Source organism: Phalacrocorax aristotelis, chromosome W (genome assembly GCF_949628215.1).
Source record: "Phalacrocorax aristotelis chromosome W, bGulAri2.1, whole genome shotgun sequence".
In the NCBI taxonomy this organism is placed as follows: domain Eukaryota; kingdom Metazoa; phylum Chordata; class Aves; order Suliformes; family Phalacrocoracidae; genus Phalacrocorax; species Phalacrocorax aristotelis.
In genome coordinates, this window is record NC_134310.1 from 4,194,573 (window position 1) to 4,430,100 (window position 235,528).

Consider the following 235,528-nt stretch of genomic DNA (forward strand, 5'->3'; position numbering starts at 1 on the left):
TGCAACATGGCAGCCCAGATGGCTTTGCCTCTATGCTGCCAGTTGCTCTGCTTCCACTGCTGCAGCCAGCCCCACAGGGCATTTGCCACCATTAAGGAGTCAGTATAGAGATAGAGCACTGGCCACTTTTCCCATTCAGCAATGTCTAAGGCCAGCTGGAATGCCTTTACCTCTGAAAACTGGCTCAATTCACCTTCAGCAGTTTCTGTTACTTGTCGTGTAGGACTCCATACAGTAGCCTTCTATCTCCGGTGCTTTCCCACAAGACGACAGGGCCCATCAGTGAACAGGGCATATTGCTTCTCATTTTCTGGCAGTTTGTTATACAGTGGGGCTTCTTCAGCACGTGTCACCTCCTCTGATGATGATATTCTGAAATCTGTGCCTTCTGGACAGTCCATGATCACTTCCAAGATTCCTGGGCGACTGGGGTTTCCTACTCAAGCCCACTGGGTGATCAGGGCAACCCATTTACTCCATGTAGCATCAGTTGCATGATGTGTAGAGGGGCCTTTCCTTTGAACATCCAGCACTGGCAGTCGGGGTGCCAGGAGGAGCTGTGCTTCAGTACCAACCACTTCCGAAGCAGATCAATTCCCTTCATATGCTGCCAATATCTCTTTTTCCACTAGAGTAAAGCAGGCTTTGGACCCTCTGTATCCCCGACTCCAGAACCCATGGAGTCGACCTCGGGTCTCCCCATGTGCTTTCTGCCAGAGGCTCCAGGTAGGGCCATTCTCCCCAGCTGCGGTGTAGAGCACATTTTTTACATCGTGTCCTGCCCGGACTGGCCCAAGGCCTACTGCATGAACTATCTCCTGTTTAATCTGTTCAAAGGCTTGTCGTTGCTCAGGGCCCCATTTGAAATCATTCTTTTTCTGGGTCACTTGATAGAGAGGGCTTACGATCAGACTGTAATTTGGAAAGTGCATACTCCAAAAACCCACACCACATAAACAAGCTTGTGTTTCCTTTTTGCTAGTTGGTGGAGACATGGCTGCTCTTTTGTTGATCACATCCATTGGGATCTGATGACGTCCATCTTGCCATTTGATTCCTAAGAACTGGATCTCTTGTGCGGGTCCCTTGACCTTACTTTGTTTTATGGCAAAACCAGCCTTCAGAAGGATTTGGACTATTTTCTCTCCTTTCTCAAAAACTTCTTCTGCTGTGTTGCCCCACACGATGATGTCATCAAAGTATTGAAGGTGTCCCGGAGCTCCACCTTGTTCCAGTGCAGTCTGAATCAGTCCACGACAAATGGTAGGGCTGTGTTTCCACCCCTGGGGCAGTCGATTCCAGGTGTACTGGACACCCCTCCAAGTAAAAGCAAACTGTGGCCTGCACTCTGCTGCCAGAGGGATTGAGAAGAATGCATTAGCGATATCAGTTGTGGCATACCACTTGGCTGCCTTTGACTCCACTTTGTACTGAAGTTCTAGCATGTCTGCCACAGCAGCACTCAACGGCAGAGTGACTTCATTCAGGCCACGATAGTCTACTGTTAGCCTCCACTCTCCATTAGACTTCCGCACTGGCCATATGGGACTGTTAAAGGGTGAGTGGGTCTTACTGATGACTCCTTGGGTTTCCAGTCGACGAATGAGCTCATGGATGTGAATCAGGACGTCTCGGTTGGTGCAATATTGCCACCGGTGCACTGTTGTGGTGGCAATCGGCACCTGTTGTTCTTTGACCTTCAGTAACCCCACAACAGAAGGGTCCTTTGAGAGGCCAGGCAAGGTAGACAGCTGTTTAATTCTCTCCGTCTCCAAGGCAGCTACACCAAAAGCCCACCTGTACCCTTTTGGGTCCTTGAAATACCCTCTCCTGAGGTAGTCTATGCCAAGGCTGCACGGAGCCTCTGGGCCAGTCACAATGGGGTGCTTTTGCCACTCAGTCCCAGTTAGGCTCACTTCGGGCTCCAATACAGTTAGCTCTTGGGATCCCCCTGTCACTCCAGCAATGCTGATGGGTTCTGCCCCTATATAGTTTGATGGCATTAAGGTTAACTGTGCACGGGGGATGTCCACTAAAGCTTTATACTCCTGTGGGTCAGATGTGCCAGGCCATTGGATCCACACAGTCCAGTAAACTCAGTTGTCCCTTTCCTCCACCTGGCTGGAGGCAGGGCCCCCGAGTCTTGGTCATGGCATTCACAACTCACTTCCTGTAAATGTGAATCAAGAGTCTCTCTATTAAGCTCAGAAATAAAATCAGCACTTCTACTCCTCTGTCTGGGGACTTGCTCACTGGAAACTGGAGCAACAGCTTTCCTGGAAGAACCCTCCCTGAGTTCTTGTTCTTCCTTGCAGCTCACGTACCCGTGCCTCTAGGGTCAAGGTAGGTTTCCCATCCTACTTCTTCATGTCCTCTCCATGGTCACGCAGGTAAAACGATAGGGTGCCCTGTGGTGTGTATCTTCTCTCTTGAGCAAAGGGGAGCTTACTCCTAATGGCTGAGATACTGGTCCGTACTCGTGGGGAGTAGAACATATCCTCTTCGAGCTGCTGAACCTTCTGGGACAGTTTCTCCACAGCCGAGATGAGGGAGGAAGAAATATTTCCTTCGTACTCCCAGAGTTTATCAATCACCTCTGCTACCATTGGTGCCTCGTCATCTTTCCAGGACATAATTGCCAATGAGTTTCCATGCATCGATGGTGCGCGCCGTGCAAACTTCCGCCACACGGGTTGTGTGCACTGGGCTTCATCTGAATCTTTGGGTTACCATAAACCACCTCAAGCACGGCTAGTTCCCTCAGGTACTGGATACCTTGCTCCATTGTCATCCATTTTCCTAGGCAAAATACACTATCTTCCTTGAAGGGGTACCTTTCTCTCACACCTGACAGGAGTCGCCTCCAGAGGCTGAGGGCTTGTGCCCCTTTTCCAAATTTTTTGTCAATGCCTCCTTTCCTAGAAAGGGATCCCAGTTGTTTGGCTTCCTTCCTCTCTAATTCCGGACTGCTGGCCCCGTTATCCCAGCATGGAAGCAGCCAGGTGACAATGTGCTCACCTGAATGACAGCCGAAAGCTTTTCACATATCTCAACACTCACTCAAGGATAGGGATCAGGTAGTTTCCATTTCTTGTACGAATTGTTTCTCTTCCTCTTCCTCTCCTTGTGATGGCCCTGATATTTCATCATCTCTTTCTAAACGAGTTGACTTTCTCTTCCAGGATTTCTTCTTGTGTATAGGGGCAACTGATACTGGCATGGGTTGATCCTCTGATTCAGCTGCAACGCTTGTCACAGGGGTTGGAGTAGCTGCATGTCGTGGTTCAGCCTCAGCAACTAAAAACCACGCAGCCGCTCTCTCACTCCCCCCACCCCTGTGGGATGGGGTAGAGAATGAGAAGAGCAAAAGCAGCAAAAAAACCTTGTGGGTTGAGATAAGAACAGTTTAATAGTGAAAATAAAATAATAATTATCATAATGATGATTTTAATAGTAATAACTATAATGATAATATAATAAAAAGGGAAAGGGAAAAATGGAAAAAAACCAGAAAGCAAACAATACAACCGCTCACCACCCACCGACCGACGCTGCCGGTTCCCGAGCCGCGATTGCTGCTTCCCTCCCCTGGCCAATTACTCCCAGTTACCATACTGGGCATGACGTTACATGATATGGAATATCCCTTTGGCCAGTTTGAATCCGCTCTCTTAGCGGTGCCCCCTCTCCTCCCGGCTTCTTGTGCACCCGGCAGAGCATGGGAAGCTAGAAAAGTCCTTGACTAGTACAAGCACTACCCAGCAACAACCAAAACATCTGTGTGTTATCAACATTGTTTTAATGCTAAGTTCAAAGCACAGCACTATGCCAGCTTGCAGTGAAGAAAATTAACTCTATCCCAGCTAAAACTATGACAGTGTGTTATGGATGCATCCTTTCCACAGGGTGCAGTCCTTCAGGAACAGGGTGCTCCAGCATGGGTCCCCCACGGGGTCACAAGTCCTGCCAGCAAGCCTGCTCCAGCGTGGGCTCCTCTCTCCATGGGCCCAGAGGTCCTGCCAGGAGCCTGCTCCAGCGTGGGCTTCCCATGGGGTCACAGCTTCCTTTGGGCGCATCCACCTGCTCCGGCATGGGGTGCTCCATGAGCTGCAGGTGGATATCTACTCTATCGTGGACCTCCATGGACTGCAAGGGGACAGCCTGCCTCACCACAGGCTGCAGGGGAATCTCTGCTCCGGTGCCTGGAGCACTTCCTCCCCCTCCTTCTTCACTGACCTTGGTGTCTGCAGAGTTGTTCCTCTCACATATTCTCACTCCTCTCTCTGGCTACAGTTGGCCAGGACTGGAACATGGCCAGCTTTCTGTGGGAACAGTCTCCGTGCCATTTGCACGTGCTGATTTGGTTTTGGGGCAACAACAAATGCCCAGACTGTGGGATGATCCGGAGAAGGTGATACAAACTATATGCAGCATCTTCTGCGTTTATAGCCCTACCTGAGCTGATGTGCAGCAACTATTTGACACTGTCTTTAATCCTGATGAAAGAATTAAAATCTGGGAAACAAATCACAGATCAGCCGGGTAAGCACAGGGCAGAAGCCCATGGCCAGCCAATGACCCAGGTCGGTCCCCCAAATTTACCAGCCAATAGAGGTATGCTGCAAAGCGCGAGACGGGGATTGTTAGAATCCTTAGAACTGGCAGGAAGGAAGACTCTAAATTGGGCTAAGGTCCAAGAATGCCAGCAAGAAGATGCTGAACATCCTTCTGAATATTATGCTTGATTGGTTAAACAAGTGAGAATGTTCGAAGGGATCAACCCGAAGGGATCAACCCGAAGGGATCAATGGCTGTGTGAGGCTTAGTTGCCAGCTGGGGCTAAACCACAACAAATGTGCTAGAATAAGCTAGTTTAGTATCAGTAAGAATTGTGTAACCAAGCAAAAAGTGAACTGAGGAGGCCCAAAGACTGAGTTCAACCAGTGGACACGGTGAGGAAGACTATCGATGACCACCAGAGGACCCTGGAAGACCACCAATGAACATGAATGTGCATGCATTAAGGACACTTGCACATAATAATGAGTTCCAAGACTAGTATGAATATGGTAATTATTTCCTAGAAATCTAATATGTATATTTTGATTGCATAGAACCCCTGTAGTAGAGCAACTCGGCGCACACACTAGGTGGAGTGATCCCCTGTGCACCTGGCGCTGCAATAAAGAATGCCTGCTTTCTAAAACTACAAATTGGGTTTTAGAGGGTTCTTATATTTGCCAGCTTAGGGTATCAGCCCCACTTACCCTGAAGGAACCAATAATTTCCTTGCTAGGAGCTGCCGTGGGAAAACCAGTGTTGGAAGGGTGTTATTCTATGGCTAGGACAGCTTGGCAGTTATCAGACTGAAGAAGAGGAGCTGGAGCTTGAAGCATTTCAAATGCAACAGCCGAAGGAAAAGGTTACTTGGCAAGAGATGCTTCCGGCACTAATACAGGCAGGAGTGTCTAGGGAGCAGAGAGAGAGGGCAAGCCAACTCCTTATTTGTGGATCCTGTATAAGAAAGTAAAAGCAAGGGGGAAGGTGCGAAAGGAAGTGCAAAGCACCAGGGTTAGGAATGAGGGCCCGGTCGTGGTGAAAGTGCCTTTTTCAATCGCAGACTTAAATAACTGGAAAATAGCTGCCGGTAGCTATAGGGATGATCCTGAGCATGCGGCTAATACTTTTGAGATGATGATTAAAACTCAGGATCCAGATTGAAAGGATATTGGAACCGTCCTGCAAGTATTATTTGATAGTACAGAAAGGGAAAGGATTCGTAAAGCTGCAAGAACACAGGTTGAGGGTCAGGTGGCATCAGAGGTATTGCAAGGACAAGTAGAACAACACTTTCCCTTAGTAGATCCTGACTGGGACCCTAATGATCATGGAGATAAATTGTTATTGGAGCAATATCAGAGGTTGTTTTTGGTCGGTATAAGAAATGCTATACCGAAAGCAACAAATTGGTCAAAATTATATGAAATCAAGCAAGATGGAAAAGAGTCTCTGACTGATTTTCTAAATAAATTGAAAGAAGCTGCCCGGAAGTACATGACCCTTGAGCCCAAGTCAGAAGAAGGGAGAGGTCAGTTAGTGACTTTGTTTACTGGGCAGTCTGCTGATGATATTCGGAGAAAGTTGCAAATGATACAGGGAGCAGATGCTAGAGACTTGGGTGGTTTATAGACATAGGGATCAGCAGAAAGAAAAGGGGAATGCCAGACTAATAGCTGCGCTAGGAGGGACCTATGGTCCTCGGTGAGGACTTGGGGTGGATTTAGAGGTGGTTACCGAGGAAGAGGACGTGGCAGAGGATTCCCAAAACCCCAAGTAGGAGAGACTCAGTGTGCTTATTGCAAAAAAGGAGGGGCGCTGGAAGCAAGAATGTCCAGCTTTGCAGAAATCTGAGGAATCAGACACTGCCGTGATGGCTATAGAAGCTAGGGACTGAAGGAGACCGGAGGGATCTTCCCCAGCAGAGCCTCTGGTTAAGATTAAGCTGGGGGAAGATGAAACAGAGAGAGAATGCTTAGTTGATACAGGGGCAACCTATTCAGTTTTAAATACAAAAAGGCATGAATTAGGATATGATACTGTAAGAATTATTGGTGCAACAGGAAAGGCAGAGACACGGCCCTTCTTTAAACTTATGAAATTTAAAATTGTAAAGCAGTGGGTAACACATCAATTTCTGTATTTATCAGGTGTGCCAAACCTCTGATAGGCCGAGATTTATTAGAAAAATTAGAAGCCGAGATAAAATTTAAAAATGGGGAAGTGGAAGTAATACTGCCTGAGTCTAAATTTATCCAAGCTTCAATATTGTTATTGCAGGAAATTGAACAGGTGGAAAAGAAAATCCCAGCTGAAGTTGAAAATGAAGTGATAGCCATTGCCTGGGCAGGAGAGGTACCAGGGAAATCAAAGAGAGCTGAACCTGTAAGGATAGACCTTAAACCAGGATCAGCACCGATAAGAACTAAACAATATCCTTTAAAACTAGAAGCGAGAATTGGCCTAGTACCAATAATTCAGAAAATTTTGAAATACAAATTACTGGTAGAATGTGAGTCAATAAATCAGATAGTACAAGACACACATCCGGTGGTTGCAAACTCATATATATGACTAATTACCCTCACTAGTGAACAAGGCTGGTTTACAGTTTTAGATTTATAAGATGCCTTTTTCTGCATACCTCTTGATTCTGAAAGTCAGGAACTTTTTGCTTTTGAGTGGGAAAATCCTGAAGACCCACTATACCTGGACAGTGTTACCACAAGGATTCAAAAACAGTCCGACAATTTTTGGAAATCAATTAGCAAAAGAATTAGAACTGTGGAGACAAGACAATAAGAATGGGATAATGCTATAGTATGTTGACGATATACTGTTAGCTGGAAACTCCCGAGCGGTATGTCTGGAACTGACAATCAGTTTATTAAATTTCCTTGGACTTAGTGGTTATTGAGTGTCAAAGGAAAAAGCTCAGATTGCACAAGAAACTAACATATTTGGGTTTTGGAATCCTGAAAGGACAGAGACAGTTAAGTAATGAGAGGAAGGAAGCTATTTGTCATCTTCCAGAACCTCGAAATGTCCACGAACTGAGAACCTTTTTAGGAATGGTGTCGCTTGTGACTTGCTAATTATGGACTGATGGTGAAGCCCTTGTATGAACTATTGAAATCATCGAAGGGCCCCCTGCAATGGACAGATGAAAATCAGAATGCATACATTCAACTAAAAAGAGCCTTGATGAAAGCTCCAGCTTTAGAGCTGCCTAATTTAGAATAGCCTTTTGAACTGTTCACCTATGAAAGGCAAGCCGTAGCCCTTGGTGTTTTAACCCAATGCTTAGGAGAATATAAACGAGCAGTGACATATTTTTCTAAGCAATTGGATCCGGTGAGTCAGGGATGGCCTGGATGTTTATGAGCAGTAGCTACAACAGTATTATTAATACAAGATGCTCGGAAGCTTACCATGGGAAAGAAGATAACTGTTTATGTTCCACACATGGTAACTACAGTATTGGACCAGAAGGGCGGACATTGGCTGTCCTCTAGTAGAATGCTAAAATATCAAGTGGTACTGATAGACCCAGATGATGTGACCCTAAAGACTACTGCCATGGCTAACCCTGCTATGTTCCTCTCAGCTTGACAGGAAGAAGGAAAGCCTGAAAATGACTGCCTGCAGACCATTGAGGAAGTTTATTCAAGTAGGCCTGATTTAAAGAATGTTCCCTTGCAGGATGCGGATTGGGAACTGTACACGGACGGCAGTAGCTTTATGAAAGAAGGTGTAGCTGTACGCATCTATGGGAGAACTTATCTTGGGCCGCATATCTCCGGGACACAGGGCTCTACCCACCCTGGGGACAGTGATGCACAGACATCAATATGATGGATACAAAATGTCCGTTTATTTAGCTGCGTCACACGCTTATATAGCTCTTGAGCTTCCTGTTCCTGCCACTCCTATGGGGAGGAGTCTATCTTTCCGTCACATCCCGTGATCTTCCGGTCGCCGATCCCTGTCTATTCCCCTACAGAAGGAAAACGAATATCAGGATATGCAGTTACCACGGTCAATGTGGTGGTAGAAGCACAAGCACTGCCCACCAAAACATCGTCCCAAAAGGCTGAACTGATTGCTCTTACTCGAGCTTTGCAGTTAAGTGAAGGCAAACGTGTAAATATTTGGACTGATTCAAAATATGCCTTTGGGGTAGTGCATGCGCATAGAGCCATTTGGAAAGAAAGAGGACTATTATCAGCACAAGGAACTGAAATCAGGCATGCAGCACAAATACAAGGATTACTAGAGAACATCTAAAAACCGATGGCAGTTGCAATAATGCATTGCAAAGCCCACCGAACAGGAAAGACCCCACCAGAAATAGGTAATCAATTGGCAGATAAAGCTGCCAAAGAGGCTGCAGAAACAGGCATCATGGCATTATTACCAGAAAAAGAAACAACGCTACCTAAGACACCACCTAAATATGATAATAAAGATGCCAAATTAATAAAGACCTTACGGGCACAGGAACAAACGGCTGATAAAGGGAGCTAGCTGAGGGGACTGCTGTCCACGCATTCTGCTTGTAATACCCTGGAGTCGGCATAATAAACAACAGGTGATGGCCCTGATAGACACCAGAGCATAAGTAACCCTAATTCATGGAAATCTGTCCCATTGCCCCAAGAATAAACTGATAAATATTAATGCATTCAGGAGAAGGAAAGAACCAGATTGAGAAGTTCCTCTTATCTTGCAACTAGAAAGATACCCACTGTTTTCGGCTTAAGTATGGAGTGTGAGAGTGCCTGAATACGTCATAGGGCATAATCTGTTAGCAGGCAAGACTTTTTATCCCACTGGGGGAAAATAATTCCGTTGGTATCCAATCAGCTCGGATATGGGAGGTTATAGCAGGGAGGACTGTGGCTCCCCCTCACCAAGCCTACAGCCTTAAAACAATACCGTCTGCCGGGGGCAGAGGGGGTGCATACTGACGTCTCAAACTATTAAACGGTTGTTAGAAGCAGGGGTTATCCAACAGACGTATTCACCTTTTAATAGCTCTATTTGGCCTGTGAAGAAGCCAGATGGGTCCTGGCCTATGACTGTGGATTACCAGCTTTTGAATAAAGGTGCCCCTCCCATGGCTGCGGTCCTGCCAGACACTGTCACCCAGTTAGAGTAACTGGAAACCGAGGCAAGAGCCTGGCATGCCATAACTGACTTCACAAATGCCTTCTTCAGTATTCCTCTTGCTGAAGAGTCACAGGACTAGTTTGCCTTTTCCTGGGAAGGCCAGTGGTACACATTTACGGTACTACCTCAGGGATACCTGAGGCATCTGATCTCTCCTCTCTGGTGACCAATGACAGAACCCGAGGGAACGGCAGGAAGATGTGCCAGGGGAGGGTTTGGTTGGATATTATGAAAAGGTTCTTCCCCCAGAGGGTGGTGGAGCACTGGAACAGGCTCCCCAGGGAGGCAGTCATGGCACCAAGCCTGACAATATTCAAGAAACACTTGGACAAGGCCCTCAGAGATAGGGTGTGAATTTGGGGTTGTCCTGTGCAGGGACAGGAGCTGGACTCAATAATCCTTGTGGGTCCCTTCCAACTCAGGACATTCTGTGATTCTATGATTCTGCGTGTGCTGGTTTTGGCTGAGAAGGGGTTAATTCTCCTCACTGTGGGCATCGGCTACCTTTCCAGCTTCCGGCGCTCTGCCTCATGGCGGGGGGCCGGGAGGGGCAGGGCCATGGTGGGGGCGGCTGACCCCGACTGGCCAATGGCATGTTCATTCCATACCACGTGACATCATGACTAGTATATTAAGGGGGGATAGTTTGCGGCTTGGGAGCGGCGCGGTGTTGGGTCAGCGGGTGGTGAGCGGCTGTGTCTCATGCATTTTGTTTCAGCGGTTTATTCCCCTCTCCCTTCCCCCCCCCCGCCCGGGGTTTTTGTGCCTCTTGTTGTTCTGCTTTACATTGCATTTTTGTTGTTCTTGGGGCTTTTTAAGTTTTAATTATTAAACAGTTCTTATCCCAACCCACGAGTGTTACCCTTCTGATTCTCTCCCCCATCTACCGGTGGGGGAGTGAGCGAGCGACTGTGTGGGGCTGAGCTGCCGGCTTAACCACAACAGTCTTTTTAACGTCCAACATGGGACTCAAAGGTTGGAGATAATAACAGCTGCTTGTCACAGCACCATGTTCTCATTTTTGCAGTTTGTGTTACAGATTGGTGTTGGTTTGTTTAGTCTGCTGTGCTGAGTAATATTTTGCCTACAAGATTTGTTATGCAAACACTGGTTTCAGCTTTATCTGGTATGTGGGGTTTTTGCTGAAACTGTTACTGTACTTTGGATACCACCTTGTTGAGGCAATTAGCAATTATACCTCCTCCTCGGAGAGATTTTATATGGAGGAAATACAGAATGGTACCTTTGCAACTTTGTTCTATGATGACTGTGCCTTTGTTACAACAACATTTTTGTATCTTGAACATCCTTGGGTGGTTAAGGGGCACTTACTGTTAGTTTTTGGGCATGTTGTTTTGGTTTTGACTAAGCAACTTAAGAATATCACCCAGAAATCTGCCCCAAGGCTTGATAGTTACGAGTGGCAGGGCATTTGGGATAGCATGGGCAAATAGCTAGGGCAGTGGGCACCCCCAGTGTTTTGGAGTTTCACCCCCGAACAAGTGCAGAATCCTGAAAAACTAGTAGAATGTTTGGAGAAATTATGTTGTTATGCTGGGAACTCCAGAGAGACACAGATAACTTCAACGTGCTAGGGCTTGGCCCATGCATACCGAGCCCTGCTCAAGAAAATTCAGTGCTCCCAATGGGAAGAGAAGGTCTCTGGACTGAAAGGCAAAGTGACAGGCACTGCAGCTACTCAAACCCCCAGGACAAGTACTGGAGCTGGCTCAGAGAATCAACCCAAAACAGTATCAGTTGCCCCCATACACAAGATGAAATATTGGAAGCGGACGTCAACTCGTTTAGAATGGGATGATGAAGAAGCAGGGCCGTCACGAGGAGAGGAGGAAGAAGTCATAAATGAAATAGAGACCACCCGATCCCTGTCCTTGAGTGAGTTGAGAGATATGCGAAAAGATTTCAGCCATCGTTAGGTGAGCATGTTGTCACCTGGCTGCTCCGATGCTGGGATAATGGGGCCAGTATCCTGGAACTAGAGGGAAAAGAAGCCAAACAACTGGATTCCCTTTCTGGGGAAGGGGGCGTTGACAAAGCAATTGGAAATAAAACACAAGCCCTCAGCCTCTGGAGGCGACTCCTGTCCGGAGTGAAGGAAAGGTATCCCTTTAAAGAAGATGTTACATATTGCCCAGGAAAATGGACAACTATGGAGAAAGGCATCCAGTATCTAAGGGAATTAGCTGTGCTTGAGGTGATTTATGGTGGCCTGGACAATCAACGGTCCTCCAAAGTTCCAGATGAAGCCGAGTGCACACGACCCATGTGGCGGAAGTTTGTACGGAGCGCACCATTGAAGCATGCAAACTCATTGGCAGTAATGTCCTGGAAAGATGACGAGACACCAACGGTGGCAGAGGTGATTGATAGACTCTGGGAGATTGATGTCTCTGCTGTGGAGAAACTTTCCCAAGAGGTCCAGCAACTCAAAGAAGATATGTCCTACTCCCCACCTCGACAGAGTAGTGTCTCAGCTGTTAGGAATAAGCATCCTCGGGCTAAAAGGAGTGGATACACACCACGGGCCACCCTATGGTTCTACCTGCGTGACCACAGAGAGGACATGATGAGGTGGGATGGCAAGCCTACCTCGACCCTAGAGGCACGAGTACGTGAACTGCAAGGAAGAACAAGCACTCAGGAAGGTTCTTCCAGGAAAGCTGCTGCTCTAATTTCCAGTGAGCAAGTCCCCAGACAGAGGAGTAGAAGTGCTGATTTTATTTCTGAGCTTAATAGAGAGACTCTTGATTCACATTTACAGGAAGTGAGTTGTGAATGCCATGACCAAGACTCGGGGGCCCTGCCTCCAGCCAGGTGGAGGAAAGGGACAACTGAGTTTACTGGACTGTGTGGATCCAATGGCCTGGCACATCTGACCCACAGGAGTATAAAGCTTTAGCTGACCCTGGCACACAGTGCACCTTAATGCCATCAAACTGTATAGGGGCAGATCCCATCAGCATTGCTGGAGTGACAGGGGGATCCCAAGAGCTAACTGTATTGGAGCCCGAAGTGAGCCTAACTGGGAATGAGTGGCAAAAGCACCCCATTGTGACTGGCCCAGAGGCTCTGTGCATCCTTGGCATAGACTACCTCAGGAGAGGGTATTTCAAGGACCCAAAAGGGTACAGGTGGGCTTTTGGTGTAGCTGCCTTGGAGACGGAGAGAATTAAACAGCTGTCTACCTTGCCTGGCCTCTCAAAGGACCCTTCTGTTGTGGGGTTGCTGAAGGTCAAAGAACAACAGGTGCTGATTGCCACCACAACAGTTCACCGGCGACAATATCGCACCAACCGAGACTCTCTGATTCATATCCATGAGCTCATTCGTCGACTGGAAACCCAAGGAGTCATCAGTAAGACCCCCTCACCCTTTAACAGACCCATATGGCCAGTGCGGAAGTCTAATGGAGAGTGGAGGCTAACAGTAGACTATCGTGGCCTGAATGAAGTCACTCTGCCGTTGAGTGCTGCTGTGGCAGACATGCTAGAACTTCAGTACAAAGTGGAGTCAAAGGCAGCCAAGTGGTATGCCACAACTGATATTGCTAATGCATTCTTCTCAATCCCTCTGGCAGCAGAGTGCAGGCCACAGTTTGCTTTTACTTGGGGGGGTGTCCAGTACACCTGGAATCGACTGCCCCAGGGGTGGAAACACAGCCCTACCATTTGTCATGGACTGATTCAGACCGCACTGGAACAAGGTGGAGCTCCGGAACACCTTCAATACTTTGATGACATCATTGTGTGGGGCAACACAGCAGAAGAAGTTTTTGAGAAAGGAGAGAAAATAGTCCAAATCCTTCTGAAGGCTGGTTTTGCCATAAAACAAAGTAAGGTCAAGGGACCCGCACAAGAGATCCAGTTCTTAGGAATCAAATGGCAAGATGGTCGTCTTCAGATCCCAATGGATGTGATCAACAAAAGAGCAGCCATGTCTCCACCAACTAGCAAAAAGGAAACACAAGCTTGTTTATGTGGTGTGGGTTTTTGGAGTATGCATTTTCCAAATTACAGTCTGATCGTAAGCCCTCTCTATCAAGTGACCCAGAAAAAGAATGATTTCAAATGGGGCCCTGAGCAACGACAAGCCTTTGAACAGATTAAACAGGAGATAGTTCATGCAGTAGGCCTTGGGCCAGTCCGGGCAGGACAAGATGTAAAAAATGTGCTCTACACCGCAGCTGGGGAGAATGGCCCTACCTGGAGCCTCTGGCAGAAATGTGCCAGGGGAGACCCGAGGTCGACCCCTAGGGTTTTGGAGTCGGGGATACAGAGGGTCCGAAGCCCGCTATGCTCCAACTGAAAAAGAGATATTGGCCGCATATGAAGGGAACTGATCTGCTTCGGAAGTGGTTGGTACTGAAGCACAGCTCCTCCTGGCACCCTGACTGCCAGTGCTGGGCTGGATGTTCAAAGGAAACGTCCCCTCTACACACCATGCAAGTGATGCTACATGGAGTAAATGGGTTGCACTGATCGCCCAGCAGGCTTGAGTAGGAAACCCCAGTTGCCCAGGAATCTTGGAAGTGATCATGGACTGGCCAGAAGGCACAGATTTCAGAATATCACCAGAGGAGGAGGTGACACGTGCTGAAGAAGCCCCACTGTATAACAAACTGCCAGAAAATGAGAAGCAATATGCCCTGTTCACTGATGGGTCCTGTCGTCTTGTGGGAAAGCACCGGATATAGAAGGCTGCTGTATGGCGTCCTACACAAGTAACAGAAACTGCTGAAGGTGAATGGAGCCAGTTTGCAGATGTAAAGGCCATCCAGCTGGCCTTAGACATTGCTGAACGGGAAAAGTGGCCAGTGCTCTATCTCTATACTGACTCCTGGATGGTGGCAAATGCCTTGTGGGGCTGGCTGCAGCAGTGGAAGCAAAGCAACTGGCAGCGCAGAGGCAAACCCATCTGGGCTGTCACATTGTGGCAAGATATTGCTGCCCGGGTAGAGAAACTGGTTGTAAAGGTACGTCATGTGGATGCTCACGTCCCCAAGAGTCGGGCCACTGAAGAACATCGAAACAACCAGCAGGTGGATCAGGATGCCACGATTGAAGTGGCTGAGGTGGATCCGGACTGGCAACATAAAGGTGAACTTTTTCTAGCTCGGTGGGCCCATGACACCTCAGGCCATCAAGGGAGAGATATAACATACAGGCAGGCTCGTGATCGAGGTGTGGATTTGACCATGGATGTTATTGCACAGGTTATCCATGAATGTGACACATGCGCTGCAATCAAGCAAGCGAAGCAGGTAAAGCCTCTGTGGTATGGGGGACGATGGCTGAAATATAAATATGGGGAGGCCTAGCAAACTGACTATATCACACTCCCACAAATCCATCAAGGCAAGCACCATGTGCTTACTATGGCAGAAACAACGACTGGCTGGCTGGAAACATATCCTGTCCCCCACTCCACTGCCCGGAACACTATCCTGGGTCTCGAAAAACAAGTCCTGTGGTGACATGGCACCCCAGAGAGAATTGAGTCAGACAATGGGACTCATTTCCGAAATAACCTCATAGACACCTGGGCCAAAGAGCATGGCATTGAGTGGGTGTATCACATCCCCTATCACGCACCAGCCTCTGGGAAAATTGAACAGTACAATGCACTGTTAAAAGCTACATTGAGAGCAATGGGGGGGGTGGAACATTCAAGCACTGGGATACACATTTAGCAAAAGCCACCTGGTTAGTCAACACTAGGGGATCTGCCAATCGAGCTGGCCCTGCCCAGTCAGAACCCTTACGTACTGTGGAAGGGGATAAAGTCCCTGTAGTGCATGGAAAAAATATGTTGGGGAAAACAGTCTGGGTTCTTCCTGCCTCCGGCAAAGGCAAACCCATTCGTGGGATTTCTTTTGCTCGAGGACCTGGGTGCACTTGGTGGGTGATGCAGGAGGATGGAGAAATCCGATGTGTGCTCAAGGGGATTTGATTTTGGGCGAAAACATTCAATGAACTGAATGGTATGCTGTTAATTGCTATATAATGCGAACTGCTATATAATATTGTGTGTCACCTCTGTTGTTGTATCAATGATATCAGAGTATGAGCCTCCCTACCCATGGAAGATAGACTGTGAAACAAGCAGTGCAGCAGTGATGGAACGATGACTGACGCGGTATGCAGCAACCCAATGCCACATACACACCATCTCTCCCACCCTGAAAGACTGATACAACAGATGGAGCCCAGAGTCATGGACTGGATGAACTCAATGGACATTTTAATGGACATTTTACAGGGAAGGTCCATGAACTAAGGGAATGATGTCTGTATATTATGTTAAAGGATGGGAAGGGGAGGGGTGGTGGTTGGTAAGGTTGTATCGCATCGTATGGGACCTGGACATGGTGTAAATGGTATGGAATAAAGGGTGGAGAATGTGCTGGTTTTGGCTGAGAAGGGGTTAATTCTCCTTCCTGTGGGGGTTGGCTACCTTTCCAGCTTCCCGAGCTCTGCCGCGTGATGGGGGTATGGAAGGGAGAGGGCCAAGGTTGGGGCGGCTGACCCGGACTGGCCAATAGCATGTTCATGCCATACCATGTGACACCATGACCAGTGTATTAAGGGGGGGCAGTTTGCGGCTTGGGAGCGGCGCGGCGTTGGGTTGGCGGGCGGTCAGCGGCTGTGCCTCGTGCAGTTTGTTTCGGTGGTTCGTTCCCCTCCCCCCTCCCTTCCCCCCCCTCCCCGGGTTTTGTGCCTCTCGCTGTTCTCATTTACATGGCATTTCTGTTGTTGTTTCTTTTAATTTTAATTATTAAAATGTTCTCATCCCAACCCACGAGCGTTGCCCTTCTGATTCCCTTCCCCATCTACCAGTAGGGGAGTGAGCGAGCGACTGTGTGGGGCTGAGCGGCTGACTAAACCATGACATATAATACCTGCATGGCCCAACAATTTGTCATGGGATTGTGGCTCATCACTTGGAGGAGTACAGCCTGTCCCCAAGGTGTAAACTGTTGCATTACACTGATGAAATCACAGAATCCCAGGTTGGAAGTTACCTCAGGGATCATCTAGTCCAACCTTTCCAGGAAGAGCACAGTCTAGACAAGATGGCCCAGCACCCTGTCCAGACGACTCTTGAAGGTGTCCAACGTGGCCGATTCAACCACTTCCCTGGGGAGATTATTCCAATGGCTGACTGCCCTCACTGTCAAAAATTTCCCTCTGGTGTCCAATCGGAATCTCCCCAAGAGCAATTTGTGTCCATTCCCCCTAGTCCTCTCCATGTGACTCCGTGTAAAAAGGGAGTCTCCATCTTCTTTCTAGCTACCCCTTAAGTACTGGTACATGGTGATGAGATCCCCTCTGAGCCTCCTTTTCTCAAGGCTGAACGAACCCAGTTCTCCCAGCCTATCCTCGTATGGCAGCCTTCCCAGTCCTTTGATCATCTTGGTGGCCCTTCTCTGGACCCCTTCCAGCCTGTCCACATCCTTTTTGTATAGCGGGGACCAGAACTGTACACAGTACGCCAGGTGTGGCCTGACAAGCGCTGAGTAGAGTAGGGTGATGTCATCTTTCTCTCTGCTGGCGATGCCCTTTTTGATGCAACCCAGCATCCTGTTGGCCTTCTTGGCCGCAGCAGCACACTGTTTGCTCATGTTGAGCTTCCTGTCCACCAGGACCCCCAGGTCCCTCTCCACAGAGCTGCTCTACAGCCAGGTGGATCCCAGTCTGTGCTGCACTCCCGGATTATGTTTTCCCAGGTGCATGACCTTACACTTTTCCTTGTTGAACTTCATAAGGTTCTTGCTGGCCCACTCCTCCAGCCTATCCAGATCTTCCTGCAGAGCAGCTCTCCCTTCTGGAGTGTCTACTTCCCCACTCAACTTGGTGTCATCAGCAAACTTCATCAGGCTACACTTGATGCCGTTGTCCAGATCACTTATAAAGATGTTGAATAACATTGGGCCCAATATCGATCCCTGGGGGACTCCATTAGTGACAGCTTGCCAGTTTGAGAAAGAGCTATTTACCACCACCCTTTGGGTGCGGCCTGTCAGCCAGTTCCCCACCCACTGCACAGACCATTTGTCTAGGCCATAACACATCAATTTCTCCAGGAGGAGACTATGGGGGACCATATCAAAGGCCTTGGAGAAGTCCAGGTAAACAATGTCCACCGCTTGCCCCATGTCAACCAGGCAAGTCACTTTGTCATAGAAGGCCACCAGGTTTGTCAAGCACGATCTGCCTTTAGTGAAGCCATGTTGGCTTTTCCCAATCACGTGCTTCAATTGACTTGTGATGGCCCCCAGGAGGATTCATTGCATAACTTCCCCAGGGATTGAAGTAAGTCTGATGGGCCTATAGTTACCCGGATTCTCCCTCGAGCCCTCGAGCCCTATACTTGTTGTATAGGACTCCATACAGTAGCCTTCTATCTCTGGTGCTTTCCCACAAGGTGGCAGGACCCATCAGTGAACAGGGCATATTGCTTCTCATTTTCTGGCAGTTTGTTATACAGTGGGGCTTCTTCAGCACGTGTCACCTCCTCCTCTGGTGATATTCCAAAGTCTTTGCCTTCTGGCCAGTCCATGATCACTTCCAAGATTCCTGGGCGACTGGGGTTTCCTACTCGAGCCCGCTGGGTGATCAGGGCAACCCATTCACTCCATGTAGCATCAGTTGCATGATGTGTAGAGGGGCCTTTCCTTTGAACATCCAGCACTGGCAGTCGGGGTGCCAGGAGGAGCTGTGCTTCAGTACCAACCACTTCCGAAGCAGATCAATTCCCTTCATATGCTGCCAATATCTCTTTTTCAGTTGGAGTATAGCGGGCTTCGGACCCTCTGTATCCCCGACTCCAAAACCCTAGGGGTCGACCTCGGGTCTCCCCATGTGCTTTCTGCCAGAGGCTCCAGGTAGGACCATTCTCCCCAGCTGCAGTGTAGAGCACATTTTTTACATCTTGTCCTGCCCGGACTGGCCCAAGGCCTACTGCATGAACTATCTCCTGTTTAATCTGTTCAAAGGCTTGTCGTTGCTCAGGGCCCCATTTGAAATCATTCTTTTTCTGGGTCACTTGATAGAGAGGGCTTACGATCAGACTGTAATTTGGAAAGTGCATACTCCAAAAACCCACACCACATAAACAAGCTTGTGTTTCCTTTTTGCTAGTTGGTGGAGACATGGCTGCTCTTTTGTTGATCACATCCATTGGGATCTGATGACGTCCATCTTGCCATTTGATTCCTAAGAACTGGATCTCTTGTGCGGGTCCCTTGACCTTACTTTGTTTTATGGCAAAACCAGCCTTCAGAAGGATTTGGACTATTTTCTCTCCTTTCTCAAAAACTTCTTCTGCTGTGTTGCCCCACACAATGATGTCATCAAAGTATTGAAGGTGTTCCGGAGCTCCACATTGTTCCAGTGCGGTCTGAATCAGTCCATGACAAATGGTAGGGCTGTGTTTCCACCCCTGGGGCAGTCGATTCCAGGTGTACTGGACACCCCTCCAAGTAAAAGCAAACTGTGGCCTGCACTCTGCTGCCAGAGAGATTGAGAAGAATGCATTAGCGATATCAGTTGTGGCATACCACTTGGATGCCTTTGACTCCACTTTGTACTGAAGTTCTAGCATGTCTGGCACAGCAGCGCTCAACGGCGGAGTGACTTCATTCAGGCCACGATAGTCTACTGTTAGCCTCCACTCTCCATTAGACTTCCGCACTGGCCATATGGGTCTGTTAAAGGGTGAGGGGGTCTTACTGATGACTCCTTGGGTTTCCAGTCGACGAATGAGCTCATGGATATGAATCAGAGAGTCTCGGTTGGTGCGATATTGTTGCCGGTGCACTGTTGTGGTGGCAATCGGCACCTGTTGTTCTTTGACCTTCAGCAACCCCACAACAGAAGGGTCCTTTGAGAGGCCAGGCAAGATTCCCCTTTTCCTTCAGCAGTTTCTGCAACACATCCTGTAGGACTCTACACAGCAGCTTTCAACCTCCAATGTTTTCCCACAAGACGACAGGACCCGTCAGTGAACAGGGCATAACGATTCTCATTTTCTTGTAATTTATTATACAGTGAGGCTTCTTCAGCATGAGTCACCTCCTCTGGCAACACTCTGAATTTCTGCCTTCTGTCCAGGCCATGATCACTTCCAGGACTCCTGGGGGGTCGGGGCTTCCCATTCAAGGCCATTGTGATATCAGTGCAACCCACTTGCTCCATGTAGCATCGGTTGCATGCTGCATAGAGGGGACACTCCCTTTGAACATCCAGCCCAGCTGAGGTGGGTTGACCTTGGCTGGCTGCCAGGTGTCCACCAAGCTGCTCTGTCATTCCCCCTCCTCATCTGGACGGGGAGAGAAAATCTGAATAAAGGCTCGGGGGTCAAAATAAGAACAGGTAGATCACCCACCAATTACCATCATGGGCAAAACATACTCAACTCAGGGAAATTAGTTTAATTTATTACCAATCAAATCAGAGTAGGGTAATGAGCAGTAAGAAGAAATATTAAATCACCTTTCCCCCACCCCTCCCTTCTTTTCAGGGTAAACTTCACTCCTGGCTTCTCTTCCTCTCCCCCCGAGCGGCACAGTGGGACAGGGGATGGGGGGGTGTGGTCAGTTCATCACACATTGTCTCTGCCGCTCCTTCCTCCTCAGGGGGAGGACTCCTCACATTCTTCCCCTGCTCCAGCATGGGCTCCCTCCCACAGGAGACAGTCCTGCACATACAGCTCCAACATAGGTAACTCCCATGGACTGCAGTTCTTCACAAAGTGCTCCAGCGTGAGTCCTTCCCACGGGGTGCAGTCCTTCAGGAACAGACTGCACCAGCGTGGGTCCCCCACGCGGTCACAAGTCCTGCCAGAAAACCTGCTCCAGCATGGGCTCCTCTCTCCATGGGCAACAGGTCCTGCCAACTGTCATGGTTTTAGCTGGGATAGAGTTAATTTTCTTCACTGCAAGCTGGCATAGTGCTGTGCTTTGGACTTAGTATGAAAACAGTGTTGATAACACACCGATGTTTTAGTTGTTACTGGGTAGTGCCTGTACTAGTCAAGGACTTTTCTAGCTTCCCATGCTCTGCCAGGTGCACAAGAAGCCAGGAGGGGAGGAGGCACAGCTAAGAGAGCAGATTCAAACTGGCCAAAGGGATATTCCATATCATGTAATGTCATGCCCAGTATGCTAACTGGGAGGAGCTGGCTGGGGGAGGGAAGCAGCAATCACGGCTCGAGGACCGGCAGCGTTGGTCGGTGGGTGGTGAGCAGTTGTATCGTTTGTGTTTTCTGGTTTTTTCCCTTTTTCCCTTTTCCTTTTTATTCTAGTATCGTTATTGTTAGCATTAACATAATCATTATTATTATAATTATGATTTTATTCTAATTAATAAACTGTTCTTATCTCAACCCAGAAGTTGTTTTTTCTTTAGCTTTTGCTCTTCAGATTCTCCCCCCCATCCCACAGGGGTCAGGGAGTGAGCAAGCGGATGCATGGTGTTTAGTTGGAGGACTGGGGCTGAACCACGACAGTCCTTTTTGGCACCCAACGTGGGGCTCAAAGAGTTGAGATAATAACAGTTGCTGGTCACAGCATTGATTCATCTGTTCTCAATATTAGTTTATCCGATTGTCATGGTTTAGCCGGCAGCTCAGCCCCACACAGTCGCTCGCTCACTCCCCCACCGGTAGATGGGGGAGAGAATCAGAAGGGTAATGCTCGTGGGTTGGGATAAGACCAGTTTAATAATTAAAATTAAAATAAACAACAATAGAAATGCAATGTAAAGGAGAACAACGAGAGGCGCAAAACCCCAGGGGAGGGGGGAAGGGAGGGGGGAGGGGAACGAACTGCCGAAACAAACCGCACGCGCCGCAGCCACTCACCACCCACCGACCCGACGCCGCGCCGCTCCCCGAGCTGCAAACTGTCCCCCCTTAATATACTGGTCATGGTGTCACATGGTATTGAATGAACATGCCATTGGCCAGTCGGGGTCAGCCGCTCCCACCATAGTCCTGCCCCTCCCATCCCCCCGCCATGCGGCAGAGCTGGAAGCTGGAAAGGTATCCGACCCCCCCACGGTGAGGGGAATTAACCCCTTCTCAGCCAAAACCAGCACACCGATCTGCACCATGCTCTTGTACTTGCTGTGTCTGTTAAAGATTGGTGTTGGTTTTTGTGGTCTGCTGTGCTCTGCAGTGATTGGTGACGTTTTGCCTGGGAGAGCTGGTTTTAAAACATCGACCTTGAGTTTTATTTGGTATTTGAAGTTTATATTGAAGCCGTTAGTGTACGTCAGGTAAAACCTCATGGAGACACTTAGCAATTATACCTCCCGCTCTGAGAGGATTTTTATGGAGGAAATACAGAATGGCACCTTAGCTACCATCTTCCATAAAGCCTCCTCTTTCATTACAACAACTTTTCAGTATCTTGAACATCCTTGGGTAGTTAAGGTATGGCTGTTGATATTGCTTTGGCAGAACATTTCAGTTCTGTCTAAGGTTAATAAGCAATTTAAGAATATCATCCAGAGATCTGCCCCAAGGCTCGATAGCTATGCGTGGCAGGGTATGTGGGATAGTATGGGCAAATGCCTAAGATGGTGGGCACCCCCAGTGTCTTGGGACTTCACCCCTGAACAAGTGCAGAATCCTGATAAATTATTAAAATATTTGGAGGAAGTATGTTGTCACCCAGGCAATTCCAGAGAGATACAAATCACTGCAATGTGCTGGGGCCTGGCCCATGCCTATTGAGCCCTGTTTAACACTATTCAGTACCCTCAAGGGGAAGAGAAGGCCTCTGGATCTAAAAAGAGAAAGACAAGGAAAGGGAGAAGCACTGCGGCCACTCAAACCCCCACGACATACAACATTAACTGTAATATGGTATTATTATACTCCAAAATTAGGAATAAACTTCTTAACACTAATGTTAAAAAGAATGAATTAAAATTAATTAAATTAAATTATTATATATTTTTATATTATAATAATATATTATATTATATATTAGTATAATATATAATTAATATAATATAATAAATTATATGTTATAATAGTATTCCAAGTATTTCAAAACTTAGCTATGTTGCTCCAATTAGAGGGGGACGTATGTTATTTCGAAGCTAGCATCAGGTATCATAGGCACCAGCAGCTTCCATTTCACACATCACCTCAACGAAAGCACCAGCATTCATGCAGTCATTTCCCCTTACACCTCTGAAGAGGCCAGGGCACTCCCAGGACAGCATCATGAGCTGCTCTAGATCTGAATCCATCAGCAGTCCTTAGCAAGGGGATTTGCCATAGGATGGCTACATGCTAATCACAGGTCCTTCCAAGATGTCCGAAACATGAGGCCTTGGGTTGGCTCAGTGCCCTCATGATCATCTGAGCCCAAGTCTCTTCATGGAGGCAGCAGGAGATTTCCCGGCAAGCACCCTGTCCCTTGCTCCTGCCCTCTCTCAGCTGCTTCCCAAGGCAGCTGATGCTTGAATCTTGCTGTCATTGCCCATAGGCCAGGATACCTCTTCCTGCAGCCCCTGCGCCTTTCTGGGGTGCTGCCAAGCCTTTCATGTGTGCCTTGCGATCCCATCACATAGGGGAACCTTTGCTTAGAGCTCTGGTGAGCCTTGATTTAAAACAATCTGCTGGCAAAGAGGACAGCTATCACACATGCATGAGTCCTTCTGGGATTTAACCTTCAGGGTCCTCAGACACTCAGAAAGCTCACCCTCTTAGGACAAAGGACAGCACTCCCTTTGGTGATAGCCCAGAGAAGAAGCAACTGTCAGCAGCAAACTTGTTTTGCAACTTGGGCTAGAAAGAAACATGGTTTTGGCTGCAGCAGTCCCCAGCACAGCCGCTGGCATACTTACTGAGATGGCAGACATCACAATGCTGATTATAGACCTACTTGCATGATGGGATTCAGCCCTGCTGAAATGTAGATATTAAAGCTTATACTAAAGGTTATCTCAATCAATGATTTGCAGAAAGGAGGGCAGCCTTGATCTCCCTCAGGAACACAGCAGGAATCATTCAGTTGGAAATAGCAGCATAGATGCAGTAAACAAGCACATTAGGTGCTCTTCCTCTTATCACCAGCGCTATCTTCCCAGTAGAAGGGGTGTTTCAGGCACCTGATATCTACACAAGTTCTAGACACTCAGTTTCCCCTCTTGCAGCATCATACCACCACCTGTGCTCACAGGGCCAGCACAGACTCTGTGTAAACCCAGTTTCACTGATTCTGACCAGGAGGAAGAAGAGCAAGGAAGTGAACAAATGGACAAGGTTGTTATTATAAATATGAATGCTGTGCACTGCTATTATGTCCTTGCAGCGTGCTTTCTCTGTTTCTGTGCAAAATGTATCCTATGCTATTGTAGTCACAGCAGTTTATTTAAAGCTTTATGCCACCACATGCTGTATACTGGCAGCTAGCAACTTTGGAAAGTTGAAATTGTCTGCAGTAATCAGCCACTCTTTCAGGGAAGAGAACAGGTTGTCCTGGCTTTGACCAGAAGTTTTACTGGACTCTTAATGATCAGCACCCTCTCTCAGATGCTTTCATTACTTACTGAAATTGATACCTGATACTGGCTTCAAAAGGACATATGGCCCCCTCTAATTGGAGCAACATAGCTAAGTTTTAAATACTTGGAATACTTTACGAATAAGATAGTCTTAGAACTTGCTATATGTGATTAGATAGAAGGGAGTCTGGAGACACTGTATCCTTGAGTAGAATAAATAAGGGAGATGTGCTAGAATAAGCTAGTTTAGTATCAGTAAGAATTGTGTAACCAAGCCAAAAACGAATTGAGCATGCCCAGAGGCTGAGTTCAACCAGCGGACATGATGAGGAAGACTATTGACAACCACCAGAGGACCCTGGAAGACCACCAATGAACATGAATGTGCATGCGTTAAGGACATTTGCATATATTAATGAGTTCCAAGAATAGTATGAATATGATAATAATTTCCTAGAAATCTAATATGTATATTTTGATTGCATATAACCCTTGTAGTAGAGCAACTCAGTGCACACACCAGGTGGCGCAATCCCCTATGCGCCCGATGCTGCAATAAAGAATGCCTGCTTTCTATAACTACAGATTGAGATTTAGAGGGTTCTTATATTTGCCAATTTACAGTATCAAAAAAACCACAATTATAACCTGCCCTTGTTGCTTTAATTTAGCAGTGAAGTGACTTAAGAGAATCTGGGTTTTTTGCTGGGTTTTGTAATGTAGATTTAACTACTTCAAATTACATTAAAGAGCACTAAAGGCACTAGATTCTCATCAGCTCGAGCAGAGGTTCACTGCTGGCTGGGCTTTTATGCAGGCTGCATCAGATCAGACTTCTCCAGCCCATCCTGTCAATGTGCTTTGCTCACAACAGACCAGCACAGTTCAGCTGCTGGCCATGGACAAGTCAGTGTTAACCTAAAACAAACCCAGTCCTATCTGCTAGGGCAGCTTGTGTGATATGAATGGGGGACCTTTGCAGCATCCAAATCAGAGGATTACGTAAATCAGCGGAAAGAAATTTCTGCACTAGGCACTAAGGTAACAAACAAATCCAGCCATGCAACTCAAAACCATACATTTTGCACAGCCCAGAAGATATGAGTGCCAGGACATTCTCCTTCCTAAAGGGAACTTTAATGTTAATATCGGTGTGAATACAGAATTTAGGTATCCCTGTGATATCCCGAAGAAAAAGAAAATTTCCACTAAGTAATCACAATGGACCATGTGAGCCTGACAATACAGAATTTGGCAGTCAGAGGAGGAAACTGAGAGACAGGGAAGCATTTGGTTTACGACTATATCCTTGAAGAAGAACTGAGAGACTGATAAAAGGGAACATCCCCCCTCAGAAGATGCCAAAAGCTGGGTGATAAAGTATGAAGTCAAGGAGGACAACCATTTGGGATGTTTTATGTATGTTGATTAGAATTAAGACTAAGTGTCCTTTAAGTGAACTATCCTCATTATAATACTAAAAAACACGCCCATAGGCCAGAAAAGCCCCCCACTCAGATAAGCCCCTTACTCTGAGCATGCATGGCAAATTTAAAGGGAGCTATACCTTTAAGGTGAAGTGAGAAAGAAATTAACCAATTATTAGCTGAGTCATGTGAATATTAGCTGTGACTGACACATTTAACTATATAAATGCCTTGTAGTTTCTTGGTGCGGGGTGCTGGCTTTGTGGAGTTACCACCTAGCACCAATCTTTGTGCAAAAATGAAATGAATAAAATAACTCCGCTCTATGTGGAGTTTGGTGTTTTGCACATGGGCGAATGAACTTTTAAAAGGCTTTCCTGAACACAGGATGCCATAGCATCATCATTGGTGCATACCCAGGAGGAAGAAGTCAAGCAAAGGAGCCAGGAGACCCTCATGGATGAGCAAAGAGATTCTAGAGAAACTCAAATAGAAGAGGGAGGTTCACAGCATGTGGAAAAAGGGACTGGCTACTTGGGAGGAATATAGGAATGTTGTCAGGGTATGCAGAGATGCGACGAGGAAGGCCAAGGCCCACTTGGAATTAAATCTGGCAATGCATGTCAAAGATAAGAAGAAGGGCTTCTTTAAATACATCAGCAGTAAAAGGAAGACTGGGGATAGAGTGGGCCCACTGCTGAACAAGGTAGGGGCCCTGGTGACACAGGATGCAGAGAAGGCGGAGTTACCGAATGCCTTCTTTCTTCAGTCTTTACTGATAAGGCTGGCCCTCAGGCATCTCAGCCCCCAGAGAAGAGAGAGAAAATATGGAGAAAGGAGGACTGACTTCCCCTTGGTTGAGAAGGATTGGGTCAGAGATCACCTAAGCAAACTGGATCCTCGCAAATCCATGGGCCCCGATGGGATGCACCCACAAGTGCTGAGGGAACTGGCGGCTGTTCTTGCCGAGCCACTCTCCATCATCTTTGAAAGGTCGTGGAGGACAGGAGAGGTGCCCGAGGACTGGAGGATGTCAAATGTCACAGTCTTCAAAAAGGGCAAGAAGGAGGACCTGGGAAACTATAGGCCAGTCAGCCTCACCTCCGTCCCCAGAAAGGTGATGGAACAGTTCATCCTGGAGGTCATCTCCAGGCATGTAGAGGACAAGAAGGTTATCAGAAACAGTCAACATGGATTCACCAAGGGAAGATCATGCTTGACCAACCTGATAGCCTTCTATGATGGTGTGACTGGCTGGGTCAGCGAAGGGAGAGCAGTGGATGTTGTTTACCTTGACTTCAGCAAGGCATTCGACACTGTCTCCCATAACATCCTCACAGACAAGCTAAGGAAGTGTGGGTTAGATGAGATGACAGTGAGGTGGATAGAGAACTGGCTCAATAACAAAGCTCAGAGGGTTGTGATCAATGGGGCAGAGTCTTGTTGGAGGCCTGTCACTAGTGGTGTTCCCCAGGGGTCTGTGCTGGGTCCAGTCCCGTTCAATATATCCATCAATGACCTGGATGATGGGACAGAGTGTAACCTCAGCAAGTTTGCTGACGATACCAAGCTGGGAGGAGTGGCTGATAGGCCAGAAGGCTGTGGTGTCCAGGTCAGCGAGACCTGGACAGGCTGGAGAGCTGGGCTGAGGGGGACCTCATGAAACTCAGCAAGACCAAGTGCAAGGTCCTGCCCCTGGGGAGGAACAACCCCATGCACCAGTACAGGCTGGGGGCTGACCTGCTGGAAGGCGACTCTGTTGAGAAGGACCTGGGAGTGCTGGTGGATAGCAAGCTGACCCTGAGCCATCAGTGTGCCCTTGTGGCCAAGAAGGCCAACTGCGTCCTGGGGTGCATTAAAAGGAGTGTGGCCAGCAGGTGGAGGGAGGTTATCCTCCCCCTCTACTCTGCCCTAGTGAGACTACATTTAGAGTACTGTGTCCAGTTCTGGACCCCCCAGTTTAAGAAGGACAGGGATCTGCTTTAGCAAGTCCAGCGGAGAGCTACAAAGATGATCAGGGGACTGGAGCATCTCCCTTATGAGGAAAGGCTGAGAGACTTGGGTTACAGAGAACACTGTGAGAGGATCTCATCAATGCATATAAATAACAAGGGCAGGTGTCAAGAGGATGGGACTGGACTCTTTTCAGTGGTGCCCAATGACAGGACAAGGGGCAATGGGCACAAGCTGGAACACAGGAAGTTCCACTTCAATATGGGAAAAAACTTCTTTCCTGTGAGGCTGACAGACCAGTGGAACAGGCTGCCCAGAGAGGTTGTGGAGTCTCCTTCCCTGGAGACATTCAAAACCTGCCTGGGCACTTTCCTGTGCCCCCTGCTCTAGGTGTACCTGCTCAAGCAGGGGGGTTGGACAAGATGATCTCCAGAGGTCCCTTCCAACCCCTACCATTCTGTGATTCTGTGATGTCCTTAGTTCCTTTTATCTTGGTTTCGACTGGCACCTGCTGCTAGCTTGTTTGCATCCCTCCAGGGTGTCCCCCATCAGGCTTGAAAAGATTATGTCCTTGAGTGAATTCTTGCCTGAGGCCCCTTACAACAGGTCCCCTCTTTTGAGATTTCGCTGTTTCATTAGAGAGATCTCAATACCTTATGTATTTTGATTCACACAGATTTCTAATCATAGGAATACATTGCATTAATATACAAGTAACCAAGATTATTATAATAGTAAGCTAAGTAATAACTTAGTTATTTCCCTAGCTTTGTTGGTGTGACAGGGAAAAGCTTCCGGCCATCCTGAGAAAGTATCAATCAATACCAGGAGATATCTATAACCATTTTGTTTTGGTAACTCAGAAAAATCAATTTGCCAGTAACCTCTGGGGGAATTTCCTTGCCTAGTGGTCCCTGGGCATGGTCTTTTCCCGTTCATGGGATTAATGTTTGAACAAATGGGGCATTTTGCTATTACAGACTTTACTATTCCAGTCATCCCTGCACATATAATCAAATTTTGAAGGCTTGAAATCATAGCCTCACTACCCCAGGGTGTTTCCTCGTGTCCCTTATTTACAATTTCAGTCATGACCTGCGGCGTAACAAGGACTTTTCCTGTGGGAGTTATGAACCAGCCCTCTCTGTTTGTGGTTGCTTTCAACAATGATGCCAATTGTTGGTCTGTCTCAGCGTAGTCAGGTTTCAAACTTGGGAGCTTCACCTGTTTTACTGGTACTGATGCAAGGATGCCTTGTTCTGCTGGTTTTGGCTGAGAAGGGGTTAATTCTCCTCACTGTGGGGGTCGGCTACCTTTCCAGCTTCCCACGCTCTGCCGCGTGGCGGGGTGGGGGCTGGGAGGGGCAGGGCCATGGTGGGGGCGGCTGACCCCAACTGGCCAATGGCATGTTCATTCCATACCATGTGACACCATGACCAGTATATTGGGGGGGGGGGGGGGGCAGGCTGAAGCTCGGGAGCGGCGCGGCATCGGGTCGGCGGGCGGCTGCGGCGCGTGCGGTTTGTTTCGGTGGTTCATTCCCCCTCTCCCCTCCCCCGGGGCTTTGCGCCTCTCGTTGTTCTCCTTTACATTGCATTTCTGTTGTTGTTTCTTTTAATTTTAATTATTAAACTGTTCTTATCCCAACCCACGAGCGTTACCCTTCTGATTCTCTCCCCCATCTACCGGTGGGGGAGTGAGCGAGCGACTGTGTGGGGCTGAGCTGCCGGCTAAACCACGACAGTCTTTTTGGCGCCCAACGTGGGGCTCAAGGGTTGGAGATAATAACAGCTGCTGGTCACAGCACCATGTTGTCCTTTTTGCAGCTGGTGTTAAAGATTGGTGTTGGTTTGTTGAGTCTGCTGTGTTCTGCTGTGATTAGTAATGTTTTGCCTACAAGATTTGTTATACAAACACTCGTTTTCAGCTTTATCTGGTATTTGGGGTTTTTGCTGAAACTGTTACTGTACTTCGGATACCACCTTGTTGAGGCAATTAGCTATTATACCTTCTCCTCGGAGAGATTTTATATGGAGGAAATACAGAATAGTACCTTTGCAACTTTGTTCTATGATGTCTGTGCCTTTGTTACAACCACCTTTTTGTATCGTGAACATCCGTGGGTGGTTAAGGGGCACTTATTGTTAGTTTTTGGGCATGTTGTTTTGGTTTTGACTAAGCAACTTAAGAATATCACCCAGAAATCTGCCCCAAGGCTTGATAGTTACGAGTGGCAGGGCATTTGGGATAGCATGGGCAAATAGCTAGGGCAGTGGGCACCCCCAGTGTTTTGGGGTTTCACCCCTGAACAAGTGCAGAATCCTAAAAAACTAGTAGAATATTTGGAGAAAGTATGTTGTTATGCTGGGAACTCCAGAAAGACACAGATAACTGCAACATGCTGGGGTCTGGCCCATGCATACAGAGCCCTGCTCAACAGTATTCAGTGCCCCTAGGGGGAAGAGAATGTCTCTGGATTGAAATGCAAAGTGACTGGCACTGTAGACAATCCAGCCCTGACGACAGGCACTGCAGCCACTCAAACCCCCACAACAAGTACTGGAGCTGGCTCAGAAAATAAACCCGTACCAGTATCAGTTGCCCCCATACACAAGACGAAATACTGGAAGCGGACATCAACTCGTTTAGAACGGGATGATGAAGAACCAGGGCCATCACGGGGAGAGGAGGAAGAAGTCATAAATGAAATATAGACCACCCGATCCCTGTCCTTGAGTGAGTTGCAAGATATGCGAAAAGATTTCAGACGTCATTCAGGTGAGCACATTGTCACCTGGCTGCTCCGATGCTGGGATAATGGGGCCAGTATCCTGGAACTAGAGGGAAAAGAAGCCAAACAACTGGGATCCCTTTCTGGGGAAGGGGGCGTTGACAAATCAATTGGGAAAAAAGCACAAGCCCTCAGCCTCTGGAGGCGACTACTGTCCGGAGTGAAGGAAAGGTATCCCTTCAAAGAAGATGTTACATATCGCCCAGGAAAATGGACAACTATGGACAAAGGCATCCAGTATCTCAGGGAATTAGCTGTGCTTGAGGTGATTTATGGTGACCTGGACGATCAACGGTCCTCCAAAGATCCAGATGAAGCCGAGTGCACATGACCCATGTGGTGGAAATTTGTACGGAGCGCACCATCGAAGCATGCAAACTCATTGGTAGTAATGTCCTGGAAAGATGACGAGACACCAACGGTGGCAGAGGTGCATCTGGACTCGCAACATAAGGGTGAACTATTTCTAGCTCGATGGGCCTATGACACCTCAGGCCATCAAGGGAGAGATGCAACATACAGGTGGGCTCGTGATCGAGGGGTGGACTTGACCATGGATATTATTGCACAGGTTATCCATGAATGTGACACATGCGCTGCAATCAAGCAAGCGAAGCGGGTAAAGCCTCTGTGGTATGGGGGACGATGGCTGAAATATAAATATGGGGAGGCCTGGCAGATTGACTATATCACACTCCCACAAACCCGCCAATGCAAGCGCCGTGTACTTACAATGGTAGAGACAACAACCGGCTGGCTGGAAACATATCCTGTCCCCCACGCCACTGCCCAGAACACTATCCTGGGTCTTGAAAAACAAGTCCTGTGTCGACATGGCACCCCAGAGAGAATTGAGTCAGACAACGGGACTCATTTCCAAAATAACCTCATAGACACCTGGGCCAAAGAGCATGGCATTGAGTGGGTGTATCACATCCCCTATCACGTACCAGCCTCTGGGAAAATTGACCGGTACAATGTACTGTTAAAAACTACACTGAGAGCAATGGGGGGGTGGGACATTCAAACACTGGGATACACATTTAGCAAAAGCCACCTGGTTAGTCAACATGAGGGGATCTGCCAACCGAGCTGGCCCTGCCCAGTCAGAACCCTTACGTACTGTGGAAGGGGATAGAGTCCCTGTAGTGCACACAAAAAGTATGCTGGGCAAAACAGTCTGGGTTCTTCCTGCCTCCGGCAAAGGCAAACCCATTCGTGGGATTGCTTTTGCTCGAGGACCTGGGTGCACTTGGTGGGTGATGCGGGAGGATGGAGAAATCCGATGTGTGCCTCAAGGGGATTTGATTTTGGGCGAAAACATTCAATGAACTGAATGGCACAATGTGAACTGCTATATAATACTGTGTGTCACCTCTGTGTTGTATCAATGGTATCAGAGTACGAGCCTCCCAACCCATGGAAGATAAACTATGAAACAAGCCATGCAGCAGTGATGGAATGATGACTGACTCGGTATGCAGCAACCCAACGCCACACACCATCTCTCCCACCCTGAAAGCCTGATACAACAGATGGAGCCCAGAGTCATGGACTGGGTGAACTCAATGGACATTTTAATGGACATTTTACAGGGAAGGTCCATAGACTAAGGGAATGATGTCTGTGTATTATGTTAAAGGATGGGAAGGGGAGGGGTGGTGGTTGGTACGGTTGTATTGCATCATATGGGACCTGGGCATGGTGTAAATGGTATGGAATAAGGGGTGGAGAATGTGCTGGTTTTGGCTGAGAAGGGGTTAATTCTCCTCCCTGTGGGGGTCGGCTACCTTTCCAGCTTCCCGCGCTCTGCCGCGTGGCAGGTGGGGCTGGGAGGGGCAGGGCCATGGTGGGGGTGGCTGACCCCAACTGGCCAATGGCATGTTCATTCCATACCATGTGACACCATGACCAGTATATTGAGGGGGGGCAGGTTGCAGCTTGGGAGCGGCGCGGCATCGGGTTGGCGGGCGGCTGCGGCGCGTGCGGTTTGTTTCGGCGGTTCGTTCCCCTTCCCCCTCTCTTCCCCCCTCCCCCGGGGCTTTGCGCCTCTCGTTGTTCTCCTTTACATTGCATTTCTGTTGTTGCTTCTTTTAATTTTAATTATTAAACTGTTCTTATCCCAACCCACAAGCATTACCCTTCTGATTCTCTCCCCCATCTACCGGTGGGGGAGTGAGCGAGCAAAATGTGTGGGGCTGAGCTTCCGGCTAAACCACGACACTTGTTCAGCCACCTCTTTAGCAGAACTGATGTGCTTTACAATGCATTATCGCCACTTCCTTAGGTTTTTTAATATCCTGTAGAAGTTGGAGAATTTCTTCCTTGTATTTAATAGGTGATCCTTGAGCTGACAACAATCCTCTTTCTTTCCAGATAGCCCCATGTGCATGGGCAATCCCAAATGTGTATTTTGAATCAGTCCATATACTTACCTTTTTCCCTGCAGCTACCTTCAAGGCTCATCTTAAAGCCACTAGTTCCACCTTCTGGGCCGACGTATTGATAGGTAGGGCCCCAGCCTCTATTATCTGTTTAGTTGTAGCCACCACATATCCGGCCATCCGTTTCCCATCTCCTACGAAGCTGCTACCATCTGTAAACAGCTCTAAATCAGGCTTAGTTAATGGTTCATCTCTTAAATCCTGTCTGCTGGAATATACGTGTTCGATGGTTTGCAGACAGTCATGGTGCAAGTGTTCAGGGTCCCTTATTTCTGAATTCAGAAACATTGCTGGCTTGATTGCTGTGGTGATTTTAAGTTCCACATCATCCTGTTCCAACAAGATAACTTGATATTTGAGCATACAGCTTGGAGACAACCAATGTCCCCCCTTTTGCTCTAAGACAAAAACCACCATATGTAGAATGTACACAGTGATTCTTTGTCCTATTGTTAATTTTCTAGCTTCTTGGATTAGAAGAACAGTTGCAGCTACAGCACACAAACATCCTGGCCATCCTTTACTCATACTATCCAATTTGTTTAGAGAAATACCCCACAGCTCTTCTCTAGGTTCCCAGTATTTGAGTCAGCACACCCAAGGCAAGATGCTGTCTTTCATGTACAAATAACTCAAAAGGTTTAGACAAATTGGGCAGTCCCAATGCAGGTGCTGACATCAAAGCCTTTTTTAAGTCCTTAAAAGCTACATGGCATTCAGGGGTCCATAGTAGGTGGCTCTCTGTTGACCCCCTTAAGGTTTCATAAAGGGGTTTTACCAACAGTCCATAACTGAGGATCCACAGCCTGCACCACCCGGCCATACCCAGAAACACCCTCAGCTCTCGTACAGTTCTTAGTTCTGGAGTTTGGCAGATCGCTTCTTTTCTGTTGGCTCCCAGTCTCTGTTGTCCTTGTAAAACCTCAAAACCTAAAGAAATCATAGTCTCTTTTCCCACCTGAGCTTTGCTCTTTGATGCACGATATCCTCCTTGTCCTAAGAAATTCAACAGGCTTATAGTAATTTGTAGACATTCTCTCCCAGTCTCTGCAGCCAACAAAATGTCATCTACATATTGCAGTATTGTTCCCTCTGGGTTTTCCTTCTTCCATAATTCCAGCTCCTTTGCCAGCTGGTTGCCAATTATTGTAGGTCTATTCTTAAACCCTTGAGGCAGCACCATCCAAGTAAGTGGTGCTTTGTGCTAGGTGGTGGGGCTTTCCCATTCAAAGGCAAATATCGCCTGGCTATCTTTGTCTAGAGGTGTGCAGAAGAAGGCTCATCCTTGAGATCAAGCACAGTAAACCACTTATGCTTTTCCTTCAAGGTTGTCAGCAAGGTATATGGATTAGCCACTACTGGGTGAATATCCTGAGCGTGAACCCTCCCTGCTTCTTCCCTAGCCTTAACCACAACAGACCTCCACTCCTCATATGTCAACAATATATTCAATACCACCTGCATATCCTTCCACTCTGGATCATGATTCTCCACAATAGTTTCCAATAACTTTGCCACCTTTTCCAGGTCTTCCCTATATGTTCCAGCCATCTCTTTCCATCCAAGCCCTTAAGTCTGCTACTGAGGAGGATACTTTAACCCACACTGGTTCCCCTGTCAGACCCACAGCCTGCCTTAAGGGCGCTTGTAGCACTGACCCCCTCTCCTAGTTCTTCCTGCTACTGCACTGAAATTCTCCCCTTCACTTTCAGCATCACTGTCCACATCCCTATTATCCACTTCTCCAACTTCCCTGTTTCCACCCTGATCATTACCTCCCCGTAGATTTCCCTGACCCAGAGCCACTAATAATCCTACATCATCTTCCTCTTCCACTGGCTCCTTGTATTTTACACCTTTTACCAGTACTACATGCAGAACAACATCATTTAGGCATTTGTCCCAAATTTGTTCTAAAGCCAAAACATTTGCATCCTTTGTAATCAATCCTCGTTCTTTTCTACTTTTCCAAGCATTCCGCAACGTGAAACACAAATCCACATATGGTATCTCATCACATTTTCCTTCTCTTTTACAAAACAACATTAACTGTAATATAGTATTATTACATTATAATAACATTGTATTATTATAGTATTATATTTCAAAGTATACATTGGCTACCAATGATTACAATATTCAGTTAACTGCTTCCTTGTGAGGGGATCACACACCCCCGCCCTTCCTCCAATGCTTCAGTAAACACCCTAAAGGTGATTTCCTTAAGATGACTCCTTTAGATGATTCCCCACCCATATTAAATGTGAGTTCCAAAACAACTCTCTGATCCAAGCATGCAAAAACAAATCCATAGTTCTGATAACCAAGCCAAAATTCAGAGACCAATCAAGACAATTAACCAAACTGGGGACTCAAACCCCTTTCAGTGGGACTCTAACCCACTCCTTAAGCTTTGGGGACTCGAACCCCATTCCAAACCAAATAGGGGACTCGAATCCCCAACCAGAAAACATACTTTGCAAAATTATTTTTCTCTTAATAATTGACCAAAACCAATATACAAGTGCTGGTACTTAAAACCAAATTATAGTTAGAATTTCCAATTAAATAAACTTTCCCTTCCTGTGTGGGCAGACCTTAGGCTGGTATGTGAGGCACTCATGCCAGCAAGCGCTTAATTCCTTTACCTCACTGGGACTCATACCTGGCCCCTTGGCTGGCACTCCAGCCGTCCCCATAGTAACATGCAAACAAGCCGTCCCTTAGGTACCTTTATAGTCCAACCCTGCATAGCTTGTGCTGTGCCTTACAGGCATGCAACCTTTACCTTTAATATTCCTTTAAATCCTTTAAGAAAAGAATTCCTTCACCTTCCATGGGGCCTTGCTCAGAGCTCTTTTGTCCAGGGATCGGAGGTTGTCCCTGAGAATCCCTCAGTGCCAGCTGGAGGCCCTGCGATCCCACAGATCTGTCGAGGTTCAAGAGCAGAGTCCCACCTGGGTCACCAAAAACTGTCACCGAAATCAGAAATAAAACTCCTTAACACCAATGTAGTATTAAGAAGCAGGCATTCTTTATTACAGCATCAGATGCATGGGGGGGATAAATAATTACTCCTAGCATGCATGCCCCAAGTTGCAATAGAAAAAGCTTATATTGCTCAGTTATGCACATATGCATTAGATTTCCTGGAACTAATTATAATACTTGCATCTTAATTACACATGTGTTTTAAGTCCCTTAGGAGCCCCTAAAGAGGCAACAGGTGGTCTCTGATGGTCCCCAGTGGTTTGTTGAAGGGGTGATTTTTGTGTCCTTTCCATGAACTGTGATTCCTTCCACTCATGGTCATGAGTTGTCCCATTGAGTAATCTTAGAATCATAGAATCATAGAATTGTTAACGTTGGAAAAGACCCTTAAGATCATCAAGTCCAACTGCTAACCTATCACTGCCAAGTCCACCACTAAACCATAGCCTCAAGCACCACATCTACCCTCCTTTTAAATACCTCCAGGGATGGAGACTCAACCACTTCCCTGGGAAGCCTGTTCCAATGGCTGACAACCCTTTTGGTGAAGAAGCTTTTCCTAATATCCAACCTAAACTTCCCCTGGCGCAGCTTGAAGCCATTTCCTCTCGTCCTATCACTTGTTACTAGGGAGAAGAGACCGACCCCCGCCTCGCTACAACCTCCTTTCAGGTAGTTGTAGGGAGTGGTAAGGTCTCCCCTCAGCCTCCTCTTCTCCAGACTAAACAACCCCAATTCCCTCAGCTGCTCCTCTTAAGACTTGTTCTCTAGACCCTTCACCAACTTCGTTGCCCTTCCCTGGACATGCTCCTTGTAGTGAGGGGCCCAAAACTGCACACAGTACTCGAGGTGAGGCCTCACCAGTGCCGAGTACAGGGGCACTATCACCTCCCTGCTCCTGCTGGCCACACTATTCCTGATACAAGCCAGGAGGCCATTGGCCTTCTTGACCGCCTGAGCACACTGCTGGCTCATGTTCAGCCGGCTGTGAACCAATACCCCCAGGTCCTTTTCCTCCAGGCAGCTCTCCAGCCACTCCTCCCCAAGCCTGTAGCGTTGCATGGAGTTGTTGTGACCAAAGTGCAGGACCTGGCCCTTGGCCTTGTTGAATCTCATACCGTTGGCCCCAGCCCATCAATCCAGCCTGTCCACGTCCCTCTGTAGGGCCTTCCTGCCCTCCAGCAGATCGACACTTCCACCCAGCTTGGTGTCATCTGCAAACTTACTCAGGGTGCACTCAATCCCCTCATCCAGATCATCAGTGAAGATATTGAACAGGACCGGCCCCAACACTGAGCCCTGGGGAACACCACTCGTGACTGGCCGCCAACTGGATTTGACTCCATTCACCACCACTCTCTGGGCTCGGCCGTCCAGCCAGTTTTGAACCCAGCGCAGAGTGCACTTGTCCAAGCCGTGAGCAGCCAGTTTCTCCAGGAGAATGCTGTGGGAGACAGTGTCAAAGGCCTTACTAAAGTCGAAATAGACAACGTCCACAGCCTTCCCCTCATCCACTAAGCGGGTCACCTTATCATAGAAGGAGACCAGGTTAGTGAGGCAGGACCTCCCTTTCATAAACCCGTGCTGGCTGAGCCCGATCCCCTGCATGTCCCGCATGTGCTGCGTAATGGTATTCAAGATGATCTGCTCCATGACCTTTCCCGGCACCGAGGTCAGGCTGACAGGCCTGTAGTTCCCTGGATCCTCCTTCCGACCCTTCTTGTAGAGGGGCGTCACATTCGCCAGCTTCCAGTCATCTGAGACCTCCCCGGTTGACCAGGACTGCTGGTAAATGATTGTCACAGTGTGTTGCAAGGCATGTTGGTTTCAGCTGGTGTTCTGACTCTTATCTAGATGGAGATGTCGTTAGTTCCTTTTGTCTTGGTTAGGACTGGCACCTGCCTGCTGCTAGGTTGTTTGCATCCCTCCAGGGTGTCCCCATGAAGCTTGCAAAGATTATTTCCTTGAGTGCATTCTTGCTTGCGGCCCATTACAACACTCACCTAGAGAAGCATTTGAAGTAGGAAGTTTTACTGCTGTTTCAATTGCTTTCCTGCAGAAGTGACTGTAAACAATGCAGGCAAATCTCTCCTTCAGTGGAGCTGGAAGGCTGGAAGTGATCAGCACCCAGATCCCTTTTCCCTTCCCCAAATATACCACTAAGGGCTCAGAAACTTCTTACAAATTTGTCAGGATCGACTGTTGGGTTGAATAATTTGGCAGAGGTTAAACCCCCTTGCTTTCCAACCGACCTCAGATAATTCTGGGTGGTTGGGGGTGGCTGGGCTTAACTTCTGATTAACCCCAATGTTTTATCGTGACTAGGTTCCTTTTACATTCTCGGAAACAGAATTAAGACTCAAAATGGAGTCAAGTGCCAAGTCACTTTATTTGGCCAACAATAAACATGTGAGAGGAAAGGAGAGAAAGAGAAAAAAGGTGAGAAAGGGAGAGGGAGAGAGCACGCATTGTGATAGCTACCACCACGGATCTGCAGCAGTTGGTCCATCCGTGCAGTCCGTCCATCCAATGTATCTTCAAATCCAGTGGAGGGAGAATGTTCCAGAACACTCCTTGTGGTCTCTGCTGGTTTCTCCTTTTTATAGCGTTGTCCTCTTGCATAGTCAATAACTGTTTTGCATATCCACACCTCCCACTCAGCAGTGGGGCACATGCCCAGTACCATCATTAGAGGGTGCTAGAAAGTTCCATTGCAGGCACAACTGGAAATACCAGATAAAGCAGAAAACGAGTGTTTGCATAACAAATCTTGTAGGCAAAATGTTACTAATCACTGCAGAACACAGCAGACTAAAGAAATCAACACCAATCTTTAACACCAACTGCAAAAATGAGAACATGGTGCTGTGACCAGCAGCTGTTATTATCTCCAACCCTTGAGCCCCACGTTGGGCGCCAAAAAGATTGTCGTGGATTAGCCGGCAGCTCAGCCCCACACAGTCGCTCGCTCACTCCCCCACCGGTAGATGGGGGAGAGAATCAGAAGGGTAACGCTCGTGGGTTGGGATAAGAACAGTTTACTAATTAAGATTAAAAGAAACAACAACAGAAATACAATGTAAAGGAGAACAATGAGAGGCGCAAAACCCCGGGGCAGGGGGGAAGGGAGGGGGGAAGGGGGGGGAACGAACTGCTGAAACAAACCACACGCGACGCAGCCGCTCACCGCCCGCCGACCCGACGCCGCGCTTCTCCCGAGCCGCAAACTGCACCCCCCCATAATATACTGGTCATGGTGTCACATGGAATGGAATGAACATGCCATTGGCCAGTCGGGGTCAGCCGCCCCCACCATGGACCTGCCCCTCCCAGCCCCCCGCCACACGGCAGAGCCGGGAAGCTGGAAAGGTAGCCGACCTCCCACAGTGAGGAGAATTAACCCCTTCTTAGCCAAAACCAGCACAATCTATAACGTGTTACCCTGTAGTCCTCTAATATTTTATTTCCATTGGTAAATTTGTGTTGAGTTTGCAGTGCCTCAGGACTGAAGTTTGTCAGGCCTGCTCTGTCTGAAGTTCTCTTGATCTGTCCATGACTTTGTTTTAAAATGATTTAGCTATAACAGCAATTTTTATAATTGATCAGGTGTCTATGGATAATATTATTTTCTTTTGTCTATCTTTGTATGGTGCCACCATGGTTTTATGATTCTGACATAGTAATGTAGTGTAGAGAAATACAGGCCTGTTATGATAGCAGGGGCCTTGAGAATTGGAGACAGACGATGCAGTGTAGAGGAATAAAGGAGTAGGATAAAAAGAGATGGGGCACAGGATTTTGGCACCGGAGACCCCATGGCTATAAACGCACCAAGGGTCAGTTAAAGAAATGCTGGAAAAAACTGATTTTAGGGGTAACAGAGAATATTGAAATAGCGCCTAGCATCTGTAAAAAGCCACCATATAGAGTAAATTCGGATGTAACCTGGAGTTGCAGACCAATGAAGAAAAAGCAAAGATTGAATATATATATTAAAAAAAAGGTGTGCTTCCTCTTAAACAATAAACAAGATTCTGAGCATAATAGGCCCTTGTCCCCTTAGAGAACACCTGTTAACTCACTTATGTAAGAAGACATGTTCATCACAGAATGGCAGGGGTTGGAAGGGACCTCTGGAGATCATCTTGTCCAACCCCCCTGCTTGAGCAGGCACACCTAGAGCAGGGTCCACAGGACCATGGCCAGGTGGGTTTTGAATGTCTCCAGGGAAGGAGACTCCACAGCCTCTCTGGGCAGCCTGTTCCACTGCTCTGGCACCCTCACAGGAAAGAAGTTTCTTCTCATGTTTAGGTGGAACTTCCTGTGTTCCAACTTGTGCCCATTGCCCCTTGTCCTGTCAGTGGGCACCACTGAAAAGAGTCCAGTCCCATCCTCTTGACACCCGCCCTTTAGATATTTATAAGCATTGATGAGATCCCCCCTTAGTCTTCTCTTCTACAGGCTGAACAAACCCAAGTCTCTCAGCCTTTCCTCATATGGGAGATGCTCCAGTCCCCAGATCATCTTTGTAGCTCTCCGCTGGACTTGCTAAAGCAGATCCCTGTCCTTCTTAAACTGGGGGGTCCAGAACTGGACACAGTACTCTAAATGTAGTCTCACTAGGGCAGAGTAGAGGGGGAGGATAACCTCCCTCCACCTGCTGGCCACACTCCTTTTAATGCACCCCAGGACGCAGTTGGCCTTCTTGGCCACAAGGGCACACTGATGGCTCAGGGTCAGCTTGCTATCCACCAGCACTCCCAGGTCCTTCTCAACAGAGTCGCCTTCCAGCAGGTCAGCCCCCAGCCTGTACTGGTGCATGGGGTTGTTCCTCCCCAGGGGCAGGACCTTGCACTTGGTCTTGCTGAGTTTCATGAGGTCCCCCTCAGCCCAGCTCTCCAGCCTGTCCAGGTCTCGCTGACCTGGACACCACAGCCTTCTGGCCTATCAGCCACTCCTCCCAGCTTGGTATCGTCAGCAAACTTGCTGAGGTTACACTCTGTCCCATCATCCAGGTCATTGATGGATATATTGAACGGGACTGGACCCAGCACAGACCCCTGGGGAACACCACTAGTGACAGGCCTCCAACAAGACTCTGCCCCATTGATCACAACCCTCTGAGCTTTGTTATTGAGCCAGTTCTCTATCCACCTCACTGTCATCTCATCTAACCCACACTTCCTTAGCTTGTCTGTGAGGATGTTATGGGAGACAGTGTCGAATGCCTTGCTGAAGTCAAGGTAAACAACATCCACTGCTCTCCCTTCGCTGACCCAGCCAGTCACACCATCATAGAAGGCTATCAGGTTGGTCAAGCATGATCTTCCCTTGGTGAATCCATGTTGACTGTTTCTGATAACCTTCTTGTCCTCTACATGCCTGGAGATGACCTCCAGGATGAACTGCTCCATCACCTTTCTGGGGACGGAGGTGAGGCTGACTGGCCTATAGTTTCCCAGGTCCTCCTTCTTGCCCTTTTTGAAGACTGTGACATTTGACATCCTCCAGTCCTCGGGCACCTCTCCTGTCCTCCACGACCTTTCAAAGATGATGGAGAGTGGCTCGGCAAGAACAGCCGCCAGTTCCCTCAGCACTTGTGGGTGCATCCCATCGGGGCCCATGGATTTGCGAGGATCCAGTTTGCTTAGGTGATCTCTGACCCAATCCTTCTCAACCAAGGGGAAGTCAGTCCTCCTTTCTCCATATTTTCTCTCTCTTCTCTGGGGGCTGAGATGCCTGAGGGCCAGCCTTATCAGTAAAGACTGAAGAAAGAAGGCATTCGGTAACTCCGCCTTCTCTGCATCCTGTGTCACCAGGGCCCCTACCTTGTTCAGCAGTGGGCCCACTCTATCCCCAGTCTTCCTTTTACTGCTGATGTATTTAAAGAAGCCCTTCTTCTTATCTTTGACATGCATTGCCAGATTTAATTCCAAGTGGGCCTTGGCCTTCCTCGTCGCATCTCTGCATACCCTGACAACATTCCTATATTCCTCCCAAGTAGCCAGTCCCTTTTTCCACATGCTGTGAACCTCCCTCTTCTATTTGAGTTTCTCTAGAATCTCTTTGCTCATCCATGAGGGTCTCCTGGCTCCTTTGCTTGACTTCTTCCTCCTAGGGATGCACCGATCTTGAACTCAGAGGAAGTGGTCCTTCCATCTTCAAAGTAAAAAGGCTATATGCCAGTTGGGTCAATCTTGTATTTCTTCAATAAGCAGGTCCATACGTTCAAATCTTCAGAGTCCTTGGGTTTATATTTAAACCGACTGCAAAGCAATGATGCTTGTTTTCAAGCATTGCTGTTGTCACAGTAATAGTACATAGGATGTTTCCATGAATGAAATATCTTTGGATATAAAGGAGAGTTACAGTAAGAGACAATTTCAGGTGTTTATGAAGTATATTATCTTCCCCATTCTAGGAATAATGTGATGGTATAGAAATATCGTTATGAAGGTGTCACAGAAAAACCTGGTCTCCAAATGCATGGGTGTATTTGCATAGGAGGAGATGTAGTTGGGGGCAGAAGGGTTCAGTCAGATATAGCTTCTATTTTTTTTTCCAGGAAAAGTTAACTTATTTCTGTGTTTGGGATTAAAGATTGCATGCTTTGGGGTTTATGATTCCGTGTGCGTGTGAGACCATTAAGCGATTTGTATTTAAATTCTTTAAATCTGAGAAAGTTGGAATAATAATGGGTGGGATTCTTTTCTTGCACCTTATGCTGACTTTACTTTGGAGGAGCCACTCTCAATTTGTACTGCTGTAAATGAGCAAAGGCTTTTGGAGAGTAGGGGAGGAAACTCTTCAGAGTAACGTTTAAATGGGGAAAAAATCCTTTTATATACTCTCCTGGTGCAGATTTCTCTTTGGAAGTTATTCTCTAACTATTTTCCATCTCTGTTTATTACATGCTAAACAGATGGCCCAGAAATTAGCCAAAGGCAGGAAGAAGGTGCAGTACATCCACCATCAGCTTGATGTTATATCTGTTCTTCTGTTTGCTTTGTTGGTTTTTTTTCTTCCTTTTTATTTTGTGCTTTTCTTTTTTGCATCCAGCAGGATTTTTTTAGGGTTATTTCTGAGTTACCATGTCAGTTAACATTTCTCAGAAATCAATTGCCTGGTTGGCTGTCATTAGCCATTGCTTATCATTAGCCATTTTGTGTTAGAAATAGGGTAAAGATTGGACTTATCAAAGGGATACAGGTAGTACCAAAAATGCATACCAAGGAAATAGGACTGATGTGTCAAAGGTTTTATTCTGTAAACTGGCAAATTTTTTTTAAAAAGTGCTTTTTTTATTCCTCTATAGAGAGTGTTTTGCTTGATTCACAGCTGTGTCAAATAAAGGAAAAAAGAATAGACACACAATTATATGCTGACTGACTCATATTTTAGTAATATGTTATGATTATGGAGTTCTTAAATAGTTATCAGATTTTTTAAAAAGCACTTAAAATTGCAAGCATTTGCTTTTTGTTTACAAAGGTACGGCTTCTAGAGGGAGTTAGCGTGTTAATAGTATGTTGTTTGACTGTGAAGACCCTCTTACCAGAACTGCACTATAAGTTATTTAAAACTGCACCTATGGTACAGATTTTTCAATTATTCTGAGCATTCGCTGTTGTTAAGCCCCTGTATGTGAAGGGAGGTCAGAGTGGATTTTACGGGATTAAAAATTTTACAAATTGCATCTAACCCACTTTCATACCTTATATAGGGTTTCCATATATCTTTGTTTAGTTTTGGCTTCTGCGATCTAATACTTTGTTTTGAATTGCTGTTCTGGTGACTGTGTCTTGTTTGTGATCTTGTTAAGGGTGTTACCTAATGTTATTGACTCTATTCCATTTATTTTCAGGCTCTAGAAGGTGAATTTCAACCTGTGACTGAAGTGGACCTCTTTATTTCTACACAGAGAACAAAAGTATTGAATGCAGACACTCAGGTATGGAGAAAGAAGCACCTTTGCCAGGTCAGGCCTTGTCAGTGTTATAATAATAGTCTTTTGAAACAGACCTTCATCTACCTGCCAAAATTTGACTTTCAGGGAGTGCTGGCTCTTACAGTTCCCTCCAAGACTTCCTGGTCAGAAAGCTATGCTCAAGAACCACATAAAACATGGAATTAATCAGTGTTGTCTGACTGATTTGGCAGGTATGCTAATTGCAGTCAGCCCAAAAGATAAGAAGCTTTGTTCATATTATACAGTATTCTAGGCAGTCTATACTATAATATGACAAGTACCAATTGTCCACAGACAAGCCGAAGGTATTTGGTTGTGAAAACTAATTTGAGGTCCTTAGTCCTCAGCGTGTTGTGCGTGTACAGGACAAGATACCCAAGTCTTTCTGTTCTTTTCCACAGTAACTTTCACTTTCAAAATGTGCTTTTTTTATGGTTTGCTTTTTTTGAAAGTCAGGCTGATGGTTCCTCTTGGCACCTCCTTTCATACAGGAGACTTATTTCCTTTTTGTAGACATTTACTTAATAAAGGTGTCATGCTGCCATTAATCTCTTTATAAAACATCAAAAGTGCAATAAGAATTTGCTTAAAACAGCGTCTGATACCATTTTTTCTATCCTTCAGGAAACTATGATGGATTATCCTCTGAGGACCATTTCTTACACTGCGGATATAGGGAATATAGTTGTTCTGATGGCTCATAGACAAATGCTGCAATCAAATTCCCGGGACAGTGTGGAAGCATCTCACCCTTCCCAAGATGGAAAAAGGCAATACAAAATGATTTGCCACATCTTCGAGTCTGAGGATGTAAGGATTGCTTTTTCTTGTGATTTTTCTAGGAGATAAACTGTGATCACATCTTGACAGGCTTGAAAGTCTATAGCCAGTGGTCCTGTTTGGCTTGTTTCTTAATTGCATAAAAATATTTAATTGAAGTAGAAGAACTTGTTTTCTCTTTGCATGATGGAACCCTGAGTTTTACTTGCAAAGTCAGTATTTATGTAACTTCATTTTTTTCAAGTAAATTTAATGCTTTCCCAGAAAAAGTGAGGGACACATTCTAAACTGAAAAAAGATTTTTTTTTGACACTGTCTCCCAAAGCATCATCCTACAGAAGCTGGTGGCTCATGCCTTAGACAGGTATACTCTTTGCTGGGTAAAAAAACTGGCTGGATGGCCGAGCCCAGAGTTGTGGTGAATGGAGCTAAATCCAGTTGGTGGACGGTCACAAGTGATGTTCCCCAGGGCTCAGTGTTGGGGCCAGTCTTGTTTAATATCTTTATCAGTGATCTGGATGAGGGGATCAAGGGCACCCTCAGTAAATTTGCAGATGATACCAAATTGGGCAGGAATGTTGATCTGCTTGAGGGTAGGAAGGCTCTACAGAAGGATCTGGACAGGCTGGATCAATGGGCTGAGGCCAATTGTATGAGGTTTAACAAGGCCAAGTGCCAGGTCACAACAACCCCATGCAATGCTACAGGCTTGGGGAAGAGTGGCTGGAAAGCTGCCTGGAAGAAAAGGACCTGGGGTACTGATTGACATCTGCCTGAACATGAGCCAGCAGTGTGCCCAGGTGGCCAAGGCGGCCAACAGCATCCTGGCTTGTATCAGGAATAGTGTGGCCGGCAGGACTAGGGAAGTGATCGTCCCTTTGTACTCGGCACTGGTGAGGCCGCACCTTGAATACTGTGTTCAGATTTGGGCCCCTCATTACAAGAAGGACAATTGAGGTTCCTGCACCCAGCAGGAACCAGTGTTATGCACAGCACTATTCCACACTCAGTTTCCTGCACTCATCAGCTCTGCACTTATGCCATATTGCTTTCCACTTGTAAACAATATGTATATCATTCCCAGTTTACCTTGATCACCTCATAACAAAGGATTCCACTAGTCTGCTTTTTTCAGCTGCTTCCTTGCATGGCACAGAGATCAGAGCTTTCCCTTTACATGCCTTTGTTTTTCTACCCATCCCTGCCTCTACCACCAGTAGCAGGTGTTAGGAGCTAGAATCATAGATTCATAGAATGGTTTGGGTTGGAAGAGACCTTTAAAGATCATCAAGTTCACCCCCCTGCCATGGGCAAGGACATCTTTCACTAGATTAACTTGCTCAAAGCCCCTTCCAACCTGACTTTGAACACTTCCAATGATGGGATATTGACACCCTGCCTCCTGACACCCTGCCCCTTGACCAATATTGGCAGCGTAGACAGACTGCCAACACCCTGCCCCTTGACTGACATCAGCAGTGTAGGCAGGATGCCACCCACATTATTCATGTAAAGTATGATGCTCTCAAATCATACTGCCATTGGTGGAGCCATAGGAAAGCATGACTCTTACCCATATTCAAAAGGCATTTGCACAATTGGCTGTTGCTGCCAGATGACCTGGACGCCAAGTGTCCCTGGCAGTCTGCCAGAGCCATGGCATCGCTTATGAGCCTGTGTTAGCTATTGGTGATTGGGTGAGTTGCAGTATGGGCATGCTGTTGCTCATCTTTCCTACTACCTCAGTAAAGCTGCGTTTTATAACACTGTCAGTTTCTATTACCATTTGTATCACAGGCATCCACAACTTCTCTGGGCAACCTGTTCCAGTGTCTCACCACCCTCATCATAACAAAAAAAATTCTTCCTTATATCTTATCTAAATCTACCCTCTCTCAGTTAAAAACTGTTGCCCCCTGTCCTGTCACTACAGGCCTTGGTAAAAACTCTCCATCTTTCTTATAAGCCCTCTTTCTATATTGAAAGGCCACAATAAGGTGTCCCCAGAGCCTTCTCTTCTCCAGGCTGAACAACACAACTCTCTCAGCCCTTCTTCATAGAAGTGTTCCAGCCATTTTTGTGGCCCTCCTCTGGACCCTCTCTAACAGGTCCATGTTTGTCTTGTGCTGGGGACCCCAGAGCTGGATGAAGTACTGCAGGTGGGGTCTCATGAGAGCGGAGCAGAGTGACAGAATCACCTCCCTCGACCTGCTGGCCACACTTCTTTTAATGCAGCCCAGGATATGATTGGCTTTCTGGGCTGCAAGCACGCATTGCCAGCTCATGTCTAATTTTTCATCCACCAGTACCCCCAAGTCCTTCTCCACAGGGCTGCTCTCAATCAGTTCAGCAGCCAGTCTGTACTGATACTGGGGATTGCCCCGACCCAGGTGCAGGACCTTGCACTTGGCCTTGTTGAACTTCATGACGTTCGTATGGGCCCACTCCTTAAGCCTGTCAAGGTCCCTCTGGATGTCATCTCTTCCCTCTAGTTTATCAACTGCACCACTCAGCTTGGTGTCGTCTGCAAATTTGCTGAGGGTGCACTCAGTCCCACTATGTCATTGATGAAGATACTAAATAGTATTGGTCCCAGTACAGACCCCTGAGGGACACCACTCATTACTGCTTTCCACTTGGACATTAAGCTATTGACTATAACTCTTTGGACGCGGCCATCCAGCCAATTCCTTATTCATGTAACAGTCCATCCGTCAAACCCATATTTTTATTTATTTTATCTTTCCAATTTAGCAGCAAGACTGTTGTGGGTGACAGTATCAAAGGCCTTACAGAAGTCCAGGTAGATGACGTCTGTAGCTCTTCCCTTGTCCACTGATGCAGTCACTCCATCACAGAGGGCCACTAGATTAGCAATTAGGAATATAGGAAGTAATCTGTTTGTACTGGATCTGTATGGGATGGGGTCAACTTTTTTCACAGCAACCTGTATGGTGCTATGCTTTGCATTTGTGGCTAAAACAGCGTTGATAACACACCAATGCTTTGGCTACTGCTGAGCAGTGCTTGCACAGCATCAAGGTTTTCTCTCTTTTTCTCCCCCTGCCCCCAGCAAGTAGACTGGGGGCAGGTAAGAGGTTGGGAGGGAACACCACCAGGACAGGTGACCCAGACTGACCAAAGGGCTATTCTACACCATATGATGTCATGCTCAGCAGTAAAAGCTGAAAGAAATGAGGAGGAGGGGAGGCATTCATTATTCAGGCGTTTGTCTTCTGAAGCAACTACTACGCATACTGAGGCCCTACTTCCCAGGAAGTGGCTGGACATCTCCCTGCTGAAGGGAAGTAGTGAATTAATTCTTCTATTTCCTTTGCTTGTGCATGCAGCTTTTACTTTCCCTATTAAATTTTTATTATCTCAGTCCATGAGTTTTCTTGACTTCCTTCTGTTTTCTCCCCATCCCACAGGAAAGGGGAATGAGTGAGAGCCTGGGTGGGTGTTTTGCTGCTGGCTGGGGTCAACCCACCACACTGTTGCCTAAGTGAAAAACATATTTAAAGTTAGACAGTAGAATAACATTTCTGCCATATGCCCTGCATATTTAAATAGTGAACATATTTATGGAAAGGTCCACATGTGGCAAGAATTGAAAATGAAAGCTGGGACACAACCTTAGCTAAGTAATTGATATAATTTAGGATAAGTTGTGTCATTTATTACCCTAAAACAATGCTGTTTTAAATACATAGTTAATGTTATATGTTTGATTCTGCAGATGCACATATACATTACTGCAAACTAAGTGGCAGAAGAGAAATTTGAACACCTTCTTAGCATACATACATTCATTCAGTTTTGGCAAGCCACTTCCTAAATTATTATCAGCAAACTCTCGGCCTTGTCTGAGGTATTTATTTTCTGTATTTTATTGTTGCAATTCTTATAGACATTAGTACTCTGCTAAATAAAGGAATGTAGCACAGTAAATACATCAGAACAAAATAGATGGCAACTCCCCCTCAACCCAAAATCCCCCCCAATGAAACCATTGCAGCTCCATTACAGAGAAAGGGTCAAAGACCTGTGACAAAAAACATCAGAGGAATTACATTCAGATGTGCAGGCTCACATTCTAGGCTCATTTATATATAGAGAGAGATCACCAAGTCCAGTGTTTACAAAGAACAATATTTTACAAATAAAATACTACACTTTTCCCAACACTTTATAATAATTCCTATTTGACCTTTTTACAGAACAATAATACAAGAGAGTCTAGGCATTGCACAAAATATGTACAAGAGATCTCACGCACATTGCCGTCTTCAGAAACTTATTTAATTTAGAAAATTAAGGGAAAAACACACAAAAGAAAACAAATCTGGAAATTCCAAACAAATCTCAAATCAAAACAAGATTCAAAACAAGTGGGGAAACTTGTTAATAAAAATAAAAAGGATGTTTCATCTGTAATGTAAACACCGAAGCATTAATAAGAATATATGAAATAGTGAAGAGGGAAAAAAACTTTTTAGACCTTTTACAGAAGAAGGAATGTAAAATGGCAGTTTATTCTTTTAAATCCATGGAGAATTCACGCATCTAATCTAATAAACTACTGCACTACTGTAGAAAATTGCCAGTTCTTCCTTTTGAGCTAATTTTTCTTGCAACTGTCTTTACTTTTGCAAACTAAAATGGGATTATTTACAAGACTTATCAGGAGTGTACACTGGAAACTTCCCAGTGTAGAAATCTTATACATATATTACAATTAATCGGAACAATGAAGATTCTGAGTGAAGGTCCTGCCGCTAGGGAGGAACAACCCCATGCACCAGTACAGGCTGGGGGCTGAACTACTGGAAAGCAGCTCTGCTGAGAAGGACCTGGGAGTGCTGGTGGACAACAAGCTGACCATGAGCCAACAATGTGCCCTTGTGGCCAAGAAGGCCAACGGTATCCTGGGATGCATTAAAAGGAGTGTGGCCAGCAGATCGAGAGAGGTTATCCTCCCCATCTACTCTGCCCTAGTGAGACTACATTTAGAGTACTGTGTCCAGTTTTGAGCCCCCCAGTTTAAGAAGGATGTGGAACTCCTTGAGCAAGTCCAGCAGAGAGCTACAAAGATGATCAGGGGACTGGAGCATCTCCCATATGAGGAAAGGCTGAAAGGCTTGGGTTTGTTTAGCCTGGAGAAGAGAAGACTGATGGGGATTTCATCAATACCTATAAATAGCTAAAGGGTGGGTGTCAGGATGACGGGACTAGGCTCTTTTCATTAGTGCCCACTGACAGGACAAGGGGCAATGGGCACAAGTTGGAACACAGGAAGTTCCACCTCAATATGAGAAAAAACTTCTTTACTATGAGGCTGGCAGAGCAGTGGAACAGACTGCCCAGGGAGGTTGTGGAGTCTCCTTCCCTGGAGACATTCAAAACCTGCCTGGACACAGTCCTGTGCCCCTGCTCTGGGTGTGCCTGCTCAAGCAGGGGGGTAGGACAAGATGATCTCCAGAGGTCCCTTCCAACCCCTACCATTCTGTGATTCTTCACTAGGATCCAATCCAACAAGCATTCATATGCTTAGCTTTAAGCATCTGTTCACCTTGAAGTCAATGGGTTAGGTACTCAGGTGCTTACAACTAGGTATAAGCTTGATTGCAGGAAAACAGCCTTGATTTTAATGATTCAAATTTTTGTGTGCTTAGGTTTTCTTCATCTCCCACTGAAGTCAATGGGAAGATCCCTCAACATGAATTGGACAGAACCACAGAAACAAGTGAAGTTGAGGGTGTAAAACACAGCAGGAATCAGAAGTGTGATAACTGTCTTCAAGACTGTTGAGTTTCCTCAGGCAACTTATGGAAAGCCTGCACTGTATATAACCTACTAAATAGTATATGGTAATATATCATATTGATATAGATTACTATTTTTATAAGAAGTTATGAAAATTTTCAAATTATCTCCATAAGCCAGATGTCTACAATTAAAAACTCTAATCACAAGTCATTCACAATCTATTTACATCAGTCTGATAGCAGAGGTAAATACTAATCTGGAATACTAAAACCATTTGCTTGCAAAATCTGCTATTCCAGAGATCAAGATTAAATTATGCAAAAACAAGAACTGCAGTAAATGAAGTTATTCTACACTACTTTCAAACTAAAATGTATTCACTTGCTGCAACAGCTTATGCTCTGTTCTGTTATCTCCCTTACTGCCCATTGAAATATAAAGCTGATTTTTTTCTTTCTCTCTCTCTGTTCATCCCATGTATGTCCATGGTTTCTGAAAGGCAACAATAAACCTCTGACCACAGATGGAAACCAAGTGCTCAGCGAAAACCAAAGTTTTCATGGCTCTCATCAACAGAAGTGTGCATATGTACATACACATCCATGAAATCTCTGGAATAAAGTCCAGGTATCATTACTAGTCTCCAAACACAATGCAGTACACAGTCCATTCCACAGTAATTGAGAAACTAATGGCTATAAGCATCACACCATTCTCAAGTGAAAAGGATGGTATTTTTTTTTCCCCATATGTGTTCTGGTCTTGTTTTTAATCACACTGAGCCTTTACATGGCAGAAACTGTTGCTTTCAGAAAATTCAAGGCATCAGCCTGGTCTAAATATATGGTTCAAATTCAGTGTAAACAGCAGTATGCAGTATGGACAGAATGTAGATATACAAAATGGAATGTTTTCATCTTGAGGAAAAAGAGCCATCAGCTGCTTTATTCTTTTACTGTTTTTCCCCTTTGTCCCTGATATAAGTTATAGACCAGTCAAATCCGGCATTTCATACATCTCTACATTTCTTCACACAAATCCATATAGTACTCACACATCCTCTAAGTGTCATATGGAAAAACAAATCACAAATTAACTTATATAACAAATAAATAAATTTATTCCCACCTTACCTTTACTTCTCCTATTTACATCTAAAGAAAAATGTCAATAAAAACTAGATGTCTTTCAACAAAAAATACTTTTAAAATGGCTCAGTGTAACAAAATTACTTAGAACAGTGTGGAGACCTATTATTTTCAAGCACAATTATAAATGTCAGTATACACAAGCACACAATTGTGTGCACCAAATCTGTAATTAAGAGCTTAGAATGTATAGCTTTTCAGCAGAGCCCCTCAGTATTACTCTTGCTGGATATTTAGAGATCACTCCTCTCCCCCCTCATTTAACCTCTGAAATGGGCATATAAAAGACTCACTGCATTTGAAAAACAAGTATTTTAAGAATTAGAAACCTGGGGGACCCAACTGCAAAAAAGCGCATCTTCTGAATTATTTGCTGAAACATGTCAAAATTGCATTGTCTGTACCAACTCATGGAGCAACTTTTGGGGTTCTACTATCCTGAAGAACAGAAATTAAAGGGTGTACATTTGAACAATGGGTTTTATGCGAGCATCAGTTATTCATTCTTCATAGGCATGTAAAACTTTTTGTGAGTCTTACCATGAACGCTGCTGCTGCTATTTACTCTCTGTGTGGAGTTGCATAAAGCTTTACTTGTACAGAGATGTAACCAAAAAGTCTCATGGCTATATTTTTCCCTCCCCCTTTATACACAGCAAATGTTGGGGAGAGAGAGAAATATATCTGTGGACACAAATGCAGCACTAGAAACAGACACAGTAATGAGGAAAACTATCCTTCATGCATGTTGTGAAGGTGAGGTGTCAGCCTTAGATATAAACTGGTTGCTCTTGCGCAGTCAACAGTCTGTACATAGCAGCTGGCATGGTCTTCATATGAATCTAGAAGGTAATAAGACATGTTAATCAATACTCCTATTAGGCATGCTACCAAAAACATGAGTGTCCATAGCCTAGGGAGCACTAGGGAAGAAACTAGCTGAGGTAACATAGGGCAGAAGGGAAAAGGAAAGCCTGAGAATTTTTATATCCATACTAAGGTCTGGGGAAAAATTATTCTCTAAGGTGTTGAGTATCTACCAACCATCTCAATTTTTATCTGAAGTTGTGGGCACTTCAGTAATAAGAAAAACCTTGGTGGTTCTCACTCTCACTTCTAGTATTTATGTTTGAACAGTAACAACCCAAAAGAGGCAATGATGATGAAATATGCAATATTGTCTAGGCACACTGCTTGCTCCTACCTCACCGACAGCATTTGAGAGAATGTGAACAATTTTCTCATGAGGTGTTGCTACAACACTCTGCCCATTGATTTCAATGATACGATGGCCAACTCGCACTCCTCCTCGTTCTGCTATACCTCCTCTCATAAGGCTACAGATCTGGAAGGGAAAGGACAAAATTATCAGAGTTTTGATATGGAACAGAGGCTTTTGACCACAAACAATAATTCAGTATTTAAATACACGTGTTTGCAACAAAGTCTAAAATGTAGTGGATCACTGATTCAAAGTAACACTTATTAGTAATCGAGTAGTACAAATTCTCTTCAAAAAGCAAAAGAAACCATCCACCAAAAGCCATCCATATTATACTTGTTACTTCATGGTTTGAAAATTTAAGAGTGTATGAATAACTATAGTTTATAAAAAGTTTAAAGTGCATAAGCCTTGCATTAAGAGAGAATCAAAGACACTCTTTTGAGACCATATGCAATGATTTGGTCAGAGACACAAATGATACAGACTGAAAGCAGCGTTCTCCATACACTTTTGTTTCTTTAACCTAAACCAGCCTTTTTACTCCTCTGATTGATGCTAAAGCTATGAAATAAAGTTTCTTTTCCTACTTTTGACTGGGAAAAAAGTCAGATGAATAACTTGGACCAGTTCAGCTTTTATATGTTAGACTAAAAATGTGTACTGAGCCCCTGTTGCAGTGAGGGAAAAAGTACAATTCATTACATATGTAAACTTTAACATATGTAAAAGCATCACCAGAAGGTCTGGAAGCTACTTACAATCCCATTCTGTACACTGAAGCCTAACTGGTATCTGAGGTCAGGTCTCCTGATCAAGACTGTGGTTACCGGAGGACATCTAACTACATTCAATTTAACTTGGGCTTGGTTTTTCAAACCCTGCAAAAAAATACCATCACCATGAAAAATGCTGACAAAGATGGCGTGAAACAATTTAACATGATCACTAGGAAAAACAATACTTAGAATGTTAACATGGGAATAGCTCTGAATAAGCAGTTCTTTGAATGTATCATTATAAAGCAGGATTCCTGAATACCAGACACAAGCAACAGGATGCTCAGTGAATTGAATGATGCAGTATAAACCTCTTCTTGTCAAGACGCTCATGTTGTTGTTTTAAGAAAGGAAGCAAAGGAAATAAAAAGCAGGTCTATGCAGTTGACCAGAAAACTGCCAACATTCTGGCTGGGAAATGAAATTTAAAATATGCAGGTAAGATCAATAGTTACAAATAAGTGGCTTTTCTGGTGTAGTCATATTCAGTTCTGCAATGCAAATGTCAAGTCCTTGTATAAGCAATACTCATATTTATATTGCCCCTCCCTTCTAAATGGGATTTATCACATTCAGCATTAAATCTTTGCTACCAGAAGAACTAAAAGAAGGAAAACCCAAACATAAAAGGGGAGATAATTGTAGAGTCTGACCATTACATATATTCAAGCGTTCAGAGCTGTTACTTGTAGGTAAATCCAACTCCGATGTTAGATTACTTTTTTCTATACAACATATAGAACTGAACACACATTACTCTTAAATGTTGCATTTACACACATGTAGCCTTCAATAAACAGAACCCATACAGAAAAGAGATATTATGTAGAAAGTACAGTAGCTTCAAGCTTCAATCACGTTAACATTTATCAATTACAATGCCTGCTTTCTTTCATATGCACAAAGTGAAATATGGATCGCATTGAAAATAATGGGTTGCCTGCCACTCACTTCAACAAGATTAGGATTTCATTTAGAAAAATAACTCCTATTACAGCTAAGGTAATATACTGATGTCTCTACATGCAGTTTACCACTGCTGATTTTGTTGAGCCTAAATCTAGACTTGGTACTGACTTGAAACTGACATTCTGCTGGGATGAAAAGTCAATGCCTCTAACTGCCTGGACATGACAGTTGCACAGGCCCTGAATCTGTTTCTGATAGTAGCTAGCACCAGATGCTTCTGAAAAAGACATAAGTAGCATAATACAATTAGGGAATAACCATCACATATGGAAAGATTCTTCCTAGATCTGTCAGTTTGTAAATGGTTTATAGTCAATTAGTAGCAAGGCTTACATCTCTAATTTAAAAATAATCTTATGTGAAGTACTTGCAAGATATTCTCCTCATCTATATAAAATGCTTATCTTTTCATAGGAGACCTTATAGCATACTAAAAAAGTCTGCAGTCAGGATATTTCTGTAACATTGAAATATATACTTGGGTGACTGATGGTTCATTTAGGGGTTCATTTGTGTTATCCAATAATGTTACATAAACAGTTCTAGATGCACGGCTATAAAGACCTGCAAATGCATCAACTACCTTCTTAACAGAAAGATAAATGGCTAGCAGTTCCTCTGGCAACAGCCTCATGTATCCATGAAAAAGGAGTAGAAAGGCCTCTAAAGGCAGGAGACAGCAAAGCTAGCTTTTTGATTGTTTTCATTTTGAGAAAGTACAGAAGATTCTTAATGCATCACAGCAAAAGTCCATCTGTATGAGAAAAGCATACATCAGTTTTAGAAATAAAATTGATATGGGATAGAAAACAAGTATGACAAAGCTCAGAACATGACGGGTAGTAAGCTTTGTTCCACTGAAGTTAGCCCAGAGATACTTAAGGATTTTTTCTGCTTCAGGAAAAAAATAAAAGACTGCAGTTACCAATGTTTTAATATACTGCATTCACAAGATATCGTTTGAATTAACTGAATCCAGAATGGTTGGTCTCAGAGACTTAAATATCTATTACTTGTCAGTGCACGGTCTTTACATTTTCAGAAACCAGAATATCAGAACACCACTACCCAGCAGGGACACAGAAGGGTTTCTATAATCCTATATAGCATTACATTGCATGTCTACATGGTACAATATGCAGCAGTTCTGTGGTGATTGACTATTTCAATAGGTAACCCAGAAGACAATTTAGCTGATTTTCCAACATTCTCAAAGGTTACATTTTTCCCCCTCCTGAAACTTTGATGTTTAAATACCCATTCTCTTGTATGTTGCATCTACCCCAGAGGCTCTTCATTTACAGTTGACTCGCCTGCTTTTTGCATTTACATGATCTCATGTCAATTAAAAGAAAATTCTTCTGGTTAAAAAGTCCCACCATTTAGCCAAGTTCAAAGAAACATTATACTTTCCAATACACTCAAGTTGTTTCTACAGAAAATAAATAGGCTTAATTTTTCCTTTAAAAAAGAATAAAAGTTTAGAAAAATGTTAAAATATGTTTTAAAAAGTCAAGCTTTTTAAAAAATTACTCAGTTCTCTAGGAATTAGATCTCAGGAATCATTTAAATGGCTAAAATTGCACCAATGCAGATTTTAGGCACCTATGTCTCAAACTGTCCTATGAAGTTTAGGTGCCTCCAGGTAGTAACAGACATCTTCCTTTTGGATCCAAATATTCCCTTGGGGCCTGAATTCCTGCAGCATGCCCTGGTCTAAGCAGCTAAATGCATAGCTCCCTTCTTAGGGCTCAGAAAATAGGTAAAACAGAATTTGCCCTCTATTTTAAAGTCATCAAAAGGAAACTGCTATAAAATGCACAAGATCAAAGTTAACAAACAACAAATAATTCTATACTTTTTGATCTCCCACTACTCCAATAAAGATTTTAAAATATGTAATATCCAGGAATATTCTCTGTACCTTTATAATGCTCTGGCATGTTGAGAGTGGTAAGCCAACCAAACTGGTCCCATTAATTGACATGATCTGGTCCCCTATATTTAGTTTCCCAGACTTCTCTGCTGGTCCTCCATGCATCATGTTGGCTATGATAACTGTAGGCAAAATGGATCCCCAGCCAGATTCCACAATCACTACACCTAGAATTTCTCCCTTTTGCTTTTCAATGTAAACCTGAATCATAAGAAAGAGAGTTTCAAACAAAAGCTTTTTTCTCATCTATGGAACTGATGATCCCACCCCCTCATATGTTTCCATATAAACAAACACAGGCTTCTCATTTGCAAAATGCCTTTCTTATTCAAAGGCAAAACACAAGAGGGTATATAGTTTAACATAGTTTAAATGCCTTCAACCATCAAATAACATTAAAACTAGAGATTTTGTTTAATTCAAAATCGCCCCCAAATAGAACTCATCTGTTCATATGGCTGGAGGGAGCTGGTATAGAACAACCCTGGCATGATGGCCTTTGGTGGGCACAACTAAGTCAGGGAGGGTTTTAAAGTACTTGTGACTGTGTTTTCTGAAACAGTTACCTGTGTGTTGCAGTGTTACACTACTTCATCTTTATTGATAAAACCAGCAGCAAATATATAGCCTTTTAAAACCTGGGGTCAACCACTCTTACCAACCTCAGTGCCTCCAAAAATTTTATACTGTCTACTGTATATTCACTTCACTGTCGTGTGTCTCAAATGTGAAATTTTTTTGGTAAAAAGAATACAAAAAGAAAGTAAATCATTCAATTATTGATAAATTTAGGGTTCCCTGCTTGCTCTTAAAACAGAATTGCCCACAGGATAAACCTACTGGGAAGGATAGAAATTACCTCAGTGCCGTTATTCATTGGAAGCACTAATAGCTTTCTAATTGTTGCCAGTACAGGCTTGAACTCAGTATACATGAGCTTAATGGTGTTATGGAAAAAAAGCAGACATACATCTTTGCAGTTTTCAGATTTGGAAAAATGAATCAGGTCATCGTTGTACATGTCCTGGGTATTGAGCAAGTCACTATATTCCTTCTGGCTTAGGTCTTCTGGATTGATTCCATTTGCCCTCAGAAATTCCTGGTAGGCCACGCTAAATGCTTGACCTATAGACTGTGCAATCAGCTGTGCCTGTAGTAATTCCCAAAGAAGAAAAGAACATCAAACATTCCGATGGTTTCATTAACTGATACTTTCTCTGTTATAAACATGCTGCAAAATGGTTTATGCCTACATGTTAAGGAACCTAAAGTATTAAGTAAAAAAGCAAAACAGACTGTCAACATAGTCATCCATGCAGTGAACCCAGATGAACATAAGAAACACAAGTAAAGCCTTCCTTTCACAGCTAACTACTGCTAACTTAAAGGTATACCTATTGCATTACTTGAAATTGAGACTCCAGAGGGAGAACTTGAGCTCTCACCTGTGGTAATTTTCACTTCTGGCACAAAATCAATCCATCAATAAAAAATAAAAACACCTTCTAGAAAACATACAACAGCATTTTAAAAGATAATGAGAAGGCCTTTAAAAGCAGGCAAAAGTTTCTTGGGCTGCAGTAGGAAGGGTGTTGACAGTAGTTCGAGGGAAGTGATCCTTCCTCTCCACTCAGCACTGGTGAGGCCACACCTGGAGTCCTGTGTCCAGTTCTGGGCTCCCCAGTATGAGAGAGACATGGACATACTGGAGAGAGTCCAGAGAAGGGCCACAAAGATGATTCAAGGACTGGAACATCTGACATATGTGGAGAGGCTGAGAGAGCTGGGACTGTTCAACCTAGAGAAGGATCAGGGGGATCTTACAGATACACAGAAATACCTGATGGGAGAGTGTAAAGAAGATGGAGCCAGCCTATTTTCAGCGGTGCCCAGTGACAGGGCAAGAGGCAATGGGCACAAACCAAAACACAGAAAATTCCACTTAAACCTAAGAACACACTTTTGTACTGTGAAGGTGTGTAAATACTGGAACAGGTTGTCCAGAGAGGTTTTAGAATCTCTAAATGTCATGGTTTTAGCAGGGATAGAGTTAATTTTCTTCATTGTAGCTGGTATAGTGCTGTGCTTTGGACTTAGTATGAAAATAATGTTGATAACAAACTGATGTTTTAGTTGTTGCTAAGTAGTGCTTGTACTAGTCAAGGACATTTCTAGCTTCCCATGCTCTGCCGGGTGCACAAGAAGCCGGGAGGGGCCACAGCTAAGAGAGTGGATTCAAACTGGCCAAAGGGATATTCCATATCATGTAACATCATACATCATGCCCAGTATGTTAACTGGGAGGAGGTGGCCGGGGGAGGCAGGCAGCAATCATAGCTCGGGGACTGGCAGCGTCAGTCAGCGGGTGGTGAGCGGTTGTATTGCTTGTGTTTGGTTTTTTTTCCCTTTTCCCTCTTTTCCTTTTCATTATATTATCACTATTATCATAATAATTATTAACGTTACTATTTTATTTTATTTATTAAACTGTTCTTATCTCAACCCACAAATTTTCTTGCTTTTGCTCTTCCGATTCTCTCCCCCATCCCACAGGGGTGAGGGGAGTGAGTGAGCGAGCGGCTGCGTGGTGTTTAGTTGCCAACTGGGGCTGAACCACGACAGTCCTTTTTGGTGCCCAACACGGGGCTCGAAGGGTTGAGATAATAACAGTTGCTGGTCACAGCATAGACTCTGTTCTCAATATTAGTTTATCCAATCTGCACCATGCTCTTGTATTTGCTGTGCCTATTAAAGATTGGTGTTGGTTTTTGTGGTCTGCTGTGCTCTGCAGTGATTAGTGATATTTTGCCTGGGAGAGTTGTTTTTAAACACTGGCCTTCAGTTTTATTTGGTATTTGAAGTTTATATTGAAGCCATTACTGTACTTTGGGTACCACTTCATGGATACCATTAGCAATTATACCTCCTACTCTGAGAGGTTTTTTCATGGAGGAAATACAGAATGGCACCTTAGCTGCCGTCTTCTATAGTGCCTCCTCTCTCACTACAACAACTTTTCAGTATCTTGAACATCCTTGGGTAGTTAATATACATCTCTTGGTATTTCTTTGGCAGATAGTTTCAATATTGTCTAAGGTTAATAAACAATTTAAGAATATCATCCAGAGATCTGCCCCAAGGCTTGATAGTTATGAGTACCAGGGCATATGGGATAGTATGGGCAAATACCTGTAGGGGAATAGACAGGGATCGGCGACCGGAAGATCACGGGATGTGACGGAAAGATAGACTCCTCCCCATAGGAGTGGCAGGAACAGGAAGCGCAAGAGCTATATAAGCGCGTGACGCAGCTAAATAAATGGACATTTTGTATCCATCATATTGATGTCTGTGCATCACTGTCCCCAGGGTGGGTAGAGCCCTGTGTCCCGGAGATATGCGGCCCAAGATAAGTTCTCCCGTAGAAGCGTACAGCTACAAGTGGTGACCCCGACGTGATCGGCGGGGCGGCATGGCAAGTTCGCCGGGGGAAAAAATAGCTTGAGGCACGCAGGGGCGGGACGGGGAGCCGCAGGTCGGCGGGCGCGCCATGGAATCAGTCGTAAAGGTACTGAAGGGATTGGGGAAGGAATATGGTACTTCGATATCGAAGGCGCCTACCTCAAAGGCCATCCAATGGATGATTACGCAGGGGCTCATACGGAGTCCCGCAGACATATTTAATAAAGATAATTGGGCGAGAATTAAAGAGGAGTTAGCCGAAAGGGCTATGATGGGAAAATCCCAGTACATACAGCTCTGGGGAAAGATACACCGGTTACTATTGAAAGCTCGGGATGATCAGGAGACGTGGCGGCAGGCGCGGCTGTGCCTGCACGGTGCTACAGGCGACAGTAGCCCGGAAATAGACCCAGGAGGGGCAGTGGGGACGCAGACAGGGGCAAGCATCGCGGGGGATGGGAAAGAAGGGGAGAGTTCGGACGGAGTAGCCTGGCCAGCGACTCAGTCTGAGGCTCCCAGGGAGGTGGATCGGGAAGCGGCGGTGTTCCCTGTTGAGCCAGCAGGACCCTTGGAATGGCCCCCCCCCCCCGCAAACCCCTGGGACGATTTGGCACAGGCGCGGGTACCTGCGCGCGGGGAGGGTGACGTGGCAGCGGACGCAGCGGGAGTGACGGAGCGGAAGGAGAAAGATGATCAGCGCCGGCAGCGGCACCGCCCTCTGCCCGACCCTCGAGACTGGCTCCCGGGGCAACCCTTGAGATGGGAGTCGGACGAGGAGGAGGATTGGGGTGCCTGGAGGGGAGGACAGGGGGGGTATAGAACAACCTCGAGTAGCAGCGAATCAGAAATTGGGGGAGAAACCGATGCCCACATGTGGGAAGATGGGGCAGCTTGCCTGCAGCGCGCAAAAAAGAGGCATAAGGCAGCAGGGACTCGGAGGACCAATCAGAAGGAGGGAGGAGAGGGACCGCCAAAAGGGGAGGTCCGGAGCGCTGCAGCTCCGGAGGGGTCCGCGGAGGACGTGCTGCGGCAGCTGCAGCAGGCTATGCGCGCACTAGGGGAGGTAACTCGGGGGCAGACAGGACTCTTAACGAAGGGTGCGCCCCAGCGACAGTCAGTCGAGTTACCTAACTGGCGGCTGATAGCTAGAGATTGTAGCCTCGATGGAGTAAGGATAGAGATGCCCGGGATCTTCCGACTAGCTCCAGGAGGAGGGGTGGAGTGAACGCCGATAGATGCCAAGCTAGTGTGAAGTTTATGGCGAGAAATTAGAGAGAAGGGGCTGAAAGACGAAGGAGTAGGATTGCTGCTGGACGCTGCGCATGCAGCGCCGTTGACCCCCTCTGATGCTAAGCAGTTGGCGAAAGCAATATTGGCTCCCACAATGTACATACTTTGGAAGGAGGCAATGCACAGTGCCTGCCATGCCCTCGTACAGCAAGCGGCGGCAGTTCCGGGCCACCCTCTGAGAGGGACCACCCTTGACTGGCTCACTGGCAGAAGTCAAGGACTGGAAACCCCGCAGTTGCAAGCAGCAGAATTAAGGGGCAGGGAGCTGCAAGCGGTAATGGAGAGTTCCCGCAAAGCGTATAGCGAAGTGGGCAGGTATGAGAAAAAAGCAGAACCTTGGCAAAAGATACAGCAAGGACTAGCAGAGCCATTTACAACGTTTTGTGACAGGTTGCAGAAGGCTATTATAGAATCAGAATTGCCACCAGCAGCCAAGGAGGCAGTCCTTATGGATTGCCTCCGAAATCAAGCAAATCCGCAAACACAAGATATCCTCCGCACCCTGGCGGTGGGGGCTTCATTGGGTCAAACCATTAGGCATGTCTTGCGCCAGGAGGCGTTGAATCAGCATGGCGGTGCGGGAGCGCACGTCTGCCAGAACCCTGACTGTGGAAGCGAAGAAAGGGTGATGGTGCAAGCGGCCGGGGTGGGGCCGAGATGTCACTTGTGTGGACGGCAAGGGCACTTTAAAGCCGGGTGCCCGCTAGGGGAAAGGGGAGGACGTAATGGAGGAGGAGCGCGCCCAGTAGGGAGGTGCTGGGTGTGTGGGAAGCCAGGACACCTGGCAAGAGATTGTCCAACCACAAAGCCGGGAAACGGCCAAAGGAGGGCGAAGCGAGGGGGATTCGTGCCTCCTGTGAGTCAAATGGCCCCCATCATGGTGCCAGTGCCAGGAGCTTGGCCCACCATAGCGGGCCAAGGGGGAGTGAAACTTCAGGCAGGGGAGCAGAACCAGCAAGATTTGCAGGTTACAGCCCCCGTGTGGCCTTGGTCATAGGCTGTGACGAGAGGCCCATGGCAGCAGTGATGATTACCCCGCAAGAGCCGAGTTGCCTGGCACGGATATGCCTGGGAATGTTAGTGGATACCGGGGCAGATGTCACAGTGATGCCACTCGAACGGTGGCCACCAACTTGGCCCCTTGCCATGGGAAAGCATATAATAGGGGTGGGAGGAGAACAACAAACGAGGACTAGTACTTGCCCTGTGAAACTCGAAGTCATGGACGAGGAGGCAGGGAAGCTCCTCACGGCCGTAGTGACCATACTAGTAGCAGATGGGGTAGCAAGCCCCTTGTTGGGGCGGGACGCCCTTGCCCAGATGGGGATCGGGTTGAAAAATTTAGCACAAGGGCCACTGCCTCAGAGAGGTTTCGTCACCACAAGTTAGTGTGGAAAACCGAACAGCCCATCTGGGTGGAGCAGTGGCCCCTGACAACAGAGAAAACAGAGGCTGTAAGAGCTATAGTAAAACAAGAGCACGAAGCAGGGCACCTAGAGCCCTCGATGAGCCCGTGGAACACCCCTATATTTGCTATAAAAAAGAAAGATAAAAACCAATGGAGGATGCTGCATGACCTTAGAGCAGTAAATCAGCAAATGGAGGACATGGGGCCTCTCCAACCTGGCCTACCAGATCTGAGTGCTGTCCCGAAAGGATGGCGAATCATTGTTTTAGATATCAAAGACTGCTTCTTCAGTATTCCGCTACATCCAGATGATAGAAAGAGATTTGCCTTTACTCTGCCTGCGGTGAACCGCGCAGAACCAGGTAGTAGATGGCAGTGGACAGTACTTCCGCAGGGGATGAAAAATTCTCCAGAGATCTGCCAGAGGTATGTGGCTTCTGCATTGCAGCAAGTAAGGCAACAGTATCAGGAGAGAATCTACATGATCCACTACATGGATGACATCCTCATAGCTGCGCCCACCGAGGCATTGTGTGAACAAGTCTTTTCAGACACCCAAAGGGGCCTTGCGGGACAGGGCCTCAAGGTAGCTGAGGCAAAGGTACAGCGAGGACCAGTGTGTGGATTTCTGGGTGCTAGAATACAAGGGGATTCCATACAAGCTCAGCCTATTAAACTTACACCTTGGGTTAAAAATTTACACGATGTACAGAAGCTGGTAGGAGCACTGCAGTGGTTGCGGACGTTTGTGCGCGTCACCGGTGTGGAGATGCAACCTTTCTATGCGTTGCTGAAAGGGACCGACCCATGGGAGCCCAGGACTTTAGACGCTGAGGCAGTCCAGCAGTTGCAGATGATAGAACGTCGAATGCAAAAGGAAGGAGTATGGCGGTGGGACCCTCAGGAGGAATTAATCGCAGGTTGGATTCTGACCGCCAGTGGAGGATTAGGATTGCTATATCAAATACGGGCAGGGGAAGAAAAACCACTGCGATGGGTATATCAGAAGGTTCCCAAGGATGCGTTCTCCACAAAAGTCAAGGTAGCCGGGGGAATGATTTGGCGTCTGCGACGGGAAAGCAAGGGAATCTTTGGGAAGGAGCCAGATAAGCTGACAGTGCCGTGGAATGGGGAGAAATGGCGGAAGGTGGTAGAGAGTGAAGAGGATATACAATTGGCAGTATACTCGTACCCAGGGAAAATCGTCACAGGCACGGTACAGAGGTGGGCCGAGACAGCCAAAGTGGTGGATTTGAGTGTGGATAGTAGAGTTTTGGATACCCCTCACCCAGGACCAACATATTTCACAGACGCTTCCTCGAAGACGAACAGAGCGGCGGTAGTGTGGAAAGAAGAGAATAGTGGGATGCGCCAGACGTATGAGGAGCAGGGTAAAAGTGTGCAGTGGCTAGAAGCGAAAGCGCTAGAGATGGCCCTGCGAAAGGATATAGATTGGCATATAAATGTGTGCACAGACTCCTTATACGTGTATAAATTAGTCATGTCCATGAAACGAGAGGGTGTACCACACACGGAAATTGCCTTGATGCTAGAGGTTGCTTTATCACAGCGAGGAGCAACTGTGACAGTAATTCACATTCGCAGTCATCAGACAGGGCCTGGACCACTGATTGAGGGGAATCGCATGGCTGATGAGGCAGCCGCGGGAGTCTGGACATTGACGGAGGCAAAGAAACTGCATGAACAACTGCACCTGGGTGCTAAAGCCTTGGCAAAGGAGTGTGGCATCTTAATAAGAGCAGCAAGAGAAGTAGTAGCCACCTGTCCTTACTGTCAGCACTCGCCATTGTGGGAGGCAGGAGTCAACCCTCGAGGACTAGAAGCAAATGCTATCTGGCAGACTGACTTTACTGAATGTCCACAGCTGGCCCCCGGACGGCACCTGGCAATTACAATTGATACATATAGTGGAGTCATCATGGCTACTCAACATCGGAAGCAGACCGCAACGCATTTGACTGCGCATTGGACCACGGTAATGGTGTGGCTTGGAAAGCCTACTGAGATAAAAACAGACGATGGACCATGCTTTCGGGCTCGAAGTACCGAAGAATGGTGTAAAGCTTGGAATATTGTATTAAAACACGGCATTGCTTACAATAGCACGGGGCAGGCAATAGTTGAACGCGCTCATTGCACCTTGAAAGCAAAAATAATACAGCTTGGGGAGGGGGAGGGGTATAAGGGAGCTATACCCATAGCAGCTCAGCAAACTATTTTAATGCGTGCATTATATTCGCTTAATCATTTTATACGCGGGCAGGAGCAAGTTACAGCAGTGGAGAAGCACTTTGGCAAAGCTCAAGCAGGCGAGCGCTATCCGCAGGTACGAGTAAGGTTCCCAGGCAGTGAGCAATGGGAGAGAGGATGGAAACTGAGATGCCTGGGGGGGGGCTACGCCGCGGTTGAGAATGAAGGGCGCATAGAATGGGTGCCTGCAAAGTGTGTGAAAGCAGAACTGTGCAAGGATGTACAATGAATAATCCCTCTCTGAGTTGTCTCTTTGCAGGGTCTGCTGACATGGATCCTCACGCTAGCCGTACCATTGGGAAAAGAAATGAGCTCCTTGACAAGATCGCAAGCAATATTGCAACGAGAGCGACACTGGGAAAGGGCGGCAAAAGAGAGATATGAACTGGGATTGGATAGTAATAATTGGGGGGATCTTGTTGTGTGTAGTAACCATGGTTACTTGTGGGCTGCCATTGTTATGCTGTGTTATAAGACAAAGAGCGCCTGCGAGAGTTACATGAATATAGACCTGACCGCAATATGTATCTGCTTATGCAAGTAGCTTTGTAGAATTTTTAGTAGCATGGGGAGGGGGAGATGTAGGGGAATAGACAGGGATCGGCGACCGGAAGATCACGGGATGTGACGGAAAGATAGACTCCTCCCCATAGGAGTAGCAGGAACAGGAAGCGCAAGAGCTATATAAGCGCGTGACGCAGCTAAATAAACGGACATTTTGTATCCATCATATTGATGTCTGTGCATCACTGTCCCCAGGGTGGGTAGAGCCCTGTGTCCCGGAGATATGCGGCCCAAGATAAGTTCTCCCGTAGAAGCGTACAGCTACAATACCTAGGGCAGCGGGCACCCCCAGTGTCTTGGGACTTCACCCCTGAACAAATGCAGAATCCTGAAAGGCTAGTAGAGTATTTGGAGAAAGTATGTCGTCAACCCGGCAACTCCAGAGGCAACTTGCTGGGGCCTCGCCCATGCCTATCGAGCCCTGTTCAACAGTATTCATTGCTCCCAAGGGGAAGAGAAGGCCTCTGAACCTAGAGAGGACAAAGAAAAGGAAAACAAGAGGCATTGAGGCCACTCCAACTATGGTGACTCAAACCGGGGCCACTCCAAATCTGGCAACATATACTGCGGCCACTCCAAGTCTGGCGACAGCACTGTGGCCATTCCAGCCCCAACAACAGGCCCTGCAGCCAATTAAACCCCTGTGCCAAGCACTGTGGACACTCCAACCCCCACAGCATGCACTGCAGCTGAATCAGAGGATGAGCCCCTGCCAGTATCGGTGGCCCCTAAAGACAAGAAGAAATCCTGGAAGAGAAACTCAACTTGGTTAAAAAGAGATGATGGAAGACCAGGACCATTACGAGGAGAGGAGGAGGAAGAGGAAGAACTCATACAAGAAACAGAAACTATCTGATCCCTATCCTTGAGTGAGCTGCGAGATATGCGAAAATATTTCGGCTGTCATTCAGGTGAGCACATTGTCACGTGGCTACTCCGATGCTGGGATAATGGGGACAGCAGTCTGGAATTAGAGGGAAAAGAAGCCAAACAACTGGGATCCCTTTCTGGGGAAGGGGGCATTGACAAAGCGTTTGGAAAAGGGACACAAGCCCTCAGCCTCTGGAGGCAACTGCTGTCATGTTTTCGAAAAAGGTACCGCTTCAAGGAAGATATTGTATTTTGCCTAGGAAAATAGATGACCATGGAGAAAGGTATCGAGTACCTGAGGGAACTAGCTGTGACTTAAGTCATTTATAGTGACCTAGATGATCAACAGTCATCCAAAGATCCAGATGAAGCCGAGTGCACACCATCCATGTGGTAGAAGTTTGTATGGAGCACACCATTGATGCATGGAAACTCCTTGCAAGTAATGGCCTGGAAAGAGGACGAGGCACCAATGGTAGCAGAGGTGATTGATCAAATCGGGGATTACGAAGCAAATATTTCTTCCTCCCTCATCTCGGCTGTGGAGGAACTGTCCCGGGAGGTCCAGCAACTCAAAGAAGATATGTCCTACTCCCCACCTCTAAGGACCTCTCAGCCATTGGGAGTAACTGTCCCTTTGCTCAAGGGAGCGGATACATGCCACGCAGCACTCTATGGTTTTACCTGCGTAACCATGGAGAGGACATGAGCAAGTGGGATGGAAAGCCTACCTCGACCCTCAAGGCACAGGTATGCAAGCTGCAAGGAAGAACAATCACTCAGGAAGGTTCTTCCAGGAAAGCTGCTGCTCCAGTTTCCAGTAAACAATTCCCCAGAGAGAGGAGTAGAAGTGCTGATTGTATTTCTGATCTTAATAGAGACACTTGTGATTCGCATTTACAAGAAGTGAGTAACAAATACTATGATCAGGACTAGAGGGCCTCTGCCTCCAGCCAGGTGGAGGAAAGGGACAACCGGGTTTACTGGACTGTGTGGATCTGATGGACTGGCACATCCAACCCACAGGAGTATAAAGCTTTAGTGGATACCAGTGCACAGTGCACCTTAATGCCATCAAACTATATAGGGGCAGATCCCATCAGCATTGCTGGAGTGACGGGGATCCCAAGAGCTAACTGTATTGGAGGTTGAAGTGAGCCTAACTGGGAATGAGTGGCAAAAGCACCCCATTGTGACTGGCCCAGAGGCTCCGTGCATCCTTGGCATAGACTACCTCAGGAGAGGGTATTTCAAGGACCCAAAAGGGTACAGGTGGGCTTTTGGTGTAGCTGCCTTGGAGACGGAGGAAATTAAACAGCTGTCTACCTTGCCTGGCCTCTCGAAGGACCCTTCTGTTGTGGGGTTGCTGAAGGTCAAAGAACAACAGGTGCTGATTGCCACCACAACAGTCCACCGGTGGCAATATCGCACCAACCGAGACTCCCTGATTCCCATCCATGAGCTCATTCATCGAGTGGAGAGCCAAGGAGTGATCAGTAAGACCCGCTCACCCTTTAACAGTCCCATATGGCCAGTGCGGAAGTCTAATGGAGAGTGGAGGCTAACAGTAGACTATCGTGGCCTGAATGAAGTCACTCCACCATTGAGTGCTGCTGTGCCAGACATGCTAGAACTGCAATACCAACTGGAGTCAAAGGCATCCAAGTGGTATGCCACAACTGATATCGCTAATGCATTCTTCTCAATCCCTCTGGCAGCAGACTGCAGGCCACAGTTTGCTTTCACATGGAGGGGTGTCCAGTACACCTGGAATCGACTGCCCCAGGGGTGGAAACACAGTCCTACCGTTTGTCATGGACTGATTCAGACTGCACTGAACCAGCAAGAAAGTCCAGAACAGGGAGAAGCTCCGGAACACCTTCAATGCATTGATGACATCATCGTGTGGGGCAACACAGCAGAAGAAGTTTTTGAGAAAGGAGAGAAAATAGTCCAAATCTGTCTGAAGGCTCATTTTACCATAAAACAAAGTCAAGGGACCTGCACAAGAGATCCAGTTCTTAGGAATCAAATGGCAAGATGGACATTGTCAGATCCCAATGGATGTGATCAACAAAAGAGCAGCCATGTCTCCACCAACTAGCAAAAAGCAAGCACAAGCCTTTTTGGGCGTTGTGGGTTTTTGGAGAATGCATATTCCAAATTACAGTCTGATCATAAGCCCTCTCGATCAAGTGACCCGGAAAAAGAATGATTTCAAATGGGGCCCTGAGCAACCACAAGCCTTTGAACAGAATAAACAGGTGATAGTTCCTGTAGTAGGCCTTGGGTGAGTCTGGGCAGGACAAGATGTATAAAATGTGCTCTACACTGCAGCCGGGGAGAATGGCCCTACCTGGAGCCTCTGGCAGAAACGTGCCGGGGAGACCCAAGCCTGACCCCTAGTGTTTTGGAGTCGGGGATACAGAGGGCCTGAAGCCTGCTATACTCCAACTGAAAAAGAGATATTGGCAGCATATGAAGGGGTTTGAGCTGCTTCAGAAGTGGTTGGTACTGAAGCACAGCTCCTCCTGCCGCCTCGACCGCAGGTGCTGGATGTTCAAAGGGAAGGTCCCCTCTACACACCATGCAACTGATGCTACATGGAGTAAATAGGTTGCACTGATCACCCAGCAGGCTCAAGTAGGAAACCCCAGTCGCCCAGGAATCTTGGAAGTGATCATGGACTGGCCAGAAGGCAAAGATTTTGGATTATCACCAGAGGAGGAGGTGACACGTGCTGAAGAAGCCCCACTGTATAACAAACTGCCAGAAAATGAGAAGCAATATGCCCTGTTCACTGATGGGTCCTGTCCTCTTGTGGGAAAGCATAGGAGATGGAAGGCTGTTGTATGGAGTCTTATATGGCAAGTTGCATAAACTGCTGAAGGAGATGATGAATTGATCCAGTTTGCAGAGGTAAAGGCATTCCAGCTGGCCTTAGACATCACTGAACGGGAAAAGTGGCCAGTGCTCTATCTCTATACTGATTCCTGGATGGTGGCAAATGCCCTGTGGGGGTGGCTGCAGCAGTGGAAGCAAAGCAACTGGCAGCGCAGAGGCAAACCCATCTGGGCTGCCACATTTTGGCAAGATATTGATGCCCGGGTAGAGAACCTGGTTGTGAAAGTACATCATGTGGATGCTCACGTCCGCAGGAGTTGTGCCACTGAAGAACATCGGAACAATCAGCAGGTGGCCCAAGTGGATCTGGACTGGCATCATAACGGTGAATTATTTCTAGCTTGGTGGGCCCATGACACCTCAGGCCATCAAGGGGGAGATGCAACATACAGGTGGGCTAGTGATTGAGGGGTGGACTTGACCATGGCTGTTATTGCACAGATCATCCATGAATGTAAAACGTACGCTGCAATCAAGCAAGCGAAGCAGGTAAAGCCTCTGTGGTATGGGGGACGATGGCTGAAGTATAAATATGGGGAGGCCTGGCAAATTGACTATATCACACTCCCACAAACCCGCCAAGGCAAGCGCCATGTGCTTACAGTGGTGGAAGCAATGACCGGCTGGCTGGAAACATATCCTGTGCCCCATGCCACCACCTGGAACACTATCCCGGGTCTTAAAAAACACGTCCTATGGCGACATGGCACCCCAGAGAGAATTGAGTCAGACAATGGGACTCATTTCCAAAATAACCTCATAGACACCTGGGCCAAAGAGCATGGCATTGAGTGGGTGTATCACATCCCCCATCATGCAACAGTCTCTGGGAAAACTGAACGGTACAATGGACTGTTAAAAACTACACTGAGAGCAATCGGGGGTGGAACATTCAAGCACTGGGATACACGTTTAGCAAAAGCCACGTGGTTAGTCAACACTAGGGGATCTGCCAATCGAGCTGGCCCTGCCCAGTCAGAACCCTTACGTACTGTGGAAGGGGATAGAGTCCCTGTAGTGCACACAAAAAGTATGCTGGGCAAAACAGTCTGGGTTCTTCCTGCCTCAGCCAAAGGCAAACCCATTAGTGGGATGCACTTGGTGTACTTGGTGGGTGATGTGGGAGGATGGAAGAGTCTGATGTGTGCCTCAAGGGGATTTGCTTTTGGGTGAAAACAGCCAGTGAACTGAATTTCCATGCTGTTGATAGCTATATAATATTGTATGTCATCACACTTATGGTTGCTATATAACATGTCAATGCTATCATATTAGAACTATCCCAAATTAATGAAGAATGAACTTTGAACCATTAAAAGTGCAGCAGTGATGGAAAAAGGACTGACTTCAGCATGCAACAATCCAACACCATACACACCATCTCTCCAGCCCTGAAAGACTCGTACGATAGATGGAGCCCAAAGTCATGGACTAAATGAACTCTGTGGACCTTTTGTGGCCATTTGTGCACCCTCTACAGACATTTTACTGGGGTGGACCATAGACTAGGGTGATGGTAATTAATATCTGTGTATTTTATCAAAGGATGATAGGGCGGTGTTGGTTATTGAGGTTGTATTGGATAGTATGGGACCTGAGCATGACATAAATAATATGGAATAAGCTGTGGATACTGTCATGGTTTTAGCTGGGATAGAGTTAATTTTCTTGACTGTAGTGGGTATAGTGCTTTGTTTTGGACTTAGTATGAGAATAATATTGATAACACATTGATGTTTTAGTTGTTGCTAAGTAGTGCTTGTACTAGTCAATGACTTTTCTAGCTTCTCATGCTCTGCCTGGTGCACAAGAAGCCAGGAGGGGGCACAGCCAGGACAGCTGAACCAAACTGGCCAAAGGGATATTCCATATAATATGACATCATGCCCAGTATATTTACTGGGGGGTGTTGGCCAGGGGAAGCAGTGATTGTGGGTTGGGGACTGGCAGCATCATTTGGCAGTTGGTGAGTGGTTGCATCACTTGTTTGTTTTTTTTTTTTCCCTCCTCCCGAAGTTTCACCTCTCTCTTTCTCCCTCATTATTTTCCTTTTCATTATACTTTTATTGTTGTTACAGTTTTATTTTATTTATTAACTGTTCTTATCTCAACCCACAAGTTTTCTTACTTTGGCCCTTCCTATTCTCTCCCCCATCCCACAGGGCTGGGAGGAGTGAGCGAGGAGCTGTGTGGGTCTTAGTCGCTGACTGCGGCTAAACCATGACACCTGTTCTAGTTGGCCCTGATTAAGCATGCAGGGATTCAACCAGACAGTCTCTAGAGGTGCCATCACACCTCATCTATGCTATGGTTCTATGGTAGTTCCAACTCTTCCTTCTCATCCATGCTTTCCTATAAAACTCTCACAACCATGTCTGAAGTTACTGTCAGATAAAGTATGGAAAGTGTGGAAACAACTGGCCCATTGAGCAGATTCAGCCCTTAATGTGACTGGACGTGGTACACAATCGCAGAATCATTCAGGTTAGAAGGGACTTCATAGGGTCTCTAGTCCAACCTCCTGTTCAAAGCAATCTTCTATGAGGTCAGACCAGCTTCCTCAGGCTTTTTAGTCAGGTATTGAAAATCTTCAGGGACAGACTCTATAACCTCTCTGGGCAACCTGTTCCAATTCTTGACAATCCTCATAATGAAAAAGTTTTCCCTTGCATCCAGTCTGAACCTTTCTTGTTTCAATGTATACCCATTAGCTCTCATAATCCCACCATATACCACTGTGAGGAACCTGGCTCTGTCTTCTTGATGATCTCCTCATGGATAGTGGTAGGCTGCTGTTAAGGCCCCTGAAGCCTTCTCTTCTCCAGGCTGAACAAGCCCCATTCCCTCAGCCTCTCTTCATAGGGCAAGTGCTCCATCCCCCTGACCATCTTGATGGCCTTCTGCTGAACTTGCTCCATTTTATCAATGCCTTTCTTGGGGGGGGGCACAAAACTGGATGTGGTAGTCTAGAGGTGGTCTAGTGAGTGTTGAGTGGACAGGAAGAATCATTTCCTGCAATTTACTGCTTATGCTCCTTTTAATCCAGCCCAGGATGCTGTTGTCTGCCTTTGTTTGCCAGGGCATACTGCTGGCTCATGTTCATCATTGCCAAGACCCCCCAGGGCCTTTTCAGCAGAGCTGCTGTCCAGCTAGTCAGTCCCCTGCCTGTTTTGTTGCCAGGGTTTCTTCCTCCCTAGGTGTAGGAATTGTCATTGGTCCTTGTTGAATCTCATGAATGAAAAGCTCAGGGGGCTTCCAGCCCACTCCACCTAGTCTATATGGCTCTCTCGTAAGCCCATAGCTTGCTCTTGGCTGCCCTGCTCCATAGCTTTCACTCACTGCTTAATTGCTCCCTATGAGCTATTCCAGTGACTGGAAAAAAGGGAATATTGCACCCAATTTTAAAAAAGGTAAAAAGGAGGACCCTGTGAACTACCAACCAGTCAGCCTCACCTCTGTACCCAGCAAGATCCTGGAACAAATCCTCCTGGAAGTTCTGTCAAAATATATGGAAGACAGGGAGGTGATTAGGGACAGCCAACACGGCTTCACCAAGGGAAAATTGTGCCTGACCAACCTAGTGACCCTCTGTGATGGAGTGACAGCATCAGTGGACAAGGGAAGAGCTACAGACGTCATCTACCTGGACTTCTGTAAGGCCTTTGATACTGTCACCCACAACAGTCTTGCTGCTAAATTGGAAAGATAAAATAAATAAAAATATGGGTTTGACGGATGGACTGTTACATGAATAAGGAATTGGCTGGATGGCCGCGTCCAAAGAGTTATAGTCAATAGCTTAATGTCCAAGTGGAAAGCAGTAATGAGTGGTGTCCCTCAGGGGTCTGTACTGGGACCAATACTATTTAGTATCTTCATCAATGACATAGTGGGACTGAGTGCACCCTCAGCAAATTTGCAGACGACACCAAGCTGAGTGGTGCAGTTGATAAACTAGAGGGAAGAGATGACATCCAGAGGGACCTTGACAGGCTTAAGGAGTGGGCCCATACGAACGTCATGAAGTTCAACAAGGCCAAGTGCAAGGTCCTGCACCTGGGTCGGGGCAATCCCCAGTATCAGTACAGACTGGCTGCTGAACTGATTGAGAGCAGCCCTGTGGAGAAGGACTTGGGGGTACTGGTGGATGAAAAATTAGACATGAGCTGGCAATGCGTGCTTGCAGCCCAGAAAGCCAATCATATCCTGGGCTGCATTAAAAGAAGTGTGGCCAGCAGGTCGAGGGAGGTGATTCTGTCACTCTGCTCCGCTCTCATGAGACCCCACCTGCAGTACTTCATCCAGCTCTGGGGTCCCCAGCACAAGACAAACATGGACCTGTTAGAGAGGGTCCAGAGGAGGGCCACAAAAATGGCTGGAACACTTCTATGAAGAAGGGCTGAGAGAGTTGTGTTGTTCAGCCTGGAGAAGAGAAGGCTCTGGGGACACCTTATTGTGGCCTTTCAATATAGAAAGAGGGCTTATAAGAAAGATGGAGAGTTTTTACCAAGGCCTGTAGTGACAGGACAGGGGGCAACAGTTTTTAACTGAGAGAGGGTAGATTTAGATAAGATATAAGGAAGAATTTTTTTTGTTATGATGAGGGTGGTGAGACACTGGAACAGGTTGCCCAGAGAAGTTGTGGATGCCTGTGATACAAATGGTAATAGAAACTGACAGTGTTATAAAACGCAGCTTTACTGAGGTAGTAGGAAAGATGAGCAACAGCATGCCCATACTGCAACTCACCCAATCACCAATAGCTAACACAGGCTCATAAGCGATGCCATGGCTCTGGCAGACTGCCAGGGACACTTGGCGTCCAGGTCATCTGGCAGCAACAGCCAATTGTGCAAATGCCTTTTGAATATGGGTAAGAGTCATGCTTTCCTATGGCTCCACCAATGGCAGTATGATTTGAGAGCATCATACTTTACATGAATAATGTGGGTGGCATCCTGCCTACACTGCTGATGTCAGTCAAGGGGCAGGGTGTTGGCAGTCTGTCTACGCTGCCAATATTGGTCAAGGGGCAGGGTGTCAGGAGGCAGGGTGTCAATATCCCATCATTGGAAGTGTTCAAAGTCAGGTTGGAAGGGGCTTTGAGCAAGTTAATCTAGTGAAAGATGTCCTTGCCCATGGCAGGGGGGTGAACTTGATGATCTTTAAAGGTCTCTTCCAACCCAAACCATTCTATGAATCTATGATTCTAGCTCCTAACACCTGCTACTGGTGGTAGAGGCAGGGATGGGTAGAAAAACAAAGGCATGTAAAGGGAAAGCTCTGATCTCTGTGCCATGCAAGGAAGCAGCTGAAAAAAGCAGACTAGTGGAATCCTTTGTTATGAGGTGATCAAGGTAAACTGGGAATGATATACATATTGTTTACAAGTGGAAAGCAATATGGCATAAGTGCAGAGCTGATGAGTGCAGGAAACTGAGTGTGGAATAGTGCTGTGCATAACACTGGTTCCTGCTGGGTGCAGGAACCTCAATTGTCCTTCTTGTAATGAGGGGCCCAAATCTGAACACAGTATTCAAGGTGCGGCCTCACCAGTGCCGAGTACAAAGGGACGATCACTTCCCTAGTCCTGCCGGCCACACTATTCCTGATACAAGCCAGGATGCTGTTGGCCGCCTTGGCCACCTGGGCACACTGCTGGCTCATGTTCAGGCAGATGTCAATCAGTACCCCAGGTCCTTTTCTTCCAGGCAGCTTTCCAGCCACTCTTCCCCAAGCCTGTAGCATTGCATGGGGTTGTTGTGACCTGGCACTTGGCCTTGTTAAACCTCATACAATTGGCCTCAGCCCATTGATCCAGCCTGTCCAGATCCTTCTGTAGAGCCTTCCTACCCTCAAGCAGATCAACATTCCTGCCCAATTTGGTATCATCTGCAAATTTACTGAGGGTGCCCTTGATCCCCTCATCCAGATCACTGATAAAGATATTAAACAAGACTGGCCCCAACACTGAGCCCTGGGGAACATCACTTGTGACCGTCCACCAACTGGATTTAGCTCCATTCACCACAACTCTGGGCTCGGCCATCCAGCCAGTTTTTTTACCCAGCAAAGAGTATACCTGTCTAAGGCATGAGCCACCAGCTTCTGTAGGATGATGCTTTGGGAGACAGTGTCAAAAAAAAATCTTTTTTCAGTTTAGAATGTGTCCCTCACTTTTTCTGGGAAAGCATTAAATTTACTTGAAAAAAATGAAGTTACATAAATACTGACTTTGCAAGTAAAACTCAGGGTTCCATCATGCAAAGAGAAAACAAGTTCTTCTACTTCAATTAAATATTTTTATGCAATTAAGAAACAAGCCAAACAGGACCACTGGCTATAGACTTTCAAGCCTGTCAAGATGTGATCACAGTTTATCTCCTAGAAAAATCACAAGAAAAAGCAATCCTTACATCCTCAGACTCGAAGATGTGGCAAATCATTTTGTATTGCCTTTTTCCATCTTGGGAAGGGTGAGATGCTTCCACACTGTCCCGGGAATTTGATTGCAGCATTTGTCTATGAGCCATCAGAACAACTATATTCCCTATATCCGCAGTGTAAGAAATGGTCCTCAGAGGATAATCCATCATAGTTTCCTGAAGGATAGAAAAAATGGTATCAGACGCTGTTTTAAGCAAATTCTTATTGCACTTTTGATGTTTTATAAAGAGATTAATGGCAGCATGACACCTTTATTAAGTAAATGTCTACAAAAAGGAAATAAGTCTCCTGTATGAAAGGAGGTGCCAAGAGGAACCATCAGCCTGACTTTCAAAAAAAGCAAACCATAAAAAAAGCACATTTTGAAAGTGAAAGTTACTGTGGAAAAGAACAGAAAGACTTGGGTATCTTGTCCTGTACACGCACAACACGCTGAGGACTAAGGACCTCAAATTAGTTTTCACAACCAAATACCTTCGGCTTGTCTGTGGACAATTGGTACTTGTCATATTATAGTATAGACTGCCTAGAATACTGTATAATATGAACAAAGCTTCTTATCTTTTGGGCTGACTGCAATTAGCATACCTGCCAAATCAGTCAGACAACACTGATTAATTCCATGTTTTATGTGGTTCTTGAGCATAGCTTTCTGACCAGGAAGTCTTGGAGGGAACTGTAAGAGCCAGCACTCCCTGAAAGTCAAATTTTGGCAGGTAGATGAAGGTCTGTTTCAAAAGACTATTATTATAACACTGACAAGGCCTGACCTGGCAAAGGTGCTTCTTTCTCCATACCTGAGTGTCTGCATTCAATACTTTTGTTCTCTGTGTAGAAATAAAGAGGTCCACTTCAGTCACAGGTTGAAATTCACCTTCTAGAGCCTGAAAATAAATGGAATAGAGTCAATAACATTAGGTAACACCCTTAACAAGATCACAAACAAGACACAGTCACCAGAACAGCAATTCAAAACAAAGTATTAGATCGCAGAAGCCAAAACTAAACAAAGATATATGGAAACCCTATATAAGGTATGAAAGTGGGTTAGATGCAATTTGTAAAATTTTTAATCCCGTAAAATCCACTCTGACCTCCCTTCACATACAGGGGCTTAACAACAGCGAATGCTCAGAATAATTGAAAAATCTGTACCATAGGTGCAGTTTTAAATAACTTATAGTGCAGTTCTGGTAAGAGGGTCTTCACAGTCAAACAACATACTATTAACACGCTAACTCCCTCTAGAAGCCGTACCTTTGTAAACAAAAAGCAAATGCTTGCAATTTTAAGTGCTTTTTAAAAAATCTGATAACTATTTAAGAACTCCATAATCATAACATATTACTAAAATATGAGTCAGTCAGCATATAATTGTGTGTCTATTCTTTTTTCCTTTATTTGACACAGCTGTGAATCAAGCAAAACACTCTCTATAGAGGAATAAAAAAAGCACTTTTTAAAAAAAATTTGCCAGTTTACAGAATAAAACCTTTGACACATCAGTCCTATTTCCTTGGTATGCATTTTTGGTACTACCTGTATCCCTTTGATAAGTCCAATCTTTACCCTATTTCTAACACAAAATGGCTAATGATAAGCAATGGCTAATGACAGCCAACCAGGCAATTGATTTCTGAGAAATGTTAACTGACATGGTAACTCAGAAATAACCCTAAAAAAATCCTGCTGGATGCAAAAAAGAAAAGCACAAAATAAAAAGGAAGAAAAAAAACCAACAAAGCAAACAGAAGAACAGATATAACATCAAGCTGATGGTGGATGTACTGCACCTTCTTCCTGCCTTTGGCTAATTTCTGGGCCATCTGTTTAGCATGTAATAAACAGAGATGGAAAATAGTTAGAGAATAACTTCCAAAGAGAAATCTGCACCAGGAGAGTATATAAAAGGATTTTTTCCCCATTTAAACGTTACTCTGAAGAGTTTCCTCCCCTACTCTCCAAAAGCCTTTGCTCATTTACAGCAGTACAAATTGAGAGTGGCTCCTCCAAAGTAAAGTCAGCATAAGGTGCAAGAAAAGAATCCCACCCATTATTATTCCAACTTTCTCAGATTTAAAGAATTTAAATACAAATCGCTTAATGGTCTCACACGCACACGGAATCATAAACCCCAAAGCATGCAATCTTTAATCCCAAACACAGAAATAAGTTAACTTTTCCTGGAAAAAAAAATAGAAGCTATATCTGACTGAACCCTTCTGCCCCCAACTACATCTCCTCCTATGCAAATACACCCATGCATTTGGAGACCAGGTTTTTCTGTGACACCTTCATAACGATATTTCTATACCATCACATTATTCCTAGAATGGGGAAGATAATATACTTCATAAACACCTGAAATTGTCTCTTACTGTAACTCTCCTTTATATCCAAAGATATTTCATTCATGGAAACATCCTATGTACTATTACTGTGACAACAGCAATGCTTGAAAACAAGCATCATTGCTTTGCAGTCGGTTTAAATATAAACCCAAGGACTCTGAAGATTTGAACGTATGGACCTGCTTATTGAAGAAATACAAGATTGACCCAACTGGCATATAGCCTTTTTACTTTGAAGATGGAAGGACCACTTCCTCTGAGTTCAAGATCGGTGCATCCCTAGGAGGAAGAAGTCAAGCAAAGGAGCCAGGAGACCCTCATGGATGAGCAAAGAGATTCTAGAGAAACTCAAATAGAAGAGGGAGGTTCACAGCATGTGGAAAAAGGGACTGGCTACTTGGGAGGAATATAGGAATGTTGTCAGGGTATGCAGAGATGCGACGAGGAAGGCCAAGGCCCACTTGGAATTAAATCTGGCAATGCATGTCAAAGATAAGAAGAAGGGCTTCTTTAAATACATCAGCAGTAAAAGGAAGACTGGGGATAGAGTGGGCCCACTGCTGAACAAGGTAGGGGCCCTGGTGACACAGGATGCAGAGAAGGCGGAGTTACCGAATGCCTTCTTTCTTCAGTCTTTACTGATAAGGCTGGCCCTCAGGCATCTCAGCCCCCAGAGAAGAGAGAGAAAATATGGAGAAAGGAGGACTGACTTCCCCTTGGTTGAGAAGGATTGGGTCAGAGATCACCTAAGCAAACTGGATCCTCGCAAATCCATGGGCCCCGATGGGATGCACCCACAAGTGCTGAGGGAACTGGCGGCTGTTCTTGCCGAGCCACTCTCCATCATCTTTGAAAGGTCGTGGAGGACAGGAGAGGTGCCCGAGGACTGGAGGATGTCAAATGTCACAGTCTTCAAAAAGGGCAAGAAGGAGGACCTGGGAAACTATAGGCCAGTCAGCCTCACCTCCGTCCCCAGAAAGGTGATGGAACAGTTCATCCTGGAGGTCATCTCCAGGCATGTAGAGGACAAGAAGGTTATCAGAAACAGTCAACATGGATTCACCAAGGGAAGATCATGCTTGACCAACCTGATAGCCTTCTATGATGGTGTGACTGGCTGGGTCAGCGAAGGGAGAGCAGTGGATGTTGTTTACCTTGACTTCAGCAAGGCATTCGACACTGTCTCCCATAACATCCTCACAGACAAGCTAAGGAAGTGTGGGTTAGATGAGATGACAGTGAGGTGGATAGAGAACTGGCTCAATAACAAAGCTCAGAGGGTTGTGATCAATGGGGCAGAGTCTTGTTGGAGGCCTGTCACTAGTGGTGTTCCCCAGGGGTCTGTGCTGGGTCCAGTCCCGTTCAATATATCCATCAATGACCTGGATGATGGGACAGAGTGTAACCTCAGCAAGTTTGCTGACGATACCAAGCTGGGAGGAGTGGCTGATAGGCCAGAAGGCTGTGGTGTCCAGGTCAGCGAGACCTGGACAGGCTGGAGAGCTGGGCTGAGGGGGACCTCATGAAACTCAGCAAGACCAAGTGCAAGGTCCTGCCCCTGGGGAGGAACAACCCCATGCACCAGTACAGGCTGGGGGCTGACCTGCTGGAAGGCGACTCTGTTGAGAAGGACCTGGGAGTGCTGGTGGATAGCAAGCTGACCCTGAGCCATCAGTGTGCCCTTGTGGCCAAGAAGGCCAACTGCGTCCTGGGGTGCATTAAAAGGAGTGTGGCCAGCAGGTGGAGGGAGGTTATCCTCCCCCTCTACTCTGCCCTAGTGAGACTACATTTAGAGTACTGTGTCCAGTTCTGGACCCCCCAGTTTAAGAAGGACAGGGATCTGCTTTAGCAAGTCCAGCGGAGAGCTACAAAGATGATCTGGGGACTGGAGCATCTCCCATATGAGGAAAGGCTGAGAGACTTGGGTTTGTTCAGCCTGTAGAAGAGAAGACTAAGGGGGGATCTCATCAATGCTTATAAATATCTAAAGGGCGGGTGTCAAGAGGATGGGACTGGACTCTTTTCAGTGGTGCCCACTGACAGGACAAGGGGCAATGGGCACAAGTTGGAACACAGGAAGTTCCACCTAAACATGAGAAGAAACTTCTTTCCTGTGAGGGTGCCAGAGCAGTGGAACAGGCTGCCCAGAGAGGCTGTGGAGTCTCCTTCCCTGGAGACATTCAAAACCCACCTGGCCATGGTCCTGTGGACCCTGCTCTAGGTGTGCCTGCTCAAGCAGGGGGGTTGGACAAGATGATCTCCAGAGGTCCCTTCCAACCCCTGCCATTCTGTGATGAACATGTCTTCTTACATAAGTGAGTTAACAGGTGTTCTCTAAGGGGACAAGGGCCTATTATGCCAAGGCCTATTATGCTCAGAATCTTGTTTATTGTTTAAGAGGAAGCACACCTTTTTTTTAATATATATATTCAATCTTTGCTTTTTCTTCATTGGTCTGCAACTCCAGGTTACATCCGAATTTACTCTATATGGTGGCTTTTTACAGATGCTAGGCGCTATTTCAATATTCTCTGTTACCCCTAAAATCAGTTTTTTCCAGCATTTCTTTAACTGACCCTTGGTGCGTTTATAGCCATGGGGTCTCCGGTGCCAAAATCCTGTGCCCCATCTCTTTTTATCCTACTCCTTTATTCCTCTACACTGCATCGTCTGTCTCCAATTCTCAAGGCCCCTGCTATCATAACAGGCCTGTATTTCTCTACACTACATTACTATGTCAGAATCATAAAACCATGGTGGCACCATACAAAGATAGACAAAAGAAAATAATATTATCCATAGACACCTGATCAATTATAAAAATTGCTGTTATAGCTAAATCATTTTAAAACAAAGTCATGGACAGATCAAGAGAACTTCAGACAGAGCAGGCCTGACAAACTTCAGTCCTGAGGCACTGCAAACTCAACACAAATTTACCAATGGAAATAAAATATTAGAGGACTACAGGGTAACACGTTATAGATTGTGCTGGTTTTGGCTAAGAAGGGGTTAATTCTCCTCACTGTGGGAGGTCGGCTACCTTTCCAGCTTCCCGGCTCTGCCGTGTGGCGGGGGGCTGGGAGGGGCAGGTCCATGGTGGGGGCGGCTGACCCCGACTGGCCAATGGCATGTTCATTCCATTCCATGTGACACCATGACCAGTATATTATGGGGGGGTGCAGTTTGCGGCTCGGGAGAAGCGCGGCGTCGGGTCGGCGGGCGGTGAGCGGCTGCGTCGCGTGTGGTTTGTTTCAGCAGTTCGTTCCCCCCCCTTCCCCCCTCCCTTCCCCCCTGCCCCGGGGTTTTGCGCCTCTCATTGTTCTCCTTTACATTGTATTTCTGTTGTTGTTGTTTCTTTTAATCTTAATTAGTAAACTGTTCTTATCCCAACCCACGAGCGTTACCCTTCTGATTCTCTCCCCCATCTACCGGTGGGGGAGTGAGCGAGCGACTGTGTGGGGCTGAGCTGCCGGCTAATCCACGACAATCTTTTTGGCGCCCAACGTGGGGCTCAAGGGTTGGAGATAATAACAGCTGCTGGTCACAGCACCATGTTCTCATTTTTGCAGTTGGTGTTAAAGATTGGTGTTGATTTCTTTAGTCTGCTGTGTTCTGCAGTGATTAGTAACATTTTGCCTACAAGATTTGTTATGCAAACACTCGTTTTAAGCTTTATCTGGTATTTGGGGTTTTTGCTGAAACCATTACTGTACTTTGGATACCACCTTGTTGAGGCAATTAGCAATTGTACCTCCTCCTCGGAGAGATTTTATATGGAGGAAATACAGAATAGTACCTTTGCAACTTTGTTCTATGATGTCTCTGCCTCTATTACAACAACCTTCTTGTATCTTGAACATCCTTGGGTGGTTAAGGTGCACTTATTGTTAGTTTTTGGGCATGTTGTTTTGGTTTTGAATAAGCAACTTAAGAATATCACCCAGAAATCTGCCCCAAGGCTTGATAGTTATGAGTGGCAGGGCATGCGTGATAGCATGGGCAAATAGCTAGGGCAGTGGGCACCCCCAGTGTTTTGGGGTTTCACCCCTGAACAAGTGCAGAATCCTGAAAAACTAGTAGAATATTTGGAGAAAGTATGTTGTTATGCTGGGATCTCCAGAGAGACACAGGTAACTGCAACATGCTGGGGCCTGGCCCATGCATAATGAGCCATGCTCAACACTATTCAGTGCTCCCAAGGGGAAGAGAAAGTCTCTGGATTGAAATGCAAAGTGACTGGCACTGTAGTCACTCCAGCCCTGAGGACAAGCACTGCAGCCACTCAAACCCCCAGGACACGTACTGGAGCTGAACCAGAGAATCAGCCTGAACCAGTATCAGTTGCCCCCATACACAAGAAGAAATATTGGAAACGGACGTCAACTCGTTTAGAACGGGATGATGAAGAACCAGGGCCATCACGAGGAGACAAGGAGGAAGAAGTCATAAATGAAATATAGACCACCCGATCCCTGTCCTTCAGTGACTTGCAAGATACGCGAAAATATTTCAGACGTCATTCAGGTGAGCACATTGTCACCTGGCTGCTCCAATGCTGGGATAATGGGGCCAGTAGCCTGGAACTAGAGGGAAAAGAAGCCAAACAACTGGGATCCCTTTCTGGGGAAGGGGGCGTTGACAAATCAATTGGGAAAAAAGCACAAGCCCTCAGCCTCTGGAGGCGACTCCTGTCCGGAGTGAAGGAAAGGTATCCCTTTAAAGAAGATGTTACATATCGCCCAGGAAAATGGACAACTATGGAGAAAGGCATCCAGTATCTAAGGGAATTAGCTGTGCTTGAGGTGATTTGTGGTGACCTGGACGATCAACTGTCCTCCAAAGATCCAGATGAAGCCAAGTGCACATGACCCATGTGGCAGAAATTTGTACGGAGCGCACAATTGTTGCATGCAACATCATTAGCAGTAATGTCCTGGAAAGATGAAGAGGCACCAATGGTGGGGGATGTGATTGATAAACTCTGGGATTATGAAGAAAATCTCTCTTCCTCCCTCATCTCGGCTGTGGAGAGACTGTCCCAAGAGGTTCAGCAACTCAAAGAAGATATGTCCTACTCCCCACCTCGACAGAGTAGTGTCTCAGCTGTTAGGAATAAGCATCTCTTTGCTCAAGAGAGAGGATCCACACCATAGGCCACGCTATGGTTCTACCTGCATGACCATGGAGAGGACATGATGAGGTGGGATGGCAAGCCTACCTCGACCCTACAGGCACAAGTACGTGAACTGCAAGGAAGAACAGTAACTCAGGGAGGCTCTTCCAGGAAAGCTGCTGCTCCAGTTTCCAGTGAGCAAGTCCCCAGACAGAGGAGTAGAAGCGCTGATATTATTTCTAAGTGTAATAGAGGGACTCCTGATTCACATTTACAGGAAGTGAGTTGTGAATGCCATGATCAGGACTAGAGGGGCCCTGCCTCCAGCCAGGTGGAGGAAAGGGATAACCGGGCTTACTGGACTGTGTGGATCCGATGGGCTGGCACGTCCGACCCACAGGAGTATAAAGTTTTAGTGGACACCGGCACACAGTAAACCTTAATGCCATCAAACTATATAGGGGCAGAACCCATCAGCATTGCTGGAGTGACAGGGGGATCCCAAGAGCTAACTGTATTGGAGGCCGAAGTGAGCCTAACCAGAAATGAGTGGCAAAAGCACCCCATTGTGACTGGCCCAGAGGCTCCGTGCATCCTTGGCATAGACTACCTCAGGAGAGGGCATTTCAAGGACCCAAAAGGGTACAGGTGGGCTTTTGGTGTAGCTGCCTTGGAGACAGAGAGAATTAAACAGCTGTCTACCTTGCCTGGCCTCTCGAAGGACCCTTCTGTTGTGGGGTTGCTGAAGGTCAAAGAACAACAGGTGCTGATTGCCACCTCAACAGTCCACCGGTGGCAATATCGCACCAACCGAGACGTCCTGATTCCCATCCATGAGCTCATTCATCGAGTGGAGAGCCAAGGAGTGATCAGTAAGACCCCCTCACCCTTTAACAGTCCCATATGGCCAGTGCAGAGTTCTAATGGAGAGTGGAGGCTAACAGTAGACTATCATGGCCTGAATGAAGTCACTCTGCCACTGAGTGCTGCTGTGCCAGACATGCTAGAACTTCAATACCAACTGGAGTCAAAGGCAGCCAAGTGGTATGCCACAATTGATATTGATAATGCATTCTTCTCAATCCCTCTGGCAGCAGAGTGCAGGCCACAGTTTGCTTTCACATGGAGGGGCATCCAGTACACCTGGAATCGACTGCCCCAGGGGTGGAAAGACAGCCCTACCATTTGCCATGGACTGATTCAGACTGCACTGGAACAAGGTGGAGCTCCAGAAAACCTTCAATGCATTGATGACATCATCGTGTGGGGCAACACAGCAGAAGAAGTTTTTGAGAAAGGAGGGAAAATAGTCCAAATCCTTCTGAAAGCTGGTTTTGCCATTAAACAAAGCAAGGTGAAGGGACCCGGACAGGAGATCCAGTTCTTAGGAATCAAATGGCAAGATGGACGTCATCAGATTCCAATGGATGTGATCAACAAAAGAGCAGCCATGTCTCCACCAACTAGCAAAAAAGGAAACACAAGCTTTCTTGGGCGTTGTGGGTTTTTGGAGAATGCATATTCCAAATTACAGTCTGATCGTAAGCCCTCTCTATCAAGTGACCCAGAAAAAGAATGATTTCAAATGGGGCCCTGAGCAACGACAAGCCTTTTAACAGATTAAATGAGAAATAGTTCATGCAGTAGCACTTGGGCCAGTCCGGGCAGGACAAGATGTATAAAATGTGCTCTGCACTGCAGCCAGGGAGAATGGCCCTACCTGGAGCCTCTGGCAGAAAGCACCAGGGGAGACCCAAGGTCAGCCCCTAGTGTTTTGGAGTCGGGGATACAGAGGGCCTGAAGCCTGCTATACTCCAACTGAAAAAGAGATATTGGCAGCATATGAGGGGAACTGATCTGCTTCGGAAGTGGTTGGTACTGAAGCACAGCTCCTCCTGGCACCCCGACTGCCAGTGCTGGATGTTCAAAGGAAAGGCCCCTCTACACATCATGCAACTGATGCTACGTGGAGTAAATGGGTTGCGCTGATCACCCAGCGGGCTTGAGTAGGAAACCCCAGTCGCCCAAGAATCTTGGAAGTGATCATGGACTGGCCAGAAGGCAAAGATTTTGGATTATCACCAGAGGAGGAGGTGACACGTGCTGAAGAAGCCCCACTGTATAACAAACTGCCAGAAGATGAAAAGCGATATGCCCTGTTCACTGATGGGTCCTGTCGCCTTGTAGGAAAGAATCGGAGATGGAAGGTTGCTGTATGGAGTCCTACACGACAAGTCGCAGAAACTGCTGAAGGAGATGGTGAATGGAGCCAGTTTGCAGATGTAAAGGCCATCCAGCTGGCCTTAGACATTGCTGAACGGGAAAAGTGGCCAGTGCTCTATCTTTATACTGACTCCTGGATGGTGGCAAATGCCCTGTGGGTGTGGCTACAGCAGTGGAAGCAGAGCAACTGGCAGCACAGAGGCAAACCCGTCTGGGCCGCCACATTGTGGCAAGATATTGCTGCCCGGGTAGAGAACCTCGTTGTAAAGGTACGGCATGTGGATGCTCACGTCCCCAAGAGTCGGGCCACTGAAGAACATCAGAACAACCAGCAGGTGGATCAGGCTGCCAAGACTGAAGTGGCTGAGGTGGATCTGGACTGGCAACATAAGGGTGAACTATTTCTAGCTCGGTGGGCTCATGACACCTCAGGCCATCAAGGGAGAGATGCAACATACAGGTGGGCTCGTGATCGAGGGGTGGACTTGACCATGGATGCTATTGCACAGGTTATCCATGAATGTGACACATGCGCTGCAATCAAGCAAGCGAAGCAGGTAAAGCCTCTGTGGTATGGGGGACGATGGCTGAAATATAAATATGGGGAGGCCTGGCAGATTGACTATATCACACTCCCACAAACCCACCAAGGCAAGCGCCATGTGCTTTCAATGGTAGAAGCAACCACTGGCTGGCTGGAAACATACCCCGTGCCCCACGCCACTGCCCGGAACACTATCCTGGGTCTTGAAAAACAAGTCCTATGTCGACATGGCACCCCAGAGAGAATTGAGTCAGACAATGGGACTCATTTCCAAAATAACCTCATAGACACCTGGGCCAAAGAGCATGGCATTGAGTGGGTGTATCACATCCCCCATCATGCAACAGTCTCTGGGAAAACTGAACGGTACAATGGACTGTTAAAAACTACACTGAGAGCAATCGGGGGTGGAACATTCAAGCACTGGGATACACATTTAGCAAAAGCCACGTGGTTAGTCAACACTAGGGGATCTGCCAATCGAGCTGGCCCTGCCCAGTCAGAACCCTTACGTACTGTGGAAGGGGATAAAGTCCCTGTAGTGCATGCAAAAAGTATGCTGGGCAAAACAGTCTGGGTTCTTCCTGCCTCAGGCAAAGGCAAACCCATTCGTGGGATTGCTTTTGCTCGAGGACCTGGGTGCACTTGGTGGGTGTGCGGGAGGATGGAGAAATCCGATGTGTGCTCAAGGGGATTTGACTTTGGGCAAAAACAGTCAGTGAACTGAATGGCACAATGTGAACTGCTATATAATATTGTGTGTCACCTCTGTGTTGTATCAATGATATCAGAGTACGAGCCTCCCTACCCATGGAAGATAGACTGTGAAACAAGCCGTGCAGCAGTGATGGAATGATGACTGACTCGGTATGCAGCAACCCAACGCCACACACACCATCTCTCCCACCTTTAAAGACTGATACAACAGATGGAGCCCAGAGTCATGGACTGGGTGAACTCAATGGACATTTTAATGGACATTTTACAGGGAAGGTCCATGAACTAAGGGAATGATGTCTGTGTATTATGTTAAAGGATGGGAAGGGGAGGGGTGGTGGTTGGTACGGTTGTATTGCATCGTATGGGACCTGGGCATGGTGTAAATGGTATGGAATAAGGGGTGGAGAATGTGCTGGTTTTGGCTGAGAAGGGGTTAATTCTCCTCACTGTGGGGGGTGGCTACCTTTACAGTTTCCTGCATTCCGCTGAGTGGCGGGGGGGGGGGGGGGGGGGGCTGGGAGGGGCAGGGCCATGGTGGGGGTGTCTGACTCCGACTGGCCAATGGCATGTTCATTCCATTCCATGTGACACTATGACCAGTATATTAAGGGGGGGCAGTCTGCAGTTCGGGAGCGGCGCGGCGTCGGGTCAGTGGGCGATGAGCAGCTGCGTCGCATGCAATTTGTTTCGGCAGTTCGTTCCCCTTCCCCCCTCCCTTCCCCCCTCCCCCGGGGCTTTGCGCCTCTCGTTGTTCTCCTTTACATTGCATTTCTGTTGTTGTTTCTTTTAATTTTAAATATTAAACTGGTCTTATCCCAACCCACGAGCGTTACCCTTCTGATTCCCTCCCCCATCTACCAGTAGGGGAGTGAGCGAGCGACTGTGTGGGGCTGAGCTGCCGGCTAAACCACGATGTAGATAAAGATTTATGACTAATTAGTATTAGGAACTGCAAACAAACAGAAAGCCTTAATCATGGATGCACTCAACGTTTTATGTTCATGCTCACAACAAGTCTGCCAGATTTACTTTAAGCCAGTGTGAAAGCAGGCACTGAAACATTAGATACTTTTTCTTATTTACAAATAAACCCAAGCATTTCCACATTTCTAATAATCTCTTTCAGATAGAGAAGTATGCTATAGTTTGCTATCACCAGGCTACAGCAAAAGCAATTGGAACTGGCTCATACTGAAGGCTCTCCATTAAATTGACACTGACATTAAGGAATAACATAGATATCCTGAACAGCAGCTTCTGCACACACTGGTAGGACTTCTTTTTATTTTTTTAAACTCCCCAGATAAGCAATTGTAACTCTTCCCCAAAATCAGAATCTTTCAGAAAAAACTGTAAACTGTACACAATGATGGATCTCACATGAAAAAGGAAAAAGCACATCAGAAATAGAAAGGAAAAAATCTTGAGCTAGAATTTCACAGTGCAGACACTATGTCAAAGGTGACTCAAAATACCCTATTAAGCACTTCATTCAGAACCCTGCTCTCAAATTCAATAGGAACAGCATCAGACTGCAGATTTACTTCAGCTTCTTAGTGAATGACTATCTAATTTCATAAAATTAATGTAATGGATGTCCCAGTTGACTGGAGGTTAGCAAATGTGACACCCATCTACAAGAAGGGAAATACAGGCCTGTCAGTCTGACCTCTATGCCGGGGAAGGTTATGGACGAGATCATCTTAAGTGCTATCACATGGCACATACAGGACAACCAGGGGATCAGGCCCAGCCAGCATGGGTTTATGAAAGGCAGGTCCTTCTTGACTAACCAGATCTCCTTCTATGACCAGGTGACCTGCTTAGTGGATGAGGGAAAGGCTGTGGATGTTGTTTACCTGGACTTTAGTAAAGCCTTTGACACTGTCTCCCACAGCATCCTCCTAGAGAAGCTGGCAGCTCATGGCTTGGACAGGTGCATTCTTCTCTGGGTAAAAAACTGGCTGGATGGCCAAGCCCAGAGAGTTGTGGTGAATGGAGCTAAATCCAGTTGGTGGACGGTCACAAGCAGTGTTCCCCAGGGCTCAGTTTTGGGGCCAGTCTTGTTTAATATCTTTATCAGTGATCTGGATGAGGGGATCGAGTACACCCTCAGTAAGTTTGCAGATGATACCAGGTGGGAGTGTTGATCTGCTTGAGGGTAGGAAGGCTCTACAGAGGGATCTGGACAGGCTGGATCAATGGGCTGAGGCCAATTGTATGAGGTTTAACAAGGCCAAGTGCCAGGTCCTGCACTTTGGTCACAACAACCCCATGCAATGCTACAGGCTTGGGGAAGAGTGGCTGGAAAGCTGCCTGGCAGAAAAGGACCTGGGGGTGTTGATTGACATCTGGGTGAACATGAGCCAGCAGTGTGCCCAGGTTGCCAAGGCGGCCAACAGCATCCTAGCTCGTATCGGGAATAGTGTGTCCAGCAGGAGTATCAGTGTCCGAAACTGAAGAGATTATCAATCAGGTATATCCAGGAGTATGGGCTACAGGAATTCCAGGAAAAGCAAAGAATGCCATTACCATAGTAGTAGAACTTAAAGAAGGGGTAAGGCCAGTATGACAAAAACAATACCCCTTGAAGTTAGAAGACGGGAAGGGAATAGAAGGACCAATGAATAAATTTTACAGCACAGGCTATTAATAGAATGTGAATCAGAATATAATACCCCATATTACTAGTAAAAAAGCCAGATGAACTATCAGGTAGTACAAGATTTATGAGAAGTGAACAAAATTATTAAGGACCTATACCCTGTAGTAGCTAATCCTTATACCTTACTTACTAAATTATGGGATAATCAAGTATGGTTTACAGTATTAGATTTAAAAGACGCATTCTTCTGTTTGCCTTTAGCCAAAGAAAGTAAAAATTTATTTGCATTTGAATGGGAAAGCCCTACCACTGGCAAAAAAAGCTTACCTGGACAGTGTTACTCAAGGTTTTAAGAATAGTCCAACAATCTCTGGAAATCAATTAGCACGAGAACTTGAAACATGGGATCCTCCCTGCAGGGAAGGAGTCCTTTCACAGTATGTGGATGACTTTATTAATAGCAACTGAAACAAAACCTGATTGTATATAATGGACTACCAGTTTCTTGAATTTTTTGGGACTAAATGGGTATCGAGTCTCAACAGAAAGCTCAGATGGTGCGGCAACAAGTAACCTACCTTGGATATGAATTATCTGGAGGACAACGGGAATTAGGAACAGAAGGAAAAGAAGCCATCTGCAGAACCCCCCTCCCTCAGATGGTAAAAGAACCCAGGACCTTTTTGGGAATGACAGGTTGGTGCCGGTTATGGATTTATAGTTATGGAATAATAGTAAAACCTTTGTATGAACTTCTGAAAAAACAACCCCACTCAATTGGTCTGGTCCAAAGAAGCTCAAAATGCATTCAATACACTTAAAAAGGAACTAATGAAGGCCCCGGCCCTGGGCCTACCTGATGTGACTAAACCTTCTGGCTGTTTTCCCATGAAAGACAAGGTGTAGCTCTGGGACTCCCAGCTCAATGGCTAGGACCCTACAGAAGAGCTGTGGCCTGTTTTTCTAAACAGCTTGACAAAGTAAGCAAGGGGTGGCCAGGGTGCCTGCAAGCTGTGGCAGCTGTGGTCTTGAATATTCAGGAGGCCCGGAAATTCACCTTAGGCCAAAAGATCACAGTACTGGTTTCACACACAATATCAGCTGTGTTGGAACAGAAAGGGAATCACTGGCTTTCCCCATCCCGATTTCTACAGTACCAGGCCATTTTAATTGAACCAGATGATGTTACTATTGAAGTAACCAATGTTACGAACCCAGCTTCTTTCCTCAGTGGAGTGACTTCTGAACCATTAACACAATTGCCTTGAAACTATAGAGACTATCTACTCCAGTAGACCAGATTTGAAAGAAGAGCCTCTGGAAGATGCACAAGATTCCTGGTTCACAGACGGAAGCAGCTTCGTCTGACAAGGTATTTGAAAGGCTAGATACGCGGCGACAACAGTGAACAAAATAATTGAATCTCAATCACTACCTGCTGGAACATCAGCTCAAAAGGCTGAAATTATTGATTGCCCTGATGAGGGCCCTGGAGCTGGCAAAAGGGAAAAAGAGAAATATATGGATAGATTCCAAATACGCCTTTGGAGTTGTCCATGCTCATGGAGCAATTTGGAAAGAATGAGGGCTATTAACTACACAAAGAAAACAAATAAAGCATGCAGAGGAAATACTTTGCCTATTAAAGGCAATGCAACTACCAACTAAAGTCGCTGTCATGCGCTGCCAAGGACATCTAAAGGGTAACACTGACCTGGAAAGAGGTAACCTATTGGCTGATTATGAAGCTAAACAGGCAGCAGAAAGAATGCAAAAGTTCTTAACGTTAATTTCAGATAATAGAGTTAGGAAGGGTTTAGATGAGCAGGGAAATATTGAATACTCTAAAACTGATAAGGAACTAATAGAAAAGTTGGGGGGGGGGCAGATTCCTTCCAGAGGATGGGCCTATTTGAGTGATGGCAGAATTATAATTCCTGCCAAACTGGTATGGGGAATTGTTAAAGAGGGACATAATAGAACACATTGGGGGGCAGACTCTCTGTATATCTTTTTAAATAGGAAATGAATAGGGAGAAATTTATATACCACAATCTGACAGGTCATTCAACAATGTGAGATATGTTTGAAAAACAGTTATTAATTGAATTGGTTACTCTAATGGTTTTAAGAATGTTTGTGTATCTCTCAGATGTTTTCTTTGCTGTTGTCGAAATTCAGCTGAGACATACAGTAATTGGAAAAGAAATAAGATTAGACACCAAGGGAAATTCTTATATTGAGGATTGTAGCAGGTAAGCTACAAGCCCTCAAAAGAAAAGGAGGGATCGATAGAGCTGTTGTGACTAAAACTTGTTGCTTTGGGGAAGTCAGAAAAGCTTCAGGACAAGAAGCTCCTAAACAAATTTGCAACGACAACATTTGACCTTAGAAAAGCAGATGTACAGAACCATAAAGATAAGGAACTGCAGAGTAAAACACTAAACCAGAACAGGCTATCCCTCAAGGACAGTATATACGTGATCTCAGAACTGAGTTTGTGCAAAAGCAACAGTTAACTAGCGGACGCAGTGAGGAAGAGTATATCCTTCATCCAGAGACCCCTGATGACCACCCAGAGACACCAACAGGCATGCGCAAAGCACATTTGCATATGACAATGAATTATTGGAAAATTAATGAATATGTATATCTTTTCTCAGAAAACTAATGAATATGTATGTAAAGCTTGTATAAGTTATGCAACTAACCCTGTGCAGGCACGCACATTAGGAGGAGTGATCCCTTGCGCGTCCAGCACTGCAATAAAGAATACCTGCTTAATAGTTGTTCAGACTATTGAGTCCCGATTTTGGCTTTTCACGGCATCAACAGATTAGAGCAGAAGCTGTACTGTACAAATTAGCATTATCTGGAACTTTTTTCCTTTCACCCTTGTTCCAAAAGCAGCATTAAGTGGTTTATCTTGCAAAAAAAAAAAAAGATTAGTCACTTAATGTTTATGAAACCACAGATAACCCAACATGAGAAGACTTAAGCGTACAAGAAGTTCACATCTGCAGCTTTAAAACACTAACTTGAGAAACAGCAAGAGTCATCCCTCACCTTGATTCTGCTGACAGCCTCTTGTGCCTGCATCATTCTCACATTCTTGGAGGGAGTTTTGTCAGAAAGGAGTTGAGTGAAGCCGAGGTAATTGGCAGCAAAAATTATTCCATCAATCAAGTCTTCAGGGTCACAAGGTCCAGGAACTACAAATACGGGGGGGGGAATCACATAAAACCATGGTTAAAGAAATAATATTCTGACTTCTTGAGTCTGTACCTAAGAGCTGCAAACGCTCCTCTGAACTACTTCACTTTAGCATGATGGCATGACAACCAATACTTTTAATCAAGTCATACAAAACACCAAGCATGTCTTCTCAACATCCCTCCAGCAGAAACTAATTGCTAATTCAATTTCTCACAATAGATCATTCTCCTATAAGGCAGGGTTCACTCTAGAGCAAAATAACCTCTCTAGTTTTGTTCTTACATAGAAACAAGAATACTTAAATTGTTCTCTCAGCACTTTGAACAGGTAGTGGAATCTCCTCAAGAGTGCTTTACGGTTATGATACACACACCACCACACCCAGTAGAAGAGATCAGTATTAACAAAAATCACACTCGTTCCCAACAAGGGTATTGTGTTGGGGCGGGGAGGAGGGGGAGGTGCTAGAGAAAAAGATTTTGATGGTAAATATACAGTGCAAGGGCTCTTGCATTTGGAAAAAGCTACTGTCTTAGTCCTGCAAGATACATAATGACTTCAGCTCTCATCAACTTCTGTGTAAGGTTAAAAGTCAATGAGGTATTGATCACCTCACAAGTCAGTACAGAGAAACGTATAATATACAGGTTTTCAGGTGTTTGGGGATTATATGTGCAGAAATTAGGGCTTTTCTATATATATATTAAAATTCTCATGATCTGAGAAAAAGGAAGGTTTATGCAAGAAGCTTCTTATTTTGCTACAAGTAAGAAAAAAAAAATCTATGTTCAAGGCCAGTGAAAATGTACAGACAATCATAATTTGAGAATTGGTAGAATTGTCTATATTTTACCAAGAATTATAAACTGGTTTTGCTCTCTATTTTGCTAGAAACAAAACCTGATCCTTTCAGAACAGAGTTTTTAGTCAACTCAGGAGTTAGCCTGAGATTTAAGAGGTGCTAAAGCCTGAAATTGAACATAACACAAAAATGTCAATTTTATTCTAATTCACCAAAGATGACATTAACAAGGACTGAGAAATTTACCCCCAAAAGAATATGCCATTAAGTTAATAAAAAAATTAGTAGCTAGAACTAAATTTTAATCAAATTCATAATATATACACAGATATGAGTACATACACAAACTTTATCATGAAGCTTTCCCAATTTATGGCTTCTTTATAGATGAAAGTTTATGACTACTGATTTTGAGGTACCTTGAGTGTGCTCATTCTGTTCAGTACTACATAAATGGACACCCAAAAAATGAAAATAATTATGGTCGATAGTAATTTTCAGGAATGAAACCCAAAGGAATGGAATTTATATTGTTGGGCCACTGATTAGGCTGTGTCCCAAGCCTCAGCTAATTGAACAGGATGTGGAAAACTACTGGCTGTGACACAAGAAATTGCTGGACATGACAGGTAACAGAGTGAACTGCCAAAAGTTACAGGCAGCACCACGAGGGATGGCTGGATTGCACTGGTGGTTAAGGGGGAGTTACATGAGACTTCACAGACACCTGACAGGGAGCATTGGGGGCCTTTGGGGGAGTGGAACCTTGCAAGGCCAGAAGTGCCTGGGTGACTATAGCATACAAGGCTGAGAGTGTCTAGGGACTGGTATCAGAAATACCAAATTTGGGTATGGATGTAGCAATAACAGACCAGTGGGGAAAAAGTAATTAGAGATGGGTTGTTTATTTGGGAGGAGACCAGGGTGGAGAATGGGAGGGATCAGGGTAGATGAGGGGGGAGAAGTACAAGCATGGGAAAATGGAGAGAAGGGGGGACAGAAGAGGCTGGTCACATGTAAGCAGGCTGCCAGTCAGTACACTTGTTTGACTGAGCCTTGTTCTTGATCACTGCAGTCTGTCCTGCCTTCTTATTAAATCCTTTTTCTTAATTCATTTTTCTGTGTGCTCTCACCCTCTAGCCTATGTGAGTGCTGCAAGGGTTAAGTGCCAGCAAATGGAGAAGGGGCCACAAGTCACAGGTGCCAGCAACTGGAGCAATCAGGGTGTGTTTATATTTCCCTAATGAACTTTAATACTTTAAGCGTGTGTGTGTAATTTGCTAGCAAACATCAACCTGGGCTAGCTTGCAAATAGGAGACCTGCATCTGTAAAGGCTCAAGGCGTTGGTGAGGGGCCCCAAGTCCAGGCATGAATATTAGAAAGGGAGATACAAGGGTGACAAAAAGGAGGGCCAAGCAGCAGGGAAAAACGTTAATAAAGTGTTTGTGGGCCCCCATTGGGCAACCATGTGCTTGATCAGTCAACTGCAGTCTAAATCAGGACAATGAACAAAACCTGTTGTTCTGACCATATGACACATGTTAAACCTGCTTCCATGATCAGGATGATTGGGGGTGGTAGTTTGTGGGGTGCTTTCCTGGGCTATCAGGGGAACACCAAGATGGGACAGAGCAAGCATCCTGATATCACTAGGTTGGTGTCTGTTCTAAGCCTGGCAGTATCAGCATCTTACCAACCACTTCCAACCAACCACATAGCATCTAGAAGTGATACATATTGGCATATTATTGCTCAAGCCCTGAAAATATACAGTACTGTAATTGCTGATATTTGTTACTCTATGCATAAAGGCCTTATCACCACTTCCACTACCAAAACCTTTATAGCACAGTTCTTGATCAAAACACAAAATCTTAAGCATAGGGTGAAAGAGGTACAGATAAGACAGGAAGCATAATCAAAAGGAAAGAGGAACATGTTTTATTTTTATGAGATGTGAACACTCTTGCAGAACAACAGTATTGTTCTTCACAAGCCCCTCTCTGTACATTATGAAATTATCTGTTGAATAAAAGTGTAGTGCAGGTGAAAGTTTTTCCTCAGACTATCAATTACCTGCATAAAAATAGTGTATTCAATGTTTTAAGCAACTGCCCACTGGACCAATATCTCAAAGAATGCAAAGAGATTTTTTTATTTGTTGGGGGGCAGGGACACACTTTAGGATGGTCCATGACAGAGAGAGGTCACAGGTTCTAAAATATACAACATATACTTTTAAAGACTAGACCAATGGCAAAATTTACAGTCTAAAGATAGTATACTGTAAAGCAATCAAGGAATTTGAACACATTCCAAATTAAATATGATGTCAGCTTTTTTTTTTTCCATTCTATAAAGGATAAGGGCTATTTAATCAGAGGATAAGTACCTGAAAATCAGTGCAAGTTTCCTCCTACTTGTCTGCCAATTAAATCTCAGTTTTGTGGAGAGATTGACTGTTTTGTCTAACCTCTATTCCTTATTAGACAACAAATTACTCTCTACACACATTCACATATGTTATGAATTCCGTGGTGATTTTTTTTAATCAATAATTTAAATTACAATGATAACAACCCAGTAGAAAGGTGGCAGGACGCATCAATTAAATATTACAAAATAAGAGAGATTTTGCTCAACTTCTAAAAAAGTCTACTAGGGCTTAATTCAAGTTCCAGGTTGGACACAGTTTAATCTAAATCAATTCATCCAATCTCAGCAAGTTTTATGTTCTGCACATAAAAATAAAGTTCTATACAATAAAAACATGAGTTCTTCATATAATGAAACCTTTAAGTTATGAAATATATCTTACCTTCAACATATTTTGGGAATGAAGCCAAGCTTTTTCTGGACTGTAATCAAGACAAATAGGATTTCAACAGAACAAATATGCTTCAATACACATTAAAAATTCCTCCATAAAAATGAAATCACAGTAATAGTTATTAGCAAAAGAGGGTGAGCTTATTAGGAAAATATTTACTTTTAAATTAAATGTCTGACCAATTATTAGAGGGTTATTACCCCTAAATATGGTATATTCTATTAACTTGTTCATCAAGCAGGCAACACTACATTATTTTGAATTAGCTCTTGGTGTTTGGCAACATGCTTCCTGACTACTAATTAGTGCCGTGCTCTCTTTAACAAACAGAAATACAGGAAAATACATAATCTCTCATAGACATTTTCTAAATAAATAAATCTGGAGATATTAAAAAGAAGGACTAATACTATTATTATTCATGACAAAAATAATTGACCTATTCTGTTAATTATGAACCAAATTTAATAACTTATTAGGATTGTTCTTGAAAGGCTATGTAGCCACTTATATCTGCTGGAGTAGATGTATTTAACAACAGTCCTACACTGATTATGTTTATACTGTAACAAGCACAAAAATACATATGAACATGCATGATTTAGACAATGAAAACTGCAAGCAAGGCATTTATTCCTTGTTTATTTAATCAAGTAAAGAATGAAGTAAAGTCTCACTTTCATGAAAGGTAAACTAATAGAAAAAAACCCAGTTGTCTATGAAAGAGACTGGTATCAGAAACTATAACTTCAGGGAGACTCACCATTTTGTTATACTCAATATGTTGTGGTTAGCCCCAGGCAGCAACTCAGACCCACACAGCCACTCGCTCACTCCCCCACTGGTGGGATGGGGGAGAGAATCAGAAGGGCAAAAGTGAGAAAACTCATGGGTTGAGATAAGAACAGTTTAATAATTAAAATAAAACAACCACTACAACTAACCAAACTACTACAACTGGAAAATAACAAGAGAGGGAGGCAAAACCCAGGGTGGAAGGGTGATAGGGTAATAAAAACCCAAAACAAACAAGTGCCACAGCCACTCACCACCCACTGACACCCCCCTCCAACACTGACCACCTCAACCTGAACCACCCCACACCAACTCCCCCAGTTAATATACTCTATCCCAGCCAAAACCAGCACAGCAACACTGCATGGTTTAGTACCTCCCTTACAAAAATAATAATGACAAAGCCTCATTATTTTTAGGACACACTTTTAGGTTTTAACAAAACCTTTATTTAAAATGTAAATTTTAGTGTTCAGTTGATGGACAAAACCAGTAATTCAATATTAATGACCTATTTTTTTATTACTCATAGATATATAATTAAAAATTGATTCCCCTTTTTCAATAACGTTTTCTGATACCTTGTTATTACTTTAGTTTTATCAGTGTTTCTTGACATGGATAATGAATGAAAAGAATTGTCTTTGTAGAGCCTTTGTAATAAAAACATTAATATTAGTTTTCTCAGCTTTATCCTGAAATGAAGTTTTATTGGCTAGTCAGATTACTGAATATCTGTCAAACCTGTAATTATATACATAAAATTTGGTTAGGCCTTGAGTCTTTTTAAAAAAAATATATGTATACTTTGAGTTTTTTTAGAAGTGTACAGTTGTTTTGTTCTCTAGGCCTGTCAGAATCCAGATAACTGAATATCTGCTAGCATCACAGTAGCAGCAATTGCATGCAATTATTGAAGTGGGTATAGGTGGCGCAGTAAAAATAAAGTCATCACAACAGATTGAATAGCCACAGAAAAGCCAGTCCTGATTTGAAAATAAATGCTTGTGTCCTCTCAGCACTTGATTTTCCTTAAGCATTTTGACAGCAGGCAGTCATTACTTAGTCATAAATTTCTCTCTGCTGATATTGTCTCTGAGAAGAATCATAGAATCATTTAGGTTGGAAAAGACCTTTAAGATCATCGAGTCCAACTGCAAACCTAACACTGCCAAATCTACCACAAGAGCTTTTATGGTTTTGCTGGACAACTCAGAAATGCTCTTTCATGAGGAAAGGCCAAGTATTTTAAGGTTCTCTAGGCTCTGTTTTATCTTTCATATGTCTTTTGTTTTTCTGCCACCAATTATTTTACAGTAAGGACAGTGTAGTAGGATGAAAAATATTACTTATTCCTCACGTCCTTGTACCAATTAATGGAAAAGACTCACTGGATTAGTCATTTACCTGTCACATAAGCATGCGCTTCCCAAGTGATTGATTTGTCACAAGCATATAGAACCTGTTAAACTGCCTATCATAAAGGGAAACAAATTGGTATATATGTGAATATGTAAATGCAACTGAACATCATCTGAGACACTGGACTTCATCCTGATCATATGTGAATCTTGTTTTTTTATATATATATAAAAATAAATATATATATATGAGTTGCTCAAAATTTAACGCATTGCAGAATGAGGTTCAGGTTTGTCAACATCTTGTAATGCTTGGCTTATCAAAAACTTTTATTTTCAAAAGGTTTAACAGCAGCATATGCTTTAGTATACCTATTACCATGGGTTTTTATACAAAGTTGTCTTTACTAAATTCTCCCATATTGTGATGGCTTTGGCTGGGATAGAGTTAATTCTCTTCACTGTAGCTGGTATAGTGCTGATGGCACATTGATGCTTTAGTTGTTAAGTAGCAGCTAAGTGTCACTAAGTAGCACCTATACTAGTTAGGGACCTTTCCAGCTTCCCATGCTCTGCCACATGCACAAGAAGCCGGGAGGGGAAGGGCCACAGCCAAGACACCTGACCCCAACTGGCCAATGGGATATTCCATATCATGTGACATCATGCCCAGTATATTAACTGGGGGAGTTGGCATGGGGTAGGGTGGTTGTGGGCTGGCAGTGATGGATCATGAGCAGTTGCAGCACTTGTTTGTTTTGGTTGTTTTATCTTCCCTCCCCGGTTTCTTCTCTCTCTCCCCATTATATTATTATTGTTGTTATTGTTTATTTTAATTATTAAACTGCCATGAGTTTCCTCACTTTTACCCTTTTGTTTCCCTCCCCCATCCCACTGGTGGGGGAGTGAGCGAGCGGCTGTGTGGGGCTTAGTTGCCAGTTGGGGCTAACCACAACAGTTGCTTATTTGCATGGAAAAAAAACCCCAGCACATCTGACTGAAATTACCCTGAAATAACACTTAACACTGTATGTAATCACATATTGAAAACTAAAATGGGTAGTATATTGTTCATTTTCTCCTTTGAGTAAGATTAATATCTAACAACTGTCAGCCTTTAGCGTTGTCACAAAGCAACTACATCTGTAAACTGAATAAAGCCAGAGGCTTTAGCAAACTAAATATTGTAAGTTAAAACATAATGGCACAATCCAATGCTGTTGAAGGCTTTAGTGCAGGATAAATTAAGGACAAAATTCTGAAGTCTTCTGAAAGCTTCCATCCCCTTCTAAATGCAAGCATGTATTTAAATTAACATATATACACAGGCTATAAGCTTTTTTCTCCCCTAGATGATAAAGAAGAAAAACAAGAATGGACTAAGTCTTGTTTAAATTTCAACCAATATTTCTGTTTACAGTACATTAGATTGTTCGTTTGTAGAAGATAACTTGTGCTTAGCTATCAGCTAACAGCATGATATCTATCAGCAACTGTGTCTACTTGCTTGCAGATCTCTAACAAATCTAACACTGAAGTTTGAAAAAAAATTCTCACCTCATATCAGTGAGATAAGCATTTCTCATCTCATCTTAGTGGAACTACTGCAGTGTGGAAACCTGCCAGGTAAAGACCTTGACAAAAAAAAAAATGAAGTGTATAGCTTGCTTTCAAGGAGCCCAGAGTCAGGACTCCTAGATTCTAGTTTCAGTTCTGCCTGTGAATCATTGGCAGGCTATTGAGAAATCACTTACTTGTTCCTACGGGTCAATTTGCCCGTCAATAAGATAGTAGGCAGCATTAAATTAGTACATTGGAAGGGCCTATTCACCTGGCTGAGAAATGTTATTCTCTTTATGGCAAGATATTCTGCAGAGATAAGGAAGAGAGCTAGCTCCTCTTGCCCTGAATACAGAGGTGACATTGGCAGCTGATCCTCAATAAATCAATACCCTCTAGCCTGTTAAACAAGTGTTGTTGCGGCTAGAGTAAGGAATGCCATCACAAATGGTCTCGGATACAGTATGTTATGCATTCAGTCAGGGAGACAAACACAAAGGGAAAATATCAAATCAGTTTTTTGTTTTTGTTGCTGTTTTGGTACAAGAGAGGAGATTATACATGTACAAAGACATAAAGAAAATAGAAAGGCATAAGCAGTACAGACAAGACAGTGACTTTTAAAAAGCTTGCACTACCTCTTTATTAGTGGAGGTCTCTGCTGTACTGCAGATATCCTGATGATGTTGCCTACTTGGTTCAGCACCCCAGGGTGAAGAGGAATCAGGAGACAGAGACTAGACATGGTAAGAAAATAAAATTACATCATTTGAGTGACTGATGTAGAAATATCTCTGGTTTGGCAGTGGGAATAAGAAATGAGGAAAACACCAAAACATGACAAACACTTTCTGAAGTGTTATAGCCCTTTTCATTGCAATGATCACACAGTCTATTAGGATGTTGAGACTTATCTGAACAGCTAAATCAACACAGAAAACTTTACTTTGTCAATAATCTATTAAATGCAGCATGTTGAAAAATTAATAGCTGCCTTCAGTGGTAGACAACTGTGGTGGGTTGACCTCGGCCAGCTGCTACACGCCCACCCAGCCTTTCTCTCACTCCCCCTCCTCAACAGAATGGGGGGAGAAAATAAGATGGAAAAGCTCATGGGTCAAGATAAAGACAGGAAGATCACTTACCAATTACTGTCATGGGCAAAACTGACTTGACTTGTGGAAGAATCCTTTAATTTTTGCCAATTAAAATAGATTTGGATGGTGAGAAACAAAGACAAATTAAAACAACACCTTCTCCCCACCCCTTTTTCCCAGGCTCAATTCCTGACTCCCCTATTTCCCCACACCCCAAGCAATGCAGGGTGGATGGGAAACAGGATTTAGGTCAGTCCATAACAGTTCCTTTCTGCTGGTCCTTCCTCCTCACACTTTTCCCCTGCTCCAGCATAGGTCCTCTCCACAAGCTGCAGTTCCTGTCAGGAAAAATCTGCTATAGTGTGGGTTTTCCACAGGTCTCAGTTCCTTCAAGAAATATCTACCTGCTCCAGTGTGGGGTCCTTCACAGGCCATAGTGTGGATATCTGCTCCGGCATGGTCTCTTCCACAGGCTCCAGGGGAATATCTGGTCTGGTGCCTGGAGAACCTCCTCCCTTCTTCTCGGACCTTGGTGTTCATACTACTGTTTCTCACTTTTTTCCCCCCTCACTCCTCTGCTCATCATCTGGCATTTTTGTCCTTTAAATGTTTTCACAGAGGCACCACCAACTTCACTGACTGGCTCAGCTTCAGCCTGCTGTGGGTCCATGAACAAGCTGGCTGGAACCAGCTGTGTCAGGCACAGGGCTACCCATACCTCTTCCCACAGAGACCACCTTGTAACCCCTGCTACCAAAACCTTAATTAAATCTTAATGGAGAAACCATCTTTCAGACTATTTCCCCCAGTCATTCACTATTATAAAGAATGTTCTTCTCTGTTCTAACTATAAAACCTCCATCAAATGTCATATACTTGGGAAAGTCATATTAGAAAAATAAAGTGAAAACCACAGAAAACCAGTATCATGAATTTTCTATCTCTGTGTGATCCACCAGCAAATACCTTGGTAAGCTGCTATGAGAAATACTATCATACTAATAGGACACTGTTATAGAATGCTGCTAACATTAAAGAGCAATAGTTATGTATCTAAAGTCAAGAGTAGTAAGTACTTTAGTACAAATATGATTAAAAAATACAGCATATAGAAAGAAGACTGTAAAGCTTTGACCCAGAAAGTATTTCAAAACCAGATCTTTAGGAGATGTGGCAGTGCAGATGTCACAAGGTGAGCCCTCAGCTGAAGCTTTAGTATTCAGTTATGCGCACTGGTTGTTTTTTAAGCCCAGAAGCTCTGAAATTCTGCAAAGTCTCCTTCAACATAGGAATCTTGCTCCTTGCTTTGCCACATCAGTACAGTTTGTCACTAATAGTAAAACAGCCAAATACTATCATTCTAGCTTCATAAGCAATTATTACATCCCCTCTCTAAGCCAGCTAGTGTTATAACACTGTAATATGACTATATTTCTGCTTTGAGATGGCAGCAGCAAATTCTTGGCTGCATTCCCACCCCAGCTTAAATCTCAAACTCTATCAAATATTATGCTATGAAATCTAATTTCTGCTGCTTTTTCTTCATAAACACACAACAAAAATAATCCATCCACCTCCTCCTTTTCCTCATTTCTTGAAAAGGCCTATCTTGTATGTTTACTAAAAAGACATTCCAGAATCACATTCAACTAATAGAGGCTACCAAAGAGTTAGAAAGCAATTCTTTATACAGATGCATCCTAGGTAAACAGTAGCCTTTGCTTCTATTTATTTATTTATTTTATTCACAACTGTGGGGCAAAAAAAAGACATACAGAAAAGGTGATTTTGTGAAATGGCACCTAGAATATGGGAATATACTTGCACTATGACAATGATGAATCATTTATCACCCATAAGTTCCCTGACACTTTCACAAGTACTTTGAGAGAGTTATATACATCCTAACTTACCATGTGACATAAAATGTTACAGTTCTGTGCTGACTCAACTGCACAAGTAGCATTTCCTATTCTCTTAGGAAAGCATTCCCATTGCGTTCTTATTCCCATTAGATACATAATACTGTGTATATTATGGTTAAACATGAAAGGTGTGAAAAACTCTCAACCTAACAATGACATCATATACAGATATTGGAAGACTGAGCTTTAAGCAGTAAGCAAAAACAAAAAAAAAGCGCATATGATCCTTCAACACCAAATGTATCCATGAAGAATTCTCTGAAAAGCCTGAAAGCTCTCATACTCATATGCCAAAATAATAACAAAAAAGCTTTTACATAAACTAATCTAATTACTGACATATAGAAATTCAGCACTGCTTAAAATGTGTTAATGGTTGTTCCAGTAGCATCACAAAAATCATAAGCTAGTCTTGTCTACAGAATATTATTCTTATTGACCTATCAGAAAGATTATACAGCCTTCTAGGAACTGTCTTTGCATGTTTGTTACAAAAGTTTCTGAAAAAACTACTGCAGCCTGACCAACCCCCACCCCCCCAAATGCAAACATCATAGAATCTATAGTGTGCTACAAGACATGCAATTAGACTTATTCTCAAAAATGCTTGTATGTCCAAGTTTGTCTTTGAAGAATCATAGCCTGTTTGTCTTCCTCAGCAAATGAAAGCACAGAGGTACAATATACAACATACACTACAGCCCACAAGTAGCTTTTATACCAATAGCAAGAAATATTTTTGATAAACCACAGAGGACAAACAATTTATGCAGCTACTTGGAAACAATGTAAACTAATGTCTAAAGCAAATGTCCAATACTGATTCCTTAAGAGTTAACAGAACTGCTTTAGAAGCCTAACTAAAACTTTGTCAGGATACAAACAATAAATGAATGTCAGTCTTTCTACTATTACCATAGAAAACTTTGCTACTGACTTGTAGAGTGCTTTTTTTCCAGGACTCTTAATAACAATAAGCATCCACAACCCTTTTTTTCTCCTCCTTGAAGACCTACCTATATTTCTTTTTTAGCCCAATAGATAAAAAAATTCTTCATCTTAATTGCATTGCTTCAGTCTAAGAATACGATCCACTTCACTGCCCTTTACAATGGGATTTTGTTGCGGTTTAGCCAGCAACTCTACCCCACACAGCCGCTCGCTCGCTCTCCCACCGGCAGGATGGGGGAGAGAATACACCAGAAGGCCGTGATGCCATCCAGCAAGACCTGGACAGGCTGGAGAGCTGGGCTGAGGGGGACCTCATGAAACTCAGCAAGACCAAGTGCAAGGTCCTGCCCCTGGGGAGGAACAACCCCATGCACCAGTACAGGCTGGGGGCTGACCTGCTGGAAAGCAGCTCTGCTGAGAAGGACCTGGGAGTGCTGGTGGACAACAAGCTGACCATGAGCCAGCACTGTCCCCTTGTGGCCAAGAAGGCCAACAGCATCCTGGGATGTATTAGGAGTGTGGCCAGCAGATCGAGAGAGGTTATCCTCCCCATCTACTCTGCCCTAGTGAGACCACATGTGGAGTACTGTGTCCAGTTTTGGGCCCCCCCAGTTTAAGAAGGATGTGGAACTCCTTGAGCAAGTCCAGCGGATGATCAGGGGACTGGAGCATCTCCCATATGAGGAAAGGCTAAAAGACTTGGGTTTGTTTAGCCTGGAGATGAGAAGACTGATGGGGATTTCATCAATACCTATAAATAGCTAAAGGGTGGGTGCCAGTATGATGGGACTAGGCTCTTTTCAGTGGTGCCCAATGACAGGACAATGGGCAATGGGCACAAGTTGGAACACAGGAAGTTCCACTTCAATATGGGAAAAAACTTCTTTCCTGTGAGGCTGGCAGAGCAGTGGAACAGGCTGCCCAGAGAGGCTGTGGAGTCCCTCCCCTGGAGACATTCAAAACCCGCCTGGACATGGTCCTGTGCCCCCTGCTGTGGGTGTGCCTGCTCAAGCAGGGGGGTTGGACGGGATGATCTCCAGAGGTCCCTTCCAACCCCTACCATTCTGTAATCAGAAGGGTAAAGCTCGTGGGCTGAAAAGAACAGTTTAATAATTAAAATAAAACAATAAGAACAACAGCAACAATAATGCAATGAAAAAGAAAACAATGAGAGGCACGAAACCCGGGGAAGGGGGTAAGAACAACCAAAACCAACAGCACTTGCTACACCAATCCAACACTGCCAGTCCCCAAGCCGCATTCACTCCCTTGCACACCAACTGCCCCGGTTAATATGCTGGTCATGGTGTCACATGGTATGGAATGAACATCTCGTTGACCAGTTGGGGTAAGTTGTCTTGGATGTGGCCCCGCCCCTCCTGGCCTCTAGCCTAGGTGGCAGAGCATGGGAAGTTGGAAAGGTCCCTAAATACTATAGGCACTACTTAGCGACACTGAGCCACTACTTAACAGCAACTAAAGCATCAGTGTGCCATTAGCACTTTACCAGTTACAGTGAAGAGAATTAACTCTATCCCACCACACTCTCCACCCCTTATTCCATACCATTTACACCATGCCCAGGTCCCATACCACCCAATACAACCTCACCAACCACCACCCCTCCCCTTCCCATCCTTTGACATAGTACACAGACAACATTCCCTTAGTCTATGGACCATCCCTGTAAAATGTCCATTAAAATGTCCATTGAGTTCACCCAGTCCATGACTCTGGGCTCCGTCTGTCATATCAGTCTTTCAGGGCAGGAGAGAGGGTGTGTGTGGTGGTGTTGCAGGCTGAAGTCAGTCTTTGTTCCATCACTGATGCAATTTGTTTCAACAAAGTTCATCTTCCATGAACTGGGATATTTGTACTGTGATATCATTGATACGGCATATAGCAACTACAGAAGAGATGACATACAACATTATATAACAGTTTGCATTATGCCATTCAGTTCATTGGCTGTTTTCACCCAAAATCAAATCCCCTTGAGGCACACACTGGATTTCTCCATCCTCCTTCATCACCCACCAATTGCAGCCAGGTCCTCGAGCAAAAGCAATCCCACGAATGGGTTTGCCTTTGCCGGAGGCAGGAAGAACCCAGACTGTTTTGCCCAGCATATTTTTTGCGTGCACTACAGGGACTCTGTCCCCTTCCACAATATGTAGGATTTCTGACTGGGCAGGGCCAGCTCGGTTGGCAGATTCCCTTAGTGTTGACTAACCATGTGGCTTTTGCTAAACGTGTATCCCAGTGCTTGAATGTTCCACCCCCAATTGCTCTCAGTGGAGTATTTAATAGTCTGGTGCATGATAGGGGATATGATACACCCACTCAATGCCATGCTTTCTGACCCAACTGTCTATGAGGTTGTTTGGGAAATGAGTCCCGTTGTCTGACTCAATTCTCTCCGGGGTGCCATGTCGCCATAGGACTTGTTTTCCAAGGCCCAGGATAGTGTTCCAGGAGGTGGCATGGGGCACGGGATGTGTTTCCAGCCAGCCAGTCGTTGCTTCCACCATTGCAAGCACATGGTGCTTGCCTTGGTGTGTTTGTGGGAGTGTGATATAGTCGATCTGCCAAACCTCCCCATATTTATATTTCAGCCGTTGTCCCCCATACCACAGAGGCTTTACCCACTTACTGATTGCAGCACATTTCACATTCGTGGATAACCTGTGCAATAACATCCATGGTCAAGTCCACCCCTCGATCACAAGCCTACCTTTATGTTGCATCTCTCCCTTGATGGCCTGAGGTGTCATGGGCCCACCAAGCTAGAAAAAGTTCACCCTTATGCTGCCAGTCCAGATCCACCTCAGCCACTTCAATCTTGGCAGCCTGATCTACCTGCTGGTTGTTTCGATACTCTTCAGTGGCCCGACTCTTGGGGACGTGAGCATCCACATGCCGTACCTTTACAACCAGGTTCTCTACCCGGGCATCAATATTTTGCCACAATGTGACAGCCCAGATGGGTTTGCCTCTACGCTGCCAGTTGCTTTGCTTCCACTGCTGCAGCCACCCCCACAAGGCATTTGCCACCATCCAGGAATCAGTATAGAGATAGAGCACTGACCACTTTTCCTATTCAGCAATGTCTAAGTCCAGCTGGATGGCCTTTACCTCTGCAAACTGGCTCATTTCACCTTCTCCTTCAGCAGTTTCTGCTACCTGTCATGTAGGACTCCATACAGCTGCCTTCCGTCTCCGGTGCTTTCCCACAAGGCAACAGGACCCATCAGTGAACAGGGCATACTGCTTCTCCTCTTCTGGCAGTTTGTTATACAGTGGGGCTTCTTCAGTACATGTCACCTCTGGTGATATTCCAAAGTCTTTGCCTTCTGGCCAGTCCATGATCACTTCCAAGATTCCTGGGCAACTGGGGTTTCCTACTCGAGCCTATTGGGTGATCAGTGTAACCCGTTTACTCCCTGTAGCATCAGTTGCATGACATATAGAGGGGACGTTTCCTTTGAACATCCAGCCCAGCACTGGCAGTCAGGGTGCCAGGAAGAGCTGTGCTTCAGTACCAACCACTTCTGAAGCAGCTCGAACCGCTTCATATGCTGCCAATATCTCTTTCAGTTGGAGTATAGCAGGCTTCAGACCCTCTGTATCCCCGACTCCAAAACCCTAGGGGCTGACCTTGGGTCTCCCCTGGCGCTTTCTGCCAGAGGGTCCAGGTAGGGCCATTCTCCCCGGCTGCGCTGTAGAGCACATTTTTTACATCTTGTCCTGCCCAGACTGGCCCAAGGGCTACTGCATGGACTATCTCCTGTCTGATCTGTTCAAAGGCTTGTCGTTGCTCAGGGCTCCATTTGAAATCATTCTTTTTCTGGGTCACTTGATCGAGAGGACTTACGATCAGACTGTAATTTGGAATATGCATTCTCCAAAAATACATAACATGTAAAAAAGCTTGTGTTTCCTTTTTTGCTTGTTGGTGGAGACATGGCTGCTCTTTTGTTGATCACATCCATTGGAATCTGATGATGTCCATCTTGCCATTTGATTCCTAAGAACTGGATCTCCTGTCCGGGTGCCTTGATATTATTTTTTTTTATGGTAAAATGAGCCTTCAGAAGGCTTTGGACTATTTTCTCTCCTTTCTCAAAAACTTCTTCTGCTGTGTTGCCCCACACAATGATGTCATCAAAGTATTGAAGGTGTTCCGGAGCTCCACCTTGTTCCAGTGCAGTCTGAATCAGTCCATGACAAACGGTAGGACTGTGTTTCCACCCCTGGGGCAGTCGATTCCAGGTGTACTGGATGCCCCTCCATGTGAAAGCAAACTGTGGCCTGCACTCTACTGCCAGAGTAATGGAGAAAAATGCATTAGCGATATCAGTTGTGGCATACCACTTGGCCGCCTTTGACTCCAGTTAGTACTGAAGTTCTAGCATGTCTGGCACAGCAGCACTCAGTGGCAGAGTGACTTCATTCAGGCCACGATAGTCTACTGTTAGCCTCCACTCTCCATTAGAACTCTGCACTGGCCATATGGGACTTTTAAAGGGTGAGGGGGTCTTACTGATCACTCCTTGGCTCTCCACTCGATGAATGAGCTCATGGATGGGAATCAGGGAGTCTCAGCTGGTGCGATATTGCCACCGGTGGACTGTTGAGGTGGCGATCGGCACCTGTTGTTCTTTGACCCTCAGCAACCCCACAACAGAAGGGTCCTTTGAGAGGCCAGGCAAGGTAGACAGTTGTTTAATTCTCTCCATCTCCAAGGCAGCTACACCAAAAGCCCACCTGTATCCTTTTGGGTCCTTGAAATACCCTCTCCTGAGGTAGTCTATGCCAAGGATGCACAGAGCCTCTGGGCCAGTCACAATGGGGTGCTTTTGCCACTCATTCCCAGTTAGGCTCACTTCGGCCTCCAATACAGTTAGCTGTTGGGATCCCCCTGTCACTCCAGCAATACTAATGGGTTCTGCCCCTATATAGCTTGATGGCATTACGGTGCACTGTGCACCAGTGTCCACTAAAGCTTTATACTCCTGTGGGTCAGACGTGCCAGGCCATCTAATACACTCAGTGCAGTAAGCCCGGTTTTCCTTTTCCTCTGCCTGGCTGGAAGCAGGGCACCTCCATTCCCAATCGTGGCATTCGCAACTCACTTTCTGTAAATTCCCTACAAAGGAGAGGGTAGTAAGCAGAGTGAGAGGCCCCCTTGGCTCAGCCACAACCTCCTGGGTCTACTCAAATCCAAAAGGGAAGCATACCTGAGATGGACAAGTGGAGGATTATCCGTCAAGAACTACAAGGGCATTGCCAGAGCTTGCAGAGATGCACTTAGAAAAGCAAAACCCCAGCTCGAATTGAAACTGGCTGTAGATGTCAAAAATAACAAGAAAGGGTTCTTCAGGTATGTCAACCAGAAGCAGAAAAAGAAGGAAAACATAGGCCCACTGTTAAACAGAAAAGGACAGTCAATCACCAATGATGCTGAAAAGGCAGAGGTCCTCAACACCTTCTTCACCTCTGTCTTTACCAGCACTGTCAGGTCCCGGGCTTTGGGAACAAAATTGCCAATTGAACCAAACACCGACCCACCATCGGTGAAGGAAGAGTAGGTATATGAATTACTACAGGAGCTTGACCCCCACAAATCAATGGGCCCTGATGCCATCCACCCAAGGGTGTTGAGAGAGCTGGCTGACATCATCGCAAGGCCGCTCTCCATAATCTTTGAGAAGTCATGGAGAACGGGGGATGTCCCAGAGGACTGGAGGAAGGCAAATGTTACCCCTATGTACAAGAAGGGCTCGAGGGAGGATCCGGGTAACTATAGGCCTAGCAGCCTTACTTCAACCCCTGGGAAAGTTATGGAACGAATCCCCCTGGGGGCCATCACAAGTCAAATGAAGCACGTGATTGGGAAAAGCCAACAAGGCTTCACTAAAGGCAGATCGTGTTTGACAAATCTGGTGGCCTTCTATGACAAAGTGACTTGCCTGGTTGACATGGGGCAGGCGGTGGACATCATTGTTTACCTGGACTTCTCCAAGGCCTTTGATATAGTCCCCCACAGCCTCCTCCTGGAGAAATTAATGCGTTATGGCCTAGACAAGTGGTCTGTGCAGTGGGTGGGGAACTGGCTGACAGGCCGCACCCAAAGGGTGGTAGCAAATAGCTCTTTCTCAAATGGCAACCTGTCACTAGTGGAGTCCCCCAGGGATCGATATTGGGCCCAATGTTATTCAACATCTTTATAAGTGATCTGGACAACGGCATCAAGTGTAGCCTGATGAAGTTTGCTGATGACACCAAGTTGAGTGGGGAAGTAGACACTCCAGAAGGGAGAGCTGCTCTGCAGGGAGATCTGGATAGGCTGGAAGAGTGGGCCAGCAAGAACCTTATGAAGGTCAACAAGGACAAGTGTAAGGTCATGCACCTGGGAAAACATAACCCGGGAGTGCAGCACAGACTGGGATCCACCTGGCTGTAGAGCAGCTCTGTGGAAAGGGACCTGGGGGTCCTGGTGGACAGAAAGCTCAACATGAGCGAACAGTGTGCTGCTGCGGCCAAGAAGGCCAACAGGATGCTGGGTTGCATCAAAAAGGGCATCGCCACCAGAGAGAAAGAAGTCATTATCCCACTTTACTCAGCGCTTCTCAGGCCACACTGGGAGTACTGTGTACAGTTCTGGTCCCCGCTATACAAAAAAGATGTGGACAGTCTGGAAGGGGTCCAGAGAAGGGCCACCAAGATGATCAAAGGACTGGGAAGCCTGCCATATGAGGATAGGCTGGGACAACTGGGTTTGTTCAGCCTTGAGAAAAGGAGGCTCAGAGGGGACCTCATCACCATGTACCAGTACTTAAGGGGTAGCTACAAAGAAGATGGAGACTCCCTTTTTACAAGGAGTTGCATGGAGAGGACACGGGGGAATGGATGCCAATTGCTCTTGGGGAGATTCCGATTGGACACCAGAGGAGAATTTTTCACATTGAGGACAGTCAACCATTGGAATAATCTCCCCAGGGGAGTGGTTGACTCGGCCACGTTGGACACCTTCAAGAGTCATCTGGACAGGGTGCTGGGCCGCCTTGTCCAGACTCTGCTCTACCTAGAAAGGTTGGACTAGATGATCCCTGAGGTCCCTTCCAACCTGCAATTCTGTGATTCTGTGTGATTCTATGATTCTGTGAAATGTGAATCAAGAGTCTCTCTCAGAAATAAAAGCAACACTTCTACTCCTCTGTCTGGGGAATTGCTTGCTAGGAACTGGATCAGCGGCTTTCCTGGAAGAACCCCTTGACTGTTCTTCCTTGCAGCCTGTGTACCCATGCCTCTAGGGTTGTAATAGGCTTGCCATCCCATCTCCTCATGTCATCTCCATGGTCACGCAGGTAGAACCATAGGGTGGCCCATGGTGTATTTCCTCTCCTTTGAGAAAAAAAAAACGCTTATTCCTAACAGCTGAGACAGTACCCCATAGAGGTGGGGAGTAGGATATATCTTCTTTGAGTTGCTGGACCTTCCAGGATAGTTTCTCCACAGCAGAGACAAGCGAGGAAGAGATATTTGTTTCGTAATCCCGGAGTCTATCAATCACCACTGCCACTGTTGGTGCCTCGTCCTCTCTCCAGGACATCACTGCCAATGAGGTTGCATAGGAGGTTGGTGCGCTCCGTACAAACTGCCACATGGGTCGTGAGCACTCGGCTTCATCTGGATCTTTGGATGACTGTTGATCGTCCAGGTCACCATAAACCACCTCAAGCACAGCTAATTCCCTCAGATACTGGATACCTTTCTCTATGGTCATCCATTTTCCTAGGCGATATGTAACATCTTCTTTAAAGGGATACCTTTCCTTCACTCCAGACAGGAGTCGCCTCCAGAGGCTGAGGGCTTGTGTCAATGCCCCCTTCCCCAGAAAGGGATCCCAGTTGTTTGGCTTCCTTCCCCTCTAATTCCAGGCTACTGGCTTCATTATCCTAGCATCAGAGAAGACAAGTGACAATGTGCTCACCTGGACAACAGATGAAATTTTTTCACATATCTCACAGCTCACTCAAGGACAGGGATCAGGTGATCTCCTTTTCATTTATGACTTCTTCTTCCTCTGCTTGTGATGGCCCTACTTCTTCATCATCCCGTTCTAAATGAGTTGACACTCACTTCCAGTATTTCTTCTTGTGTACAGGGGAGACTGATACAGGTTGATTCTCTGGTTCAGCTCCAGTACTTGTCCTGGGGGTTTGAGTGGCTGCAGTGCCTGTCACTTTGCATTTCAATCCAGAGATATTCTCTTCCCCTTGGGAGCACTGAGTACTGTTGAGCAGGGCTCAGTATGCATGGGCCAGGCCCCAGCACATTGCAGTTATCTGTGTCTCTCTGGAGTTCCCAGTGTAACAACATACTTTCTCCAAATATTCTACTAGTTTTTCAGGATTCTGCACTTGTTCGGGGGTGAAACTCCAAAACACTGGGGGTGCCCACTGCCCTAGGTATTTGCCCATGCTATCCCACATGCCCTGCCACTCGTAACTATCAAGCCTTGGGGCAGATCTCTGGGTGATATTCTTAAGCTGTTTTCTAACCTTAGTCAAAACCAGAACAACATGCCCAAAACCTAACAATAAGTGCACCTTAACCACCCAAGGATGTTCAAAATACAAAGAGGTTGTTGTAACAAAGGCACAGACATCATAGAACAAAGTTGCAACGGTATTATTCTGTATTTCCTCCATATAAAATCTCTCAGAGGAGGAGGTATAATTGCTAATTGCCTCAGCAAGGTGGTATCCAAAGTACAGTAACGGTTCCATCAAAATCCCCAAATGTGAGATAAAGTTGAAAACTAGTGTTTACATAAGTAATCTCTAAGGCAAAACATCACCAATCACAGCAGAACAAACAGACTAAACAGGCCAACACCTATCTTTAACATATACTGCAAAAACAAGAGCATGGTGCTGTGACCACCAGCTGTTATCTCAAACCTTCTGAGCTCCACATTGAGCGCCAAAAGAGACTGTTGTGTTTTAGCCCCAGCTGGCAAATCAGCCCCACACAGCCACTCGCCCACTCCCCCACCGGCAGGACAGGGGAGAGAATCAGAAGGGTAAAGCTCATGGGTTGAGATAAGAACAGTTTAATAATTAAAATAAATCAATAACAACAACAGCAACGATAATGCAATTAAAAGTAAAACAATGAAAGAGGTGCGAAACCCGAGGGGGGGCGGGGGGGAAGTGGAATGAACAACCAAAACAAACTACATATGACGCAGCCGCTCACCGCCCACCAACCTGACACCACCAGTCCCTGAGTTGCAACCACCCCCCTGTGCGCCAACTGCCCCAGTTAATATACTGGTCATGGCGTCACATGGTATGGAATGAATATCCCACTGGCCAGTCTTGGTCAGCTGTCCCTGCTTTGGCCCCTCCCTTCCTGACCTCTTGCCCACTTTGCAGAGCATGGGAAGCTGGAAAGTTCCCTAACTACTATAGGCACTACTTACCGATACTTAGCTGCTACTTAACAGCAACTAAAGCATCAATGTGCCATCAGCACTTTACCAGCTACAGTGAAGAGAATTAACTCTATCCCAGCAAAACCAGCACAGATTTAATAACAGAACTCATAATAGGAAAAACAGTAGTACTGTATTGCATCAAATCTATCCTTCTCATCCCAGTTGGTTAGAATATCTTCTAATAGTAAAATCTGCTCATTTTAGAAGAGTGATGCTGTTTACCAATTTTTTGCAGCAGTATACCTCAAGACCTATGATTTGTGCACTGCATACATCTTCTATTTGTGCCTTTAAATGCCTCCTTCCCATACTCAGCTAAGAGCATTCACAACATACAGTTTCCAGGTGGAGATAGCTCCTGCCCATCATTCTTCCCTAGGAGACTACTTTGAAGATACAAGGCCCTGCCCTTCCAGAGGGATGAGAATATATACCTAGGAGAACCATGGCCTTTTCTAAAGGGAATCCCTGTATGCCATTCTCTCCGATGTGTATGTGCCAAAAAAATCCATGCCGGTCCATCATGGACTGTTCAGGAGGGCATGAACTGCACTTCTCTGGTTCTATGCACAGAATATCTAATCTAACTTCAGCTGCATAGCCTTTCCATACAGTGTCAGTTTCTCAATGTCATTACTCTTGCTGCTGTGCAAAATGAACTGATATTATATTTCAAAACAGATTATACAAAACTGGGGGAAGTGGCTGATACTTCAGAGGGTTGTGCTGCCATCCAGAGGGACCTAGACAAACTGGAGAAATGGGCCAACAGGAACATCATGCAGTTCAGCAAAGGGAAATGCCAAGTCCTGCACCTGGGGAGGAACAACAACACACACCAGTACATGCTGGGGGCACCCAGCTGGAAAGCAGCTTGGCAGAAAAAGACCTGGGGGTCCTTATGGACACCTAGTTGAACATGAGCCAGCAATGTGCCTGAACAGCAAAGTCAGCCAACAGCATCTTGGAATGCATTAGGAATGAAGGTTGCAGGAGGTTTTCCTTCCCCTCTACTCAGCACTGGTGAGGCCACACCCAGAGACCTGTGTCCAGCCCTGGGCTCCACAGTACAAGAAAGACATGGATGCACTGGAGCCAGTCAAGCAAAGAGCCATGAAGTTGACTACGGGAGTGGAGCATCTCTCATGCAAGGAGGGGATGAGAGAGCTGGGACTGTTCATCCTGGAGAAGAGAAGGATCAGGGGGGTTCTTATCAATCTATATAAATAGCTGATGAGAGGGTGTAAAGAGAACAGGGCCAGACTCTTAGCGGTGCCCAGTGACAGGACAAGAGGCAATGGGCACAAACTGAAACACAGGAAATTCCACACTTTGGTTTTTTTTAAATACACCATGAGAGTCCTTGAATACTGGGACAGATGGTGGAGTCTGCAGCCTTTGAGATATTCAAAACCTGACTGGACAATATCCTGGGCAACCCACTCTAGCTGCCCCTGCTTTGAGCAGGGGGGCTGAATGAGACAATCTCCAGTGGTCCCTTCTAACCTCTGATACTGTCCCTCACAGTATCCTTCTGGACAAGTTGTCCAACTGTGAGATGAACAGGTACATGGTGCGCTGGGTGAAGAACTGGCTGAAGGGCATGGCTCAAAGGGTTGTAGTGAATGGGGCTGCATCTGGGTGGAGACCAGTCACCAGTGGTGTTCCTCAGGGTTCAATTCTAGGGCCAGTTCTGTTCAGTATTTTTATCAATGATCTGGATGAAGGAGTTGAATGCACCATTAGCAAGTTTGCTGATGATAACAAACTGGGAGGTGCTGTTGACTCTCTTGAGGGACAAGAGGCCTTGCAGAGGGATCTGGAAAGGTTGGAGCATTGGACAATCATCAGTGGCATGAAATTTAACAAGACCAATTGTTGGATTCTGCACCTGGGACCGAGTAATGCTGGATACAAGTATAGATTGGGAGAGGAGTGGCTGGTGAGCAGCCCTGCAGAAAGGGATCTGGGAGCCCTGGTTGACAGCAGGCTCAGTATGAGTCAGCAGTGTGCCTGGTAGCCACAAGGGCAAACCGCATCCTGGGGTGCAGCAAACACAGCATAGCCATCCAGTCAAAAGAGGTGATGATCCCGCTGTATTTAGCGTTGGTGTGGCCTCACCTTGAGTGCTCTGTGCAGTTCTGGGCCCCACAATTTAAAAAGGATGTGAAAGTCCTTGAATGCATCCAGAGGAGGGCAACAAAGCTGGTTAAGGGGCTGGAAGGTGTGTCCTGTGAGGAGTGGCTAAGGACTCTGGGTTTGTCTAGTTTGGAGAAAAGGAGTCTGAGGGGTGACCTCATTGATCTCTACAGCTTCCTGAGCAGGGGAAGTGTGGGATATCTGGAAAGCAAAGGACACGTAGTGAACAATCCAGGCTCGGACTGCGCGGACTTAATCGGCCTGGGAACAAGAAGGCCTCAAGGATGTTGCAAGTTAAAACCAATGTATGTAGCTATTAATAACAGCTGTGGTTTTGTATTTCCCAAGACTTACAAAGCGGCATGGTACGAACTTACTGTGGGAATGTGTGGGATGGCATTACGTCTTTCTGATAAGTTGCATTCCAAGATTGGCCACAGGTGCTACTCTGTCAACAGGGGCCGCATCCCATACCACCGGCGGGAGTGTCTCGTTACAGCGTAGCAAAACAAGGCGGGAGTTGCCGATGCTGCTAGTGGCTATCCTTGGGATAAAGCCCAAGGCTGTGCTGACCAACTAATAATAGGCTTGTATATAATAAACAGTAGAGGCTTGTGTGTGATAAGGTGGTTGCAGAGCTATATTAACCGCGCTGTGTCTGTAATAAACTGGCATTTGCTTGATCATATTGGTCGTGTGGGGTGTCTGTGACTTCCGCGTCAGCAGGGAAGTGGAGAGGGAGGTGCTGATCTCTTCTCCCTGGCATCCAGTGACAGGATATGTGGGAATGGTTCCAAGCTGCACCAGGGGATGTTCAGACTTGACATTAGGAAACATTTCTTTACCGAGAGGGTGGTCAAACACTGGAACAGGTTTCCTAGAGAGGCGGTCGAGGCCCCAAGACTGTCAGTGTTTAAGAGGCATTTGGACAATGCCCTTACTAACATGCTTTAACTTTTGGTCAGCCCTGAAGTGGTCAGGCAGTTGGACTAGATGATCATTGTAGGTCCCTTACAACTGAAATTTCTATTCTATTCTATTCTATTCTATTCTATTCTATTCTATTCTATTCTATTCTATTCTGTTCCGTTCCATTCTGTTCTATAATATAATGCATGAGGAGTCATAGCAAATCTCTAGAGACTGCAAGCACATAAGGAGCCTGAATCTTTTCAGCTCTGCAACTGTAATATTACCTTTATAGAAGTAGCAAATAGTATTAAGAAATTTTTCATAGAAACTATTAGCTTTATTATGTGACAGAAAACAAAACTAACAAGTCCAGAATTAACAGGAACACACAAGGTTCTATACCATAAGGTAAATTATTTGGTAATTATTCTAATTTTCCAGTGGATGTTAGGAAAAAAATGTAGTATCACTTGTTTCATAAAAATGTCAGTAGAGCTTTCTGTGTCAAATTTATCTCTAGTACAACTCTAATGAAGTCAGCAGTGTTTCATAAAGGAAAATTTGGTGCTCTGACAACATATATATACTCCTTATGCATCCTTTTGAGTAAAAATTTAAAATAAATACAGTATTACATACTTTACTGAGGAATAAAATGAATCACAGAAGAGTATAACCCTCTCAGTTTCACTGTAATGTATATTACACAATCCCTGTTCCTTTAATTGCAACATGTGAGCCTATAGCTCTGTATACTTACATCTCCATGTAGTGGCCTCTGATCATCACAGTCCCTGGTTGGGCTAATGTCCTGCCTCATGACCCAAATAGGTTCTTTTGGTTCATCAGGGGTATAAGGAGAACGAACAGTCCTTGTCTTCACTTCCTCAATAGCTTCTTTAATATCTTTGATGGCCAGTGATATTGCATCTCTTTTCTCCTTTCTGCACCTCTGTACTGTCTCTTCTGAGTTGGCTGTGGCCCTAGAGCCAGCTGACAGTTGACCACGGCTTTCATGCCCCCTACCTGGAGCATGCTCCAAGCTTTGCTCTGCCTCTAGCATGTCTTCAGCAGCCTTGCCCAAGCTCTGAGAGCTCATACTCTGTTTCACCTCTGCCACAATCTTATCGATATCTTCCTCTTGTTCATAGCTGTCCATTTGTGGATATAGAGCAAACTCTGCCTCTTTCTCAGGGCTGTCCGACTCTCCATCAGATCGTTCATCATAATGGTGAAGGCGAGCACCAAGAGCTTCTTTGCGATAGTTGTCAGCTTCCTCCCTTTCCCACTCATATTGCTGAAGTCCTTCCCTAACATCAAGGTCCAGCACATCCCCTATCTCCTCATACACATGTTCCTGCTGCCTATAGCCAGCATAGGGCTCAGCATATCGCTCATCCTCTCCTTGGTGGAGGGGCTGGTGAGCGTAGACGTAACCTGAGTACACTGCATTCATGGCTTCTTCATGTTCAATGGAGTGGAAATGTACATGATCAGGCAGTGTTCGATTATGAACAGCCTTAGTATGCTCTGCTTCAGCATTTTCTGTGTACTCCTCAGACTCAGGCCTGTACTGCACTGCATATGTACTCTCATCCTCATTCTCCTGAATGAGATCTACATCATAGCCATCCTCTGCTGTGGCTATAACATCCCCTTCCACCATGTCCATGTGATTATGGAAATCACTCTCAGTGCTAGCTGATTGAGCTAGCATCCCTTCCTCTTCCTGCCCAGATGGTACCCCTTGGTTGCTGTTTCTGTGCCTTGAATAGCAGATCACAGACTGTTGTTCCTCTTCTACGTGTGAGTGCTCCAAGTCAGCTTCCACTGACTCATTCATATCTTCATTTGCTGGCTCTTCATTCACCTCCACCTCAGATAGTATGACCAAATGGTTCATGGAAAGTTCTGATGTGTAGGCCACTTATTGTATCCACTTACTGCATAGATACTTTGTCTATCAGGACTGGAAAGAAATTAAGAGAGTGATGTTATTAAAAAAACAAACAAACCCACAAACAAAACAAAAAAGCCCCACAGTGTGGAGTCAACAAACAACCCCAGAGTAGCAAAACACACCCTTGCTTCTCCAACACAAAAAGTTTTGGCTTCATCAGCTCTTAAGTCAGAGGACAACCAGCACAACAGCATGACCTTCCAATACAAATTGATTTCTACAAGCACCATTCATTCAGAGATGGGACCACAATTCCTTTGAGAATTGCAGTTTACAGATTTATGGACAAATTCTCTGGGAAAGAATCCACTGTCTCAGACCAGTCCAAGAGATGCTTCTATGGACTGGCCAGACATCTAGACAGTGCAGCCAAGACGCACAACAAAGCAACTAAATTTCACCAGGGGCTCAATTGTGGAAGAGATATTGTGGTAGGATGTGGCAGTGTAAAATGACTGAGATTTTATCCTGCTGCAGTAGTCTGTAACTGGTCAGATATATGATACCTTTTCAGACTAGACATTTCCAACATATCTTCAAACAAGATCCTCATTCTAGGACTCTTAGTCAACAGAGAGAAAAAGACACATTTAGGGTACAATGCAAAGTGCCTGTTTCTCTTCCCTAGAGAAGTATAAGATAGCTAGCTCCAGTATAGACATGTTCATGAAATACCTCTAAAATTATGCAAGATTATTTCTGCCCGAAATGTCTTTCCTAAAACAGGGAATAGAGATTACAAATATTCATAATTGTGACCCTTGCCACATTGAGACTAGAGAGGCATTTTAGTTTTACCAAATGTGTTCTGCTCAGAGCAAAAAAAAATCTCAAATTATGAGATAATTACAACAGAGGTCTGCCAACGATGATAACTATATACAGCATGGAAATAAGAAAAACCTATAAGAATACAGCTTCTCCTCTAGATGTTTCTCAGAGCAACCAGGTTTACCTAGCTCAGAGGGTATAGTTTTAATCTGCCAATTGCAGATATTCTGAACCTTCTCCAATATTTAAGATGCAGTGTCATAAGACCACCTCATGTATTTCAAGTCTAATCGCATACCCATTAGAAAAATATAATTTTAGCTGGTGGTTTACTACCAAATATAGAATCATAGAATTGTTTAGGTTGGAAAAGACCCTTAAGATCATCAAGCCCAACCCTTAACCTATCACTGCCAAGTCCACCACTAAACCATGGCCCTAAGCACCACATCTACTCATCTTTTAAATACCTTGAGGGATGGTGACTCAACCACTTCCCTGGGCAGCCTGTTCCAATGCCTGACCACTCCTTCAGTAAATAAATTTTTCCTAATATCCAATCTAAACCTCCCCTGGCACAACTTGAGGCTGTTTCCTCTCATCCTGTCACTTGTAACTTGGGAGAAGAGACCAACACCCACCTCGCTACAACCTCCTTTCAGGTAGTTGCAGAGAGCGATACGGTCTCCCCTCAACCTCCTCTTCTCCAGACTAAACAACCCCAGTTCCCTCAGCTGCTCCTCATAAGACTTGTTCTCCAGACCCTTCACCAGCCTCCTTTTTCTTCTTTAGACATGCTCCAGCAACTCAATGTCTTCCTTATACTGAGGGGCCCAAAACTGAACACAGTATTCAAGGTGCAGCCTCACCAGTGCTCCCCTACTCCTGCTGGCCACACTATTCCTGATACAAGCCAGGATGCTGTTGGACTTCTTGGCCACCTGGGCACACTGCTGGCTCATGTTCAGCCGGCTGTCGACCAACACCTCCAGGTCCTTCTCCACCAGGCAGCTTTCCAGCCACTCTTCCCCAAGCCTGAAGCGTTGCATGGGATTGTTGTGACCAAAGTGCAGGACCTGGCCCTTGGCCTTGTTAAACCTCATACAATTGGCCTTGGCCCATCAATCCAGCCTGTCCAGATCCCTCTATAGAGCCTTCCTACCCTCAAGCAGATCAACACTCCCACCCAACTTGGTGTGACCAGCAAACTTACTGAGGGCATACTCGATTCCCTCATCCAGATCATTGATAGAGATATTAAAGAACTGGCCCAAAACTGAGCCCTGGGGAACAGCGCTTGTGACTGGCTGCCAACTGGATTTAACTCCATTCATCACAGCTCTTTAGGCATGGCCATCCAGCCAGTTTTTTACCCAGAGAAAAGTATGCCCATCCAAGCCATGACCAGCCAATTTTTCCAGGCCAATGCTGTAGGAAATGGTGTCAAAGGCTTTACTAAGTCCAGGTAGGTAACATTCACAGCCTTTCCCTCATCCACTAAGCTGGTCACCTTGTCATAAAAGGAGATCAGGTTAGTCAAGCAGGACCTGCCTTTCATGAACCCATGCTTACTGGGCTTGATCACCTGTTTGTCCTGTATGTGCCATCTGATGGTACTTAAGATGATCTCATCCATAACCTTCCCCAGCACTAAGGTGAGACTGACAGGCCTGTAGTTCCCCAGATCCTCCTTCAGCCCTTCTTGTAGATGGGTATCACAGTTGCTAACCTCCAGTCATCCAGGACCTCCCAGGTTAACTAGCACTGCTGATAAATGATGGCCACCTGATCAAGAAGAGGAAATTGATGAAGCCTTCTACAGACATCTGGAAATAGTCTCGCAATCGCAGGCCCTGTTCCTCATGGGGGAGTTCAACCACCCTAATTATTTACTGGAAAAGCAACACGGTGAGTCATGCACCATCCAGAAGGTTCCTACAGAGCATTGAGGACAACTTTTTGATGCAAGTGGTGGAGGAACCAACGAGGCAAGATGTGCTGCTCGACCTTATCCTAACAGACAAGGAAGGGCTGGTTGAGGATGTGAGAGTTGGGGGTAGCTTTGGCTGCAGTGTCCATGACACGGTTGAGTTTAGGATACTGCAAGGTAGAAGCAGGGCTATGAGTTGAGTTACAACCTTGGACTTCAAGAGGGCTTCTTCAAAGACCTGCTAAGAGGAATCCCATGGGCTAGGGCTCTAGAAGGCAGGGGAGTCCAAGAGAGCTGGACAGTATTCAAGGACCACTTCTTCCGAGCTCAAGATCGGTGCATCCCCAGGAGGAAGAAGTCAAGCAAAGGAGCCAGGAGACCCTCATGGATGAGCAAAGAGCTTCTAGAGAAACTCAAATAGAAGAGGGAGGTTCACAACATGTGGAAAAAGGGACTGGCTACTTGGGAGGAATACAGGAATGTTGTCAGGGTATGCAGAGATGCGATGAGGAAGGCCAAGGCCCACTTGGAATTAAATCTGGCAATGCATGTCAAAGATAAGAAGAAGGGCTTCTTTAAATACATCAGCAGTAAAAGGAAGACTGGGGATAGAGTGGGCCCACTGCTGAACAAGGTAGGGGCCCTGGTGACACAGGATGCAGAGAAGGCAGAGTTACCGAATGCCTTCTTTCTTCAGTCTTTACTGATAAGGCTGGCCCTCAGGCATCTCAGCCCCCAGAGAAGAGAGGACAAATTGGGACAAAGGAAGACTTACCATCGGTTGAGAAGGATTGGGTCAGCGATCACCTAAGCAAACTGGATCCTCGCAAATCCATGGGCCCCGATGGGATGCACCCACAAGTGCTGAGGGAACTGGCGGATGTTCTTGCCGAGCCACTCTCTACCATCTTTGAAAGGTCGTGGAGGACAGGAAAGGTCCCCGAGGACTGGAGGATGGCAAATGTCATTCCAATCTTCAAAAAGGGCAAGAAGGAGGACCTGGGAAACTATAGGCCAGTCAGCCTCACCTCCGTCCCCAGAAAGGTGATGGAGCAGTTCATCCTGGAGGTCATCTCCAGGCATGTAGAGGACAAGAAGGTTATCAGAAGTAGTCAATATGGATTCACCAAGGGGAGATCATGCTTGACCAACCTAAGAGCCTTCTCTGACAGTGTGACTGGCTGGGTCAACGAAGGGAGAGCAGTGGATGTTGTCTATCTTGACTTCAGTAAGGCATTCGACACTGTCTCCCATAGCATCCTCATGGACAATCTAAGGAAGTGTGGGTTGGATGAGTGGACAGTGAGGTGGATTGATAATCACAGAATCACAGGTTGGAAGGGACCTCAGGGATCATCTAGTCCAACCTTTCTAGGTAGAGCAGAGTCTAAACAAGATGGCCCAGCACCCTGTCCAGATGACTCTTGAAGGTGTCCAACGTGGCCGAGTCAACCACTTCCCTGGGGAGATATTTCCAATGGTTGACTGTCCTCACTGTGAAAAATTTCCCTCCGGTGTCCAATCGGAATCTCCCCAAGAGCAACTTGTGTCCATTCCCCCATGTCCTCTCCATGTGACTCCTTGTAAAAAGGGAGTCTCCATCTTCTTTGTAACTACCCCTTAAGTACTGGTACATGGTGATGAGATCCCCTCTGAGCCTCCTTTTCTCAAGGCTGAACAAACCCAGTTCTCCCAGCGTATCCTCATATGGCAGGCTTCCCAGTCCTTTGATCATCTTGGTGGCCCTTCTCTGGACCCCTTCCAGACTGTCCACATCTTTTTTGTATAGCGGGGACCAGAACTGTACACAGTACTCCAGGTGTGGCCTGAGAAGTGCTGAGTAGAGTGGGATAATGATTTCTTTCTCTCTGGTGGCAATGCCCTTTTTGATGCAACCCAGCATCCTGGTGGCCTTCTTGGCCGCAGCAGCACACTGTTCGCTCATGTTGAGCTTTCTGTCCACCAGGACCCCCAGGTCCCTTTCCACAGAGCTGCTCTACAGCCAGGTGGATCCCAGTCTGTGCTGCACTCCCGGGTTATGTTTTCCCAGGTGCATGACCTTACACTTGTCCTTGTTGAACTTCATAAGGTTCTTGCTGGCCCACTCTTCCAGCCTATCCAGATCTCCCTGCAGAGCAGCTCTCCCTTCTGGAGTGTCTACTTCCCCACTCAACTTGGTGTCATCAGCAAACTTCATCAGGCTACACTTGATGCCGTTGTCCAGATCACTTATAAAGATGTTGAATAACATTGGGCCCAATATCAATCCCTGGGGGACTCCACTAGTGACAGGTTGCCAGTTTGAGAAAGGGAACTGGCTCAGCAACGGAACTCAGAGGGTTGTGATCAATGGGACAGAGTCTGGATGGAGGCCTGTCACTAGTGGTGTTCCCTAGGGTTCTTTGCTGGGTCCATTCCTGGTTAATGTATTCATCAATGACATGGATGTTGGGATAGAGTGTAACCTCAGCAAGTTTGCTGACGATACCGAGCTGGGAGAGTGGCTGATACACCAGAAGGCTGTGCTGCCATCCAGCGAGACCTGGACAGGCTGGAGAGCTGGGCTGAGGGGGACCTCATGAAACTCAGCAAGACCAAGTGCAAGGTCCTGCCCCTGGGGAGGAACAACCCCATGCACCAGTACAGGCTGGGGTCTGAATTACTGGAAAGCAGCTCTGTTGAGAAGGACCCAGGAGTGCTGGTGGACAACAAGCTGATCATGAACCAACAATGTGCCCTTGTGGCCAAGAAGGCCAATGGTATCCTGGGATGCATTAAAAGGAGTGTGGCCAGCAGATTGAGAGAGGTTATTCTCCCCATCTACTCTGCCCTAGTGAGACCACATGTGGAGTACTGTGTCCAGTTTTGGGCCCCCCAGTTTAAGAAGGATGTGGAACTCCTTGAGCAAGTCCAGCAGAGAGCTACAAAGATGATCAGGGGACTGGAGCATCTCCCATATGAGGAAAGGCTAAAAGACTTGGGTTTGTTTAGCCTGGAGAAGACTGAGGGGGCATTTCATCAATACCTATAAATATCTAAAGGGTGGGTGCCAGTATGATGGGACTAGGCTCTTTTCAGTGGTGCCCAATGACAGGACAACGGGCAATGGGCACAAGCTGGAACACAGGAAGTTCCTCTTCAATATGGGAAAAAACTTCTTTCCTGTGAGGCTGGCAGAGCAGTGGAACAGGCTGCCCAGAGAGGCTGTGGAGTCTCCTTCCCTGGAGTCATTCAAAACCCGCCTGGACATGGTCCTGTGCCCCCTGCTGTGGGTGTGCCTGCTCAAGCAGGGGGGTTGGACGGGATGATCTCCAGAGGTCCCTTCCAACCCCTACCATTCTGTGATTCTGTGATTCTGTGAATGTGGCTTGGTGAGCACTTCTGCCAGCTCCCTCAGTACCCCTGGTTGGATCCCATCCAGCCCTATAGACTTGTGTGTCTAAGTGGTGTAGCAGATTGCTAACTGTTTCCCCTTGGATTATGGGGGCTTCATTCTGCTCCCCACCCGTCTCCCATCTCAGGGGGTGGGTACCCCGAGAACAACTGGTCTTACTATTAAAGGCTGAGGCAAAGAAGGAATTAAGTACCTCAGCCTTTTCCTCATCCTTTGTCACTGTTTCCCCCTGCATCCAATAAAGGATGGAGAGTCTCAATAAAGGATGGAGAGTCTCCTTAGCCCTCCTTTTGTTACTAATGTATTTATAGAAACATTTATTATTGTCTTTTACTGCAGTAGCCAGATTAAGTTCTAGTTGGGCTTTGGCCCTTCTAATTTTCTCCCTGCATAACCTCATGACATCTTTGTGGTCCTCCTGAGTTGCCTGCCCCTTCTTCCAAAGGTCATAAACTCTCCTTTTTTTTTCCTGAGTTCCAGCCAAAGCTCTCTGTTTAGCCAAGGCAATCTTCTTCCCCACTGGCTCATCTTTCAGCACATGGGGGCAACCTGCTCCTGTGACTTTAAGATTTCCTTCATGAAGAATGTCCAGCCTTCCTGGACTCCTTTGCCCTTCACAACTGCCTCCCAAGGGACTCTCTCAACCAGGTTCCTAAACTGGCCAAAGTCTGCCTTCCAGAAGTCTAAGGTAGAAGTTCTGCTAACCCCCCTCCTTACTTCTCCAAGAATTGAAAACTATTATTTCATGATCACTATGCCCAAGATGGCCTCCAATTATCACATCACCAAGTCCAAGGGGGTTAAAATGCCTTGTGAGAAGACTTATATTTTAATATGTAAAATATTGCTATAAAAAGATGTTATAAAATATGTTAGATACCAATAATAATTAAAAAATAATTCAATGCATAAAATAGAACTTGAACCAAATTTAGTGAACTCAGGCAGAGTTCACTAAATAAGCTCCGTGCAAAGCCACAGAAATGGTTGTTGGGTTTTTTATTTGGATTTATTTTTGTTTTCTTTTTTGTGCACTTTTTTTACTCCTACAGAGGAAAAGCAATAGTGATTTCAGCTGCTGTCCATCAGAGTTCCCGACAGGCAGGGGAGGGTAGCTAGGAGTAATTCCTGCTACAGATCTATAGGAACCCCCAGTGGGTGTAGCTTCCATTTCAGCAAGTGTTTCACCTTGTCTGTGCCATACCCATTGTTTTAGTCTTTAAAACTACATCCTTAAAAGAGAGGAAAAGGAAATCTTGCCCCAGGATCCAGACAGACTTTTTTCAGAAACAACGCATACATAACTTGCACAAATCTAACATGCTATGCTTAGCTTCTAATATATGCCTTTCCCACTTTCCTCAAAAACAAACAAAACCAAAACAATCCTAGGACTTAAGTTATAATACATAGATACAAAATATTAATTATGAAATCACATAAAAACATTATTGAACAGGTAAAGATACCATGCACAAAGCTAACTGAGCTTTCTAGGACTTCATATAAACAAAAACCAAATAAAAGTAGCTCATGGATTTAGACTTGCATCAAAAGAAGTAATTGAAAATTGGAGGGGGGTGTTTTCTTTTAACTGAAAAAGTGAAAGCTCATGGGTCAAGATAAAGACAGGAAGATCACTTACCAATTACTGTCATGGGCAAAACAGGCTTAACTTGAGGAAGGTTCCTTTAATTTTTGCCAATTAAAATAGATTTAGATGGTGAGAAACAAAGACAAATTAAAACAACACCTTCTCCCCACCCCTTTTTCCCAGGCTCAACTTCACTCCTTCATTCCTGACTCCTCTATTTCCCCACATCCCAAGCAATGCAGGGGGGACGGGAAACGGGGGATTTAGATCAGTCCATAACAGTTCCTTTCTGCTGTTCCTTCCTCCTCACACTTTTCCCTTGCTCCAGCAAGGGTCTTCCATGGGCTGCAGTGTGGATATCTGTTCTGGAGTGGTCTCTTTTATGGGCTGGAGGGAAATATCTGCTTCACCCTGATCTCTTCTAAAACTTCCACAGGATTCTCGGGAATCAGTGCCTGGAGCAACTCCTCCCTCTCCTTCTTCTCTGACCTTGGTGTTTCTCACACTTTTCACTCCTTACTCTTTGCCCTTTCTTAAATATGTTTTCACAAAGGCACCATCAGCTTCATTGATTGTCTCAGCTTTGGCCTACAGTGGATCCATTGCCAAGCTGGCTGAAACCAGCTGTAACCATCACGGGCAGTCTTTGGCCTCTTCTCACAGAGGTGTAAGGAATTTTTATGGCACCCCTTAAAGTGAATTAAACGCCTTTGTGATATCAATAAAGATTAACCTAGCTCACTTTAACAATACTAGGGCATAGTGAAACAGGACAGGATAGCTCTGCCTCAGAACAAAAACCCCAAAGCAAATGATAGTCTGCTTTGTTAACAGCCTGTGAAGGACTGCTTAGTGTTGCCAAATTTAAGTGAAACTAGCAGAAAGGTAATTCCGGCAGAGGGAGATCACGACCACTGACTCAAAGACCACCCACTCAAGAAACCCACCAACCCAAAAGGTTAAGGAAGTAAAGGTCTCAAAAATCATAGTGGGCATGCATAGTTATTTACATGGTAGGTGAAGAATTTTATCCAATCATTTAACAATTAATAAATTAGATTATTAAATATGTTAATATCTTGTGTATAAAGAACTGCTAGTTTCCACCAATGGTGTGCTGGTTTGTACCTTGCACCCGTATGTGCACATTTACATAATAAAGGAAAATACCTCGACTGTGTAAATTGGGCGATGCACACCAAGTAATGGACTCAAGCTTTTGGGATAACAGTTTTCTGTCAACCCAGATGGGACAGCGCTGACAGCCTTGCCCAGTTCATCTTGCCTCACCCAACGGGAAGAAGGAACTGAGTGGATTCCAGCACACACCAACCTCTTGATCAGGGACTCCATTGGCTCCTCTCCTGCAGTCGGGCAGTGAGCAACACAATGGTGCAATGCTATTGAAAAGAGGCATTTTCAAATATTGGGAAAAGGGGGGACAGGTGAAATCTCTTGGGAAGCAGTAAGCCACTGGAAATATTTGTTCTATTTAAGCTCTGTGTAAGGCGCATCAGAAAGGATATGCAGCAGTGACATAATTGTTTTGTTTTTACATGCTGTTCTGGTAACGAAGGGAGACGTCCCTCATGCTGTTCTCTATCTGAATTAGTAAATTGTGTATTCCTGGGCTAGGAAATTCTTTTTGGTACTGAAATGGGCTCTGCTGCTTCTCAAGAGGCACTGCTTTGTTCTCCTCTAGGATGCATCCTAAAACATTGGAATAAATTTGGTGGGGATCCCATGACAAAAGGTAAATTGAAAAGATATTGTAGTCAATGGAGGCTACAATATCTTTTGAAAGAATGTGTAAAGTAGCTTGAAAATGGACACATTTACAAGCTCTTTCATAAAGACAGGCAAGGTAGAAGAGGTGGAGGAGGTGCACTCTACATCAAGGAACACCTTGAATGTATCAAAGTCAACTATGGTGATTGCGACTGCTCTATCGAATGCCTCTGGGTTAAAGTCAAAGGGGTCATCTCCAAGCAGGACCTCACAGTGGGCATCTGCTATCAACCTCCTAACCACGGTGACAAAGCCGATGAAGCGATATTTGGGGCGCTAAAGCAAGCTTCTGGCCAACAGAACCTGGTCCTGATGGGTGACGTCAACTACCCAGACATCTGCTGGAAGAACAATACGGCAGCTCACTTGTCATCCACCAAGTTCCTGGAATGTATAGAGGACTGTTTCCTGATACAAATGTTAGATGTGCCAACCAGGAAGGAGGCACTGCTGGACTTGCTATTCACAAACTGAGAAAGCCTACTTTGTAATATCTTGGTTAGTGATAGCCTTGGCTGCAGTGACCACAATATAGTGGAGTTCGGGACCCTGCTGACTGTGCTGAAGGTCAGCTCTAAGACAAGGGTTCTGGATTTTTAGATGAGCAAACTTCAGTGCACTCAGGGCTCAATTGGGAGGGATTCGATGGGAAGCTTCCATGGAATACAAAGGAGCTAGTGAGAGCTGGGAGTTCTTCAAGAACTCTCTATTGGAAGCACAAAGCCAATTTATCCCCTACAAAGGAAAGGGAAGTAAGCGGAGCAAGAGGCCCCCATGGCTCAACCATGACCTCCTGGGTCTACTCAAAACCAAAAGGGAAGCACACCAGAAATGGAGAAGTGGAGGATTATCCGTCAAGAACTACAAGGGCATAGCCAGAGCTTGCAGAGATGCACTTAGAAAAGCAAAACCCCAATTTGAATTAAAACTGGCTGTAGATGTCAAAAATAACAAGAAAGGGTTCTTCAGGTATGTCAACCAGAAGCAGAAAAAGAAGGAAAACATAGGCCCACTGTTAAACAGAAAAGGACAGTCAATCACCAATGATGCTGAAAAGGCAGAGGTCCTCAACACCTTCTTCACCTCTGTCTTTACCAGCACTGTCAGGTCCCGGGCTTTGGGAACAAAATTGCTAATTGAACCAAACACCGACCCACCATCGGTGAAGGAAGAGTAGGTATATGAATTACTACAGGAGCTTGACCCCCACAAATCAATGGGCCCTGACGCCATCCACCCAAGGGTGTTGAGAGAGCTGGCTGACATCATCGCAAGGCCGCTCTCCATAATCTTTGAGAAGTCATGGAGAACGGGGGATGTCCCAGAGGACTGGAGGAAGGCAAATGTTACCCCTATGTACAAGAAGGGCTCGAGGGAGGATCCGGGTAACTATAGGCCTAGCAGCCTTACTTCAATCCCTGGGAAAGTTATGGAACGAATCCCCCTGGGGGCCATCACAAGTCAAATGAAGCACGTGATTGGGAAAAGCCAACATGGATTCACTAAAGGCAGATCGTGCTTGACAAACCTGGTGGCCTTCTATGACACAGTGACTTGCCTGGTTGACATGGGGCGGGCGGTGGACATTGTTTACCTGGACTTCTCCAAGGCCTTTGATATAGTCCCCCACAGCCTCCTCCTGGAGAAATTAATGCGTTATGGCCTAGACAAGTGGTCTGTGCAGTGGGTGGGGAACTGGCTGACAGGCCGCACCCAAAGGGTGGTAGCAAATAGCTCTTTCTCAAATGGCAACCTGTCACTAGTGGAGTCCCCCAGGGATCGATATTGGGCCCAATGTTATTCAACATCTTTATAAGTGATCTGGACAACGGCATCAAGTGTAGCCTGATGAAGTTTGCTGATGACACCAAGTTGAGTGGGGAAGTAGACACTCCAGAAGGGAGAGCTGCTCTGCAGGGAGATCTGGATAGGCTGGAAGAGTGGGCCAGCAAGAACCTTATGAAGTTCAACAAGGACAAGTGTAAGGTCATGCACCTGGGAAAACATAACCCGGGAGTGCAGCACAGACTGGGATCCACCTGGCTGTAGAGCAGCTCTGTGGAAAGGGACCTGGGGGTCCTGGTGGACAGAAAGCTCAACATGAGCGAACAGTGTGCTGCTGCGGCCAAGAAGGCCAACAGGATGCTGGGTTGCATCAAAAAGGGCATTGCCAGCAGAGAGAAAGAAGTCATTATCCCACTTTACTCAGCACTTCTCAGGCCACACCTGGAGTACTGTGTACAGTTCTGGTCCCCTCTATACAAAAAGGATTTGGACAGGCTGGAAAGGGTCCAGAGAAGGGCCACCAAGATGATCAGAGGACTGGGAAGCCTGCCATATGAGGATAGGCTGGGACAACTGGGTTTGTTCAGCCTTGAGAAAAGGAGGCTCAGAGGGGATCTCATCACCGTGTACCAGTACTTAAGGGGTAGTTACAACGAAGATGGAGACTCCCTTTTTACAAGGAGTCACATGGAGAGGACACGGGGGAATGGACACAAGTTGCTCTTGGGGAGATTCCGATTGGACACCGGAGGGAACTTTTTCACAGTGAGGACAGTCAACCATTGGAAATATCTCCCCAGGGGAGTGGTTGACTCGGCCACGTTGGACACCTTCAAGAGTCATCTGGACAGGGTGCTGAGCCATCTTGTTTAGACTCTGCTCTACCTAGAAAGGTTGGACTAGATGATCCCTGAGGTCCCTTCCAACCTGTGATTCTGTGCTTCTGTGATTTTGTGTTTCTGTGAAATTTGCATCCGGATGATGCTAGTAATATTAAACTGCTTAATATGTTATTTATTGGCCAATCAGCATCGGACATTAAGAAGCAATTGCAAAAAGTGGATGGTGCAGACAGAATGACAATTTCACAATTGATGTCACTTGCATATAAAGTTTATAATATTTGGGATAAAGTGGAAGAAAAAGAAAAACCAGACCAAACCAAACAAAAAGACAAAACTACAGGCTTCCTTGTTAGCCGCTTTGGCAGAAAGACAAAAGAGAGGAAGAGGAAGAGGCATAGAAATTCACCAAGTGGATTTAGGGCTTGAGGAGGAGGCTGTGGAAATTCGAGGGGGAATCGGTGCAATACCCCTTTAGGACTTAATCAATGAGCTCATTGTAAGCAGGATGGTCATTGGAAAAAAAATTGTCCGCAGCGGTCAAATAGTCAGGGAAAAGGGACAGAGCTGCTGATGTACTGGCAGAGATAGGATTAGATTGAATGGGACTGGAGGAACCTATTAAAGTTTCCCCAGCCGATCCTCTGCTTCCAGTGAAGCTGGGGAATGAAACAACAGATCTTTTAATAGATAGTGGGGCAACACATTCTGTACTTAGAGACTGTTAAGGGGCCATTAAGTAAAATCAAAACTAGTGTAATTGGTGCCACCAGGAAAAATACTCTAAAATCATTTTTGCAACCAATTGAGTGCACAATTGGAAATACTATGGTAACTCATTCCTTTCTCTATATGCTGGACACAGGGGGATAGCTCCACCAAACACGTCCCCAGCGCTGGAATAAAGAAGTGCCTGCTCACCTACTCTGTGTAGATGAGTTGTTCCTCCTACAGATTTGTAACAGTTTTGGCGACCCAGATGGGACCTTGCGAGTGAGACTGGAAGGGATCGGGTGTTGATCAGACTCCAGCCAGCACCGAGGGATTCTCGGGGAGGACCATGGCCCTCGACCCATACAACCTCCTCGCAGCGTTCCCTGGAAAAAGGGTAAAGCACTTCTTTGGAATTTGTTTGGATAGCCTGCCTGTAAGGCTCGGTGAAAGCTTCGCAGGGTTGGGGTTTGAGGGTACCTGTTTGCATTGAAAGCCTGGGAACCTGTCCTTAAGTCATAAGCGAAAGCTACTGCTGGGTTGGCCTTTGTGTATTTGAGACAATGTCATTTGCATTTGTTTGGTATTTGTTATTTGGATATTTGCATTTGTTTAATAGTCATTATTTGAATGTATATTATCCCTATTCACATAAACCCTTGACCAAGTCTAAGACTAAGATTGGACCTAGCTGCACCTAGACTTCTCTCTGCAAGAAGTTTAGAAAGCAAGGGGGTCTATTCTGAACCTCATGACTCAACGGGAGGGTCCTCCTTTTCCCCTTTTCCTTGTACTATTTGCATTTGTTTAATATTTGTTATTTGAAAATATATATAAGCATTATATATATAAGAATAATGGCATTAGCAAAATTGTTAATAAGATTGCAGGGAATTTACCTACTGATGAGAAGATACCAAAGGCATCACCCTTGAGATGTTTATTGACACATTGGAATGTGTTGCCTGATGATTTACGTAAAAGTCAAATGATTATTGTAATTGCTGGTGGCCATTATATGTTTTAGAGGATCAGGAAAAATGGCCAATGAATGGGACTTTGAGCTATAATACTTTGAGCTATAATAGTTCAGGATGTTCTCCCTCTAGTAGCTGCACTGAAATATGGATTTTGGTGTAGAGGAATTAGAAGTGACCTACAACTGACTGACACATATAAGTCCAAGAGAGGAACAATAGTTGTAGGAAATCTGCAATTCAAAGCCCAGGACACTTAGTTTGGGCAATGAGTGATGGAACTTGGACCACCCATTTACCAATGGATGGGAAAGTGAAACAAATTACATTGGGAATGCCAACATTATGTTTAATTTGGAAAGAGGCTCCTTTTAAAGGGAAATTGGAAAGTTTGAAACTGGAACGAATAAAAAGGTCGCTAACTGATGCTAATGTAGATTGGAATGAACCTTCAACAGGAGTAAAAGTTGGATGGGCCTTGGAATCTTTATTGACTCTCTTGTCAACATATAGGAATAGGAACTGGTTATATAGGTTGACTGGTCAGGTAGAAAGATTGGCAAACGTAATGAAGAAAGGATTCAAAGAACTGAAATTGCAGTTACAAGCAACCTCAAGAATGACTATGTAGAATAGGATGGTGTCCTGATTTCAGCTGGGATAGAGTTAATTTTCTTTGTAGTAGCTAGTATGGGGCTATGTTTTGGAGTTGTGCTGGAAACAGTGGTGATAATGTGGAGATGTTTTAGTTGTTGCTAAGTAGCACTTACACTGGTCAAGGACTTTTTCAGCTCCCCATGCTCTGCACAAGAAACTGGGAGGGGACACAGCCAGGACAGCTGATCCAAACTGACCAATGGGATATTCCATACCATATGACATCATGCTCAGTATATAAAGCTGGGGGAAGAAGAAGGAAGGGGGGGACGTTTGGAGTAATGGTGTTTGTCTTCCCAAGTAACCGTTACGCATGATGGAGCCCTGCTTTCCTGGAGATGGCTGAACACCTGCCTGCCCGTGGGAAGTAGTGAATTAATTCCCTGGTTTGCTTTGCTTCCGCATGCAGCTTTTTCTTTCCCTATTAAACTTTTATCTCAACCCATGAGTTGCCTCACTTTTACTCTTCTGATTCTCTCCCCCGTCCCACCAGCGGGGAGTGAGCGAGCGGCTGCGTGGTGCTTGGTTGCTGACTGGGGCTAAACCACAACAGATGGCCTTAGATATACTCTTGTTGAAAGAACATGGAATTTGTGGATATTTGAAGGATAGGATAGACCATTGCTGCATACATATCCCAAATGTTACTCAGGATGTTAAGCACGATTTGGATTTATTAGAATGTGCTGGTTTTGGCTGAGAAAGAGTTAATTCTCTTCACTGTAGCACCTGTAGTAGTCAGGGACCTTTCCAGTTTCCCATGCTCTGCCATGTGGGCAAGAGGCCAGGAGGGGCAGGGCCACAGCCAAGACAGCTGACCCAGACTGGCCAATGGGCTGTTCATTCCATGCCATGTGACACCATGACCAGTAAGTATATTAACCAGTGCAGTTGATGCATGGGGGGGGCAGTTGCGGCTCTGGGACTGGTGGCGTCATGTGCGGTTTGGTTCGGTTGTTCATTTCCCACCCCACCCGCCCACCCTGGGTTTCGTGCCTCTCTCATTGTTTTCCTTTTCATTGCATTATTGTTGCTGGTTTTGTTGTTATAATTTTATTTTAATTATTAAACTGTTCATATCTCAACCCCCAAGCTTTACCCTTCTGAGTCTCTGCCCCATCCCGCCGGTGGGGGAGTGAGCGAGTGGCTGTGTGGGGCTGAGTTGCTGGCTGAACCACAACATAGGACAAATAGAAAAGGACACCCAAGAGATTCAATGAGATATGCAAGAGAATTGACTTGACAAAATTTTCAACGGATTAGGATGGAATCTGAGTTCCTGGATAAAGTCGTTAATTGGTACTGTATTACTCTTATGAGTAGTATTTTTGATGATATTACTAATTTATTACTGTTTAAAGAAAGAAATCACCAGCAGGATGGCCATTAATGGAATGATCATTCAGCTAGTAGCTAGACGACAAGATTCAAACTATTCAATCACAAGTCTCCCACGATCGTACAGTGAATAATAAATGACACACAAAACTTTTGTTAGAATGAAAGTATTGAAATAATTTTTAAAACCTTCAAAGGGGGGAAATGCTGCAAAAATCACCAGATTTTATTATAGTAGAAATAGAATGTTAGAATATTGTGTGTTTTCAAAATCATAACCATAGAAGCCTCACTAGGTAGCTACTGCTTCCTATTAAGAAACTAATAGAAACTGGGTGAAACAATGAACAACTGGAGAGTTTTGTTTGAGTCCTGTAACTCTAGGAACTGTATTTGTTAGTTATTATATTAAGACTTGTGAAACCAAGGAAACTTGCTATAGAAACCTGTTATGCACCCGTGATACTGCTAGGAAATCCTCTTACACTTCCCATCTTGATTTGAATATCAAGGATTCTAATTAATAGATATTAATAGAGGTGACCAATGATAATTTTGGGATATTGATGAAGTGATCTAATCAAAGAAACCAGTCAATGTAAAGGTTAAATTTAATAGCGAACATAGTATGCATTTTTGTGTTAAACAATTTATGAAATAGTGACTTGACAGAAAAAGTGTATAAAAACTGGTGAATTTTAAAACAAAGGTGGACATATCTTTGGCAGAGCTATCCCTGCCCCACCACCCCCACCTCCCCACCCTGTGCCCCCAGCGCTGGAATAAAGAAGTACCTGCTCTGCGTAGATGAGTTTTTTCCTCCTATGGCTTTGTAACACTGTTGTAAGTGGCCTCAGGCAAGCATGCGCTCAAGAAAATAATCTTCACAAGCCTGATGGGGAAAGGTCCTGGAGAGATGCAAACAACCTAGCAGCAGGCACCAGTCCAAACAAAGGCAAAAGGAACTAAGGACATCTCCATCTAGATAAGAGTAAACCAACACACCTTGCAACACACTGTGACAAGATTACTCCATGGGCGAACTAACGACCATATGTGGAAGAAGGACTGAGAGTTCATGGAAAGGACACAAAAAACACCCCTTCAACAAACTGCTGCAAGTTGCTCTGCTTCCAGTGCTGAAACCAGCCACACAGGGCATTTGCCACCATCCAGGAGTCAGTATAGAGATAGAGCACTGGCCACTTTTCCCAATCAGTGGTGTCTAAGTCCAGCTGGGTGGCCTTTACTCCTTCAAACTGGATCAATTAAACTTCTCCTTCAGCAGTTTCTGTTACTTGTCATGTAGGACTCCATACAGTAGCCTTCAATCTCCGGTGCTTTCCCACAAGGCGACAGGACCCATCAGTGAACAGGGCATATTGCTTCTCATTTCCTGGCAGTTTGTTATACAGTGGGGCTTCTTCAGCATGTGTCACCTCCTCCGGCGATAATCCAGAATGTGTGCCTTCTGGACAGTCCATGATCACTTCCAAGATTCCTGGGCGACTGGGGTTTCCTACTCGAGCCCACTGGGTGATCAGGGCAACCCATTCACTCCATGTAGCATCAGTTGCATGGTGTATAGAGGGGATGTTTCCTTTGAACATCCAGCCCAGCACTGGCAGTCGGGGTGCCAGGAGCAGCTGTGCTTCAGTACCAACCACTTCCGAAGCAGATCAGTTCCCTTCATATGCTGCCAAAATCTCTTTTTCCACTAGAGTAAAGCAGGCTTCGGACCCTCTGTATCCCCGACTCCAGAACCCTAGGGGTTGACCTTGGGTCTCCCCTGGCGCTTTCTGCCAGAGGCTCCAGGTAGGACCATTCTCCCCAGCTGCGGTGTAGAGCACATTTTTTACATCTTGTCCTGCCCGGACTGGCCCAAGGGCTACTGCATGAACTATCTCCTGTTTAATCTGTTCAAAGGCTTGTCGTTGCTCAGGGCCCCATTTGAAATCATTCTTTTTCTGGGTCACTTGATAGAGAGGGCTTACGATCAGACTGTAATTTGGAAAGTGCATACTCCAAAAACCCACACCACATAAAGAAGCTTGTGTTTCCTTTTTGCTAGTTGGTGGAGACATGGCTGCTCTTTTGTTGATCACATCCATTGGGATCTGACGACGACCATCTTGCCATTTTATTCCTAAGAACTGGATCTCTTGTGCGGGTCCCTTAACCTTACTTTGTTTTATGGTAAAACGAGCCTTCAGAAGGATTTGGACTATTTTCTTCCCTTTCTCAAAAACTTCTTCTGCTGTGTTGCCCCACATGATGATGTCATCATTGGACTGTAGGTTTTCCAGAGGTCCACCCTGTTCCAGTGCAGTCTGAATCAGTCCATGACAAATGGTAGGACTGTGTTTCCACCCCTGGGGCAGTCGATTCCAGGTGTACTGGACACCCCCTCCATGTGAAAGCAAACTGTGGCCTGCACTCTGCTGCCAGAGGGACTGAGAAGAATGCATTAGCAATATCAGTTGTGGCATACCACTTGGCTGCCTTTGACTCCAGTTCATATTGAAGTTCTAGCATGTCTGGCACAGCAGCACTCAACGGTGGAGTGACTTAATTCAGGCCACAATAGTCTACTGTTAGCCTCCACTCTCCATTAGACTTCCGCACTGGCCATATGGGACTGTTAAAGGGTGAGGGGGACTTGATTCCTTGGCTCTCCAGTGGACAAATGAGCCCATGGATGGGAATCAGAGAGTCTCGGTTGGTGCAATATTGCCACCGGTGCACTGTTGAGGTGGCGATCGGCACCTGTTGTTCTTTGACCCTCAGCAACCCCACAACAGAAGGGTCCTTCGGGAGGCCAGGCAAGGTAGACAGCTGTTTAATTTCCTCCGTCTCCAAGGCAGCGACACCAAAAGCCCACCTGTACCCTTTTGGGTCCTTGAAATACCCTCTCCTGAGGTAGTCTATGCCAAGGATGCACGGAGCCTCTGGGCCAGTCACAATGGGGTGCTTTTGCCACTCATTCCCGGTGAGGCTCACTTCGACCTCCAATACAGTTAGCTCTTGGGATCCCCCTGTCACTCCAGCAATACTAATGGGTTCTGCCCCTATATAGTTTGATGGCATTAAGGTTCACTGTGTGCCGGTGTCCACTAAAGCTTTACACTCCTGTGGGTCAGATGTGCCAGTCCATCGGATCCACACAGTCCAGTAAGCCCAGTTGTCCCTTTCCTCCACCTGGCTGGAGGCAGAGGCCCTCTAGTCCTGATCATAGTATTTGTTACTCACTTCTTGTAAATGCGAATCACAAGTGTCTCTATTAAGATCAGAAATATAATCAGCACTTCTACTCCTCTCTCTGGGGAATTGTTTACTGGAAACTGGAGCAGCAGCTTTCCTGGAAGAGCCTCCCTGAGTGATTGTTCTTCCTTGCAGCTCGCATACCTGTGCCTCGAGGGTTGAGTTAGTCTTGCCATCCCACTTGCTCATGTCCTCTCCATGGTCACGCAGGTAAAACCATAGAGTGCTGCGTGGCGTGTATCCGCTCCCTTGAGCAAAGGGACAGTTACTCCCAATGGCTGAGAGGTCCTTAGAGGTGGGGAGTAGGACATATCTTCTTTGAGTTGCTGGACCTCCCGGGACAGTTCCTCCACAGCTGAGATGAGGGAGGAAGAAATATTTGCTTCGTAATCACCGAGTTTATCAGTTACATCTGCCACCATTGGTGCCTCGTCCTCTTTCCAGGCCATTACTTGCAAGGAGTTTCCATGCATCAATGGTGTGCTCCATACAAACTTCTACCACATGGATGGTGTGCACTCGGCTTCATCTGGATCTTTGGATGACTGTTGATCATCTAGGTCACTATAAATGACTTAAGTCACAGCTAGTTCCCTCAGGTACTCGATACCTTTCTCCATGGTCATCTATTTTCCTAGGCAAAATACAATATCTTCCTTGAAGGGGTACCTTTCTCGAAAACATGACAGCAGTTGCCTCCAGAGGCTGAGGGCTTGTGTCCCCTTTCCATTTGCTTTGTCAATGCCCCCTTCCCCAGAAAGGGATCCCAGTTGTTTGGCTTCTTTTCCCTCTAATTCCAGACTGCTGTCCCCATTATCCCAGCATTGGAGTAGCCAGGTGACAATGTGCTCACCTGAACGACAGCCGAAATATTTTCGCATATCTCACAGCTCACTCAAGGACAGGGATCAGATAGTTTCTGTTTTTTGTATGAGTTCTTCCTCTTCCTCCTCCTCTCCTCGTAATGGCCCTGGTCTTCTATCATCTCTTTCTAAATGGGTTTGATATCCCCAAGAAAATTGAATTTTTGGAACTGTCTGCTAAAGACATCACAATGAACTATGCGAGCCTGGCAGAACAGAAGTTGAGGGTCAGAGAGAGAAACTGAGAGATAGGGAAGCACCAGTTTCATGACTGTATCCTTGAGGAGAGCTGAGAGCCGGATGTTGTGGTTCAGCCTCAGTCAGCAACTAAACACTACGCAGCCACTCGCTCACTCCCCCAACCCTCTGGGATGAGGGAAAGAATTAGAAGAGCAAAAAAAACCCCCAAACTTGTGGATTGAGATAATAAAAGTTTAATAATTAAATTAAAATAATAATGATAATATTGATTATTATAGTAATACCAATAATGATAATATAATAAAAAGGAAAAGGAAAATGGGACAAAACCAGATACACAAACAATACAACCATTCACCACCTGCTGACAGATGCTACTGGTCCCCAAGCCGCGATTGCTGCCTCCCTCCCCCGGCCAGTTCCTCCCATTTAACATACTGGGCATGACATTATATGATATGGAATACCCCTTTGGCCAGTTTGAATCCGCTCTCTTAGCTGTGCCCCCTCCCCTTCTGGCTTCTTGTGCACCCGGCAGAGCATTGGAAGCTAGAAAAGTCCTTGACTGGTACAAGCACTACCCAGCAACAACTAAAACATTGGTGTGTTATCAACGTTGTCTTCATACTAAGTCCAAAGCACAGCACTATGCCAGCTACGGTGAAGAAAATTAACTCTATCCCAGCTAAAACCATAACACCAGATTAAAGCAAACCTCCCACCTCAGAAGCCACTGAGACAGGGGTGATAAAGTGTATAGTCAAGAAGAACAACTAATTGGAATGTAGATAAGAACTAAAACAAAGTGACCAGTAGGGGAACTGTCCTCATAATAATACTGAAAATCAGATCCATAGGCCAGGAACCACCATCCCCCCCCTATTAAGTCCCCTAATGTATGAGCATGCACAGTAAATTAAAGGGAGCTGTACTGTTAAATTGACGTGAGAAAGAAATTAACCAATTATAAGCTGAAGCGTATGAATATTAGCTGTGAATGACACAACTGTATAAATGCATTGTAGTTTCTCTGTGCAGTGGGCTAGCTTTGTGGGTTACCACCTAGCACCAATCTTTGCACAAAAATGTATTTAATAAAATACCTCTGTTGTGTGTGTAGTTTGGCATTTTGAACAATGGGTGAATGAACCCACTTTTCAGGATAAGAAATTGACTTTCCCTTCCAAGTTTTCTTCTTGTGTATAGTGGCGACTGATACTAGCACGGGTTGATCCTCTGATTCAGCTGCAACACTTGTCATGTGGGTTTGAGTGGCCGCAGAGCTTGTCACCAGGGTTGGAATAGCCACAGCGTCTGTCGGGGGGGGTTGAGTGGCCACAGTGCTTGTTGCTTTCCTTCTCTTTGTCTTTTTAGATCCAGAGGCCTTCTCTTCCCCTTGGGGGTACTGAATACTGTTAAATAGGTCTCGCTAGGCATGGGTCAGGCCCCAGCACATTGCAGTGATTTGTATCTCTCTGGAATTGCCTGGGTGACAACATACTTCCTCCAAATATTTTACTAATTTATCAGGATTCTGCACTTGTGCAGGGGTGAAGGCCCAAGACACTGGGGGTGCCCACCGTCTTAGGCATTTGCCCATACTATCCCACATACCCTGCCACACATAGCTATTGAGTCTTGGGGCAGATCCCTGGATGATATTCTTAAATTGTTTATTAACCTTAGACAACATTGAAACAATCTGCCAAAGAAATACCGAGAGATGTATATTAACTACCCAAGGATGTTCAAGATACTGAAAAGTTGTTGTAGTGAGGGAGGAGGCACTATAGAATATGGCAGCTAAGGTGCCATTCTGTATTTCCTCCATAAAAAACCTCTCAGAGGACAAGGTATAATTGCTAATTATCTCCATGAGGTGGTAGCCGAAGTACAGTAACGGCTTCCATTGAAGACCCAAATAACTGATAAAGCTCAAGGCCAGTGCTTTAATAACAAATCTCCTAGGCAAAGCATCTCTAATCACTGCAATCACAGCAAACTACAAAAACCAACACCAATCTTTAATGTGTACTTCAAAATCAGCATGGTGTAGATTGGATAAAGTAATATTGGGAAGAGATAAATCAATGCTGTGACCAGCAACTGTTATTACCTCAAACCCTTCGAGCCGCATGTTGTGCGCCAAAATGGACTGTTGTGGTTTAGCCCCAGTCAGCAACTAAATACTACACAACCACTCGCTTGCTGCTGCCACCCCTGTGGGATGGAAGAGAGAATTGGAAGGGCCAAAGTAAAAAAAATCGTGGGTTGAGATAAGAACAGTTTAATAATTAAAATAAAACAGTAATAGCAATAATAATGATAATAGTAATATAATTAAAAAGAAAATAAAGAGAGAGAGAACTGAAACCACAGGAAGAGGGGAAAAAATCCCAAACAGTAAGTGGTGCTGTAACCAGGGTGATGAAGTTAACCAAACATGGATGCTGCTATACTATCCAACTGAACATTAAGTCTGGGGACAATGAGTGTATTCTTTGATCTGTATTTTAGTCATTAGTTAAACATTAATGTGAATGAAACAATAGACAATGTGTTTCTGTCAGAACACCTCTTCTAAGCCTCAAAGCCTAATTTTTACGTCCCTGTGCTGGTTTTGGCTGCGAAGGGGTTAATTCTCTTCACTGTAGTGCCTGTGGCGGTCAGGGACCTTTCCGGCTTCCCACGCTCTGCCATGTAGGCAGGAGGCTGGGGGGACGGGGCCACAGCCAAGACAGCTGACCCTGACTGGCCAATGGGATGTTCATTCCATGCCATGTGACACGATGACCAGTACATTAACGGGGGAGTTGTGGCTTGGGAAGGGGTGGTGTTGGGTTGGTGGGCTGTGAGTGGCTCTGTTGTGTGGGGTTTGTTTTGGTGGTTCATTCCCCTTCCCCCCAAATCCCTTGGGGTTTCGCGCCTCTCATTGTTTTCCTTTCCATTGCATTTTTGTCGTTGTTGGTTTTTATTTTAATTATTAAAGAGTTCTTATCTCAACCCACAAGCTTTACCCTCCTGATTCTCTCCCCCATCCCGCCGGTGGGGGACTGAGCAAGCGACTGTGTGGGGCTGAGTTGCCAGCTAAACCACAACAATCCTTTTTGGCGCCCAACATGGGGCTCGAGGGTTGGAGATAATAACAGCTGCTGGTCACAGCACCATGTTGTCCTTTTTGCAGTTGGTGTTAAAGATTGGTGTTGGTTTGTTTAGTCTGCTGTGTTCTTCTGTGATTAGTAATGTTTTGCCTATGAGATTTGTTATGCAAACACTGGCTTTCAGCTTTATCTGGTATTTGGGGTTTTTGCTGAAACCCTTACTGTACTTTGGATACCACCTTGTTGAGGCAATTAGCAATTATACCTCCTCCTCGGAGAGATTTTATATGGAGGAAATACAGAATGGTATCTTTGCAACTTTCTTCTTTGATGTCTCTGCCTCTATTACAACAACCTTCTTGTATCTTGAACATCCTTGGGTGGTTAAGATATGATTATTGTTAGTTTTTGGACATGTTGTTTTGGTTTTGACTAAACAACTTAAGAATATCACCAAGAAATCTGCCCCAAGGCTTGATAGTTACGAGTGGCAGGGCATGTGGGATAGCATGGGCAAATACCTAGGGCAGTGGGCACCCCCAGTGTTTTGGAGTTTCACCCCCGAACAAGTGCAGAATCCTGAAAAACTAGTAGAATATTTGGAGAAAGTATGTTGTTATGCTGGGATCTCCAGAAAGACACAGATAACTGCAACATGCTGGGGCCTGGCCCATGCATACCGAGCCCTGTTCAACAGTATTCAGTGCTCCCAAGGGGAAGAGAAAGGCTCTGGATTGAAAGGCAAAGTGACAGGCACTGTGGCCACTCAAACCCCCAGGCCAAGCACTATGGCTACTCAAACCCCCACGACAAGCACTGGAGCTGACTCAGAGAATCAACCTGTGCCAGTATCAGTCGCCCCCATACACAAGAAGAAATATTGGAAGCGAACATCAACTCGTTCAGAACGGGATGATGAAGAACCAGGGCCATCACAAGGAGACAAGGAGGAAGAATTCATAAATGAAATAGAGACCACCCGATCCCTGTCCTTGAGTGAGTGTTGACATATGCAAAAAGATTTTGGCTGTCATTCAGGTGAGCACATTGTCACTTGTCTTCTCCGATGCTGGGATAATGGGGCCAGTATCCTGGAACTAGAGGGAAAAGAAGCCGAACAACTGGGTTCCCCTTCTGGGGAAGGGGGCATTGACAGAGCAATTGGAAATAAAACACAAGCCCTCAGTCTCTGGTGGCGACTCCTGTCTGGAGTGAGATAAGGTATCCCTTCAAAGATGTTACATATTGTCTAGGAAAATGGACAACTGTGAGAAAGGCATCCAGTATCTGGGGGAATTAGCTGTGCTTGAGGTGATTTATGGTGACCTGGATGATCAACGGTCCTCCAAAGATCCAGATGAGGCTGAGTGCACACGACCCATGTGGCGGAAGTTTGTATGAAGCGCACCATCCTCCTATGCAAACTCATTGGCAGTAATGTCCTGGAGAGAGGACGGGGCACCAACGGTGGCGGAGGTGATTGATAGACTCCGGGACTACGAAGCAAATATCTCTTCCTTGCTAGTCTCTGCTGTGGAGAAACTATCCCGAGAGATCCATCAACTCAAAGAAGATCTGTCCTACTCCCCACCTCAACATAGTGTCTCAGCTGTTAGGAATAAGTGTCCTTTTGCTCAAAGGAGAGGATACACACCACGGGCCACCCTATGGTTCTACCTGCGTGACTACGGAGAGGCCATGATGAGGTGGGATGGCAAGCCTACCTTGACCCTAGAGGCACGGGTACGTGAACTACAAGGAAGAACACTTACTCAGGGAGGTTCTTCCAGGAAAGCTGCTGCTCCAGTTTCCAGTGAGCAGGTCCCCAGAGAAGAGTCGATTTTATTTCTGAGCTTAATAGAGAGACTCTTGATTCGCATTTACAATCAACTGGGGCTAAACCGCGACAGTCCATTTTGGTGCCCAATGTGGGGCACGAAAGGTTTGAGATAACGACAGATTTGACTGGAATGCACTATCTGGAATTTATAGCTGTTATTGCTGTTTAGCTATTAATTGTCAGGCTTCTGTTCTTGCTATGGGGCTTGCCTGACTTACTGTATATACATACACTGTTGGCCTTTCTAGTCTAGTGCTCATTAGTGGCTGTTTTTTGCTTTCGCTGCTTGCTGTACTGCTATACTGCTTATCACCTTACCCTGCCGGGCCTGGGAACTTTCTGATAACAGCAATGGCCAGGTGCCTGGGCTGGCAGATGGCCAGGGCCCCACTGCTGTTTCTGTGCTGCTGTACTGGACAGGCTGGAACTCCAGTGTGAACTCAAGCCAAAGGGACTGTGACCTGTGGATGAGTCCATGTGGGAGCAGGACACCCCAAAGCATCTGTGGTTGTGTATAAGCCCATGCCAGAGCAGGTATATCTCGAAGCATCTGTAGCCTTGGTTATGTCTGTGCCACAGCAGGTATGCCTCTGATGGATTTGTGGCCCAAGGATAAATCCATCTTGGAGAAGGTACACCTCAAAGTGTCTGTGGCTGTAGATAAGTCCATGCTGCAGCGGGTACACCTTGAAGCATCAGTGGCTGTGCATGAGGTCATGCCAGAGCACCTCAAAGTGCATGGCCATGGATAAGCCCACAACGGCGCAGGCTTACTTCTGGAGGGACTGCAGCCATGGGCAAGGCCAAGTTGGAGCAGGCTCTGGAGGAACTACAGCCACGGGCAAGGGATTGTTGGAGCAGGTTTACTTCTGGAGGGACTGCAGCTGTGGCTAAGGCCATGCTGGAGCAGGTATAGCTCTGAAAGCATTGAGGCCACGCTGGAACAGGTGCACCTCAAAGCGACTGTGGCTCTGGATAAGTCTATGCTGCAGCAGGTGTGCCCCTGGAGAGACTGTGGCTCCTGGGTACGGCTCCACTTGGAGCAGGTACAACCCTAAAGGACTGCAGTCTGTGGATAAGTCCAAACCAGAGCAGGGGCAAGGGGAGGAGTTCATTACAATGTTAAACCTGATGGTCTGATCCAAAAAGACCAGGGGTGGAGATTGTAATGGAAATACAGGATCCAGAGTCAACGCCATCCAATCATCCCCAGAAAATCTCAGTTCTTTCAGGCTGCAAGGCTCGGGGATCTGACAAATAGCTTCTTTCCCTTCATTTCCTAATTGTCTTTGTCCTCGAGATATCTCAAATCCCAAATAAATCACTACTTCTTTTTGTATTTGGGCTTTGTTTCTGGAAACTCTGTAAACTCCTTGGCCCAGAAAATTTAATAAGCTGATAGTAATTTCAAAAAATTTTTCTTTACTTTCTGCCGCTGTAACCAGAGCGACAGAATTAACCAACCATGGATGTTGCTATACTCCTTGTACAGCCCTATCCAACTGGACATTAAGTCTGGGGACATGGAGTATACCAATCAGTGTATTCTTTGATCTGCATTTTAGTCCCTAGGTAATCATTAATGTGAACGAAACAATAGACAATGTGCTTCTGTCAGAAAAGGATGACAAAATGTGGTTTCGTGTAGTGGACTGAGAAAACTGGCCAGGATTGCCGAGACTGAGAGCCAAAAGGGTAAAAGGTAATTCCGTCAGGGGGAGATCGCGACCACCGACTCATGGACCACCGACCCAAGTAATACCACCTACTCAAAAGAGAACAATAGAAGAAGACAACTGAGTTTGCGCAGTAATCTACATGTGGAACGAGCAAGTTTGTACCAATCAGTAAAAAGGACAATAATGAATATGCATGAATAAGTAAATTTTTGATCTATAAATTATATGGGAAAGGTGTGTAAGGTATGCACGTTAGGAGGAGCGATCCCCCGTGCATCCGGCGCCGTGAATAAAGAATGCCTGCTCTTTAATACTAAATTGGTGTTAAAGAGTTGTTTCTAATTTTACCGCGTTTTTTGGCAACAGTTTTGGTGACCCAGATGGGACCCTGCTTTTGAATCTCGACGGATCCGTGGGATCGTGAGACCTCCAGCTGGCACCGAGGGATTCTTGGGGAGAGCTTCCGATCCCCGGACCGGAGAATTCTGAGCAAGATCCCCTGGATTGAGGTAAACAAGGCATTCTTTTAAGAAGAAACTTAGGTAGAAAAATACGTGGGGTTAGCTTCCCACATAGGATAGGATAGTGGGTTGGAGTCCCACAGGCCTGCCCATAAGGCGCGGTGAAAGCTACGCAGGGTTGGGGCCAAGAGGTACCTCGGTTGGTAAGTCTCTGCTAGGCGAAAGTCTGTGGAGTGGGGCCCAAGGGTAGGGGAGTCTTCAACAGGGGGTTGAAGTCTCCAGGGATATGTAGCAGGGGGCTAGAAATCCCAGTGGGGGATTTCCAGTGAGAGTGGAATCCCAGGGATTTCCAGTGAGAGTGGAATCCCAGAGGGAGCTCTAACAGGGGTTGGAGTCCCTCTGACTAGTACTTGTGATAGTGCACAATCACAACTACTAGCCGATTGAGAGATGGGAACATTTCCGAGTAAGAAACCTGTCCCACAAAGAACACCTTTGGGATGTATTTTGAAGCATTGGAAAGACATCAGGGGTGATGACCCACTAACTCGGAAACCATTAATTGAATATTGCAATCATTGGTGGCCAATATATCAATTGGAAGGTGGAGAAAAATGGCCAGAAAATGAGACATTGCAATATAATACCATCTTGCAATTAATGTTGTTTTGTAAAAAGGGAAGGTAAATGGGAAGAAGTGGCATATGTTGATTTATTCTTTACACTGTGGAATCATCCAGAGTGGCAGAAACAGTGTGAGATATGTCCACAAGATTCTATGGCAATGTTTTTGAAAAGAGGAAAATGTGGTGAGAACTTGAAAAAGTATTGTTCTACTTGTGATACTGGATACTTCGCTTGCTGAAACTGACAAGAAAATGGCATGGAATACAGCCAGAAGGCAGGTGCAGGGAGCACATGCTAATGGGAATTTACAGAGAACAATGAATAAGAATTTTTCATCTACAAATCCCGAGTGGGACCCTAATTGGCCAGGACCCAGGGGAATGTTGACTAGATATCAGAGATAAATTTTATTTAGAGTAAGACATGCAATGCCAAAAGCAATAAATTGGTTAAAATTTAAAAAGTAAGACAAGAATTAAATGAGTCCCCTTCAGCCTTTATGGAAAGACTGAAGATGACTGCCAGAAAATATACTAATTTGGATCCAGGAAAACCAGAAAAAAGCAATTCAATTGGCCTCTATATTCATGACACAATCAGCCCCAGATATTGTAAAAAAAACCCCAAACCTTCAGAAACTAGAAGAACCTGAATCTAGAAATTTGAGTAAAATGCTTAAGTAGCTTGACATGAAGGACACCAGGAGAATCAACCCTAGCTGAACACCTGGTTACACTGAAGCTAGGGAATGAAGAAATAGAATTTTTAGTAGATACGGGAGCCACTTATTTGGTATTGAATACATGTAAAGAAAAATTTAGTCATAAATCAGTAGATGTTGATAGTGCGACAGGGTAAAGAAAAATCAACCTTTCTTAGAGCCATTAAAGTTTAAACTGGAGAAGCAATGGGCAACTCACTAATTTCTGTATATGCCTGAATGTCCACTGCCTCTGTTATGACAAGACCTATTAAGTAAATTAGATGCTCAAATAACTTTTAAAGATAGAGAGATTAAATTACTAATACCAGAATCAAAAGCCATAAAGGCGAGAATGTTTATGTTACAGGATTCCTCCAGGGAAGAACAGATTCCCGAAGAAGTAGAAAATGTAGTAATTCCTTTGGTTTGAGCGAGCAGAGCTCCAAAGCGATCTAAATTGGCAGAGCCAGTAAAAGTAACGTTAAAACCTGGAGCCAAGCCAGTAAGACAAAAACAATACCCTATTAAGTGAGAGACTCGAAAAGAATTAGAGAAGTTAATTATGAAATTTTTAAAAATATGAGCTTTTAGTAGAATGTGAATCAGAATATAATACTCCTATATTACCAATAAAGAAATCTAGAGGCAAAGAATATTAACTAGTTCAAGATTTATAAGCTATAAATCAGATAGTCCAAGATATACATCCAGTAGTAGCTAATCCATACACTTTACTGACCTCTTTAAAAGAGGAGCATAAATGGTTTACTGTACTAGATTTAAAAGATGCATTCTTTTGCATACCTCTGGACATAAAAAGTCAAAGTATATTTGCTTTTGAATGAAAAGCCCCACCACAGAACAAAAGACACAGCTAACATTGACTGTATGTCCACAAAGATTTAAAAATAGTCCTACGATATTTGAGACTCAGAGCTAGCAAAAAAAAAAATAAAATTAGAGATATAGAAAAACAGAACTGAGAGAGGCATATTATTACAGTATATAGATGACATTCTGATAGCAGCAGAAAATAAAGAAAAATGTTTTAAAATTTTTAAATTTTCTGGGCCAAAGAAGATACTGAGTTTCCAGAAACAAAACCCAAATAAGAAAAAAGCAGTGATTTATTTAAGATTTGAAATATCTCAAAGACAAAGACAATTAGAAAATGAAAAGAAAAAAAAAACCTATTTGTCAAATTCCCGAACCTAGCAGCCTGAAGGAACTGAGAGCTTTTCTGAAAATAATTAAATAGTGTCAGCTCTGGATTCTGAACTATAGACTGTATGTAAAACCATTATATGAAGCATTGAAAGAATCAAAAGCTAAATGTTTAACCTGGATGCCCGAATGCCAAATAGCATTCAAAGAACTTAAAAGAGCCTTGATGATAGCCCCTGCATTAAGCCTACCTAATTTAACTAAACCTTTTGAGTTGTTTGTCCATGAAAGACCACATTTAGCACTTTTAGAGTGCTAACACAGCGACTGAGAACCTGGAAGAGACCTGTGAGCTACGTCTCCAAACAACTTGATAATGTGAATAAAGAATGGCCTGAATGTTTATGGGCAGTGGCAGCAACAACATTACTGATCCAGGAAGCCTGAAAGTTAACAATAGAAAAAATTACAGTATATGTCCTGCACATGATAATAACTGTTCTAGAACAAAAAGAGAGTCATTAGCTATCTCCTAGCAGAATGTTGAAATATCAAGTTGTTTTGTTACAACAAGATGATGTGGAATCGAAGACTACTGCTATAGTGAATCCTGCTATGTTTTTAACAACAAAAAATCTTACGGACAATTTAGAACATGATCGCTTGCTAACTATTGAACAAGTCTATTCCAGCAGACTGAACCTGAGACATAAACCTCTGGAAAATCCTGATCTGGAATTGTTTACAGATGGAAGAAGCTTTGGGCGAGAAGAGAAGCGAATAGCCGGATATGCTGTCGTTATCACCGCCGAGGGAATGGAGTCAGGGGCACTGCCTGCAAACACCTCAGCACAGAAAGCAGTATTGGTAGCACTGAAGCAAGATCTGCGAATGGCAAAAGGACAAAAGATAAATATTTAGACTGATTCCAAATATGCATTTGGTGTAATCCATAATCATGGAGCTATTTCGAAGAAAAAAGAACTGCTATCAGCCCAAGAATCATCAATAAAGCATAAAGAAGAAATTCTCCAACTTCTGGAAGATGTGCAGAAATCAAAAGAAGTGGTGGTAAGGCATTGCAAAGCTCATCAATTCAGCCAAACGGCTGTAAACATAAGTAAACAATTGACAGATAAAGCTGAAAAGAGAACTGCAGAGCAAGGTATCCTTGCACTAGTACCAGTAAAACAGATAAAAATTCCAGAGTTAAAACCGAGATATAATAAACTGGATGAACAATTAACAGAACAAGTGGAAGCCTCACAAAATACAGAAGGATGGTAACACAAAAAAAAAAAACACCACCCAGATAATAATAACCCCAAAAGTTATGACAAAACTTGCAAAAGAAAAGCATGAGCAAACACATTGGGATGTAGATACTATAGTTTCATTTCAAAACTTCCAAAGGGGGGAAATGTAACCAGAGCGATAGAATTAACCAACCATGGATGTTGCTATACTCCTTGTACAGCCCTATCCAACTGGACATTAAGTCTGGGGACATGGAGTATACCAATCAGTGTATTCTTTGATCTGCATTTTAGTCCCTAGGTAATCATTAACGTGAACGAAACAATAGACAATGTGCTTCTGTCAGAAAAGGATGACAAAATGTGGTTTCGTGTAGTGGACTGAGAAAATTGGCCAGGATTGCCAAGACTGAGAGCCAAAAGGGTAAAAGGTAATTCCATCAGGGGGAGATCGCGACCCCCGACTCACGGACCACCGACCCAAGTAATACCACCTACTCAAAAGAGAACAATAGAAGAAGACAACTGAGTTTGCGCAGTAATCTACATGTGGAACGAGCAAGTTTGTACCAATCAGTAAAAAGGACAATAATGAATATGCATGAATAAGTAAATTTTTGATCTATAAATTATATGGGAAAGGTGTGTAAGGTATGCACGTTAGGAGGAGCGATCCCCCGTGCATCCGGCGCCGTGAATAAAGAATGCCTGCTCTTTAATACTAAATTGGTGTTAAAGAGTTGTTTCTGATTTTACCGCGTTTTTCGGCAACACCGCTATCAGAATGTCATCCACATACTGTAACAATATGACTCCCCCTTGGTTCTGTTTTTTCCATACCTCTAATTCTGTTGCCAGCTGATTCCCAAATATCGTAGGGCTATTTTTGAATCCTTGTGGAAGTACAGCCCATGTTAGCTGTGTCTTTCATCCTGTTGTGGGGCTTTCCCATTCAAAAGCAAATATGCTTTGACTTTATGTCCAGAGGTACGCAAAAGAAGGCATCCTTCAAATCTGGTTACACCCAGACTTAATGTTCAGTTGGCTGATGTAGCAGCATCCATGTTTGGTTAACTTCATCACCCTGGTTACACTGGGGCCCGGAGCCAAAACTTAACCAAGATAATGAGGTAGCTGAAACAAGAACAGCCTACAGGATGACTAAACCTTGTTGCTTTAGGGGAGTCAGAGAGGCTTCAAGATTAGAAGTATCTAAACAAAGTCACAATGACATTTGGCCTTAAGAAAAGCAGACATACAGAGCCATAAAGATAAGGCACTGCAGAGCAGACACTAAACCAGAACAGACCATCCCTCAAGGACAGTACATACCTAATCTCAGAACTGAGTTTGCACGAACACAAGGGTTAACTAGCGGACACAGGGAGGAAGAGTATGTCCTTCATCCAGAGACCCCTGACGACCACCCAGAGACACCAATAGGCATGTGCAAATGATGTCTGCATATAATGAATATGTATATCTTTTATCATAAGGCTAATGAATATGTATATGAAGCACGTACTTAACTGGCACAAAGAGATCTGACAGTATGCACATTAGGAGGAGCGATCCCCCCTGCATCCGGCGCCACAAATAAAGAATGCCTGCCTTCTAACACTACATTGGTGTTATGAGGTTTATTCCCGATTTTAGTGACAGTGCAACCACTCACCACCCGCGGACTGACGTTGCTGGTCCCCGAGCTGCGATCGCTGCCCACCCCCGGCCAGCTCCCCCCAGTTAATATACTGGGCATGACGTTACATGATATGGAATACCCCTTTGGCCAGTTTGAATCCGCTCTCTTAGCTGTGCCTCCTCCCCTCCCGGCTTCTTGCGCACCTGGCAGAGCATGGGAAGCTACAGAAGTCCTTGACTAGTATAAGCACTACCCAGCAACAACCAAAACATCGGTGTAGTATCAACATTATTTTCATACTAAGTCCAAAGCACAGCACTATGCCAGCTACAATGAAGAAAATTAACTCTATCCCAGCTAAAACACCTGTGTATCCGAACTTATGCAAACAGGCATTGAAAAATGGAAAAACCCACCAAATAATGGTCACTAAATTAGAAGACAGCCCTTTTATGAAGAAAATAGAAGAACAGGAGTCGATGAAGAATTCTTTGAGAAAATTATAAGGTGAGACTTATGGGAAGTGTAGAACATATCCATAAGTCTCAAAGGGGGGAATTTGATATCCAAGGGTTAAAAGAACCATGATGGTCAGCCTTGAATAGAGAGAATAGAATGCCCTGAAAACAAAGATCTGCAAATACCTGCCTTAGGGCTAGCCATTGTTCAGGCAGGAGCCACAGCAGGAGGTGAAGTAACACATTAACTTAGTGATAACTGATAGGATGAAGGTATGACCTCTGGTTACCTTAGGTTAATTATAATACTAAAAAGCTCACTCCTAGGAGGAGACCTTAGATGTAAATGTGAGCCCACCTTAATATAATGAGCCAAACTAAAAATAAGACATGTGCGGACAAACTTTTGTACAAATAACCAAGCAGATATTTTAATGTAATTTCTTTTTGATAGTGTCATGGTTTCAGCTGGGATAGAGTTAATTTTCTTCACTCTAGCTGGTATAGTGCTGTGCTTTGAAATTAGCAGGGAAAAAAAAAACCTGTTGAGATAAAACACAGATGTTTTGGTTGTTGCTGGGTAGCGCTTGTACTAGTCAAGGACTTTTCTAGCTTCCCATGCTCTGCTGGGTGCACAAGAAGCTGGGAGGGGAGGGGGCACAGCTAAGAGAGCTGATTCAAACTGACCAAAGGGATATTCCATATCATGTAACGTCATGCCCAGTATGCTAGCTGGGAGGGGCTGGCCGGGGGAGGGAGGCAGCAATCGCGGCTCGGGGACGGGCAGCGTCGGTCGGCGGGTGGTGAGCGGTTGTATCGTTCGTGTTTCTGCTGTTTTTTCCCCTGTTTTCCCTTTCCCTTCCTTTTCCCTTTTATTATATTAACATTATTGTCATTATTATCATAATCATTTAGCATTATCATTTTATTGTAATCATTAAACTGTGCTTATCTCAACTCACAAGTTCTTTTGCTCGTCCGATTCTCTTCCCCATCCCACAGGGGTGGGGGGGGGGGGTGAGCGAGCGGCTGCGTGGTGTTCAGTTGCCAGCTGAGGCTGAACCACGACAGACAGCATTTTGTATGAAAGACCCCATGCATTTCTAAAAGGTGTGCTGGCTGATGTTAAATGCCTGGCACCCCGCTGCAGACTGGCAATAAAGAGAAATATCTCGACGCAGTGTGTTGGTTGGCGTTTTGCATGCCGGGTAAAGAACCCTGATTTAGGGACAACAGGGGTACTGGACGGACAGAGAGGCTGTGCTGGTACTTGGGGATCTGCAAGCGTGCATGTGCTTGTGAATCTAGAGTGTTGTCTGTGCCTTCACTAGTGAACTTCTATCGCTGACAGCCAAAGATGAGGAAAGGGACTTGGCTGCCTGTGTATACATTTTATGCAAATCCTGTATGTAGGTGCTCTTGAAGGCAGCACCTTGCCTGTGGGAGTCTATGTAACTGGCCATGTCAGTGTCCTGCATGTGTCCTGCATCTGTGTGTGTGTGCGTGTGTGTGTTTCTGGGATACATGCTCAGCTTTGCTAATGGTTGAACCTGCAAACAGGAAAGTGGCAGTTGCATCCCTCAGCCTGGGCAGAGACCCCGGGTCCCCAGGCACACTGGGCTGAGCTCCAGCCACCAGGCAGGAGGGAGTCCTGAGCCAGAGCAGCTGGAGGCAGCACCTGTCTTAACATCCCTTAACACATTAAACTTGTGCTTATTGACTACTTGATATACAGCTAGTATGCAGTCAACAATGAAGACAATCTAACACATGCAGGATAAAAAAGTTCCTTCATTGCCTGCTCACATCTTCCCCTCTATCTGAGGAAAAAGGAACTGGAAGGATCCTGTACCTGACATAGCCAATCTCCTCAAGTTCCTTTATTATTAAAAAAAGAAACAGACCTAGAATTAAGTCACCCCCCATTAATGTTCACCTTTTCTTCCATTTGGAAGGCCGAATTTCCAGTTTCTACTCTGTTTTGCTCTGGCAAAAAACACAATTCAAGTTCAAATCTTCAATTCAGACACGCCAGACCTCATAAATGTGTACAAGTGAATGAGACCAAAGTGACAGTGATCTCTGGGACAGCGAGAAAAGAAATAACATGTATGAGCAATCTCCACTCAGGAAAGGAATAGGCCTTTCTTAGCAATAAAGTCTTGCCAACAGAAGAAACAGAACCAATGGACTCAAGAGGGATTTGATACCATCTATCTACCACCATAGAAAGGTTGCCCAATGTTATAATACAAAGTAGTAGCAAACCAAAAGCAGTGAAGACAAAAATCTTTGCAAGCCTCCACAGATGACCATCTCTGTAACAACATATTTCACACACAGACCGGATCAAAAATGATAAAAAAGACATGAACAAATCCTAAATAGCATGTGTGTGTAATTTGCTGGTGTGCATGGGGTTATGCATTTGTAATTCGCTAGAAAACTTCAGGTTGGACTAACTGCCAAGTAGGAAGCCCTGGGTACAGGCAGGGATATGAGGTGAGTCCTTTATGTAGGTGCTGTTGACAGTCTGTGTAACTGGCCATGTCTGTGTCTGGGATACATGCTCAGCTTTGCTGCTGGTTGACCCTGCAAACAGGAAAATAGCAGTCCTGTCCCTCAGCGTGGGCAGAGACCCCGGACTCACTGGGCTGGGCTCCAGCAGCTGGGCAGGAAGGAGTCCTGGGCCTGAAGCTACTGGAGGTGGTGGCCACGCTTAACGTTGCTTAAAAAAGCCTTTATGTTATACCATATGTCAATGGCTTTTAAAGCTCAGGACTTCCACAATGACCAAGTTATGTCTAGCTCAAGATAAAAAGGTCATAAACAGACTTTACATTGCAAAACCTGTGCACCCACTAAGGACCAGGCTGGTTACCTCACATATGGCTGGCTGCTGAAGAGTACTATGGAGACAGAACGGCAGATGGAAATTGTCAGGTTTTAGAGGAAAACCCACTCTTGTCTGGTGACCTGCTCATACACAAAGCTCTCTCTGTGATTCAAGGAATCATAGAATCATAGAATGGTTTGGGTTGGAAGGGACCTTTAAAGATCACCTAGTTCCAATCTCCCTGCCATGGCAGGGACATCTTTCACTAGAACAAGTTGCTCAAAGGCCCATCCAGCCTGGCCTTGAACACTTCCAGGGATGGGGCATTCACAACCTCTCTGGGCAACCTGTTCCAGTGTCTCACCATCCTCATCATAAAAAAAGTTCTTCCTTATATCTTATCTAAATCTACCCTCTCTCAGTTAAAAACTGTTGCCCCCTGTCCTGTCACTACAGGCCTTGGTAAAAAGTCTCTCTCCATCTTTCTTATAAGCCCTCTTTCTATATTGAAAGGCCACAATAAGGTGTCCCCAGAGCCTTCTCTTCTCCAGGCTGAACAACACAACTCTCTCAGCCTTTCTTCATAGGAGAACTGTTCTAGCCCTCTGACCATTTTCGTGGCCCTCCTCTGGACCCTCTCTAACAGGTCCATGTTTGTCTTGTGATGGGGACCCCCAGAGCTGGATGAAGTACTGCAGGTGGGGTCTCATGAGAGTGGAGTAGAGTGACAGAATCACACAGAATCACAGACTCACAGAATCTCAGGTTGGAAGGGACCTCAGGGATCAGCCAACCTTTCTAGAAAGAGCGCAGTCTAGACAAGATGGCCCAGCACCCTGTCCAGACAACACTTGAAGGTGTCCAACGTGGCTGAGTCAACCACTTCCCTGGGGAGATTATTCCAATGGTTGACTGTCCTCACTGTGAAAAATTTCCCTCCGGTGTCCAATCGGAATCTCCCCAAGAGCAACTTGTGTCCATTCCCCCGTGTCCTCTTCATGTGACTCCTTGTAAAAAGGGAGTCTCCATCTTCGTTGTAACTACCCCTTAAGTACTGGTACATGGTGATGAGCTCCCCTCTGAGCCTCCTTTTCTCAAGGCTGAACAAATCCAGTTCTCCCAGCCTATCCTCATATGGCAGGCTTCCCAGTCCTTTGATCATCTTGGTGGCCCTTCTCTGGACCCTTTCCAGCCTGTCCAAATCCTTTTTGTATAGAGGGGACCAGAACTGTACACAGTACTCCAGGTGTGGCCTGAGAAGTGCTGAGTAGAGTGGGATAATGACTTCTTTCTCTCTGGTGGCGATGCCCTTTTTGATGCAACCCAGCATCCTGTTGGCCTTCTTGGCCGCAGCAGCACACTGTTCGCTCATGTTGAGCTTTCTGTCCACCAGGACCACCAGGTCCCTTTCGACAGAGCTGCTCTCCAGCCAGGTTGATCCCAGTCTGTGCTGCACTCCCGGATTAAGTGCTAGCCACACTTCTTTTGATGCAGCCCAGGATACAGTTGGCTTTCTGAGCTGCAAGCACGCATTGCTAGCTCATGTCCAGCTTTTTATCCAACAGTAACCCCACGTCCTTCTTCACAGGGCTGCTCTCAATCAGTTCAGCAGCCAGTCTGTACTGATACTGGGGATTGCCCCGACCCAGGTGCAGGACCTTGCACTTGGCCTTGTTGAACTTCATGAAGTTCGTATGGGCCCACTCCTTAAGCCTGTCAAGGTCCCTCTGGATGGCATCTCTTCCCTCTAGTTTATCAACTGCACCACTCAGCTTGGTGTCGTCTGCAAATTTGCTGAAGGTGCACTCAATCCCACCATCAATGTTATTAATAAAGATATTAAACAGTATTGGTCCCAGTACAGACCCCTGAGGGACACCACTTGTTACTGGTCTCCACTTGGACATAGAACCATTTACTGCAATTTTTTGGATGCGAACATCCAACCAGTTCCTCATCCACCAAACGGTCCAGCCATCAAATCCATATCTCTCCAATTTAAAGAGAAGGATGTTGTGGGGGATTGTATCAAAGACCTTGCAGAAGTCAAGATAGATGACATCACTTGCTCTTCTTTTATCCACCAATGCAGTCACTCCACTGCAGAAGGCCACCAGATTAGTCAGGTATTATTTGCCCTTGGTGAAGCCATGTTGGTTGTCCCTAATCACCTCCCTGTCACCCTTCTGTTTCAACATGTCTTCCAGGAGCATCTGTTCCATGATGTTATCAGGCACAGAGGTGAGGCTGACTGGTCGGGAGGTCCAAGGGTTCTCCTTTTTACCCTTTTTAAAAATGGGTGTGATGCTTCCCTTTTTCCAGACACTGGGGACTTTGCCTGACTGCCATGACTTTTCAAATATGGCGGAGAGCGGCTTGGCAGCTGCATAAGCCAATTCCCTCAGGACCCTGGGATGCATCTTGTCGGGTCCCACGGACCTATGTATGTTCAGGTTCCTCAGGTGGTCTCGAATTGGTCTTCTCATATAATGGGCAGGACTTCATTCCCCCACTCCCTGCCTTGAGGTTCAGGGACTCAAGAGATGTGGGAAGAGCAATTGCCAGTGAAAATTGAGTCAAAAAAGTTGTTGAGTACCTCAGCCTTCATGTCAGTTGTCACCAGATCCCCTGTCTCATTTATTGGGGAGGGGGTGGGTACAATTTCTTTTGTCTTCCTTTTCTGACTAACATACTGTACTGGTTTTGTCTGGGATAGAGTTAAATTTCTTCATAGTAGCTTGTATGGGGCTATGTTTCAGATTTGTGATGAAAACAGTGTTGATAATTCAGGCATGTTTTTGTTATTGCTGAGCAGTGCTTACACAGTGTCAAAGCCTTTTCTACTTCTCATACTGCCCCGCCACCGAGTAGGGTCAAGTCCCCTAGCAGGATCAGGCCTGTGAGTATGATGCTTCTTGTAGTTGAAGTAAGACCACTTCATCAACATCCTCCCCTTGATGAGGCAGCCTATTTTTGGTGGTATTTTTTTTTTCTTTTTTTGGAACTTGCTACTTTCAAGCCTTGGGCCAAAGGCACAGAAGTCCTCTTAGAGTGAAAAGGCCAATATTAAACTTGATGTATCTTTAAGGTCAGATTGCTCAAGATCCTCTAGGGACACAGAAACACAAAAAAAACCCCACAAAGGAACCCCTCCCCCACACACCTTTAACACTTAAAAGTTTAAAATTAAAGTTTTCATATGTTATGAACCATTAGCTTCTGAGTCTACTGCTACTAGAACTGCACAACCTGCTTTAAAGATGCTTCACAATATGTGAGAGGCTTTCAAAATTGAAAGTATTTTCTGGTTCTGGTACTAGACCAACAAGTTGAAAGAAAGCAATTGAGTCTCAAGCATCCTACCTTTTCATTTAGCTTGGTCAGAAGTAGTTAAAACAAGAGTGAAGAAATAAGTATCAGAACACAGCAACAGTAACTCCTCTAAAAGTACAGGCAAGCCAGGAGCTAAAGGCTGTCCTGGTTTTGGCTGGGATAGAGTTAATTTTCCTCCTAGTAGCTGGTATAGTGATGTGTATTGGATTTAGTATGAGAATAATGCTGATAACACACTGATGTTTTAGTTGTTGCTAGGTAGTGCTTACACTAGTCAAGGACTTTTCAGGTTCCCATGCTCTGCCAGGTGTGCAAGAAGCCGGGAGGGGAGGGGGCACAGCCAATACAGCTGATCCAAATTGGCCAAAGGGATCTTCCATTACCATATGGTGTCATGTTCAGTATATAAACTGGGAGGAGTTGGCTGGGGTGGTAGCGATCGCTGCTTGGGGATGGGATGGGCATTGTTTGGCAGGTGGTGAGCAATTGTATCATACATCACTTGCTTTGTATATTATTATTACTACTACTATTTTACTGTATTTCATTTCAATTATTAAAATTTTTGTATCTCAATCCACAAGTTCTCTCACTTTTACTCTTCTGATTCTAACCCCCATCCCACCGGGGAGGGGGAGTGAACCAATGGCTGTGTGGTGCTTAGTTGCTGGCTAGGGTTAAACCACGACAAGGCAACAGCAAGGCAGGGAAGGGTAGCAATCTTACCAGTGAGGTACAGCCCTACGAAGAGCAGGGGTAGTGATAGCAAGAGATCCCCTCAAAAGTCCAGTGATCATCAGAAAACAGAAGGTAACAAGATATATCTAGCATATGGTCAAGAAATTCAGTCAATAAAGAAGAATATTGGACCATAACTATCTAAAACATATGACCAGGTGACCTGCCTAGTGGATGAGGGAAAGGCTGTGGATGTTGTCTACCTGGACTTTAGTAAAGCCTTTGACACTGTCTCCCACAGCGTCCTCCTAGAGAAGCTGGCGGTTCATGGCTTGGACAGGTACATTCTTCTCTGGGTAAAAAACTGGCTGGATGGCCGAGCCCAGAGAGTTGTGGTGAATGGAGCTAGATCCTGTTGGTGGACGGTCACAAGCAGTGTTCCCCAAGGCTCAGTTTTGGGGCCAGTCTTCTTTAATCTTAATCTTTATCAATTATCTGGATGAGGGGATCAAGTGCACCCTCAGTAAGTTTGCAGGAAACAAGAAGTTGGGCGGGAGTATTGATCTGCTTGAGGGTAGGAAGGCTCTGCAGATGGAGCTGGACAGGCTGGATCAATGGGCCGAGGTCAGTTGTATGAGGTTTAACAAGGCTAAGTGCCAGGTCCTGCACTTGGGTCACAACAACCCCATGCAATGCTACAGGCCTGGGGAAGAGTGGCTGGAAAGCTGCCTGGAAGAAAAGGACCTGGGGGTGTTGGTTGACAGCCGGCTGAACATGAGCCAGCAGTGCCCGGGTGGCCAAGGCAGCCAACAGCATCCTGGCTTGTATCAGGAATAGTGTGGCCAGCAGGAGTAGGGAAGTGATTGTACCCCTGTACTTGGCACCGGTGAGGCTGCACCTTGAATACTGTATTCACATTTGGGCCCCTCAGTACAAGGAGGACATTGAGGTGCTGGAGTGTGTCCAGAGAAGGGCAACAAAGCTGGTGAAGGGTCTGGAGAGCAAGTATTATGAGGAGAGGTTGAGGGAACTGGGGTTGTTTAGCCTGTAGAAGAGGAGGCTGAGGGGAGACCTTACCACTCCCTACAACTACCTGAAAGGAAGTTGTAGTGAGGTGGATGTTGGTCTCTTCTCCCAGGTCACTAGCGATAGGACGAGAGGAAATGGCTTCAAGCTGCGTCAGGGAAGGTTTAGACTGGATATTAGGAAAAATGTCTTTACTGAAAGTGTGGTCAGGCATTGCAACAGGCTGCCCAGAGAGGTGGTGGAGTTGCCATCCCTGGAGGTATTTAAAATATGTGTAGACGTGGCACTTCAGGGCATGGTTATGGGGACATGGTGGTGTTGGGTTGACGGTTGGACTTGATGATCCTAGAGGCCTTTTCCAACTTTAAGGATTCTATGATTCTATAGTCGAGGAAAATATATCATGCTGTAGCCAACAGCCCAAGAGAGGTGAGACTGCTGCTGCTCCATTTCCCCGTGTTCAACCAGTGGCAAGGCTGAAGAGACATTCCTAGAAGGTGCACGCACACAGAGCACACATATACACAACGTATGTACCACATATATATACACACACACGTCTGGCCACACAGCTCACAGATGCTCAGAGCCCTAACACAAACATAGACAGCACCAATGGCCTCATCCTGCTCCCCGCTGGCTGAGCAGGATAGAAGTCCACTAATGAGACTATATATGTGCATATGTTCACACACTCAGCCTGCCCAGTAGCTGTCCCTGGATCCCAGTCTCCCCAGTTGCTGGCATCTGTACATATGGGCCGCTGAGGCCGCAGTCCCATAACAGTTGCTGGTACAGACTGCCGCACACACAGAGAACTGGCCAGGAATTTCCAGGTACCAATAACTGCCCACCCACCTGCCCCCCTGTGCTCTTGCCCCTAGAGATATACAGGCAGTCTCACCCCCTGAATTGGATGGAACTGTTCCAGTCCCTGATAGCCAACCCCCTGTGCTTTCACCCTTAGAGACACACAGGCATTTTTACACCCAGAGCTGGCCCTTAGAGACCCACACACACCACCCTTGCTCCCAGGCTGCTTCACCTATTTACCAGCTAGTCTGGCTTGATATTCACTCAAGAGCCTGAGCTCCTTTGTGAGTGTGCAGATGAGATTTTTTCAGATAACCTCACAAAAAGAAAATGCATTTTCTTCAGTTATAACAGTCAGAAGAAAGAGCAGCATTCTATAACTTCATGCATGCAGTCCAAGGAGCCTAATTGGGGATGACGTCTCTAATAAAAATTAAAGCTAGCCTCACATTATAATACTGATATTCACTTAAATGCTATTCTAATTTCTCTTTTTTTTCTGTGGAAAAGAACTTGTTAATAATCATTATTTATATGCCAGGGTGGCGATTCCAGTGGTCAAAATTGCAGGTGATCTTGGCAGCTAATTTAAGATACAATCTATAACCAAAAAAAAGGGTAAGCTATCAGTGAAAAATTGTGTGGTAAAAAACGAACAAGAAAATAAAATTTCCTTAGATTAGGCTTTTATACTAGTAATTTTATTTAAGATGCTTAAGCTGTAATTTCAGTTGGCAAGAACAAACATATTTTTTCACTGTACCACTTGCTATTTAGGTTTTGTTCATGTCATGTGTGAAATGTCATAGGGTTGGTGATTGCCCAGCTCTCTAGTCTATCCAGATCTCTCTGTCAGGCCTCTCTACCCTTGAGGGAGTCCACAGCTCCTCCTAATTTAGTATCATCAGCAAACTTAATGTACATTAGATTCCTGTGTCCAGATCATTTATTAAAATATTAAAGAGCACTGGCCCTAAAACTGAGCTCTGAGGAACCCCACTGGTGACTGGCCGCCAACCTGATGTAACCCCATGTCATGGTTTAGCCCCAGTCAGCAACTAAACACCACACAGCCGCTTGCTCACTCCCCCCACCCCTGTGGGATGGGGGAGAGAATCAGAAGAGCAAAAGCAAATGAAAAAATAATTGTGGGTTGAGATAAGAACAGATTAAAAATTAAATTAAAATAATAATGATAATAGTAATGATTATGATAATAATAAAAATAATGATAGTAAAATTAAAAGGGAAAGGGAAAAAGGAAAAAACCAGAAACACAAACGATACAACCGCTAACCACCCGCCAACCAATGCTGCCGGTCCCCAAGCCACGATTTCTGCCTGCCTCCACTGGCCAGCTCCTCCCAGTCAACATACTGGGCATGACGTTACATGACATGGAATATCCCTTTGGCCAGTTTGAATCCACTCTCTTAGCTGTGCCCCCTCCCCTCCCGGCTTCTTGTGCACCCGGCAGAGCAAAGGAAGTTAGAAAAGTCCTTGACTGGTACAAGCACTACCCAGCAACAACCAAAACATCAGTGTGTTATCAACATTATTTCCATGCTAAGTTCAAAGCACAGCACTATGCCAGGTACAGTGAAGAAAATTAACTCTATCCCAGCTAAAACCATGACAGTATCCACCCCTTATTCCATACCATTTACGTCATGCTCGGGTCCCATACATATAGCAACCATAGTAGTGATGACATACAACATCATATAGCAATTAACAGCATACCATTCAATTAATTGGCTGTTTACACCCAAAATCAAATCCCCTTGAGGCACACACCAGACTCCTCCATCCTCCCGCATCACCCGCCAAGTGCACCCAGGTCCTCGAGCAAAAGCAATCCCATGAATGGGTTTGCCTTTGCCTGAGGCAAGAAGAACCCAGACTGTTTTGCACAGCATACTTTTTGCGTGCACTACAGGGACTCTATCCCCTTCCACAGTATGTAGGATTTCTGACTGGGCAGGGCCAGCTCGGTTGGCAGATCCCCTCACGTTGACTAACCAGAGGGCTTTTGCTAAATGTGTGTCCCAGTGTTTAAATGTTCCACCCCCCCACTGCTCTCAGTGTAGCCTTTAATTATCCATTGTACTGTTTAATTTTCCCAGAGGCTGGTGCATGATAGGGGATGTGATACACCTACTCAATACCATGCACTTTGGCCCAGGTGTCTATGAGGTTGTTTCGGAAATGAGTCCTGTTTTCTGACTCAATTCTCTCTGGGGTGCCATGTCGCCATAGGACTTGTTTTTCGAGACCCAGGAGAGTGTTCTGTGTGGTGGCATGGGGCACAGGATATGTTTCCAGCCAGCCAGTGGTTGCTTCTACCATTGTAAGCACATGGTGCTGGCCCTGGCAGGTTTGTGGGAATGTGATATAGTCAATCTGCCAGGCCTCCCCATATTGATATTTCAGCCATTGTCCCCCATACCACAGAGGCTTTACCCGCTCCTTGGACTGCATGCATGAAGTTATAGAATGCTGTTCCAGATTTTTTTCAAAGCAGAAAAAAAGCATTAAAATGCTAAAGTAGTAGAATACAAAGCATACGCAAGATTTGAAGTGCCTCTAGAACAGTTAAGCAATAATTTTTTTTAACTTCTTAAAGGCATTTGTGACAAAGAAATAATTTTAGCAGTTATCAAGACAAGTAAGCAGTAGCTCTTGATCTAAAGACCTAATGCTTCTTACCCTGTCCAAACCTAAAGTCAAGAGTACAAAATCAATCCAATGAAAAACTAGAGGAAAAAGTGTTGAAACTCCAGTAAATTTCCAGTTAGATTCTGTCACACATTCAGTAAGTAAATTCCTTTTGAGGAATTGGTTATACCTGAAAACTTCAAGCTAAGAGGATATTCCCTCATGGGAAGCCATCAGGATTCAGACAATATAAAAGGAAGAGGGACCTGATTCTCCTCTGACTCATTTTTGTCAGGCAGCAGCAAGGGCCAGCTGCTCTGCAAGCAAAGGTGAGCCAGGAGTGGAGCACAAGAACAAGGCAAGCAGGAGCAGTGACCTCACCAACAAGGAGCCATAATGCAGAGCAGCAAGTCCAGGTCAGGATTAGAGCCAGAGACAGTAGTTGGGGTCAGACACAGTCCAGTGATCACCCAGCAAGTATGCAGTGATGAAGCAGGTCCAAGGCCAAGCCAGAGAGCCAAGCCAGCGGGTCCAGGTCACGGTCAGAATCATGGAGGTCTGAGACCAGGCACGTACACAGCTGCAATGTAGCACAGGCAGGGTCCAGTGGTAAAGCCGCAGCTTAAAAGCAGCTCTCAAGGGAAAAGGAAGGTCATGCTCTCACTTCTAGCTCTCTTCACAACAGCTCTTATAAAGTGAAGGAGCTGACCTTGGAATCAGCCAGCTAAACTCTTTGACTTAGCCAGCTAAACTCCTAGAAGGGGGATGCACTCCAGGTCCTTACAATTTTATTCCACAAATGTCGATGTCACTTCTGACTTTGAGTGGAACAGCCAATGAATACTACATAACTTCTTTATCTTTTATATTGTAATGTGCAGTTAAAATGTACCACTGCCTGAGAACCGTAATACTTAATCATGCAGAATGAGGGGTTTAAAGAATAAAATAAAATATGCCTTCTTTGCTTCAGTCTTCACTGCTAAGGCTGGCCCTCAGGCATCTCAGCCCCCAGAGGAGAGGTTGAGGAGGATTGGGTTAGAGATCACCTAGGCAAACTGGACCCTCACAAAGCCATGGGCCCTGATGGGGTGCACCCACAAGTGCTGAGGGAACTGGTGGATGCTCTTGCCAAGCCACTCTCTACCATCTTTGAAAGGTCGTGGAGGACAGGAGAGGTGCCCGAGGACCGGAGGAAAGCAAATATCACTCCAGTCTTCAAAAAGGGCAAGAAGGAGGCCCCGGGAAACTATAGGCCAGTCAGCCTCAACTCCATCCCCAGAAAGGTGATGGAGCAGTTCATCCTGGAGGTCACCTCCAGGCATGTAGAGGAAAAGAAGGTTATCAGAAGTAGTGAACATGGATTCACCAAGGGGAGATCATGCTTGACCAACCTGATAGCCTTCTGTGATGGCATGACTGGCTGGGTAGATTAAAGGAGAGCAGTGGATGTTGTTTATGTTGACTTCAGTAAGGCATTCAACACTGTTCCCATAACATCCTCAGAGACAAGCTAAGGAAGTGTGGGTTAGATGAGATGACAGTGAGGTGGATAGAGAACTGGCTCAATAACAAAGCTCAGAGGGTTGTGATCAATGGGGCAGAGTCTTGTTGGATGCACATAACTAGCTGTGCTCCCCAGGGGTCCGTACTGGGTCCAGTCCTGTTCAATATATTCATCAGTGACCTGGATGATGGGACAGAGTGTAACCTCAGCAAGTTTGCTGACGATACCAAGCTGGGAGGAATGGCTAATACACCAGAAGGCTGTGCTGCCATCCAGCGAGACCTGGACAGGCTGGAGAGCTGGGCTGAGGGGGACCTCATGAAACTCAGCAAGACCAAGTGCAAGGTCCTGCCCCTGGGGAGGAACAACCCCATGCACCAGTACAGGTTGGGGGCTGAACTACTGGAAAGCAACTCTGTTGAGAAGGACCTGGGAGTGCTGGTGGACAACAAGCTGACCATGAGCCAGCAATGTGCCCTTGTGTCCAAGAAGGCCAACTGCGTCCTGGGGTGCATTAAAAGGAGTGTGGCCAGCAGGTGGAGGGAGGTTATCCTCCCCATCTACTCTGCCCTAGTGAGACCACATTTGGAGTACTGTGTCCAGTACTGGGCCCCCCAGTTTAAGAAGGACAGGGATCTGCTCGAGCAAGTCCAGCAGAGAGCTACAAAGATGATCAGGGGACTGGAGCACCTCTCTTATCAGGAAAGGCTGAAAGACCTGGATTTGTTCAGCCTGGAGAAGACTGAGGGGGGATCTTATCAATGCTTATAAATACCTGTAGGGTGGGTGTCAAGTGGATGGGGCCAGACTCTTTTCAGTGGTGCCCAATGACAGGACAAGGGGCAATGGGCACAAGTTGGAACACAGGAAGTTCCACCTCAATATATTGGAAAAAAACTTCTTTACTGTGAGGGTGCCAGAGCAGTGGCACAGGCTGCCCAGAGAGGCTGTGGAGTCTCCTTCCCTGGAGACATTCAAAACCCACCTGGATGCAGTCCTGTGCACCCTGCTCTAGGTGTACCTGCTCAAGCAGGGGAGTTGGACGAGATGATCTCCAGAGGTCCCTTCCAACCCCTGTGATTCTGTGATCCTCCTAACTAGTGCAAACAGAAGATGAGATAACATTCTCTGTCATCTGCAACAACTGAAGTAATCCCAAAGAGGTATCTGATGAATTACATTGGTGAGAAAAGGTACAGACAAATAGCGATAGGTGCAGCCAACACATCACAATCTTTTAAAAATTCTCCTCTTGCAAGGAGTGGGCGAGGAGGGTTGGTTGTTTATTTTAAAATCCTCTTCTACAGCTTATTTCAGTCAATTTACTTACTTTTCCATGAACTAAATTAAACCAGTGGTGTTCTGCAGATTCACAGAAGATGCATTCTTCATTTCAGTTCATGTAAATTCAGTACTGCTTTATAAACTTTATAACTTTCTAAACTGCATATTTTCCTTTTCTAGTCTATAAGCAAGAGGAATATCAAGAGGCTGAGATGCCTTGGTAAAAAACAAAACCAAAAAGCCCTCCAGAAACCACAACCAGAAATCAGTTCAATAATTACAAATACTAGCTCTTCATTAATAGAGCAGTTAGATTTGATTCCAGAAAGAAAACATGCTTCCATGTTTTCATGCATTATATATTAAAAATTGTCCATTACATTCGGTTTTCTTCTTGCCCCTTCAATATTACTTTCTTTTACCCTATCCCTCCTCAATCCCCACAAGTAAAACCAAGTTTTGAGCAAAAGGCATTTCTTCTCAAATAAGATTTTGATGAAGCACTTACTGATTCTAGAAAGGCAAGAGTGGAAAGAATAGAAACCACCTTATTTCATTACCTGCAAAACATAAAATAATTAGAAAAATTCAATTACTTAGCCAGAAAATCAAATCTAGATCTCCTGTATATCAATCTGTTACCTTAACCACATACACAGAAAAGCAGTTCCTCCCAAGGTGTACATCTCAAGCAGTACAAGAAAAATACATTAAAGGTTAGATAATTTCAGAAACCTATTCAAATTATCTTGATAGAAGATGACTGGGTTTTTAACAGACTCCACAGCTCTACTATCCTGATATTTCTCTCATCTGTACTCAGCTGAAAGTTTCAACATCAAATTCAGAGGGGATACTCTCAGTGCTCAAAGAGGGTGTTAGAGGCTTATAATAGTAAAACTAGTTGAGAAGACAAATTATCACTTAAAAGGATTCACTGAAAACCTCGGGGGTACACTACTCATCTGTCATGACCTTTCCCCACAGATTTTGTTTGGAAGTCTCCCCCTCTAACTCTCTTTCTACTCTGTGGGATAAGATGGTTTTCTACCTACAGAGAATAGGTTATATGTAAGTGCTCATTAAAAATTAAAGAAATAAAAAAAGCAAAGCTGAATCCAAGTGTTACTTAATCACTGACTTACGAGCAAGCTTTTGAAGAATAGAAAGATGATTCAAGAACAAATGTCAGCATGGGGAGAGAGCAGCCAGAGCCATGAAAGTCACAGATCTAAAATATTTACTTTTTTAATTGACTTAGTTTCACAGAATGTCATCTCCTTTCACTACAAGATAACAGAAAGTTCCTTGTCTATCTCATCGAGACTATTCATTGTTTTAAATACAAAAGCAATGTGATAGAAGAATACTTCAGAAAGGAAGCTAGTAACCCCACTATCAGCAGTGCTGGCTTATACAGACTTAGACCATGGAAAATTCCTCCAATGAGAAAGCACTAGAACATACCTTGTAGGACATGACCCTATAATGATAGTAAAATGAACTAGTTTAAAGTTAGGGCAATATCTGAAGAGCTTGGCTGGGGATATTATACATATGTTCGTTAGTCAAGTAAGAACTACCGTAAGATCTTAATGTTTTAATTGCAACTGAGGATGAGGTAAAAGGCAAAGGTTGAGGTACTAAATGCCGCCTTTGCCTCAGTCTTTAACAGTAAGACCAGTTATCCCCAGGGTGTTCAGCCCCCTGAGCTGGAAGGCAGGGACAGATTGTAGAATAAACCCCCCATAATCCAGGAGGAAGCAGTTTACGACCTGCTGCTCCACCTGAACATTTACAAGTCTATGGGGCTGGATGGGATCCACCCAAAAGTGCTGAGGGAGCTGGCAGAGGAGCTCGCCAAGCCATTCTTCATCATTTACCAGCAGTCCTGGTTAACCAGGGAGGTCCCAGATGACTGGAGGCTTGCTGATGTGATACCCCTCTACAAGACGGGTCGGAAGGAGGATCCGGGGAACTACAGGCCTGTCAGCTTGACCTCGGTACCAGGGAAGGTTATGGAGCAATACATCTTGAGTGCACTCACCAGGCAAGTGCAGGACAACCAGGGGATCAGGCCCAGCCAGCATGGGTTCATGAAAGACAGGTCCTGCCTGACCAACCTGATCTCCTTCTATGACCAGGAGACCTGCCTAGTGGATGAGGGAAAGGCTGTGGATGTTGTCTACCTGGACTTTAGTAAAGCCTTTGACACTGTCTCCCACAGCGTCCTCCTAGAGAAGCTGGCAGCTCAGAGCTTGGATGGGTGTACTCTTTCCTGGGTAAAAAACTGGCTGGATGGTGGAGCCCAGAGAGTTGTGATGAATGGAGCTAAATCCAGTTGGTGGACAGTCATGAGTGGGGTTCCCCAGGGCTCAGTTTTGGGGCCAGTCTTGTTTAATATCTTTATCAATGATCTGGATGAGGAGATTGAGTGCACCCTCAGTAAATTGGGCAGGAGTGTTGATCGGCTCATGGGTAGGAAGGCTCTGCAGAGGGACCTGGACAGGCTGGATCAATGGGCGGAGGCCAATTGTATGAGGTTTAACAAGGCCAAGTGCCAGGTCCTGCACTTGGGTCACAACAACCCCATGCAATGCTACAGGCCTGGGGAAGAGCGGCTGGAGCGCTGCTTGGAGGAAAAGGACCTGGGGGTGTTGGTTGACAGCCGGCTGAACATGAGCCAGCAGTGCCCGGGTGGCCAAGGCAGCCAACAGCATCCTGGCTTGTATCAGGAATAGTGTGGCCAGCAGGAGTAGGGAAGTGATTGTACCCCTGTACTTGGCACCGGTGAGGCTGCACCTTGAATACTGTATTCACATTTGGGCCCCTCAGTACAAGGAGGACATTGAGGTGCTGGAGTGTGTCCAGAGAAGGGCAACAAAGCTGGTGAAGGGTCTGGAGAGCAGGTCTTATAAAGAGAAGCTGAGGGAACTGGGGTTGTTTAGCCTGTAGAAGAGGAGGCTGAGGGGAGACCTTACCACTCCCTACAACTACCTGAAAGGAAGTTGTAGTGAGGTGGATGTTGGTCTCTTCTCCCAGGTCACTAGCGATAGGACGAGAGGAAATGGCTTCAAGCTGCGTCAGGGAAGGTTTAGACTGGATATTAGGAAAAATGTCTTTACTGAAAGTGTGGTCAGGCATTGCAACAGGCTGCCCAGAGAGGTGGTGGAGTTGCCATCCCTGGAGGTATTTAAAATATGTGTAGACGTGGCACTTCAGGGCATGGTTATGGGGACATGGTGGTGTTGGGTTGACAGTTGGACTTGATGATCCTAGAGGTCTTTTCCAACCTTAATAGTTCTATGATTCTATGTCACCTATCCTGCCAAAGACAATAATCACTGGTCTTTACTGAGGTGGATGGGCCACCTATACTTAACCCAGATAAGGAACATGTATAATTTTATATATGTTTGATAAATAACCCAACTCCTTAAGCAGAAAGGACAGGATTCTACTTTATTAATGGTGGTAGTAGTAGCAGCCTCCCTACATTAGAGATAAATGATCAGAGAATAACTTTCTAGATCTCATATCAAGTAGAAATTTTCAGCTTTTACTGCAATAAGAAAACCACATTTAAAAGTGTGGTACTACAACATGACAAGTTTGACAAATCTATGCTGATATAATCTTGTAAGAAGTTATGCCTCAATTATGCTGCACTGCCTACTGGCAACATACATTAAACGGTCACATACACCTGGGGGGGTTGCAATTCTCATGTGCAGTCTAATGAGAATCAAACGTAATTACAGTCAATAGAGCTATTCACGTACAAAAAAAAAAAAAAAGGCCTGCAATACCTAGGCACAAAGATGAGGTATAAGTTTTAGCCTCCATTTTGGTTTTGTCAGCCTAAAGGACTCCAGAAACTTAATGTAGAAACATTTTTTTTAGAAGGTGAGAATTTGTTTTAGATTCTAATCCTGCCCTCACATTTATGCAGCAACATGGCAATGAATACGCATTACTTCTATCTGATATTTTCTGATTTACAACAGTAAAGTAGCCCTTATTTTGCCATCAACGAATATGTCAAAGTATTTGCCATTAAAAAAACAAACAAACAACAAAAAAAAGCCACCCCACAACCTAAAATCAACTAAAGCACTGCAAATGGCTTTGTTAAGTACATGAAATAAAAACAAAAATAAAAAGAGATTCTATTCCCCCCTGCACTCATGCCTTTCATCTCCCACTCTAGTATTAATAAGTGCTACTCATAATAACAGAAGGTTAAGAACATTTCATAGGCAAACATAATTCTCATGTTGCAGGCTTTTATAGCTTGATTTTTCTTAATTTAAGAATAATAAATATTTTAAGTCTATGGCTTAAACTAACAAAGAAAGAATCAACCCCTTGTTCCATTAAAATCCATTCAGATAAATCATGCTTTTAATAGCTGTTCTTTGGTTAGCTTCTTACAAAGCTTAGCCTAGAAATTAACAGCAAGATTTTTCTTAATTAAAAGCATTATGGATTTTTAATATCCACACACAGCAAACAAGACTTTCATATTTACCTCAGAAAATCCATACCCACTTTATCCATCCTGGAAGAATAAGGAAGGGCACAACTGATTACACCAGAATTTTCACCTCTGGCATCAGTACTCCATGACATTCAGCATCACAGAAACTTCTCCAAAGCATTACTTCCTATTATCTAAATATACATAGAGACAACTACAAAACAAGAAAATGCGGAGTGCTCCCATTCTTGCCAAAGACACAAGGAATTCCAAACTTCTAACTACACATTTGGAGATGACATCAAGTTTGCTGACAGTACCAAACTGGGAGGTGCTGTTGACTCTCTTGAGGGACAAGAGGCCTTGCAGAGGGATCTGGAAAGGTTGGAGCATTGGACAATCATCAGTGGCATGAAATTTAACAAGACCAATTGTTGGATTCTGCACCTGGGACCGAGTAATACTGGACACAAGTATAGATTGGGAGAGGAGTGGCTGGCGAGCAGCCCTGCAGAAAGGGATCTGGGAGCCCTGGTTGACAGCAGGCTCAGTATGAGTCAGCAGTGTGCCTGGTAGCCACAAGGGCAAACCGCATCCTGAGGTGCAGCAAACACAGCATAGCCATCCAGTCAAAAGAGGTGATGATCCTGCTGTATTTAGCATTGGTGCAGCTTCACCTTGAGTGCTCTGTGCAGTTCTGGGCCCCACAATTTAAAAAGGATGTGAGGGTACTAGAATGTGTCCAGAAGAGGGCAACAAAGCTGGTTAAGGGGCTGGAAGGCATGTCCTATGAGGAGCAACTGAGGACTCTGGGTTTGTCTAGTTTGGAGAGAAAGAGGCTGAGGGGTGACCTCATTGCTCTCTACAGCTTCCTGAGGAGGGGAAGTGGAGAGGGAGGTGCTGATCTCTTCTCCCTGGCATCCAGTGACAGGACGCGTGGGAATGGTTCAAAGCTGCACCAGGAGATGTTCAGACTTGACATTAGGAAACATTTCTTTACTGAGAGGGTGGTCAAACACTGGAACAGGCTTCCTAGAGAGATGGTCGATGCCCTAGGCCTCTCAGTGTTTAAGAGGCATTTGGACAATGCCCTTACTAACATGCTTTAACTTTTGGTCAGCCCTGAAGTGGTCAGGCAGTTGGACTAGATGATCATTGTAGGTCCCTTCCAACTGAAATAATCTAGTCCATAACAAAAGGACCTATGGATATTGTATTAAAGTAAATATAAAACTGAAAGAGTAATTCTAAACAGGTCCCTTCCAATATACCACAGCTATCTTTTCTTGATAACTAGCTGTCCTAAATCTACTTTCTCTGGCATTCTTTTATTTTTTTAATCAAAAGGCCAATCTACAAACACCATCTATAATAACCTTATAAAAAGCTGGCCTTGTATCTGTTAGAAGACAGAATAGTCAGAAAAACAATACTGGTATTTTAATTGAGGACAATGAAAATATAAGCATACTGAACTACATCTAAAAAGGTCCAATAAACCTAGACCATGAATTGTAGGATTCATATTATACAGCTAGCCTCAGTTAGCCATTACTTGGTAAAATGGTTTGGCCTTGAAGCTCATTAACCTCTAAAAAAACCCAAACCAAACAAACAAAAAAAACCCAACCAAACACCCCACACATAAACCCCCCAAAAACCAGAAAAACAAAAAACCAAACCACAAGCAGCGTCCCCCAACCCCACCACAACCAAACTACATTCTCCCCCCCCAAACATAGGCTGCTTTTCTTCTTCCAAACTGACCATTTTGCATTTCACCCATTAGACACACATAAAGTCCTTCTCAAAATGTATTAGAATGCTGCAATTTCTGCTTTTGTACAGTTTTTTTTCTACAGCCTTGCATTAATACTTACTGAAGACAATTTTTCAGTGTAAATATACAGAAATACACTGACAGCAGAATTACTCAGTAACTGTCCTTAGAAGTGGTAGCAGTTACTTGCAAGTAGTAAGGAATAGTTTTTAAAAGAAACAACTGTTTCTTTTAAACAGAAGAAACAACTCTTTCTTCTGTTTAGACTGTGGTTCCACAGAACTAACAAGAACAAGATTTGAACTACACAGGCATACAATCTTGAATTCTTACATTATAAGATTATAAGATTTTCAATAATTAATTATCTTAAATTAAGAATTGAAGAAAAAGCCAACACAAACAGAAAAACATAAAATCTTTTTTTCACTAGCTGGATGGAAGAGCTACATGCACCATTAGAAATTACTGCAATTAAAAATGATAGGTAAGCAGACCTCTGGGCTCTCACAGTGGTGGGCTTTTTCGGGGGCCTTTTTCAACTCAGAAGGTAAACATACACCTCATTTTTTATTAGCTGCATATCACAGTTGTAATACCTAGAAAATAAACATTCTTTGCTCTTTTTAGCATTTGTAAAAAATTATATTACACATCCATTTCTGGAAGTATGACAGGTACAGGCTGCAGAGATAAGGACAGTCAGTTCAGATTCTGAATGCAATGCAGTAAAATTTAAACCACTGTGATTGGAATATTTTAGGAAGCAAGTTGGTTGGAGCCTGTGAGCCATGTTTAAAAAGAATAATCAAAATCCTTAATGTATAGATGCATTCTTATCACCTGACATAAGTTAATGCTTAGTATAGATAAGAATGAATGCTACATGTCTGATCTGCCCCACACCCACATTAGCTCACCCTTAATAATATGCAGAGTTTGGGAAAAATCTATGCCTTCCAGCCTTTCTACTTTAGTTTCTTAGTGGCTATGACAGTTAGATCCATAGGGCATGTTAAAATAAACTATAATTCTACAGCCCAATAAAGCCACAAAAAGGGAAAGAAAAAAAAAATTTAATCCCAGCCTCAAGTCCTCAGTCTCCTTCCAAATGCAGCTCTACATGTGATGATAGTGAAACAAGCTGCAGTAAATGGCTTCTGTTAAGACTAAGCTTCCCGGGAAAAAAAAAAAAGGTAAAATATATATGGCTGCACCAACCAGGAAGATAACTGAAGCAATCCACACCCTAATTGCACTAGAACCTATACAGCTGCTCCTCCAGGAAGAATCAAGAGGTCTCCTTTTCCTAAAATTAGTATTTGATACTAACAACTAATTAGCTCCCTCTCCCAGCTCAAATATGAAGGGAAGCTTACAAATAGGGGCGGGAAGGTCTCCTCTCCCTTGAGCCCCTCCCACAAGCCAGCAGTCTAATAGGACCCTGTTAGGACATGCCTTCACTCTCTGTCCTGTTACAACCATGTTCTACTTACTCAGCAATTGGTTTCCTCTTGACCTCCATTTCTTCTTTTAATCAGAGGAGGGATAAAAAAATTATAGTAGAGCATAAATAGTTCTGTACAGTAATATTCTATGCATCTCAATATTATTAAAATAACCCAGTGCACAGTTATTTGTTGAAGCCACTATTTGCAGCTGAACCTAGGGCACTAATATATATATTATATCTTTCACTGCAGCTTAAAAAGCAGATACAAATTCCTCATCCATTCAGAGTATTACAACCTACTGTCATCCATTCCCATATTCTCATTAATGCATGATTCACACACCAAGTAACTGCCCCAGCACTGCACTCCTGATGCTAATGGATACCATTGCCTCTTTTTTTTTTTCCTAGCTGCAGCATCCTTAACTGAAAAGAAATCCTGTGAAGCAAAGAGTATACTCTTACAACGTTACAGTTTATACACATCACAGATTATAATATACCCCCAGCACAATACACATGATCTTACATGCAGGCATCCAGACTCTCCTACTGTTACTCCAAATGAGCCCTATCCTTCCTCAGGAAAGCTTAGCAACTATCAGCAGTACAACATGCAAATATATTTTTAACCAACAGGGATTTGATTCCCTTCCCCCTTCCCCATCTTATTCTTAGTCCAATCCTCCTATCTAGTTCAACCCTAAAAAGAGCAGCTGCCTTATACCTTGACTCGATTCCATACGAACTGCCTCAGCACGCAGGACAGCAATTATGACACCAGTGAAATTGACGGCACAAATAACGACAGGAAGCCTAGGAAACAAGCCTTTCCTTCAACTACTGCTATCTCTGACTCCACCATTTTCTTTCTCCTCCTACTCTGGCAATTACTAGCAGAGCCTGCTCCTGCCTACTCCTCTCTTACCCCACCTCTCTCCACGTGACCAGCTTTCACTCTCCAGCCTCTAACACACCAAGAAAAAGGGGTGCAGGATGAGCTGTTATTTTCAGGTAGGCGCAGCTGATGCAAGCAGGAAACTAGCTATTCCTTCCCCCAATAGAGGAGGATGGTGCAGGATCCTAGCCACTCTCCAACAGCAGGAGCAACAAATGCATCAAATCGAATCCATTTGCTCAGGAAAGAGTATGTATGCAGCTTGCTTTTGTCACTATCAGTCACAGGAAAACATGCTACAGTAGAAAGCTTCCTATGTGCACTTTGACAAGTTTGGTTTTTTTTCTCTCACCTAACAAACTAACCCAAATCACATCACAGAAACTACATGTTAACATGTTTGAACTTAAAAATACAGCAAATGCAGAAAAACCCTGTATAACCATGTAATTGCACCAGTCTATTGGCTACAGATGTCTGTGCAAATCAAGTAAATGCATCTTGCAATGAACTGTAAGGTGGTTAACTATATAGTCATATGCACATTAACCTGATTTGCACGTACAGTTCAGCAGGACTTGTCTTAAGCCCTTACAGCTGCTGAGAAAGTCTGCAGCACCTCAGCTCATCTAATTAACTAGCCCATTTCTAGCTTTAGCTCACCTAAAGCCACACAGAAAGCAGGGAGGAACCCACAGCAGATACCAAGCTGCATACCACGGAGGAAAAAATATCCACTCTTCTCACCAAAATCGGGAATAAAACTCCTTAACACCAATGTAGTATTAAGAAGCAGGCATTCTTTATTACAGCATCAGATGCACAGGGGATAATTCCTCCTAGCATGCATGCTGCAAGTTGCAATAGGCAAAGCTTATATTGCTCAGTTATACACATATCCATTAGATTTCCTGGGACTAATTATAATACTTGCATCCTAATTACCCGTGCATTTTAAGTCCCTTAGGAGCTCCTGAAGAGGTATCAGGTGGTCTCCGGTGGTACCTAGTGGTTTGTCTTGGTTAGGACTGGCGCCTGTCTGCTGCTAGGTTGTTTGCATCCCTCCAGGGTGTCCCCCATCAGGCTTGAGAAGATTATGTCCTTGAGTGAATTCTTGCCTGAGGCCCCTTACAAGAAGTCCCCTCTTTTGAGATTTCGCTGTTTCATTAGAGAGATCTCAATACCTTATGTATTTTGATTCACACAGATTTCTAATCATAGGAATACATTGCATTAATATACAAGTAACCAAGATTATTATAATAGTAAGCTAAGTAATAACTTAGTTATTTCCCTAGCTTTGTTGGTGTGACAGGGAAAAGCTTCCGGCCATCCTGAGAAAGTATCAATCAATACCAGGAGATATCTATAACCATTTTGTTTTGGTAACTCAGAAAAATCAATTTGCCAGTAACCTCTGGGGGAATTTCCTTGCCTAGTGGTCCCTGGGCATGGTCTTTTCCCGTTCATGGGATTAATGTTTGAACAAATGGGGCATTTTGCTATTACAGACTTTACTATTCCAGTCATCCCTGCACATATAATCAAATTTTGAAGGCTTGAAATCATAGCCTCACTACCCCAGGGTGTTTCCTCGTGTCCCTTATTTACAATTTCAGTCATGACCTGCGGCGTAACAAGGACTTTTCCTGTGGGAGTTATGAACCAGCCCTCTCTGTTTGTGGTTGCTTTCAACAATGATGCCAATTGTTGGTCTGTCTCAGCGTAGTCAGGTTTCAAACTTGGGAGCTTCACCTGTTTTACTGGTACTGATGCAAGGTTGCCTTGTTCAGCCACCTCTTTAGCAGAACTGATGTGCTTTACAATGCATTATCGCCACTTCCTTAGATTTTTTAACATCCTGTAGAAGTTGGAGAATTTCTTCCTTGTATTTAATAGGTGATCCTTGAGCTGACAACAATCCTCTTTCTTTCCAGATAGCCCCATGTGCATGGGCAATCCCAAATGTGTATTTTGAATCAGTCCATATACTTACCTTTTTCCCTGCAGCTACCTTCAAGGCTCATCTTAAAGCCACTAGTTCCACCTTCTGGGCCGACGTATTGATAGGTAGGGCCCCAGCCTCTATTATCTGTTTAGTTGTAGCCACCACATATCCGGACATCCGTTTCCCATCTCCTACGAAGCTGCTACCATCTGTAAACAGCTCTAAATCAGGCTTAGTTAATGGTTCATCTCTTAAATCCTGTCTGCTGGAATATACGTGTTCGATGGTTTGCAGACAGTCATGGTGCAAGTGTTCAGGGTCCCTTATTTCTGAATTCAGAAACATTGCTGGCTTGATTGCTGTGGTGATTTTAAGTTCCACATCATCCTGTTCCAACAAGATAACTTGATATTTGAGCATACAGCTTGGAGACAACCAATGTCCCCCCTTTTGCTCTAAGACAAAAACCACCATATGTAGAATGTACACAGTGATTCTTTGTCCTATTGTTAATTTTCTAGCTTCTTGGATTAGAAGAACAGTTGCAGCTACAGCACACAAACATCCTGGCCATCCTTTACTCATATTATCCAATTTGTTTAGAGAAATACCCCACAGCTCTTCTCTAGGTTCCCAGTATTTGAGTCAGCACACCCAAGTCAAGATGCTGTCTTTCATGTACAAATAACTCAAAAGGTTTAGACAAATTGGGCAGTCCCAATGCAGGTGCTGACATCAAAGCCTTTTTTAAGTCCTTAAAAGCTACATGGCATTCAGGGGTCCATAGTAGGTGGCTCTCTGTTGACCCCCTTAAGGTTTCATAAAGGGGTTTTACCAACAGTCCATAACTGAGGATCCACAGCCTGCACCACCCGGCCATACCCAGAAACACCCTCAGCTCTCGTACAGTTCTTGGTTCTGGAGTTTGGCAGATCACTTCTTTTCTGTTGGCTCCCAGTCTCTGTTGTCCTTGTAAAACCTCAAAACCTAAAGAAATCATAGTCTCTTTTCCCACCTGAGCTTTGCTCTTTGATGCACGATATCCTCCTTGTCCTAAGAAATTCAACAGGCTTATAGTAATTTGTAGACATTCTCTCCCAGTCTCTGCAGCCAACAAAATGTCATCTACATATTGCAGTATTGTTCCCTCTGGGTTTTCCTTCTTCCATAATTCCAGCTCCTTTGCCAGCTGGTTGCCAATTATTGTAGGTCTATTCTTAAACCCTTGAGGCAGCACCATCCAAGTAAGTGGTGCTTTGTGCTAGGTGGTGGGGCTTTCCCATTCAAAGGCAAATATCGCCTGGCTATCTTTGTCTAGAGGTGTGCAGAAGAAGGCTCATCCTTGAGATCAAGCACAGTAAACCACTTATGCTTTTCCTTCAAGGTTGTCAGCAAGGTATATGGATTAGCCACTACTGGGTGAATATCTTGAACAATTTGATTCATGGCTCTTAAGTCTTGAACTAATCTATATTCCTTGCCATTTTGGTTTTTTTGCTGGCATTATTGGAGTGTTATATTCTGATTCACACTCTATCAATGTATTATTAATCCTTCCAACCCCTTCCTATCCTCCCACTTGATAGGGTACTGTTTTTGCCTTACTGGCTTAGTTCCAGTTTTTAAGACAACTTTTACTGGTTCTGCCAATTTAGACCAACCTGGGATTCCATCAGCCCGTACAGAGGGTGTTACTGCATCCTCTACTCCTGCAGGAATTTCTTCCTCTTGTCTCTGTGCGTTCTGTAACATAAAAATTCTCGCTTCCACAGGTTTTGATTCAGGTATTAATAATTGCACTTCTCCGTTCTTAAAAGTTATCTGTGCATCTAATTTGCTCAAGAAATCTCTTCCCATCAAGGGCACTGGGCATTCAGGCATATAAAAAAATTGATGAGTTACCCATTGTTTTCCTAATTTAAAATTTAAGGGCTGTAAAAAGGGCCAGTTTTCTTGTTTCCCTGTACCACCACCAACGCTTACAGTTTCATAGCTGAAATTTCCCTTACACATAATAAGTGGCTCCCGTATCAGCTAAAAATTCCACCTCATCGTTCCCCAGCTTTAATGTAACCAGGGGTTCTGCTGGGGAGACTTTCAATTCATCCCCTGATCCCTGTCAATCTGAATCTTGACCCAAAGTAAGCAGCTCTTCCACCTTGGGATTTTCCTGTTTTCTTGGAAAATTCCTCTGAAAATGCTTCTGAGGGCATTCCCTCTCCTACTGCACTTTTTGCTTAAAAAAAAGTTAAAAATGCACTGATCCTTAGTCAAAGTTTTACTCTCCCCAGGTCTAAAGGGGGTCCTCATACTTCCTCCCATAGGAGGGCGATCTAACCTATACCCATCATTTTGCCTTCTGCTGCTGCATCAGGCAGCAATTAAGCCTTGTGATTCTCTTTCTTAACTTACTCCTTTTCCTGTCACTACTTCTCCTCCTCCCTATTAATATACACCTTCCACGTTGCCTCTAACAACTTATCCATAGATCTTGCCTCTGCTCCTTCTAGCTTTTGCAGTTTTCTCCTAATATCAGGATTCAACTGCCCCACAAAGTCACAAACATTAGCGCATCAGTCTCTCTCCAGATCCTAAACTGTCCATTTCCTAGCCATATCACATAGTCATTCAAAGAAAGCTGACAGAGTTTCATCTTTCCCTTGTACCAACTGATAGAATTTTGACAACGTTTTCAGTTTTAGAATCACGTTCCTTACACCAAACAATATCAACCTCTGATATTCAGTTAACAATAACCTTTGTGCCTGATTGTTAGGGTCCCAATTCAGGTTGGTGGTGGGAAAAATGATCCTCCAGTCTTCTTGCCTGTGCATCCTGAGCATGAACCCTCTCTGCTTCTTCCTTAGCCTTAACCACAACAGACCGCCACTCCTCATATGTCAACAATATATTCAACACCGCCTGTATATCCTTCCGCTCTGGATCATGATTCTCCACAATAGTTTCCAATACCTTTGCCACCTTTTCCAGGTCTTCCCTATATGTTCCAGCCATCTCTTTCCATCCAAGCCCTTAAGTCTGCTACTGAGGAGGATACTTTAACCCACACTGGTCCCCCTGTCAGACCCACAGCCTGCCTTAAGGGCGCTTGTAGCACTGACCCCCTCTCCTAGTTCTTCCTGCTACTGCACTGAAATTCTCCCCTTCACTTTCAGCATCACTGTCCACATCCCTATTATCCACTTCTCCAACTTCCCTGTTTCCACCCTGATCATTACCTCCCCGTAGATTTCCCTGACCCAGAGCCACTAATAATCCTACATCATCTTCCTCTTCCACTGGCTCCTTGTATTTTACACCTTTTACCAGTACTACATGCAGAACAACATCATTTAGGCATTTGTCCCAAATTTGTTCTAAAGCCAAAACATTTGCATCCTTTGTAATCAATCCTCGTTCTTTTCTACTTTTCCAAGCATTCCGCAACGTGAAACACAAATCCACATATGGTATCTCATCACATTTTCCTTCTCTTTTACAAAACAACATTAACTGTAATATAGTATTATTACATTATAATAACATTGTATTATTATAGTATTATATTTCAAAGTATACATTGGCTACCAATGATTACAATATTCAGTTAACTGCTTCCTTGTGAGGGGATCACACACCCCCGCCCTTCCTCCAATGCTTCAGTAAACACCCTAAAGGTGATTTCCTTAAGATGACTCCTTTAGATGATTCCCCACCCATATTAAATGTGAGTTCCAAAACAACTCTCTGATCCAAGCATGCAAAAACAAATCCATAGTTCTGATAACCAAGCCAAAATTCAGAGACCAATCAAGACAATTAACCAAACTGGGGACTCAAACCCCTTTCAGTGGGACTCTAACCCACTCCTTAAGCTTTGGAGACTCGAACCCCATTCCAAACCAAATAGGGGACTCGAATCCCCAACCAGAAAACATACTTTGCAAAATTATTTTTCTCTTAATAATTGACCAAAACCAATATACAAGTGCTGGTACTTAAAACCAAATTATAGTTAGAATTTCCAATTAAATAAACTTTCCCTTCCTGTGTGGGCAGACCTTAGGCTGGTATGTGAGGCACTCATGCCAGCAAGCGCTTAATTCCTTTACCTCACTGGGACTCATACCTGGCCCCTTGGCTGGCACTCCGGCCGTCCCCATAGTAACATGCAAACAAGCCGTCCCTTAGGTACCTTTATAGTCCAACCCTGCATAGCTTGTGCTGTGCCTTACAGGCATGCAACCTTTACCTTTAATATTCCTTTAAATCCTTTAAGAAAAGAATTCCTTCACCTTCCATGGGGCCTTGCTCAGAGCTCTTTTGTCCAGGGATCGGAGGTTGTCCCTGAGAATCCCTCAGTGCCAGCTGGAGGCCCTGCGATCCCACAGATCTGTCGAGGTTCAAGAGCAGAGTCCCACCTGGGTCACCAAAAACTGTCACCGAAATCAGAAATAAAACTCCTTAACACCAATGTAGTATTAAGAAGCAGGCATTCTTTATTACAGCATCAGATGCATGGGGGGGATAAATAATTACTCCTAGCATGCATGCCCCAAGTTGCAATAGAAAAAGCTTATATTGCTCAGTTATGCACATATGCATTAGATTTCCTGGAACTAATTATAATACTTGCATCTTAATTACACATGTGTTTTAAGTCCCTTAGGAGCCCCTAAAGAGGCAACAGGTGGTCTCTGATGGTCCCCAGTGGTTTGTTGAAGGGGTGATTTTTGTGTCCTTTCCATGAACTGTGATTCCTTCCACTCATGGTCATGAGTTGTCCCATTGAGTAATCTTAGAATCATAGAATCATAGAATTGTTAATGTTGGAAAAGACCCTTAAGATCATCAAGTCCAACTGCTAACCTATCACTGCCAAGTCCACCACTAAACCATAGCCTCAAGCACCACATCTACCCTCCTTTTAAATACCTCCAGGGATGGAGACTCAACCACTTCCCTGGGCAGCCTGTTCCAATGTTTGACAACCCTTTCGGTGAAGAAGTTTTTCCTAATATCCAACCGAAACTTCCCCTGGCGCAGCTTGAGGCCGTTTCCTCTCGTCCTATCACTTGTTACTAGGGAGAAGAGACCGACCCCCGCCTCGCTACAACCTCCTTTCAGGTAGTTGTAGGGAGTGGTAAGGTCTCCCCTCAGCCTCCTCTTCTCCAGACTAAACAACCCCAATTCCCTCAGCTGCTCCTCTTAAGACTTGTTCTCTAGACCCTTCACCAACTTCGTTGCCCTTCCCTGGACATGCTCCTTGTAGTGAGGGGCCCAAAACTGCACACAGTACTTGAGGTGCGGCCTCACCAGTGCCGAGCACAAGGGCATGATCACTGTCCTGCTCCTGCTGGCCACACTATTCCTGATACAAGCCAGGATGCTGTTGGCCTCCTTGGCCACCTGGGCACTGCTGGCTCATGTTCAGCCGGCTGTGAACCAATACCCCCAGGTCCTTTTCCTCCAGGCAGCTCTCCAGCCACTCCTCCCCAGGCCTGTAGCGTTGCATGGAGTTGTTGTGACCAAAGTGCAGGACCTGGCCCTTGGCCTTGTTGAATCTCATACCGTTGGCCCCAGCCCATCAATCCAGCCTGTCCACGTCCCTCTGTAGGGCCTTCCTGCCCTCCAGCAGATCGACACTTCCACCCAGCTTGGTGTCATCTGCAAACTTACTCAGGGTGCACTCAATCCCCTCATCCAGATCATCAATGAAGATATTGAACAGGACCGGCCCCAACACTGAGCCCTGGGGAACACCACTCGTGACTGGCCGCCAACTGGATTTGACTCCATTCACCACCACTCTCTGGGCTCGGCTGTCCAGCCAGTTTTGAACCCAGCGCAGAGTACACTCGTCCAAGCCGTGAGCAGCCAGTTTCTCCAGGAGAATGCTGTGGGAGACAGTGTCAAAGGCCTTACTAAAGTCGAAATAGACAACGTCCACAGCCTTCCCCTCATCCACTAAGCAGGTCACCTTATCATAGAAGGAGACCAGGTTAGTGAGGCAGGACCTCCCTTTCATAAACCCGTGCTGGCTGAGCCCGATCCCCTGCATGTCCCGCATGTGCTGCGTAATGGTATTCAAGATGATCTGCTCCATGACCTTTCCCGGCACCAAGGTCAGGCTGACAGGCCTGTAGTTCCCTGGATCCTCCTTCCAACCCTTCTTGTAGAGGGGCGTCACATTCGCCAGCTTCCAGTCATCTGAGACCTCCCCGGTTGACCAGGACTGCTGGTAAATGATTGTCACAGTGTGTTGCAAGGCATGTTGGTTTCAGCTGGTGTTCTGACTCTTATCTAGATGGAGATGTCGTTAGTTCCTTTTGTCTTGGTTAGGACTGGCACCTGCCTGCTGCTTGGTTGTTTGCATCCCTCCAGGGTGTCCCCATGAGGCTTGCAAAGATTATTTCCTTGAGTGCATTCTTGCTTGCGGCCCATTACAACACTCACCTAGAGAAGCATTTGAAGTAGGAAGTTTTACTGCTGTTTCAATTGCTTTCCTGCAGAAGTGACTGTAAACAATGCAGGCAAATCTCTCCTTCAGTGGAGCTGGAAGGCTGGAAGTGATCAGCACCCAGATCCCTTTTCCCTTCCCCAAATATACCCCTAAGGGCTCAGAAACTTCTTACAAATTTGTCAGGATCGACTGTTGGGTTGAATAATTTGGCAGAGGTTAAACCCCCTTGCTTTCCAACCGACCTCAGATAATTCTGGGTGGTTGGGGGTGGCTGGGCTTAACTTCTGATTAACCCCAATGTTTTATCGTGACTAGGTTCCTTTTACATTCTCGGAAACAGAATTAAGACTCAAAATGGAGTCAAGTGCCAAGTCACTTTATTTGGCCAACAATAAACATGTGAGAGGAAAGGAGAGAAAGAGAGAAAAAAGGTGAGAAAGGGAGAGGGAGAGAGCACGCATTGTGATAGCTACCACCACGGATCTGCAGCAGTTGGTCCATCCGTGCAGTCCGTCCATCCAATGTATCTTCAAATCCAGTGGAGGGAGAATGTTCCAGAACACTCCTTGTGGTCTCTGCTGGTTTCTCCTTTTTATAGGGTTGTCCTCTTGCATAGTCAATAACTGTTTTGCATATCCACACCTCCCACTCAGCAGTGGGGCACATGCCCAGTACCATCATTAGAGGGTGCTAGAAAGTTCTAGAGGGTCCGAGCCCCACCATCAGTCGACCCTGGGCCCGGGCACATGCACAGAGGGCATGTACTCAGAGACAACAGGACACACACAGTCCCACCCAGCAGAACTCAACGGGCTGCCCCAGCGACCAAACTGTCCCACTCAGTTGCCATGGTGATCATGCTTTGGCAGTGAAACTTGTCCTGCCAACAATGTTGAGACAAGTTTCTAGACCCTTACAAAAGTATACTAGAGTGAACCTCACATTAAGGTTATCGTGCACAAGCACTTCCCTTGATAAAATAATATTTAATTGCCCTAATTCACTGGAATCAATGTATTACTTGAAGGTGATGCCGTGAAAAGCCGAAAATAGTACTCAATAGTCTGAATGACTATTAAGCAGGTATTCTTTATTGCAGCACTGGACGCACAGGGGATCACGCCTCCTAATGTGTGTGCCTGCACAGGGTTAGTTGCATAATTTATACAAGCTTTACATACATATTCATTAGTTTTCCGATAAGATATACATATTTATTATTTTCCAAGAACTCATTATCGTATGCAAATGTCCGTTGTGCGTGCCTGTTGGTGTCTCCGGATGGTCGTCAGGGGTCTCTGGATGAAGGATATACTCTTCCTCACTGCGTCCGCTAGTTAACTTTTGCTTTTGCGCAAACTTAGTTCTGAGATCACGTATATACTGTCCTTGAGGGATAGCCTGTTCTGGTTTAGTGTTTTGCTCTGCAGTGCCTTATCTTTATGGTTCTGTACATCTGCTTTTCTAAGGTCAAATGTCGTCATCGTAAATTTGTTTAGGAACTTCTTGTCTTGAAGCCTTTCTGACTTCCCCAAAGCAACAAGTTTTAGTCATAACAGTTCTAACTCTATCAATCCCTCCTTTTCTTTTTGAGGGCTTGTAGCTTACCTGCTGCAGTTCTCAATATAAGAATTTACTAAGTCTCAGAGACTATTATAGAAGTGTTTTATGTTTGTTTGTAAATGTCATAAAAATTCATCCTTTTCAAGGGCCCAAGTAAAATATTTCCCTGTTTCCACTTGGTGTCTAATCTTATTTCTTTTCCAATTACTGTATGTCTCAGCTGAATTTTGACACCAGAGAAAACATCTGACACACATACAAACTAACATTCCTAAAAACATTAGCGTAACCAATCCAATGAATAACTGTTTTAACCATCTTAGATTAGGAAACCAAGAAGTCAATTTATCCCACAAATCGCAAAACCCTAAAGAAGTGCCATCTAGAGATACGTAATGGAATACTTATGGTTTTTTCCCAAAGTGCATTCAGATCTGTGTCTGTGAGTACCAATAGGTATCTATACCCTCCTTTTCTTTGAAGTTCCGAGAAATCAATTTGCCAATTGTCCCACGGTATATTTCTGTCATGGTTTTAGCTGGGATAGAGTTAATTTTCTTCACTGTACCGGGCATAGTGCTGTGCTTTGGACTTAGTATGAAAACAATGTTGATAACACACTGATGTTTTGGTTGTTGCTGAGTAGTACTTGTACTAGTCAAGGACTTTTCTAGCTTCCCATGCTCTGCTGGGTGCACAAGAAGCCAGAAGGGGAGGGGGCACAGCTAAGAGAGTGGATTTAAACTGGCCAAAGGCATATTCCATATCATGTAACGTCATGCCCAGTATGTTAACTGGGAGGAGCTGGCCAGGGGAGGGAACCAGCAATCGCGGCTCGGGGACAGGCAGCATTGGTCGGCGGGTGTGAGCAGTTGTATCATTTGTGTTACTGGGTTTTTTTTCCCTTTTCATTTTTATTATATTATCATTATTATCAACGGTCATCCAAAGATCCAGATGAAGCCAAGTGCACACGACCCATGTGGCGGAAGTTTGTACGGAGCGCACCATCTTCGCATGCAAACTCATTGGCAGTAATGTCCTGGAGAGGGGACGAGGCACCCACAGTGGCAGAGGTGATTGATAGACTCCGGGATTACGAAGCAAATAGCTCTTCCTCGCTCGTCTCTGCTCTTGAAAAACTGTCCTGGGAGTTCCAGCAACTCAAAGAAGATATGTCCTGCTTGCCACCAGTATGGACCAGTATCTCAGCCATTAGGAGTAATCGTCCCTTGGCTCAAGAGAAGGGATACACAAGATGGGGCACCCTATGGTTCTACCTGCGTGACCACGGAGAGGACATGATGAGGTGGGATGGCAAGCCTACCTCAACCCTAGAGGCACGGGTATGTGAGCTGCAACGGAAAACAATCACTCGGGGGTTACTCCAGGAGAGCTGCTCCTCCAGTTTCCAGTAAGCAATTCCCCAGAGAGAGGAGTAGAAGCGCTGATTGTATTTCTGATCTTAATAGAGACACTTGTGATTCGCATTTACAAGAAATGAGTATCAAATACTATGATCAGGACTAGGGGGGCCCTCCCTCCAGCCAGGTGGAGGAAAGGGACAACCGGGTTTACTGGACTGTGTGGATTAGATGGCCTGGCACATCCGACCCACAGGAGTATAAAGCTTTAGTGGACACCAGTGCACAGTGCACCCTTACACCATCAAACTACATAGGGGCAGAACCCATCAGCATTGCTGGAGTGACAGGGGGATCCCAAGAGCTAACTGCACTGGAGCCCAAAGTGAGCCTCACTGGGAATGAGTGGCAAAAGCACCCCATTGTGACTGGCCCAGAGGCTCCGTGCATCCTTGGCATAGACTGCCTCAGGAGAGGGTATTTCAAGGACCCAAAAGGGTACAGGTGGGCTTTTGGTGTAGCTGCCTTGGAGATGGAGGAAGTTAAACAGCTGTCTACCTTGCCTGGCCTCTTGAAGGACCCTTCTGTGGTGGGGTTGCTGAGGGTAAAAAGCAACAGAATCACAGAATCAATCACAGAATCGCAGGTTGGAAGAGACCTAAGGGATCATCTAGTCCAACCTTTCTAAGAAGAGCAGGGTCTAAACAAGATGGCCCAGCCGATCGCCACCACAGCAGTGCACTGGAGGCAATATCGCAACAACCGAGACTTCCTGATTCCCATCCATGGGTTCATTCGTTGACTGGAGAGCCAAGGAATCATCAGTAAGACCCACTCACCCTTTAACAGTCCCATATGGCCAGTGTGGAAGTCTAATGGAGAGTGGAGGCTAACAGTAGACTATCGTGGCCTGAATGAAGACACTCCACCATTGAGCGCTGCTGTGCCAGACATGCTAGAACCTCCATACGAACTGGAGTCAAAGGCAGCCAAGTGGTATGCCACAACTGACATCGCTAATGCATTCTTCTCAATCCCTCTGGCAGCAGAGTGCAGGCCACAGTTTGCTTTCACATGGAGGGGTGTCCAGTACACCTGGAATCGACTGCCCCAGGGGTGGAAACACAGCCCTACCATTTGCCATGGACTGATTCAGACTGCACTGGAACAGGGTGGACCTCTGGAAAACCTACAGTCCATTGATGACATCATCGTGTGGGGCAACACAGCAGAAGAAGTTTTTGAGAAAGGGAAGAAAATAGTCCAAATCCTTCTGAAGGCTGGTTTTGCCATAAAACAAAGGAAGGTCAAGGCACCTGCACAGGAGATCCAGTTCTTAGGAATAAAATGGCAAGATGGTCGTCATCAGATTCCAATGGATGTGATCAACAAAAGAGCAGCCATGTCTCCACCAACTAGCAAAAAGGAAACACAAGCTTTCTTGGGCATTGTGGGTTTTTGGAGAATGCATATTCCAAATTACAGTCTGATCGTAAGCCCCCTCTATCAAGTGACCCAGAAGAAGAATGATTTCAAATGGGGCCCTGAGCAACGACAAGCCTTTTAACAGATTAAATGAGAAATAGTTCATGCAGTAGCTCTTGGGCCAGTCCGGGCAGGACAAGATGTAAAAAATGTGCTCTACACTGCAGCCGGGGTGAATGGCCCAACCTGGAGCCTCTGGCAGAAAGCACATGGGGAGACCCAAGGATGACCCCTGGGGTTTTGGAGTCGGGGATACAGAGGGTCCGAAGACCACTATACTCCAACTGAAAAAGAGATATTGGCAGCATATGAAGGGGTTCGACCTGCTTCAGAAGTGGTTGGTACTGAAGCACAGCTACTCCTCGCACCCCGACTGCCGGTGGTGGGCTGGATGTTCAAAGGAAACATCCCCTCTATACACCATGCAACTGATGCTACAGGGAGTAAGTGGGTTGCACTGATCACCCAGTGGGATCGTATAGGAAACCCCAGTTGCCCAGGAATCTTGGAAGTGATCATGGACTGGCCAGAAGGCAAAGACTTTGGAATATCACCAGAGGAGGAGGTGACACGTGCTGAAGAAGCCCCATTGTACAGCAAACTGCCAGAAAATGAGAAGCAGTATGCCCTGTTCACTGATGGGTCCTGTCGTCTTTTGGAAAGCAAAGGAGATGGAAGGCTGCAGTTGGGAGTCTTATATGACAAGTCGAAGAAACTGCTAAAGGAGAAGGTGAATCGAGCCAGTTTGCAGAGGTAAAGGCCATCCGGCTGGCCTTAGACATTGCCGAATGGGAAAAGTGGCCAGTGCTCTATCTTTATACTGACTCCTGGATGGTGGCAAATTCCCTGTGGGGCTGGTTACAGCAGTGGAAGCAGAGCAACTGGCAGCACAGAGGCAAACCCATCTGGGCTGCTGCATTGCGGCAAGATACTGCTGCCCAGGTAGGGAACCTGGTTCTGAAAGTACGTCATGTGGATGCTCACATCCCCAAGCGTCAGGCCACTTGTCGTTGTTTAGCCCTAATCAGCAACCAAGCACCACGCAGCTGCTCACTCACTCCCCCCCTGGTGGGACAGGGGAGAGAATCAGAAGAGTCAAAGTGAGGCAACTCATGGGTTGAGACAAAGACAGTTTAACAGGGAAAGCAGAAACTGCACGCGAAAGCAAAGAAAAACAAGGAATTCATTCACTACTTCCCATCAGCAGGCAGGTGTTCAGCTGTCTCCAGGAAAGCAGGACTCCAACACGCGTAACGGTTACTTGGGAAGACAAATGCCATCACTCCAACCTCCCCCCCTTCCTTCTTCTTCCCCAGCTTTATAAACTGAGCATGACCTCATATAGTATGGAATAGCCCTTTGGCCAGTTTGGGTCAGCTGTCCTGGCTGTGTCCCCTCCCAGCTTCTTGTGCACCCAGCAGAGCATGGGGGGAGATGAAAAAGTCCTCGACTAGTGTAAGCACTACTTAGCAACAACTAAAACATCTCCACATTATCACCACTGTTTCCAGCAAAACTCCAATACATAGCCCCATACTAGCTACTATGAAAAAATTTAAGTCTACCCCAGCTGAAACCAGGACACCACTGAAGAACATCAAAACAACCAGCAGGTGGATCAGGCTGCCAAGATTGAAGTGGCTGAGGTGGATCTGGACTGGAAACATAAGGGTGAATTATTTCTAGCTTGGTGAGCCCATGACATCTCAGGCCATCGAGGGAGAGATGCAACATACAGGTGGGCTCGTGATCGAGGGGTGGACTTGACCATGAACGCTATTGCACAGGTTATCCACAAATGTGAAACGTGCGCCGCAATCAAGCAAGTGAAGTGGGTAAAGCCTCTGTGGTATGGGGGCTGATGGCTGAAATATAAATATGGGGAGGCCTGGCAGATTGACTATATCACACTCCAACAAACCCGCCAAGGCAAGCGCCATGTGCTTACAATGGTAGAAACAACGACTGGCTGGCTGGAAACATATCCTGTCCCCCACGCCACTGCCCAGAACACTATCCTGGGTCTCGAAAAACACATCCTCTGGCGACATGGCACCCCAGAGAGAATTGAGTCAGACAACGGGACTCATTTCTGAAATAACCTCATAGACAGCTGGGCCAAAGAGCATGGCATTGAGTGGGTGTATCACATCCCCTATCACGCTTCAACACGAGGGGATCTGCCAAGCGAGCTTGTCCTGCCCAGTCAGAAATCCTACATACTGTTGAAGGGGATAGAGTCCCTGTAGTGCACGTAAAAAATATGTTGGGGAAACCAGTCTGGGTTCTTCCTGCCTCAGGCAAAGGCAAACCCATTCGTGGGATTGCTTTTGCTCGAGGACCTGGGTGCACCTGGTGGGTGATGCGGGACGATCGAGGAGTCTGGTGTGTACTTCAAGGGGATTTGATTTTGGGCGAAAATGGCCAATGAACTGAATGGCATAATGCAAACTGCTATATAATATTGTGTGTCACCTCTTTGTTGTATCAATGATATCAGAGGACGAATCTCCCAATACATGGAAGATAAAATTTGATGAAACAACCAAAGTGCACCAGTGACGGAACAATGATTGACCTGGTATGCAGCAACCCAACACCACACACCCCATCTCTCTTGCCTTGAAAGACTGATATGACAGATGGATCTCTTGTGCGGATCCCTTCACCTTACTTTTTTTTATGGTAAAACCAGCTTTTAGAAGGATTTGGACTATTTTCCCTCCTTTCTCAAAAACTTCTTCAGCTGTGTTGCCCCACACAATGATGTCATCAATGTATTGAAGGTGTTCGGGAGCTCCACCTTGTTCCAAAGCATTATGGATCAATCCATGGCAAAGGGAAGGGATGTGTTTTTAACCCTGGGGCAGTCGATTCCAGGTGTACCGGACACCCCTCCATGTGAAAGCAAACTGTGGCCTGCACTACGCTGCCAGAGGGATTTTGAAGAATGCATTAGCAATATCATTTGTGGCATACCACTTGGCTGCCTTGGACTCCAGTTCGTACTGAAGTTCTAGCATGTCTGGCACAGCAGCACTCAACGGTGGAGTGACTTCATTCAGGCCACGATAGTCTGCTGTTAGCCTCCACACTGGCCATATGGGACAGTTAAAGGGTGAGTGGGTCTTACTGATGACTCCTTGTCTCCTCAATCAGTGAACGAGCTCATGGATGGGGATCAGGGAGTCTCGGTTGGTGCGATATTGCCGCCGGTGCACTGTTGTGGTGGCAATCGGCACCTGCTGTTCTTTGACCCTCAGCAACCCCACAACAGAAGGGTCCTTTGAGAAGCCAGGTAAGGTAGACAGCTGTTTAACTTCCTCCATCTCCAAGGCAGCGACACCAAAATCCCACTTGTACCCTTTTGGGTCCTTGAAATACCCTCTCCTGAGGCAGTCTATGCCAAGGATACACGGAGCCTCTGGGCCAGTCACAATGGGGTGCTTTTGCCACTCATTCCCGGTGAGGCTCACTTCGGCCTCCAATACAGTTAGCTCTTGGGATCCCCCTGTCACTCCAGCAATGCTGATGGGTTCTGCCCCTATATAGTTTGATGGCATTAAGGTGCACTGTGCACCGGTGTCCACTAAAGCTTTATACTCCTGTGGGTTGGATGTCCCAGGTCTTCAGATCCACACAGTCCAGTAAGCCAGGTTGTCCCTTTCCTCCACCTGGCTGGAGGCAGGGCCCCTCTAGTCTTGATCATGGCATTCACAACTCACTGCCTGTAAATGTGAATCAAAAATCTCTCTATTACGCGTAGTAATAAAATCAGCACTTCTACTCCTCTGTCTGGGGACTTGCTCACTGGAAACTGGAGGAGCAGCTCTCCTGGAGAAACTCCCCTGAGTGATTGTTTTCCGTTGCAGTTCACATACCCGTGCCTCTAGGGTTGAGGTAGGCTTGCCATCCCACCTCATCATGTCCTCTCCGTGGTCACGCAGGTAGAACCATAGGGTGGCCCGTGGTGTGGATCCCCTCTTTTGAGCCAAAGGACGCTTATTCCTAACAGCTGAGACACTACTCTGTCGAGGTGGGGAGCAGGACATATCTTCTTTGAGTTGCTGGACCTCTTGGGATAGTTTCTCCACAGCAGAGACGAGCGAGGAAGAGCTATTTGTTTTGTAATCCCGGAGTCTATCAATCACCTCTGCCACTGTGGGTGCCTCGTCCCCTCTCCAGGACATTACTGCCAATGAGTTTGCATGCGAAGATGGTGCGCTCCGTACAAACTTCCGCCACATGGGTCGTGTGCACTCGGCTTCATCTGGATCTTTGGAGGACCGTTGATCGTCCAGGTCACCATAAATCACCTCAAGCACAGCTAATTCCCCCAGATACTGGATGCCTTTCTCCATGGTTGTCCATTTTCCTAGGCGATATGTAACATCTTCTTTAAAGGGATACCTTTCCTTCACTCCGGACAGGAGTCACCTCCAGAGGCTGAGGGCTTGTGTTCCTTTCCCAATTGCTTTGTCAATGCCCCCTGCCCCAGAAGGGGTACCCAGTTGTTTGGCTTCTTTTCCCTCTAATTCCAGGCTACTGGCCCCATTATCCCAGCATCAGAGCAGCCAGGTGACAATGTGCTCACCTGAACGATGGTCGAAATCTTTTCACATATCTCGCAACTCACTCAGGGATGGGGATCAGGTGGTCTCTATTTCATTTATGACTTCTTCCTCCTTGTCTCCTCGTGATGGCCCTGCTTCTTCATCATCCTGTTCTAAACGAGTTGACATCCACTTCCAGTATTTCTTCTTGTGTATGGGGGCGACTGATACTGGCACGGGTTGATTCTCTGGTTCAGCTCCAGTACTTGTCCTGGGGCTTTGAGTAGCTACAGTTCTTGTTGTGAGGGTTTGAGTGGCCACAGTGCCTGTCACTTTGCCTTTCAATCCAGAGACCTTCTCTTCCCCTTGGGAGCACTGAATACTGTTGAGCAGGGCTCAGTATGCATGGGCCAGGCCCCAGCATGTTGCAGTTATCTGTGTCTCTCTGGCGTTCCCAGCATAACAACATACTTTCTTCAAGTATTCTACTAGCTTTTCAGGATTCTGCACTTGTTCAGGGGTGAAACTCCAAAACACTGGGGGTGCCCACTGCCCTAGCTATTTGCCCATGCTATCCCACATGCCCTGCCACTTGTAACTATCAAGCCTTGGGGCAGATTTCTGGGTGATATTCTTAAGTTGCTTAGCCAAAACCAAAACAACATGCCCAAAAACTAACAATAAGTGCCCCTTAACCGCTCAAGGATGTTCAAGATACAAGAAGGTTGTTGTAATAGAGGCAGAGACATCATAGAAGAAAGTTGCAAAGATACCATTCTGTATTTCCTCCATATAAAGTCTCTCAGAGGAGGAGATATAATTGCTAATTGCCTCAATAAGGTGGTATCCAAAGCATAGTAACGGTTCCAGCAAAAACCCCAAATACCAGATAAAGCTGAAAGCTAGTGTTTGCATAACAACTCTCATAGGCAAAACATTACTAATCACAGAAGAACACAGCAGACTAAACAAACCAACACCAATCTTTAACACCAACTGAAAAAATGACAACATGGTGCTGTGACCAGCAGCTGTTATTATCTCCAACCCTTGAGCCCCACGTTGGGCACCAAAAAAGACTGTTGTGGTTAAGCCGGCAACTCAGCCCCACACAGTCGCTCCCCCGGCGGGATGGGGGAGAGAATCAGAAGGGTAAAGCTCGTGGGTTGAGATGAGAACAGTTTAATAAATAAATAAAATAATAATAAAATACAACAAAAATGCATTGGAAAGGAAAACAATGAGAGGTGTGAAACCCGGGGAGCGGGGGGCAGGGTAATGAACCACCGAAACAAACTGCACACAATGCAGCCGCTCACTACCCACCGACCTGACACCACGCCTCTCTGAGCCACAACTTCCCCTCTTAATATACTGGTCATGGTGTCACATGGTATGGAATGAAAATCCCATTGGCCAGTCGGGGTCAGCTGCCCCAGCCGTGGCCCCGCCCTTCCCAGCCTCCCGCCACCGCAGCAGAGCGTGGGAAGCTGGAAAGGCCCCTGACCACCAGAGTGAAGAGAATTAACCCCTTCGCAGCCAAACCCAGCACAATGGCACCTTTACCACCTTCTCCCATGTGGAGAACGTTTTCTCCCTCATTACAGTAACTCTTCAGTATCATCTTGAACAGCCTTGGGTAACCAAAATACTCCTATTGGTACTTCTCAATAATATTTTTTTCATTTTTTTCTAAGGTTAACCAGCTATTTAGGAATATCACCCAGGGATATGCCCCAAGGCACTGTGGTTATGGGTGGCAAGGCCTGTGGGAGAGTATGGGCAGGTACATAGAAAGGTTGTCACCTCCAATGGTCTGGGACTTCACCCCTGAACAAGTGCAGGATCCTGATGAAGTGCTAGAATGTTTGAAAAAAGGATGCCCTGGCTCTTCCAAAGAGAACAACTTATCGCACTGTGCTGGGGCCTGGCCTATGCCTATCAAGCACTATTCTTCAGCACCCTCCAGGAGAAGAGAGGGTCTCTGGATCTGAAGACATACAAACAAACGCTGTGACTAAACCAGAGACCCAACCCCTAGACCAGTCACCCCTATAGTCATAGTCAAGAGGAAACAAAGGAAGCGGAAGTCAACTCGTTTAGTAAGGGAGGAAGAAGCTTCTCTTAAGAGGGAGCAGGGGGAAGAATCAGAGGAGACAGCCTGTTCTGCAGCAGAGCAATCACAAGAACAGGAGAGGGAAGAGACTGAAATAATAAACGAGTCAGAAACCACCCAATCCCTATCCCTAAGTGAGCTGCGAGATATGTGAAAAGGTTTCAGCTGTCATCCAGGCAAGCAAATTATCAGCTCATTGCTCCAATGCTGGGATACTGGGGCCAATAGTAAGGAAGCCCGGCAGCTAGGATCCCTTGCTAGGGATAAGGCCCTTGACAAAGGGATTGGAAAAGGGGCAACAGTCCCTCTGGAGGCAACTCCTGTCAAGTGTGAAGGAAAGGTATCCCCTCGAGGAAGATCTTGCAAATGGACCAGCACTGAAGAAGGTATCCAGTATCTGAGGGAATTAGCTGTGTTGGAGGTGATCTATAACAACCTGGATGATGACCAGGTATCCAAAGAACCAAATTAAATCTGGTGCATGTGGTTCATGTGGCCAAAATTTGTACAAAGTGCACCAACATCATATGCCAACACCCTGGCGATAATGAGCTGGACAGGCACGGACGCACCAACTGTGGATGCATTGGCCAGCCAACTCTGAGAAATCAAAGAGAATCGCGCTTCCTCCCTACAGACCTGTGTCTATGCTGTGGAGGAACTTTCCCAACAATTGTCCCAGCAATTCAAAAAGGATATGTCTTCTTCTTCACTCATACTAGCCAATATCTCAGCTATTAAAAGTCAACCGTTTTCTGCTCAAGGGAAAGGGTACCAGTGGCATACACCATGTGACACCCTGTGGTTCTGTCTGTGTGACCGGGGGAGGGCAAGGGGAAGTGGGATGGTGACTCTACCTGGAGACTAGAAGCTCAGGTACAGGAACTGCAAGAAAAAACAACAGCCACAAAGCATACATCCAGGAAAATTACTGCTGTTAGTTAGTGTCTGTTGGGCAGAGTAGAAGGGCTGATCTTACTTCTGACCCTGATGAAGGGACTTCTGGTTTGCAATTACAAAAAGCAAGTAATGAAGACTCTGACCAGGAGTATGCAGAATGAAGTCCCAGTGGTTGAAGAGGTGGCAGTCACCGACCTGCTCCTTCACCTCGATGTTCACAAGTCCATGGGGCCGGATGGGATCCACCCGAGGATACCGAGGGAGCTGGCAGAGGAGCTCTCCAAGCCACTCGCCATCATTTATCAGCAGTCCTGGTCAACCGGGGAGGTCCCAGATGACTGGAAGCTGGCGAATGTGACGCACCTCTACAAGAAGGGTCGGAAGGAGGATCCGGGGAACTACAGGCCTGTCAGCCTGACCTTGGTGCCGGGAAAGGTCATGGAGCAGATCATCTTGAATTCCTCCGCTGCCCTAGGAGGCTGAATGGGGTTAAACCAAGCTCAAACCCGAAAGATCCTAGCCTTCTCATCCATCTCGCACCTGGGCTGAATGACCATCATCATCACCACCTACAACCCAAAACTCACCCTACTAACCTTCTACCTATACTCACTAATAACTGCCACCACATTCCTGGCCCTCAATACAACCAAAACCTTAAAGCTATCCACTGTAATAACATCATGAACAAAAACCCCCATACTAAACGCAACCCTAATAGCAACCCTACTCTCCCTAGCAGGCCTCCCCCCACTAACCGGCTTCCTACCAAAATGACTAATCATCCAAGAGCTCACCAAACAAGAGATAGCCCCATCAGCAATAACAATAGCCATACTCTCACTCCTGGGCCTATTTTTCTATCTTCACCTCGCATATCACTCAACAATCACACTCCCACCAAACTCCACTAATTTCATGAAACAATGGTATACTAACAAATCAACAAACACCCCAACCGCTATCCTTGCCTCCATATCAGTCTTACTCCTACCCCTATCACCCGCAATCCTAACAGTCACCTAAGAAACTTAGGATAACCTAAACCGAAGGCCTTCAAAGCCTTAAACAAGAGTTAAACCCTCTTAGTTTCTGCTAAGACCCGCAGGATACTAACCTGCATCCCCTGAATGCAACTCAAATGCTTTAATTAAGCTAGGGCCTTGTCACACTAGACAGGCGGGCCTTGATCCCACAAACTCCTAGTTAACAGCTAAGTGCCCAAACCAGCGGGCTTCTGTCTAATCAGGCCCTGAAACGTACTCAGTGTGCATCGATGAGCTTGCAACTCAACATGAATTTCACCACAGGGCCGATAAGAAGAGGAATCAAACCTCTGTAAAAAGGACTAGAGCATAACGCTTTAACACTCAGCCATCTTACCTGTGACCTTCATCAACCAATGACTATTCTCAACCAACCACAAAGATATCGGCACTCTTTACCTTATCTTCGGCACCTGAGCTGGCATAGTTGGAACAGCCCTCAGCCTACTTATCCGCACAGAACTGGGCCAACCAGGAACTCTCCTGGGAGATGACCAGATCTACAACGTAGTCGTCACCGCCCATACTTTCGTAATAATCTTCTTCACAGTAATACCCATCATAATCGGAGGGTTCGGAAACTGACTAGTCCCCCTCATAATCGGTGCCCCCGACATGGCATTCCCACGCATAAACAACATGAGCTTCTGACTCCTCCCACCGTCCTTCCTGCTCCTATTAGCCTTCTCCACAGTAGAGGCGGGCGTAGGCACAGGATGAATTGTATACCCCCCACTAGCTGGAAACCTGGCCCACGCTGGGGCTTCGGTCGACCTAGCCATCTTCTCCCTCCACCTGGCAGGAGTATCCTCAATCCTAGGGGCAATCAACTTCATCACAACTGCTATTAACATAAAACCCCAGCCCTATCACAGTATCAAACCTTGCTGTTTGTATGATCCATCTTAATCACCGCAGTCCTACTCCTACTCTCACTCCCAGTCCTCGCCGCCGGGATCACCATGCTCTTAACAGACCGAAACCTAAACACAACATTCTTTGATCCAGCTGGGGGAGGAGACCCAGTCCTATACCAACACCTCTTCTGATTCCTCGGCCACCCAGAAGTTTACATCCTAATCCTGCCCGGTTTCGGAATCATCTCACATGTAGTCACATACTACGCCGGTAAAAAAGAATCATTCGGATACGTAGGAATAGTATGAGCCATACTATCCATTGGATTCTTAGGCTTTATCGTATGGGCCCACCACATATTCACCGTGGGAATAGACATAGACACCCGAGCATACTTTACATCCGCCACTATAATTTTTGCCATCCCAACCGGCATTAAAGTATTCAGCTGGCTTGCTACACTGCACGGAGGGACTGTTAAATGAGACCCCCCAATACTATGGGCCCTGGGCTTCATCTTCCTCTTCACTATCGGGGGCCTAACGGGAATTGTCCTAGCAAACTCCTCCCTAGACATTGCCCTACACAACACATACTACATAGTCGCCCACTTCCACTACGTCCTGTCAATAGGGGCAGTCTTTGCTATCATGGCAGGATTCACCCACTGATTCCCGCTCTTCACAGGATATACCCTACACCCCACATGAGCAAAAGCACATTTTGGCATAATATTTACAGGCGTAAACCTAACATTCTTCCCCCAACACTTCCTAGGCCTAGCTGGCATGCCATGACGATACTCAGACTACCCAGATGCCTACACCCTATGAAACACCATGTCCTCTATCGTCTCACTAATTTCAATAACAGCTGTAATTATACTAATATTTATCACCTGGGAAGCTTTCGCATCAAAACGAAAAATTCTACAACCAGAGCTAACCCCCACCAACATCAAATGAATCCACGGCTGCCCACCCCCATACCACACCTTCGAAGAACCAGCCTTTGTTCAAGTACAAGAAAGGAAGGAATTGAACCCTCATATATTGGTTTCAAGCCAACTGCATACAAACCACTTATGCTTCTTTCTTATGAGGTATTAGTAAACCAATTACATAGTCTTGTCAAGACTAAATCACGGGTGAAAGCCCCGTACACCTCTCGTGGCCAACCACTCCCAATTAGGATTTCAAGACGCATCGTCCCCTATCATAGAAGAACTCATCGAATTCCACGACCACGCCCTAATAGTTGCACTAGCAATCTGCAGCCTAGTACTCTATCTCTTAACTCTAATGCTAATAGAAAAACTATCCTCAAACTCTGTAGACGCACAAGAAAACGAACTAATTTGAACAATTCTACCAGCTATCATCCTTATCTTACTTGCCCTACCATCACTACAAATCCTATACATAATGGATGAAATCGAAGAGCCGGACCTGACTCTAAAAGCCATCGGCCACCAATGATACTGATCCTACGAATACACAGACTTCAAAGACCTGTCATTCAACTCATACATGCTCCCTACAACAGAACTTCCACAAGGACACTTCCAACTACTAGAAGTCAACCATCGAATAGTAGTGCCAATAGAATCCCCGATCCGCATCATCATCACTGCTGCCAACGTTCTCCACTCATGAGCTGTCCCCACCCTAGGAGTAAAAACCGACGCAATCCTGGGACGACTAAACCAAACATCATTTATCGCCACCTGACCAGGAATCTTCTACGGCCAGTGCTCAGAGATCTGCGGGGCCAACCACAGCTACATGCCAATCGTAGTGGAATCCGACCCCCTCCCCCACTTCGAAAGCTGATCCTCATTACTGTGGTCCTAATCATTAAGAAGCTATGCAACAGCACTAGCCTTTTAAGCTAGATTTTTGGCGCCCCACTTGGGGCCCGAAGGGTTTGAGATAATAACAGTTGCTGGTCACAGCATTGATTCATCTGCTCGCAGTATTAGTTTGTCCAGTCTTTACCATGCTGATTGTAAAGTACATGTTAAAACTTGCTGTTGGTTTTCTCAGTTTGCTGTGCTCTGCAGTGATTAGAGATGTTTTGCCTAGGAGACTTGTTATTAAAACACTGGCCTTGACTGTTATTGGTTATTTAGGTCTTGCATGGAAGCCGTTACTGTACTACAGCTACCACCTCATGGAGGCAATTAGCAATTATACCTCCTCCTCTGAGAAGTTTTTTATGGAGGAAATACAGAATGGCACCGTAGCTGCCATCTTATGTAATGTCTCCTCCTTCATTACAACAACTTTTCAGTATCTTGAACATCCTTGGGTAGTCAAGATACATCTGTTGATATTGCTTTGGCAGACGGTGTCAGTTCTGTCTAAGGTTAATAAGCAATTTAAGAATATAATCCAGAGATCTGCCCCAAGGCTCGATAGCTATGCGTGGCAGGGTATGTGGGATAGTATGGGCAAATACCTAAGACGGTGGGTGCCCCCAGTGTCTTGGGACTTCACCCCTGCACAAGTGCAGAATCCTGAAAAATTAGTAGAACATTTTGAGGAAGTATGTTGTCACCCTGGCAATTCCAGAGAGATACAAATCACTGCAATGTGCTGGGGTCTGGCTTATGCCTATCGAGCCCTATTTAACACTATTCAGTACCCCCAAGGGAAAGAGAAGGGAGCTACTCCAACCCCCGTGACAAGCACTGCGGCCACTCAAACCCCCACGACAGACACTGCAGCTACTCCAACCCCAGTGACAAGCACTGCGGCCACCCAACCCCCCACGACAGACACTGCAGCTACTCCAACCCCAGTGACGAGCACTGCGGCCACCCAACCCCCCATGACAGATACTGTAGCTACTCCAACTCCAGTGACGAGCACTGCGGCCACTCAAACCCCCACGACAGGCACTGCAGCTGCTCACCCCAGTGCCAAGCGTTGCAGCTAAACCAGGTGACCAACCTGTGCCAGTATCAGTCGCCCCTATACGCAAGAAGAAATCATGGAAGAGAAGGTCAACTCGTTTAGAAAGAGATTACGAGGAACCAGGGCCATCACGAGAAGAGGAGGAGGAAGAGGGAGAATGTGTACAAGAAACGGAGACTACCCGATCCCTATCCTTGAGTGAGTTGCGGGATATACGGAAAGATTTCGGGCGTCATTCAGGTGAGCACGTTATCACCTGGCTGCTCCGATGCTGGGATAATGGGGCCAGTAGTTTGGAATTAGAGGGGAAGGAAGCCAAACAACTGGGATCCCTCTCTAGGGAAGGGGGCATTGATAAAGCAATTGGAAAAGGAACACAAGCCCTCAGCCTCTGGAGGTGGCTCCTGTCCGTGGTGAGAGAGGTATCCCTTCAAAGAAGATACTGTATTTCGCCTAGGAAAATGGATGACCATGGAGAAAGGCATCCAGCATCTGGGGGAATTAGCTGTGCTTGAGGTGGTTTATGGTGACCTGGACAATCAACGGTCCTCCAAAGATCCAGATGAAGCCGAGTGCACACGACCCATGTGGCAGAAGTTTGTACGGAGTGCACCATCCTCGTATGCAAACTCATTGGCAGTGATGTCCTGGAGAGATGACGAGGCACCAACGGTGGCTGAGTTGATTGATAGACTCCGGGATTACGAAGCAAATAGCTCTTCCTCGCTCGTCTCAGCTCTTGAAAAACTGTCCTGGGAGTTCCAGCAACTCAAAGAAGATATGTCCTGCTCACCACCAGTACGGACCAGTATCTCAGCCATTAGGAGTAAGCGTCTCTTGGCTCAAGAGAAGGGATACACACGACAGGGCACCCTATGGCTTTACCTGCGTGATCACGGAGAGGACATGAAGAAGTGGGATGGAAAACCTACCTCAGCCCTAGAGGCACGGGTACGTGAGCTGCAAGGGAGAACAATTACTCAGGGGAGTTTCTCCAGGAGAGCTGCTCCTCCACTTTCTAGTAAGCAATTCTCCAGACAGAGGAGCAGAAGTGCTGATGTCCTGACAGATCTTAACAGAGACACTCGTGATTCATATTTACAGGAAGTGAGTGATGAATACTATGATCAGGACTAGAGGGGCCCTGCCTCCAGCCAGGTGGAGGAAAGGGACAACCAGGTTTACTGGACTGTGTGGATCTGATGGCCTGGCACATCCGACCCACCTTAATGCCATCAAACTATAAAGGGGCAGAACCCATCAGCATTGCTGGAGTGACAGGGGGATCCCAAGAGCTAACTGTATTGGAGGCCGAAGTGAGCCTCACCGGGAATGAGTGGCAAAAGCACCCCATTGTGACTGGCCCAGAGGCTCCGTGCATCCTTGGCATAGACTACCTCAGGAGAGGGTATTTCAAGGACCCAAAAGGGTACAGGTGGGCTTTTGGTGTAGCTGCCTTGGAGACGGAGGAAATTAAACAGCTGTCTACCTTACCTGGCCTCTCGAAGGACCCTTCTGTTGTGGGGTTGCTGAAGGTCAAAGAACAACAGGTGCTGATCGCCACCACAACAGTGCACTGGCGGCAATATCGCACCAACCGAGACTCCCTGATCCCCATCCATGGGCTCATTCGTCGACTGGAGAGCCAAGGAGTCATCAGTAAAACCCACTCACCCTTTAACAGTCCCATATGGCCAGTGTGGAAGTCTAATGGAGAGTGGAGGCTAACAGTAGACTATCGTGGCCTGAATGAAGTCATGTTGCCATTGAGTGCTGCTGTGCCAGACATGTTAGAACTTCAATACGAACTGGAGTCCAAGGCAGCCAAGTGGTATGCCACAACTGACATCGCTAATGCATTCTTCTCAATCCCTCTGGCAGCAGAGTGCAGGCCACAGTTTGCTTTCACTTGGAGGGGTGTCCAGTACACCTGGAATCGACTGCCCCAGGGGTGGAAACACAGCCCTACCATTTGCCATGGACTGATCCATAATGCTTTGGAACAGGGTGGACCTCTGGAAAACCTACAATACATTGATGACATCATTGTGTGGGGCAACACAGCAGAATAAGTTTTTGAGAAAGGGAAGAAAATAGTCCAAATCCTTCTAAAAGCTGGTTTTGCCATAAAACAAAGTAAAGGGACCCGCACGAGAAATCCAGTTCTTAGGAATAAAATGGCAAGAAGGTTGTTGTCAGATCCCCATGGATGTGATCAACAGGATAGCAGCCATGTCTCCACCAAGCAGCAAAAAGGAAACACAAGCTTTCTTGGGCATTGTGGGTTTTTGGAGATTGCATATTCCAAATTACAGTCTGATCGTAAGCCCTCTCTTTCAAGTGACCCGGAAAAAGAATGATTTCAAATGGGGCCCTGGGCAACAACAAGCCTTTGAACAGATTAAATGAGAAATAGCTCATGCAGTAGCCCTTGGGCCAGTCCGGGCAGGAGAAGATATATAAAATGTGCTCTACACTGCAGCCGGGGTGAATGGCCCAACCTGGAGCCTCTGGCAGAAGGCACCAGGGCAGACCCAAGGATGACCCCTGGGGTTTTGGAGTCGGGGATACAGAGGGTCCAAAGCCCGCTATACTCCAACTGAAAAAGAGATATTGGCAGCATATGAAGGGGTTCGACCTGCTTCAGAAGTGGTTGGTACTGAAGCACAGCTACTCCTCGCACCCCGACTGCCGGTGCTGGGCTGGATGTTCAAAGGAAACACCCCCTCTACAGACCATGCAACTGATGCTACATGGAGTAAGTGGGTCGCACTGATAACGCAACGGCCTTCAATGGGAAACCCCGACCACCCAGGAATCTTGGAAGTGATCATGGACTGGCCAGAAGGACAAAACTTCAGAGTGTTGCCAGAGCAGGTGACTCATGCTGAAGAGGCCCCACTCTATAACAAACTGCCAGAAAATGAAAAGCAGTATGCCCTGTTCACTGATGAGTCCTGTCATATTGTGGGGAAACATTGGAGCTGGAAATCTGCTGTGTAGAGTCCTACAGGATGTGTTGCAGAAACTGCTGAAGGAGAATGTGAATCAAGCGAGTTTGCAGAGGTGAAGGACATCCAACTGGCTTTAGATATTGCTGAATGAGAAAAATGACCAGTGCTCTATCTCTGTACTGACTCATGGATGGTGACAAATGCCCTGTGGGGGTGGCTACAGCAGTGGAAGCAAAGCAACTGGCAGCGCAGAGGCAAACCCATCAGGGCTGCTGCACTGTGGCAAGATATTGCTGCCCGGGTAGAGAACCTGGTTGTAAAGGTACGTCATGTGGATGCTCACGTCCCCAAGAGTCGGGCCACTGAAGAACATCGAAACAACCAGCAGGTAGATCAGGCTGCCAAGATTGAAGTGGCTGAGGTGGATCTGGACTGGCAACAGAAGGGTGAACTATTTCTAGCTCGATGGGCCCATGATACCTCAGGCCATCAAGGGAGAGATGCAACATACAGATGGGCTCGTGATCGAGGGGTGGACTTGACCATGGATGCTATTGCGCAGGTTATCTGTGAATGCAAAACATGTACCATAATCAAACAAGCCAAGTGGCTAAAGCCTTTTTTGGTATAGAGGGTGATGGCTGAAACATAAATATGGGGCGGCCTGGCAGATTGACTATATCACACTCTCACAAACATGCCATGGCAAGCACCATGTGCTTACAATGGTGGAAGCAACTACTGGACAGTTGGAAACATGCCCTGTGACCCATGCCACTGCCTGGAATACTATCTTGGTCCTTGGAAAGCAAGTTTTATGGTGACACAGCACCCCAGAAAGAATTGAGTCAGACAATAGGGCTCATTGCCAAAAAAACCTCATAGACACCTGGGCCAAGGAGCACGGCATTGACTGGGTGTATCACATCCCTTATCATGCACCAGCCTCTGGGGAAAACTGAATGATACAATGGACTATTAAAGACAACACTGAGAGCAATGGGTGCTGGGACATTCAAGCATTGGGATATATGTTTAGCAGAAGCCACTTGGCTAGCTAACACTAGAGAATCTGCTAGTCCTCCTGGCCTTGACCAGTTGAAACTCCTGTGCACTGTGGAAGGAGATAAGGTTCCCGTAGTACATATAAGGAGCTGGCTGGGAAAGACGGTCTGCGTTATTCCTTGCTCAGGAAAAGGCAAATGCATTTGTGGGATTGCTTTTGCTCAAGGACTGGGGTGCACTTGGCGGGTAATGCAGAAGGATGGGGAAGTCCAATGTGTACCTCAAGGAGTTTTAATCCTGAGTGAAAATAGTCCATGATTTGAGTTGTATGATGGCAGTGTTACATGATGCTGTATGGCACCACTGCTGTGGCTGCCCTATGTCAAAGGTATTATAGCAGGAACCTCTCACTGCTAGCCAAGCTAGATGCAAGGGGAGGAGTTCATTGCGATGTTAAACCTTATGGCCTGGTCCAAAGGGACCAGGGACAGAGATTGTAATGGATATACCTTTAAATTGTTGTAACCTACAATTTGAGTTGCATATTATAGGAAGTACTACAGCAGAAACCACCCAAACCAATGAAGGATGAGCCTCAGAAGTAGCAGTGCAAGTGCATCAATGACCTGACTTGAGCCGTCTTTGGTGCCCAATAACTCCACACAACACACCACCTCGCCTGTCCCAAGTGACCACCATAACAGATGGAGCCCAAAGTCATGGGCTAAATGAACTCAATGGGCATTTTACAGACATTTCACAGGGGTAGCCCATAGACTAAGGGAATGATATCTGTGTATATATACCAAAGGACAGGAAGGTGGGGGGGGTGGTTAATGAGGATATATTGGATAGTGTGTTGATACTGTAAGTCTGCAAATATAAGAACCCTCTAAAACTCAATTTTTAATTTTAGAGTGTGACCTGAGCATGACATAAATTGTATGGAATAAGGGGTGGAGACTGTACTGGTTTGGGCTGGGGTAGAGTTAATTTTCTTCACAGTAGCTAGTATGGGGCTATGTTTTGGATTTGTGCTGAAAACAGTGTTGATAACACAGGGGTGTTTTTGTTACTGCTGAGCAGTGCTTACACAGAGTCACGGCCTTTTCTGCTTCTCACACCACCACACCAGCGCATGGGCTGGGGGTGCAAAGAAGTTGGGAGGGGACACAGCTGGGACAACTGACCCCCACTGACCAAAGGGATATTCCATACCATATGACATTGTGCTCAGCAATAAAAACTGGGGGAGTGGAGTTTGGCCAGGGCTGCTGTTGATTGGGGACTGGCTGGGCATTGGTCAGTTGGTGGTGAGCAATTTTGGGGTTTTTTTTATCAGTTATGTTTCTTGGTTTTAGATTATTTCCCCCCCTTTGTTGTTTTCTATTTCTCTCTCTTTTTTTTTTCCCTGTAATTGCTAATCTGTCTTTATCTCAACCCACAAGTTTTCTCACTTTTACCATTCCAATTCTCTTCCCCATCCCACTAGGTGGGGGAGCGAGTGAGCAGCTGTGTGGTGCTTATCTGCCTACCAGGGTTAAACAATGACAGCACCTATAAAAAAAACCTATTGCGTTACAGGAATAAGTCCTACACATATTCCTTAACCAAACTTCAAGAACAGGAAGAACTTTTGTAATAAGACTGTGCATGGAACAGAAAGGCAATAATTGCAGCAAACTTATCAATTGAGACCCCATTATATGGGACAAAGCCCATATTACAGCTTCAGTACAGGACTGCCTAGAACATGAGCAGCAGACTGCATGGGAAATAACCCACCAATTGAAACAGGGGCTGAACCATCAAGGCACAATTAACCTTGCCATTTAACATAATGGAGAACAGATGATTTGTTTAAGTTTACAACTGCCAAGTACCTTAGATGGTTTGCAGAGGTGCTTGCTTTGAATGTTCCCCCACAACCACAGGAGTGCTGCACCTAATTTTACATGCAATTGTAGTGTTGTTCATACTAATTGAGTTATGTGGTGTCTAGTTCTGCTTATGTGGTTATGCGCACAGTATACCACCTGCTAACTGCAGCAACTTATCAGGTGGGTGACCCACATCCTTTAGAAAACCTGTCAGGCAGAGGTTGTCACAGCACAGCCTAACTAGTGAACAATTGATTGCTTCAGTCCAGCTAGGAGATGGGCATCTCCACGATCAACTACTGCACTCACAGAAGTGTCAGGATATTGCTGCATAGTCATTGATTGCTACTAAACACTTAAAGATATTGATATAAATATTGATAGTCAGCATAATCTGAGGGATGGAATGTCAGAGGCCTGCCCAGAAGTATTACCTAGTTAAAGTGACACCTTGACTATATCAGCCCAGCTCTAAATCATTAGATAATTCTGGTATGTGCTGGGAAGGAGAAAAAAAAAACCTAACAAAAAAAACCCAACCAAAAAAACCTACAAGCACAGACATATTTGATTTACACAGAGAGGTTTTGGTAGTGGGGGCCACAGTGGTGGCCTCTGTGGGAGGAGACCAGGGGCTGCCCCTGTACTAGACAGGGCTGGTTCCAGCTGGCTCTGTAATGGACTCACCATTGGTCAAAGCTGAGCCAATCAGTGGCACCTCTGTGATAACGTATTTAACAAAGAGTAAAAAAAACCAAAAACGAACCAAAACCCAAAACAAAACAACCAAACAAGAAAACCCCAACGCTACAGAGCAGTTGTGAGAAACAAACAGAGAAACAAACAACTCTGCAGACACCAAGGTTAGTGAAGAAGGAGGGGAAGGAGGTGCTCCACGTGCTGGAGCAGATTCCCCTGCAGCCAATGGGGAAGACTATGGTGAAGCAGATATCCACTCTGCGGCCCACGGAGGACCCCCCACACTGCAGCAGGTACATGTGCCCTGAAGGAAGCTGCAGCCTGTGGAGAGCCCATGTAGGAGCAGGTTTTCTGGCAGGAACTACAGTCCGTGGGAAGGACCCATGCTAGAGCAGTTCCTGAAATACTGCAGCCCATGAAGAGTGCCCACACTGGAGCAGGGGAAAAAGCGAGGAGGAAGGAGCTGCAGAGACAGTATGTTATGAACAGACCGCAACCCCCATTCCCCATTCCCCCTGTGCTGCTGAGGGTGGAGGTGTGTTTGTCTTTTTTTCTCACCATGCTACTCTATTTTTAACTGGCAATAAATTAAATTAATTTTCCCCACGTCTAGTCTGTTTTGCTTGCGACAGTCATTGTTAAGTGATCTCTCTGTCTTTATCTCAACCCATGAGCTTTTCCACTGTATTTTCTCCCCCTGTCCTGTTGAGGAGAGGGGGTGAGAGAGCAGCTGGGTGGGCATACGATAGCCAACCAATGTCAATTCACCATAAGGAGGCTTATCCAAGAGCTCTGGATTACACCTGCCCTGCTCTAATAGTTGAGATATGTGAAGGAAAGAAACAAAGCAGCACAGATAAACTCTTAATAACTTCACATCCTTAGAACACAGTTAGGGCAGGTGGTAGTAAATCATGTAATATACCCATCCCACTCAGTGACATAAAACCTAAATTATTTAGTGAGTGCTGTGCTTCTGAGACTACCTCACCTCTAAAATCCCATGACATACCACCTATCAAACTAGAAAGAATACTAGAACAGTCTAAGGCTTCTATGCTCAACTGTGAGGCTGCTACATGTTCAAGGTACTGTACAGTTCAAGCATTTTGAGTTATAGTTGACAAAGTACAGCATTACCAATTGTGAGAGTTAGTAATTAATTTTCTTTTCTAGTCTATTTTTCTTTCTGTAACATATAAGCAGTGATTTATTTGGGATTTTAAATATCTCAAGGACAAAGACAATTAGGAAATGAAAGGAAAGAAGCTATTTGTCAAATTCCCGAGCCTAGCAGCCCGAAGGAACTGAGAGCTTTTCTGGGGATGATTGGATGGTGTCGGCTCTGGATTCTTAAAGCCACTATATGAAGCTTTAAGAGACTCTAAAGACCGGTATTTGACTTGGACACCCGAATGTCAGAAATCATTCAAAGAACTTAAAAAGACACTAATGATGGCCATGAGTCTGTGGTCACGATCTCCCCCTACCGGCATTACCTTTTACCTACTTGGCTCTTAATCTTGGCAGTCCTGACCAGTTCTCTCAGTCCACTACACGAAACCACATTTTGTCATCTTTTTCTGACAGAAGCACATTGGCTATTGTTTCGTTCGCATTAATGATTACCTAGGGAGTAAAATGCAGATCAACAGATACACTGATTCGTACACTCCATGTTCCCATAATATAACAACATCCCTGGTTGATTAATTTCATCACTTTGGTTACATTTCCCTCCTTTGGAAGTTTTGAAATAATAATCTTTTCAATACTTCCATCTTAGATCAATAATATTCCACTATATCAGTTTATTGTTTGGTTCATCGTCTCAATTTTCCTACTTGATTGTGGTCTCCAGGGCGTTTGCAGGTCTCATTTTATACTCAAAATTTTACTAATTTGTTTAACTACTTTTGCTATAAAATGCAGTCCCCTATCTGAGGACATGCCCAATGATACCCCAAATCTCGGTATTATCGCTTCTAACAATATTTTCACTACTTCTCTTGCTTTGTTGGTGCAGCATGGAAAAGCCTCAGGCCACCCAGGAAATGTATTAACTAATACCAATAAATACCTATATCTCTTTTTTCTAGGTAACTCGGAAAAATCAATTTGCCAGTAGTCCCCTGGAGAATTGCCCTGCTTAGTTATCCCTAAAGGTGCTTTCTTCTGATGTAAAGGGTTATTCTTAAGACAAATCAGACATTTTGCTATTACAGATTTGATTATCCCTATCATTCTTACATGTAATACAGAGGATTTTAAACTAGAAACCATAGCATCTACACCCCAATGTGTTTGCTCATGCTTTTCTTTTGCAAGTTCTGTCATAACTTGTGGGGTTATTATTACCTATTTTTCTGGTGTTACTCACCATCCTTCTGTATTTTGTGATGCTTCCAATTGTTCTGCTAATTGCTCATCCAATTTATTATATCTTGGTTTCAAGTTTGGAATTTTTATCTGTTTTACTGGTGTTAGTGCAAGGATACCTTGTTCTGCAGTCCCCTTTGCAGCTTTATCTGCCAATCGTTTATTTATGTTTACAGCCGTCTGACCGAATTGATGAGCTTTGCAACGCCTTACCACCACTTCTTTTGGTTTCTGCACATCTTCCAGAAGTTGGAGAATTTCTTCTTTATGCTTTATTGATGATCCTTGGGCTGATAACAGTCCTCTTTCTTTCCAAATAGCTCCATGATCATGGATTACACCAAATGCATATTTGGAATCAGTCCAGATATGTACCCTTTGTCCTTCTGCCATTTGCAGAGCCTGCTTCAATGCCACCAGTTCTGCTTTCTGTGCTGAGGTGTGTGCAGGCAGCATCCCTGACTCCATTACCTTGGTGGTGGTAATGACAGCATATCCGGCCATATGCTTCCCTTTCTGCACAAAGCTTCTTTCATCTGTAAACAATTCCAGATCAGGATTTTCCAGAGGTTCATCTCTCAGGTCCACTCTGCTGGAATAAACTTGTTCAATAGTTAGCAGGCAATCATGTTCTAAATTTCTTGTCGGATTTTCTGCTGACAAGAACATTGCTGGATTAACAATTGCTGTGGTTTTTAATTCTATATCACCTTGTTCCAATAGGACAATCTGATATTTCAGTATTCTGCGGGGGGATAACCAATGACCCCCCTTTTGCTCTAAGACAGTTATTACCATGTGTGGTACATATACCACCGTCTTTTGATCCATTGTAGGGAAATAGACAGGGATCGGCAACCAGAAGATCATGCGCTGTGACGGAAAGATAGATTCCTCCCCATAGGAGTAGCAGACACAGGAAGCGCAAGAGCTATATAAGCGTGTGACGCAGCTAAATAAACGGACATTTTGCATCCATCATATTGATGTCTGTGCATCACTGTCCCCAGGGTGGGTAGAGCCCTGTGTCCTGGAGATGTGCGGCCCAAGATAAGTTCTCCCACAGAAGCGTACAGCAACAATCCATGGCTAATTTTCAAGCTTCTTGGATCAGCAATACTGTTGCTGCCACAGCACGCAAACACCCCTGCCATCCTTTACTCACATTATCAACTTGTTTGGAAAAGTATCCCACCGGCCACCTCCAGGATCCCAACTGTTGTGCCAGCACTCCAAGGGCCAGATGTTGCCTTTCATGCACAAACAACTCAAAAGGTTTGGTCAGATCAGGTAAACCCAATACAGGGGCCATCATTAGTGCCTTTTTAAGTTCTTTGAATGATTTCTGACATTCAGGTGTCCAAGTCAAATACCGGTCTTTAGAGTCTCTTAAAGCTTCATATAGTGGCTTCACATATAGTCCATAGTTCAGAATCCAGAGCTGACACCATCCAATCATCCCCAGAAAAGCTCTCAGTTCCTTCGGGCTGCTAGGTTCAGGAATTTGACAAATAGCTTCTTTCCTTTCATTTCCTAATTGTCTTTGTCCTTGAGATATGTTAAATCCCAAATAAATCACTGCTGCTTCTCACATTTGGGCTTTGTTTCTGGAAACTTTGTATCCTCCTTGGCCCAGAAAATTTAATAAGCTGATAGTAATTTCAGAACATTTTTCTTTACTTTCTGCCGCTATCAGAATGTCATCCACATACTGTAACAATATGCCTCTCCCTTGGTTCTGTTTTTTCCATATCTCTAATTCTTTTGCCAGTTGATTCCCAAATATCATAGGGCTATTTTTAAATCCTTGTGGAAGTACAGTCCATGTTAGCTGTGTCTTTCGTCCTGTGGTGGGGCTTTCCCATTCAAAAGCAAATATGCTTTGGCTTTTTATGTCCAGAGGTATGCAAAAGAAGGCATCCTTCAAATCTAGTACAGTAAACCATTTATGCTCCTCTTTTAAAGAGGTCAGTAAAGTGTACGGCTTAGCCACTACTGGGTGTGTATCTTGGACTATCTGATTTATAGCCCTTAAATCCTGAACTAGTCGATATTCCTTGCCTCCAGATTTCCTTACTGGCAATATAGGAGTATTATATTCTGAGTCACATTCCACCAAAAGCCCATATTCTAAAAATTTTGTAATTAACTCCTCTAATCCTTTTCGAGCCTCCCACTTACTAGAATATTGGTTTTGTCTTACCAGCTTGGCTCCAGGTTTTAATGTTACTTTTTCCAGCTCTGCCAATTTAGATCATCCCAAAACTCCACTTGCCCAAACCAAAGGAATTACTGCATTTTCCACTTCTTCAGGAATCTGTTCCTCCCTGGGGAATCTTGTAACTTAAACACTCTCGCCTCTATGGCTTTTGATTCTGGTGTTAGTAATTTAATCTCTCCATCTTTAAAAGTTAGTTGTGCATCTAATTTACTTAATAGAGCTCTTCCTAACAGAGGTAGTGGGCATTCAGGCATATACAGAAACTGGTGAGTTACCCATTGTTTCCCCAATTTATACTGGAATGGCTCTAAGAAAGGCCAATTTTCCTTTGCCCTGTCGCACCAACAACATCTACTGATTTATGACTAAATTTTTCTTTACATGTATTCAATACAAATAAGTGGCTCCCGTATCTACTAAAAAATCTATTTCTTCATTCCCTAGCTTCAAGGTAACCAGGGGTTCAGCTAGGGTTGATTCTCCCGGTCTCCTACATGCCAAGCTACTTCAAGCATTTTACCCAAATCTCTAGGATTCAGGTCCTTCCAATTTCTGAAGTTTCTTTCTAATATCTGGGGCTGATTGTCCCATGAATATAGAGGCCAATTGAATTGCTTCTTCTGTTTTTTCTGGATCCAAATTAGTATATTTTCTGGCAGCCACCTTCAGCCTTTCCATAAAGGCTGAAGGGGACTCTCTTAATTCTTCTCTCACTTCATAAATTTTTGACCAATTTATTGCTTTTGGCATTGCATGTCTTACTCCAAATAAAATCCACCTCTGATATCTAGTCAACATTCCCCTGGGTCCCAGTTGATTAGGGTCCCACTCAGGTTTTGTAGATGGAAAATACTGATCCCCTGTCCCCTGTAAATCCCCATTAGCATGTGCTCCCTGCACCTGCCTTCTGGCTGTATTCCATACCATTTTCTTTTCAGTTTCATCAGGCAAAGTATCCAGTATCACAAGTAGAACAACAGTTTTTCAAGTTCTCACCACATTTTCCTCCTTTCAAAACCATTGCCATATAATTTTGGGGATATATCCCACATTGTTTCTGCCACTCTGGATGATTCTGCAATGTAAAGAATAAATCAACATATCTGTTTCATTCCATTTTCCTTCTCTTTTACAAAATAACATTAATTGCAAAATGGTGTTATATTGCAATGTCCCATTTTCTGGCCATTTTTCCCCACCTTCCAACCAATACATTTGCCACCAGTGATTACAATATTCAATTGTTTCCAAGTTAAAGGATCACCCCCCAGATCTTTCCAATGTCTCAAAATAGATCCCAGTGGTGTCTTTTGTGGGACGGGTGTCTTGCTCGGAAAAGTTCCCATCTTCCCAAGAGACTAGTGAGTGTGGTTGTGCACTATCACAGGCAGTAGTCAGAGGAACCCCAAACCCTGTTGAAGCTCCCTCTGGTATTCCAGCCCCCTGCCGGAAATCCCAACCTCCTTATACCTGTGGGGACTCTAGCCCCTTGAGGACATGAACCCCTTATCCTTGCCCGGGACCCTAGCCCAACCCTGCGAGGCTTTCGCCGCGCCTTATAGGCAGGCGTTATCTTGGGGACTCGAACCCCATTGAGGTACCTCTCAGCCCAACTCTGCGTAGCTTTTGCCACGTCTTACAAGCAGGCTGGTGGGACTCGAACCCACGTTACCCCCTTAAAAGGATGCCTTATTACCTTTCCAGGGCACTTGCTTGGAATTCTTCAGTCCGGGGATCAGAGGTTCTCCCCGAGAATCCCTCGGTGCCGGCTGGAGGTCCCGTGATCCCGCAAATCTGTTGAGATTCACAAGCAGAGTCCCATCTGGGTCGTCAAAAACTGTCACCGAAATCAGGAATAAACCTCATAACACCAATGTAGTGTTAGAAGGCAGGCATTCTTTATTTACAGTGCCGGATGCATGGGGGATCGTTACTCCTAATGTGCATACCGTCAGATCTCTTTGTGCCAGTTAAGTACGTGCTTCATATACATATTCATTAGCTTTCTGATAAAAGATATACATATTCATTATATGCAGACATCATTTGCACATGCCTATTGGTGTCTCTGGGTGGTCGTCAGGGGTCTCTGGATGAAGGACATACTCTTCCTCCCTGTGTCCGCTAGTTAACCCTTGTGTTCGTGCAAACTCAGTTCTGAGATTAGGTATGTACTGTCCTTGAGGGGTAGTCTGTTCTTGGTTTAGTGTTTGCTCTGCAGTTCCTTATCTTTATGGCTCTGTACATCTGCTTTTCTTAAGGCCAAATGTCATCGTGGCTGTGTTTAGGTACTTCTAATCTCGAGGCCTCTTTGACTCCCCTAAAGCAACAAGGTTTAGTCATCGTGTAGGCTGTTCTTGTTCTGGCTACCTCATTATCTTGGCTAAATTTTGGCTCCAGGTCCCAGCATTAGTTGAGCTACACTAGACTGTATTAGTAACTCCCAACCATTTATACCCTAAATCATTGCTACCTAAAAGTGAGGCTTTAATTTAATCCTTAAAACAGAGGTTTGGACCCTAAGCACTAGGAGTGAGGGTTTTGGGATCTAAAAATTAGGCTTTTAGTCTGAAAAGAGGGGTTCTGACAGAAACACATTATCTATTGCATTAATGATTAACTAATGACTAAAATACAGATTAAAGAATACACTGATTGTCCCCAGACTTAATGTTCAGTTGGATGGTATAGCAGCATCCATGTTTGGTTAACTTCATCACCCTGGTTACAAGTGGGTGTTGGTGTTTTGGTTTGTTGGTTTGTTTGTTTTGGGTTTTTTTTTATTTCCTCAACTTTCAACTCTTTGTTCACTGTAATACCACTTTCTACTCATTCATGGATTACCAAGCATCAATAAGACATCCTCTTAATCACCAACACCTTTCACTAAACTTGTATTCCTAATAAAAAATACCCTTGCCTCTTCAATCCCTGATACTTCTCCTTCCCTGTATTCCTTTTCTTAGACTCTGAGATTGTACCAAAATAAGGGGTAGGATTATGTTTTAGACAACACAGACATTTAATAACATCTAATGCAGTTTGTATGGTTTCCCAGGCCTGCTCCAAGATTTGTTTTTTCTAATTCATTCTAACAGCTTCAAAAAAAAAAGCAGCTTTATCTTGAAACAAACCATACCTTTCTGACTTTCAGCTGAGAAAGCATTATTTTGGAGGTGGTTCTTCCAGATGAGCCTCAGTTCTCAGTAACTGAATTCTTCAGCATGACCTCAGTCAGTTCATGTCTCTGAACCAGAAGTCTCGCTTCCTTGATCTGTCCCTTCCCGTGAAGATTTATCCATGGCACTCTCTGGTGGCAGCCAGCACAACTGCTTGGATGCCACTAAGGTAACCAGGCCTGCAGCTTCAAGTTTAGCTAATTTCATGTTCCTTAGGATAGCCTTTCACTCATTAGCGCAGCTAAACATTACATGCTGGTTATTTTGAACACCCTTTTAGCACTCAAAATGCACACAAGAAATGATAAAGGGCTTTAATTTCCCATCAGACTGAAAAAAATTAACAGGAGTTTGTAGAAGCTGGCAGCAGGAAACACTTTCATGCTTTGTCCTTATTCTTAGAGGCCTTTTTTTGCCCTGCTTACCTCATACACAGTTCTCTGCTATTATACTTGGGATTTAGAATTTGGCTAGAAACAAAAGGTATGGTCACATAAAGGCCCATGTGTTTTTGTAGTTGGCCATTTCCATCTCAGTTATTTGAAAATCTCTTGGTCAGGGACCATTTCATGTTGTCTAAGAGATAAAACAGCCTCTTATCTCATCATTGGCTCAGAGTCTGCCTCACTAGCAATAGTACTATTGCTACACCCAGTTCAAGGAGTTTCCCCCCTTTCCAGCAATTTTCAAAGCATCAGGAAGACAGGTCTGCTCTCCTCTGGGCACAGTCTGCAATTCTAAGATGCTGGTTATAAAAGCAGCATTTAAAAATGAACACACACACCCGCTCAGGAATTACTTACAATGAGCACAGCTACTATTGCTCCCTGAATGAGTCCTGTTAAAACATCACTCCAATGATGTTTGTAATCAGAAACACGTGAGAGACCCACATAGATGGATGCAGCGTTAAAACCAAATTGTAGAATAGGATGTACAAGTCTCCTTTCATTCTGGCCTGAAGGTAAAGCTAAGAGGAAAAGAAAAATTGTTATACAATGAAGTAAATACAGAAGCAGTTATCAGTTAAAGTTGTCTTGGGTCTGTTCAAACAGTTGAGTTGGCACATTTGGGGACACTGATTTCAAGTGCTATGCTCTCACAAGTATGCTAAGGCAGAGTTTGCTAGTCAATGCTGATCTATATGTTTTATATAAAACTACACAACACTATCATATTGTTATGATACAGAAAAACTTGCTGTATTTGAACCAATGTGACAATTACTATTTTGAAGATAAAGGTATGGTAATAACAGAGCCATTTAAGGCTTAGAAAGATCCAATGGAAATCAAAGCAGTATTTTACTCCTACATTAACTACAGGTAAGTCTGTCTTATACAAAGAACAGCTGTCAACTGCCCAAATGTACAATCCTCTAAATATAGGGAGCCCCATCTTGCTCTGAGCAGGAAGACTATTAATATCTTGAGTATATGTATTGGATTTACATGGCAAGGTTTTAGTAGCAGGGGGGCTACAGGGGTGGTTTCTGTGAGAAGGTGCCAGAAGCTTCCCCCATGTCCGATAGAGCCAGTGCCAGCCGGCTCCAAGATGGACCTGCTGCTGGCCAAGGCTGAGCCAATAAGTGATCGTGGTAGTGCCTCTAGGATAACATATTTAAGAAGGGGGGGAATACAAACCCTGTGCAACTGCAGCCAGAGAGACAAGTGAGAATATGGGAGAGAAACAACCCTGCAGACACCAAGGTCAGTGAAGAAGGAGGGGGAGGAGGTGGTCCAGGCGCTGGAGCAGAGATTCCCCTCCAGGCCCTGGTGAAGACCATAGTGAGGCAAGTTGTCCCCCTGCAGCCCGTGGAGGTCCACGGTGCAGCAGCTATCTACCTGCAGCCCATGGAGGACCCCACACCAGAGCAGGTGGATGCACCTTGAAGGAGGCTGTGACCCCCTGGGAAGCCCATGCTGGAGCAGGCTCCTGGCAGGACTTGTGGCCCCATGGGGGACCCACACTGGAGCAGTCTGTTCCTGAAGGACTGCAGCCCATGGGAAGGACTCACATTGGAGAAGTTCGTGGAAGACTGTCTCCCATGGGAGGGACCCCACGCTGGAGCAGGGGAAGAGTGTGAGGAGTCCTCCCCCTGAGGAGGAAGGAGCAGCAGAGACAACATGTGATGAACTGACCATAACCCCATTCCCCGACCCCTGTGCTGCTTGAGGGGAGGAGGTAGAGAATTTGGGAGTGAAGTTGAGCCTGGGAAGATGGGAGGGCTAGGGGGAAAAGTGTTTTAAGATTTGTTTTTATTTCTCATTGTCCTACTCTGATTGGTAATAAACTAATTTCCCCAAGTCAAGTCTGTTTTGCCTGTGACGGTAATTGCTGAGTGATCTCCCTGTCCTTATCTCGACCCATGAGCATTTCGTTATATTTTTCTCGCCCCATCCAGATGAGGAGGGGGAGGGATAGATCAGCTTTGGTGGGCACCTGGCATCCAGCCAGAGTCAAGCCACCATATTATAATAAAGTTGACATACAGCATACATAGAGCTGACACATTTTTAGCTTTATTCTCAGTTCCATTTACCTTTAGTATTATCAACTTTTACCATAGCATTCCAGCTGTAATTAATTGTGACAACTAACTTGAGTATAATAATTTATAATATCTAGGATCACATTCTTCAGTTGTCACTGATGTATTTCACTGAATTCTATTCCTAGTAATTTCTAGATGCATATTAATCATGTTACCGCTCTGGTAAGCAAGTGGATGCATGCAATTCCCATCCTTTTTCTCTCCCCTCAGCTGTATTTATGTTGTGTATATCTATGCTCTTGATGTGTCATCTTAAATTCATTCTATGAAACCATAAAATTTAATTCCATTACTTTCCCATCTAATCTATTTAAGACCTTCCTTTTGTCTCCTCTGTTCTGTCTAGGACAGAGACATCTTATTTCAGCAATAAGAGGAGCTTTTCCAAGCAGACCCTGTAAACATAATTGAATTTATTCTGGAACTTGATCCTGTCACCAAAAATGGCACCATATTTACTGTATTTGCAGAGAATAACATTAAAGCTGGAAATTATTAAACATTTCAAGTATATCTTTTCAGTACCATCTAAGAACTTCAGGTCTAGTACAAAACCTTAACTGACAGTCTTGTGAAATCACAGAAGTTAACTAAAACACAGGCTTCAGGCACTAAGACAGCATACTGAAGTTCTAGTAAATCCCTGCAACTTCAAAAGCCATGGCTACCTTTTAGAAGCATTAACATTTACAATGTAATTATGGGCATAGAGCATACACTGTAGATGCAAAGGTGCTACTTTCCAAAGTTAAACACCTGGGGAATGTTTGGTTGGTTTCTCTGAGTAGCTTGCATCATAATTTTGGCATGCTTTTTCAGCTATAAATGGAGTGTCAAAAAGATCAACCCTATCCATAACAGGTTCTCTTTAATAGTAAGGTCAGGGTTAAATCAGGCTCTGAAGACCCTACAGCTAAGCCTGAACTGGAAAATAATTTTCTCCCCTCAAGTAGCAGGCACTCTGCATATTTCTGGGGATCTTAGTTTCACCACTAGGGAAAAGGGAAAAATAGTGTTTAGCCACTTCAAAAATTAGCTGTCACACAGTTCTTTTAGCAGAAACTGTTTTAATGGTCTTGTATTAATACTACTTCTGGATTTATAAAGAGTAGACCAGAACACTACCAGAGCGCCAGATGGAGCAGAGGTGGGTTCAAGGAGCTGGTAGCCTACAAAGAGCTGTCTGATTACTCAATACTGGCTGTTCTTTCCTCTTTCCCTATTCCCACTAAATTCTGCTGAGAACAGCTAAAAATACCTTGCTTTGATAAAGATTTTAGCATGTAAACATTTCTGATAGTTGGTAAAGAGGTACAGTCATATTAGAAAGAAAAAGCATTATGCAACTGCAGATAAGTAGGAGACTAGATATACTTCTGAACAGAGGAGGAGGATAAGGCAAACCTCACAAAAAGCAAGCTTGGAAAAATGCCAGCCCACACCATATGACCAATAAAATAGTCTTTGAATCTTCCTTAAGCAGCATGTATTCAGGACAACTTTCTCATTTCTGCATGACAAAGCAGCAAACAAGAAACTTGGATTTAACATCTATATAAAGATTTAATTTCTGTATTACAAGAGTAATCTCTAGTCAGAGAAGATCCAGAGCTGCCTTATCACCTGCAGAACACATGCAGTTGGCTACAGGCTTTAACAATTCTAGATGCTTCTTGCAGACTTGCACACCATCAGCTCCAGTAGCTATACAGGTGTCATGGTTTTAGCTGGGATATTCAAGATGCCTAAAAATATTTAATATGGTAGTTGGCTTGTGTGTCTTGTCCCAAACAAACCTGTTGACAGTGGGTTTGGAAAATACACTGCTACTTAAATTTGGTTATATTAAAAGTATTGTATAAGTATAAAATAAAGTATAAGATATGTCTCATTTAACAAAACATGTAAAACATACTTAAAAAACAAACAAACAAAAAACCTGACAACCAAAAAGAACACACCCCCTCCAAAAAAACCCTAAACAAACAAAAAACCACACCCAAAAACCTATACTTAAACCCTGATCATACATGAGTGGACCCATAAGCACAAAACAGCAGATCAACTTGAATTTTAAATTGCTTTTCATTTTCTCCTATCTCTTGGGAGGGGGAGGGCACAGGAAGCAAGGGGAAAGATCTGTCTGTGGAAGTAAATACTAATGAGAAGATCATTTCACTAATAAGTACTATATATGAGGATTTGAGTGCCTAATTGGAGTCTAATACATTTCAGTCCAAATTGTTATAAGTTGGCTAGGGAAAATTATCTTCACTCCTAGAATAAGCTTTGTGACACTAAAAGACCGATTTGGTTGTTCTTCTCCTGCTAATTTGTAACACAGGAGGCATTAAACAATTTTGTGCAATTTTGTTGTTAATGCAGTTGTAAAATTAAGCTCTAGTCCTGGGTATAAATTACTAACATAATACATACATGTCAGGACCTTCATAGAGCTCATATTCAATTTGCCTTCCCATCTTGATTGCATTTTTAATTTTTTTATGGTCTCTTTTGGCAATAGCATAACAGTCAGACTATTCAAAATGAACTAAACACACACATGCACCCCCACCCACCTGAAACAGCACACACAAAAGGGTGGCTCTTTAGTATGGCATAGGTCTTTAATTTGATTTTCGTCTGGAGAAGCGGAGACTTTTCAGAAGCTCAGTGTTCAGTGTGGGTCTATCACCGCAGTTTATTTATAGTGAACCCTATTTAGTTCCTCTCCCCTCTCTTACCTGTCTTTACCTACTGTAAAAGTAAAGGGTTCATAAATGTATTATGTCCTGGGTTTGACTACAGTATAGCACAACTTCCTATCTGTCAGCTGTTTTTAAAAAAGTGTCTTTACTTACACATTATGATTGGCAGTCTCCAAAATTATAAGTCCACTTGTGATGTGATTCCAAAAACAAAACCCACTGTTTCCATAGTACAGTGAAGCAATTTCTGCTATGTAGCAACCTAATACTGACTTGCTCCATTGCATTCAGCCATACCTGTCTGATCTAACATCTCCGCACATAGTTTTGTTGAGCAATCCAAGAATGTGATACCGCCACCTCTCAGAAGCACAAATTTAGAGACAAGAGAAAATTTACTAGGTGTGTGGTAATAAGTATGGTTTAAAATTTATGCTGACTGGATGTCATGGTTTAACCTCAGATGGCAACTAAGCCCCACACAGCAGCTTGCTTGCTCCCCCCAGTGGGATGGGGAGACAATTGGAAGAGTAGAAGTGAGGAAACTCATGGGTTGAGATAAAGACAGTTTAATAGGGAAAGCAAAAGCCATGCATGCAAGCAAAGCAAAACAAGGAATTCATTCACCACTTCCCATGGGCAGGCAGGTGTTCAGCCATACCAGGAAATCAGGGCTCCATCACGTGTAACAGTTACTTGGGAAGACAAACGCCATAACTCCGAACATCCCCCCGCTTTCCTCCTTCTTCCCCCAGCTGTATATGCTGAGCATGACATCATATGGTATGGAATATCCCTTTGGTCAGTGGGGGTCAGCTGTCCCAGCTGTGTCCCCTCCCAACACCTCATGCACCCCAAGACCACTCACTGGGGAGTGGTGTGAGAAGCAGAAAAGGCCTTGACTCTGTGTAAGCACTGCTCAGCAATAATGAAAACATTGCTGTGTTAGCAATACTGTTTTCAGCAGAAATCCAAAACATAGCCTCATACTAGGTACTGTGAAGAAAATTAACTCTATCCCAGCCAAAACCAGCACATTGGATTAGTCATTTGGCAAAGATCTGAGTCTCTGAACTTACCTTACTTTCAGGATATTCACTTCTTTATGATCCACCTAAGAGTACTGAGGGAGCTGGAAGATGAGTTTGCCAGGCAACTCTCCATCATTTATCGCCAGTCCTGGTTAACAGGGGAGGACCCAGGCGACTGGAGGCTTGCTGATGTGATGCCAATCTACAAGAAGGGCCAGAAGGATGATCCAGGGAACTACAGGCCTGTCAGCCTGACCTCGGTACCAGGGACGATTATGGAGTGATACGTCTTGAGTGAGCTCACCAGGTATGTGCAGGACAACCAGGGGATCGGGCCCAGTCAGCATGGGTTCATGAAAGGCAGGTCCTGCCTCACTAACCTGATCCCCTATGACCGGTTGACCTGCCTAGTGGATGAAGGAAAGGCTGTGGATGTTGTCTACCTGGACTTTAGCAAAGCCTTTGATACTGTCTCCCACAGTATCCTCCTAGAGAACTGGCGGCTCATGGCTTTGACGGGTGTACTCTTTGCTGGGTAAAATACTGGCTGGATGGCCGAGCCCAGAGTGTTGTGATGAATGGAGCTAAATCCAGTTGGTGAGAGGTCATGAGTGGGGTTCCCCAGGGCTCAGTTTTGGTGCCAATTCTGTTTAATGTCTTTATCAATGTTCTGGATGAGAGGACTAAGTGCACTCTCAGTAAGTATGCAGATGACACCAAGTTGGGCAGGAATGTTCACAGAATCACAGAATCCCAGGTTGGAAGGGACCTCAGGGATCATCTAGTCCAACCTTTCTAGGAAGAGCAGAGTCTAGACAAGATGGTGTTGTGGTTCAGCCCCAGTCAGCAACTAAACACCATGCAGCCCCTCGCTCACTCCCCCCACCCCTGTGGGATGGGGGAGAGAATCGGAAGAGCAAAAGCAAAAAAGCTTGTGGGTTGAGATAAGAACAGTTTAATAATTACAGTAAAATAATAATGATTATATTGATTATGATAATAACAATAATGATAATATAATAAAAAGGAATCATGCCCTGAAGTGCCACATTTATATGCCGGGGTGGTGATTCCACCACCTCTCTGGGCAGCCTGTTCCAATGCCTGACCACTCTTGCAGTAAAAACATTTTTCCTACTATCCAATCTAAACCTCTCCTAACAGCTTGAGGCCATTTCCTCGCATCCTATCGCTAGTAACTTGGGAGAAGAGACCAACACCCACTTCACTACAACCGCCTTTCAGGTAGTTGTAAGAGAGCGATAAGGTCTCCCCTCAGCCTCCTCTTCTCCAGACTAAACAACCCCAGCTCCCACAAACTTGCCTCATCAGACCTGCTCTCTAGACCCTTCACCAGCTTCGTTGCCATTCTTTGGACACGCTCCAGCACCTCAATGCCCCTCTTGTAGTGAGGGGCCCAAAACTGAACACAACATATGCGGTGCGGCCTCACCAGTGCCGAGTACATGGGCACGATCACTGCCCTACTCCTGCTGGCCACACTATTCCTGATACAAGCATGGATGCTGTTGGCCTCCTTGGCCACCCGGGCACACTGCTGGCTCATATTCAGCCGGCTGTCAACCAACACCCCCAGGTCCTTCTCCACCAGGCAGCTTTCCAGCCACTCTTCCCCAAGCCTGTAGTGTTGCATGGGATTGTTGCGACCCAGTACAGGACCCAGCACTTGGCCTTGTTAAACCTCATACAATTGGCCTCGGCCCATCGATCCAGCCTGTCCAGGTCCCTCTGTAGAGCCTTCCTACCCTCAAGCAGATGAACACAGAAGCTTTGTAGCTTCTTTGTAGCTACAAAGAAGATGGAGACTCCCTTTTTACAAGGAGTCACATAGAGAGGACAAGGGGGAATGGACACAACTTGCTCTTGGGGAGATTACGATTGGACACGAGAGGAAATTTTTTCACAGTGAGAAGAGTCAACCATTGGAATAATCTTCCCAAGGAAGTGGTTGACTCTGCCACATTGGACAATTTTAAGACTCAGCTTGAGTGGGTGCTAGGCCATCCGTCATGGTTTTAGCTGGGATAGAGTTAATTTTCTTCACTGCAGCTGGCATAGTGCTGTGCTTTGGACTTAGTATGAAAACAATGTTGATAACACACTGATGTTTTGGTTGTTCCTGGGTAGTGCTTGTACTAGTCAAGGACTTTTCTAGCTTCCCATGCTCTGCTGGGTGCACAAGAAGCCGGGAGGGGAGGGGGCACAGCTAAGAGAGTGGATTCCAACTGGCCAAAGGGATATTCCGTATCATGTAACGTCATGCCCTGTATGTTAACTGGGAGGTGCTGGCTGGGGGAGGCAGGCAGCAATCATGGCTCGGGGACCAGCAGCGTTGGTCAGTGGGTGGTGAGTGATTGTATTGTTTGTGTTTCTGGTTTTCCCCCCTTTTTTCCTTTTCCTTTTTATTATATTATCATTGTTATTATTATCATAATCAATATTATTATCATTATTATTTTATTCTAATTATTAAACTGTTATTATCTCAACCCACAAGTTTTCTTTTTTTTTGCTTTTGTTCTTCCATTTCTCTCCCCCATCCCACAGGGGTGGGGGGCATGAGCAAGCGTCTGCGTGGTGTTTAGTTGCTGACTGGGGCTGAACCATGACAACAGGAAGTAAGTCTCCAAAGCCCTTCTTGCACCTTCTACCAACAGAAGGATTTATATTGTTCTAAAACTAGGTCTGACAAGGGTGAGAAATCATACTACAGATAAGCTGTCACTGACTGATCACTGCTGCGTTTAATGAGAACAGCTGCTACTTCTGAAATGACAATTGTTTTTTCTGATATTGTTTGTTCAATTGAGAGTAATTTCTTATTAACCAGCTGCTGCAATGGCAAATTTCATGTTACTTTTAAGCGAGTAACTTCAAACTGACATTGCTTTTAATAGGCTCAGGCAGTCATGCTCCCCTGCAAAGATTCTTCCTACTACCATGACTCACTTTTAAAAAAAAAACAGCGACATATCTGAGCTGAAACAGGCCAGTAGTGCTACAGAGGAAAATAAAGCAGCCAAATAAAGGAAGGAACTTTTGCCCTATAATTCCATTAAATATAAACCAAGGTTGATACCAGAAGTATGCCCGTACTATAGAGATGTCCTGGTGTTACGCTGCATTAACACTTATTACCGTTTTGACCCTGTTGACTAACAGAGGGCAATGACTTCAGACTGTTTACAGAACCCCTCCCTATATACACAGCATGCCTCTGTTTTTTGAGCCTGATTTTGCTCCTCTTTGAATTAATTTACAGCACAGGCATAAAAAAGGGAAACTGAACCAAATCCCTGCCTGTCTCCCCACCCAAGTCTCTTTACCAGAAAGGAATAAGCTTTACAATTAAAACTCATCTACACAAGCAGCATGATCTATTTCTCTTAGCTCCTCCATTCTCCTGTTTGTTCTTTCTTTTTAAACTGCACAAATAGATGTTATAGCAACTTTCTTGTAACAGGATTAAAAAATCTACAATTTTTTTCCCACTCCACTAGCTGATGCTTACTCTATAATACCTCAAGTTGCACCGGGGAGGTTTAGATTGGATATTAGGAAAAATTTCTTCACTGAAAGGCTTGCCAAGCACTGGAACAGGCTGCCCAGGGAAGTGGTTGAGTCACCATCCCCGGAGGTATTTAAAAGACACATAGATGTGGTGCTTAGGGACATAGTTTAGTGGTGGACTTGGCAGTGCTAGGGTAATGGTAGGACTCAATGATCTTAAAGGTCTTTTCCATCCTAAATGATTCTATGATTCTATAATTCTATAATGAAAATGTTCTCTATACCGCACACATCCTGAACACAAGTTTCTTCTCAATTTGTGGTCTAGTACTTCATTTCTAAAAATACACACAGGAAGGAAGAGAAACTCACAGACACTTCGTGGCTTCTTGCAAGAAGCCACAGACATGAATATAAGGGTCTCTGCAACTGGAGAATTATTTGCTACTCTAAACATTTCTAGTATAGCTTTCAAGTATTTGCTCTTCCACCAAAGCAGTATTAATATACATATACACACACCTGCCTACCTAATTTTAAAGTACAGGGACTTCTATTTCCTAGGTGGACTTCTGGAGTTGTAACCATGCAGCATCAAGAGAAATTCCTTGAAAAAGAAAGTTTTGAGGGTTTTTTCCCCCACCCAGGAAGTTTTACTTATACCTATTGATTTGTTCTGTCACTGTCAAAAATGTTTTTAATATGATTTTTTTAATGTTTCCTGACATCAAAAGGCCTTGGTAATCTAATTTCCTACAGGTGTCCTATTCTGTCCTAAGGAACAGAAGAACAGTTTCTCTTTGGAAATGTACCTATTTTCACCCAGAGAGACAATATGGTTTTCCTGGAGAGGACTCCCCCATGACATGGGGAGATAAGAACACTTCTGAATTTGTCTGAGTACAAGAGGTCAGAGTCTGGAGGAGAAAGAAAGGTGCAGAAGGTCAGTTCTTTTATGAAATAAGCCTTTCTTTGAGAGACCATAGTAGTCGATTGAAACTTTGGGAGAGAGCAAGTAAATAGGCTTAGCATTTACCTTTAGTCATGTCTAACTTTGGTTTCATGATATCTACCTGAGCATTAAGAAAAAGCCCTATGGGATTACTGGTTTGCTTTTTTAAACAGGCACAAGATTCTACTGCAGTTATAATTAGTATCTGAATCCATTACTAGCTACGGTTAGAAAAGCTTATACTGCAAAGCAAGTCAGCTGACCCAAAAAGTCCCAAGAGCCACAAACAGTAGTCAGTGCTGCAGAAATCCCAAACCAAGAAGCTCTGAAACAGTAATGCATAAGCCACCTCAAGTGTTTACACATGCATGTGGTTGGCTTTGGGATTTCTGGAGTGGAGGGAGGGGATATGGAGGTAATGTATTTTGGGTTTGTTTGGTTAATGAGGAAGGGGTGGAAGGAAGAAGGGAAAGCACAGGAGGCACCAGTATTTGAAAGTCTTCAGACTTTCAAAAAATAAAAAGAACCAACGTGAGAGTAATTAATATGGTAAAAGATGGGTCAAAAAATCTCCAGGAGACCTGGAGATAATAAAAAAGTCTGAGAATCCAGGCACATTTGTAGGATAAGAAAATTCCATTTCTATTGATATCTATGGATAAGAATGGAAGAGCTGAGACAGCATATTCACCCTTAATTCCTGCATAATGCCATGAAGCAACAGAAAGCTAACGTTTAGACAGATGGATGATCTGCCATCTCCCTGTTCCATTCCTGCTCAACAGTGCAGTAATACAGACCAAGGCACCTCTGCCCTGTTCGCACTAGGCAACAGGGGACAAGAAAGGCCCCTTCATAGATCTTCCAAGCTTTCTACTTCTGTGAGGGTTTGCAATATAGCTCTTCCCTTTCTGCAATGTTACAGGAAACTTTAAAGATTCCTTTATATAAAAGCTATTATTCAAATAGCTTTCTATAAAAGCTATTAAATCATATTTCAGCTAGCACAAACCCTGAAATTCACAGAAGTTTAAGAAATCCAGGAAACTGAGTAAAAATTGCAAAACAAGGGCCAACAGCCACAAGATATACTGAGAAATAGCATAACTATCACACACGAGCTTGTGTTTATGTAAATATTACATACAAGTACACAGCTCATTTTATACCTGTAGCACTGTATATATGAACAAACACAGAGCTCTAGGCATCAACAGGCAAGACACTACCAGCAAACCAGAAATCAATGTGCAATCTGTTTGATGTGAAGCTCGATGTTAATATGGATAATGCCTATCTCCCATGTAATTTTAAACACAATGGGCTCACATCCAAACAGAAAACTGTATTAACAGCACCAGAGATTATTCATAAGTCACTCATCAGTTGGGGTTCTTAAAACCCCAATACGGACTTAGGGATTTATTTCACCTTTTGTTGTGGTTTAGCCAGCAACTCAGCCCCACACAGCCGCTCGCTCACTCTCCCACCAGTGGGACAGGGGAGAGAATCAGTAAATATTGTGCCTTTTCTCCCTAGTCTGGCCATTTTTTCTCCATAATTCATCTGTCCAGTGAATCAGTTCCCTGTACCAGCTCACCATAGGGCTATTCAAACATCAGAGCTGGAACAGGGGAGTCAGCAGGAGTACATGGTTAGAATATAAAAGGGATAGACCATCCTTTTGAAAAGCAGCTCAGATAAGCCTCCATCTTGAAGTAACTGCAGACTTATATCCTTTTCCATCATTGGAAGGGGAAAAATTTCTGACATGTTACCTCCTTTCCCCTTTGTTTTCTGCCCACTCAAAGTAAAACTAAAGAGCAGATAATATTGCAGATACATCAGGGATCATAAATACGTATTTTTTTTTTTTAAGAAAAGGAGGAGACCTCATTAAAAAGGTGTGCTGGTTTTGGATGAGAAGGGGTTAATTCTCTTCACTGTAGTGCCTGTAGTAGTCAGGGACCTTATCAGCTACCCAAGCTTTGCCACATGGGCAGGAGGCTGGGAGGGACGGGGCAATGGACAGTGCAGCTGACCCTGACTGGCCAATGGCATGTTCATTCCATACCATGTGATGCCATGACCAGTATATTGAGGGGGGTGGTTGGCGCACAGATGGGGAGTTGTGGCTTGGGGCCTGGTGGCATCGGTTTAGCGGGCGATGAGTGGCTGCATCACGTGCCATTTGTTTTGGTGGTTCATTCCAATTCCCCCCCACCCCAGGTTTCACACCTCTCATTGTTTTCCTTTCCAATGCATTTTTGTTCTTCTTGTTTTATTTTAATTATTAAACTGTTCTTAACTCACAAGCTTTACCCTTCTGATTCTCTCCCCCATCCCGCCGGTGGGGGACTGAGCAAGCAACTGTGTGGGGCTGAGCTGCTGGCTAAATCACAACAGTCCTTTTTGGTGTCCAACGTGGGGCTCAAGGGTTTGAGAAAATAACAGCTGCCGGTCACAGCACCATGTTGTCAATTTTGAAGTTTGTGTTAAAGATTGGTGTTGGTTTGTTTAGTCTGCTGTGTTCTACTGTGGTTAGCAATGTTTTGCTTTATTTGGCATTTGAGGGGTTTTTTTCTGGAACTGTGACTGTACTTTGGATACCACCTTGTTGAGGCGATTAGCAATTATACCTCCTCCTCTGAGAGATTATATATGGAGGAAATACAGAATGGTATCTTTGCAACTTTCTTCTATGATGTGTCTGCCTTTATTGCAACAACCTTTTTGTATCTTGAACATCCTTGAGCGGTTAAGGGGCACTTATTGTTAGGTTTTGGGCATGTTGTTTTGGTTTTGGCTAAGCAACTTAAGAATATCACCCAGAAATCTGCCCCAAGGCTTGATAGTTACGAGTGGCAGGGCATGTGGGATAGCATGGGCAAATAGCTAGGGCAGTGGGCACCCCCAGTGTTTTGGAGTTTCACCCCTGAACAAGAGCAGAACCCTGAAAAACTAGTAGAATATTCGGAGAAAGTATGTTGTTATGCCGGGAACTCCAGAGAGACACAGGTAACTGCAATGTGCTGGGGCCTGGCCCATGCATACTGAGCCCTGCTCAACAGTATTCAGTGCTCCCAAGGGGAAGAGAAGGTCTCTGGATTGAAAGGCAAAGTGACAGGCACTGTGGCCACTCAAACCCTCACAACAAGAACTGTAGCTACTCAGACACCCACAACAGGTACTGGAGCTGACTCAGAGAATCAACCCGTGCCAGTATCAGTCGCCCCCATACACAAGAAGAAATATTGGAAGTGGACGTCAACTCGTTTTGAAATGGATGATGAAGAAGCAGGGCCATCACAAGGAGACAAGGAGGAAGAAGTCATAAATGAAACGGAGACCACCCGATCCCTGTCCTTGAGTGAGTTGCGAGATATGTGAAAAGATTTCAGCCGTCATTCAGGTGAGCACATTGTCACCTGGCTGCTCCGATGCTGGGATAATGGGGCCAGTAGCCTGAAATTAGAGGGAAAAGAAGCCACACCACTGGGATCCCTTTCTGGGGAAGGAGGCGTTGACAAATCAATTGGGAAAAAAGCACAAGCCCTCAGCCTCTGGAGGCGACTCCTGTCCAGAGTGAGATAAGGTATCCCTTTAAAGAAGATGTTACATATCGCCTAGGAAAATGGACAACCATGGAGAAAGGCATCCAGTATCTGGGGGAATTAGCTGTGCTTGAGGTGATTTATGGTGACCTGGACGATCAATGGTCATCCAAAGATCCAGATGAAGCCGAGTGCACACGACCCATGTGGCGGAAGCTTGTACGGAGCGCACCATCCTCATATGCAAACTCATTGGCAGTAATGTCCTGGAGAGGGGACGAGGCACCCACAGTGGTGGAGGTGATTGATAGATTCCAGGATTACAAAGCAAATACCTCTTCCTCGCTCATCTCTGCTGTGGAGAAACTATCCCAAGAGGTCCAGCAACTCAAAGAAGATCTGTCCTGCTCCCCACCTCGACAGAGTAGTGCTTCAGCTGTTAGGAATAAGCGTCCTTTGGCTCAAAGGAGGGGATACACACCACGGGCCACCCTATGGTTCTACCTGCGTGACCACAGAGAGGACATGATGAGGTGGGATGGCAAGCCTACTTCGACCCTAGAGGCACGGGTATGTGAACTGCAAGGAAGAACAGTCCCTCAGGGAGGCTCTTCCAGGAAAGCTGCTGCTCCAATTTCCAGTGAGCAGGTCCCCAGACAGAGGAGTAGAAGCACTGATTTTATTTCTGAGCTTAATAGAGAGACTCTTGGTTCACATTTACAGGAAGTGAGTTGTGAATGCCATGATCAAGACTAGAGGGGCCCTGCCTCCAGCCAGGTGGAGGAAAGGGATAACCGGGCTTACTGGACTGCATGGATCCGATGGGCTGGCATGTCCAACCCACAGGAGTATAAAGCTTTAGTGGACACCGGTGCACAGTGCACCTTAATGCCATCAAACTATAAAGGGGCAGAACCCATCAGCATTGCTGGAGTGACAGGGGGATCCCAAGAGCTAACTGTATTGGAGGTTGAAGTGAGCCTAACCGGGAATGAGTGGCAAAAGCACCCCATTGTGACTGGCCTAGAGGCTCTGTGCATCCTTGGCATAGAGGTCGACCCCTAGGTTTTTGGAGCTGTGGATACAGAGGGTCCGAAGCCCGCTATACTGCAACAACGAGAGGCACGAAACCCGGGGTGGGGAGTGGGGGAAGGGGAATGAACCACCAAAAAAAAAACGCACGTGATGCAGCCGCTCACCACCCACCAACCCTATGCCACCAGTCCTCGAACCGCAACTGCCCCCCTGTGTGCCAAATGCCCCTGTTAATGTACTGGTCATGGCATTGCATGCTATGGAATGAACATTCCATTGGCCGGTCAGGGGCAGCTGCCCCGGCCGTGGCCCCGCCCCTCCCAGCCCCCCGCCGACATGGCAGATCGTGGGAAGCTGGAAAGGTCTCCGACCACCACAGGCACCACAGTGAAGAGAATTAACCCCTTCTCAGCCAAAACCAGCACATTCTCCACCCCTTATTCCATACCATTTACACTATGCCCAGGTCCCATACCATCCAATACAACCTTACCATCCACCACCCCTCCCCTTCCCATCCTTTAACATAATACACAGACATCATTCCCTTAGTCTATGGACCTTCCCTGTAAAATGTCCATTAAAATGTCCATTGAGTTCACCCAGTCCATGACTCTGGGCTCCATCTGTCGTATCAGTCTTTCAGGGTGGGAGAGATGGTGTGTGAGGCGTTGGGTTGCTGCATACCAAGTCAGTGTGTGTTCCATCACTGCTGCACTTTGCTTATTTCATCAGAGTTCATCTTCCATGGATTGGGAGGTTTGTACTATTATATCATTGATACAACACAGAGGTGACACACAATATTACATTGCAGTTCACATTGTACCATTAGGTTCATTGGCTGTTTTCGCCCAAAATCAAAACCCCTTGAGGCACACATCAGATTTCTCCATCCTCCCGCATCACCCACCAAGTGCACCCAGGTCCTCAAGCAAAAGCAATCCCACGAATGGGTTTGCCTTTACCTGAGGCAGGAAGAACCCAGGCTCCTATGCCCAGCATATTTTATTACGTGCCCTACAGGGACTCTATCCCATTTCACAGTACGTAAGGGTTCTGACTGGGCAGGGCCAGCTCGATTGGCAGATCCCCTAGTGTTGACTAACCACGTGGCTTTTGCTAAATGTGTATCCCAGTGCTTGAATGTTCCACCCCCCATTGCTCTTAGCGTACTTTTTAACAGTCCATTCTTTCTTTTGATTTTCCCAGAGGCTGGTGCATGAAAGGGGAAGTGATAACCCACTCAATACCAAGCTCTTTGGCCCAGCTGTCCATAAGGTTATTTCAGAAATGAGTCCCGTTGTCTGACTCAATTCTCTCTGGGGTGCCATGTTGCCATAGGACTTGTTTTTCGAGAACCAGGATAGTGTTCGGGGCAGCGGCGTGGGGGACAGGATATGTTTCCAGTCAGACAGTCATTGTTTCTACCATTGTAAGCATATGGCGCTTGCCTTGGCAGGTTTGTGGGAGTGTGATATAGTATATTTGCCAGGCCTCCCCATATTTATATTTCAGCCATCGCCTCCCATACCACAGAGGCTTTACCCGCTTCGCTTGCTTGATTGCAGCGCAGGTTTCACATTCAGATAACATCCATGGTCAAGTCCACCCCTCGATCACGAGCCCATCTGTATGTTGCATCTCTCCCTTGATGGCCTGAGGTGTCATGGGCCCATCGAGCTAGAAATAGTTCACCCTTATGCTGCCAGTCCAGATCCACCTCAGCCACTTCAATCTTGGCAGCCTGATCCACCTGCTGGTTGTTTCGATGTTCTTCAGATGCCCGACTCTTGGGAACGTGAGCATCCACGTGACGTACCTTTACAACCAGGTTCTCTACCCGGGCAGTCGATTCCAGGTGTACTGGACACCCCTCCATGTGAAAGCAAACTGTGGCCTGCACTCTGCTGCCAGAGGGATTGAGAAGAATGCATTAGCAATATCCATTGTGGCATACCACTTGGCTGCCTTGGACTCCAGTTCGTATTGAAGTTCTAGCATGTCTGGCACAGCAGCACTCAACGGTGGAGTGACTTCATTCAGGCCACGATAGTCTACTGTTAGTCTCCACTCTCCATTAGACTTCCGCACTGGCCATAGGGGACTGTTAAAGGGTGAGTGGGTTTTACTGATGACTCCTTGGCTCTTCACTTGGTGAATGAGCTCATGGATGGGGATCAGTGTCGGTTGGCGCGATATTGCCGCCAGTGCACTGTTGTGGTGGCGATTGGCACCTGTTGTTCTCTGACCTTCAGCAACCCCACAACAGAAGGGTCCTTTGAGAAGCCAGGCAAGGTAGACACTTGTTTAATTTCCTCCATCTCCAAGGCAGCGACACCAAAAGCCCACCTGTACCCTTTCGGGTCCTTGATACAAAAAGTTTGTTGTAATAAAGGCAGAGACATCATAGAACAAAGTTGCAAAGGTACTATTCTGTATTTCCTCCATATAAAAATCTCTCAGAGGAGGAGGTATAATTGCTAATCACCTCAACAAGGTGGTATCCAAAGTACAGTCACAGTTCCAGCAAAAAAAACTCAAATACCAGATAAAGCTGAAAACCAGTGTTTGCATAACAAATGTCTTAGGCAAAACAGCAGCTGTTATTATCTCAAACCCTCGAGCCCCACGTTGGGCACCAAAAAAGACTGTTGTGGTTTAGCCAGCAACTCAGCCCCACACAGCCACTTGCTCACTCCCCCACCAGTAGATGGGGGAGAGAATCAGAAGGGTAAAGCTCATGGGTTGAGATAAGAACAGTTTAATAATTAAAATAAAACAACAACATCAAAAATGCAATGGAAAGGAAAACAACGAGAGGCATGAAACCCAGGGGAGGGGAATGAACCACTGAAAAAACCCACACGTGACACAGCCGCCCACCAACCCGACACCACCCCTCCCCAAGCCGCAATTGCCCCCATTAATATACTGGTCATCGTGACACATGGTATGGAATGAACATGCCATTGGCCAGTTTGGGTCAGCTGCCCTGGCTGTGGCCCCACCCCTCCCAACCTCCCGCTGACACAGCAGAGCACTGGAAGCTGGAAAGGTCCCTGACCACCACAGGCACTACAGTGAAGAGAATTAACCCCTTCTCATGCAAAACCAGCACAGATGTGTCTGACGCTCATAAGATTTGGTGCTTTGGACCTGATGGTACCGGTCCAAATATCTCAGTTGACATCACAAAAGGTGTCCAGTATCTAAATGAATTCAAAGACAATGTTGTTGCTGTTTTCCAGTGGGCTATGAAAGAGGTAAGTGTAGTTCTGTATGTTCTTCTTTTGTCTTGTGTAATTGAAATGTATCTGAGCTCTATTCCTGTGAAATATGTAGGAACTGTCAGTAACTGATAAGAACAGGGTAGTGAGCTAGTTGGAAATTATTCCCACTGAAGAACGTATGTCACTCAACCTATGTAATGAACACATTGCTGTCTGTGGGTATTTTAATGTTTGTTCTAAGTGTGAGTTCTCAAATGCTAGAGTAGCATTTGAGTCCTTCCTAGAAGGACTTTGCTGTGTGTGTAGTGTGCACTGCCTTGGTCCAGACATAACTCTTCAGCATCAGCATGAGTTACTTAAATCAGGCCAGAATCCTGCTAAGTGAATGTGGCGATTCACTACACGGCCTCTGTATTCATGCACAAGCAAAGCCGTTTATTAGCAAGAGATCAGCCTTAATATAGTCTGCTTCCTGAGCTAGTATTTTCCCCTTCTCTCCACCTCTGAATGTGTTCTATCACACTAGCTCCATATATGGTATAAGCATAGATAAGCGCGCTCTCCTGCTTCGGTGCTCCAGCTGTGCCCCTGACCTTCTGTCCCGCATATCAAGGCCTCAGTTCTGTGTTTCTGTGGGTTGTTTATCTATCCCACGGCTTGCGTCCAACAAGGGCGATGAGATCTCCGGTGCTGTCACGGGAGGCCACATTCACTTACTCCACAACTGAATGGTCACATCTTTTAGAAACTCCTGAGTAGCATCATGCCTTTGTTTTTCCCCCTTTTATACTGCAGGGTGTCTTATGTGAGAAGTACATGAGAGGCATTCATTTTGATAGCCATGATGTCATTCTGCACACTGATGCTATTCACTGTGGTGGTGGGCAAATCATTCTTACTGCGAGGAGGTTCTGTATGCCTCTACTCTTACAGCACAACCCAGGCTTATGGAGCCCATCTATCTGGTAGAAATACAGGTATGCAACAGGATATTATATTTGAGATCATAGATTCATCATTTAGTTAGACCCTTAAGACCACTGAGTCTGGGAGGAGCTGTTGACACTCTCGAGGGCAGAGAGGCCCTGCAGCGAGATCTAGACAGACTGGAGAGCTGGGCAATCACCAACTGTATGAAGTCTAACAAGGGCAAGTGCCAGATTTTACACCTGGGGCACAGCAACCCTTGATGTACATACAGCCTGGGGACCGAGAGGCTGGAGAGCAGCTCTACAGAGAGGGACCTGGGGGTTCTGGTCGATGGCAAGTTGAACATGAGCCAACAGTGTGCCCTGGCAGCCAAGAGGGCCAACCGTGTCCTGGGGTGCATCAAGCACTGCATTGCAGCCGGGCGAGGGAGGAGATTGTCCCGCTTTGCTCTGCGCTGGTGCGGCCTCACCTTGAGTACTGTGTGCAGGTTTGGGCGCCACAGTACATTAAGGATATAAAGCTACTAGAGAGTGTCCAGAGAAGGGCCATGAAGTTGGTGAAGGGTTTAGAGGGGAAACCATATGAGGAGCGGCTAAAGTCACTTGTTTTGTTCAGCCTGGAGAAGAGGAAGCTCTTCTCCAGGGAGAAGAGAGACCAGGACTCTTCTCCAGAGGAAGAGAAGGGAGACCTCATCACGGTCTACAGCTTCCTCACAAGGGGAGGAGGAGGGGCAGGTGCTGATCTCTCCTCTCTGGTGACCAATGATAGGACCCAAGGGAATGGCAGGAAGATGTGCCAGGGGAGATTTAGGTTGGGTATTAGGAAAAGGTTCTTCACCCAAAGGGTGGTGGAACACTGGAACAGGCTCCCCAGGGAGGCAGTCATGGCACCAAGCCTGACACTATTCAAGAAGCACTTGGACAATGCCCTCAGAGATATGGTGTGAATTTTGGGGTTGTCCTGTGCAGGGACAGGAGTTGGACTTGATGATCCTTGTGGGTCCCTTCCAACTCAGGGCATTCTATGATTCTATGATTTCATGAGTCCAACTGTAAACCTGTCGTGGTTTAGCCCCAGTCAGCAACCAAGCACCACACAGCCGCTCGCTCACTCCCCCCTCGTGGGACGGGGGAGAGAATTAGAAGAGTAAAAGTGAGGTAACTCATGGGTTGAGATAAAGACAGTTTAATAGGTAAAGCAGAAACTGCGCGCGGAAGCAAAGCAAAACAAGGAATTCATTCACTCCTTCCCATGGGCAGGCAGGTGTTCAGCTGTCTCCAGGAAAGCAGGGCTCCATCATGCGTAACGGTTACTTGGGAAGACAAGCGCCATTACTCCAAATGTGCCCCCTTCCTTCTTCTTACCCAGCTTTATATACTGAGCATGACCTCATATGGTATGGAATATCCCATTGGTCAGTTTGGGTCAGCTGTCCCGCTGTGTCCCCTCCCAGCTTCTTGTGCACCCGGCAGAGCATGGGGAGCTGAAAAAGTCCTTGACCAGTGTAAGCGCTACTTAGCAACAACTAAAACATCTCCACATTATCACCACTGTTTCCAGCAAAAATCCAAAACATAGTCCCATACTAGCTACTACAAAGAAATTTAACTCTATCCCAGCTGAAACCAGGACAAAACCTAACACTGCCAACAACAGATATGCACCAGATCTGTTTCCACATTCTCTTCCAAGAAACCATGATAGCTCTGTTCTGTGTGATGCAAAGACTTTGTTTGATTACATGGTTTTCATTCCAAAGTTAGAAAAAGGTTAAATGGAAACAGAACAATGGAGGTGTGGAGGTGAATTATGCTGTTCTTTATGAATTGCCAATACTTTTAGGGAAGTTATGATTTGGGTTTTTTTATTTTTCCCCTCCTTTCTTTCTGTCACTGTAAGCATTCAGAAGAACAAACAATGGGTATCCTAAGCCACCAGAAAGAGCAGCAAGGATTTTTAAATTTTTTTAATAGGCTTTTTTTGAGCTGTTTAAACATTAACTTCTGTCCTTTGAATAACTGGATTTTCTTGGTAAATTAAATTATTCCATGAAAGAGCCTGGAAAATACATTCCATGCTAAAAGTATTTATTTATCACCACATACAGCTATTCACATACTAATTTGTCTTAACTGTCTTAAAAGCAATTGTAAGGTTTAAAACCTGCTTTAAAAATTAATTCCAAACTGCGGTGCTGGGTGGTGGGCAGGAAATCTACCAGTTCAGCTGCTTAAAAAATGTCTTAGCCATGAGGGATGAAGAAGATGAGTACAAGTAAGGACAAAACAGCAAAATGGAGAATTTTTTCGCCTTGATGAGAGACCTATTGTGACAAAGCAGGGGAGTTTTGCAGCCTCAGTGGTGTGTTTCTAAGCAAATGTGGGGTTTTTAAAGTACA

At 45.3% G+C, this 235,528-nt stretch overlaps 2 protein-coding genes across 3 annotated transcripts; one reads left to right on the forward strand and one right to left on the reverse strand.

Annotated features, from left to right (window-relative positions):
- The first annotated feature begins 20,784 nt into the window (after positions 1-20,784).
- Positions 20,785-51,955, forward strand: LOC142049588 (amyloid-beta A4 precursor protein-binding family A member 1-like). Its single transcript, XM_075077409.1, has 4 exons — positions 20,785-20,894; positions 43,743-43,829; positions 44,472-44,657; positions 50,303-51,955. The coding sequence occupies exons 1-4, from the start codon at positions 20,805-20,807 to the stop codon at positions 50,321-50,323; spliced, it is 384 nt and encodes a 127-aa protein (XP_074933510.1). The 5' UTR covers positions 20,785-20,804; the 3' UTR covers positions 50,324-51,955.
- A 293-nt stretch (positions 51,956-52,248) lies between these two features.
- Positions 52,249-118,338, reverse strand: LOC142049836 (amyloid-beta A4 precursor protein-binding family A member 1-like). Of its 2 annotated transcripts, XM_075077920.1 has the most exons (12): positions 117,083-118,338; positions 100,429-100,527; positions 96,063-96,102; positions 92,292-92,437; positions 77,460-77,492; positions 76,464-76,550; positions 75,636-75,821; positions 57,421-57,600; positions 56,439-56,651; positions 53,528-53,647; positions 52,749-52,889; positions 52,249-52,386 (listed from the first exon to the last, which is right to left on the reverse strand). In XM_075077920.1, the coding sequence occupies exons 1-12, from the start codon at positions 118,223-118,225 to the stop codon at positions 52,315-52,317; spliced, it is 2,460 nt and encodes an 819-aa protein (XP_074934021.1). In that variant the 5' UTR covers positions 118,226-118,338; the 3' UTR covers positions 52,249-52,314. The 2 variants fall into 2 exon arrangements, with proteins under 2 accessions (XP_074934021.1, XP_074934020.1); XM_075077919.1 differs by lacking the exon at positions 77,460-77,492.
- Between the last annotated feature and the right edge of the window lie 117,190 nt (positions 118,339-235,528).

Coding starts and splice junctions, on each gene's coding strand:
- LOC142049588 (XM_075077409.1), top strand. CDS start 20,805: ATGCTCTGCCAGGTGCACAAGAAGCCAGGAGGGGAGGAGGCACAGCTA. Junction 43,830..44,471: donor TATTGAATGCAGACACTCAG/GTATGGAGAAAG, acceptor TCTATCCTTCAG/GAAACTATGATGGATTATCC. Junction 44,658..50,302: donor ACATCTTCGAGTCTGAGGAT/GTAAGGATTGCT, acceptor TTGTGTGCTTAG/GTTTTCTTCATCTCCCACTG.
- LOC142049836 (XM_075077920.1), bottom strand. CDS start 118,225: ATGAACCATTTGGTCATACTATCTGAGGTGGAGGTGAATGAAGAGCCA. Junction 76,551..77,459: donor TAGCCAAAGGCAGGAAGAAG/GTGCAGTACATC, acceptor ATTTATTTTCAG/GCTCTAGAAGGTGAATTTCA. Junction 57,601..75,635: donor ACATCTTCGAGTCTGAGGAT/GTAAGGATTGCT, acceptor GAATTACTACAG/GCACAGCTGATTGCACAGTC.